General features: G+C 53.6%; 11 protein-coding genes and 1 pseudogene across 21 annotated transcripts; 8 read left to right on the top strand and 4 right to left on the bottom strand.

The window, feature by feature from the left end:
- Window positions 1-1,253: 1,253 nt before the first annotated feature.
- LOC133342544 (dystroglycan 1-like) lies at window positions 1,254-23,472 on the bottom strand. Its single transcript, XM_061551719.1, has 3 exons — window positions 23,368-23,472; window positions 6,348-6,824; window positions 1,254-5,646 (listed from the first exon to the last, which is right to left on the bottom strand). The coding sequence occupies exons 1-3, from the start codon at window positions 23,434-23,436 to the stop codon at window positions 3,436-3,438; spliced, it is 2,757 nt and encodes a 918-aa protein (XP_061407703.1). The 5' UTR covers window positions 23,437-23,472; the 3' UTR covers window positions 1,254-3,435.
- A 17,843-nt stretch (window positions 23,473-41,315) lies between these two features.
- LOC133342488 (neurofilament medium polypeptide-like) lies at window positions 41,316-46,735 on the top strand (annotated as a pseudogene).
- A 12,503-nt stretch (window positions 46,736-59,238) lies between these two features.
- LOC133342487 (semaphorin-3B-like) lies at window positions 59,239-89,986 on the top strand. The gene is made up of 19 exons (XM_061551641.1): window positions 59,239-59,246; window positions 59,807-59,888; window positions 64,081-64,456; window positions 72,074-72,216; window positions 72,781-72,843; window positions 73,331-73,450; window positions 79,428-79,524; window positions 80,234-80,353; window positions 80,452-80,600; window positions 81,007-81,130; window positions 81,473-81,542; window positions 82,204-82,348; window positions 82,706-82,925; window positions 83,691-83,779; window positions 83,875-83,916; window positions 85,184-85,341; window positions 86,481-86,542; window positions 86,998-87,137; window positions 87,636-89,986. The coding sequence occupies exons 1-19, from the start codon at window positions 59,239-59,241 to the stop codon at window positions 88,080-88,082; spliced, it is 2,655 nt and encodes an 884-aa protein (XP_061407625.1). The 3' UTR covers window positions 88,083-89,986.
- WDR82 (WD repeat domain 82) lies at window positions 89,561-97,631 on the bottom strand. 2 transcript variants are annotated; one of them, XM_061551717.1, is made up of 10 exons: window positions 97,484-97,631; window positions 97,058-97,245; window positions 96,709-96,806; window positions 95,612-95,678; window positions 95,291-95,390; window positions 93,841-93,957; window positions 93,329-93,484; window positions 92,958-93,027; window positions 92,252-92,394; window positions 89,561-91,562 (listed from the first exon to the last, which is right to left on the bottom strand). In XM_061551717.1, the coding sequence occupies exons 2-10, from the start codon at window positions 97,216-97,218 to the stop codon at window positions 91,533-91,535; spliced, it is 942 nt and encodes a 313-aa protein (XP_061407701.1). In that variant the 5' UTR covers window positions 97,219-97,245; window positions 97,484-97,631; the 3' UTR covers window positions 89,561-91,532. The 2 variants fall into 2 exon arrangements, with proteins under 2 accessions (XP_061407701.1, XP_061407702.1); XM_061551718.1 differs by having other exon boundaries at window positions 97,473-97,629.
- Window positions 97,632-100,257: 2,626 nt separating this feature from the next.
- LOC133342541 (vacuolar fusion protein CCZ1 homolog) lies at window positions 100,258-113,899 on the bottom strand. Of its 4 annotated transcripts, none has more exons than XM_061551712.1 (16): window positions 113,749-113,899; window positions 112,344-112,469; window positions 110,981-111,078; window positions 110,375-110,468; window positions 109,649-109,726; window positions 109,276-109,323; window positions 108,857-108,940; window positions 108,010-108,185; window positions 107,326-107,407; window positions 106,659-106,720; window positions 106,074-106,185; window positions 105,849-105,882; window positions 104,547-104,661; window positions 103,300-103,461; window positions 102,771-102,898; window positions 100,258-101,479 (listed from the first exon to the last, which is right to left on the bottom strand). In XM_061551712.1, exons 2-16 carry the CDS (start codon window positions 112,422-112,424, stop codon window positions 101,424-101,426), a joined length of 1,410 nt encoding a protein of 469 aa, XP_061407696.1. In that variant the 5' UTR covers window positions 112,425-112,469; window positions 113,749-113,899; the 3' UTR covers window positions 100,258-101,423. The 4 variants fall into 4 exon arrangements, with proteins under 4 accessions (XP_061407696.1, XP_061407695.1, XP_061407697.1 ...); XM_061551711.1 differs by having other exon boundaries at window positions 113,728-113,828; XM_061551713.1 differs by having other exon boundaries at window positions 113,745-113,763.
- A 154-nt stretch (window positions 113,900-114,053) lies between these two features.
- LOC133342542 (aminoacylase-1A-like) lies at window positions 114,054-134,369 on the top strand. 2 transcript variants are annotated; one of them, XM_061551715.1, is made up of 15 exons: window positions 114,054-114,210; window positions 121,376-121,572; window positions 122,348-122,412; window positions 122,899-123,003; window positions 123,793-123,887; window positions 125,202-125,278; window positions 125,445-125,534; window positions 126,146-126,202; window positions 126,406-126,479; window positions 127,112-127,161; window positions 128,058-128,202; window positions 128,768-128,836; window positions 129,205-129,284; window positions 131,909-131,969; window positions 132,551-134,369. In XM_061551715.1, exons 2-15 carry the CDS (start codon window positions 121,413-121,415, stop codon window positions 132,713-132,715), a joined length of 1,293 nt encoding a protein of 430 aa, XP_061407699.1. In that variant the 5' UTR covers window positions 114,054-114,210; window positions 121,376-121,412; the 3' UTR covers window positions 132,716-134,369. The 2 variants fall into 2 exon arrangements, with proteins under 2 accessions (XP_061407699.1, XP_061407700.1); XM_061551716.1 differs by lacking the exon at window positions 114,054-114,210 and adding an exon at window positions 121,031-121,245.
- A 742-nt stretch (window positions 134,370-135,111) lies between these two features.
- On the top strand, window positions 135,112-148,679 carry LOC133342540 (transmembrane protein 43-like). The gene is made up of 12 exons (XM_061551709.1): window positions 135,112-135,235; window positions 139,399-139,524; window positions 140,082-140,219; window positions 141,039-141,133; window positions 141,384-141,433; window positions 141,780-141,849; window positions 142,967-143,037; window positions 143,284-143,399; window positions 144,615-144,683; window positions 145,559-145,660; window positions 146,740-146,857; window positions 147,043-148,679. The coding sequence occupies exons 1-12, from the start codon at window positions 135,218-135,220 to the stop codon at window positions 147,270-147,272; spliced, it is 1,203 nt and encodes a 400-aa protein (XP_061407693.1). The 5' UTR covers window positions 135,112-135,217; the 3' UTR covers window positions 147,273-148,679.
- Window positions 148,680-150,149: 1,470 nt separating this feature from the next.
- On the top strand, window positions 150,150-158,820 carry LOC133342539 (dual specificity tyrosine-phosphorylation-regulated kinase 2-like). 5 transcript variants are annotated; one of them, XM_061551708.1, is made up of 4 exons: window positions 150,150-150,220; window positions 152,329-152,426; window positions 153,693-154,628; window positions 156,121-158,820. In XM_061551708.1, coding segments are annotated over exons 1-4 (1,827 nt in total). In that variant the 5' UTR covers window positions 150,150-150,219; the 3' UTR covers window positions 156,913-158,820. The 5 variants fall into 5 exon arrangements, with proteins under 5 accessions (XP_061407692.1, XP_061407690.1, XP_061407691.1 ...); XM_061551706.1 differs by having other exon boundaries at window positions 153,690-154,628; XM_061551707.1 differs by having other exon boundaries at window positions 150,150-150,224.
- A 5,631-nt stretch (window positions 158,821-164,451) lies between these two features.
- On the top strand, window positions 164,452-173,567 carry LOC133342538 (vacuolar protein sorting-associated protein 37B-like). Its single transcript, XM_061551703.1, has 4 exons — window positions 164,452-164,660; window positions 167,603-167,774; window positions 169,125-169,207; window positions 170,461-173,567. Exons 1-4 carry the CDS (start codon window positions 164,493-164,495, stop codon window positions 171,079-171,081), a joined length of 1,044 nt encoding a protein of 347 aa, XP_061407687.1. The 5' UTR covers window positions 164,452-164,492; the 3' UTR covers window positions 171,082-173,567.
- Window positions 173,568-180,418: 6,851 nt separating this feature from the next.
- On the top strand, window positions 180,419-192,188 carry LOC133342537 (cyclic nucleotide-gated channel rod photoreceptor subunit alpha-like). Its single transcript, XM_061551701.1, has 3 exons — window positions 180,419-183,445; window positions 183,956-184,062; window positions 188,293-192,188. Exons 1-3 carry the CDS (start codon window positions 183,273-183,275, stop codon window positions 189,696-189,698), a joined length of 1,686 nt encoding a protein of 561 aa, XP_061407685.1. The 5' UTR covers window positions 180,419-183,272; the 3' UTR covers window positions 189,699-192,188.
- Window positions 192,189-195,518: 3,330 nt separating this feature from the next.
- Window positions 195,519-221,738, top strand: LOC133342534 (FYN-binding protein 1-like). The gene is made up of 20 exons (XM_061551698.1): window positions 195,519-195,566; window positions 204,361-205,455; window positions 206,199-206,361; window positions 207,466-207,535; window positions 207,788-207,915; window positions 208,779-208,831; window positions 209,986-210,026; window positions 210,292-210,382; window positions 211,826-211,988; window positions 212,201-212,282; window positions 212,457-212,470; window positions 212,753-212,801; window positions 213,220-213,306; window positions 214,023-214,048; window positions 214,325-214,373; window positions 216,587-216,665; window positions 218,282-218,438; window positions 219,039-219,081; window positions 219,406-219,437; window positions 220,257-221,738. Exons 1-20 carry the CDS (start codon window positions 195,537-195,539, stop codon window positions 220,262-220,264), a joined length of 2,460 nt encoding a protein of 819 aa, XP_061407682.1. The 5' UTR covers window positions 195,519-195,536; the 3' UTR covers window positions 220,265-221,738.
- Window positions 221,739-224,773: 3,035 nt separating this feature from the next.
- Window positions 224,774-246,022, bottom strand: LOC133342536 (sialate O-acetylesterase-like). 2 transcript variants are annotated; one of them, XM_061551699.1, is made up of 11 exons: window positions 245,820-246,022; window positions 240,932-241,053; window positions 240,504-240,695; window positions 237,786-237,976; window positions 233,888-234,026; window positions 233,120-233,306; window positions 232,466-232,551; window positions 231,484-231,617; window positions 230,897-231,051; window positions 225,903-226,098; window positions 224,774-225,623 (listed from the first exon to the last, which is right to left on the bottom strand). In XM_061551699.1, exons 1-11 carry the CDS (start codon window positions 245,882-245,884, stop codon window positions 225,240-225,242), a joined length of 1,851 nt encoding a protein of 616 aa, XP_061407683.1. In that variant the 5' UTR covers window positions 245,885-246,022; the 3' UTR covers window positions 224,774-225,239. The 2 variants fall into 2 exon arrangements, with proteins under 2 accessions (XP_061407683.1, XP_061407684.1); XM_061551700.1 differs by having other exon boundaries at window positions 240,932-241,050.
- Window positions 246,023-248,540: the final 2,518 nt, after the last annotated feature.

Genomic DNA, 248,540 nt, shown 5'->3' with positions numbered 1-248,540 from the left:
GCCAGAATTCTATTCTGGATTGTGATATTGGCTGCGAAACACCACGTGTTGAGTAGATGAAGCCTGTTTTGTATGACTGCTGCCTTGTTCACTGGGCACAGAGCTGGTAACGCTAGATCATACGGACAGATGCTGGTTTGCAAGCGCCTGGCTTCTTGCTCTGACGAAAAAATCAATAACGCAATCATAGCACACGCATCACAAGCTTTCACGAGTTGCCACCTTTCTCCGTGCCTCCCTCCACCTGAGGGCACCGCCGCGTCTCTCGGTGGCCCCCGAGCGTACCGTTGAACCCCCGCAGCCTGGCGACGCCGGAGATGGAAATTGCGATCGTTAACGCGCCCCTGGATATCGAATTCATCAGCTCCGGCTGCTTGCCGCTCGTGCGCTGCCTAATGATGACCGCACGCTGCCTAACGATGACCACGCATTGCCACGTCCGGATGCGTCCCGACGCCAGCCGATTTCGGCGGCGGCGTCTCCAAGGGGTGGTGGTTCGTGCATCCCAACAGCTTGTGGACCTCGACGTCACCTCGCCATTTCCCTACGCTCCATAAACATCTCTTCAAAGTGGCAACGTGTAACATTACACACCAACGACTGCACAAACTCGAGACTGTTTACGAGAGAGGATTTCATTGCACAGCCTTGGCCTCTTCAGGACTCCAGACACGTGGCTAAAAAACACAACTGGTATTGGTGAAACATCACAATGGTGAAAAATTACCTGAAAATTACTCAAATAGGATCATACACAGCATCAACACCCCCTACTGAGGAAACCTGGCAGAGCCCTCCTGAAAGAGAGTCATGAGACTTGGCGAGGCTTTCCTGGGTGACCATGTGGATGATAATATTTATTAAGGAGCCACGAGATGATACGTGATGGACAATGTCTCCGGAACCTCCGGTGGTGGGATGCAGCGACCGCCCCCCCCCCCCCCACCTCGACCACCTGCACGCCGGCACCGTGGGCCCGGCAAACCCGATCCAGGCCGTCGGGTTGCCACCCTCCTTTCAACTGCAGACCAAACCCAGAGACGTCTCTCGGTGAGCCGAGGTCTTTAAACCCTGGACAGCGAACAGTTTGACAGAATACTGAGAGATGTCGAGCAAATCAATCCACGCCACCCAAACCAAGATGCCAATGTCTAGACAGGTGGCAACCCAAACTAGACAGCCGCTGTATAACGGGACAGTATTCATTGCAAGGTTCACACTCCGTTCACGATATTAAAACGACAATACGCAGCTTTTAAATAAATGTGTTTTTTATATGAAAAAAGAGGAAAGATCTACCAAACCAAGAATGAGGTGCAGAAAGTAAAATATCCACAGCCATTGCAGAACAAGCTGGAAGTGAAGCCGTGAGCGTAGTTAATAAAAAGGTTCAGTGGCGCAGCCCGTCCTGGTGCCGGCTGCCAAAACGGGGCGGCCGCAGCAGCCCGCGGCAAACGCAGCGCGCGCACCGATACACGCGCCGTACCGACAGCACAACCACCGCGTCACGCGCTCACGACCACGACGTTAACCACCGTGTGGTTAGTTTGTTGTCCTTCCCCCGCACCTCCGATTAGCAAGGTTGGCTACGTACGGTGCAAAAGAAGTTCAACGTACATACATAACCAGGAAACCACTACGGTCAAATGTAGTTCATTCAACGCTGGTAAAAATGTACATTTCTCTATCAAGCGTTAGGTAGAAAAATGTGTTTTTTACCAACATTTTAATGTTGGCAAAAAAAATCTTAGTAGTACCGTTTGTATGCAAAACATTAATTTTGGCAAATATATATGAAGAGTTAGATGCCGTAAGACCACAAACGTTAGTACTGTGAACACAACTTGGACTGCACACCCCTCTGCTCCTCCTGGCAACATGACAAAGCCACGCGTGGAGATGCACCGACTGGGAACGCGAACCGCCCCGTCCCCTGGTCCAGCCGCCGCGAGTGGCTCTCACGGGGAGGGCTTCAACGCGCGGGTCGACACCCCCCCCCCCCCCCCCCATGGTCACGTGGTGTTTGTTCATTCGCGGTATGAATGACACCGAGCGCCAACACTTGCGTTTTACTTTTTGAGTTTCAAATTTGTGAGTGTTTTCATGTTTTTATTATAATTATTTTGCAATTGTTACAGTAGTTAATTTTTAACCACCGCAGCACCCACGTTAGTGGCAGTGCCAGGCGTGTGCAGTGTTAAGAGTACAGTATTGCAAACAATTCTACATTTGCAGATAATTTACAAGTTTGCTTGATCTGCTGTTAATGCAGGAATCCCGCATTTAGAGGTTTCGAGCTCACTGGGACCCTCCTGCAGTAATCAAGTCGACTGCGGCGGTGTTGTTCCGCGATCCGTGCCACCGCAACATACGGTCAGTGTTTGTCGCTCGCCAGGAGGATCCTGGGCATTAAGGAATTCAAATTAAAATTCCCTGCGCCGGCAAAGGCCAGCCCCCCTCCATGGTCCCTCTCCCAAGCACCGACACTACCAGCGCAACCTCGAATGGAAACACATTTACATTATAAAAAATACTACAAAATATCCAAACACGGTTGTAAAAGCTTTTCAAAACTATTGACAAAATCCCTTATTGAGCTACTGCACATAAAGTACACTTCGTCATTAAAATCAAGAACCGCCACCCATTACGTACCACATGCCTTATGTGCATAGACCTGATCATCTGTAGTATTAGCTGCTATACCATGTGACTGAAGAACGAGAAGTTAATCGTGGACACTTTGGTAAGTCAAGGACAGCGTAGTGCTGTGCGTATCAATGCGAGTACCACCGTGCACTGGACCGGGTGGATTTGTGTCTCCGAAACGTTACGGCCGTCGGCTCCCGCACACAGCTGTCACTAGCAACTGCGTGGGACGTCAATTACAGTAATTAAATTGCTTTCGTCAATTAGTGTTTTAACAAAATCACAGGAGAACGCAATGTTTTCATTACTACAGCAGTGTGGCGCCGCTGCCTCTGCTACAGCAGCAGCGGCAGCGTGGTGTCGTGACAAGAGCGGAGAGGCGGTCAGAGCCCAAGCCGTCGCACTACACGTACTGGAGTTAATTAAACTTGGTTGTAAGCCTGCTGTACGGGAATGATCGATACCCCTAGATTAATCGCACAAAATCAACAAGGGTTACTAATTTATCTTATTGACAAAATCCATCACTACAGCCCTAGAGCGTTTTTGAAATAATGCCACAAAAGTAATGATACCAATGCGGAAATTATATGGGCAGTGGATACGCTTGCACAGCTACCGCACGTACAGCCGTAACAGAAAACAAGAGAGCGAGTCGAGCTGGAATCTTTAAACACTGTACAAACGTGGTTCCCTTCGCGCGGTGGGTTGGCGAGACTCCGAAGCGGGAGGAGGAGATTGATACGCACGGCGCCGAGTGTCCCGGACAGTCCCTGGGCCACGGCGTTAGGGGGGCACGTAGGTGGGCAGCGACTTGACGGGGTGGACGCTCTTGGGGTGGCACCTGCGGCTCTCCTCCACGCTGGCGAAGGGCGGGGGGGGCTGGTACGGGGGCACGCTGCTCCCGCCACCGTCGTCCCGCAGAGGGCGCAGCTCCTCGGGCAGTCCCCCGGGGAACGTCTGGCCCGAATACTCGGGGGGCGAGAGCGGGGCGCGCTCCTCCGTGAGGATGAGCGGCATGCTGGAGGACGGCGCGGGCTTCGCCTCGTCCAGTTCGTCCGCGAAGATGATGGGGACGCCCTTCTTGATGAACGTCGTGTGCTCCTCCAGGGACATCTTGCCCCGGCGCTTCCGGCGGTAGCAGACGAACGCGACGACGCCGGCGATCAGCAGCAGGAGGGCGACGGCCACGGCCGGGATGACGGTGTGGAGGTAAGCGTCGTCCTGGCTCGAGCTCCTGGGCTCGTTCTGCGTGGGGGGCTCGGTGGCGCGCGCCACCGCGGGCTCCCACGGCGCCGTCGACAGGAAGTTCGCCCCCCGGCAGCCGTCGGTTCCCTTTATTCCGACCGCCACCGCCTCGAACTCGGGCAGCATGGCGGCGCGGAACTCGTCGCGCGGCCTGCCGTCTCCCGCGTGCATCTTGCCGTACAGCTGTCGCACTTCCGCGAGGGGGCACGGCTCCGCGGGGAGGGAGCCGTTGCTCCACGTCACGACGAGCGAGCCGTGGCGGAGCCCCTCCAGGGTCAGCACGCTGGCATTCTTCTCGCCGAACGCCTGAGCCAGCTTCTTCATCAGCTTCACCTTCAGAAAGAGGCTCTTGGACACCGCGTCGTAGTCGTTGGCGAACGTCGCTTCGAATTTCACGCTCGATTTGCCGCCGTTGGGTTTGTCACGAACCACGATTTCGAAAGCGTCGGAGACGAACTTGCCGCCTTTGTCGGTGGCGGTCAAAAAGAACTCGTGTTTGGCGATCTCGTCGTCCGGCGGGAGCCCGAATAGCACCCGGCTGGCGCTGTTGAGCTGCACCCACGCCGAGTGGTCCACGTGGGAGGACAGAGACAGCTTCAGCTTGTCGGTGGGGCCGTCTTCCGCGTCGTAGAACGTGTCCACCGGGATCTTGTACTCGAAGTAGGTTCCCGCGTTCACATCCAGGCGGTCCACCGGGTTCTGCAGGTAAGGGACCTGGTTGGCCGCGGGCCTCGGCGCGGCCTCGTCGGGCTTCTGCACGCGGGGCCTCTTGGAGCGCGGCGGCTTGCGCGTGGCGGCGGCGGCCGCGGTGGCCGCGGTGGTGGTGGCGCGCCGAGCGGAAGGGGCCGTGGCGGCCTCCGTCTTCCGGGAGACGTCGGGGACGGCGGGAGGGGCGGGCAGGAGCGTGGGCTCCGCGGTGCCGGGCAGTGTGGCCGTGGGCTTCACGGGGAGCGGTGCCGTGGCCGCGCCGCCCGCGGCGAAGCGGTCCGGCCAGGCGGTTCGAGTCGTCGGCAGCGGGGAGTGCGACGGCTGGGAGGGCACGACCCGCGCGGGCGGCTCCTCGGGCTGGGGGTGCCGGGTGGGGGGGGCGCTCGTCATCACCGGCGTGGGCGTCACGTGCGGCGCACCGCGCCGCACGCGCTTCCCCGCGGGCGGCTTCTGGTTGGCGACGTACCAGCCGAGCACCGGGAATCCCAGCGCCGTCGCCATGGCGCCCTCCTTGGCCGGCTTCTCCACGGCCACCAAGCTGGGCACCGAGGCCTCGCCGAGGCCGCAGCCCAGCAGCCAGGACAGCGTGGCGCCGTTCTCCACCATCTTCTTGGCGTTACCCGGCCCCGCCACGAAGGCCGACATGTCGAACAGCTTGTTGTTCCGCACGGGCAGCAGCCTCATGTCGTGCATCGCGACGCCCGAGAAGGCGGTCATCCCGTCGAGAAGCTGCGTGCGCCGCGCGAGCGCCAGCTTGTCGACGTCGGCGTCGATCACCACCGTGAGCACCGTGTGGGGCTGGCCCGGCTCGCACGCCGCCGCCGGCGCGATCGAGTTGGAGAAGGCCGCGGGGGGTCTGGCGCCGGCGGAGCTCTCCTCGGGCAGGACGGCGATGGAGAACACCTGGCCGGGGCTCGCGTCGTGGCCGATGGAGATGTGGTAGACGCCAGTGTCGGCTTCCAGGGGGTGGCCCAGCAGACGGCCGGCCCGGGGGTCCCAGTGCAGCCACCGCGGCAACGCGTCACTCCCCACCTGGTAGACCTGCGAGCAACGGAGACAAACATCACCCGTGTAGCCTTAATGGACTGTTGGGGCAAGTGCGGTAAGCGAGTAGCACCTACGAAGGCCAACATGACACACGAAGGGGTGGGTGGTCAACACCATGCCCGGCCGCCTTTGTTTCCCCAGTGGTGATGTTTACACACTACACCAGGTACCCATTTGAGGATGAGTCGACCTAGAGGACGCCCAGGACCAGTGAAGATAATCCCCACTGGCGTTGGAATGTTGGCCGTGAGCGGGAATCTAACTCGGGGCGCCGAGTTCATAGCACGGCGCGCTAACCGGGACGCCGCCATTCCCCACACACAAGGACAAAACAAGCACTCGCGCACACACACGCATCGTTCTTCTGAGCCATCCAACTTGTATTGATTGACTGCCCAAAAAACTCCGAGTCTAATATGATTGAGGGGGTGCGGAGTTGTGTGGATTGGGCTGCAGTGTGCCACGCATACAGAGCGAGCAATGCACTGCACCTTGCTCTCGAGCAATTCAATCTCCATGCTGTACAGAGAGCGGTACACGCACACGACACACGATCTGCAGAAATCCGAAATGCGCAATTCTCACAGCCACGACACGATACAAGCGGAGGAATCGATTTGACTTATGAACCGTTGCGTTATTAGCCTGACTGCCACGCTCCACCGGTCACCACCGTTAAGTTATTCAGCACGAACCATTAACCGCTGCCCACGCTCGCGTGAGCAACGTCCCACCGCCGCCCCCGCGCCGCGCGCACCTGGACGGACGCAGTTGCCCTCGAGCAGCGCGGGGAGATGGAGCTCAAAGCCCTGGCCGGCGCTCGTGCTCAGGTCGGGCACGGCCCCCGCCACGTCCCCCGGCCCCCCCGGCCCCCCCGGCCCCCCCGGCTCCGCGCGAGGCAGCGGCTCCTGGCTCTGCCACTCCGGCCTCCAGTCGAGGGCCCGCAGGCTCGGCTCGGGGAACGAGTCGGGCCCGGCGCGAGCGAGGAGGAGCTCGCCGGACCGGCTCGGCTCCTCCGCGTTCCCGGTGCCGGCGCCGGCCTCATCGAGGCCGAGCGCGACGAGCGCGACGAGCAAGGCGAGCGGACGGGCCATGGCCCTGTGCGTGACGGACACGGCCCGAGGGCGGCTGTCCCCCACGCCGTCGCACCTCGGAGGCAACCGACGTAGATTCTGAAATGGAGAGGAGGGCGCGCACAATAGCACAACATCAGAATTGGCCGTAACATGTTTAAATAAAACTACAAACGTTTTCTAACTTGCCCATTGAGGGACGCACTTTCGCCGTGCTCTTCTGTGGAATTGGTGTTTGTCTTGCGATTGTGAAACCTGTATTTTAATTCTGAGGGCTGGAATGCAACCAACATATGTGACAGCCATTGGTGATTGGGCCGAGATAATTAGCGGAGTTGAGAACGAGGATTAATCGTGGGCGGCTGAACCAAGATTCAAACCCAGGTCCTCAGCGGCACCAGCTCAGTTCTCTATCCTTTGAACCACCTGGACACGTCTTTTGTCCTGCAGATGCCTCTGGGGTGCCTGTGCTGCTGAGGAATATGCCGATACTCATTTATAACATGGACTGCCCCACACTCATCACACGTGGAGGGACGATGGGCGCACTGCCACAGCCCGGGCAAGCACTCTGTATCAGAACAAAACCTCCGTCATATGGGTGGAGATGATCAGGCAAAAAGACAAAGATCCCTCGTATAGCCTTAAAATTATGTTGTGGAAAGTGCTATTTGCGTGCACCTATGAAGGCTGGCACAGCACGCAAAGGGATGGGTGAGCAGTGCCACGCCCAGCCGCCTTTGTCTCCCGAGAGGCCCAGTACCACCGGTTCAGGTAGTCGACACTGGTGTTGGCCATGAGCGGTAATCAAACTCTGGACGCGGATTCGTAGTGCAGCACGCTAACACACGTACACACGTGAATCGGGTCTCTGTGTTCAATCGGGACAGGGCTTTGTGTACCATTAACCCAGGTGTTAACAATTAATCAGGTGTAACAATGCACACAAGCATGCTGTTGAGAAGTGAAAAATAATTAACCATTGTTGCTGGAGGGTTTCCAAGGCAATTGGTTTAGCATTTAGCTGCGCTCAGCAGCACGCTCGGCTCTCCACTGCGCAGGAATTCCATGTGGCCTCGGAGAGGTTCTGCGTCCGCTGCAGCTGCACAGCCGCGGCACAGCCTCCCGAGCCGCACCGCGTGAGCTGCGCTTTCCCCCGTGTGCGGTGGGAGGAGGAACGACATCAGCCACGGCTTCCAGCAACAGCCGCTCCACTAACCACATCGCTAGCAGCACCACTCACCGCATCGCTGGCAGCACCACTCACCGCATCGCTAGCAGCACCAATAACAGCACTCCTAACCGCATTACTATCCCCACCACGAACCACATCATTGACTGCACTGCTAACAGCACCACTACATGAAATTGACTGGGCGAGGCTGGTGGAGACTGCAGTAGGCTCCCACACACGACCACGACTCTCACTCACGGAGCGAACCCGCGAGCCTGTTCAGCTCCAGTAATTAACCTGTGTGTGATGCACTGAGTCACGCCAGCCGATTCCTAACCCTCCGAGTGGGTGGATGGCACGCGAATGTTAATCATCACTGAGCGCGGTATTCAGAACAGCCTGGAATCGAGTCAAAACTCGTTTCCGAGAGGGTGGTTCTGGTAACATTAAGTGTAAAAAAGTGGGCGACAGGTTGGTGCATTGGTGATACCCGTGCCTCACAACAAGAAGTGCCTGGGTTCGATTCCCGAAAAAAACACACATTTAAACTGGTATTGACCAAACATCCCAATGCTGAAAATGTACCTGCAAATTACTCGATTGAGTTATCACATAGCAGAAACGTGGCAGCACCATTCGGAATAAGAGTGTAGAGACAGCGAGGCTTTCCTGGGTAAACAAGCAGAATAAAAAGAATGACCGAGTGACTCTCTTGTGCAGAACCTCCAGAACAACTCTCGTGACACGTATGCAGCTCTGCTAGCGAATGATTGGATCGTCTTCCTGATAGAAGTTAACGGAAACTCTTATGAATCCACAATCGCTTCATCCAGTCACAGCCATCTCTCCATCTTTAGGTGTTGCCGGCCACCTAATCAGAAAAAACACCGAATCACTTCAATTATCTAAACCACAAAAACCACCAAACCCTCCTCAAACATTAAAATCACCAAAATTCACCAAAACCACCCGAACCACCAAACCCACCTGTAACCTCACAGTAACCTTCCACCCAGCTGAGAGCCCCGTCGCCGTCACTCACGCTAACCTTTACGCCCATGTGAACCATGGCCCCAATTACAACAACAGCGATGGCGCGCTCGCTGAAGGAGCGATCACGCCGGAGGACGGAGGAGTCACAGGGACGCGTGGCAAGACGCTCGCTCGGCAATTCACGATCTGTAAGATTTTGCAATGGAATTGTTTGAACAACGAAACAATAAGGGTAATCATTCAACGTGCCAGTCGATCGCCGTTCCGGTGACGCTTGCCGTTCGATGGCAGGACGAGGGAATGAAGCGGTAGACAGAACCGCGTCACGTGATCATTTGCCACGTATTACTTCCCACATTTTGCGTCATTTAAAATCCCGCTCATGCGTTTTCGCGGTCGTTTTCACGCGCGTTAACTTGCAAGGCATTCACTGACAATATCTATTAGCAGCGCGATACACAGACGATTTGGTTTCTAAACCACGACCCTGGATGCTTCAATTACCGACGCATCAATTCACATCAACTCATTTGTGGGGCAAGCTTTGAAACGCGACTCCTCCCGGGACGCTTTGGGAGAACCGGGGGAGTTCCTGCAGGAGGATCCGGATGATCGATGGGAACAACTGCACAGACGGGGCGCAGGGATGCTCCCTCTACACGTGCCTCGTATTGAAAGCGACTCCTCTCTTGACAAAATGTAATCATTTGCGTGATTGCGGAGACTACAAATAACAAAACAACTAAGCAGACCATACGCCTCCTTCACATAGCTGTCGCTCCACATAATTGTGTAATAAACTAAGACATTTCGATCGGAGGTTTTTGTTTATTTTATTTTTATTAATTTGAACATATTTATTTGTATTTTACCGAAAGACCCAAAGAATATGAATTCCTGCAGTCACGAAAGCTTTAAGCATAATTATATGCTTTATTTAACATTTGCCATCAGTCACATGGTCTTCTGGGAGTGCGTAACATCAGCAACACTAGTTCAACAATAGCAATGTCTCATTAGCAGAGTCAGGCTGTAGAAACAGGCATGACGTGTATTTTACTACCAATATTGTTATTGTGCCTGTTACCCAGGAAAGTATCACCAAGTCTCAAGACTCTTTCTGGAGGATCCTGCCAGGCTTTCACAGTGGGGGTGACATCTCTATGTATGTGTAATCCAAATGAGTAATTCTCAGGTAATTTTGCAGCATCGAGTGGGGAAACTGGAGGACACCCATGCAGAACAGAGGGGGAGAACATACAAACTCCACACAAAAAATGTCCGAGCTGGAATCGAACCCGGACGCTTCTTGCTGCGAGTGTTACCACCGCGTGACCGCCGCGCCGCCCTGCCACCCTCCGCGCTGGAGACAAACTGTTGCGCAACAGCGTGATACCTGCACGGGGCAACAGGGAGGACATTAATCGTTCCGCTCACTTATACGCGGAACTTCAGTTTTACTCGTACGAGAGGAGGACAATCGGAAGTGGCAATGTGGGCGGGACGCTCGTGACGACACCTCGACAGCTCGGCGCGCGAGGAAGCACCAGGGAGAGGCCTCGCACTCACGTTGACGTGCGGGGAGGGTGGCCCGGTCGCGGTCGTCAGCCACGGAGAAGCCTTGGGCCCAGCCCCCTCCCTCCCTCCCATGACCCTCCCATGATGCACGAGACTTTCCCAATGCCGAACCTGCACCGAGCAGGGCCAAACTCGTTCTCCGCACAGCAAGGAGGCCCGGGTTTGCAATCACCCCCCCCCCCCCCCGGCTCCAGGCCGGCGTTGCTGTAAAATCTGCGGAAATCCCCGAGGCATTCTGCACGAGCGCGTTGGTCCCCGCCGCACACCACGGACAAACGAGGGAGCCGTACCGAGCAACGAGGAATGATTTCCTTCACATTCAGTCAACTTGAATATGTAATCAATGCTGGGGCAATTCCATGCAGGTTTATCCCAAAGACCCGATGTTACTTACGGCAGTGAAGTCCATCAAAGAAGCACTAAAAATTCCTAAGCTGTTAACATCGTTGTTCGTAATGAACGCATCTCATAGTGGTTGAATATCTTGATTTACTCGATGAGGCTGCAAGACTCATGATAAACGATTGACAATGGAATAAACTTTTCACCTAAGCGGAGGCCAGCCGAACACTGCACATAAAAGAGAGAGGAGGGACGAGGACATGGTGGAGGAGACCCGGCAACTGCACTGACCTCACCGACAAAGACAAAGTGGCAGCCCCCCACACACCGCAGTGCGACCGCCGACCGTCCCAACAACGCCAACCGCTCCCGCGCAGCACCAACGCTCCCGCCGTCCAGGAACGGTGGATTCTAGGACAGCGCTCGCATCACCGGGGCCGGACACCACAACGAGATCACGGCGTCACATTCCCACGATCCCTGCCCCGTGCCCCCAGCGGGAGAGACGGTCTCGGCTCCCAGAGAGAGAGAGAGAGAGACAGTCTGCCGGGCCCAGTCAACCGGGCTGCTTCCTAAGCTCAGGAGGTCGGGTCGGTGCTGCCAGGTTCGTCGTTGCGCGTCCCCCTTCGTGCCGCTGGCCCCGGCGTGACCTCGGGGGCAGTGGGCCCCACGCTAATATGCTCCACGCTGCGAGCCACACTATGCGGCTCCCGCCCGCTCCCCTGGGAGAGATGAGTTTTCGTGGGAGGGCATCACTCCTTGTTTGCTCTGTCGATGCGCTGCAACTCGTGAAGTGAGCGGAGCTACCAACGCTTGGGAGGGCCGGGGACGGTTTTGCCCGAGCTGGGCGAGTCGTGCCGAGCGGCCACCGTGCAACAGGGAGGCCCATCCTGTCCAGGCCACCATTCGTGACCAACTGAGCAACATTTAATACAGAACAATAAAGTAATTGATAATGCGTAGCGCTCTTGAATGGCATCATTGTAATGCCAGTGGCAATTCCTCAGGTAACACAAGGTTTCACAATTTATCGCTTGACTTTTGCCACCAACTCTATTTGCTGTAGGAATGCCGCACGTGCTATAAATCTGACTTTTTATTGTCATCATCTCCTTTGCTTTTTTACTCAGTGCTGTTCCGAGTAACTGGCGTTGAGCCAGGTCTCCCTTCTTTACCCACAATCACTGCCATCTCATCTCAGTGGAAAATACCTGGGGAGAATTGCAGGAATGACGTTTTTTCAATGCCTGTAGCATTGGGGAATGTTAAAAAAAATAAAAAATGAACTGAAGCAGAGAAATGATTGTGAAGCGGGTCACCAAGTGTGTGTGTCTATTGCTGTATAAAAAGCTTCAGTGCAGAGAGACCTTCACAATCCAACAAAATGAATGACCCTCATGATTTCCAACCCACCCATTAACTTATAACATAACAACATATCATCGACTAACCATTCTATGTAATGGAACGTCAATGCATACAAAACACTTACTTGACTTGATATATATTGACTACACAGAGCCCATTATTTGGGGGTTTTAATGTGAAAAAACAAAAACCCTTCACCACAGTTTCAATCACACACCAGATTTGGCCGAAATAATTATACTCACTACTCCCTTCACACACGGACCTCAAGTTTACTGCAGCGAACCCCCGAGACCTGTGGCCTATTGCGAACAACACTTGAAACAAAACTGTGTTCCTTCACGAAGAGGACATTCAGGGTCGCCCGGCGTGTTCTGTAGAAGCCAGCCACTTGGCTTCTGCCACAGGATGCTGTCGAGCACCGCACCTATCACCCCGAGACAACAGAGTAAACTGAAATGTGAACCCGGTCCGAGTCTCTTTGCACACGGTCACGGACAGAAGGAGAGAGGCGTGAAGAGCCTTCGCTCACCCTACCCCCCTCTCTCGTTGGTGCTCACGTCCCGGCATGGCCGAATTGCAGCGGTGGAAATTCCCACTGTGATGGTGGACCTCGGTCTCTCCATGGGCATGGGTGCCGTTGGCTTCGCACAAAGGGGTACTACTCATTATATTCACCCTGCAATTAGGATGGACTCCTGTTGATCTATAACTGGAGTTTTGAATTTACAACATTCCAACTGTGATTAGGCCACCGTTCTATCACGGTGCCACCCAGCAGGGCACAATGTGATTAATTAGCTCTAGAGGCACCGTGTCGTCTCATCCACACCGTGCTTAGCCACCACGCGACAAGTCACAACACTTCTCTTTCTGCTTCTTCCCTCGCACTAATCCATTTTGGATTTCCTCCACCCATCGTCATCTCTTTCCCCAAGCTCGTACAATAATAACCTTGCTCAATGCAAGAGACGCTTTGACTCCATCACGACTGTTTGTTGCTGGTCGTTCGATGCTGTGGGCCTTGGCCCTGCGCTCAGCAACTGTAAAAAACAGTGGGGTCGCGATCCCCGGGGTCCCAACGTCAGTCAGGGGCCACGCGACGTCGCTGCCTCATCTCTATCCCCATCTCGTCTCACGACATGGGGATACCGTCGATGATTCGGAGGCTGTCCAAACATCCCCTTTCAAATCACAGGCAATTCCTGCATCTACAACTAAGTAAATGGGATCCTTTGACAGCTTAAAGAATGGGATTCTCTAACAGCCTAAGGATCGTCCAATATAATCCCTTCCATTGGAATGGAGACGCAAGAGTCATCAGTCGGATTACTGGGGAATATTTGACAGGGATCATCCCCATTGACTTCAATGTTGAATTCTTCATCTCAATTATTACACAAGCATAACACTTTAATGGTAATCCCAAGGATCCCCACCAGATGGCGAGCTAACCATGTGAGGATGCCATTCAAGCTAGCAGAGGAATTGCCCGAAAACAATAATCCCCCCGCAGGTTTTTTCCACGGTGGAATCGTGGGATTCCTGTCCTATTCCTGCACCGGCATCGCGCTATGAGCAGGCACAATGCCGCCTTAATCGCGAGTTGGTTGGTTCGTGATTACACGCCACGTGTACAATGCAACAGCAGACGTGGGGTTGCTTGCGTCCGGCAAGGCACGGCGACTTGGGTTTTCTATCTACTCAGAAAAGCCATCAAGACACTCTTGATAGAGGTATTGTGTATTATACTTAAAAAACTTCAACTCTAAGCAAATACACCTCAGAAAAGCCACTGACAAAGCCGATAAGCTCACAACCGCCACCCACCCAATAGGGATCGAATTACTTAATTTTGCACTACAGATTCAACGTGAACACTCGCGTTGCCACCTTTTCTACCGTTGACCAATCCCAGAAACGATTCTCAGTCAGCACGAGGTCTATTAAAACCTTGCTGCATACTGCTATTGAGTTCAACACAACACCGGTACCAGATCTCGCTACAAATCAATTCCTATCACCCGGACAGACACCAACTCCCAGACAGTCTGGTCCAACCCAGGCAGGTGGCCACCCTAGTGTAATCCCATCGTACTGTGACACGGAGGTGCGTACTACTCACGAGCGCATGCTTTCGTGAAGCTCCTTAAATGCGGAATAAGTTCCATTACCATCGAGCGGACCGTTGCAGTGTCTGTGAGCAATGGCCGGTGAGCAATGCATAAAGCCGCATAGCGACGGACACCCCCAGCGGGGCCGGCGCCGCGGGACCAGCGTGGGGCCCCATCGGCCATCTCCTCCTTAGCAGAGGCGACAATGAAAACCCAACGGGGTTTGAGCCACGTCCCCTTCTCCAAGAAGCCGCGGCCGTTCGCCGCACGAGTGGCATCGGTGCCGATACGGAACAGGTACAAACAGCAACTCGAATAGAAAGACAAAGGGCTGCTGCCTGGCAACCACATCCCGCTGAACATAACAAGCATTTGGGAGGCCCGGCTGCCAAGTAGAGAATTGCAATTTTGGAAATATTCTCAGATGAACGTCAATTAAGTGAAAAGACAATTAACAAGAAATACTTCCATGTAGAGAAGGCCGCTGGCCAAGTGCCGCGTGGAGCGTCACCGCATTCGCCGCCGGTACCGACGGGAACAGTGCAGCAGCGGCGGCAGCGGCGGCAGCGGCGGCGCCAGGCCACTCGCAACGGTGGCTCTCACCGGACGTTCGGACCCACGGCCGCGTAGACAACGACCTCCATGGTTCCATCCACCTCACTCTACTACTTCACTCGAACCTCCTCACGCACGCTCGGATTATCAAGGTGGCCCTGACTTAATTAGATTTCCAACAGTGCTGTAACCCCCTCTTGCCTGCCCCTTTCACAAAAACTCCTACAGCAGTCTGCTGCTGCTGTGTTTTCCAGTTGAACCCCCTTCACCGTACAGCTTCAATGATAATGAAAAAGCAACATTCCAATGTACTTAGAGAAGGACGTTTTTAATCAGTGCATTTTACCTGCCCCTACAAATATGGATCATTTGTAGTGTTTATTTATCACCTCTATGGCATCATTAACCAAAGTATGAATATACAAATTGGCATACATTGAAATTAATCTCTCTGTACATGCACAAATCAATGTGCGTATTGTGAACATAAGAATCAATGTGAAATATTGAAGTAATTAATGCTTACAGGGCCAGCAGCCATTATGAAATCATTTTACTGCAATTTACTTGTTTGTGTGAATGAGTTGAAGTCAATGGCTTTGTTTACTCGCTGCACTTAGCCAGCATTTCGTTAAAGCGAGCTCGCCTCTGCTGATGACACACCGAGTGTCAAAACCAGTCCAGAGTTTGCTCTTTGTTGAAGCAACACTGCCAAAATTGTGCACTGCCGGACGGATGTGTGGCTGACGAGATGTGTACAGAATACTTGTGTAGTTTACGTGCAGGGACAGCTATGGGACAGGAGGCGGATTGTCCTGATAGTTTAGTGTAGACGAGACCGGGATAGGGTCACCGACGCTGGCACCAGATGGCTCGTTCTGCTCACTCAGAGCCATCCACAGCAGCGGTGCAATTGGCTGTGGCAAGCGAGCACATACCTGGCTGTTGGACTCATTGTGAGAGGCTGCTCAGATTGCTGATTAAAATCATTGAGCAACCTATTGGTGTGGGCTAAAGCCTCAGTGGTTAAATAAGAAAATAATATCTTTAAGAAACACGAGTCTCCACATTTCCGCAGCGTGGGCACCTTTGGGTGCTGGCACACGTGTGTGCATCACAAGCACACTTCGTTCCTTGGGAAAATCTGTAAAATGAGTGGCACCTTCTGAATGTTAAAGGGAATTGACAGTTGGGTACAATTGGTATACTCGTCATTCTTATAGCGTAAGGCTATCACCACGAAGGAAGGCGCTATCGTGCACATAGTCTGCAGTATTTCCGCAGTAGGGGACGATGCTGCTATGTGTGATCCCCATTGAGATTTGCGGTGTAACTTTTAGAATTTGCCAAACTTGGACCGTGACGCTGCCACACGACCGGCTACTCTATTCAAATGACGTCACGGGATCTTTAACATCCACCGTAGATTAAACGGCGCACACTTTATGGTCAATACACCCCACAGAAATAACCAGGGCGGTCTGCCGGATTCAAACTCCAAACCTCTGCAACGGATGGCGAATGCGCTACCGAATAAGACTGGCCTCATCATGGAAATAGAGTTACCACCACCACCTTGCAAAATACGAGCAGTAACAACCACCGTGGATTTGAGCGTGGAGGCTCTGGGCCTTTGTCGTGGTCACGCGTCAGGAGGGACAAGAGGAGGTTACTGCGAACATAACCCAGGAGTGCACGCAGGGGGGGGGGGGGGGGTTCCAGAACTGAGAACCTTGAGCAGAGAAAGGGAGTCCGTAGCTGGGGATAATGCCTCGATTATGATGGTGAGAGAACAAATAGCGAAGGCTAAGCCTTGGTAAAGGACAGTTTCCTGTGAGGAAGAACTGTTCAGGCACTCTGCACTGAAAACTAAGTTTTGAGTTAATAAATACAAAGAGCAAACAGCGAGAGAATGCGAGCAGGAGGGCGAAATAGCAGCCATACATCTGAGTTGAGCAAAGGTGCAGCAGCAGGAAGCTGCAGGCACATGCGGGGGGAGAGGAGAGGCTTGCTGCAAGGGCGCAGGCCGAGAGCCCAACCTCAAGAGATTGCGCCTTGGTGTTGGAGGGACGCCGCACATTGCAAATAACGATAAAACTTAACCAGCACGCATTCCACTTTGCACGCTGTGTAACAGGAATGACGATCTAAATCCGGCAGTTTTTATTCCCTCAATATAACTGCGACACAAGTATTATCTCTGTACAGATTGACTGCGGTGTGGAAATTGTCCAGGATTTCTAAAATAAATTTGAAAATTCATATTCCTTGGGTCTTTTGGTAAAGTCACGTAGATAGGTTCAAAGAAAAGAACAAAAAACAACGACGTTTCGATCGCAACACAAGCGGTCGTTATCAGGAAAAGGGGGTTAGCTTCTAAAAGCAAACTGTTCATAAAGGTTTGAAATGGGCGTAGCTCAAATGTCAGCAGCCAATGTTAATGTAAGTGGTGGGCAGCGACCCCGACGTGTGATTAGTCGCTGCCCATTTCAAACCGTTATAAACAGTTTGCCTTTAGAAGCTAACCCCCTTTTCCTGGTGACGACCGCTTGTGTTGCGATCGAAACGTCGTAGTTTTTTGTTCTTTTCTGTTAACCTATCTACGTGACTTACCGAAAGACCCAAAGAATATGAATTCCTGCAGTCACGAGAGCTTTAAGTGAAGATTTAAATTTCAACAAATAATGAGAGAAGGGCTCTAAACACAGCACTGTAAATGTTACACACCCAAAGTCTATTTTACTGCCGTAAAAAATACTGAGTTGTGCCGTGTTTAATTATTGTCATCACACAGAGCAGTGGCTTTATACAAGCTCAATATGGGTGCCTCAGTCATATCAGTATGGCCACGTGTGTTGGCATTTGTATCCGATGGGTGCTTGAATCGTCAAGTGTCACAGGGAGAGCCACGTGGTGTCACAGGGAGAGCCACAGGGAGAGCCACGCCGTGTCACAGAGAGAGCCACGTGGTGTCACAGGGAGAGCCACGTGGTGTCACAGAGAGAGCCACGTGGTGTCACAGGGAGAGCCACGTGGTGTCACAGGGAGAGCCACGTGGTGTCACAGAGAGAGCCACGCCGTGTCACAGGGAGAGCCACGCCGTGTCACAGGGAGAGCCACGCCGTGTCACAGAGAGAGCCACGTGGTGTCACAGGGAGAGCCACGTGGTGTCACAGGGAGAGCCACGTGGTGTCACAGGGAGAGCCACGTGGTGTCACAGGGAGAGCCACGTGGTGTCACAGAGAGAGCCACGCGGTGTCACAGGGAGAGCCACGCGGTGTCACAGGGAGAGCCACGCCGTGTCACAGGGAGAGCCACGTGGTGTCACAGAGAGAGCCACGCGGTGTCACAGAGAGAGCCACGCCGTGTCACAGGGAGAGCCACTCGGTGTCACAGGGAGAGCCACGCGGTGTCACAGGAAGCCACGCGGTGCCACAGCCACGGCAGCTGTGGGACCAGTGAGAATGGTGCGAGTCTCAGTGAGAAGCCACGCAGACCCCTTGCTTCTCTGCCCAGGAAGCACGGCTTCTGTCAGCTGTTGTTATTATCACCACCACGCTTGTTCACCCAGGAAAGCCTAAACGAGTCTCCAGACTCATCTCCAGAATAATTTTCAGGAGGGTGCTGCCAAGTTTTCACAGTTGGGGAGGGATGTTGTGGTGTCATCTCAATTTAAGAATTTGCGTGTAATTTTCTACATTTTTGGTAAATTTTTAGCATGCTCTGAATACATAAATAAACAATACTTAACCCGAATCAACTCGCAAATTGGGCGTCATCTTTCCCCCTTACTCCCAAACAGGCCCCTTAATTACGTCTCTCAAGAAGCGTGTTATCACTGCCTACCTCTAACCACGGCTGCTGCTGTCGTGGCCGCCGCTGCCGCCGCTAAGTGCCGTCACCTTGCAGGAGAAGCAAGCATCGCTTATCGATTGAGAGGTCACGTGACTTCCACTTTGCCCCTCCAAGCAGCTCAAGTATTAAGTCCTGGAGACTATAAACCTGCAAATTCCTTTATAATTACAGTGCATGAATGTGTTTAGTTCCATCGTGATTACATGGCAATGCAACCTCATCCCAGTGTTTTGAACAAATGCTACTTAAGCCTTGGGGAAGATGAGGCTCCTTTTCTAGATCAGTGGCTTCATAGCTGGTTTCAAAAATTGTGAAGCTTGGGTTCCAGGCCACTGCCGCAGAAGAAAACAAATGTGATTTTCAGTGACATCTTTGGGCAAGCCAATGACATCACCGGATTTAATCACGTGTCCCCGGAGAGATGGTGACTGTAGTGCAATGCGAACAAAGCAGCCTCCCACAGAATCCTCTTTTTCACAAAAGAAATCGAGTCAACAAAATTACATCGGGGAAAGGCAAAATCATAAAGCTGCAGCGGAATAGTGATGAAGGCACACACAATGAATGGCAAAACATTCCACCGAGCACAAAGAAGCACAGCAAATTGACTGTAGCCATTAAGAAGCTTTGCAGTGAAGTGCTAGACGTGCCACAGAAGCAAGAGTCAAAGATATGCAATTCCACTCAGCTCTACAGAGTTTTATACTTGCCTAGCAGTGACACAGGACAAGTGGAGCACAGCAAAGAGAGACGCCTATGGTTGTGGGGTAAATTTAAACTCGGCGTAGACACAACGATATTCTTCGTGATCGATATGAATGGCACGGCAGAGATAAAGCAGCGTGCTTCCGTAGGGGTAGGACAGCCTTCTCATTTCACTGCCTGTGTCCTGGGGTTGCATTGAACAAGCAATCTGTGTGTGATCTGTCAAGAGTTGCACTGACGAATCTCAGCAGAATCCTCATCTCAACACTCAAATGAAGTGTGAACGATAATTATCAGAAGCAAGAGCACTCAAACTTTCCAAGCAAAAGTTAGGTTTAAATGGGATGGCTTTAATTGAGGACGTTAACACCAGGTTATTCTAGGTTTGTAGAGCAGTGTGGATGAATGAGATTTCCCTGAATCTGGAATCACATCTCAGAACCGTATGGGAGGGCGGCAAGGGTTTGCATCTGGTGTAACCAAAGAAGATCAACTTAATGGCAGATTTAGTCATGTCACTGTCATGATGGGTGTGATGTTGCATGCGTCTAGCTGTGGATAGTGAGGAGCACGATATTCGTGTCTGGAAACAGAACTTTGTTTAGCTTTAAGAGCAGCAGGATAAGGCAGTGGTGACACTCACGCCTCACCACAAGCTGCTCCTGGGTTCGATCCCGACTCCGGCACGTGACTGCATGGAGTTCGTATATTCTCTCCCTCTGTTCTGCATGGGTTTCCTCCAGAATCCTAGTTTCTTCTTATAGCTAAAGAAATCATGCAATACAACTGGTAATTGCTGAAAATGTACCTGCAAATTATTAATTTGGGATCACACACAGCAGCAGCAGCAGCATCATCAACCCTGACTAAAAACTTGGCAGGCCCGTCCTGAAAAAAAGTCTTGAGACTCGGCAAGGGTTTCCTGGCTGAACGAGTGTACATTTCATAAAACACTTCTCAGTGATCTTTTGTATACGTGTACCGAGTTTCAAGCGTGAACTGAGCCACATGCCCGGATATTTGCAGAATGTATAACTGTTGATGGTAGATACGCAGAACGTGCGAAGAGACACTGCGCCAGGGTGGAGGCTGGAGGAGGATTTGTGACTCAGCAGGGACACGCGTACGGGCTTTACGTCCATTTATCAGGAGTTTGAAATAAAGTGCTGTAGCACTTTAATAAAATGTAGTTGCAAACTTATTTGGACTTTAATTATTGTCGGAACAGGCTGGAATATAATCGCCAGCGCAGTAGCCGCTTAGAACAACCATAGTGCACGCAGCTCGCTTTGCGATTTAATGCCGCACTGTATTTAAACCATGCGCAGCGAACACAACTTCACTACGCCACACACACGGCAAAGGACATTGCTCGCCCGCCCGAGAGGCAGGGTTGGTGGATTGCGCAGAGATCAGAGCCGTGCCACGTTGCGAGACCTCGTGATGAGCAACATAAGGCAGAGTAGCAAGTAAGTTTGTGACCGACCTGTGCAGATTGCGCGTGGTCACGTGGGAACTTCATCGTGCAGAGTGTGCAAAACCTGCTGCCCTGTTACTGGAAGATGGAAATACTGTACACGCAGGAAATGCACTTCTTTACTGGCATTACCTTTTGTTAATTATGTAAAGAATGGGGTCTCTCCGCGCTCCCACACGGGACAATGCTCATCTGTAATGGGGGCCCTGAGCACATTTCTGTAGTGGAAACCATAGCAACCAGTCTCTCCATAGGACAACCACTGCTGACTCGCAACAAAGTGGTACTTATTTCATCAACCCAAAGGGATGTTAAACTAAGTTGATACCTGACTGGGCTTAGAAATAGAAAATCTGCTGTCCGTTGAGAGAGAAGACACAGTCTTGGGCAGAGAAGGGGAAGGTCTCTAGCCAGGACTAGCAAGGGGGCATGGAGTCAAAAGTTTGGTTGGCTGGGGGAAGGGAGTTCCAGACTAGAGGGCAGCAGAGGCGAAAGAGTGACCTCCCACTGAGCAAATGTTGACTGGGGACTTCAACAGAAAGCCTTGGTTGCTAGAGTGGAGAGTGCGTGGAGGGGAGTAGAGTGAGATGAGAGGGGAGAGGTCGCCAGGGTAGAGTCCGTGGAGAATCTCTGATAAAAGTTTTTAGGACTGCGGGAGACCTGTCTGTTAAACATACCACATCGTTGATTGCTATAATCATAAACCTAAAGTGGGTGAGCCCTTGCGATGGAACTTTGCTAGAGTTTTGTTGCGAATGAGGCATACAGAATCAGAATCACATGCAAGCCGGCATCCTCATGCACGCTCGTTGGATCTGTAGATGCCACAGCGGTGTTGTCACGAGTGACGTACCCTCTGCATGTTTACTGCAACTTGGTGACCTGCTTGCACAAAACAGCACACACAACTGTTGGGGGCAGTTGCTAGTCAGGGTGCTTCACAAGTAGCCATGCGTGTAGAGGATGCATTTCTGTTTAAAAAAAAAAATCAATGGGACACTTTTTTGGAGTAAACGGCACATTCCAACTAGTGTTCGACAAACACCAGCAATGGAAGCGACATTATTCCTCAGCGATGCGAATGTTTACCATCGCTTGTTGTTTATCAGGACATGCAGAAGCCTCAGCAGCAGCCGGTTTATAGCAGTGAGCCGTGTGAAAATGCCTTTGAGTGGTGCGGTGCCTGGCGCAGGACGCAATGACAGATGCAGCGCACGCAAAGACACTCGTGACCGACACCCTCGGAGAGCCGAATCGCCTGTTTACAAATTCCATCATCATATACAATTGCCTGGGGTTAAATAAATACTGTATCCCACTCTCCACCGAAATTGTGGTTTCGTATCTCATATCCTCTGCGAGCAAACTCGTATTCTTTACCACTTAAAATTCGTGTTAATTGTGTACAATTGTATGACGCATGTTGATCGGCTAACCAAGCTTATATTAGTCATGACTGCGAGTAGCTTTTATGTAACACCCCACGAATAATGGTTTTGCATCTTCTTGGTTCTTTCGGTAAAGTCACGTAGAAGGGAAATAATAAAATAATAAAAATAAAACATAATAAAATACAATTCTCACTTAGTGAGAATTGTATTTTATTATGTTTTATTCTCACTTAGTGAGAATTGTATTTTATTATGTTTAATTTAGATTATTTTATTATTTCCCTTCTACGTGACTTTACCGAAAGAACCAAGAAGATGAATCCCTGCAGTCACGAAAGCTTTAAATCGAACAATGGTTTTGCACTTTGCTTGGCATGCTATCATTTAGACTGTGGCCTGGGCGAGGCTGCTTGGCTTGTGGGTGATAATAATGTGTGATCAAGAATGGCACAATGCCAGCAACAAGATATGAAACTCGTCATCGAAGCCTATATTTATATCACGTGTGATGATTAATACAATATAATGATTTGTATCCAATCGCAGCGAAGCAATAATGCAGATGGTTGTGGGAGTTTATGTGCAGGAAGCCAGGGCATTGGTAGTGGATCATTTAAAAATGAATTGTGGTCTGGTGGTGGCAGGGTGGTGACAGCACAGTGTTAATGCTTGTGCCCAACAGCAAGAAGCGTCCGGGTTTGATTTCAGACTCGGGCAGCTTTCTGTGTGGAGTTTGTATTCTCTTCCCCTGTTGTTTACTCCAAGTTCTCCGGTTTCTTCCCGTAGCTAACAGAAACACAATGTAATTGGTGTTGACCAAACATCCCAATATAGCAGGATTGGCCTGAAAAGAGCATTGGCTTCAGTGTGGCTTTCCTGGGTAAATGAGCAATTATTATTTATAGTATTGCATTGGAAAATGCACTTACACTAGGTTTTTAGTTTTAATTCATCTTTAAACAGGATTTGTCTTCACGTTATGCATTTAAGTTCAAATGTAAAGAAACTCGTTTCAGGGGTTTCCTCCGTCACTCCAGTTTGCTCTTCTCTTCCCAAATAGAGAATAGCAAAACAATACGTGGCCGCACACCCGAGGCAGGATCCTCCTGGCGACGAGGCTCTTTGCTGAGGCGGCGACGCTCAAGAAGAAGAGAAGCATTCGGACGGCAGGGCTAGAAGACTGCTGTGATGGAGCAGTGCTGCCACCCACCCCACGGCACCGCCCAGCGGGGCGCCATCCCAACACCATCTCTGCTGCGAGGTCCACCGATCGCATCAGCGCAGGATCACGCACGCGGCTGGGCCATGCCGGGTTACTACAGCCAGAGGACACAGCAACCGGCTGGCTCGTGGGGTTCATGGCCGTGCCGACGCGTTGAGCTGGCACTGCTGAGATCATTGATGTGAATCCAGGCAGCCAGCCATGAGTAAACCACGTTTAGCGATTGTGGTCTTGTCTCAGTCACCAATTACCCTATTAAACCTAGTTTATTCACTTTATTTTAAAAAATTGTGTTCAAGGGACTTAACGTTTCACTCTGTAATACGGCAAACAAACCCTGCAGGGGATGTAAATGTGCGCTGCCAAGTGTGAACAAGAGACCAAGTAAAGCGACTTCAGATGTTGTGTGAAATCTGCTGGGGGTGCTCTCCGACTCCGAACACGCGGTGACGCACCATCCACTGTCGCGACACCAATGTTAGGATACAATTGGGGGATAAAAAAATGTAAAACCTTCATGTGCAGCTGTCCCATTACGAGCAGCTGCACACAGCCAAAGAAACGATCGGATTTCTCTAGACGTGCTTGTGTTTTTACAAAAAAAAAGTCAACAACTTGCAGTGAGCCAAGGAGTAACCAGACACCTATCTCATTCATAGCTGCTGCTGCAAAGCAAATAACATTCCTACACCGTGCACAATAAAGATAAACTCAGGCCTCTTGCCTAGACATGGTGGTGACATGGCCCAGCAGCAGCGCGCTCACCGCCTGTTGCAGAGGTTCAGGTTCTGGCAGGCCACCCTGGACAATACTCCGTGGGGTGCATCAACTGTAAATATATGCTGTCTGCTTCACAGCGTACATCAAAGTTTCCAAACGAGCAGGACGTCGTGTGCCAGCATCACAATCCAAATATGCCAATTTGAAAATTATCCGCAAATTACTCAACTGCATATTACTGTGTGCAATAAAAAGTGCATTCGTGATAGTCTTGCACTCTCGGTATGGTGCCAATCCCAAATATACTAAATTATTATGACCATAAGTCTTTAACATGACGAGGTTACATTCACACTGAAATCAGTTCATTTATTTAGAACAATACAGCTGCCTGTGGTATTCTTTACTGTTTTGAGTTTGCAGTGGCATGTGTGCCGCTGGACGGGAGGTGATGAGCAGGGCTTGGTGACATCATTAGCGCCATCAACCACATCACTTAAGGGCCCCGGCTAATAACCCAACAGGAGATTTGTCCATTACAAAACTTCGTCCATTTATCAATTCAATAAACCAATTATCCCAGCACTAGTGTAGCCTATTTGTCAACTGATGGGATTCAATGCTGACAGACACCGACTGTACTGCACTGTGGTAGAATGGCAGCTCATAACTGCAACTTCAAATCCGATGACTTCCAGTCCCGTGTCAACTGGGACCATCGCCCATCAGAAGTGAGTATAATGGATTTCATTCTGTGGGAAGGCCATCGTGGTTGACTGTCGATGGACTAATCACTTCCGCAGAAATGTGCCATTTCAATCATTGGTTTAGGACCCCCAGTGGAGATGACCAATGTCCAAAGATTGCTTGAGTATGGACGCGTACTGATTGCTGGTTGTGTAACCACAGGGCAACGTGTAAAGCAATGGCATATTTTCCCAGTAGACGACAATGTTGCTGTGTGTGATCCCAAATGAGTAATTTGCAGATGGTGTTTGAGCATTGGGATGTTTGGCCAATACCAGTGACAATGTGCGGTGTTTTTTTGGCTCAGGGAGGAAACCAGAGAATCCGAAGGAAACCCATTGCAGAACAGGTGGAGAACATACAAATGCCACAGAATGGTGCCCAAATGAGGACTCAAACGCAGGCCCTTCTTGCTCTGAGGCACAAGTGTTGCCACTGTGCCACCCTGCTGCCATATTAGCTCTGGACTAATGTAAATATTGGTAAGAACAGCATAATCTATGTTAATAATACACTCTGTATAAATGTAAGCATATCAGACCGTATTGATCCACTGATGGATTAACGTTTCACCTTCTTTCACTAATGTGTGTACACTTTTCTCCAATACTGGATCCATAGCACGCTTGCATATTGGAATAATGTCCTTCCGATCGATAGGAATAGCCATCAACTGGAAAAATAGTGCAGATTGAGACGAAATATCAAACACACTTAACGTGAAATATGAGCTGCGTTTACACCACAGGACTATGTGGGGAAATCACCACCATAATACCGAGTGCGTCTTTTGTAGGAGTGTAAGTACATGTCAGTACAATCTTAGCCACCGGTGGTGCCACCAGTGGCAATCCTGCAGACTGGTCCTTGCCTTTGGAATGTGGAATTACCACCACTGGCTCAGGGCCACCGACAAGAGTGGAGTGATGCCCTCTTGCTCATTTAACAGGGACGCATTTGACTCGACACTTTAACATTATGTAAAATGGTTGTGAAGTGCGGTGAAAATAAAAAAAAATCGTCACAATGGTACAACCATATATAATAAACGAGTTTCAATGCGGACTGGTTACATCTTTAGTGCGAATCATCAGAGTGGTACAACCCTGCTATACTACTGGAACTGTGTGTATCCCACAGCTGTTTTCAGGAACTGCCCTTGGCACACACTGTGAGACCTTCGTAAAGAAAGGAATTAGCACAACCTAAAGGCCTGTAAAACAAGACTACATCCTCTCCCATCACTACAGCCCGCTCCTAAACACCAGCCTTGAAAAGGCTTTTATTGAGGCTGTTAAGGAGGATGCCTGGCAGTGTGTGGGCCGGTTGCTTTCTGTGGCAGCCATAAAACACAATCTGTACATGTCGCGGACAGTGCAGTGATGATGGCTAATAAGAACAAAACGAGTAAAGAATGCTAGTGTTGATTTACTACCAACACAAACAGGCTACATACACTACACACAAACACCACAGACACCACACAGGGTAATCTACATTTTACCATGATGCCCTGTGACCCAGCTATGTACTTTTGGTGCCGACTATTTACTTGCATAGTTCTCTGCATTCATGAGAGGCTTCGTCGTCGCTTTAGTATATTTTGATTGGACGTGTTTGTGAAACACCTTGTCCACACGCTGGCTGGCTGTATACATTTGGTTGAGACCAAACACACAATCGCTTCAGAATATAGGTCAGTTAATTGTTGCTGCAAATCAATATTTTTATCATGATCTCTCTCCAGTTATTACATCACAATTGTATATGCTCTGAAAATCAAATCCTACATAGTCTTTAAAGAGTATACATACAACCCAAATATTTGCCTATGCAAAATAGTGTGTGTGCTCAGATGTATACATAAAATCTCTTAACATTACGTGAATCGTGGTCACCAGAAAAAAAAGCATGCAGTAAAACTCAACTAATCTCCTGAGCCAACGGGAGAAACTCCACATTCCTGAGTGTGTGACAGGATAAACACTGCGATGTCTCCCCACAAAGTAGTATGCCTCTCTCAGCTTCATAAAGATGATGGGCCCAGTCGACCCCCCACCAGGATTTGAACTCTTGCGAAGCGTGAGCTCCAACCACTGTGCCACCTGGCTGGTTTTGTACAGGGCCAGAGGGCCACTGCCTCAGCAGGGACAGAGGGATCGGCCCCAGCAGTGACCGCACACCACAAGAGGCCCCTGCATTGTTTCAAGAGGTGTAAGGGCAGATCGTGACAGAGCTAAGGCAGTGGCGCCTTCTCACAACGTTTAGTTTAAACAAGGCTCTATGAACTGCAAAACTGTGTTCAATTGAAGAGATGAGTGTCTAAACGCAAAAACCCCCATATCAGTCCATCTGCCTTCTGTACCAATGACTTGCAGGAGCATTGTTTAAGCAGGGCACCTTGGACTCGTTTCAACGTAGCCCCTCTAATCCCTACGTTTGTTACCCAAAGTCCTCCACGACGGCACAATCAGCTGGGTACAATTTTTTCGTGCTGTGCTTAACAGGCCCAATGGTGGCCATTCACGACTCGTGCTGATAAGACTCGGAGTTGAAATCGCAAGAAGTTGTTTGTAAAAGTTGTCCATTAAATTTATAATTTGACAATGACTACGTCATCCTGTGCTGTAAGTGTATCAAGCACTGGAAATGCTGAACATGACCACGGTGAGTTGATGCCTTCATGTGACCGGCTCTACCCGTGGCTTGAGGACAATGACCTCGGTAACTTCAGACTCTGCATGAGACAGCACTGGCAGAAGCTACGGCTGAGAATTTAAGATCGTGAAGCTGATTAAGCAGCTGCTGCCGCTGCGTCCCACTGCATGTGTGCTTGCGCGCGTACAAATGAGCGGGGTCGCGCGTGTAGTCGCCGAGTGACGGGAGCGGGTCGCCATGCAAGTGTCTTGCAGACGAAACGGTTCGGACTGCTTCGCCTTAAGTGTCGGACTAAAGTGGCCAATCCCTCGTCACCTCAAATGGAACGTCACTTGCCGAGCGAGCACAGACGCGGGCAAGAGTTCACCGCCGGAGTCGCTCCGAGCTTGAGGCCTGCGGGAAGCCGCTGTCGCTCACGGCGATTGCGTGACAGCAGCAGCAGCGCGACTGGGCACGGGTCGCACAAGAGGCAGAAACCAGAAACCAGGCACCAGGCAGCAGCAGCAGCAGAGGCCCACAACGGTGGCGACGGGCAGATGATGGCCGAAACGCAACAAGCTCACAGCCGCCCCCTCATTCACAGCGTGCTTGAGCCGAGCCACCACCCTAATCCTCAGTGAAGTCGCCCATTGTCTAGAACTGGCGAAACCAAATCCTAGTCCCGGAACCAAACTCTCGTCCTAACTCAGAACCAAAAGTAGTCCACAACCATTCACGAGCCAAACACGAAGCCGAACACTTAATGACATGACCATTTCAGTGTTCGGCTGAACCCAGCACGAACCACAACAGACTAAACATTAGTTTCAGATCCTGCATCACTCAAAGAGATTCAAGCACCCATTCATCTCGACGAAGTGCTACTGACGGATTCGTCTCAAAAGGCGGTAAAGTTTGGAGATAAAAACTAATCGCCGTTGGCCACGGCCGGGTGAACGTCTCCAATGGGGTACATCTCGAACGCTGATCGCGTGTCCCACACGTTGAGCAGAGGCTGCACCTGCGAGCCCGACTCGCCCGGCTCGCCTGGGGGGACACGGCGCGAGTGAGGCGGCAGCAGCAGCAGCAGGACGACAGACGCGACATTAATGGAGCGGGGATGGCGAGCAGGTACACGGGGCAGTTTGGCAGCAGCGACACGCGGGCTGGCAGGCGGCTCGGAGCAGACAGGCCAGGCAGGTGAGGGTAGGGCAGGTGAGGGTAGGGCAGGTGAGGGTAGGGCAGGTGAGGGTAGGAAAGGTGAGGGTAGGGCAGGTGAGGGTAGGGCAGGGTGAGGGTAGGGCAGGTGAGGGTAGGGCAGGTGAGGGTAGGAAAGGTGAGGGTAGGGCAGGTGAGGGGAGGGCAGGGTGAGGGTAGGGCAGGTGAGGGTAGGGCAGGGTGAGGGTAGGGCAGGTGAGGGTAGGGCAGGTGAGGGTAGGAAAGGTGAGGGTAGGGCAGGGGGGTGAGGGTAGGGCAGGGTGAGGGTAGGGCAGGTGAGGGTAGGGCAGGTGAGGGTAGGAAAGGTGAGGGTAGGGCAGGTGAGGGTAGGGCAGGTGAGGGTAGGGCAGGTGAGGGTAGGGCAGGTGAGGGTAGGGCAGGTGAGGGTAGGGCAGGTGAGGGTAGGGCAGGTGAGGTAGGGCAGGTGAGGGTAGGGCAGGTGAGGGTAGGGCTGGGTGAGGGTAGGGAAGGTGAGGGTAGGGCAGGGTGAGGGTAGGGCAGGTGAGGGTAGGGCAGGTGAGGGTAGGGCAGGTGAGGGTAGGGCAGGGTGAGGGTAGGGCAGGTGAGGGTAGGGCAGGTGAGGGTAGGGCAGGTGAGGGTAGGGCAGGTGAGGGTAGGGCTGGGTGAGGGTAGGGAAGGTGAGGGTAGGGCAGGTGAGGCGAGGCAGGGTGAGGTGAGGCTGGGTGAGGGTAGGGCAGGTGAGGGTGAGGCGAGCCAGGCTGGGTGAGGTGGCGTCAAAGCGCCCCAGGCGAGGCCGGGCAGCGGCACTCGGCCTACGGGGTGAGGAGGCAGCGCGACGCCACGAGACCGGGAACCACCGCAGAGTCGCCCGGCTCACACGGGGACCCCGTTCAGCTCACACGGGGACCCCGCTCAGCTCACACGGGGACCCCGCTCAGCTCACACGGGGACCCCGCTCAGCTCACACGGGGACCCCGCTCAGCTCACACGGGGACCCCGCTCAGCTCACACGGGGACCCCGCTCAGCTCACACGGGGACCCCGTTCAGCTCACACGGGGACCCCGCTCAGCTCACACGGGGACCTCGCTCAGGGTCGCTCGGGCCGGTGGCTCCCCCCGCGTCCCCGCTCAGAGTGGCTGCTGCTGCTGCTGGCTCACGAGGCTCACGAGGCTCGGCTCTGTCCGCTCGTCTCGGTCACCTGGGGTCGCTGGGGTCGCGCAGCGAGGAGCCGCGTCCGAGCAGCGCGACTGCGGCGAGAGTCGCGGCGTGCAGGGGGCGAGCCGCGTCTGCCGCCACCACCGCCGCCGCTCTCCTCCTGCTGCTGCCGCTCCTCCTGCTGCTGCCGCTCCTCCTGCTGCTGCTCCTCCTGCTGCTGCCCCTCCTGCTGCTGCTGCTGCTCCTCCTGCTGCTGCTGCTGTTGTTCGACGGCGCTGCTGCTGCTGCTGCCGCTGGGGACGCGAGAGCCGAGTCCCGGCTCCTCTCTCCCCGAGGCCTCCACTGCGGGTGACGTCACCGCGCTACGGCGAGCCGAGCGCGTTTGTAAAACGCGGCGGCAATTGCGCGAGGGGGGAGGGGCGCTGGTGAGCGGGGGGGGGGCTGACCCGAACCCCTCCCCCCAATCCTAATCCTATTAACCCGATTTAAAAAAACCATCATTAAATAATTAATCAGACATTCCGCCTCCTGCCTATATCTGTCCCGCCGCATTATAAACGGAAGTATTGTTTCATCAAGGCACAGCAGGCCCTTGTGTGAGTGCATCATGTCAGCAGCATTGCTTCAGTGCGTGCAAACCCTGCAGCGGCTTCGACTCGGGGCGTCTCATCAGCAGCAGCAGAGCCGGGCTCGCTTGAACCAATCACGTGGACCATTGTCCCACCGAACCCTCGTCTACCAACCCCCAACAGGGGATTGGTGGGACAATGGTCGATCTGATTGGAGACTGGGGGTTGGTCCGCGCAGGAGGAATGTGCCCTGAGCCCTGTGTGTGGCATTGGGCTCACAGGGAGCGCAGTGGCGATTTAATTTGAAACGAAAACACAGAGCGCAGTTGTGGGAAAAGTTGTGCTTCAGACTAAACTCGTGGTGCAGTTGTGGCTATGTAGGGAATTACTCATCTCCGTTTTATCTTGCTCTTATTATAACTTGTTATTGCTTGACATCATGCTGCATTGTGTTGTTATCCAACGTCCATTCACTCGCAAGGGGGTGCAGCACGAGTTGACTCGCTATCGACATCGTTATCGTGGCCAATGACGTCACCCAAATCCCAAGTGGCCTCGAGTGACGGGAGAGCATGAGACCACCCCCCCCCCCCCCCGTGGGCACGAGACTCTGGCTCCCAGCGGTGCCCCCCCCCATCACAGCGTGCCCCCCCCATCACAGCGTGCCCCTTCCCCCATCACCCACTCTCTCTCTCCCAGCGGTGCCACTCTGCCACCATCACAGCGCTGCCCCCCCCCATCACAGCGTGCCCCCCCATCACCCACTCTCTCTCTCCCAGCGGTGCCCCCCCCCCATCACAGCGTGCCCCCCCCATCACCCACTCTCTCTCTCCCAGCGGTGCCCCCCCCCCATCACAGCGTGCCCCCCCCATCACCCACTCTCTCTCTCCCAGCGGTGCCCCCCCCATCACAGCGTGCCCCCCCCCCATCACCCACTCTCTCTCTCCCAGCGGTGCCCCCCCCCCCATCACAGCGTGCCCCCCCCCCATCACCCACTCTCTCTCTCCCAGCGGTGCCCCCCCCCCATCACAGCGTGCCCCCCCCCCATCACCCACTCTCTCTCTCCCAGCGGTGCCCCCCCCCCATCACAGCGTGCCCCCCCCATCACCCACTCTCTCTCTCCCAGCGGTGCCCCCCCCCATCACAGCGTGCCCCCCCCCCATCACCCACTCTCTCTCTCCCAGCGGTGCCCCCCCCCATCACAGCGTGCCCCCCCATCACCCACTCTCTCTCTCCCAGCGGTGCCACTCTGCTACCATCACAACGTGCCCCCCCATCACCCACTCTCTCTCTCTCCCAGCGGTGCCCCCCCCCCCATCACAGCGTGCCCCCCCCCCCCATCACCCACTCTCTCTCTCCCAGCGGTGCCCCCCCCCCCCATCACAGCGTGCCCCCCCCATCACCCACTCTCTCTCTCCCAGCGGTGCCACTCTGCTACCATCACAGCGTGCCCCCCCCCCATCACCCACTCTCTCTCCCAGCGGTGCCACTCTGCTACCATCACAACGTGCCCCCCCATCACCCACAATGGGCTCACTCCCACTCGGGTCTCCTCTTTGCTCATCAAGTGGCATGATCTGCCCACGTCCATTTCGTCTCACAAACAACACAAAATCAGCACGCTCGTCAATAACACTGTGGTCTAAATATGAATACATATACTGTATATAATAGGTGACGTTTCGGGCAACGACCCTTCTTCATAGCACTACATAGCAAGGCCAGAGCGAGTGGATGTGTAACGCGCACAGCTGTTGCAGGATGGCGCGGGAACCCAGGAGCAAGAGGCCAGAAGGAAGGCAGCAGAACCAGCGCTGGGCGACCAACAGTCGCTCCGGCTCCGTGGTGCTGTGTCGGGATGTCTGGCAAACTCTGTTAATGATGAGAGTTGATACATCGTGACGGGGGGGGGGGGGTAACAGTCAATCCCGGTAGAGACGGAACCCACTTGCTCTGCTGCCCAAACGGGGGGGGGGGGGGGGGCGTGTGAGTGTCCCCAGGGGGCGGTGGTGGCCCTGGCAGCAGCCCCGGCAGGCCCGGCTCCAAGTGGCACCGCCGTCGCCACCAACGGCTCTCGGTATTCACCCATTAGTGGTCGGCATTCGTGAGATGTCGTTTGGGGGGTTCGAGGGGTCGGGTTACGGTCGCTGCTCGCCGTGGGGTGGGTGGTGGTGGTGGGTGGTGGTGGGTGGTGGTGGTGTGCGCGTGATTGAGGAATGGAGCAGGTGACTGCCTTCGGGGCTACTGCGTGGGGCTCAGAAGCTGGGCACGAGTGCAGCAGCAGCAGGAGCAGCAGCAGCAGGAGGAGCAGCAGCAGGAGGAGCAGGAGGAGCAGCAGGAGGAGCAGCAGCAGCAGCAGCAGGAGGAGCAGCAGCAGGAGGAGCAGCAGCAGGAGGAGCAAGAGGAGCAGCAGCAGGAGGAGCAGGAGGAGCAGCAGGAGGAGCAGCAGCAGCAGCAGCAGGAGCAGCAGCAGCAGGAGGAGCAGCAGCAGCAGGAGCAGGAGGAGCAGCAGCAGGAGGAGCAGCAGCAGGAGGAGGCCACGAGTTGGCTTTGTGTGTCGGGAGCGGCAAGGGCGAGTCTGCGAACACACGATGGGGGCCCGATAAGATTTACGATAGATTGTTTTTATCAGCCCTCATGCTTTAAAGTCCAGTCTCCTACTCTTATCCACTCAATCGCTCTGGCTTCTCTACCTACACACTATGAAGGGGCATTGCCTGAAACTTTGACTATTATACAGTTTCCCTATGAAGGCCACGAACGGTGTTATTGACGAATGTGTTTATATTATTTGGGTCTTCCGGTAAAGTCGCGTAGATAGGTTCAAAGAAAAGAACAAAAGACGACGACGTTTCGATCGCAACACAAGCGGTCGTCGTCAGGAAAGGGGGGTTTGCTTCTCAAGACAAACTGTTTATAAAGGTTTGAAATGAGCGTAGACCAAATGTCAGCAGCCAATGTTCATGTAAGTGGTGGGTGGCAACTGCGGCGGTGGTGAGTTTTCCACCAAGCAAAGGGCTGCCAGGTAAACATTGTGTTTAGTTTACAATGATGTATCCTTGTGCACCACTGTCAACGCAGCAGCGTCCACAAATAAATGGGGCAATCGTGAGCACACGGCCCTCGTTAACCAGAATCACTCCTTTAAACAATCCATTAGACACTTCAATGGCTATCGCATTGTGGAGAGGTCTCCATCCAGCAGTGGGTGACACTTGTTTCTGAATGAATCCGACAGAGATGTCACGTGTCGCCAACAAAATAACAAGTGGACATTGCCTCCTTCCCACATCAGTCCCTTCACGTAAACAATAAAGGCATTTCGATTAAAGCTTTCGTGACTGCAGGGATTAATCTTCTTGGTTCTGTCGGTAAAGTCACGTAGAAGGGAAGTAATAAAATAATAAAAATAAAACATAATAAAATATGTTTTATTATGTTTAAAATAAGAAAAATAAAACATAACAAAATATGTTTTATTATGTTTTATTTTTATTATTTTATTACTTCCCTTGTACGTGACTTTACCGAAAGAACCAAGAAGAAGAAAAATAAAGGCATTGTCTCCACATCTCATCAGCCACACGACCTTTCTGTAAGTGCTCAATGTCAGCAACATTGCTTCAGCACAAGCGAACATTCGCAACGGTTTCGACACGCAGTGACTCATCAGCCGAGTTTGCCTTGCTTGAATCGGCACTGGTGAACCGCCTTTCTGTTAGATAGGGGTCCAAGTATGACACAGAACTCTGTCATACATAACACAGAATACTCATTGGTGTCCTTGTGGATAATATAAGCAACAAAATGTGTTCTGTTTGAAACTATTAGCTCCCGTCTATGCGTGGCACCTCTGGTTGAAGTTGATTCCACATGGCAGCAGTGAACAGGCGCTTCAGGAAAGCACCACTCATGGCGGCAACATTCCCCAGCACAACGCGCTGTGGTAAGGCCAGGGGTAGGACGGGATTTGCCAGGTATATTGTGAGTTTAATTAGCAGGTTACATAAAGGGCATGAGTCAAGCAGTCGGGACAGGCAGTGAGATTAAACATGGGTTTACCGTCGTAAAGGGAGGTCGTCAAGGACGTGTGTTGTCACCTAATATTGTCCACGGCTGCGGAGAAGGCGTTGAGAGCCGTGCGAGAATAGTTTGAGTAATTTGCCGGCAGCGCGTCCCTGCGCCCCTGCACGTGGGCTGCGGGTCCTCCTACTCGCCTCAGAACCATCGCAGATTACGCGGAGCAAACCCAAGGGCAAACACCTGGGCCCTGCACAATGGGGCATTCAGTGGCCAGAGCGAGCTCGGCGCGAAGGGAGGTTGCTCAGCGCCGCGTCCACCGTCGGACTTGGCCCAGAGCAGCGGAGCCCCAACGCGGAGCAGCGTCGCCGCGGGAGACGGGGGGGGGGCTCTCTGCCAGGACGGGGGTCCCGCGGGGGTCTCTGCCGTGATGAATCTGCCTCCCCGCCACCTCGGGGCTGCAGACCCAGAGGTTAATGCGGCGATTGCCTCAGGCCCCCCATTTCTCGTAGTCCCTCCATTCCACGTTGTCGTAACAGCTGAGCGACGGTAGCGCGGCCATCAAAACATTTTGTCTTTGGATTACGATGACACCATTCGTGACTTTTCCACAGCTGAAGTTAAGGGAACATTGTGTTTTAAGCAATGCGTGTAGTAAGTGATTTGTTTGATGAATTTACCTTGAGTCAAAAACATTTGTAAATGTTATATCGGTAAATAAATGTTTGATGACTTCGGGTTTTTTTTCAAATGTAATACATATTTAGGCCCTTACCTCCTCTCAGCCTTAGGACCGTCATAGCCTAAATGCGGCCCTGGCTGCAGGTAGCGCTCACCAAACAGCGCGAGACCCGGAGCGCGCCTCTGTCGCGAGATGCAGAGCGCTGCACTCAACAGCAGCTACAGCAGCCGTGAGACGCGAGGTGCAGGGAGCAGCTGCTGCTGCTGCTGCGATGGGATCTCGCCATGCTGTGAGCTTCCGCGAAAGCCGACGTGTTAAACGGACTAAAATTACAAACAAGGCAACACACATCAGACAACAAACTGGAGAGAATAAACGGGACACGCCGCATCTTTGAATCAAACGGTGCCCTCTTGAATTGTGAAACCTGATGGGATGGCTGGGTGGATTCTCGTTCAGTGCCACTTCTCAGTGCTAAACGCGTGTCAAACAATTCCCAGGCTGCGTGGTGGTAGTGGAGGTGGTATGTGTGTGTTGAACTTTTTTCGCACCATACGTAGCCAACCGTGCTAATCGGAGGGCCGACGAGGAGTGAGGAATGTGTCCGTGCCAGGGTCTCCGCAGCGCGCGGGAATAAACATACGGGGCGGAGGGTACAGGCAGCGCTGAAGAATGCAGCAAGAGAGTGCAGGAGCAGCAGCAGCAGTCCCGCGTTGCACGCGAGGTCTCCCATCTCTGTCAACATCTTGCACCGCCTTCCGCCCCATCCCTCACCGTTACCGGCACCCGACGCGGAATGTCCCCGCCGCCGTGGTGCTCGGTGACCCCGAGAGAGGCCCCGCGCCTCCCACCCCCCACCCCACCCCACCCACACCTGGCCGCTGGGTTGGTGGTGGCGCAGTGGTGGCACAACACTCGCGCCTCGCACCAAGAAGCGCCTGGGTTAGAACCACCGACTCTGACGCGTCTCTGTGTGGAGTTTGTATGTCACCCCCCCCCCCCCTCGTCCTGCATGGGTTTCCTCCGTGTCCCCCGGTTCTTCCACCCATACAATGCAACTGGTATTGGCCACAACATTATGCCAATGCTGAAACATTCTCTGCAAACTACTCAACGTGGATCACACAGCAGCAGCAGTAGCAGCAGCACGGCCGCCTCCGACTGCGACGACTTTGCACGACCCTCCTAACACCGCCTTGAGACGCATTGAGGCTGTCCTGGAAAACCAAGTAGGCTGACTACAATCTCCCAGCCGTGACGTCACTCGTGTTTATCTACCTTATCTTCCGCACTCTCACGAGCCCCCGCATAGCCTTAAGAGACTGTCGGGACAAGTACTGGTTAGCGAGCATCATTTGAAGGCCGGCACGGCACACAAGGAGATGGATGTCCAGCACCACGCCCGACCGCCTTGTCTCCCGAATGGCGATGTTAACACATCGCACCAGATACTCACTTGAAGCTGAGTCGATCTAGGGGAGGCCCAGGAGCGGTTCAAATCATCGTCACTGGTATTGGCGGCCGTGAGAGGGAATCGAACTCGGTTCGCCGGGTTTGTAGCGCAGCGTGCTAACCGCCACCCTTCACCCCGCACCCCGATCTCCACTGCAGTCAGGGCCGTCCATAGGTGGGTGCGGGGCCTGACTCAAATCCCACCATGGAGCAGCCAGCTCCATGGAGCAGCCCGACCCCTGGAGTACACAGCCACAATGGTTTCGCCAACAGCTGTGTTATAAACCGTAAAATTGTATGAGCCGCTGGTCAGTTTCATCAGATATATTAGTTGAAATCCCTCTTAGCTTGCCGCGTGAATCAGCGTGAACTTAGGGGACACGTTAGGATTGTGTAAAGTAGGATTGTGTAAAGTAGGATTGTGTAAAGTAGGATTGTGTAAAGTAGGATTGTGTAAAGTAGGATTGTGTAAAGGCATCCCGGGAACACGGGATGCCTTTACACAATCCTGCGCTGCTGCTGCTGCCGCCGTGATGTGTCGTGATGTCACGTCGTGCATCGCCTGGACGACGATGACATTCTCATCTGCGGCTTGCGCACCAGCAATGGCTCTCGATTGTTCAGCTACCGCGCGTCACCACTTCCACGGCAGAGTGGGCGGCAGGATGGTGACGCAGTGGTCACACCGTCGACTTCACAGCAAGAAGCACCTGAGTTCGATTCCCAACCCGGGCGCCTTTCTGTCTGGAGTTTGTATGTTTTCCTCTTGTTCTGCAAAGTGTGTGTGTGTGTGTGAGAGGGTGGAGTAAGTGTGATCTCTCTCCCCTGGTTCTGCACGGGTTTCCTCTGTGTTATCCAGTTTCCTCCAATAGTTAAAAACCCCAAGATATTTTCTTTGGAGAATATCAATAAAATATAAATGTACCAAATCTCAAGATTGGCACCACTGCTATCCAGGGTCGGTGTCTCCCGAGATGGGGAAGGCTACGACTCTATGTGAGTGAACATCAGAATCTTTATTCAGACTGGAGTAATCCGATGAAAGATGAAACTCTGTTTTACAGATGTCCAGTAACGTAACATGGAGACCACATCTGCTGCGTGTGAAGCCCGCGCGACCTCCTGTGTGATTAATGTACAGTACTGTCTACACATTCATTTCACTCGAGTACCAGAGTTCTCGTTGTTTCCTCGTGCACCGAGTTTCACACGCCCGGCGTGCGGCGTGGCAACTCCTCAGTGACTGGTCCCCTATGTCTGCACCCTCATGGCGCTTCAAAGGCAGTAACAGCAAACACGCGCCTGCTGCCAGACACTGGGCGGCAACGTTCGTGATCTGTGTCGGCTCCTCGCCCTCCGGGCAGCAGCGCCCAGCCCTGCGGGGCTGTGGGCCCTGCGGGGCCCTGCGGGGCCGCCCACTGTCCGTCTGGCCCCACGCGACTTCGCTCCCACCCCCTGCTGAGCGGTGCCACTCACCGTGACGCCCCCCCCACCCCATCCGAGAGGAGCTGAAGCCGGACCTGGCTCAGACTCTTCCTTAAAAGCCTCGCTTCACCCGGTTACCCCCCAGGTCCCCCCCCCCCATCGGCCCCCTCTCTCCTCTCTCCCGAGGGCGACTCCTCTGCTTGCCGGTCACTGGACAGCAGCAGCCCTCTCGCCCCCATCGGCAGCGACCTCTCGGTGCCCATCACTGGAGCAGTCAGCGCAGAGAAGGCGCCGTTGGCTGGTGCCAGCGGTGAAGTGCAGAGCGGTGACATTGAGAAGCAAGCGGCTGCTTGGACGCCCCGCGCGTTTGTGGAGCGATTTGAGACGTTCATTCTCCGAGCGCTGTAAAGGCGATTGAGGAGTTGCGATGAGGGCCACTGGACGGTTTCCACAGAGCAAGTTCGTTCACGCGTCTCAGTCAGCCGATGTCTCTCGAAACGCTTCGATTTCCGACAATATACCAGTGCCGGTACCGTGGTACGAATGGATTCTTGCCACCGGATAACACAGTCGACAACTCCAGGACTGTCCCGGTTAAACACGGCCAGGTGGCGAGCCAATTGCCCAGATGCTGTGCAAAGTGCAAGTCGACATCGCGCGCGTGGGCAGCGTGCGCCTGGCACCGCCGCTCCCCGTCCGCAGAGCAGCCCCCGCCCCCCCCACCCGGGGCGCGAGTGACGCTGGCCCAGCACAGCGAGGGCGGCTCCTGGACCCGCGGGTGAACATCGTCGTTGAATCTGCCAGCCCCCACGAATGGAAACCTCCCTTCGCAAGGCCGAGAACAATGCAGCTGCTTGCGGGCAGCAGCAGCAGCACGATGGACATTGCCTACGGGACGGTTCCGCCCGGAGGAAGGGTGGGATAAGCCAATCGCCCCCTCGCATCGGGGAGCGAGAGTACAAAGGGTTTGGCCAAATAGCGGCTCGAGCGAGCGAGTGTACGCGCCGCTAGCGCTAGAAAGACAAAACATCGATTTCATCCGGGCTGGGAGATCTCCAGCTGATTCGCCACACCAGACGAGTTGACTCTGAAGCGGCGGTGGAATTCACAACAAGGCTGGGAGGGGGGGGGGGCGGTCGAACCATTGCCCCCAGAGGTCACTGAGAGAGGTCACTGAGAGACGTCGCTCACGTTGTCGCGCGTCGTTTTGCGATGAAGGACTCTGATTTTGTTATTAACGATGCGGTTTGTAAACTAACACCGCGGTATGAGACACTTAAAAAAGGAAGATTTTGATAAATACTGCGAATGTCCACCGCTTAAGAGGATTAACTGGGCCACGCCTCGCGCAAAGTCAATGTGTGGAGTCAATGTGGAGTGTGAGTGTGGAGTGTGAGTGTGCAGAGTGAGTGTGGAGTGTGCAGAGTGAGTGTGAGTGTGGAGTGTGAGTGTGGAGTGTGAGTGTGAGTGTGGAGTGTGAGTGTGGAGTGTGTAGAGTGAGTGTGGAGTGTGAGTGTGGAGTGTGAGTGTGGAGTATGAGTGTGCAGAGTGAGTGTAGAGTGTGCAGAGTGAGTGTGGAGTGTGAGTGTGGAGTGTGGAGTGTGAGTGTGCAGAGTGAGTGTGCAGAGTGAGTGTGAGTGTGGAGTGTGAGTGTGGAGTGTGAGTGTGCAGAGTGAGTGAGGAGTGTAAGTGTGCAGAGTGAGCTCTGATTCTCACAAATCACCAACTCGTCGCTCTGATTCTCACAAATCACCAACTCGTCGCTCTGATTCTCACAAATCACCAACTCGTCGCTCTGATTCTGACAAATCACCAACTCGTCGCTGTGATTCTGACAATTCACCAACTTGTCGCTGTGGAGGGGCGGGGGACATCTCTCTCTCTGCAGAGTCTAACAATATGACGGCTGCGTGGGCCCCCCAGGGCCTCAATTAAAGCAATTCGAATACAGAAGCGATGCTATTCCTCGAGTCATGGTGTCATATCAGCCGCATGAACATCAGCTGAGTGCCGACCTGACGTGGGACGCCCCAGCAAGCCACGAAGCAGGCGCTCGAGCGAGCGGAGCTGCATCTGCAGCAGTGTGGAGGCTGCAGCTGCAGCAGCGTGGAGGCTGCAGCTGCAGCAGCAGCAGCGTTCAGGCTGCCAGAGGAGCGGCTCAGAGACCCTCGCCATGATCAGACTCCGGTTGGCTGCATTCCTGTGGGCAGAGCTGTAAATGTCAGGGCTCGAGTCGCCCAGTTGTCTTCGCCACGAGAGCACAGCGAGAAGTCTGTGCAGGGCAATGCATACCGCAGGAATGATTATTCTGGAGGAAAGTGGCTTTGAAGAGGGATATTTATTTATTTTAAGGCATGAATTCCTATTACCTGTTGCATATGTTTGGTTTTTGAATGAGAGGAGATTAAGGCAGAGCGATCACAGAGATAATCATGTGCACGCTGGCACAGGCCCGACTGAGGACCTTGCCGGCACCAGCAGCAGCGGCAGCGGCCTCGCCGCGTCTCGCCCCGCAGGTTTTGGCGTCACGCCGTGGGGGGCCGGAGGGGGCCGGGGGGAGCCGGAGGGGCCGTGGGGGGCCGTGGGGGGCCGTGGGGGGCCGTGGGGGGCCGGGGGGGGCAGCGGCGGTGTCGCGGCTCGCGCCCTGCGCTACGAACCCGGCGAACCAAGATCGAATCCCGCTCACGGCCAACATCGGTGACGAATATCTGAACGATTCCTGGGCCTTCCCTAGGTCGACTCAGCCTCAAATGAGTATATGGTGCGATATATAAACGTCGTCACTAGGGGACGAAGGCGGCCGGGCGTGGCGCTGCCCCCCCCCTCCCCCCCCGTGTGCCGTGACGACCTTCGTCGGCGCTGCTCGCGAACAGCGAGTACCCGAGCGGTCTGTCACAGGCTACACGGGGCTCGTTGTTGATGGCTGTTCTTGTTCGGCGCAGTGTGCTATGCGACTGCACACGGCGCTGAAATCAACGACTTATTTTACCTCCTTAATCCGAGGGGGCGTTGTCATGTTGTGTGGCTGTCGGTACGTGGGCGAGGGCGCACCAGGCATGGCGATGTTCGTACATCGGCTCCGAGCAACGGACTGGTTCCTTTCCTGTTCGAGACAGAGCTGAGCACAGCCCCAACCCTGAAGCAAAGCTGAGCCCAAGCGCCAAAGCGAACTCTCGCCCCAACTCCTGCAGAAGCTACGGAAGCGCGTGTCGACGACTTGGGCGCTGCGATGGCGACCAGGGAGCGCACACGCGGTGCTGACGGACACAGCGGCAGCAGAGAGAGGCCACAAAATCAGGGCTACAGGATCAGGGCTCCAGGATCAGGGCTCCAGGATCAGGGCTACAGGATCAGGATCAGGGCTACAGGATCAGGGCTACAGGATCAGGGCTACAGGATCAGGGCTACAGGATCAGGATCAGGGCTACAGGATCAGGGCCGCAGGATCAGGGATCTGAGTTGTGAGGTTCCAAGGAGGCAGCGCAGCAACGCGGCGTGAGCCTTGTGTGAGCGAGTGGCATGACGCACGCACTCTGTGTGGCCACTCATTCATTCACTCGCTAATTCACTCCTTCTCCCTCCTCCCTGGTGCCATGCGGTGTCCCTCCACCACAACAGCTGGGCCGTGTTAGTCCACACCGCCAAGCGATGCCGTGCAAATTGGATTAGAGCCTCCGTTGCAAACTTGTGTGTGCAGTCCTCACTTGAACACAATGCCAACATCGCCGCGGAACGCAGGGCCAGGGCATTGCTCGGATCCGTCGTGTCAGGCTGCTCTAACATGATGACAGAAACGCCGGGCGACAGACGGCGCGTGGAGCGGTGCCACAGCGGTCAGGGCACTGCGGCTGTGAACCCAACGACCTGAGCGAGAGTCTCGGCCACGGCTAACATCAGTGGCGAGCGACACGTCATCATTAAACACATCACGAAGTGCTTTACATGTGAACATCTCAACATGCCGTGAATTAAAATATTAAAAGTGGCGTATGAGGATAAGCAGATTCCATCTGAAGCGGTTCTAAGCCTCGGCCTCAACAACCCACACTGGCCAGCGGGGTGAAGTAGGGTCACCCGCTTGACCCGCATGGCCGACACCACCTGGGAATGCCTTCATCCAGCAGTGGATTGACAAAAGGCTGTGAATCAAATTCTATGAAGACGGTGGTACTGTAAACAGTCAAACACACAAACACTTTGCCGCATCGCCCAAAAGTTCGCTCGAAGCTGTTCCTGGCTCATTCATCCGAAATAGAAAGCGGCAATTGCTCTTTAGCGAGCATCCAGTTAAGGCTGGCACGGCACACAATCGGGTACCAATGTGTACTCGCTGTACTGGACACTCATTTAACCCCGAGTAGACCTAGGAGAATCCCAAACCAAGTTCAGATGCCGGGAATTTAACACGCGTAGCTGGGATCACAGCACAGTGATACCATGACACCGCACCGCCCATAAAGCAAACAGTAAACTGCGTGTGACAATTATCTGAACAAGTCCTGGGCTTTGTCTAGGTCGACTCAGCCTCAAATGAGTACCTGGTGCGATGTGTAAATATCGCCACTAGGGAGCTGATTGGACTTGCCGATGACTGGCACCAGCAGTGTCAAAATTGACTTCTGTCGAGGATTAGCACGGTTGGCTCGGTACAGTGCGAAAGACATACATACACACATCAAGGCCGCTGCTGGGGATTTGAAAGCAGTCGCCCTCTCGCAACAACGGAGGGCAGAGAAGCAACGCGCACAACAACGAACGTAGCGCTGGGCAGCTAAAACGCAGATAGTTGTCACAGTTGCTGCATCTGCCAGTCATCTCAGTCAGTCAACCCACGGTACCTGGATCTGTCCCGTGCCCTCCTGCAAGCAGTGAGCCCTCGACACGTCACGTGGTGGCCTCAAAGTGCACCTCGCACCCCACGAGCGCCGTGGGGACGTCACAGCCACTTGGTGGTGAACGGCAGTGGTTGGTCTGTGTGTCAGTGCCTCTGCGTGTGTGTGACAACAGACTTGGCTATCCCATTACGACAATCCTTAGTCCTGCCTGATGCTTACGATCCTTCTGCACATTGTATGACAGAGCAGAATGCCCAATCTGGGCCGTCCCTGAGTCAATCCGCCTCGCGTCACGAGCCCCACGGCGTCGATTTGTTCAACCACTTCAGCTCCCCAACAAGTCTCTCAGGTCTCCCTTATTGGTGTCACGTCCTACCCTTCCAAGGTCTATCCTGGTCCTTGTCTTGCCCTTAATATCCCCACTTCCTCTCGGATCTATCTTCCTCCTCCTACCTGTGCCTCTGCTCTTTGTGCCCGTAGCCGATGCGGCCACCCAGCCCCGACCCGCAGCTGGGGAGCGTCAAAGCCCGCTGGCCAACTCCCCACAGCCAGCATGGCGCCCGCGGGGGTTACTCACACGTCCAGGTGACGTCCAGGTGACGTTTGAGCCGGAGTGGGAACTTCGTTGTGTTGTTATTGTTGATAGTGTGGTGGTGGTGGTGGTGGCTGGATCAATACCGCAGGAGGAGCCCCTCCTACCCAATACCCGTGGGTGCTACCGGACTGCTTGAGGCTCCTCCGCCTTAAGCAGTCATAGATCACCCACACTGTACTACAAACTGACCACACCATGGTGGCTTCTAAACGTATTCCCAATTTGTTCAATAGACAACGTGCTTTCGCTTCAAATGATATCACATATCTATAAAAATGACAAGTTATAAGCTTCAAATCAAGATTGAAGTTATAATTTGGTTATACAAAAGTGGCATTGCATTAAAGCTGTTAATTTTACATTGGAAACACAATTGCAATGTACGAAAATCAATACGGTAGTTGCAGAGTCCAGCAATAATGGGCCAGACAGGCAGCGAAGCCAAGACATGAGGCTGCAATTGTTTCTCCTTCAGAGCCGCAGCCTGCACCCAGGTGGTGCCGGCACGAGCTGTGACGTTCTGCAGTGCTCGGCACAAGCCGCGTATTTAAGGGGCGAGAGGATCAGAGGAAGAAGACAGCAGCAGCAGCAGCTCCGAGGCCGCAACGGGCTGCAACAGCAGCAGCAGCACCCCATCCAGCGCCATCGCCACGAGCTACGCGGGAGACAGCGGCGGGCCACGCCGGGGCGCCAGCTCCGACGGAGTCCGATCGCACTCGTCGGCCAGACTCGGGGCCCAGCGCTCCAACTACTACGGCGGGCTCGTGCACGGCCGCGGCATGCCCGCCCTCGACCACGTGGACTCCTCCCGGCTCAGCCGCTTCAGCGCGCTCGCAGGAGACTCTGCACAACCTCCAGCCAACGAGAAGCAACTCCTGCAGGAGCTCAATGAGCGTTTCGCAGGCTACATTGCCACGGTACGAGGCCTTGAGCACAGCAACACGGATCTGGATGAAGAGATCTCGGCGCTCAAACGGAGGCGGTCGGCCATCGCTCGCAGTGGCGTCAACGACGTCCACGAGCTGGAGATCAAAGAGCTCCACGAGCTCATTGATCACGTTCGTGGAGAAAAGATGTCCATGCAGATGGAGCAAAAGCGCCTGAACAACGACATCAAGAAGCTCAATGAGGAATATGGTCAAGAAATTCGTCTACACAATGAAGCAGATGAGCTCATTCGAATGTTCCGCAAGAACACAGAGGCCACGTCTCTGGTGCTCATGAATAATGAGAAGCGGATGCAGGCCGTGTGCAAAGAGATTACTTTCTTCAAGAAGAACCACGAGGAGGAAGTGGACAAACTCGTGGCCCAGATCGAATCCTGTTCAGCGTGAGTGGAGAAGGTCGACCATGGAGCCGATATCGCGGCAGCCCTGCGTGAAATCCGCGACAAGTTTCAGGTTAAAGGGCACATTGAGGGGGCAGAGGAGCGTTTTCAGTCCAAGTTCAAGGAGTTTATGGAGGCAGTGGAGCGGAATGAGGAGGCACTGCGGGCGACCAAGCAAGAGATCTCCAAGTACAGCCACGAGCTACGCATGCGAAGCACAGAGCTGGACGTGCTGCTGAGAAGCAGAGAGTCACTCGAGAGGCAACAGAGCGAGAAGGAGGACAGCCACCAGATCAACAAGGGCAACTTGCAGGTACAACAACCGTCTGATCTAGCGTGGGATTGATGAATAATAAAGGATGATAACAGTACGTCTACTCTCACCAATTACAAATGACGATGTCCTTATGCTTAGCCATGTGAAAACGTGTTGAGATATAATTATCCGTAAATGCATGGGTGGCTATACAAGCGGGCGCCATTATGCTTTTGTAGTTTAGTTGAAAAAAATAATCATTTTTACGTGGATATCAAAGTGCAATGTGAATATAAAACGCCATCCCAATGTTGCCTTCTTTTAATAAATATTACCGAAATGTTTGAAACTAGAAGGTCCGTGGGCTGACAAATGTAACTTGTTTTTCAAATAAATTCACTTTTCCATTGAATGAAATTCTTTCAGACTAAGACATCTGTTGTGAAACACTACAAGTCTTCTGTAACTGTTCAAAACATCTTCCTTGGCACAAAGCACCTTCTCGAGATAATGTTAATGTGACTTCCCGAGCTCACATAGCACCGACGTCTCCCGCACCGCCCGCAGGAGGTGATGGAGCAGTTGCAGGGAGAGTTGCGCCACTCCACGTGGGAGGTGGCGTGCCGCCGGCGCGAGTACCGGGACCTGCTCAACGCCAAGATGGCGCTCAACGTCGAGATCACCGCCTACAGGTTGGCGCATGTCCAGGGGCATGGTGAGGTTGCCATGGTCTCCAGTGCAAGGAAGGAAATGGGGCCCACAATTCTGATGTTACCCCTCTTCGCAGTCCGGCATCTGGACCCCACCAAAGCCCATGGGCCCTGGTGCAGTTGCACCACCTGCACACTCGGTAGCTACACCGCTGTTCGTACCTCTCCATCAATAACAACAGCAACAACAAGCTGTCTGCACGGCTGCCGTGTCCACATGGGTGCCGTGTCCACATGAGTGCCGTGTCCCCATGGGTGCCGTGTCCACATGGGTGCCGTGTCCACATGGGTGCCGTGTCCCCATGGGTGCCGTGTCCACATGAGTGCCGTGTCCACATGAGTGCCGTGTCCACATGGGTGCCGTGTCCACATGGGTGCCGTGTCCCCATGAGTGCCGTGTCCACATGGGTGCCGTGTCCACATGAGTGCCGTGTCCACATGGGTGCCGTGTCCACATGGGTGCCGTGTCCACATGGGTGCCGTGTCCACATGAGTGTCGTGTCCACATGGGTGCCGTGTCCACATGAGTGCCGTGTCCACATGGGTGCCGTGTCCACATGGGTGCCGTGTCCACATGAGTGCCGTGTCCACATGGGTGCCGTGTCCACATGGGTGCCGTGTCCACATGAGTGTCGTGTCCACATGGGTGCCGTGTCCCAATGAGTGCCGTGTCTGCAGTTCTCTTATGTGCACACAGCCATTGCCACTGCCCCCGTTAATGGCTGTCATCTGTGTTTTCGTACAGGCAACTCCTGGATGGAGAGGAGACTCACTCCAGCAGCAGCCTGCCTAGCATCCCACTCGAAAGCATTGCAACAAATACATCCAAAGCTGAGCCCGATGAGGAGTATCTGGGCGATCGGCTCGATGCAGAGGAGATGCACAGAGAAAAGGAAGCAATAAAAAAGTCCAGCCTGAGCAATTGAAAATTGAAAAAACTCCAAATACGGAAAGAGATGCTGTTGTTGAAGTTGGGGAGACAGATGAGCCTGAAGGTGACATTGAAAGTCTCAAAATTGAAGACCAAACGACTGCCGTAGAAGCCTTTGAAGCTGATCCACAAGACAAAGCTGATGTCAAAAAACAGCAACAAGCAAAAACTGACGACATGCCTGAACCTCAGGTTGGAGATGACATCTAAGAAGGGGATGAAGTTAAGGAGACGCCAGCAGAAGAGACAACAGCAGGTGACGATGAACCTGTGATTGAAGAATCCTGCAATAAAAACATTTTGAAACCTGAGCAAGGTTCTGGTGAAGATCATGAGAATGAAATGGAAGTCTTAAAAGAGGTACATGAACAGGAATCTAACCTAGAAGATAAACAAGCTGTTACACCAACCAAGGAAGAAGCTAAACACATCGAGATATGATCCCCAAAACAACTTGAATAGTGTCTCAGTATTAGATCTGAGGCACTATTATCGTATCCAAACAGTACCAAAACGTCACTGAGTACTGTCTCAGTATCCCAATAGTACTGCAAAGCACTGAATTCCAAGTACCCAAATGATACTAAAACATCCCTGACTACTGTTTCAATACCACAATCCTACTGAAACATCACTGAGTACTAAGTATCCAAGGAGGTCTAAAACATCGCCGAGTACTGGCTCAGTACCCCAGTCGTACTGAGACTTCACTGGGTGCACATATACATCAGCACCGAGCGAGTTGGACATCACAAAGAGGCCTACCCAACAAGGGCAGGGCCATCTATGTTGATGTGAGAGTGAGTTATGGATGGTGATGGTAAGTTATGGATGGTGATGGTGAGAGTGTGGTGTGGATGGTGATGGTGAGAGTGTGGTGTGGATGGTGATGGTAAATTATGGATGGTGATGGTGAGAGTGTGGTGTGGATGGTGATGGTGAGAGTGTGGTGTGGATGGTGATGGTGAGAGTGAGTTATGGATGGTGATAGTGAGTTATGGGTGGTGATGGTGAGAGTGAGTTATGGATGGTGATGGTCCAGCAATGAGTGTGAGCGGGGAGGAAATGCAAACTCCACCCACTCGGTTTATGTCATAAAATAAGAATGTGCCGCCGTCTTGCTGGATGACGGCCTCCCCGTGCCGTTGTTTAACCACACTTAACCATGCTGGTGAGTGGAGGTCGATTCAGCTATCACTGGCCACAGATGTTAGGCGTGGTCGGGAATCAGCCTCAGGCCACTGGGTTCACGGCTGCTCCCCCAGTAACGGCTAAGATCACTGTACCCAGGGATGGAGATGTACGGGGCAATTGTTCAGCTTATCAGGGGATTCTGTAAGCGGACAGCAACTGCCTTTTCCCATTCCAGCCGGGCATTGGGGTCTAATTGAGTAAGGAGAGTGCATGTGAATAGCCGATGTAGTAAAGGGTTGATGCTTGTGGAAAAAAAATCCGATAAGTATTGTTTTGGTATATTTAGGAATGTAAAACGTTCTATTTGAAAATGCTATGTTCTACACTACGAATAAAAACGTATCAACGTGACATCTGAAATTGCGTGTATCCTGTAAGTCACCTTGGAAGGGTTTCTTTCACGAAATATGTAGCACAGTGGTGCTTTATCAACGGTCTGATTGTATTACGTTCACAGATGGCTTATTGCGAAGATGCATAGGTCACACAGAACAGAGGCATCTAAAAATCTGAGCAGTCTTCTGGGAGTGGCACTGGAATTTCAGACGACAAAATGTCAGCGTCTAAACAAAGTGCCACTGTAATGCTCAGTGCGTTCATCCCCCGTCGCCCTCCTACGCTGCCCGTGCCTACGAGGACACGGACTCACTCTGCCCAAACACGACCCCACAGCCCAGTAGAGGTCACGCTCATCTCTTGGGCGCAGTGAATTAGCAGCTGCCATAGGAGGGCATTCCACCCACGGTAGAGGCCGAGCTCTGATTACGGCGAGAGGGTGCGAATACCAGCACCGCCGCCTTATTAAAAGAACACATCGTGGGATTCGGCAAAACAAACTCTAATTGAACGAACGGGGGTAACGCATGACCCCGCAGCATCAAAGCTGAAGGAATGAGCTCAACAGATGGACATGAGCGCTGATGGAATGGCTGCCAATCATGAAAAGCTGCTTGAAGTTATCGAGCGCAGTGGTTGACACTCGCATCTCACAGCAAGTCGCGCCTGAGTTGGACTCCCAACGCGTCTCTCTGTGTGGAGCTTGTGTGTTCTCTCTCCCCTGTTCTGCATGGGTCTCCTCCAGCGTCTCCAGTTTGCTCCCATAGCTCAAACTCCACGCAGTGTAACCGGTATTGGCCAAACAACATCTCAATGCTGAAACATTTCCTGGGTGATCAATCGCAACCCCAACAACAACAATAATCATCGACCAAGGAATATGGAGCCCTGGCGAGATGAGCCTCAGCACACGGGCGATTAGTCGCACACGAAGAACGGTGGTGGCCCATCGCTGATACTGATCTCGAGTCGCTTGCTCTCATTCATTGGAGGCCTTGCCACGGGAATGTGCACCGCAGGGCACCTCGGTGGCCCCTGGGCCGTCCGCGGGCTGTGCCGAGCGTGGACGGCGTGGGGGGGGGGGTCAAGCGGAGTGCGCGCTCCGCACGAGGCCGAGTCCACGGGGTTGCGCGCAGCGCGTTCACGCGACTCGTGCAGCCAGTGGCGGAGCTGCGCCCAGAGAAAGCGCCTCGCATTGACGAGCACATGCATTGTCCAGTTCCCAGTCGTCGGGGGTTAACTCAGCCCGTAATACTCCCAAGGGTCACTAAAACGTGTACAGTACCACATTGTGTTTTGTTTTTATCTTCCTGTAGGTGTAGCAGCCGCACCGTGGGGATGTGACATTCCCACTCTTGGCTTGCGTTCACCATCAGAGATGAGCGCCGCTCGCACGCTTCGCTGAGAAGGCAGACGTTTCGGCCTATGCATCAACCCTCGTTAGAATACGGTCAGGAACAAGAGGCGGGCGTGGAGTGAAGGGGAGGAGGCTTCAGGAGGTCAAACCAGGGCGAGATTCCTCGTAGAATTTCTGCCGTAGGTTGGACGGTGCCGGGAATAGCGCGGAATCCTCCTCACTCAACCAGCACTCGCCCACGTGGATTCCCACCGAGTTGCTAACACAAACCCTGCACGTGAGGGATTGTCTACCCTTCCCTGGATGACTCAGCAGCAGTAACATATCTCTGCCAGAAACACAAACTTTTGCGAAAAAGAGAATATGGACCGTGCAAAGAGAATGCGTGAAGATGGTTGGTGATGCTATTGCTATCGTGGTGAGATCGACTTGCTGCGGGGTGCTGCTGGCGCTAGGATGTGGTGAATTCCCCCGATGCACGCGCTTGGCTTCTGGCTGCAGAATTCCACAGGGGCCAGGTGAAGGGACCCTGATCAGCCAGGCACGCGGCCAAACCGGTTTACCGCGAGGCGGGAATCAGCGTCTCCATCCGCCCCCATGCACACACGCGGGCCCAGCAGCCACGCGTCTTCTTGGTGAGCCCCATGGCCGCCTCGTGGAGCGCAGCTCCCAGTCGCAAAGGTCGCGAATTCGCATCTTGGGTCAGGGGTCGAACCCGCTCATCATCTCTTCAGGGTCGCTAAATTCTCACGACCACTTCTTGAGAGTGTAACATCACTTGCCCCTACTTGGCTCCGTCATAGCAAGGTGGCATCTTCTTCAGCTCGGGCTCAGGGCTGGAAACGAGCCCGGGGCCCGCGGCCACTTGTTGTTCCGAGCCCCGCCTCGCCTGCAGCGACATCCTCCGTTTATCTCCCTCTCGAGTCAGACGCACGCACAGGCGCGCTATGAGGCTTTCTATATTTAAATAAATAACAGCGATACTTTTATAGTGAGTCACCTCTCATGTGGCTCCAGACAAGATGCCCATTGTTATAGATATAAACTTCAAGACGAACGTATCTTTAAACATAAACATAACCGCTCATTTGTGCTAAAGATAAACACATGTACAGCATGCACGTGGAGATCTCTGAACACCAAATAAAAATATCCCCCGTACAAGCTTAAGAGGCTGTTGGGGCAAGTACTGTTAGCGAGCACCTATGAAGGCCGGAACGGCACATGAGGGGGTGGGTGGCCAGCACCACGCTCGGCCGCTTTTGTCTCCCATCTGACGATGCTAACACACCGCACCAGGTACTCATTTGAGACTGAGTTGATCTAGGGGAGGCCCATCACTGCTTCAGATAATAGTCACTGATGTTGGTGGCCGTGAGCGGCAATCGAACTCAGAAGTCCGGGCTCGTAACGCAGCTCGCTAACTGCGACACCGCCACTCCCCCCGCCTGAACACCGCACATTCCAAGAGAGACCTCCACTTATCTCGATGACAGAACGCAGAGGCGCCTCGCCCAGCTCCCCCGAGCGCCTCTCCACCCACCCGCCTCGCCACGGGAGCGCAGGGCGCAGGGCCCCAGGGGCTGCTGGGCTCTCTGCCGTGGCGAGGCGGCGGGGTGCGCTCAGCGGCGAGCCTCCCTGGCTGGGCTGGCACGGCCCAGAGCAGTGGCTGAGGGCACTGCCCAATCCCATCCGGTCATTCCAAGGCGCAGCCACACTTTACGATAATAATTGACATTTGTAAAGTGTTGCATTTCGTCCGTAGATCCAAATTCGCGCCGTGTATAGACCAGGACATAAGCAGAGTCTGCAATGTAATTGGCCAGAACTAAGGGGTAACGGTCAATTTAAAGAGGGATAATTTCAATACAGTCTTAAATATCTCGAACGACTCTGTGGTATTTGCAAAAGAAAAGAGTTCCAGAGCCTGGGAGTTGCACATTGGCAAAAGTCCGATCATCCCAGGAACAGAGCCTTGATCTCGGTATCCTTAGAAGAAGGCGATTCGAATATCCCAGGGACCTCGTTGGGGAGTAAACACGGAATGGGCTCCTGTCGTCACTGCGGGGCTGACCCACTGATGGCCTCGTAGGTCAGCAGCGGGACCTCAAAGTCCAGCCGCTACTCGACTGGTCGCCAGCGCGGAGACGAGAGAGCGGCTGCGAGTGAGTATTCGAGCGGCTGCATTCCCAACGAGCCGGAGTCTACCCAGCACCGGGGTCAGGAACATCCCAACACGGCGAGATGATGACTCGCACCCACAGGACGAATGTCGACGTTGCACTGCAGCTTGCGGCTTTGGAGACGCGACCGTGCGGGGGGGACACACGTGGGGTTCGCTCACGGGTCACGGGGAGGTCAGGCGAGCGTCGTCGCCTCTCACCTGCGCGCAGCTCCGGTGACGAGTCGCCCCCCTCCCCCCCTCCCTCCCGCTCCACCTGCGCGCCGCCGCGTGGCCTCACCGAGCCCGGGCGGTCAGGGCCGTCGGTGGCGGAGCTGCTGCCGCTGCCACCGCCCTCACCGCTCCTCACTCCCCCGCCCTGCCATTTATGGCCGCCCGAGCCGAGCACAGAGCCCCTCGAGGTGCACACAGAGTGCCCTGCACAGGAGCAGCACACACACACAGCACACCCAGCACACACACAGCACACACACAGCACACACACAGCACACACACCCAGCACACACACAGCACACCCAGCACACACACAACACACACACAGCACACACCCAGCACACACACAGCACACACACATCACACACACAGCACACACACCCAGCACACACACAGCACACCCAGCACACACACAACACACACACAGCACACACCCAGCACACACACAGCACACACACAGCACACACACAGCACACACACAGCACACACACACAGCACACGCACAGCACACGCACAGCACACACTAACAGCACACACACAGCACACACACAGCACACACTAACAGCACACACACATCACACCCAGCACACACACAGAGCACACACACAGCACACACACACAGCACACACACAGCACACACAGCACACACACACAGCACACACACAGCACACGCACAGCACACACTAACAGCACACACACAGCACACACACTAACAGCACACACACAGCACACCCAGCACACACACACAGCACACACACAGCACACACACCCAGCACACACACAGCACACACACAGCACACACACACAGCACACACACAGCACACGCACAGCACACACTAACAGCACACACAGCACACACACAGCACACACTAACAGCACACACACAGCACACACACAGCACACCCAGCACACACACAGAGCACACACACAGCACACACACACAGCACACACTAACAGCACACACACAGCACACCCAGCACAGACACAGCACACACACAGCACACACACGGCACACACACGGCACACACTAACAGCACACACACAGGACACCCAGCACACAGAGCATATATACAGCACACACTAACAGCACACACACACAGCACACTCAGCACAGAGAGCATATATACAGCACACACTAACAGCACACACGCACATTACACACGCAGCTTGCACTCGGACTCAGGATCTGTCGTATTTATCCTGGAGGAGGAAGAGGAATCTCACGGTGCTACGCAGCTGTGGTGCCACGACCGCGGAGCCACTCCGCAAGCGCCGCGATTCCCCCCCTACCCCTGCCCTGAGCGCACACACGCCGCACACACACACACGCCGCACACACACATGCCGCACACACACACACCACACACACGCCGCACACACGCCACACACACACCGCGCACACACACATGCCGCGCACACATGCCGCTCACACACCGCGCACACACACACACCGCGCACACACACATGCCGCACACACATGCCGCACAGATACCGCGCACACACACATACGTCGTTTTCCGGCGGGGGATCGCCTGGCACCATGGGTTTTCATCCGAAGAGCCCCGAGGTGGGAAGTCCCGTGGTTTCCCGGTGCCAGGAGATTTGCCGACCCCCAGGACAAATCACATTGCGGCCCCACTAAATTGGCTTAAAATTGTATGGGCACACAAAAGTTAACCGGGCCAGCCGCAATGAGTCACTCACAGCACCGGGGGAAGGGGGGGGGGTGAAATATTAAGTGAGCAGCGCAGACGATGAGGTCAGGGGGAAATCCTGGGGCACACTCACAGGGTGGCCTCCCAGATTAAACCGGCTGAGTCAGGGGTTAAGGATTACCGTAACATAACGCTCTAGGTAAGGGCAGATAAACGTTTGAAAATTAAAAGGTTGGCTGTGCAGGATGACGTAACGTAACCCTGGATTTTTTAAATCACAAGGCGTAAAAAGGGGAGCCGAAAGCGGTGAAGGCAGTTCTGATCTCCAGCCGCTTGGTGACCCAGGCCGACTCCCCGCCTCCTCGAGCCGCTCGCAGCGTCCGTGAGACGCCAGCGAGTGTGGCCACGAGACGGCGCGAGGCGAGGTTCTCTCCCCTCCCCGTCCCTCCGCCTCTCTCCGCGTCCGTGCGACGCCACGAGAACGGCCGCGAGGTGCGTCACAGGGCGCGTGAGAGTCTGGGGGGTTGCGTAGTGACAGGATAGGCTCTGCTCGCACAATATTTCCTCCGGGCAGTGCAGAGTTTTTGCGTCGCGAATAAAGACGTTAGCACAGAGCTCCGGCGCGGTGTTTGTGATTCGAGTGCGCGTCCTGCTTCAGCAGTTTTCTGTTGTGGTTGACTCACCTGATGACGATTGCTTGTGTTGCGATCGAAACGTCGTGATCTATTATTTTTTCTACCGACGTGACTTTACCGAAAGAACCAAAGAGTATCGATTGTGCGTATTCGCGCGGCCGCGTCAGACCGAGTCTCAGCGCGGGTGCGGGGTAGCGAATAACCACCCACCGGCGCGCGTATTCGCGGGGCGCGCACATATCCTAATATATAATAGCCCAGATCTGTCATTGTTTATTTCATTCTGTGCCTGTGATTAACGCGGCACGGATTGGTTTAAGTGTGTCACGTGACCGCAAGCAACCAGCCAAGCAGAGGTGAGCCCCTCCCAAACATGTACGCCCCCCGATTGGTTGAAGTGCGTCACGTGACCGCGAGCAATAGACGGGTGTGTGAGAGTGAGGAGAAGGGTGAGTGACAGTGAGGAGACGGCTGAGTGAGAGTGAGGCAGAGCCGTGCTCCGTCCACTGCTGCCCTGAGGGACCCCCCTGCTCTCCACTTCTGGCTTGGTGTGTGTGTGTGGTGTGTGTGGTGTGTGTGTGTGTGTGTGGCAAAAACAACCCCCTACCTCCTCGCAGTGCCGGATGGGCAACACTGTAGTGGACAGTGCTGTGGGGTGAGGGCCAATGCCCATTGGCCTCTCCCCTCATGGCGTCTGTGACCACCACAGTGGCTAAACGGGGGCTCTGGACGGGTGCGAGGGACTGGTAACCCCTCCACCTTCAATTCATTACCACTAAACCACGACTTAAATATGTAACTAATAAGCTTGTGCCGGAAGCCCCGGTGAGACAGGCGTCTATGACGTCTCCTGGCCAAACCCCAATTGGCGGTGCCAGGAGATTGAATCTTTACCCTCGGGGCTCCTCCAGAAACAACGAAAAACCACTTCGTGTGGCCACGTGGAATGTTTGAACGCTCACTGCGGAGGAAAGGCTGCCACTCCTTTGTTGGGAGCTGGACCGGTACCGCCTGGATCTCTGTGGCATTCAGGAGGTCCGGTGGACCGGTTCTGGCTCCTGCCACCATGAGGGGTGGACAGTCCTCTACTCGGGGCAGGAGACTGCCAAACAACAGAGTGTAGTTCTTCTTCTGAACAAATGAATGAAGGGGGCGTGGGAGCGTGGGGGTGAGGTGTGGGAAGCTGTAAGCCCCAGGATACTTTGGGCTCGCCTTCCCATCAACCAGAGGCGAGGAGTGGTGGTCGTGGTAACTTATGCCCCCACCGAAGACGAACATCCGTGGAGGGATGCAGGCAAAGCCGATGAGTCATATGCCTTCTATGACCTCCTGTCACAGGTCCTGGCTAAAGTGGCCACTCAGAGTCATCCTGTTGGGTGACTTCAATGCCCGAGTTGGTCATGACGCTGGCACCTGGTCTGGAGTGATTGGAGGGCATGGGCCAGATCAGCTCAATAACAACGGTAGGAGGCTGCTAGATTTTTGTGCAGCCCATGGGCTTGTAATTATCAACACGCTCTTCCGGCATCGGCGCATCCACACAACATCATGGATGCATGCCGGGTCCAAGCAAGAACATCTGCTGGACTACATAGTGACGGACCAGCAGATGCGAGCCCATGTCCTTGACACCAGGACCTACCGTGGAGCTGATCTGCCCTCTGACCATCGACTAGTCATCTGTAAGATGCGCCTGCCATTCTTCCACTCCGGTGGTGGGTGTACACCCAGGACCTCATTCCAACCTAAAGTGGCCTGGTCTCAGCTGATGAAAGTTGCAAGCGAGAATTTCATCATCGCTTGCAGCTGGGGTTGGCATCGTCCCCCACTCCTCCTGATGTCGAGGGTAAATGGGCGAGGTTTAGGACTGTGACTCATGCAGCGAGCTACAGCAACAACGCTCACTACAATCAAGGATACGAGATGGAGACAAGTTGTGAAACACGACTCCAGTCTTGGACCGTAAATAAGCGGTGTCGTCGTGGTGGTGGAGGAGGCTGCAGCGAGCAGCGAAGCGTGGCAGCTGATTGTCAACTCCGCGTGCCGACCGCTCTCCGTCAGCCACGATGCCGGCGGCTTTCAGCTGAATCAGGGAGAGATTGGGGGGCACGTTGGTTCATCACGTGACAACTTTATTCATTCGGTCTGTGTCGAGTGGAGGAGGGTTTACGACGCAATTTACTTTCGCGTTGTGATCAAATAAATTACGAACGCAATATGCCCCCTTCACAAATCTGTTTCTCGACTAGACCCATATCAGAGGGAGCCCTGCGCCTTTAGACATTTGCCAGTTCAACAGCATGGGGTTCGACAGCGAGCCTGACTGCTGATGAGACACTGCATGTCGAAACCAGTTGAGGATTTGCTTGTCTTGTTGTTGAACCAAAGCCTGGTGAGATGATGTACCCCCAGAAGGCCGTGAGGCTGATGGGATGAGTAGAAATATACCGCACACATCGCACATTGCACATCACACATCGCACGTGGTGGAGTGCGAGGCTCGTGGAGGAGGCGAATCGCCCGCCTGCTCCGTGGAGGCAGCTGCGAGGAGGGTTCGTGGAGCTCCCGCACCCACCGGACGACGACATCGCCACCTGCTGCCTTGCCACGGTATGGCAGTACAGGGCACTTCATTTATTGACGTCTCTATGACAATCCCCTGTTACCACCACCGAGTACGCGTGGGGCGTATCCAGGTATCCCGGTGTCCTCGCACATATAGAACACTCGTCAGCAATGGAGCTGATCAGCCGTCCTCAGGTGAAGAAACAGAGCTGTCGGAAAGACAGCGCTCCAATGAACACTGCTCAGCTCGGCAGCGCATTCTGCTCCTCCCACGCAGCTTAGATACGTTACTAAGCTGAGCGGTGTTCATTGGAGCGCTGTCTTTCCGACAGCTCTGTTTCTTCACCTGAGGACGGCTGCTTGTGTTGTGGCCGAACGTCGTGAAAATATAATAATGTTTTATTTTTATTATTTCATTATTTCCCTTCTACCAATAAGTTGAATCACTACCTATCAGATCTTCACTAAAAACTGCTCTAGAGGAGTTGTACACCCTAGCTGCCACTGCTATTCAGTGGCCTAAAATAAAATAAAATGGTTCGCTCCGGATGACCGCTGCAAAGTATGATCTGTGTTGTGATTTAGTGTGTTGATCTTAAAGGTGCATTGACAAATGTTGATACTCCGACTGATGCTCCTGCTGTTGTCGAGTGACTCATGCAGCCAGCTATGGCTGCAGAGTTTGGTAGTACATGTTGTTTATCTCGTTTATTGTGAAAATTCGGTCACAGTTCCTATGATCACGATTTCATTGCTTTTATGGCTTTATTTTGGTGATTTCGAAAACGTTTTTTGGTTTGGCCATGTTTGTTTGTTGGAGTACGGAGTTAAACTGATGGCCTTAATCTAAGTTGTCTTGTGGTTGTTGTTGTTTGACTTGCATCCCACTGGGATTTTTGCACACAGTGTTGGTGTACGGTGCTTTTTCTGAAATATGTTGCTGTCTTTTCTGTTTGCACTCAGTCACATAGTCACTTTAAGATGTTTTACTGGTAGGAACCTCCTGGTTACACCAGCCCACAGGGGATGATTGTGTCCGTCGTGCAGGGAGGGGCTGGGTGGGGAGGGGCTGGGTCGGGAGGGTGGGGCTGGGTGTTGAGGCGAGGATGGGGAGGGGCTGGGTGGGGAGGGTGGGGAGGGGCTGGATGGGGGGTGGGAGGGGTGGGGCTGGGTGGGGAGGGGCTGGTCACCCCGTGGTGCCCTTATAAAACTCAACGTTTAACCTACTCACGCCGGCTTGTGCCCGCCCTCACAGTCGGCCATATTTGCGGAATACACCACGCCGCCGTTGACCCTGGCCATTGACCGAGCAACCCAACGTTCCTACCAGCTCCCTCCGCAGGAATGTGTTCTTATTCATGTTTTTGTTTTATGTTTGTTGCGGTTGCACCCGATTCAAGAGCCGAATGGCTCACAGGGCTTGTACCTAATACATGAAACTGAAACTGACAAGTGAGTGGCGCAGTCGTGACTGTCTCGCCTCACAGCCAGAAGGGAGCGGGTTCAATCCCCACCGCGGGTGCCTCTCTATGTAGATGTAACATGTAGATGTGACATGTAGATGTGACATGTAGATGTGACATGTAGATGTGACATGTAGATGTGACATGTAGATGTGACAAGTAGATGTGACAAGTAGATGTGACATGTCGATGTGACATGTAGATGTGACATGTAGATGTGACATGTAGATGTAACAAGTAGATGTGACAAGTAGATGTGACATGTAGATGTGACATGTAGATGTGACATGTAGATGTGACATGTAGATGTGACAAGTAGATGTGACAAGTAGATGTGACATGTAGATGTGACAAGTAGATGTGACATGTCGATGTGACATGTAGATGTGACAAGTAGATGTGACAAGTAGATGTGACATGTCGATGTGACATGTAGATGTGACATGTAGATGTGACATGTAGATGTAACATGTAGATGTGACATGTAGATGTGACAAGTAGATGTGACATGTAGATGTGACAAGTAGATGTGACAAGTAGATGTGACATGTCGATGTGACATGTAGATGTGACAAGTAGATGTGACAAGTAGATGTGACATGTAGATGTGACAAGTAGATGTGACATGTCGATGTGACATGTAGATGTGACAAGTAGATGTGACAAGTAGATGTGACATGTAGATGTGACATGTAGATGTGACATGTAGATGTGACATGTAGATGTGACAAGTAGATGTGACAAGTAGATGTGACATGTCGATGTGACATGTAGATGTGACATGTAGATGTGACATGTAGATGTGACAAGTAGATGTGACATGTCGATGTGACAAGTAGATGTGACAAGTAGATGTGACAAGTAGATGTGACATGTCGATGTGACATGTAGATGTGACATGTCGATGTGACATGTAGATGTGACAAGTAGATGTGACAAGTAGATGTGACATGTCGATGTGACATGTAGATGTAACATGTAGATGTGACATGTAGATGTGACATGTAGATGTGACAAGTAGATGTGACATGTAGTAGGGCTTTCGCGACCATGATTATGATTCATGACAATTAAAACATTCTCCGAGGCCCCGTCCTGAGTGTAGCATGGCCCGGGCTGCTGCCAAGGCGGGAATCGTCTTCGCCAAAGTTCGCTGCTCCAGCCGCCACTCCTCACTGATCGCCTCGATCACCATCCCAGCAGCTCTGAAGTTTGTCTCGCGAGGATCATTTAGTCTTCTCTGCCTACAGGTGGAGGCGTTTTGGCAGGCGGCCGAAATTCTCAAAATTCCACCGCGGTATTAAACATTCCTGCTGCTGCTCCAGTCACGCTGCCTGCTGCTGCTGCTCCCGCGTGAAGGTCTCCTGCTGCTGCTGCTCCAGCCACGCTGCCTGCTGCTGCCTGCTGCTGCTCCCGCGTGAAGGTCCCCTGCTCTCGGAGACGCGTCGCCCGCGCCGTCTTCACAGCGCGGGCGCTGCCCGCAACCTCCGCAGTTCCCCGCGCGCAGTCCGCTTCACGGTGGACGCCACGGAGCCCCTGGCGCCATTCGCAAGAGGAGGCGACTGAGTGGCCGGCGTCACGATCCAAATTCTAAAGTTACACCGCAAATGACTCAATCGCGATTAGAAACACTCAGCGGCAGCAGACTGACGCCCCGTGTTACGCTCGCAGCAGCCTGCAGTCGAGTTCCCGTCTGCTCACCAGAATCGATGAACCGTGACTGCGAGAGGCTGCGGCTTCTCTGGGCTGCACGGTACACGCGGGGAACAGCAGGTGGCAGCGGACAACCAGAAAAGCGCATTGACCAACGCGCGTTCTCATCTGTCCCACGCGTAACTGCGCTCCAGTGATTGAACCCGACGCTCCAGTGATTGAACCCGACGCTCCAGTGTTGTAGGGAACCGGATACCGACCCGTGGCTTTGGTGGCAGCCTCCGAGTTTGTGATGCTCTCGCGATGTGGGTGCAAGTCCCTGGAGACTCGCACAATTGTTGGATGTTAACGCTGCGCGTAGTCTACGCTGTCGCAATAACATCCAATAGTTGACATTGTCGCGGTGCAACTGGCGTGGTGTGGCGCATGGCACACCGAGGCTACAGTCCGCACAGAGGTCTCTGGTCTAATTCAATCTCCCGGCTCGGCAACTGAAACATTGAGGCAGGTTTCCTAACCCCCCGCTCGCTCTCTCCACCCAACAGCAGAGGTGGATTGTTAAACGATCACCGCCAAAACCGGTAACCGGTTTTAGAATCAATCGCAGGTTTCTTAGTCACGGGGTACAGGTACAACCCATGCAATTGCCTTGCTCACGCCACGTTTGATGGGAGGGCCCCTCGTTAGATGCCGCTCCGGAGGTGTATTTGGTCTACTCTTCCACGACGTCTTGGAAGAAGAGGCTCCCTACGTCGCGTCGCCCTCCAGGGCCTCTCGTGAGGACACGGGGAGGAGCGCCTCGTCCCACCAGCGGGAGCATCGCGAGTGTGAGGGTTGTGAGGGTTGTGAGTGTGGTGAGTGTGAGGGCTGTGAGGGTTGTGAGTGTGAGGGTTGTGAGTGTGGTGAGTGTGAGGGCTGTGAGTGTTGTGAGTGTGAGGGTTGTGAGTGTTGTGAGTGTGAGGGTTGTGAGTGTGAGGGCTGTGAGGGTTGTGAGTGTTGTGAGTGTGAGGGCTGTGAGTGTGGTGAGTGTGAGGGCTGTGAGGGTTGTGAGTGTGAGGGTTGTGAGTGTGGTGAGTGTGAGAGCTGTGAGGTTGTGAGTGTGAGGGCTGTGAGTGTGGTGAGTATGAGAGCTGTGAGGTTGTGAGTGTGAGGGCTGTGAGTGTGGTGAGTGTGAGGGCTGTGAGTGTTGTGAGTGTGAGGGTTGTGAGTGTTGTGAGTGTGAGGGCTGTGAGGGTTGTGAGTGTGAGGGTTGTGAGTGTGGTGAGTGTGAGGGCTGTGAGGGTTGTGAGTGTGAGGGCTGTGAGTGTTGTGAGTGTGAGGGTTGTGAGTGTTGTGAGTGTGAGGGTTGTGAGTGTTGTGAGTGTGAGGGTTGTGAGTGTTGTGAGTGTGAGGGTTGTGAGTGTGGTGAGTGTGAGGGTTGTGAGTGTGGTGAGTGTGAGGGTTGTGAGTGTGGTGAGTGTGAGGGCTGTGAGTGTTGTGAGTGTGAGGGTTGTGAGTGTTGTGAGTGTGAGAGCTGTGAGGGTTGTGAGTGTGAGGGTTGTGAGTGTGGTGAGGGCTGTGAGGGTTGTGAGTGTGAGGGTTGTGAGTGTTGTGAGTGTGAGGGTTGTGAGTGTTGTGAGTGTGAGGGTTGTGAGTGTTGTGAGTGTGAGGGCTGTGAGTGTTGTGAGTGTGAGGTTTGTGAGTGTGAGGGCTGTGAGGGTTGTGAGTGTGAGGGCTGTGAGTGTTGTGAGTGTGAGGGTTGTGAGTGTTGTGAGTGTGAGGGTTGTGAGTGTGAGGGCTGTGAGGGTTGTGAGTGTTGTGAGTGTGAGTGTTGTGAGTGTGAGTGTTGTGAGTGTGAGTGTTGTGAGTGTTATGAGGGTTGTGAGTGTGAGTGTTGTGAGTGTGGTGAGTGTGGTGAGTGTGAGGGCTGTGAGTGTTGTGAGTGTGAGGGTTGTGAGTGTGAGTGTGAGGGTTGTGAGTGTTGTGAGTGTGAGGGTTGTGAGTGTGAGTGTTGCGAGTGTGAGGGTTGTGAGTGTGAGTGTTGTGAGTGTGAGGGCTGTGAGTGTGAGGGCTGTGAGTGTGAGTGTGAGGGTTGTGAGTGTTGTGAGTGTGAGGGCTGTGAGGGTTGTGAGTGTTGTGAGTGTGAGGGTTGTGAGTGTGAGTGTTGCGAGTGTGAGGGTTGTGAGTGTGAGTGTTGTGAGTGTGAGGGTTGTGAGTGTAAGGGCTGTGAGTGTGAGGGTTGTGAGTGTAAGGGCTGTGAGTGTGAGGGCTGTGAGTGTTGTGAGTGTAAGGGCTGTGAGTGTGAGTGTTGTGAGTGTGAGGGTTGTGAGTGTGAGGGTTGTGAGTGTTGTGAGTGTGAGGGCTGTGAGGGTTGTGAGTGTTGTGAGTGTGAGGGTTGTGAGTGTGAGTGTTGCGAGTGTGAGGGTTGTGAGTGTGAGTGTTGTGAGTGTGATGGTTGTGAGTGTAAGGGCTGTGAGTGTGAGGGTTGTGAGTGTGAGGGTGGTGAGTGTGAGTGTTGTGAGTGTGGTGAGGGTTGTGAGTGTGAGGGTTGTGAGTGTGGTGAGGGTTGTGAGTGTGAGGGTTGTGAGTGTGAGGGTTGTGAGTGTGAGGGTGGTGAGTGTGAGGGTGGTGAGGGTGGTGAGGGTTGTGAGTGTGAGGGTTGTGAGTGTGGTGAGGGTTGTGAGTGTGAGGGTTGTGAGGGTGGTGAGGGTTGTGAGTGTGAGGATTGTGAGTGTGGTGAGGGTTGTGAGTGTGAGGGTGGTGAGGGTTGTGAGTGTGAGGGTTGTGAGTGTGGTGAGGGTTGTGAGTGTGAGGGTTGTGAGTGTGGTGAGGGTTGTGAGTGTGAGGGTTGTGAGTGTGGTGAGGGTTGTGAGTGTGAGGGTGGTGAGGGTGGTGAGGGTTGTGAGTGTGAGGGTGGTGAGTGTTGTGAGTGTGAGGGTGGTGAGGGTGGTGAGTGTTGTGAGTGTGAGGGTGGTGAGGGTGGTGAGGGTTGTGAGTGAGAGGGTGGTGAGGGTTGTGAGTGTGAGGGTGGTGAGGGTGGTGAGTGTTGTGAGTGTGAGGGTGGTGAGTGTTGTGAGTGTAAGGGTGGTGAGTGTTGTGTGAGGGTGGTGAGGGTGGTGAGTGTTGTGAGTGTGAGGGTGGTGAGGGTTGCGAGTGTTGTGAGTGTGAGGGTTGTGAGTGTGAGGGTGGTGAGGGTGGTGAGGGTTGTGAGTGTGAGGGTGGTGAGGGTGGTGAGGGTTGTGAGTGTGAGGGTGGTGAGGGTGGTGAGTGTTGTGAGTGTGAGGGTGGTGAGGGTGGTGAGGGTTGTGAGTGTGAGGGTGGTGAGGGTGGTGAGTGTTGTGAGTGTGAGGGTTGTGAGTGAGAGGGTGGTGAGTGTTGTGAGTGTGAGGGTGGTGAATGTTGTGAGTGTGTGGGTGGTGAGGGTGGTGAGGGTTGTGAGTGTGAGGGTGGTGAGGGTGGTGAGGGTTGTGAGTGTGAGGGTGGTGAGGGTGGTGAGTGTTGTGAGTGTGAGGGTGGTGAGGGTTGTGAGTGTGAGGGTGGTGAGGGTGGTGAGTGTTGTGAGTGTGAGGGTGGTGAGTGTTGTGAGTGTGAGGGGGGTGAGGGTGGTGAGGGTTGTGAGTGTGAGGGTGGTGAGTGTTGTGAGTGTGAGGGTGGTGAGGATGGTGAGGGTTGTGAGTGTGAGAGTGGTGAGGGTGGTGAGGGTTGTGAGTGTTGTGAGTGTGAGGGTGGTGAGTGTTGTGAGTGTGAGGGTGGTTAGGGTGGTGAGTGTTGTGAGTGTGAGGGTGGTGAGGGTGGTGAGTGTTGTGAGTGTGAGGGTGGTGAGGGTTGTGAGTGTGAGGGTGGTGAGTGTTGTGAGTGTGAGGGTGGTGAGGGTGGTGAGGGTTGTGAGTGTGAGGGTGGTGAGGGTGGTGAGGGTTGTGAGTGAGAGGGTGGTGAGGGTTGTGAGTGAGAGGGTGGTGAGGGTGGTGAGTGTTGTGAGTGTGAGGGTGGTGAGGATGGTGAGGGTTGTGAGTGAGAGGCTGCCTTGTTGGGGCTCTCGGGGGCGCGGGGGACTGAGCCCTCGGGGAGGGTCCCCAGCCTCCTCCCTCGCCTCCTCCCCCTCCAGCAGCCGCAGCAGCAGGAGGAGGAGCCCGTGGAGGAGAGTTGGAGCCGATTTAGGCAGCGGCGACGGCTGGAGACGCGCGCGTCCCCCGTGCAGGTGCCGCTGGGGTCGTTGGACGGTCGCCGGGTCCTGAGTCGGACACCGCTCACGCCGACCCAGCGCCAGTGCTGCCCCGGCGGGGAGTCTCGGCCCCGACGCCGCCTCGGTGGCCCCTCTCCCGGTGGCCCCTCTCCCGGTGGCCCCTCTCCCGGTGGCCTCTCTCTCCCCGCGATGCGCTCCGCGCTCTCCGCTCAGCTCCTGCTGCTGCTGGTGGCGGTGGGGCCGGCGGGGGCGGTGGGGCCGGCGGGGGCCGCGCTGCCGCGCCTCGACCTCTCGCGTTCAGGTGAGCGGCGTCGGCAGCACGCACACACAGACAAAGGCCCCCCGTGTAGCTACACAGACTGTTGGGGAAAGTGCTGTGAGCGATCACTTAACAAGGCTGGAACGGCACACGAGGGGGTGGGTGGTCAACCCCATGCTTGGCCGCCTTTGTCTCCCCAGTCACTCGCACAGTGGTGGAATGTGATAGAGAGTGGGGGAGTGGTGAAGTGTGGTGATGTGGTGGAGTGCGGCGGAGTTTGTTGGAGTGGTCGAGTTTGGTGAGGTGGTTGAGTGTGGTGAGGTGGTGGAGTGTGGTGAGGTGGTGGAGTTTGGTGGAGTGTGGTGGAGTTTGGTGGAGTGTGGTGGAGTGGTTGAGTGTGGTGAGGTGGTGGAGTATGGTGAAGTGTGGTGAGGTGGTGGAGTTTTTTGGAGTGTGGTGAGGTGGTGGAGTGTGGTGGAGTGTGGTGAAGTGGTGGAGTGTGGTGGAGTGTGGTGAGGTGGTGGAGTGTGGTGAGGTGGTGGAGTGTGGTGAGGAGGTGGAGTTTTTTGGAGTGTGGTGAGGTGGTGGAGTGTGGTGGAGTGTGGTGAGGTGGTGGAGTTTTTTGGAGTGTGGTGAGGTGGTGGAGTGTGGTGGAGTGTGGTGGAGTGTGGTGAGGTGGTGGAGTGTGGAGTGTGGTGGAGTAGTGGAGTGTGGTGAGTGTGGTGGAATGTGGTGGAGTGTGGAGTGTAGTGAGGTGGTGTCACAACGCACACAGAGGTGTTGCAGCATCGTTGCGTGGACAAAATCTCTCCTCAGCCTTGGCCAGACCACCATCTCAGCAGAACTGAACGTGTGGCCATGTGGTCGTTTCGAACTCAGTGAGTGTGTCCGTCCCAACAGCAGAGGCACAGCGAGCAGCACGCGGCTGGGCCCCGCTCCGCACGCATCGCCCGGGTCTGTGGGTGGAGCAGGGAGTGGGGGGAGCAGAAAGTTTATTTGTTGAACTCTTTTGCACTGTACGAAGCCAACCGTGTTTATCGGAGTGGGGGGGGCACGAAAGATCCCCCCAGTGGGGGCCCTTCTGCTGCCTGCAGGGGCGTGGGCAAGCAATTTCAGAGCCGCGCTTTTCCACCTTCTGAGGTTGATGTCGCAGCTTGGGGAGCGAGCGACGAGACGCAGCCCCGGCCCCCCCCCGCCCGCGTCGCGAGGTTCGACCTTCCCCAGAGGCGGCCGTCTTCGTTCAGGGGATGGTCTCAGCCGCTCGCTCCACCATCACGGCCAGGGAGGGCACCAGCCCCACGCTGGCGCTGCTGGCGTCACGGAGGAATGTGGCCCCGCGTTTAGACGGAGGGCTTCGTGCACTCCGCGACCAGAGGGGTGGCGGGGGACAGCCACCATCCAGCAGGAGTAGTACTGTAGTCAGAGGCGTCTCAAGGGTACGGCAAGTCGGGAAGACCGCCCCGGGCCCCGTGCTTTGGGGGGCATCGCGCCAACGACGTCAGGGTGTTCGGTATCATCGTTCCGGTTTGGTTTGAAGGCGTCGGAGGCCGCGGTGGGGTTTGCCCCGGGCCCCGCACCCCCAGTGGACAGCCCAGACTGTCGGAGCACGAGTTGACGTATCGCCCTGGGGTCTGCTGCCAGCGCGAGGGCATCTCTGTGTGTCGCATTTGTATTCTCTCTCCCCACTCACGTTCAGCGTGTTTCCTCTGGGTTCTCCGGGTTGCTCCCAAAGCTCGAGACAACCCAACCGCGCACTGTAACCGGTGTGGACCAAACACCACCCCCCAATGCTGAAACATCGCCTGACGCTCACCTGTGAATCACTCACTCGGGATCTCACGCAGCAGCCGCATCGCCCCCTCCCCAAGGTCACCCGGGTGTGTCACGTGACCTCCTGCTGCTGTATTTGAATGTTCTTTTAAGCGCCTATGGTCGACCGCAGTGCGAGAGTTGGGGTCAGCTGAGCCACTGAGTGACGACGCCTTGCGCGCGTCTGCAGGGAGGCGCGTGTCTGTGACTGTCCCCACCAGAACTTGGCGACCGCTTCTGGAAGGGGGAGGGGGGCTCCCATCGAGCCCCCCCCCCCGCCCCTTCATGGCTCGCCTCGCAGCGTTATCCTCGTCACGCGGCCACTGCGTCGGCGACAGCTCCCGCGGGGTGTCCCCAACTCCAGTTCTCGTGACCCCCCACCCCCACGCGTTTACCAATTCACTGCTGCCCATTCAAATTCACATTAACTCGTTCCACGCGCACGATGATTGGTCCAACACGTCCCACGTGACGCGCCAAGCGATGAACGCTATCTGCGTTAAGAGAGCCGATTCCACCACAGATTGATATCTCGGTGTGCGTGCGCGCGCACGTGGTCCACCTGATCTATACACACGCACTGAGTGTGCACGTGCAGCATGTGACGCGGAGAGAGCGTGTCACGTGGGACGTGTTGAACAAGCATCGGGCGCATCATCGATTGGTGTGCGCCTGACGGTTTGCGCCTCACCGCATTCGCCCTCCGCTGAGCTCATTGGTCGCTGAGCTCATTGGTCGATGAGCTCATTGGTCGCCTCAATTATATCGGAAAGGTCTCCGCGCCACCTCCCACGCAGCAGCAGCAGCGTCGCTGTGAGCGGTGCCCAGTGGGAGCGGTGCCCAGTGGCCAGTGTCACCGGGCAGCAGAGAGACCCAGGGGCTGCTCCTTCGTTCGCGTTTTAGCCTCCTCTGGAATGTTTCAAGTTCAAGTTTATTTATTAGGTATAGCCCTATGAGCCATTCGGCTCTTGAATTGGGTGCAACCGCAACAAACAAAAACATGAACAAGAATACATCTTAAAGTGACTATGTGCAAACAGAAAATCCAAGAAAAGACAGCAAAATATTGCAGAAAAAGCACCGTACACCAACACTGTGTGAAAAAATCCCAGTGGGATGCAAGTCAAACAACAACAACCACAAGACAACTTAGATTAAGGCCATCAGTCTAACTGTGTACTACAACAAACAAACATGGCCAAACCAAAAAACTTTTCTAAAATCAGCAAAATAAAGCCATAAAAGCAATGAAACAGTGGTCATAGGAACTGTGACCGAATTTTCACAATAAACGACGTGAACAACATCTACTACCAAACCCTGCAGCCATAGCTGGCTGCATGAGTCACTCCACAGCAGCAGGAGCATCAGTCGGAGTATCAACATTTTTCAATGCACCTTTAAGATCAGCACACTAAATCAAAACACAGATCATACTTTGCAGCGATCATCCGGAACGAAACATTGTATTTTAGGCCACTAAATTGCAGTGGCAGCTAGGGGTGTACAACTCCTCTCGAGCAGTTTTGAGTGAAGATCTCATAGGTAGTGATTCAAGTTGCAGTTTATTGGCAATAGCATTCCAGACCCTGGGGGCATCAATAGCAAAGGCCCTTCCTCCAGTATTTGTACGGCAATAGGGAATGTGAAGCTGGTAAATGAGCGAAGACCTTAGGTCAAATTTGTTTTTTAAAACAGAGAGGAGATCCAGCAGGTAATGTGCGGATTTTTTTGTAAGTACATCATGAATAAATAAGATCTGATGCACAAGCCGTCGAACATTGAGAGATGTTAAGTTTGACCCAATGTAGAGATCGCAGTGGTGAGTCCTATATGGGCAGTTCAATGCAAATCTTAGGCCGAGTGATACATTGAGTCAAGCTTCTTCAGTACAGTACCTGGGGCTGATTTATACACGATGTCACAGTAATCAAGTAGAGGCAGTATGGTAGCTTTTATCAATTCCAAACGGAACATAGGGGGGAAGCAGTGCTTGTGTCGATACAGAAAACCAATTTTTATTTTTGTCTTTTTACCAATATAATCAATGTGATCTTCAAATTTCAGTTTTGAATCAAGAAAGACCCCAAGATACTTATAGATCTTCACTTGCTCTATTTGATAATTATTTAAGGAATGTAATTGGGTAAAAATAACTTCCTGCTTTAGTCCTGGTGAGAAGCATAGCACCTTGGTTTTGGAGGTATTCAGGACTAGTTTAAGAGCAACTAGCTGATGTTGTAGTTTGTTGAAATCACCCTGGAGCTTAGCAATCATCCGGAGAGCGGCCAGCAGTAATCAGTATCGTGTCATCTGCAAAAAGATTTACCCTGGAATGATCCAGGTCAGTGCCCAAGTCATTGACATAAAGAGAGAACAAGAATGTGAAGTCCGCGGAATGCGCGCTTCGTGATGGTTGGTGGTGGTCGTGGTGGTGATGATGATAGTGGTGATGATGATGGTGGTGATGATGGTGGTGATGATGATGGTGGTGATGATGGTGGTGATAGTGGTGATGATGATGATGGTGGTGATGGTGGTGGTGGTGATGATGGTGGTGATGGTGGTGATGATGGTGGTGATGGTGGTGATGATGATGATGGTGGTGGTGATGGTGGTGGTGATGATGGTGGTGATGGTGGTGATGATGGTGGTGATGGTGGTGATGATGATGATGGTGGTGATGGTGGTGATGGTGGTGGTGATGCTGGTTGTGATGGTGGTGGTGATGATGGTGGTGATGGTGGTGATGATAGCCACGCAGCCGGTAACCTACCGCGGGCTCGCGTGGCGCTACAAATCGGACGCGCTATCATCGTCATCATCGTCGTCGCCGTTATCACCGAGATCGCATCTCGTGCTGCTGCTGCTGCTGCACGCACGAGTCGCGGCGAGGAATGCCGCGCGCCACACGCAAGGTGCTGCTGCTGCTCCTGCTGCTGCTCCTGCTGCTGCTGCTCTTCTTGGTATTCATTTCCCTTCCGGCCGCGATGCTCGAGCGATTATCATCTCTGCGCTCGGGTGCCAGGGGGACGGGAGGCGCGGTCGGGTCGGGCAGAGAGACGAATCGACTCGGCCTGCACCTGCAGGGTCACTGCGCACGCCTCTTGCCGCGTGGCAAAACACAATGCCGGGCGCTGCCTCTCCCGTGGCGTCGGCTCGCCACCGGAGAGGCAGATCTCTCCGTGTCTCGTTCCCGACAGCGCTGGTCCATGCACGAGACTTGCCGCCTGTATCCGGGTGGCAGGAGGTGATTTGTGCCAAGGTGTCGGACGGGTATTGGCGTTGAACTTGGTTCCAGTAAACCGCGCTGCAGCTTCGACGCGAGCCCGAGTGGCGGCTGAGCGATGTGTCCTGCGGGCTGAGCGATGTGTCCTGTGGGCTGAGCGATGTGTCCTGCGGGCTGAGCGATGTGTCCTGCGGGCTGAGCGATGTGTCCTGCGGGCTGAGCGATGTGTCCTGTGGGCTGAGCGATGTGTCCTGCGGGCTGAGCGATGTGTCCTGCGGGCTGAGCGATGTGTCCTGTGGGCTGAGCGATGTGTCCTGCAGGCTGAGCGATGTGTCCTGCAGGCCGAGCGATGTGTCCTGCGGGCTGAGCGATGTGTCCTGTGGGCTGAGCGATGTGTCCTGTGGGCTGAGCGATGTGTCCTGCAGGCCGAGCGATGTGTCCTGCGGGCTGAGCGATGTGTCCTGTGGGCTGAGCGATGTGTCCTGTGGGCTGAGCGATGTGTCCTGCAGGCTGAGCGATGTGTCCTGCGGGCTGAGCGATGTGTCCTGCGGGCTCTGGCCAGGACGCTGGGGACGGTGGCGACCCTCGGGGGGGACTCGGTGGAGGTGTCCCCCCCCCCCCCCCCCCGTGCGGTCTGTGCACCGCACGTCGTGAACGTTGTCGCCGTGTTTGTCTGCGGGTTTGCCGCCGCCCCCCGCCCCTTCCCGCCCCTCCCTGCGAGAGGAGTTTTCGCCTCGTGTCGGTGCGCGACTCGCGTCGCGGTCCGGCTCCTCCGCCGCCTCCTCCTCCTCCTCTTGCCGCCGCCTCCTCCTCTCGCTGCTGTTGGCTGTGGACGCGGTTCTGGTTGTTGTCGTTGTTTTCGTGTTTCCGTTATCGGCGATCGCGTTGAGTTCACCCGCCCCGGCAGAAAGTTCGCACCGATGGAGCTGTAAAGCTAGAGACAAAGCTCCCCCGTATAGCCTTGGCAGACTGCTGGGGGCAAGTGATTGTTAGCGAGTACCGCCCGACCGCCTTTGTCTTCCTAGTGGCAATGTTTACAAGCAGAGTTGATCTCGACGATGTTCAGGAGCGGTTCCGATACTCGTCGCTGGCGAGTGGTATAAGCGCCCTCGAGGCTGACGAGCCGCTGTGTCTGTGTCGATGTCACAGATACAGTGGCCAGGAGCCGTGTCACCATTTGAACCGAGTTGCTGAGCGCAGGGCCCAAGCGGCCAGCAACAAGCAGCACTCTTCAAGTTGTAGTAGATAGGAGTGTAACGCGCGTCTGAAATTGAGCAAGATTCTTGTCATCACTTGCCAATAGAGGCGACGGTGGGAGGAGAGAATTCAAATTTGGAGCAGCGAGGGGTGACCTGCAGTGTGGTGGGTGAGGTAGTGCCTGCGTGAGTTGAGTGGGCGAGTGAGAGCATATCTGATGGACCGAGTCCTCAATAGGGGTGGAGCAGGAGGGATGAGTGAGTGAGATGTCACGGGCCACGCCATGGTCGTCCCAACATGCACGGCTCGGTGTCACGATGACCAGGCCCACGTCGCTCCCCGCCCGGCTTGTCCGCACGGACGAGCGAGTGGCGGAGGAATGTGCGAGTCTCCTTATTTGACCTTCTGTTTACCGCCACTTCCTACCCCCGCTAGAGTAATGGCCAAGGCCGTCGTTGACACAGCCATACAGGGATCTCCTCGGTATGGGCAGAGCTGCGCGTGACACCGGCTGTCAATCCCGGCGCTGGCCGCGTGCGTCTTCACTGCCGGCCGACCCGGCGAGCGCGCGCTGCTGGCGCTCGCCCGGCCCCTCTGGACACGCGCCGAGACCCCGCCGAGACTGCCGCTCACCGGGGTCTACGGGGTCTCCGGGGTCTCCGGCCCCGGACACCTGGAACCGGTTACCGGCAGCAGTTCAGCGGGAACCAACCCCGGAGTCTGAGCCACTGCTGCTACAGTGGAGCTAAGCGCTGGCCCCGTGCGTGATGACGCAGCACACTCGCACACGGGGTGGGCAGAATGCGGCCGCTGCGAGACGAGTCGTGGACTCGCTGGGGGTCCACGGCCGCATGGGCTGATCAAGCCACGCGGTTTCCACCAGCTGCACCACAGTGCACCACATTGAGGAAGTATGTCCCTTGTTCAGGATGGACCTGGGGTGAGGTCACGGTGGGACGAGGGGGTGGTTTGGCCTGGACTTGTGGTACTTGCTGAACTCTATTAGGAAGCCACCGGAGATTTGCACTTTAAAATGTGAATGCAAAACTCGTGAATTTAGAACTGTTTTGTGTGTGTTTAATTTGTCCTTGCCTCGCAACTCCGATTATCACGGTTGACTAACGCACGTTGCGAAAAAAGTTCAGTTAACAGCGCTGGGGTTTTGGTCACCTGTTCGTGGCGGGGTGCTGGTGATGCACGGATGGCCGACTCCACTCTGTGCCACAGCGTCACAGCTGAGCATGCGCTCCACAGCACGCCGGGAGAATGCAGATGTGTTTATGTGAATCGTCTTCGGCTTTCATCATCATCAGCAGCAGCCATAATCTATCCACTGCTGGATGAAGGCTTTCCCTGGCAGTCGCGATCTCCCTGCGACGTGCCTTGACACGGGCGCGGACTGTCCCCGTGCGATGCCCGCGCAGAGCTGCGGGACAGGGTGGTGGCGCTGGGCGGGGTGGCGACGCACGCCCTGCTGCGTGACGAGGAGCGCGGGGTCCTCCTCATCGCAACCACAGGCAGCCTCCTCATCGCCAACCTCAACCACGTCAACCGCAGCGTTCGCGAGGTGCCGCCACAACAATACCACCACCACCACAACAAACCACCACCATAATACCACCACCACCACCACAACAATACCACCACCACAACAACACCACCACCACCATAACAATACCACCACCACCACAACAATACCAACACCACCACCACAATACCACACGATCACAGTCGCGTCACCACCACCAGCCACAACAGTCACATGGTCACGTGGTCACATGGCCAAAAGTCACACCACCACACATCCACACCATTTGTACACGGTTTCTTTAACTTTTTAGTAACGTGGTTGTTTTGTGCCGATGTCTTTGTTCGTTTTTGGTCAGATTTCCCCCTGGGTGTCTCTGCTCTGATATTCATTTGCTTCATTGTGGTACCACGTTTTAAGCTCTTACTCTTGTCACGATTGTGACCCAGGTCACTCTTGCGAATGAGACTCATCACGGTCTCTTGAGTTCTCACCCTGATTAAGCAAAATGCATCTTTTCCTGATCAAGCTGCACGTGATTCGCTACACACCGTAGAACTGTGCCACACACCGACTCGGTGACGTTTGTCCTGTGTTTGGCAGCTCCGCTGGGCAGCAACGGAGGAGCAGGTGGCGGAGTGCCGTGCGGCCGGGAAGGACCCCCGCGTGAGTCACGACCCCCCCCCCCCTCCTCTTCCCGAAGCGATGACGAGGCAATTGGGCCAGGTTGCGACGCGGTGTCATGCGGCGTTGTGAATTAGGGGAACCGGGAGCCAACAAGGAACTTTGTAGAAGAAGTGACCTTCAATCGGACGTGAGCAATGAGGATTGCAATGCACATCCCAATACATATACCTCTTCTGAGAATAATTACCACTTTTTAATGATGCATCTCCCTTCAGCTCCATCTCAATGTCCCGCGATTCTGTCAACTCACTTCACCATTTCCCATCGTCTCACTCCAAGTCCACCGATCTGTCTCCTCCATATCCCATTACCTCGGTGAGATTTCTCAACAGCATCGTGATATCCGCCCGCGTGTTCTCCAGTTTGTTGGTTCCTTCACAAGTAGCGGACGAGTCTGTGTGGGGGGAGGAGCCGTGTGTGACGCGGGCGGGTGCGCTCCGTCTCCGTGGCTGTGCGTGTCGTGCAGCTCGACTGCGCCAACTTCCTGCGGGTGCTGCACGTGCACAACGAGAGCCACGTGCTGCTGTGCGGCACCGGCGCCTTCCACCCGCAGTGCCTCTTCGTGGACGTGCACGCTCTGGCCACGGTACCCGCACGGTCACCCGCGCCCACCGTGGTAGCCTTGCGCCTGTGCCCACCACGGTGCCTGCAAAGGCAGCGCTCTCTGTATGTTTACGGGACACAGTCACCTGGGCCAGAGTGATTGGAAGGCATTTGCCAGATCAGCTCAATAACAATGGTAGGCGGCTGCTATACTTGTGTGCAACCCATGGGCTTGTAATCACCAACGCACTGTTCTTGCATCGGTGCATCCACACCACTTCATGGATGCACGCCGGATCCAAGCATTAACATCTGGTGGACTATTTAGTGACGGAACAAGAAATACGGGCCCGTGTCCTTGACACCAGGACCTTCCGTTGAGCTGATCTTCCCACTCACCATCGGCTTGTCATCTGTAAGATTCATCTGCCATACTTACACTGCAGTAGTCTGCGTGCTGCGAGTGACTGGGAGCAGACATGTGCACACCTACGGGTGTCATGTGACACGTAATGATGAGTATGATGGCGAGATTTACACTTCAATCACTCGATTTGTGTTATATATGTAATGACTCCGGACTCGAATTTTAGAGGTTTCCTTTATTTCACGTAACGTAGCTTAGAACCCCGTCGTCATGAGATAATTCCGACGTGGAGATCGTGTGACCGAGCAGACCGCGACGACGTGAAGACCGCGACGATGGCCCGAGTGCCTCTCCACAGACCGCTGCTTCTATCCTCGTGGATTCTCCGGGGGAATTTCCCCAGCTGTCTCTTTTGGACACTCTAGAGAATTTCCCAACCAAGGACCTCCAGACTTGCTGACACCCTGTCTTCACCTCGAGACTTACTGACACAGTCTCTACATATACACTGCCTCCAAATGCCGTGTTGGCTACACAGAGATCTTTTTGTCTTTGCTTTTGATACGAATCGGGCCTTTCCGCTGCGTATGCCACGAATGGCTTTGCTCCGTCTCTGTGACGTGTGGCTGCCGCCGCTGCCGCCGGGTGCTCCCCACTGCTCTCTGCCACTGCACCATCGTTGCCGTCTCCACGAGCGCGGCTCCTCACGCGGCTCCTCACGCGGCTCCTCGCGTCGACGGGCGGCGCCACTTCGCGGTCCGGTTATTCGTGGTGGCGCAGCCGGCGGTGCCACTCAAGGCGCGTTACACACGGCACCCCCCACACGGCACCCCCCACACGGCACCCCCCACACCGCACCCCCCACACCGCACCCCCCACACCGCACCCCCCACACGGCACCCCCCACACCGCACCCCCCACACGGCACCCCCCACACCGCACCCCCCACACGGCACCCCCCACACGGCACCCCCCACACGGCACCCCCCACACGGCACCCTCCACACGGCACCCCCCACACGGCACCCCCCACACCGCACCCCCCACACGGCACCCCCCACCGCACCCCACACGGCACCCCCCACACGGCACCCCCCACACGGCACCCCCCACACGGCACCCCCCACACGGCACCCCCCACACGGCACCCCCCACACGGCACCCCCCACACGGCACCCCCCACACGGCACCCCCCACACGGCACCCCCACACGGCACCCCCCACACAGCACCCCCCACACCGCACCCCCCACACGGCACCCCCCACACCGCCCCCCCCACACGGCACCCCCCACACGGCACCCCCCACACGGCACCCCCCACACCGCACCCCCCACACGGCGCCCCCCACACGGCACCCCCCACACGGCACCCCCCACACGGCACCCCCCACACGGCACCCCCCACACCGCGGGAGGAGGGCGGCGTCGCAGCCCCCTGCACGCGCGGGGGGAGGGGGCTGTGGAAAAACACGCGGCGGGGCTGACGTCTCCGCCCGTGGAGCCGCGCAAGGCGGCTAGCGCGGCGGTCTCTCGCTCCTAGTTTTCAAGTATGTCACACGAGTGAGTTGTTACTGAAGGTGTAAACACAAGGTGGCTCGAGCTCCGGTCCCTTCCCCGGGGCGGGCGGCCCCCCTGGCGCGCCGCTCGCTGCGGCCCGTGCCCCTTGCAGGGCGCACGCTTCCCTCCCGCTGTCTTCCCGGACAGCGATGGCGGAATGTCAACTCTGATGATGCACGATGGCACCGGGGCTCCTGTGGGGTCGTGAGCATTTTAAATGGAACTCTGTGTTCAAAAGGCAGCTCTGTTGCTTCGTAACGAACAGGGCCTGCTGCTGCTGCCGCTGTTGTGTGTGCCGCGTGGGGAACACTGCACCGTCATTGTCGGGTGCGTCTCGGGAGCGCGACCCCTGCCCGGGGTGCGAGCGGCCCGTGGGGTTATTTCTGTCGACGGGCCACAGCGGCGCCTTGTGCACCGTTTTGGTGCTCAGCTGTTGGGCCGCGCAGCTGCATTGTGCTCTCGTCATTGCGCAATCCCCACCTCTGTTGGCTTGTGGCGAAGTGATGGCACGTGCGCCGCACAGCGAGAAGAGCCTGGGTTTGATTCCCGACAAGGGTGCCATTCTACTTGGAGTTTGTCTTCTCTCCCCGTGTTCTGCATGGGCTTCCTCCCGGGTTCTCCGAGTTCCTCCCGTAGGTAAAAGCCACATCGCAGTCCTTGACACGTCCTTGCAAATAACTCGGTTGGGTTTTAAATTTTGATTTAAAGCTTTCGTGACTGCAGGGATTCATCTCCTTGGTTCTTTCGGTAAAGTCACGTAGAAGGGAAGCAATAAAATAATAAAAAAATAAAACATAATAAAATTATTCTCACGACGTTTCGGCCACAATGCAAGCAGCCGTCCTCATGTGAAAACCAGGTCCGTCGAGGCGACAGACTCAGGTCCGTCGAGGCGACAGACTCTGTCGCCTCGACGGACCTGGTTTTCACCTGAGGACGGCTGCTTGCGTTGTGGCCGAAACGTCGTGAGAATAACTCGGTTGGGATCACACACAGCAGCCACGTGAACCCCCCCCTACTGCGGAAACTTGGCAGGACCCTCCTGGACATGAGGTTTTTCTGGGGAACGGAGCACAACAACAATTCACCTTCGTGATCATCTCGAGGGAAGGATTACCGAACCTGTCTCTCTTGTCCTGTTCAATGAGGCTCATTTGAGAATATTTTATTTTGTTTGCTTCAATCATCTCGTCTGAGAAAAGCAGCTTCGTTCAAATTGAATGCTGTCCCCAAAGACGTAGAGCCCATCTCATTCACTCACGACACGCGCATCAAATCGTGCCTCCAAGAACTAGGCCGTCGTGATCCGTGCAAGTTGTGTGCCTTGAGGCAAATAGAACCATGCAGGAACCGGCGGTGCAGGACCCTCTACGAGACTGAGAGGGTCTGACTTCGTAAACCAGGGTTCACGGTACACCACTCAACTCTTGGATCGTGTATTTTTTACCACGGGGTGACGATGGTTAACTGTAAACCATTGCACATGTTCCAGCGACTGCTCTGCCACGACGATGTGCAGCGTTGAAGGAGGCGCAGTGTGAACGATCACCGTTGCCACGGTGACCCCTATTTCCCTATTCGTCCCGTGCAGCATCAGGAGTAGCAGCAGCAGCAGCAGCGATGATCACGGCCGTGTTCCCTCTGCGGAAACTCCGCGGCGCAGGAATCGCGACCGTGTGAGTGCGTGGTGGCGGCATGCCGCCCGCCCGCCCGCCCGCCGGTGACAGCACACTGACGATGCGTTTGTTGCTCTTGGAAGTTTGCCGGATCCCAGCAAACGTTCGTCCAGGCAGGTGGCCCGCTCCTCTTGCCGCCCGAGAGTGCTGCTCGGAGCGCGAGGCCCCACGCACTCCGAGGCCCCACGCACTCCAGGGCCCCACGCACTCCGAGGCTCGCTGGGGAGCGCCCCGCGGGGAACGAGAGAGGGGGCCGCGCGGAGCGAGGGATGGGGGGGGGGCCCTGCGCTCCCCCTGCGCTCCCCCTCGGCCCGCAGAGCGTTGACCTCGACTCGTCCCTCTCCGCTCCCCGTGCATTCCTCCTCCGCCTCGCGGTCCGAGTGGCGTCTCGTCGCGGCGCTTTCATCGTTTGTGCAGATGGACATGGGTTTTGCACAACATCCGACATTCTGTCTCTGCCCTGCGTGCTTGCTTGCTCGAGACTTCAAGGAGATGGTATTTTAATGGTCTTCCCCAGAATGCCGGGGCACTCCAAGTGGTGCCGAGTTTGCTTCTCACGCTGGCTCGTTAGCAGAGCGAGGAGGAGGAGGTGTCGTTGACAGAGAGAAGGCGATTTGTCAAGTCATGGACGAGCAAGGTCGAGAGGTCTGTCTGGCCCGTGGCACGACCTGGCGTTGCATGCAACTGGTTCGACAAGTATCTGCAACTTACTCGTCTGGGATTACACAGCAGCAGCAGCTGCTGCATGGCGCCCTACTGCGACAAGCTTGACAGGACCCTCCTGAAAAGAATTGTGAGGATCTATGAGGCTCTCCTGCAGGGTAAACAAGAGGGATCTTGATTTTATGAGTCAGAAGAGTTAAGAACCCCATTGTGCTTGTCGTGCGTGAGCAGCCGCCAGCTTTGTTGATATTTTTGCGTCTGTGGGCCCATGTCCAACAGGGAGGGCCCTCGCCGATTAAACATCTGGGCAGTTCAGCGGCGGCGGTTCAAGCGAGCCGACTGCTGATGAGACGCATAATGTTTTTAGGCCAATGCTGTGAAAATTCTGCACTTACAGACAGCCGTATGGCTGATGGGATGTGTACAAAAGAGAAACTTGTTTTATTTACGTGGAGCGAGAGATAATGTGAAGAGAAGAAGTGTCTGCTCGTCGTTTACACGACGCTCGCACCTCGCAGCAGGCAGCAGCCCCCCCCGTCCTCCCCGTCCCCTGTAGACCCCCACGCTGCTTGCCATCCACAGCCCGTGTCTCTGGATCGGCAGCAACAGTCAGCCCAGGGAGAGGAGCTTCTTGTAGAATGGTACTCACTCCAGTGGCTTAGAATTTTAAAGTGCCTGACATCATCGGATCTCATCTCAACCATTGCATTGCTATTCTGCTCGAGTTTTATTTTTGAAATGGCACTTGTCCCTGTGCGGCACTAGGTGACGCGGCAACCAGGCCTGCAAGTGGTCATGAGTTTCTCTCTCCCACCTGACGGCGATTGCTTGCGTGGTGATCGAAACGTCGTGATCTATTATTTTTTCTACCTACGTGACTTTACCGAAAGAACCAAAGAGTGTGGATTCCTGCAGGCACGAAAGCTTCAAATCAAGATTGGCCATTAGTCTCTCGGCAGGGGCCGATGTTGCTCTTGATTGTTCCAGATGAGTGATGCGTGAGGTGATGTTGGCTAGATTTGTACCATGACGCCAGCACACGATTCCATACCCTCTTCGGATCTCTGGCGATCACTCAGTGATGCAGACGGCGCGTGTCCCCCGGCTAATAAAGCTCCCGCAGTGTGAAACAGACGCCGCCTGGAATGATGATCTCCAGATGTGGGGACATGTCGAGAGACGCGCGTGCAGGAGCTCTGGCTGGCGCGCTCATTACGATGACACGGTCCAGGGCACGGTGTGGGATTGAGAAAGCAGCTGTGCGGACAGCGCGTGGCGTCTCCAAGGCCCCTCCTGGGGTCGCCACCTCTTCTACTGTCGACCAAGCCCCATGCACGTCTGTCAGTCCGTGAGCCGAGGTCTATATTCGCAGCTGTGTGGCAGTATCCTGCAATCGGGCTCCAGACAACACGGGTACCGGGTCTCGGTACAAATCAGTTATTCGCCTGCACAGTCGTTGGAATGCGTTTTAAGCAGCGCGTGTTTATTACCTGAATTTTACGCTCCAAACGGGCCTCGTGTAAACACACAGCGACGGTGCAGCGGTGGACACGGCCGCTTCCTGCACTCGTATCATTACAACTGTCACGGTTCTGTGTGTTGCTGGCTGCTTGAGAGGAATGTTTCTTCGTGTGAAATACTTCTGATTGGCCACTGTCTGCCAATTCCTGGACACAGATGCCGCGAGATGCCCGCGTGACCCAAGCGCCGGCGTCACCGATGAGCAGCCTCTCGTCTTGGCCGTTGTCGCACACAGGGCGGCACAGTGCAGCAGTGGCGGCCGCAGGACGTGTTCCCGGGGAGGGGGCGATGCTCGTACGACCCACGCTCGCCCCTCGCCTCCGCCATGATCGGTGAGGAATCCCACGCCTCCCTCTCTTCCTCCTCCTCCTCCCCACGCGACTCGCCTCCCTGTCCGCTCGCCCCGTTGCCTTCCATCCCAGAGCCGCCACGGCGCCGCGCCGTCAGCGCCGTGCGCTGGAGATGGAGGCGGAGCAGACGCATGGCCTCCTGCCCCCTCCACCATCCCCTCTGTGATGTTGGTGTGAGGCCCAGGCCCGTCCACAGGGGGCCTCGGGCAACTCACACCATGTGGGCCCCCAATACCTTCAAACTAAACTGGAAGTCTGACATCTGACACCGTGACGATTCGTCGTACCCTCGGGGCGGCTCTGGTGAGGGCCATGGGTGCTGCTACCCCAGCGGAGGCCCATATAAGAACCGGCCTGTGCAGTAAAGGCTGGGCTGACTTGGGCTTCCCTGGATAATTTTTGTAGCACCGGATCACCGAGGTAGTCGTCGATCACCGACCACCGAGGTAGTTCCAGATGGCTGGGCTAGCCTCGGATCACCGGGGCAGTCCTAGATCACCGAGGCTGCACCAGATAGCCAGAATACCCCCCAGTTCGCCATGGTACTGCTAAATCACTGGCTCCAGTTCACCAGGGTAGTGCCAGATCCACTGATCACTGTGGTGGTACCGGATCGCCAGGGTAGTGCGAGATTGCTAGCTCCGGATCACCCGGGGTACTCGGCGCGAGTGGAGGTGCCGCTGCCTTGCAGGTGGCCGTCTCTACGCCGGCCTCGCCGCCGACTTCCTGGGCCACGACGGCGCCGCCTTCCGCAGCCTCGGAGCGGCACCCACGGTGCGCAGCGAGCGGCACGACACGCGCTGGCTCCACGGTGAGCGGCGAGCACGCGAGACCGTTCCCCGTCGTGCGGCGCGTGACCCGCGTGCGGCGCGTGACCCGCGTGCGCGTGTTCGCGGCGCGTGCCGTCAGATCCCCGGTTCGTCCGCGTCGAGGCGATCTCCGAAGGCCGCGGCGAGGACGAGAAGGTTTACTTCTTTTTCCACGAGAGGGCGACGGAGGGCGAGACCGGAGACGACGGCGGCGGCGGCATCGTCTCCCGCGTGGCCCAAGTGTGCAAGGTGCCCGCGCTCGGCGGGGTGGGACGGCGGCCGTGGCCTGCGGCGCCGGCGAGGCGAGGGCTGGTGGATCGCGCGGAGGGGCAGGGAACCGCAGGCGACAAAGCGGGAATTGCAGCCGGAATCGGCGCCGACAATTGCCCAAGCTCTGTGGTTCTACGTCAGGATGATTGTTTATAGCACCCGGAGAAAACCGACACGTGCAAAGGGGCGGGGTGACACTCGGTCCCGTGCAGATGGAGTACAGATGTAGCGTCGTTGTTGACGCACTGGCGCTACGAAGCGCTTACGACCAATATCGGTGACAAATAGCCGAACCGATTCTGTAGCTCTCCTAGATCTGCTCGGCCTTGCATGAGCACTTGGGGCCCAGGTACGAGTTTAACGTTCGATTCCCCGCTGCCCCCAGGACGACGAGGGCGGCCGGCGCAGCCTCGTGGGCCGCTGGAGCACCTTCCTCAAAGCGCGCCTCGTCTGCTCCGTGCCCGTGGGCGTCGGCGGCGGCGGCGTCCACACGCACTTCCACGTGCTGCGTGCGTTTCCCTCGCACTCGCGCTCACGCTCGACCCCCAACAGTCGCTCACGCTCGCCAATCGCACTCGTCTTTCACGCTCGCCACTCGCCGCTCACGCTTTGCGCCCAGAGGGCTGCTGGCTCCGAAGGGGTGCCGAGTTGACGGTGACTCGTCGGCCGCCGCAGGAGACGAGAGGAGGCGCCCGAGGCAGACCACGCGTCTGCTGTGTTCTTGCGGGGCCGTTGGTGCTCGCGGTCACAGTGGCGAGCACGGTGCCGAGCTCCCACGCTGAGCTGGCGTCACACCGCTCGCGCGTCACACCGCTCGCGCGTCACACCGCTCGCGTGTTGGACTCTTGCAGGGGACGTGTTTGTGCTGAAGAGGCCGGACGGCAGGAGCCCCCTCATCTTCGCCATCTTCACAACGTCCAGGTGGCAATGCCAACGTCGCCCCACGTGGCCCTACCCACACGTAGATTGTGAATCTACTTTGTCCCCAACCAGTGGGGTATTGTGCAGGATACACGCCGCTACGCCACACCAGAACCGGCATCAAACGCACGCACGAACACACACACACGAACACACACGAACACACACGAACACACACACACACGAACACACACGCACGAACACACACGCACGAACACACACACACACACGCACGAACACACACGCACGAACACACACACACACACGAACACACACGCACGAACACACACGCACGAACACACACGCAAGAACACACACGCACGAACACACACGCACGAACACACACGCACGAACACACACACACGCACGCACGAACACACACGCACAAACACACACGCACGAACACACACGCACGAACACACACGCACGAACACACACGCACGAACACACACACACGAACACACACACACGAACACACACACACACGAACACACACACACGAGTCGGGGCTTTTCTTCCGTCAAGGGAGAAACGCGGCATGGGCAGGAGGCAAATCATCTGCCAAGGTGGCATTGTTGACGTGGGTGACTGTGTGGGAGAGCGGCGGTGGGCCCTGCGTTGTGACGAATCTCTCTACCCCCCCCCCCCACGTGTCACCCAGCGACGTCCTGCGTGGCTCTGCGCTCTGCGTGTACGACATGGCGGACGTGTCGGCCGTGTTCCGCGGCTCCTTCGCGCACCGGGAGGGCGCCCGGCACGCGTGGGGCCCCTACGCGGGCCGCGTGCCCTTCCCGCGCCCCGGAACGGTGCGCACCCGACCGCCCCGCCGAGCCCGTGACAAACGCAATGCGGCGACACGACTTAATCACAGAACCGTGACGGCCACGATTACAACATTGCGACAAACATAACGTAAACCGTGACGCGCACAGTCACGCACCTGTGGCGAGCGCCGTGCTAGTCACGCGATTTGCCATGTTGGTGACCCAGGTCACGCTTCTCTCCTCCCGCTCACTCTCTCCTTGCTGCTCTCTCTCTCGCTGCTCTCTCTTTCTCTCCCGATTGCTCTCTCTCTCTCTCCTCTGCGTCTCCTGCTCTTTCTCCCCCGAGCTCTCCCCCGACCCGGACGAGCCGACCGCGTGCGTCTCCCGTGCCGTGCGCAGTGCCCGGGCGGCGTGCACGGCACGTACCGCTCCACCCGCGATCTGCCGGACGCCGTGGTGGACTTCGCCCGCGCTCACCCGCTCGTGGCCGGCGCCGTGCGGCCCGCGTCCGGCCGGCCCGCGTTGGTGCACGCGCGGGGCGACCGGCTGCTCACGCGCGTCGTGGCGGAGAGCGTCGACGCCACCGACGGGCGCTACCACGTCCTCTACCTGGGCACCGGTGAGCGGGCGCCGTCGCTGCGGACGAGAGGCTCCCGCCGGCGTGACTCGGGAAGGGGGGCAGCCACGGAGAGTGGCCCGGTGCCGTGGCCGCTCGGGGCGATTGACGCCGGCGCCCAAGCTTGCCGCTCGTGTTGAGAAATCGGCATGAATTCATGTACTTATGTCATTTGTACTCCTTTATATACTTTAGATTTATTTAGTTTTCATGCCTTGCTTGCCTTTTATTTATTTTGCACTTTTTTTGCAATGTTTGTTGTAACTAATTGCCCTGTACCTTCTGGACATCTTTGAAAAATTGCTCATCGGATTCCTCCCATCTAAATGAAGATTTTGATTCTCACCGTGTACGGCTGGCATGAAGTAAGGTGTCACATTGGTCCACAGACGCAGTCTGTCCAGTGGTTTGCCAGTGGGGCCACGCTGCTGCTGCTGCGAGTATAATCCCGAGGGAGTGAGTGCCGGTAAACATTTACAAATTTGGAACGTTTGGACCCCGACGCCGGCCGGCACACAACGACCTATTCTTGCGAACGACATCACGGGCTCCCGAGCGTGGTATTCCACGGCGAACGCCACCGCGGCATTAACCAGGGAGGTTGCTGCGTTCAAACCTCGTCACCGCCACGCAGGGGCAGACGCGCGGGTCGTGGGCGACAGCGCCGCTCTGTCTGGGCGAGCGCTGCGCAGCCCTACGTGCGGGGCTGTCGCGGTGAGCGACAAGGTCTGCTGTGTGCCGTGCCGCGGTGTGCGCTGTGCCGCACAGACACGGGGCGGCTGCTCAAGGCCGTGCTGGTCCCCGGCGCCGACGGCGGTGACTCGGCTCTGCTGCTCGAAGAGCTGCAGCTGTTTGAGGTAAGCGCGGCACGGCGCGACGCGGCACGGCGCGAGGCGGCACGACGCGACGCGGAAGTGCGTCACAGCGTGACCGACTCCACCGTGTTTTTCAGGATGGTTCTGCGGTGACCGTGATGGAGATCTCCAGCAAACGGGTAAACTCGACGCGGGGGGCCCTGCACGCGCTCGGAGCACTCGCGCAGCCCGGGGGACCGTGCAGAGCTCCCGGCTCGGCGAGGCCCATTCACCGTCGCACCCAGATGGGATCCTCACTGCTTGGGTTTATTATTAATATTTCCCTTGTTCAGGAGCGTCCTGCCAAGGTTCCGCAGTAGGAGGGGCGATGATGCTGCCTATTTAAGGTGTCGAATGTCGGCATACACAAAGCGCATACAGTTTAACACGTAGGCTTTCGCGACCAATATCCATTTCAGCCTTTCGCTGACTCTCTGAGTTGCATTATTAGGTTGGATGTCTTTGTATTGACGAGCTGGATGTCCTTCTCGCTCGGTCACCGATGCTGCGACATACTAAGCTCGTACATTGACGTGCTCATCTCTCACAGTACAACAGCCACTTCCACAGCCTCAGGGAGACCATCTCTAGCCCCGCCCTCTCACCCTGAGGCTGCACACATCTCAGGCCTCGACAAGACCTTGTTCCAGTAGCTTTCTCTCTCTCTCACCTGAAGACGGTCGCTTGTGTTGTGATCTATAAATTTTATACCTACGTGACTTTACCGAAAGAACCAAAGAGTATGGATTCCTGCAGTCACGAAAGCTTCAAATCAAGATTGAATCCATAATACAGGTTTTGTATTATGGATTCAATGTGTCGTTAAACTCACCACCACCCGACACAGCCAATTGGTAATGTTTGTCATGTAAACAGAACAGATTGTACATGTTGTGGCTTTGCTCTCCAACACCCCGGTGTACTGTCCTAGTAACGAATTGGCATGTTCTGTTTACGTGACAAACCTTACCAATTGCCTGTGTCGGGTGATTGGCGGGTTTAATGACACTTTTATATATTTACGCGATCTAACCCAAAAAAACCTGCACTATGAAAGCACACATACACAAACAGTGAGTGCCCCAAGGCACTTGCTGTAGGGGGACTGGCTGGGCTTGGTGGCTGTCACGTGTTTTGCCTCCAGCTAAAACACCACACACCATCTATGTAACCCGTGTTGGACAAACGTCCCAATGCTGGAATATTCACTACACATTCGGGATCACGCAGCAGCATCAACATCGCCCCCTACTGCGAAAATATGACAGGACCCTCCTGAAAAAAGTCTTGAGACTCGACGAGAATTGCATGGGGAAACATGTTGCTAATAAGAATGATGATAAATAACAGATCGCTGGACTCGCTGGCTTCTGGCAGTGACTCTCCATCCCTGTGCTCCGGCCGCAGCGGCAGCTCTACGTGGGCAGCGGCACGGGGCTGGTGCAGCTCCCCGTGCAGCGCTGCGACCTCTACGGCCAGGCGTGTGCCGAGTGCTGCCTCGCACGGGACCCGCACTGCGCGTGGGACGGCCGTGCCTGCTCGCGCTACCACGCGCCCTCCCGGCGGTACGCGCCTCCCGCTCGTGCCCTGCGCTCCGAGGCGCCGTCACCACGATGAACACGGTCGGCCGAGCGTGTTGGGCGAGCGGTCGGTGGCCCCAAAGGCACGAAGCGAGAGAGCCTCGCATTCTTGTGAATCCGTCTACTCGATCGGTCCTTCTCCTCCCGGTCGTACGCGTGAGCGAGGCCGCGAGGACACATTTAAGAAACGTCGCCCAGCTGCGCCGCATTCGTTCTCCTGCCGAAGCGGACGCTCGTGTTCTCGCGTCTTCGCTCTTGCGACGCTTTCTCCTGTCCAGAGGCCTGAGTGACCTCCTCGTAGCCTGCGGTCCATCCAGCCTCGCGGCCAATCGGGCGCTCGCTCGCACTCCCCTTTGGCACCGTACCTCACCCCTGTGCTCGTGTCGCTGCACCGGCTCCCGATTGAAACCCGGGTGGATTTTAAGATGATCCTACTCGTGTTTTAAGGCTAGCTGCGCCTTATATCCAGGAGTTGATTGAGCCACTCGCTCCTCCACCGAGACCTTAGAGATCCACCGACCGTGCCCCCCTACTCGGCGTGACCGCCACGCTCCGGGCTCCGACTCTGGGGTGACCATGGGGCTGCTGTCTGCACGGGGCCCGGGCTCTGGAGTTCCCGCCCTTAGAGGTCGAGAACTCGCAATCGATGAAGACTGAAGACCCCACCAGCTGTTGACTCGGCCCCCTCTTGAGCTTCTCTCTCTCTCTTCAGCCTTCCTCTTCCCGGTAACTCCTCACTTATTCCTCCCTTCTCTACACATATGGAACTCTGACATATCTTGAAGGGCGCCTTTATATATCCAAATTATCGAAAGGAATTATCGGAAGGTCGTAAATTCAAATCATGGTTGGGGGATTGACTCGGCCCATCATCCCTCTGCGGTCAGTAAAATCGGTACCACTTTGTGGGGTAGTCAACATGGGTTGTCCTGTGAATTGGCTTGCCCCTGTCAGAGATTTTAGGAATTCCACTACTGGCTCTGCAGGTCCGTAAACGGGAGCTCCAATATCTCGCAACTCATTGGTGCAAGACATCATTTAGATTTTGGGTCCGTCAATGGAAAGAGTGGAAATGATATCCAGCTGTGGGCCTGTGCCCTGCCCATTGCCCCTGTACCCTCCAGGAGATTCAGGCGCCAGGATGTGAGACACGGAAACCCGGTGACGCAGTGCCACGGGCAGCCCGGTAACCTGCCACACACAGACACACGTGCCCTCTGTGTGTGTGTGCGTGCGTGTGCTCTATGTGCATGTCTGTCATGAGAGAGTGTGTGTGGGGATCGGTAGTGCGGTGGTTAGCGCGCTGCGCTACAAACCCAGCAACCTGAGTTAAATTCCCGCTCATGGCCAACATCGGTGAAAAATATCTGAACCGGTCCTGAGCCTCCCCTAGGTCGACTTGGCCTCAAATGAGTACCTGGTGCGGCGTGTCAACATCGCCACCGGAGGACGAAGGCGGCCGGGCGTGGTGTTGGCCACCCGCCCCCTCGTGTGCTGTGCCGACTTTCGTAGGTGCTCGCTAACCGCACGTGTCCCAACAGTCCGTTGAGGCTATAGGGGGGGATCTTTTTCTTTGTGTGTGTATGGTAGTGTCTGGTGTATGTCCATGCGCGTTGTCGTTGCGCGTTCCGTGTGTTTGAGGAGTGGGAGAGGCGCAGGAGGAGAGGCAGTTCGTGGTGGCGGGGAGCGGCGTGCTGCTCGAGTGTCGCCCACGCCCGCGCCACGCGCGCGTCTCCTGGCAGCGGCAGACAGGCGCGGCGCTCGTCCAGAGTGTGACCCAGGTGAGCACGGCGTGGCGAGCTCCCCGCACTCGCCGCAGGCACACCACGAGGGCACCAACAGAGACGAATCAGGTGGTACCCTCATGGTATATCTTGTAGCCACCACAGTGGCCAGATGCTGGCTAAAGTGGCCCCTCAGGATAGAGTGGGGATCTGAGTGTGTGTGGTGCCGTGGTGAGTGTGGATCTGAGTGTGTGTGGTTCTGTGGTGTGTGGTGCTGTGGTGAGTGTGGATCTGATTGGGTGATGCCGTGGTGAGTGTGTGGTGCTGTGGTGAGTGTGGATCTGATTGTGTGGTGCCGTGGTGAGTATGTGGTGCTGTGGTGAGTGTGGATCTGAGTGTGTGGTGCCGTGATGTGGATCTGTGTGTGTGGTGCCTTGGTTAGTGTGGATCTGAGTGTGTGGTGCCGTGGTGTGTGGTGCTGTGGTGCGTGTGGATCTGATTGCATGGTGACGTGTGGTGACGTGCGGTGACGTGTGTGATGCTGCTCCGTGGCAGACCGAGCGTCTGCTGCTCACCGACCATGGCCTGCTAATCCGAGATGCCCGGCCCAGCGATGCGGGCCTCTACGCGTGCCGTTCCGAGGAGCCGGGCTTCACGCGCTCCGTGGCGCGCCTGCGCCTGGCCGTGCTGCCGGCCCCGCGCGTCGAGGCCGCCACCTCGCCTCGGGGCGGCCGGGGAGGCCCCGGGCGGTGGCGGCCACGTGGCTGGTACGAGCGTCTGCTGGCCCTGCTGAGCACGCGCCCAGAGGGCCCCGAGCCGCGCTCCTGCGAGGGCCCCCGGAGCCGCGAGGGCCTTGGCGCGGGCGCGCACGAGGAGGAGCGGCCCCGGGCCCGCGAGCTCAAGACTCCGTGGGCCCGGGAGGGGACACGTGACCCTGCAGCCCCGCGCATCCCCCGGAGCGTGCGAGGCCTGCGCCGCAAGCGGCAGCGGCGCCCCTCTTAGCAAGGACTGTGATGCACGGCAAGGCCCAAGGGCCCAAAAGATCAAGTGGCCGGCAACAAACAGCACTGTAGTCGGTTGTAATACGAGTGTAATGCGTTTCTTGGATTGAGAAGTTATTGAGCGAGGTAAGAGCTTGGGTAAGGAGACGATACAAGGGAAGAAGCGGAAAGCGAAGGGTGCGAGTGAGTTAGCGGTTGAGTGTGTTGTGATCTGCAGTGTGGTGGTGGTTGAACAGTGGTGGATGAGACAAAACGATGTCTCGTGGACCGAATCTTCAACACGGGTGGAGGAATCAACGAGTGAAGCTCGGTCACCATGGCAGCAGCACCGACAGAAGGGTGATAAAGAGGTGGCTGCTTGCCGGCGAGCGAGTGAAGTGAATCGGCGAGGACTGCACCACCACCAAGCACCTGACTGACGGTCAAGACTGCCATGCGTTGCTGATGCTGCATGTCGGCTCCTTATTGCCTTTATTTATAAGTTATTTTATTTCTTGTAACGGCAGCCAAGACGAAATACGAATTCTTAAACATGAAAATGAAGCAGCTTCGTTTGCACGCTAAAGCAACTGCAAATCAGCAAGCGCTGTGCACAGCGCAGCCGCCTGCAGAAGACGCCGCCTCCTCGACGCAGCGCGAGCACACCAGAGACCCAGACTCTTCAGACGCTGTCGCCTCGACAGACCTGGTTTCACCTGAGGATGGCCGAAACGTCGTGAGAATTATTTTATTATGTTTTATTTTTTTATTTTTTATTTTATTACTTCCCTTCTACGTGACTTTACCGAAAGAACCAAGAAGATGAACCCAGACTCTTGCTTGCAAATGGGGAGTGGTGCCTCATGGATGCGTCGAACTCGGACCCAGGGTCCTTGCCTACCCTTGCCTACAAACATCTGGCAGTTCACCATCTTTGGTTCAAGCGAGCCTGGCTGCTGATGAGACACTCAACGTCCAAAGGGATACAGTTTGCTCGTGTTGAACCAATGCTGCTAAAATCATAAACTTCCAGAAGGCCGTGTGGCTGATGAGTTGTAAAAAAAACATCAGATTCTTTAGACTGGAGGAGTAATCCCCATGGGCTATAAAGTTCCTCTTCACAGATATCATGCAGGAGGGGTAGTTAAATGAGCTCTATGTGGAGGGACAGCTGTTCATTTGTTTATATTCTCCACAGCGACGCGAACGACCGTGTTGTTATTTTTAAGGATGACGTGGATGCTAACAACGCGTGGAACATTTCATGCCAATGGCTCAGGGTCACCACTGAGATGGCGCCACGCTCGTCTCAGCAGGGAGATGTTGAAGCGAGGGACGATTAACGCAACCGCGGATCGACATTCAGCGGAGGGAACCAAAGTCTGACGTCGCGCATTTCCTTTGTTGGGGCTCTCAATAGAACAGAGTTGGCTGTGAACTCAGGAGTTGAAATCTCTTGCAAAACTTGGCTGATAATTAAGGACATGCAAATGAAACGGGTCATAGCTGTCTGATACGTTTTATTGAAAAAAATAAAAAATTAGCAATTATATTACACGGTTTAGTTACACTTTTCAGAACATCTGAGAAGCATAAAACAGTAACACAGGCATCAAGATGTATCTGCACCCGGAATGAGAGGACATAACCGGCCATGGCCCAGCACTCCGTGAGAAACTAAATTAGGAGCTGGAGGATGTGGCACACAGCACAGCTATCGGGGGAGGACTTCGCTGAACATTTTATGTTAAATAAATCACTTCAGTTTACAATTTGCAATCAAAATTTGGTCACTAATATTTTAATATCTGAATATAGCTGTGATAGCGCAGTGGTCACCTCTCTGTAATCGCGTCACAGCAGCTTCTGGATGCAGCGTCAGCCGTGTGGCAGTATAAATGATTAAAGTTTCAAATTGAGAATGTGGCAGAGTTGAAACAGAAGTCGGTGCTTGACCTCGATGTTTGTAATCATGTACTGTGGGTCCAGCCTGGGATGCTCACAGATTGTGGCAACCAGCTCCGTACAGCAGCCAAGTTTCACTCGCAAGGCCACCCCAGGCCCGGCGCCACAAAGGAGCTGCCGGCGCTGGGGCCTGCACCCCCAGATGTCCACTTCACCGGCCCAAGCTCACACTCCTCAGCGGTGAAATGCTGTGACGATAGCCACCCACACAACATCCCTACTGCACAAACCACCCCCCCCATGCAAGAGGAGCTGGAGCTCGCTGCTGCTCCCACCCGGAGCACATCCGTCCTATTCCACAGCCAGTGAGCCAACTGCATCCTCGCCACAGGCTGCCTTCGCCTGATGACTCGTAATATTTACAAAACACCGTGCTTCAGCGTGACAACCAGGCGGTATACGGCCAACATTCACCCGTGTCTTCATGCATGAATTTGTTGCAAAATGAACACTCGCCGGTTTTAAGTTATTCTAAACATTAACGAGGAGAAATACGGTTACAAAATACGTTGCAGATGTTACAAAAATGTTCTTGCTGCAGCAAACAAAAGCTGTGGGCACAACCCGAATATTAAGTGTGGATAGGAGTGGTGCATGCAATGCGTGTGCCACAGGCTGTGTTGAGCACACAGCCTCTGGCACACGGAGGCCATGCACCACAACCTGTGGGGCAGAGGCTGTGCACCGCATGCTGTTAAGCACAGCAGCTTCAGTATTGGAAAGAGCCACCTTCTCCACATGGCATTGTTTGACAAGATCAAGAGGTCATCACTGCCAATGCTATTGTAACACCAAACACTTGCAGTCTCCGCTTGGCAGGGAATCCACACGGTTTGCTTGCTTTAAGTCTCCCAGATTCCACAGCATGGTCCCCCAATCACAGCACGACCCACCCCCCCGCATTGGGTGCATGCCCTCAGCAACAGAGGACGCCCCCTGGCGTAACAAGTGTGATACGGACCGAACCAAGAAGGCCCGTGGTGGCCCGCAGCTGCGATCGCACATCCACTGTTGAAGGAAGCAATTCTCACATCAACACAAACTCCAAGGCTAAAACAACGCATGCCACTGAGCTTGCAGACCTGAGCCACCGATTCTCACTTTCCTGTAAAACCAACACATTTACAAATAACTAAAACGCATTGAGCAAAAACTGCCTGTAAAATATCTTTATAATCTAGAATATTAAAGTTACGGTTTAGTTGACCAACGACACTCGACAAGGCAAGTCCAGTTTGTGACGCAGCCCCGACGGCCGCGGTGCCTTCCAGACGACAATTGAACTTGGAGAGAAACCAGAAATTCCGCGGAGCTGAGCAAGCGCCGTGTGAAGACATTGCACCTCCACCTCGGGCGCACCGCACGCGAGACTGCGGCGTAAGCCGAGAGTCGCCCACACCAGGGTTCATCTTGCCGGCGCACGCGTCCGGTAGTCGCAGCGCGGCCGCTCGGGGCGTCCGTCAACTCGGGGCGCTCTGCCAACGAACGGCGGTAGCCGTGGCGCTGCTCAGTCGTCGATGGTGGGAAGCCAGAAAGCCTGCAGCGCGAGAGAGAGAACACCAATGCTGCCCATCACATCCCACCAGTACGTGTTTGCGGCGCTCAAGCCCCTTTGTCCACTGCGCGAAGGAAGCCGGTGTCCCGTTGCAAGTCTCCGCGAGGCGGGCGTCGTGGCTGCAGCAGGAGGGCCGATTTCCACGCGCCCTGCGACCCCGAGTGAGCCGAGCTACGGCCCGTTGGCGCGGCGACGGAGAGAACGGCTCGCACACTCAGAGGGGCGAGCTCGCATCTTGGTTGGGACTTTCGTCAGCCCATTATTCCTCAGGGGTCGATAAAATAAATACCAATTTGTGTAGGGGGAAGATAACAGGGGTTGTCCTGTGCAGAGACTCTCCCCCAACATGGGAATGTAGAATTCCCACCACAGACTCTGTAGGGCTGCAGACGAGAGCGGAGCACCGACGCCTTGAGGCTCACGAGAGCCGGGGGACGAGGGGAGTAGCCCCAGTCCCCCTTGGTGCGCGGGGGAAGTACGAACCCATTCCCACGTACATCCTCAACCGGGACTACCTTATGGACCATGGCACCGGCACACAATGGCCTACCACTGAGACTGCTGCCACAGGATCTTTAATGTCCACTTACGAGCAGACGCCGGGCGGTGTCAAGCAGGGAGGCCGCTAGATATGAATCGCGAACTTCCGTGACGGCTCGCGCGATGCTCACCATGTTGGCGCATGCGCTGGCCACCATCATGTACTTGGGGTTGAACTGCAGGCAGGTGACGGGGCCCGTGTGCTTGCCGTCCAGGATGGCCACCTTGGTGCCGCTCTCCGTGTGCCACACGTGGATCTTCCCGTCTTCTGAACCTGCACGCAGCGCGGGCCGAGCGCAAGCGGTCACGACACGGCTCCGTGGAACCTCTCGTCGTTACCGATCGCGAGTGGCGGTAGCGTTGTGAATGCGCCGTGCGCCCAGGAGAGCGGGCTCCGGAACGTACGAGGCCCTCGTGCGAGGGACCACGCTTGGTCCCAGCAGCGCTCCCGAAGCTCGAGGCGACCAACAAAGGAGCTCTCCTGCAGCTGCACTCGCCCCCCCCCCCGTTGACCGATTTGCAAATCCAAATGGTCATATTCTTGGTTCTTTTGGTAAAGTCACGTAGAAGGGAAATAATAAAACAATAAAAATATTAAACAATAAAATTCTCACGACGTTTCGACTGCAACACAAGCAATCATCATCATTGCTTGAATTTGAATCCCTGCAGTCACGAAAGCTTCAAATCCAAATGGTCATGTTTGGAAAGCTTCAGGGTCTCAACTCTCCCTCAGGAGGTCCTGTGAAGTGTGTCACAGTAACAGGGTGATGTTGCTACTGTGCATGATCCCAATTGAGTAGTATGCAGTACAGGATTACATTGCGCGATTCTCACCGGTCATGATGAACTGGGAGTCGGGGGAGAAGGATGCCTCCAGGGTGATGCCCTTGCTGTTCGTGTGGCCCTGCAACCCAGGCACAACAAAGACCCCAGTGTGGCCTTAACAGACTTTTGTGGCAAGTGCTGTGGTGCTGATCACCCGTCCCCTTATGTCCAGTGCCGGCCTTCACAGACGCCGCCGCTACTTGCCAACAGCACCCACTCACGCACGCACAACAGCGCTTCACAATGCACGCCTTTTTCTCGTGATTCCTCCTGCTCCACACCTTTGCATACGAGACTTTCCGTAGGGCGGGAGTTTCCAGTGACGCAGTTTAATGAAGGTACGGAGCGCGGCCGCAACGGTGGCCCACCCCGGCCCTCACCGTGAACATGTGCAGCGCGCTGCCCTGGAAGGCGTCGACGAGACGCAGCACGCCTCCGTTGGTGGCGATGAGGATGAATTTGCCGTCGTTGCTGATCTTGAGGCCGGTCCAGTCGCACGTGCGGTCCTGCTGCAGGCGGAACGTGGCGAAGGGGCCCTGCAGCGGCATGCAGTCGCTATGGCAACGCAGCAACAACCACAACACCGATACCAACAACAGCACCACCACCAACACCGTGACCATCGCCACCATCAATACCAACAACACTTACCGCCAACACCGCTAACAATACCACCGCCAACACAACTATCACCACCGCTACCTAAAATATCAATGATCCCTCCCCCATCAATAACATCGCCACCGCCGCCCCCCCCACCAAAACGATAACACCTCCATCACTGTCATTAGCCACACGCACACTGGCAGCATGCACACACAGGCAGGATCACACACACACACAGCGCTACTGCAGCAGGGCCTTGTGTAGGGGTTTGCAGGGCGGCAGGGACCTTGTCGAAGGAGCGCAGGTCGTACAGCTTCACCATCTCCGAGTTGAGTCCCGCGGCGAAGATGAGGCCCTCGGGGTCGAAGGAGCACACAGGGCGGCCTTGCAGGTGCATCAGCCCCTGAGACGCGGGAGCAAAGACGCGGCGACTCAAGCTCAGACCACCAACCGCACAGGCCGGCCACGCTGCCTCCACGCGGATTCCCCGACCGGCCCCAGCTAGCAATGCCCAGCGAAAGCGCGTCCGCTGTTTGTTGCAGAGGTTCATGGCTCGAATTCGGCAGGCCACCCTGGTTAATACTGCCAGTGCGTTGTCCATCAAACACCGCATGCCGTCCACTGCGCGGTGGACTTCAATGATGCTGTGACGTCACTCTGAGGAGGCCATTGTGTGCCAGCATCATGGTCCAAATTTGTAAGATTACTCTGCAGATTACTTAATTTGAAAATGCATTGAAATCGTGGCCCCTACTCCAAAAACCTATCAGGGGACCCTCCTGAAAAGTTTCTTAAGAATCAGTGAGGCCTCCCTGGGCGAGAAGCTGCGGCCACAACTGCCACCAGAGCCGCAGCCCAGCTCCATGCAGCAGCCTTATCGTGACCGCATCCACCCCTCGTCGTCCGCAATCGGCCACGGGCGTTGTGAGCTCCTGGCTGCTCTGCATCACAGACTCCAAGTTGAACAACAAAGCACTGCAGCAGCAGCCACCTCCTCTGATCCCAGGTGTCTCTCTTCGCCGGTCACAGACGTTAATATTAATTCTTGTTTACCCAGGAAAGCCTCACTGAGCCTCGTAGTAGGGCGCGACGGTTACTATAATTCGAATTGAATGTGTGGGAAATTTTCTTTTGTACAGTGACGTCGGCACACAATGGCATACGTCGTCGCAGGTTATTTAACGCCCACTGTGCAGCAGCAGACAGTATGAGTATTGTGGTTATTACACCTGCAGTAATAATCAGGGCGGCAGCTTGATTCGACCCACCAGCCTCTGCCTCTGCAATAAGTGACGAACACGTGGTACTGTACTTACTACTCGGCTGCATCACCGCCCCAAGCTCCCCTACTTCCAGATCTCAAACCTCACATTGTCATGCTCCATCCCCTCGCCACTCATCTTCCATAAAACATCCTGACCCATCCACATGGAGAAGTCAGCACCACTCTACACGCTCCCTCCAGCTGGATCTGTAAACTCCCTCACCATAATTCTCTTCTCACCCCTCCACTAATTTCAGTGACATCCAAACAATTCCAAAGCTTCCCTAAGGTTAACTCGGCCTTAAACGAGTACCTGGCGTGGTGCGTAAACGACGGCACTGGGGAGACAAATCCGGCCGGACATGATTCTGACCACACAGGTCTCAATCAGTGCTCGCTAACAGCACTTGCCCCAGCAGCCTGTGTGGACTACATGGGGGATCTTTGTGTTTATGTGTGTGCAGTCACACACCTGGCAATTGGGGGAGCGCAGGTCCCAGAGACGGATGGTCTTGTCGAGCGAAGCGGAGATGAAGGTATCATCCACGGGGGACATGCAAAGAGCAACCACTCTGCCACACATCACACGCACAGACGTACACACACATACACACACAGACGTACACACACAGACGTACACACACACAAGACGTACACACACACGTACACGCGCAAACATACACACACAGATGTACACACATACACACGCACACAAGCGTTTACCACTCGCGCAAAGAGGCGTAGATCAAGTGCAACATGATAGGATTAAACATGCAAGAAGCACGGCACTTACTTCTTGGTGTGTCCTGGGAAGTAGCGGATGTACTTGTTGTCATGCAGCGACAGGTACCGGATCGTGTCTGAAACAAAGCAGGCTTCTTAATATCGGAGCATTGTCAAGTTTACTTCCACGATAAGCCCAGCAGTGCAGATGCACAGATCTCCTCACCAAGCCGTCAGGGTCGGGCAGGAACAAGCAGCAAGCCACGACGATTGTCCCGCTCGCTGTCAAAGCGGACACTGCGACTCCCCTCTCGGCAAGCACCACAGCCGAGGCCCACGACGCTCGGGGCCAACCCCGGAGCCCTACCCCGGCTCCCAATTCACACGCAACGCCACTCCAAGACCCACCGAGACCTTGCCTCCAACCCTCTCGCCAACCCCAACCCCATCCACTCCCTCCGCTTCCACGCCTCCTCTCATCCATGCTGTACATCTCAGCAACGCAAGGCCTCTCCTCCTCTACCCGGGCTCCCTCACTGCTTGGACTCCCCTAAAAGCCTCAAGATAAATCCGTGACGAGGCTTTGTGACAAACGCACGTGACTCTCTTTTGATTGGATCAATGCTTCCTGCCTCGCAAAGTCGTCGTGTTGATTAACAAACACAGAGATTGTGCAATCTTCTGTATTACATGCCTAACCTCGTCACTTTCCTTTTCTCAATGCTATGATTTTAAATGCAATTGTATAATTTACTCCGCCTAATTCACATTGTGATGTTAACGTAGTGGAGTCTGTTTAATGTAAATGCTTGTAGAGTATTGCGTTCTTAAATGGTTCTCGCTGTGAGCGAGGTCACCCTCGCCAGAGTGGCAGTGCCGCTCGACGCGTCTCATCTCCCGGTCGCTTGCACGGAGGAGACGGCCACAGCTCCACGTCTCCTCCTCCACCCCCGGCGGGGTTCACCTTCTCTCCTCTCGACAGATCCGCACACATTCTCCCCGCGTGCATAACACGCGAACCTTGTATCCAGAAGAGCCACTCTGAAGCCCACGCGTGCGAGGCGGCAACCCTCAATCCCCGTACAGATGGAAACAGATGGCGATCAGTCTACTTGCTATACTACCCTCTGGCGAGCCGGGGTACGGAGGGGTGTTGGCGGGGCGTACCGTCGATCTTGTTGGAGCTGTACACCACGGTGTTGGCGGCGTGCGTGTAGCGGATGAGATCCACCCCGTACTTCTTGCTGTAGAGCGTCCTCTTGGGCCTGACGGAGCGGAGTGTCGGGGCCGTTAGAGGCGCCGCGGGTCGGGAACCCGTCACCGTAGCCTCGGCTCGCGGCTCGCGGCTCCCGTCCAGACTCACGCGAGGCTCGCGATGACCACTCGGCCACGCGAAGATTCGCCACAAAACAGCCGAGCCGATTCTATCAACCCACCCCGTCTCATCTCCCACCGTGACGATGGAGGTGGTGCTCGTGATTATGGAGGTGACCTGCTGCTGACCCGCGGCACTCACTTGCCCTCCTGGCAGTCGTAGAGCACGATGGAGTCGTCGTCGCTGCTGGAGATCATGGTCTCGCCATTGGGCGCGAAGTCGAAGCAGTTGATCTTGTCCGAGTTCTCGCGGAAAACCTTGGCCACCCTGAAGCTCCTCATCACGTTGTCGGTCAGCTTCATGGCTGCCGGTGCTCGGGGGTCACGGCTCTGCGTGGAGAGAGGAGCCGACAGCCGTCTCCGAGTCTCTCAGGGCCCCAGTGTCTCAAACCGTGTCTCTCTCCCCGTGTCTCTCGTGTCTCTCCCCGTGTCTCTCCCCGTGTCTCTCCCCGTGTCTCTCCCCGTGTCTCACCCCGTGTCTCACCCCGTGTCTCTCCCCGTGTCTCCCCGTGTCTCACCTTTGTCTCCCTCTCCCCGTGTCTCTCCCCGTGTCTCACCTTTGTCTCACCTTTGTCTCCCCGCGTGTCTCTCTCTCCCCGTGTCTCCCTCTCCTCGTGTCTCCCTCTCCGTGTCTCCCCGCGTGTCTCTCTCCGTGTCTCTCTCCGTGTCTGTCCGCGCGCCTCCACGCACCCGCGCGAACAGCACCGGAAGGGAACTCGCGCGGCGGGCTCAGAGGTCACGATACTACTTCCGGAAGAGTACGGGGGGGAGGGGGCTAAAGTGGGTGGGGCTAAAGCGGGGGGTAGGCGGGGCCAGAGCCCAAGGAGGGGCGGGGCTGGAGGGGGGCCATGCCCCGCTGTGAGTGGGGAGCGGTGGCGCCGCGCTGAGCGCAGTGCGACCCCACGCGGTCGCCCGACCACGTGGGGTCGCACGCGGCCACGCCGACGTCAGCGGTGAATGTCGGAACGGGTCTCGGCTCTACGCTCGGTCGACTCGGCTGTAGCGGTGTGTCGGCATCGCCACTGGGGAGACAAAGGCGACCGGGCGTGGTTCTCGCCACACCACCCCGCATAGGTGCGCCGTACCGGTCTTAATAGGTGCTCGCTAAGGGGCCGTCCATAAATGACGTCATGCACCTAGGGGGGAGGGGGGTCAGACATTTGTGACGAAGTGTGACGAGAGGGGGAGGGGGTTGAGAAATGTGACGTCACATCAAAATGCGCAACTTTAAATAAATATGAATTTCATATAATTGTTATAACATTAATATTGATTATTTTTCATTATTAACTAGTTGATTATTTAAATTTACTAAGTTCACCTTTTATTTATTCCGTGAAGGAGAATTTTGCTTCTCCATTGGAGAATGGAGAAGCATACATTTTGTACATTTTTTGAATGATTGTTATTAAACATTTAGATTCTAATGATTCTTCCAGGGCTTTTCATTCTGTGGAATGAATATATGATTGTTATAATTGTACTGTCCATTTTGCTTTGTTCTACTACAAAGTTTAAAGTATTTATAAGAGAATTTCAATGTAATATTCTGAACATCTGCAGTTTTAGTTAGACGTTGAATATTTTCAAGTGACCTTTATGCCAAATTTCAGATTTCCAACGTCTTTTTAATACGTGTTTCTCCTACACCATCAGAGTGCAGCGCCACATTAAATACGCGCTACAATGACAATAGTTTAAAGCGATTTGAAGCATGTTTTATTTTCAAAATGCAAATATGGTTTTGTGGGGAGGGGGGGGCAGAGCTTTGTGACGTTATATTTGAGGGGGGTCTGACTTTTTGTGACGCCGTGTGACGAGGGGGGGAGGGGGGTCAAAATCGGCCAAAATCGCGTGACGTCATTTATGGACGGCCTCCAACAGCACTTTCCCCAAGAGACTGTGTGGACTCCACGGTTCGATCTCTCTTCCACGAGTAGCTGTCGCGTGCCAGTGACCGTGAAGGGCCTTGTTCTGTTATTTGTCAACAAATCAAACATTTGTGAAAACGGCACGTCTTAAGATATTGGTGAAAATACAACATTTAAGGATCAAACATAGCAACATGTATTGAGCCAGAGAATACATCGTTTTTATGTTATTTAATCATGAGACCGATCCATACAAGTGTGGGGGCCCACGTCTACCCCACCGCCCTCCTCCACCGCGTCGGGCAGCTCCCGCCGGCCCCCCACGCCGACCGCGTGATCGGGCCCCCCATGCTGGCGCCCTCTCCGAGGGACAGACTCACGCGGCTGGCTCACCGCCGCACGGAGTTACTCCACACGCCCGCGTACACCACCACAGCTGACGCGGCGGCACGAACGCGCGCGTTTCCCCACGCAGTCGCTCCACACACACATCACAGACACTACACCGATGCTCTGTGCTAACTTTTATTCACGGCGCAAACCCTGCACTACCCAGAGGGAATATTCTACGAGCAGAGCCTAGCCTACTGCTACCCAAGTCCCCAAATACTCACACGCCCGATCACGTACCTCGCAGCTGTACTCACGGCGTCGCACGGATGCTGTGAGAGTCGGAAGAAGGATGACGAAAAAACCTCGCCTATCACTGCCTCGTAGCAGCACTCGCTGGCATCACACGGATGCTGCGAGCGGCTCGAGGAGGCAGGACGGCAGGAGCTTGGCGACCAAGATGTTGAAGAATTCTCATCTGAAGGGTTTTAGGCTCCTTTTTTATGCTCCTCGACTTCAACAATCCAGGGTTACGTTATCCAGCGCAGCCAATCGTGCGCCTACCTGTGATTCTCGCTCGTTTTCCTTCCCTTACATGGAGCGTTGCGACAGTTACTTCTGCAACCTATTGTCTGTCTATGCAGCCGTACTCATTAATTTGACTCAACCTGTTTGATCTGGAAGGACGTCTGGCTGGCGAGTACGCACCCTGCTCGTGTGTACTCGGTCTGGCGCCGGGGGAGGTCGTGGCGCTGGGGGAGGTCGTGGCCCTGTGATCCCCTGACCTCATTGTCATATTTCCCACCAGCCCCCCTCCCCGATGTCGTGCATCACTCATTGTGGCTGGCCCGGTGAACCTTTCTGCGCCCATATAATTTTAAGACAATTTAGAGGCACCGCAATGTGACTTGTTTTGCGAGGGTCGCCCAATCTCCTGGCACCGGGAAACCGCGGGACTTTCCCTCTAGGGACCCTTCGGATTAAACCCCGTTGTGCCAGGCAATCCCCCACCGGGACGCTGCGTCTAACACACTTGGACTGCGCACACTGTGCCCTCGCCTTCAACTCCACCTCTATCTCTCCCCCCCTCTCTCTACTCCCCCCCCCATTGTCCAACACACTCGCTTTACTCCGACATGTGCACTGGCTGCCCTGCCCATGCTGTTTACGCCACACAGCTTTGCTCACTTTGAAATCCCTTAGAAGCAGTCGCATTTGGAGGCTTTCCGCCTCTTTTTTCTCCGCCTGATGAAGACGATCGACAGACACCGTGGTTTACAACAAAGCTCGGAATTAACTTGAGTTTAATATGGCAGCATTTTATTTACACGAGTGAACGGGTCCTTTTAAATCAAGTACTGTATAGCAAAGACCTCATTTAGCAAACCCATGTATTTAAGGTTTGAAGTTGTATTATTCATGATCGTAGAGAGAAGTTTATCTGCAACGTTGCTGAATTACCAGCTCACTTCACCTTCATAATTAGCTCAAAAATAGAGATGGCCGGGTGGCTCAGAGGCCAGAGCCCTGAGCTAACACCGCTGAGACCCGGGGTTTGAATCCAGGTTCTAGCAACCTGTGATTATTATTTTTTTTTAAACATAAAATGTAACCTTAAATTATAGTTTAGTTTACTGGAAGGGTTTGGTGATCAGAGCAATGTCTCCGTGGGCCACGCAACACCGCGACAAACGAGCGAGTGCGTGAGAGGACCATTCTGTTGTCATTGAAGAAACTGCAGTGCATTCTACAGCTGGGCCAATGGAGAGAACTAGGCGGAATAAGCAAGACACAAAAATGGACACGAACTAATCCTTGACACAAATGGGGGTGGCCCCGAATCGTGATAGTCCACGTAATGGTTGGGGGGGCAGGGGAGGGGGGCAAGGAGGTGGCGAGCGAGCGGGCGACGCGGCTCCGCGAGTGGCGCCCGTGCCGCTGTGCCGCACGGGCGACGGGCGCCGCTTCTCTGCACTCGTGCACACTGCGCAGCTGCACGTTGTTGGGACGGCCACATTCCCTCAGCTCCTTGAGTTGGTGGTTCTCAACCACAAAACTGCCAAACAGTTATTTTGAGTTGGTGGTCTAGATAAGGCTACGAGCTTTTGTTATGATGGGGTTCCTTGCAATCTACAGATGATAATTGTGTGGATTCCCCTGTCTGATGTACCCGTGATGTTTGTTGAGTGAATGGCCCGGTGCAAGTGAAGCCGCTCGCCCGGCGAGGACACCGCCGTACAGCGGCGGCAAGGAGACGTCCGCATCGCTGCAAAGGGCAGCGGCGTTCCACATCCAACGCTGGCCTCCTCAGTCGAGGAAGAAGATATTGCTGAAGTGGGTGACAGACAGCTTCTTCACTTCCTCTGTGGCGACAAGAGAGAAATGCAAATGACATTTGACCCCACGCGCACGCGAGGGATGGTGGTGAGCTCGGCGCGGCTGTCCACACAGAAAGTGCTTGAATCGGGAATCGAACCAAGGGACTTGTTACTGTGAGGTGCCCAGGCTTTCCCAAGAACAAGCATGAATCTTAATTTTAAAGCAGAAAATACATCCGTTTGTTTGTGTGAAGCAGCAAAAACTCTCGAACGCTGAGCTCTGGTGTCATGAAATTTGCACAGCTTAATGCTGTCTAGAATTTCTAAGTCAATGCGACTATTTTCGGCTCGCTACGTCATTCCCTTCCAGAGTTGCCAAAATCAACCTTACGTATAAGTGGGTCAAGGCCACCACAGTGAGACCACGTGATGCATTACTCACAATACCCCCACAGTGTTACCACGTGACACATTACTGACAATATCTTGTTCGGCTTGCATTTGCAATCACCATTAATACATCGCAGGGACAGTCACTTAAAGCTACGGGCTTGGATTTGACAGACGAATTCTGTATGTTGGAATGTCAACAAACTATACATTGTCAGCGATGAAGAAACAGAAACCAAAAATGTTGTGTATGGCCAAGTGTTGAAATAATCACACTATGAATAAATAATTTGTGATGACTGAATTAGTTACATTTATTTGTTTCGCCTTTTTTCTTTATTGCAAGCATCAATTTTTTTCAGGGTTTTTCAGTAAAATATAAGGGAATATGAAATTAATCCTAGACAATAATCCAAGTCCCGGGCGAAACCGGGTAGTAAAGCTAGTATAATAATAAAAACCCAATGAGTTGGCCACACACAGGAAGCTCAACCTGTGGCACAGGCTATGGGCGGACGTGACACAGGAGCTAAGGGGGCCTCACGTAATCTTGTCTCACAACATCCATGCGCAAAGAGTATCGGTGGATTTGATACCAGAAAGTAAACAGTGGGGTGCTGAGTTCCAGCTGCAAGGACTGGATAGTTAGATGGCGAGATTTCAGGAACACAGTTGTTTTGCTGTGATTTCTATTTGATTAATTATTGTTTATGCTCTTGCTTTTGTCATTTGGTGACCCAGATTACTCTTGCAAAGTGAGCCTCCATCCTCGTCTCTTGAGCTCTCACATGGCTGAACAAAATCAACGTGGGTTTTGTTTAGCCAGGTAAGAGCAACAGCTGTGACTGTAAGAGCAACAGCTGTGCGAGTTTGCAGCGGGCAACGTGCGGCAGTGTGAGGAGCGGAGGCCACGTGCGGCAGTGTGAGGAGCGGAGGCCACGCGCACCGTTGACCTCGATGAGGTTGGCGTTCTTCTGGCTGAGGATGATGTAGAGCTCGCGCTGGTCAGACTTCTTCCCCACCACCCAGTAGTCGGACATGGCCTTCACAACTACCTCCTCGTCCTCGCTGGCCCTGCACAGACAACGCGAGCTCCCGCATCGGTGCACAACTCCTGCTTAAGGCTCTCAGTCAGTGGTGGAAATTCTACATTGCTATGAAAGCAGCGAGTCTGCTCCACAAAGAGGTATTGTACTCGTATTATATACTCTAATTGTTCCTGGAGTCTCAGTACCCGATGTGGTCTCAGATTGGTGTAGTGTTAGGGATATAGGTTCGCACTATGGTCTATGAGTTTGGGGTATAGGTTCGTGCTATGGGCTTTGGGTTATGGGTTATGGCTTCGGCCTATGGGTTCGGGTTGTGGGTTTGGACTATGGGTTCGAGCTATGGGTTTGGGTTATGAGTTCAGGTTATGGGTTGGAGCTCGGTGTAGGCGTGGGGCCGTGGTTGCAGCCGAGGCTGCGTGCGGTCACCTGGTGAAGTCGCCGTGCACGTCCCCCAAGATGCGCATGAGCTCGGGCGGCGCGTTTGCCGGCGCCACAGCGTGCGCTGCGCGCCGCCCGTGCAGCGTCGTCTTCTCCGCCAGGTTCATGCGGTTGAAGTAAATGAACTTGAACTGTGGCTCCTTGTCGGACCTGGCCAGACGCACGGCGAGACGGGGCCATCGTCGCGTCAAATGGGTCCCAGCGCGCCACCCTCCACGTCGTCACGTGCGGCCAAACCTCCGGCGAGCTCTATCGAGCTCATCTCTTCTTTACAGCCGTCGGTCGGTGGTGGAAAGTCTACGTTCCTATGGCAGGGGTGAGTCTATCCATAGCACAACCGCTGTTGACTTCCCCGCAAAGTGGTACGGCAAGTCTTCGCTTAACGCCGTGGTGTTCGCACAACGCGTTGCCGCTATAACGCGGTTCTTCCATTCGGGAACACCTTTTGCCCATTCTCATGTAACACGGTTCATGAGCGGTCGACGACAAACCACTTTCTTGAGCTGCGTGGATGAGCGGTACAGTGATACAGTACGTGGAATGATATAGTAATGTGGTGGCATACCCTCAGTTATTAGTCCCGCCATATTACTGTGTGTGTGTGTACATCGCATCTCGACAAACTTTATCGTTACATTATTTATGGTGAAATATTTTTTGCTTTAAGTGTGTTTCGCTTTACGTGGTACTTTTGAGGAATGCATCTACCGCGTTAAACGAGGACTTACCATACTTTATCAACCACGTACAGATGACGGTCTGAGTCGACCCCCCAACCAGGATTTGAATTCGCGACCTTCCGAATGTTGGGAGCGGTTCGCTCAAGCGCGGACCCACCGGGCGGGATATTTGAGCGCAACACACAAACCCAAATTCGTGCACGAGCAGACCTCTCAAACGCGACGCAGGCAGCTCCACGCGCGGGGACAGCCAACGACGACGAGGATTGCGTCGGGGGCCAAGAATCGCAGCGGGCAGAGCGATGTGGAGTGTGAGAGTGTTGTGGAGTGTGGAAGTGAGGTGGAGTGATGTCGAGTTACGTGGAGTGATGTGTAGGAGTGTTGGAGTGGGAAGGCTGGTGGCAGTGTTGTGGACAATCTGGAGTGTCACTGGAGTGGGAATCTGCTCTGCCTGTGCACGTTGTTTTTGTTGTTGCGAGCGAGCGAGCAAGTGAGCGAGCGTGCGAGTGCGTCGTGAACTCGGTGCTGCCGAGGTAGGCGACAGCCGCTACTCACGCGGCGCGCCGATTGACCGTGAACTGCTCCGCAATGTCGGAGGCTAGGAGCGTCAGCTGCGGACCCACCAGCCGGTCCAGCTCCCGGAAGTAATCGATGGTGAGATCCACGGAGGCTGCGGGGCAGGGGACAGGATAAAGTACATGACGCGCCACACCGTGCGGCACACGGCACATACAACGCGCCGACCACAAAGTTCACTATAAACAGCTAGGTTTTCATAGCCACTATCATTATTCAAAATATTTAATGTTTCTGATACATATGTTGCGTCGTAGAACCACGCGGAGACGGAACTTCTTGTAAGGGCTTTCGCCGTTTATTAACACAGGTTAAACACTCAGGCTCACACCAGGGGTAGGTGTTCTCTATGCTCGGTCCTTCCCGTGGACCCCCAAGCTCTACTCGTCCTAGCCCCGGCTATCCCTTGGGCTCTCTCACTCGGGCCGGGACGGGGGTTCATCCAACACCGCCCGGCCGAGGAGAGAAGAACCCCACTCACTCCCAGCAGATTCTCACAGACTTCTTGGAGCCCTACTCTCGCCTATCTCTTCGGCTCACCCACTCGTCGACCCCGGACGGGGGTTCATCCAACACCGTCCGGTCGCGAGCGGGAGAGACCTCCTGCAGCCGATCCACACTCCGGGCTCCCACAACGACCACGCCTTCGTCACGGGGGCCCCCTTGAGTACCCCGTGGGCGGCTCCTCCCCTTCACTCGCCCCTGTGCCCGAAGGTATCCTCCCTTACAGCACCCATGACATGACGTCATCACACTACTCCTCTACACATATCCACACGTCTCCCCACATAGAAAAATAAACAAGCAGATCCTACACAATTATCAGCCACACCGATTTCTGGAAGTGTGTAATTTCAGCAGCTTTGATGCAGAACAAGCAAACTCTGGAACGATTTTGACATGCAGTATCTTATCAGCAGCAGAACAGGCTTGCTTGGATCAATGCTGGTGATCTGCCAAATGTTATAGACAAGACACCATATTTAAGATATATGTCCTAGTTTGTCATGTTGGTGACTCAGGTTATTCATCCTGGTCTTTAGAGTTCTCACCTGGATAAACAACATCAACTTGCCACGAGAACTTGGTACTGAGCGCACACAATGTCACCACAGCACTTGTGCCAGGCTAGGTGCAATTTGAGGCCACGTGAATTAAGTGTCGAAGGATTTCTAGCAGTAAGTCACGGGATAGACCCAAGTGCCATGGGTTGACTGACTGATATGACTGGCAGAGGCACCAAATGAGCACACACACACAAACACACAGACAAACACTTACCGTCCACCATGAAGCACACGGCCGCACTCAGCGCCTGGGAAGGCATGGAAACGCAGGATGAGCAGAGTACAAATTACGACGACGACGACTACGCTGCTTGTGTACCCCGGAGGGTTCTGCCCGGCTGTCCCAGTGCAGCTGCTGGCATCGCAGCACAGCGAGCGGGACAGGTGCGAGCGCCCTCCCTGCGGAGCGCGCAGCGGACGTGCGGTGAGGAGGGCGCACCTTGTAGACTATGAGGTGCAGCTCCTGGGGCGCTGTGTTGGTGGTGACGAAGATGCGGGGCACACGCACCGACCCGCCCGGCTCCGACAGGCTGCTGGGGCCCAGCAGGAACCTGCGCGCTCACACACTTGTCTATTATTGTTCTTGTTCTGTTTACGCTTTGTTTACACAGGAATGTCTCGGCGCTTCACAGCACGAATGGCCTGAGTTCCATTGTCAACTGGGGCGCGTGTCTGCGTGGGGTCTGTATGTTCTCTCTCCCCCTGTTCTGCAGCGGTTTCCTCCGGGTTCCTCCTATAGCTAAAAACAATACACAAAGTGTAACTGGTGTTAGCCTAACACCCCAGTTCTTAAATAACCACCTCCATATTACTCAACTGCGATTACACGCAGTGGCAACATCACCACTTTATGCAAAAACTTAGCAGGACCCTCCTGAAAAGAGTCTGGGGACTCGGTGAGTGTTTCCTGCGTAAACAAGCGGAATCATAACGAGTAGTGTACAATCATTGCAACAATCTATTTGCTGTACTGCCATATCCTGGCAAGCCAGGAGATGGCGGTGTTGCGAGGGAGATGTCTCACCTGCCGTAGTGCTGCGGGTTCGTGGGGCTGCCGCTGCGAATGGGAGATTCCTTCCCTGCCAGCTGCACACACAGAACGCAACCGGCAGCCACGGTCCACTCAAAGCGGCGAGCGACCGGAACGTGTCACACCCTCGCGTCACTTCTCACAGAGCGCCGTCGTACAGTAAAATCATACACCCGACGGAATCACGGATCAGCTCATATATAGAAGAAAGTAGGCGTGGTGTTGCCCGTAGGGGCCTATGTCTGCCCATATATGGTCTTGTGAAACCTGAATCGAGGTGTCTATTGTATCGATTCTGCTCACAGTGGATCCAACAGCCACGTTAGAATATCGATACTACGAGGGTTAACCACTTGCGTCGATTGACAATTGATGCACGGACCGAGTAATCCCATTGGTTAGTATAGTGTCACGTGAAACGCCCCCTTTTCTTGATTGGCAAATAGCTGCGTGATCGGAGATTCGCTCGCAATCCGTTTTCATCACGTGTCACAGCGCCCTTCTCGCCGGGGCCGCGTCCCACAGCACTTGGGGTGCCACAAACGACGCTCATTATAGTGGAGACGGCCGTTCAAAGCGCCCGTGGGGAAGCGACCGCACGTCATCCCGACAGCTGCAGATGGCGAAGGGGCGAGAGGGGGAAGGGGCTGGCGGCTCTCACCTCTGCCTCCACCGTGCTGGGGAACAGCGACGTGGTGAGATACTTGTAGAGGATCCGCATGTCCTCTTGCTCCAAGCCGCTCCTGCGCATGTAGACAAAGGTTCACCGCGTAGCCTCCGATTATCACGGTTGGCTACGTACGATGCGAAAGAAGTTCAAGATACGGACATACATATGTGCACGGCGCACTGGGTGCTCAATTAAGGCTGTGTCAACCTAGAGGAGACCCAGCGCCGGTTCAGATGTGGTCACCGATATTGGGCGTGAACGGAAATTGAACTCGGGTCACTGGGTTCGGAGCACGGTATGCTTACCGCTCCCCATACACACGAATAGACACACACAGACACACACGTATAGACACACACGTATAGACACACGTATAGACACACACACACGTATAGACACACACGTATAGACACACACATACACACACGTTTAGACAAACACACACACGTATAAACACACACACACACACGAATACACACACACACGAATACACACACACACACGTGTAGACACACACACGTATAGACACACACACGTATAGACACACACACACACATATAGAGACACACACACACGTATAGACACACACACACACGTATACACGTATAGACACACACACTCGCGCAGATACCCTAATACACACACTCACTCACCACACGAGCCCCTCTCACTCACCACACGAGCTGTTCGTGGTACAGGAAGGCCGTGCAGGACACGGCGCTGAGCGCGGCCTCTACGCGGTTGACAAACGACTGCACCTTGAGGTACGTCATCTTGTCCAGCGGGAAGAACGTGATGCCGCCCAGGGCGTCCAGCAGGTCGCACTGCGCCAGGCGCAGCGTAGGCAGGTACTGGGGAGAGCGCACCAACGCCACGGCAGCGTCACAACTACTCTGTGCTCACACGTGTGCTGAGCACAGACGCAAAGGTTCAGAAAATCAAGTTTAGAGCAACAAATGGCATTTAGAGGTGAGGAATCTCCTTCTAACTACCGCCACCTCCTGGCTTGCCAGAGTATGGCAGTTGAGCAAGTGGATTATTATTATCTGCACATTTACTCAAGAAAGCCTCACAGAGTCTCAAGACTCTTTTCCAGGAGGATCCTGCCACGTTTGTCGCAGTATGGGGCGATGCTGCTGCTGTTGCTGCTGCGTGATTTCAAATGGGGGGGTTCCCGTGCAATACCTTTCTCCTCCATTGACACTACATCTCCGCGTGGCAATACCTCCTCCAGTAGCAATGCGCGCTGCGGGTGGGAATGCGTAGCCCACGTGGCAATACCTCCTCCAGTAGCAATGCCCGCTGCGGGTGGGAATGCGTAGCCCACGTGGCAATACCTCCTCCAGTAGCAATGCCCGCTGCGGGTGGGAATGCGTAGCCCACGTGGCAATACCTCCTCCAGTAGCAATGCCCGCTGCGGGTGGGAATGCGTAGCCCACGTGGCAATACCCCGTCCTCGTGGCTGCTGCTCGGTGGGAGTTTTGTGAACACCGTGGCTGGCGGGAAAGGGAGCGAGACTCACGCGCGAGAAGAATTCGTGCAGACGACGTTTGAGAGTCTCCACTCCACCTGCAGCCAAGGCCGTCTCAAACGTCCCTTTGAAAAGCTGCAACAGAACACACACGCATGCACACACAATGCTAGCATACACAACCAGCACTAACACACACAAAGATGTACATACACTAACACACACAATGCGTTCCACACACAACAACCGCCGTTCGTCATAAAGTGCCGGTGACGTAACTACGCTACTGATGTTGAGCTTCTTTCGCACCGTACGGAGCCAACCGTACTATCCGCCATGCTAAGTGCACAAATATACACGCACGGAACTCCACACAATACACAAAGACATATATACACACACAGTACACACATACATTTCAGATGGAGAATATTATGTGTAGGTGAATCTCACCGCAGTGTGACCGTTACCTTGTACATGCTGTAACTCTGTTGCAGGACAGCTTTGTAGACATTGTCCTGCAAGCAGACACGGACCTCTTATTGATTACGATTTTGCTCATGTCCCAGGAAATCCTTGCCAAGTCTCAAGACCTTTTTTCAGGACGGTCCTGCCAAGTTTGTCACAGTATTGGGTGACGTTGCTGTTGCTGTGTGAACGAATTTGAGTAATGTGCAGGTAATGTCTCCACATTGGGATGTTTGGCTGATACCGGTTCCATCGTGCATGTTGTTTTTAGCTATGGTCGGAAACCCAAGCAGATTGGCAGTGATGCCACACACGGTCTCAAGTGATCCGCGTTAGATCCGTGCGCATGCGAGATCCGGTGAGAGCCAAACTCACAAGCAGCTCCTCCTCCTGGTACTCGCGCGTGCGTGGTCCATCCTTCTCCTGCTTCTCCAACGTGGGGTTACTCACCACCTGGGCAAACCCCGCACAACCGCGCAGCACACACCACCAGAGAGCACACCACCGCACCACACGGAACATCACCGCACCGCATGGCACACCATCCCAGCGTACACCCACACACCACATACAAACGCGATATCATGTGACGGCCATAGCCGTTGATGTCCCCACTGCACTTCCTCGCGAGCGATGCTCTGCACCCTCCTGCAGACCCTGCAGCTGCTGCACAGAGACCCATAGACTCACACAGAGACCCATAGATCTGCTCTAACAGTCTCCCACCATCTGCTGTGAGGTTTTCTCTTGCCATCGGTCACCGAACTCGTGGGGACCGCTACGACGGTGCCCTCGGCAATTGGGCGGCACCAGCAGTGGGGGAGGGCCCCGAGCAGCCGAAGGCCGCGCCACGCGGCTGGAACCAAGAACAAAGTTCAAATCTCAAGTTTGTTGAGAAGCGCGTCTGCTCAGCTCGGTCTGCGGGAACAAGTGGCCAGCCCCAACCCGGGTACGCTGCTGAAGCCACGGCGTTCCCGCCGCCCGCGACGTCAACGCGGAGACGGCGAGGAGCGCCATCGCGCCGTGCCCGGCACAGAGCCGCGGCGGGGATGGAGGGGACCGAGGCCTCGGGGCCAGCGCGCTGTGCGGTGCCCCCCTCACCATCACCATCCAGAAGTTCTCCTCGGCCTCGAGGAAGAGCTGTCGGTTCGTCTGCGTGTGCAGTGCCTGCGCCGGTTCCTCCGTGCAGAACGTCCTGCAACAACACAAAGTTCCCCGTATTGTCTGAACAGACTGCTGGGACAAGTGCAGTTCACGGGTAGCACCTATGAATGCCGGCACGGCACATGAGGGGGTGGGTGGCCAGCACCACGCCCCAACACCTTTGTCTCTCCAGTCACACCTCACACAGTTACAACACACTGACAGTCACAGAACAAACACAGCCACAACACAGCCACAACACAGTGGTCACACCTTTTCCTCCTGGGTTGTATTCCCAACTAATGTGCATTACTGTGTGTATCTTCTTGCCATGTTCTGAATGGATTTCCTCCACGTTCTCCAATTTCCTCCATTAGCTAAAACAAATCCCCAATGTAAATGGTATCGCTCAAATGATCTCAATGCTCAAAAATCACACTGCAGATCACTCATTTGGGATGACAAACAGCAAAATCGCCACTTACTGTGAAAATTGTCAGGACCATCCTGAAACAGAATCCTGAGACTCGGCAAGCGTCAACGTGTAACGAGAAGAGCACGAACCTTGTGAACTGGACGATGGCTTCACACAGTCCCACACTTCGGATTTTATCGTCAATGTTGACTTCGGAAGGGTAATAGTACAGAATCTTCTTGTGTTCCTGGTGAACATAGAGTCAGAATAAAAATCAGTGATGAGTCAAGCAGCCTCAACCAAGCATCACTTAAACACCCAACATAGTTGATACAAGTCCGGCGCTCTTGTCATTCATCTACTGCTGGATAAGGGGCTGCCCACGCGAACTTCGCCGCACTGGGAAGTGCGTGTTGGTGAAGGCGGGGAGCGGCGTGGACACGGTAACCTAGAAGCATGGCGAATCAATGGATCAGGCGGAACTGCCCACTGCTGTCCACCAGAACATCTATCCAACAGATGGCAATGTCAGACTTTGTTTACAAAATTTAATTGGGAGAAATTCAAGTGTAAACATGAACTGAGAAAGTACAGTTTCACATTTGCTGATGACAATTATGATCACAACCGATGGAAGTGAACTACAAAGCCGACGTGTTAAACTACAAGACATTACTTAGATAATTTAACCGGGAGTATTCTCAGCGAGTCTCAAGACCCATGAAGGTCCTGCCTCACTGGATTACTCACCCACTCACCTACCCATTCACGCACTCACCCACTCACCTACCCATTCACGCACTCACCCACTCACCTACCCACCCACGCACTCACCCGCCTACCTCCTCACAGACCACGCGTGGAGCCTTAACAGACTGTTGGGGCAAGTTCGCGAGCACCGATAAAGGTCGGCAACGGCACACGAAGAGGTGAGTGGCCAGCACCACGCCGGGACCTACTCACCCACCCACCCACCTGTTTATTCACTCACCTACCCACCTGTTTATTCACTCACCTACTCACCCACCACCTGTTTATTCACTCACCTACTCACCCACCAACCCACTCATGCACCCACCCACTCACTAAACAATTACTATACTGGGCGGTGAGGTATCATCGCGCGTAAGCCGCTTGTTGTTGTTGCAGAGATCCGCGGTTCAAAATCCAGCGGCTGCCCTGATGAGAATCACTGCGGGTGTCGCAGTGGATGCCAAAGAGCCCCTCCGTCGGTCGTACGACTCGGCCACCGTGTGCCGGCGTCATTGTCGACATTTGCGAGGTTACAGACGCGGCAGACACCGTGGCCCCCGGCCTGGCAGCAGAAGGCAGCAGGCGACACTCGTCCTGCGGTCTGCTGCCCTGGCAACCTGCTGCCCTGGCAACCTGCTGCCCTGGCAACCTGCTGCCCTGGCAACCTGCTGCCCTGGAAACCTGCTGCCCACTCGCTCGCTGCTGAAAGCGTCGACTGCCAGCAGGCGTCGTGTGGCCGTGCAGGAGGGAGGCCCGTACCTCGCCCTCACGCGGCCCGAAGTCGGGGTTGTAGACGCAGAAGCTGACGAGGGCCGGCGAGGCGATGCCGCCCGGCTGCATGGCGCCGGCTCCGTGCGCCCTCTGCGCGGCGGTGCCCGCGCGAAGCTGCACAACGACAAAGTCATCATCACAGCCACTTGCCCTCACCGCGGTACCCACGGCAGTAGCCGCCGTGGTGGTACTCACGCTGTGTGTGTGTGGTACTCACGCTGTGTGTGTGTGGTACTCACGCTGTGTGGTACTCACGCTGTGTGGTACTCACACACACAGCGTGAGTACCACCACACGCTGTGTGTGGTACTCACACGCTGTGTGTGGTACTCACACGCTGTGTGTGTGGTACTCACACGCTGTGTGTGTGTGGTACTCACACGCTGTGTGTGGTACTCACACGCTGTGTGTGGTACTCACACGCTGTGTGTGGTACTCACACGCTGTGTGTGTGGTACTCACACGCTGTGTGTGGTACTCACACGCTGTGTGTGTGTGGTACTCACACGCTGTGTGTGGTACTCACACGCTGTGTGTGGTACTCACACGCTGTGTGTGTGGTACTCACACGCTGTGTGTGTGATACTCACACGCTGTGTGTGGTACTCACACGCTGTGTGTGTGTGGTACTCACGCGCTGTGTGTGTGGTACTCACACGCTGTGTGTGTGTGGTACTCACACGCTGTGTGTGTGGTACTCACACGCTGTGTGTGTGGTACTCACACGCTGTGTGTGTGGTACTCACACGCTGTGTGTGTGGTACTCACACGCTGTGTGTGGTACTCACACGCTGTGTGTGTGTGGTACTCACACGCTGTGTGTGGTACTCACACGCTGTGTGTGGTACTCACACGCTGTGTGTGTGGTACTCACACGCTGTGTGTGTGATACTCACACGCTGTGTGTGTGGTACTCACACGCTGTGTGTGTGGTACTCACGCGCTGTGTGTGTGGTACTCACACGCTGTGTGTGTGTGGTACTCACACGCTGTGTGTGTGGTACTCACACGCTGTGTGTGTGGTACTCACACGCTGTGTGTGTGGTACTCACACGCTGTGTGTGGTACTCACACGCTGTGTGTGTGTGGTACTCACACGCTGTGTGTGTGGTACTCACACGCTGTGTGTGTGGTACTCACACGCTGTGTGTTGGTGGTGTGGTACTCACACGCTGTGTGTGTGGTACTCACACGCTGTGTGTGTGATACTCCACGCTGTGTGTGTGTGGTACTCACACGCTGTGTGTGTACTCTCACACACTGTGTGTGTGTGAGTACCTACTCCGCTGCGTGTGTGAGTACCTACTCCGCTGTGTGTGGTACTAACACTGTGTGTGTGAGTACCTACTCCGCTGTGTGTGGTGGTACTCACGCTGTGTGTGTGAGTACCTACTCCGCTGTGTGACGTAGTCGCTACCGGGCGGGTGGAAGCGGCGACTGCCGCACGGCGCGGCAGCGTCACGAGGCGGGCGCGAGAATCGATTCTCGCGATTCCACCGCCGCCCCTCCGCCGTCCGCCCCTTTCCCTCCCCTCCGAGCCTCGCGTGGAAGGCGTCGCCGCTGCCCCCGCGTCTCCCGGCCCGGCCCGCGTCTCCCGGCCCCGTGGCCTCCCCAGGGAAGGCGGAACGAGCGCGGAACGAGCGCGGAACGCGGTAGAGGCAGGAATCGTGAGCCCGGGAATCTGCGCGCCGGAGAATCGTGGCAGAAAATCGATTCGGCCTTGAGAAGTAAGAGACCGCGTCGAACTTAACCTTGTGGGACGTCGCTGGGCCGTCTCTCGTCTCCGTCTCTCGCTGCTTCGGCGACCCAAGTGACAGCGCCTCCAGTTGGCGGCGCTTCCCAGAGAGATCATCTGGTAAGATCGCAGCCACACACAGACGTGCGCCTCCGGTAAGCACGGCTGGCTACGTACGGTACGAAACATACATTCGTGGTCGGCAGAAAGGGTCCGCGGCGAACTGACTCTGCCCCAGGCTGCCTGTTGTCTGCGTCAATGCGCGCAAGTGGAACTTGCGTGGCGCCGTGCGGAGCAGCCGTGCGGGAGAAACACAACAAACTCCACGAGGAGAAATTAGTTGTCAATCGAGATGATGATTTAGAAGTGCTTATATCCAGTTGCTTCAGAATACCGGAAGGCAGCAGCGCGGTCCAGATGGCCGCAGGACCGCGTCTGGAAGCGCGAGCGCTGCGGTGACCGCCGTCGAGGGCGGCAGCCACAAGCCGCCGCTGCCACAAGCAGCAGCCGCAGCAGCTGCTGCAGCAGTTGCGAGGATGGCCGCGGAGTTTGCATGATGGCTGATGATGATGGCTGATGATGATGGCCCTGGACGGCATCGGCACGGGAGGTCCACAGCGGGTGTCTGGCGCAGCCCCCGCCGTGGGAATGAGAAATGCCGACGAGGACGATGCCCCCCCCGTGTTGACCCCCCCCCGTGTTGACCCCCCCCCCGTGTTGACCCCCCCCCCGTGTTGACCCCCCCCCGTGTTGACCTCCCCCCCCCGTGTTGACCCCCCCCCCGTGTTGACCCCCCCCCGTGTTGACCTCCCCCCCGTGTTGACCCCCCCCCCGTGTTGACCCCCCCCCGTGTTGACCCCCCCCGTGTTGACCCCCCCCCCGTGTTGACCTCCCCCCCCCCGTGTTGACCCCCCCCCCCGTGTTGACCCCCCCCCGTGTTGACCCCCCACCCGTGTTGACCCCCCCCCGTGTTGACCCCCCCCGTATTGACCCCCCCGCCCCACATCCCCCCGCCCACATCCCCCCCGCCCCACATCCCCCCCGCCCCACATCCCCCCCGCCCCACATCCCCCCCGCCCGCCGAGTCGAGGTGCCGAGCTCAGAGTTCACGTCCTGCCAGACACGAAGCGAGCGAGACCCCCAGCACTCACCCCCAGCACTCACCCCCAGCACTCACCCCCAACACTCACCCCCAACACTCACCCCCAACACTCACCCCCAACACTCACCCCCAACACACACCCCTAGCACTCACCCCCAACACACACCCCCAGCACTCACCCCCAACACACACCCCCAGCACTCACCCCCAGCACTCACCCCTAGCACTCACCCCCAACACTCACCCCCAACACACACCCCTAGCACTCACCCCCAACACACACCCCCAGCACTCACCCCCAGCACTCACCCCTAGCACTCACCCCCAACACTCACTCCCAACACACACCCCTAGCACTCACCCCCAGCACTCACCCCCAACACTCACCCCCAACACTCACCCCCCAACACACACCCCCAGCACTCACCCCCAACACTCACCCCCAACACTCACCCCCAACACTCACCCCCAACACTCACCCCCAGCACTCACCCCCAACACTCACCCCCAGCACTCACCCCCAGCACTCACCCCCAGCACTCACCCCCAGCACTCACCCCCAGCACTCACCCCCAGCACTCACCCCCAACACTCACCCCCAACACTCCACCCCCAACACTCACCCCCAACACACACCCCTAGCACTCACCCCCAACACACACCCCCAGCACTCACCCCCAGCACTCACCCCTAGCACTCACCCCCAACACTCACCCCCAACACACACCCCCAGCACTCACCCCCAACACACACCCCCAGCACTCACCCCCAACATTCACCCCAGCACTCACCCCAGCACTCACCCCCAGCACTCACCCCCAACATTCACCCCCAGCACTCACCCCCAGCACTCACCCCCAGCACTCACCCCCAGCACTCACCCCCAGCACTCACCCCAGCACTCACCCCCAGCACTCACCCCCAACACTCACCCCCAACACACACCCCTAGCACTCACCCCCAACACACACCCCCAGCACTCACCCCCAGCACTCACCCCTAGCACTCACCCCCAACACTCACCCCCAACACACACCCCTAGCACTCACCCCCAACACACACCCCAGCACTCACCCCCAACATTCACCCCCAGCACTCACCCCCAGCACTCACCCCCAGCACTCACCCCCAGCACTCACCCCCAGCACTCACCCCCAGCACTCACCCCCAGCACTCACCCCCAACACACACCCCTAGCACTCACCCCCAACACACACCCCCAGCACTCACCCCCAACACACACCCCCAGCACTCACCCCCAACATTCACCCCCAGCACTCACCCCCAGCACTCACCCCCAGCACTCACCCCCAGCACTCACCCCCAGCACTCACCCCCAACACACACCCCTAGCACTCACCCCCAACACACACCCCCAGCACTCACCCCCAACACACACCCCCAGCACTCACCCCCAGCACTCACCCCCAGCACTCACCCCCAGCACTCACCCCCAACACACACCCCTAGCACTCACCCCCAACACACACCCCCAGCACTCACCCCCAACACACACCCCCAGCACTCACCCCCAGCACTCACCCCCAGCACTCACCCCCAACACACACCCCTAGCACTCACCCCCAACACACACCCCCAGCACTCACCCCCAACACACACCCCCAGCACTCACCCCCAGCACTCACCCCCAGCACTCACCCCCAACACACACCCCTAGCACTCACCCCCAACACACACCCCCAGCACTCGCCCCCAACACACACCCCCAGCACTCACCCCCAACACACACCCCCAGCACTCACCCCCAGCACTCACCCCCAGCACTCACCCCCAACACACACCCCTAGCACTCACCCCAACACACACCCCCAGCACTCACCCCCAACACACACCCCCAGCACTCACCCCCAGCACTCACCCCCAACACACACCCCTAGCACTCACCCCCAACACACACCCCTAGCACTCACCCCCAACACACACCCCCAGCACTCACCCCCAGCACTCACCCCCAGCACTCACCCCCAGCACTCACCCCCAACACACACCCCTAGCACTCACCCCCAACACACACCCCCAGCACTCACCCCCAACACACACCCCCAGCACTCACCCCCAACACACACCCCCAGCACTCACCCCCAGCACTCACCCCCAGCACTCACCCCCAACACACACCCCTAGCACTCACCCCCAACACACACCCCCAGCACTCACCCCCAACACACACCCCCAGCACTCACCCCCAGCACTCACCCCCAACACACACCCCTAGCACTCACCCCCAACACACACCCCCAGCACTCACCCCCAGCACTCACCCCCAGCACTCACCCCCAACACTCAGGTAGGAGCCCAGTAGGCCTCGGCAAGGTAAGGTAAAAGTTAAAAGGTAAAAGCAACGAGCCTACCTTTACCCTACCTTTATCCTCACCCCATACAATCACTCTACCCTACCTTTTACCCTCACCCCATACACATTACCCGATTACAGGGTCATTACTAGGGAACTACTACACATGAACAAGGTTTATAACGGTAAATGCTGGGTAGAGCGCTTTATTCATATAGAATACTCTCGATGATTCCAATTTTACACGCTTTCTATTAACTCACTGTCTGTTGTTGTCGTCATGCTTGTCGTCATTGTTGTATCCTCAAATCTTGCAACTCAATTTTTACCCACTTCCTAATGTGGTATCGACTGCAAACTTGGTATACTTATGTCTTACTGATGACAAAACTATATTATATCATTAAAAAAAAATATTTCTAAACATTTTTTATACGTTATGTTTTGGCTTGGGTCTAATTGTCCACGCTCAACTGACGTTGGCTGTAATTGGCCACGGTCCCTTACGTTATGGCAAGCTTCGGGGCCACTTCCTGGAGTCGTGGAGTTCTGCCAGTACTAGTACATTTAATAAAAGCGTGTTTAAAAAAAGTTTTTGTTTATATTACTTATTAAATGGAGGCCACGGACTGCGCCACGGAGCTTCTAGCGGTAAACAAGGTACTGTATTTACCGGGTAATACTTCGCCGCTACCTTTACCCTACCGGGTAATTCTGAGCTACCTTTACCCTACCCTTTACCTTACCCCTTGCCATGTAGACACCTTTACCCGTTTACCCGGTACAAAGGGTAAATTACCTTGCCTTGCCGAGGCCTAGAGCCCAGATCACTCACCCCCAACACCCCCAATACTCACCCCCAACACTCACCCCCAACACTCACCCCCAATACTGACCCCCAACACTCATCCACAAACCAGATCACTCACCCCTAGCACTCACCCCCAACACTCACCCCCAACACTCACCCACAAACTAGATCACTCACCCCTAGCACTCACCCACAAACCAGATCACTCACCCCCAACACTCACCCACAACACTCACCCACAAACCAGATCACTCACCCCCAACACTCACCCACAAACCAGATCACTCACCCCCAACACTCACCCAAAAACCAGATCACTCACCCCTAGCACTCACCCCAACACTCACCCACAAACTAGATCACTCACCCCTAGCACTCACCCACAAACCAGATCACTCACCCCCAACACTCACCCACAACACTCACCCACAAACCAGATCACTCACCCCCAACACTCACCCACAAACCAGATCACTCACCCCCAACACTCACCCAAAAACCAGATCACTCCGAGCATTCACCTCTAGTCCTTACACGTGCCCCCTGCTGAATGTATTTGACTGCAACCACGTGGTGCTGTTTGTTGCTGGCCGCTTGACGTTCTGTGCTCAGTGGCAACTGTGATTCGTATGAACACCCACCCACCCATGAACACGCACCTACCCATGAACACGCACCCACCCATGAACACGCACCCACCCGTGAACACGCACCCACCGTGAACACGCACCCACCCGTGAACACGCACCCACCCGTGAACACGCACCCACCCGTGAACACGCACCCACCCGTGAACACGCACCCACCCGTGAACACGCACCCACCCGTGAACACGCACCCACCCGTGAACACGCACCCACCCGTGAACACGCACCCACCCGTGAACACGCACCCACCCGTGAACACGCACCCACCCGTGAACACGCACCCACCCGTGAACACGCACACACCCGTGAACACGCACACACCCGTGAACACGCACACACCCGTGAACACGCACACACCCGTGAACACGCACACACCCGTGAACACGCACACACCCGTGAACACGCACACACCCGTGAACACGCACACACCCGTGAACACGCACCAACCCCTGAACACCCACCCACCCGTGAACACGCACCCACCCATGAACACGCACCCACCCGTGAACACGCACACACCCGTGAACACGCACACACCCGTGAACACGCACCAACCCCTGAACACCCACCCACCCATGAACACGCACCCACCCATGAACACGCACCCACCCGTGAACACGCACACACCCGTGAACACGCACACACCCATAAACACGCACCCACCCATGAACACGCACCCACCCGTGAACACGCACACACCCGTGAACACGCACACACCCGTGAACACGCACCAACCCCTGAACACCCACCCACCCATGAACACGCACCCACCCGTGAACACGCACCCACCCGTGAACACGCACACACCCGTGAACACGCACACACCCGTGAACACGCACACACCCGTGAACACGCACCAACCCCTGAACACCCACCCACCCATGAACACGCACCCACCCATGAACACGCACCCACCCATGAACACGCACCCACCCGTGAACACGCACACACCCGTGAACACGCACACACCCGTGAACACGCACCAACCCCTGAACACCCACCCACCCCTGAACACGCACCCACCCATGAACACGCACCCACCCGTGAACACGCACACACCCATGAACACGCACACACCCGTGAACACGCACACACCCGTGAACACGCACCAACCCCTGAACACCCACCCACCCCTGAACACGCACCCACCCATGAACACGCACACACCCGTGAACACCCACCCACCCCTGAACACGCACCCACCCATGAACACGCACACACCCGTGAACACGCACCCACCCGTGAACACGCACCCACCCGTGAACACGCACCCACCCCTGAACACGCACCCACCCATGAACACGCACCCACCCATGAACACGCACCCACCCGTGAACACGCACCCACCCATGAACACCCACCCACCCATGAACACGCACACACCCATGAACACGCACACACCCATGAACACGCACCCACCCATGAACACGCACCCACCCATGAACACGCACCCACCCATGAACACCCACCCACCCATGAACACGCACACACCCATGAACACGCACACACCCATGAACACCCACCCACCCCTGAACACGCACACACCCATGAACACGCACACACCCGTGAACACGCACACACCCGTGAACACGCACCCACCCATGAACACCCACCCACCCCTGAACACGCACACACCCATGAACACGCACACACCCGTGAACACGCACACACCCGTGAACACGCACCCACCCGTGAACACGCACCCACCCATGAACATGCACACACCCATGAACACGCACACACCCATGAACACGCACACACCCGTGAACACGCACACACCCGTGAACACGCACCCACCCGTGAACACGCACACACCCATGAACACGCACACACCCATGAACACGCACACACCCATGAACACGCACACACCCATGAACACGCACACACCCCTGAACACGCACCCACCCGTGAACACGCACCCACCCATGAGCACGCACACGAGGGCCTCCACTGCTGCTGCCTCACCCCCTGTGCAGGCCTCCAGCGGGCCCGGTGAGCGCCGCTGTGCGGCCACGAGCGACGTTCACGGCTCACTACCCCGTCCAGCACGAGTCGTGTGCTGGACGGGGTAGTGAGCCGTGAAGGTGACTTTGTCCTTCGCGGTACGCACTGCTGACTGCACAGAGGAGACTGCCATCTCATTTAGTGACTTGTGTTAATCACTAACTAACGACACACACACTCCCTCAGCCCAGATAACATCACGAGGCGATGTGGGGATGACCCTGCTGGGGCTGCCGTGCCTGAAATATTGAAAGTAGCCACCCCCTGTGAGTGGCTGGTGAGTTTCCATCTGTTGAGGAAGTAAGAAAGGCGATCTGGAGTCTGAGACCAGGATAAGCGTCGGGTTTCCCTTCGCCTCACCGCCGTACTCCTGTTCGCGTTCCTCTTCTGCGGTTTGCGCGAGCCAGGTCCGCCCCTCCGGCGCGGGACCCCACACCCGGCGCCATGTCGCTCCAGAGCAGCGGGCGGCAGCAGAGAGAAGCACACGGCGCCAGCGCAAGGGCGGAGGGGCAGCGGCAGCAGGAGGAGGAGGAGGAACGCCGGGAGGTGACCCTCTTCCGCGAGTACCTGCGCATCCGCACCGTGCACCCCGAACCCGACTACGGTGATTTTGCGGCGATCCGGCAGTGTGCACGTCCCGTTCCCACACCTCCCCCGACTCCTCGTCCGTCCCGTCGTCTCTCCCTCGTGCTGCGTGAATGCGTCGCGTGTAGCTCGGCTCGGGGGGCTGGGTGACTCACAAAGTTCCGTTTTGAACGTGGTCAAAAAGAAAAGCCAAAGTGATTTCTGGCTCAAATGAGCGTTGAGGAATTGGTGCTCATCTCGTGTTTTCAGCCCCAAGTCAGTGGTGGAAATTACACATTCCCATGGCGGAGCCAAGTCTCTGTGTAGGATAACGAGTGTTGACTTCGCAACAAAGCGGTACTGAAGGTAGATCACTTTAGTTGATGTTGTTGAACTAGGTGAGAACTCAAGAGCCTGGATGAGTCTCATTTCAGAATGTTTTTATCAGAATATTTATAAAAAAGCAAAACAAATAAAATGAAGTCACAGCAATAAAGCCAAATAGAAATGGGAGTAAAAAGATGACCGCATTACAGAATAAATCTACACAGTGCACAACCACACATCAATACGAAATCAAATGCATGTGCTGGAAAGAAAGTTGGCCTGGACAAATCAGGTTTAAAAACCGTTCACAGTAAAATGAAGTTACAGAAACATCAGCGTGGGTTGAGGTGATTGCTGCACCCGTGTGTACACAGAGGTGCAGTCAGACACGGTGCTGCTCCCTGGTGCAGCTGCTGCTGCCCATGCTGACCCGTGCTGACCCGTGCTGACCCGTGCTCCTGTGATCCTGTGATCCTGCCCATTCCCAGACTCTGCTGTTGCATTTTTGGAGCGCGTGGCCATCGATCTTGACCTTCCATTGAAGAAGTATGAGGTTGGTACCAAACGTTGCTTAGTGAATGGGTGTGCGAGCTTCCGTTACTGCTCTGTAATCCCAATTGAGTAATATGCATGGGTGATGGAGCGATGTAGAGACTGATACTGCTGATGAGCGTGGGTCGTGGTGGTGGGGAGCGGTAGTGTAGCGGGTAGCGCGCTGCGCTACGAACTCGGTGGCCCGAGTTCGATTCCCGGTCACGGCCAAGAGCAGTGACAATTGACGAAATCGGTCCTGGGCCTCCCCTAGTTTGACTCTGCCTCAAATAAGTACCCAGTGCAGTGTGTAAACATCGTTACTAGGGAGACAAAGGCGGCCGAGTGTGGTGCCGGTCACTCACCCCCTTGTCCGCCGTGCCGGGCTTCATAGGTGCTCACAGAGCACCTTCCCTGACAGTCTGTTAAGGCTACTTGGGGGATTTTTGTCTTTGGGTGGCGGCCGGGGTGACGCAGGCCTGCGTGTCGTCTCTGTCTCTGCTCTCAGCTGGAGCCCTCTCTCGTTGCCGTGGTGATCACGTGGGAGGGCAGCAACCCCGCTCTGCGCTCCGTGCTGCTGAACTCCCACACGGACGTGGTCCCTGCCTTCCAGGTCGCGCGGCCACTTTGTGGTGCTCGGCGCAGATCACCTGGGAAGCCTCACCGAGTCCCTGTTGCAGGAGGGTCTTGCCGAATCGTCGCCGTTGGGGGCAATGTTGCTGCTGCTGTGTGTGATCCCAACAGTAGGGGGCACAGGTGGTGCATCTGCCAGTCATCTCAGTAAACCCATGTGCGTGTGTTGAACTTCTTTCGCACCGTACGTAGCCAACAGTGCTAATCGGAGGTGCGGCACCTCGGTCTGTCCCGTGACCTCTCAGCGAGCCTTCGACACTTCACGTGACCTCAAAGTGCACCTGGCCTGACACAGGCGCCATGGTGACGTCACCGCCACTTGGCGGTAAATCGCTACTGTTGTTGATCCTAATTCAGTAGTTTCCAGGTACATTTTCGAGCAATGGGAAGTTGTTTGGCCAACACCAGTTACATTGTATGAGTTTTTTAGATCTGGGATGAAACCGGAGAACCCATAGGAATCCCATGCAAAACAAAGGGAGAACATTCAAACTCCAGCCAGAGGCACTGAAGTTGGCACTGCCCTCTCACCCTCGGCTTTATGTAAAGCATTCCAAGATGCAGGTCACTCCTTCCTCGTTGCTACATCAAAGTAAGCAAGCGGACACGAGGCCTTCACGGGATCTTTAACGTCTTAAAGCAGAGGGCGTGCGCGGAATTTTTCGGTGAATACTACTGCAGCATTAACCAGGGCAGCCTGCCGGATTCAAACAGCGAACCTCCACAACAAGCTGCACTGCCATGATGAGATTCTCGTTCCCGTCTCCAGGAGCATTGGCAGTACGACCCGTTCGAGGCGGTGAAGGACGCCGAGGGGAACATCTATGGCCGTGGAGCGCAGGACATGAAGAGCGTGGGCATCCAGTGAGTTCCCACTGCCCAAGCCGCCACGCGCTAATACATGACGTGCGCTCGCGTTGAATCACCGCTGCTGAAATGATGCACTCCCAGGAGGCTGCGTGACCCATGTGTCGATATGTGACGGAGGTAAATTTCCTGCTTAGTGGTTTTGTTCCGAGGCTTGGCTATCAGCTGGGCTGGTGAGGTTGAGGAGCTTCCATAGCCCATGGCCTCTTGTGCAGCATGGCCTATGAAGAGCGATCCTAAGCTAATCTATTTGGTTGCTTTGTCTGAGAGTTGAATTGCCGACCCAGCCACGATTCCACTCACCCACCTATTCCACCCACTATCCCACCCACCCAATATTCCACATACTCACTATCCTACCCACCCACCCACTATTCCACCTATCTACCCATGATCGCAGTTGGACGTGTGCGCCTCCCCTTGACCTCACAGCCTGGCTCGGTGAAGGAGCCTCTCGGTATGACTGCTCGCGGTTCCTGCCCCGTGGCTCCGTGTCTCTCTCCACCGGATAAGCACGTAGCGAGCAGATCCCCCAGCTGTGTTGGGAGGTTCGTCATTATTCTTGCGCTGTAGTCGGAGTGGACGTTTAACAAGCAAGGACATCGCTGCACGTGATGCGTAGTGGGCGCTGCCGAGTGACGACCTGGCTTGCGGCCGTGTGTGACGTGCATCCCCCGTCCGTTACCCACACTTGCAGCAATCGCCGCGGTCCACGCTGATGTGTTTCTCTGACTTGATTTTACCGGGAACGGTTTCTAAACATCATTTGTCCAAGGCAACTTTCGTGACAGGAAATACATTTTTCATTAAAATTGATTTATGTTTAAACTAGATTCGAAGCTTTCGTGACTGCAGGAATTACTCTTTGGTTCTTTCGGTAAAGTCACGTAGAAAATAAAATCAAACAATAATAGAATACGACGTTTCGATTGCAACACAAGCAACCATCATCAGGTAAGAATGAATGATAAACACAGACATGGAAACAACACAGCAGACACACATGCAGAGCGAGACACACACAAAGACACACCGAGCGAGACACACAGCAAGACAAACAGAAGGACAACGACTCTGTGCCGAGGCCTGTGTGATTTATGTTCGTGCGGTTGTTTTTTTAGCTGAATTTTTTTCTTGTTTTGCCATTATTTCTATTTGTCTCTGCGCATTAGTATGCTTATGTCGTTTTGGTGACCCCGCTCACTCTTGCAAATGATTCATCCTAGTCTCTTGAGTTCTCACCGGGTTACTCAACATCAACTTGGAACTCGCACAACCGAACAAGACCTGTGCCTCACGTGTTACCTGCAGATACGTCGAAGCGATCCGGAGACTGCGCGACGAGGGGAAGCGCTTCCCACGCACGCTGCACCTGCTGTTTGTCCCCGGTTGAGTCCCTCGCCACACGGTCACCGCTCCGCCCCGCGCTTGCTTCACCGTGCATGCAACCAGATTCAGGCAACCGCTGGGGCCACGGCTCATAACGCACGCCGTGCGCGGTGAGCCGTGGTCGACGGGAGCTGTGATTGATGTATGCCTTGTGGCCGTGTGCAGATGAGGAGGTCGGAGGATTTCGTGGGATGAGCCTCTTCGTTAAGAGCCCAGAGTTCAAAGCCTTGAACGTGGGATTTGTTCTGGACGAAGGTAGGGTTGAGATCTGTTTTGCTACTTGTGATGTTTCATCCGCTTTAGTAAAAGGAATTGGTGTAGTTTGTATGGGGCAGCGATGCAGCTCAACGTAATCGCATTCGCCATTTGTTGCAGAGGTCTGTGGCTCAAATTCGACACGCCACTGATTAACTCTGCGGGTGCATTAAGCTTCAAATACCCCACGCTGTCTGCTTCGCAGTGGACATTAAAGATCCCGTGACACCATTCGAAACGAGGAACCAATCGCATGCCGGCATCTCGGTCCAAATTTGAAAACCTACATCGCAAATTTTTCACTTGGTATTACAGCAGCAACATCGCCCCCTTCTGTGAACCACTGCAAACTGCGTCTTTACAGCGGCGCCTTCCTGCGATCAGATTGATGGCGCTCAGAGCAAATGTGCTGCTTAGTTCCATGGGAGGACATGGTTTTATGGGTAGTAAGTCTTAACACCACGTGCCTATCCCATATATTTTTAAGTTCATATTGCACAAACTTCGATGTCACAAATCACCTTTCCACATCTGTCCCTCCTCGTGTGCATGTGTTGTGCTGTCTGCGTGCGTGCGTGCATGTGGACGTGTATTTGTCGTGCTGCGCGCAGGCCTAGCCAATCCCACAGATGCGTACACCGTGTTCTACGGGGAGCGCAGCTGCTGGTGTGAGTAGCGTCACCGCACTCCACGCTCCTCACTCCCCGCCCAGCACACGCCGAGCGCCGTGCGGAGTGGGCGAGGCGGCGCTGGGGGAGATGACGTCAGAGTGACGGCGCCCGCCGACTGTGCGCGTGCTGCGTGCGGTGTGCGTGCGGTGTGCGTGCGCGGTGTATGACCGCCGCGTGTGCTTGTGCGTGTGGCGGCGCAGGGGTCACCGTGAAGTGCACTGGCCACCCGGGGCATGGCTCACGCTTCATCACCAACACTGCCGCCGAGAAACTGGTAACGGATTTTCTTCTCCATTGCCTCGGTTTTGTGAGTCAGCTGCTTGGCTTCTATGTGTGTGCTGCACGTGTAGGTACGATGTCACTGTCTAGAGGCACATCAAGCCATTACTTTACTCGTCATGTTCCGAGTCTGGGGGTAAGGTGGTAACACCACAGCCAGAAGCACCTGGGTTCGACTCCTGACATAGGTGCCTCTCTGTGTGGAGTTTGTGTGTTCTCTCTCCCCCTGTTCTGTGTGAGTTTCCTCTCATAGCTAAAAAACACCCACACAGTGTAACTATTACTGGGCAAAACATCCCAATGCAAAAAATTTTACTTTGGAATGATCACACACAGCAGCAGCAGCAACATCGCTCACCACTGCAAAAAACTTTGACAGGACCCTCCTGAAAAATAATATTTTAGGAGGCATTCCTGAGTAAAAAAAGCCGAGTATAAATAATATTTACAGAGCATTATGGGTTTCAGGGAATCGAGCAGACCTTCCTTGTCTGAGTTCCCATAAAAGTTCACAGGGGGTGTCAACTCGTCCCCTCTCAGCTTTGGGGCGAGCGTTCCCCAGCGGCATTTGTTCCCTCTGCTACCTGCCTTGGTGCGTGATCTGTGCATCGATGTTTTTCGTTCCAGCAAAAGATTATAAACTCCTTCCTGGGCTTCAGAGAAAAGGAGAAGGCAAGGTGATTGTGGCGTCGCGATCGCGCGAGGTACCCACTCGTCACCGCCCTCCACCGACGTGCAGCGCGATCGCTGGCATCGTCGAGAGCGTCAACAAGTTAGAGCGGTCTCCTGCGCGTGTCTGAAGGGAGGCTGCACGCACGTGCCGAGTGTGACCGCTATTAGCCAAACGTCTCCACTAGGGAAACATTTTCTGCAACCGCTGTCATTGCTCAACCCGAGCTGTTCATGCCTTTGATGTTTGCATTGCCTCTGTGCTGTTCGCCTGTTGGTGCGTTCTCTGGTCTTATACTGGTGGTGAGACAAGTCCGTAAAGGAGGCTGTCTCTGGTGTAGACCAATCGGTTTCAAAGACAATGCATACTTTATCAAATCATGTTTGCATGTTTTACCACAAGCATGTGTAGTTAATGCAAACTTGATGCCTTGCAATAGGTGTCCATTTGGTGTTTGAATATCTTAACACCTCCATTATTTCCAGAGAGTAAAGCCTATTCTTTTTTCATGATTTGATATCGGCAAAAAGGGTCCCATAGATATTCCCTGCACGTCACTCGAGTGGAGACACACATTCACGCGAGCATCGCCCCCTCCTGCGACAAACTTGGCAGGACCCTCCGGACACTCCTGAAATAGCCTTGAGACTCAGTGAGGCTTTCCTGAGTGGAATCATCGTAATTAAAACAAAATAATGATCCTCCATTCCATCAGCCACATGCCCTTTGGTCATTCCAACATTTCAGCAGCATCAGTTCAATACAAGCAAAACTCTGGACCAGTTTCAACATTCAGTGTCTCCTCAGCAGTCGGGCTCGTTTGAGCCGCTGCTTGTGAACTGCCCCCTGCAGCAGGCGAGGCCCTCTCTCAGGTCGACACCTTGGGTCCTGCTTGTGCCGCAGGCTGGACTGCAGTGCGTGCATGACGCTGGGCGATGTCACCACCGTGAACCTGACCATGGTGCATGGCGGAGTGCAGTACAACGTGGTGCCCGTGGAGCTGGCCGCCAGCTTCGATGTCCGTGTGCCTCCCACTATCGACCTGCAGGTCACGCGCGCCCTCACCCAGAGATCGTCGCCTCCTCAACCGCAGCACGTGTGCCAGTGTCGGTGTGTGTCAGTGTGCGTGTCAGAGTATGTCACCGTGTGTGGCAGTGTGGAAATGAGTGCGTGTCCCTTTGGATGTTGCTGAGCATCAGTAATGTGCCGGTGTGGAAGTCTGTGTGCCCGTTTGGATGTCAGTGTATGCCTGTGCGAGCATCGGTGTCTGTGTGTGCAGCTAACATCGGTGAACATCTAAAATGGTCCTGGTCTTCTCCTAGGGCGACTCAGCCTTAAATAAATACCATGTGCAGTAAATGGCTAACAGCACTTGCCTGAGCAGCCGGCGTGGGCGACACGGGGGACCTTTGTCTTTGCTTCGTTTGTGGTCCGACTCCGTGGCTGCACCGGAGTTCAACTCAATCAAAGTCTCCCAGTAGACAACGGTGGCCAGAGAGCGGTGACGGCAGTGCTGCTGCTGCTGTCCTGGGTAGACAATAACAATAACGAATAGCAATAATGCTGCTGTGGAGAGGTGCCAGAGCAAATGGCTGTGCCCGCGGTGCCCGCAGGCGTTCGAGCAGCAGCTGGAGAGCTGGTGCCGCGAGGCCGGGGACGGCGTCACCTACGAGTTTGCCCAGGTGAGCGCTGCCCTGCCACTCGGACCTCTCATGCTGGAGAGGCTGGTGCAGCTGGTGCGGCTGGGGAGGCTGGTGGGGCTGTCTGGCTGGTGGGGCTGTCTGGCTGGGTAGGCTGGTGGGGCTGGTGGGGCTGTCTGCCTGGTGGGGCTGGTGGGGCTGTCTGGCTGGTGGGGCTGGTGGGGCTGTCTGGCTGGTGGGGCTGGGGAGGCTGGTGGGGCTGGGTAGGCTGGTGGGGCTGTCTGGCTGGTGGGGCTGGTGGGGCTGTCTGGCTGGTGCTGGTGAAATTGGTGAAACTGGGCTGGGCAGGCTGGTGCGGCTGTGCGTCACGTGGTGCGTCGTGACGCCGTGTGGTGGTGCTCTGTTCACAGAAGGGAATGGACCAGAGTGTGACGTCTACGAGCGAGTCGGATCCCTGGTGGGGCGCCTTCTCTGCTGTCTGCCGCGACATGTGAGACGCGCGCCGATGCGCGCCACTGACACACCACTGACACGCCACTGACACGCCACTGACACGCGTGTTGTTGCGATCGTCGCTCCGCCACCGTGCCCCCTCCGCCATTGCATTCACAACACGGCGGCGCTTGCGACACACGGCACTCTGGTGGGGCACCGGTTGTCTGCGTGACGGCGCCCATTGCGATTGGTGACAGTGGGGAGTGGTGGCGCAGCGGTTAACGCTATGCTGTGCTACGAATCCGGCGACCCGAGTTTGATTCCCGTTCACGGCCAACACCAGTGACGATAATCTAAACCAGTCCTGGGCCTTCCGTAGGTTTCCTCAGCCTCAAATGAGTACCTGGTGCGGTGTGTAAACAAGACCACTGGGCGTGGCGCTGGCGACCCATCCCCTTATATGCCGTGCTGACCTTAATAGGTACTCGCTAACTGCACTTGCCCAAAGAGTCTGTTAAGGCTATTGGGGGGACATTTGTCTTTACTGTTAATGGTGACAATAGCAGCAGTTGTACTTCTCGACGTTGAGTGGAGAAGAACTACAACAGGTTTTTCATCTGTGCTCCAGTCAAGGCTGGGAAAGCCTATGGTGCTTGATGACGATATTAATACTGGTCTGCAGCCAAAATGCTTTCGAAATAAATGTAGTCTAACGTTACTATTTATGGGTCACTGAGAATGAAAATGTTGCTTAAAATTGATTGGCTCTAGTTTTAAAGATATGCTACTGGGTGAGTACATACGACACTTGACTTGGGATGGTGGAGAATAAGTGAGTTATACAGGGAAGGGATCTCAATTTCTCACAGCTCTCTCATTGACATGCTAATTTCTCTGCTCCAGCAGACCCACCTCTCTCTCTGCCCCACCCCACCTCTCTCTATTTAAGGCCACGACACAGAGACATTGGGTCTCTGTGTGTCTATGTTGTGTGTCTCTCTCTGTGTCTCTCTCTGTGTCTCTGTGTTGTCTCTCTCTGCTTGTCTGTCTGTGTGTCTCCGTGTCTGTGTTTTTTTTTCTCTCAAATGTAGTTCTACCTGATGAGGACTGCTTGTGCTGCAATCGAAACGTCGTATTCTGTTATTTAATTTATTTTCTTTCTACGTGACTTTACCGAAAGAAACAGAGTAATTCCTGCATTCACGAAAGCTTCAAATCAAGTTTGATTTGAAGGTTGTTGCTCTTTCGCTTGGTCTGCTGTATTCTCTGCGAATGGGATGGTCGTGCGAGAGATTCCCACTAAATCAAGATAGATTGGCCACTCCGACAGTCATTGGAGCCTGGGAGGAAAAGTGTTCAGCATCCACCACTTGTTGAATCAAGGAAGATTTTGTTACCACATTTACACATCAAGCTGGGTCTGATGAAGAAATTTGTCAAAGCCATGGACAAAACACAAGCAGCTTTCAAGTACCTCCATGGAACATTTCTAAGGTTAAGTGAGGCTAAGATAAAGGAAGGTGTCGTTGTTGGGTCCTCAGATTCGTGAACTTCTTCGAGATGATGCATTTGACAGTGCACTACCTGGCAAGGAAAAGACGGCATGGAAAGCCTTCCAGTTAGTGGCAACACATGTTCTCGGAAACAACAAGGCAGACGACTACAGGGAGTTGGTGGGAAATCTCAAGGCATACAAAAGCCTTGGTTGCAACATGCCACTAAAGATACATTGTTTGCACTTTCATCTCGATTTTTTCTCACCGAACTGCGGAGCAGTGAGCGACGAGCACGGCGAGCAATGTCACCAGGAGATTGCGACGATGGAGAAACGCTCTCAGGGCAAATGGAGCCCATCAATGCTTGCAGACTATGGCTGGACAGTGACAAGAGATGATCCAATACAAGAGACAAGCCAAGAAGCGCCGAGTAGACACTGAATAAGGACTAAACTATGTACTTATATATACATCATCTTTTTTGCTTTTTTAATCATAATACATTTTATTTATATAACCTTTTTGCTGAATTTCAAAGTGTTACATGAACAGGACAGGTGACATGTTATCATGTAAAGCAACCATAAACACATGAAAAGACCTAGGTTTACAACTTATGAGTAAAACTCTATCTACACAATATACATAGACATAAATGTGAAAACTTAAATATCTTGAGAACAGTAGCCAACCAGTTGTTTTGTCATTTGAATTCAGCATATCAAAATGCATAATAAACATCACATTGCATCTCTGAAGCAGACGTCTAAAAAATTGTAGACCTTTGTAATCGATTACGTTGGGTACTGGTGCCTTCATTCTCACAACGCAGGGCAATCGTCACGAGGGAAAGCACCGCTGTTTCACAGTCTGCAATAGTTCCCACACTCGGGCGATGTTTCTGCGACTGCAGGTGTGATCCAAATAGAGTAATTTGCGGTGTGATTTTTCAAATTGAGTAAATGTGGACCGTGACACCAACACACAATGGCTACTCTTTTCGAATGTGACGGGATCTTTCACATCTGCTGTAGAGCAGACAGCGCAGGTTTTACAGCGAATCCCCCTGCAGTGGTAACCAGAGTGGCCTGCTGGACTTGAGCCACGAACCTCTGCAACGAGCGGAGGGTGATGGTTCTAATCTGCGTGGGCCACGTGGGCCTCTCGTGCTGCCTCTGCACAGGAACCTGGACGTGAAGACAGAAATCTTCCCCGCCGCAACCGACAGCCGCTATCTGCGCGAGGTAGCACGACGCGTGACACCCCAGAGCCTGCTGAGGCTCCGTGCCGGGTCTCCTCCAGCGCGTTCACCCACGCCGAATCACCTTCAATACGCACGCAACACACCTCCCCGACGTACTCTCCCTCCACGTAAAAACTAAAGTCTTTTACACATCCCAACACCCCATCTCTTCTGTAGGCCATATCGTACCCGTTTAGACACCTCTGTGGCCAAACAGAAACTGCTTAGGCATGCGGTAGCTGGGCATGCGGGTTACGTGATCCAGCCAACGCAGCCTCACCTGCCGGAGGAGCCCACCGATGGGACTTTGGCCAGATCTTTCAAGGATTTCTGAGTTCCTCACACAATCCCCACAATTGAGTGATTTGTGGGTTATTTTTCAGCATTGGGATGTTGTTTAGCCAATACCAGTTACACTGTATGGGCTTTTACCCTATGGGAGAACAATGGAGAACCCGGAGGAAACCCATGCAGAATAGGGGGAAAGAGAACACACAAACTCCACACAGAAAGATTCCCAAATCCAGTAACTTCTCTCTGTGAAGCGCGAGTGACACCCAGTGCCGTGTGGTCTGCGCGTAGATTGGACTTCCGGCCATCGGCTTCTCTCCGATGAACCGCACACCCATCCTGCTCCACGACCACAACGAGTTTGTGAGCGAAGCCGTGTTCCTGCGTGGCATCGACGTGTACGCGGGCATCCTGCCAGCCCTGGCCAGCGTGCCCGCAGTCCCCGCCGAGCACTGATTGCCCGCCGGCTCCTCTACGCCACGCTTCCTAGATCAAACCTCGACCTGAAAGGCTGGAAACCCGTTGATACATTTCCTATATCAAACACTGCCTGAAACATTGAAACCTGTTCATACACTTCCTGTGTAAAACAATCTACCTGAAAACTCAGTTCCAGGACTCTAACTGAAGGAATCTGTAACCTGCAAAAAACATTTGTCTAGGATTGTCTCTAACTGAAGGAATCTGAAACAACCTGCTAATCACGATTGTCCAGGACTGTCTCTAACTGAAGGAATCTGAAACAACCTGCTAATCACGATTGTCCAGGACTGTCTCTAACTAAAGGAATCTGAAACTACCTGCTAATCACGATTGTCCAGGATTGTCTCTAACTGAAGGAATCTGAAACTACCTGCTAATCACGTTTCTTGACTCTATCTCTCTCTGCCTGAAAATTTAAATATAAAATATGATCACACACGAGCCAGTAATGTACCTTTAAAATGTAATGTACATCCTCGAAATTTGGAAAACACCATAACCAGTTAACCAATTTACTTGAAGCATGAAATGTCAACAATGTAAAATTACTTTCTGCCTTGACCTCGTAGATAACATTTGCAAACTTAAATGGCTATGGCCCAAAGCATGGCGTGTGTGTGCACAGCTGCATTCAATACACGTTGCAAACCTGCTCCTGGGTCCGTCTTTCTCTCCGTCTCCAAAATATTTCTAAACATTATTCCCCCGAAGTGTGACGAACATCTCTCCACTCCCGTCCGTCACTGATCGGCTCCTCGGGGCCCAGCAGACGCCCCAGCTCGGATCGACCTCCTTCCAACTCTGCTGAAGATGGCGCCTCGCGCGCTTTTTTCAGCAGTTTTACTTGATTCCTGTTTGTCGTGGTCAAATCTTGTAATCAACATTTAGTCTACTTCCTGATGTCCAATCAATTCCAAAGTTTGCACACGTACTCGGATGACAATGCACGCATGTATCAAAATCGGCATCAATTAATCAATTAATGAGCGACTTCAAAGCAATTTACATTTTGTTGCATATAGCAGCAGCGATGCTGTTGCTATAGGGCTATACCTAATAAATGAACTTGAACTTGATGTGATCCCGATTGAGTAATTTGCGGTGCCAGTTTTTTTGGCAAAATTAGACTGTGAAGCGGTCACACAGTAGCCTCATCGTTTCGAATGATGGCACGGGACTTTTAACATCTACTGTGAAGCAGACGGCACACGTGTTATACACTTAAGGTATTAACCGGGGTGGCCAGCCGGTGTCGAATCGTGAACCTCTGCAACACGCAATAAAGTGCGAACGCTGGGTCGCGTCTCCACGCCAGACTTTGTTGAAATAGCAACTCAGCAGATCCGCCAGTCACGCTGCGGCCTTAGCCGGAGAGCATGCATAATGGGCAACGTTTTGGGTCAACCCCCTACTTCAGAGCACACAAGGGCCAGACGCGGCGTCCGGATATCAACCATTTTAAGGCCGCAGTGTTGACTTGTTAATTTTAATCATTTGTTCTTGTGTGGCACTGTGAGTGCAGTATCAAAAACTGATGGCTGTTAAATGAAGTTATTGGTTTGAGACGAATGACATTTGAACGTGTTGCACTTCAATAAAAATGAATATCCACGTAGAAATCATCAAACTTGACACTTTTCTGAATGTGGACGATGGCGGTCGAGATGAAGGGATGGAGTGGAGGTGATGTTGGTGACGGTGGAGGGATAACACCTTCACCAATTGTTGTTTGAGCTTGTACAGCCCTTTGGGGTTAGGGACGTGTTTTTGTGGAAGGCACTGCGCATGAGCGATATCAGTGTCACCACCACCAAAGAACCCCCCCCCATCCGTGTTTACAGACTTTTGGGGCAAGCGCTATTAGCGAGCACCGCTGAAGGCCAGAATAGCAAACGAGGGGATGGAGAGTCACCACCACGCCCGGCCGCCTTTGTCTCCCGAGTGGCCGCACCAGGTACTCATTTGAGGCCCAGTTGACCTAGGGGATGCCCAGGATCGGTTCAATTAATCGTAATTGGTGTCGGATGTGATCGGGCTATGTGCGCTTTGAGGCCACGTGAAGCGTCGAAGGCCGGCTGGCAGGTCACGGGAAAGACCCAGGTGCCATGGGTTGACTGACAGACGCACCAGCTGTGCCCCCCACTACCGCCACAACCATCAACCGCCACAACCATCAACCACCACAACCATCAACCACCACAACCATCAACCACCACAACCATCAACCACCACAACCATCAACCACCACAACCATCAACCACCACAACCATCAACCACCACCTCTGGGGAGGAACCCGCGCGAGCACGTGGACACCAGCGACCGCGTGCGGCCTCGCGCATCACTGCGCATGCGCCACGCGTCCCGTGACGTCGCCACGTGGCGCGCGCCCCCTCCGAGCGTGAGCTGCGCCCCTCCCCTCAACCGCGTCAGTTGCGCATGCGCAGTGCGGTCCCAAGAGACGCGGACTGCCAACCATGGCGCAGCGAGAGCGGGTACGAGACGCTGATCCCCTCTCCCCACCCCCCCCCCCCCGTCTCTCTCTACCCCCCCCCGTCTCCATACCCCCCGTCTCTCTCTACCCCCTCTCTCCCCACACCCCCCCCGTCTCTATCTACCCCCCCCGTCTCCATACCCCCCCGTCTCCATACCCCCCGTCTCTCTCTACCCCCTCTCTCCCCACACCCCCCCCCGTCTCTCTCTACCCCCCCCGTCTCCATACCCCCCGTCTCCATACCCCCCGTCTCTCTCTACCCCCTCTCTCCCCACGCCCCCCCCCCCCGTCTCTCTCTACCCCCCCCCCGTCTCCATACCCCCCGTCTCTCTCTACCCCCTCTCTCCCCACACCCCCCCCCCGTCTCTTTTTTTTTTTTTTTTTTTTTTACGATCAGTGGAAACAAGAAGATGCTCGGTGTATTCGGCACTTTGTTTCGGTCATCATTTCGTAATTTTTTTTTTTTATTTTTTATTTTTTTTTTAAACGGGGCTTTATGTTGCCCTCGCTCGCTCGCTCTCTCGCTCACTCGCTCTCTCGCTCGCTCTCTCGCTCGCTCTCTCGCTCACTCTCTCGCTTGCTCGCTCTCTCGCTCTCTCTCACTCGCTCTCTCTCTCGCTCATTCTCTCGCTCACTCTCTCGTTATTTACGCCGCCCCCCTCGCAGTCCTATGGCCTCCGACGGGTAGCTCATAACAGCATGCAGAGCTCCCCGTCATCTGCCACGGAGCACACGGCCTCCTCCATCGCCCACTGCTCCTTGAAGGCCGGCACGGCGTGGGTCAGCCGCGCGTGGCGGAACTCCAGCCACACCCTGGCTCCGACCAGAGCGCGGAAGATGCCCAGGCTGCTGGCCGGACGTTTCCCCTCCAGGGCCACCTTCCTCGCCCTGTATATGGCGAGCTTGGCGTAGCCGACGAGCACGTTGACCAGCCCCTGGAGATGTTGGGGTCCGTCGCCCTTTCGGTATCCAAAGATGAGGACCGTCGGGGAGAAGTGGAGGCTGAACTTTAGGAGGATGTTTCTCAGGACCTTGAACAGCGAGTCCAGGCTCTTGCACTCCACGTATTGGTGCGCCACCGTCTCCACTTTTCCGCAGAACCCCCCTCTCTCTATACTCTCTTCTCCATACCCCCTCGCACACTCATTGACTCTCAACCACTAAGAACAAGGACCCCCCCCCCTGTGTCCGTGAACGGCTGTCGGGGCTAGTGCCGTGAGCGAGTAGCGCCGATGGAGGCCGGGTGGGTGGGTGGCTTGCACCTTGCCCAGCCGCTTTTGTCTCCCGATTAGCGACGTTTTACACATCGTACCAGACACTAATTTAAGGCCGAGTTGATCTAGGGGAGGCCCAGGACCAGTTCAGATCATCGTCGCTAGCGGAATCGAACTCGGGTCGCTGGGTTCGTTGCGAAGTTCGCTCCCCGCTGCCCCATCATCCACCCTTCTGCTGCCACACCACCAACCCCTACGGTCACCCCCCCCCCCCCCCCACGTGGCTTGGGTCCCTCCCGGGCTGCGGCGTCTCTCATCAGTCTCGCGGTGTTGCATTTACACGGGTTCGGGTTCGTTCCTGTGGCGTGATTATTGGTTTCTGTGTGTTTAGTGACGTCTGTTGCTGGTTCTTGTGACTTTGTTTCTGTGTTGTGTGACTTGTTCTCGTGCGGTGGTTCGTGTGTGACTTGTCCCCGCGCGGTGGTTCGTGTGTGACTTGTTCCCCGCGCGGTGGTTCGTGTGTGACTTGTTCCCGCGCGGTGGTTCGTGTGTGACTTGTTCCCGCGCGGTGGTTCGTGTGTGACTTGTTCCCGCCTGGTGGTTCGTGTGTGACTTGTTCCCGCGTGGTGGTTCGTGTGTGACTTGTTCCAGCGCGGTGGTTCGTGTGTGACTTGTTCCCGCGCGGTGGTTCGTGTGTGACTTGTTCCCGCGCGGTGGTTCGTGTGTGACTTGTTCCCGCGTGGTGGTTCGTGTGTGACTTGTTCCCGCGCGGTGGTTCGTGTGTGACTTGTTCCCGCGCGGTGGTTCGTGTGTGACTTGTTCCCGCCTGGTGGTTCGTTGTGTGACTTGTTCCCGCGTGGTGGTTCGTGTGTGACTTGTTCCCGCCCGGTGGTTCGTGTGTGACTTGTTCCCGCGCGGTGGTTCGTGTGTGACTTGTTCCCGCGCGGTGGTTCGTGTGTGACTTGTTCCCGCGCGGTGGTTCGTGTGTGACTTGTTCCCGCGCGGTGGTTCGTGTGTGACTTGTTCCCGCCTGGTGGTTCGTGTGTGACTTGTTCCCGCGTGGTGGTTCGTGTGTGACTTGTTCCCGCGTGGTGGTTCGTGTGTGACTTGTTCCCGCGTGGTGGTTCGTGTGTGACTTGTTCCCGCGTGGTGGTTCGTGTGTGACTTGTTCCCGCCCGGTGGTTCGTGTGTGACTTGTTCCCGCGGTGGTTCGGTGTGACTTGTTCCCGCGCGGTGGTTCGTGTGTGACTTGTTCCGCGCGTGGTTCGGTGTGACTTGTTCCCGCGCGGTGGTTCGTGTGTGACTTGTTCCCGCGCGGTGGTTCGTGTGTGACTTGTTCCCGCTGGTGGTTCGTGTGTGACTTGTTCCCGTGCGGTGGTTCGTGTGTGACTTGTTCCCGCGTGGTGGTTCGTGTGTGACTTGTTCCCGCGCGGTGGTTCGTGTGTGACTTGTTCCCGCGCGGTGGTTCGTGTGTGACTTGTTCCCGCCTGGTGGTTCGTGTGTGACTTGTTCCCGCGTGGTGGTTCGTGTGGTGACTTGTTCCCGCCTGGTGGTTCGTGTGTGACTTGTTCCCGCGTGGTGGTTCGTGTGTGACTTGTTCCCGCCTGGTGGTTCGTGTGTGACTTGTTCCCGCGTGGTGGTTCGTGTGTGACTTGTTCCCGCCCGGTGGTTCGTGTGTGACTTGTTCCCGCGCGGTGGTTCGTGTGTGACTTGTTCCCGCGCGGTGGTTCGTGTGTGACTTGTTCCCGCGCGGTGGTTCGTGTGTGACTTGTTCCCGCGCGGTGGTTCGTGTGTGACTTGTTCCCGCCTGGTGGTTCGTGTGTGACTTGTTCCCGTGCGGTGGTTCGTGTGTGACTTGTTCCCGCGTGGTGGTTCGTGTGTGACTTGTTCCCGCGCGGTGGTTCGTGTGTGACTTGTTCCCGCGCGGTGGTTCGTGTGTGACTTGTTCCCGCCTGGTGGTTCGTGTGTGACTTGTTCCCGCGTGGTGGTTCGTGTGTGACTTGTTCCCGCCTGGTGGTTCGTGTGTGACTTGTTCCCGCGTGGTGGTTCGTGTGTGACTTGTTCCCGCCTGGTGGTTCGTATGTGACTTGTTCCCGCCTGGTGGTTCGTGTGTGACTTGTTCCCGCGTGGTGGTTCGTGTGTGACTTGTTCCCGCGTGGTGGTTCGTGTGTGACTTGTTCCCGCGCGGTGGTTCGTGTGTGACTTGTTCCCGCGCGGTGGTTCGTGTGTGACTTGTTCCCGCCTGGTGGTTCGTGTGTGACTTGTTCCCGCGTGGTGGTTCGTGTGTGACTTGTTCCCGCCTGGTGGTTCGTGTGTGACTTGTTCCCGCCTGGTGGTTCGTGTGTGACTTGTTCCCGCGTGGTGGTTCGTGTGTGACTTGTTCCCGCGTGGTGGTTCGTGTGTGACTTGTTCCCGCGCGGTGGTTCGTGTGTGACTTGTTCCCGCGCGGTGGTTCGTGTGTGACTTGTTCCCGCCTGGTGGTTCGTGTGTGACTTGTTCCCGCGCGGTGGTTCGTGTGTGACTTGTTCCCGCCTGGTGGTTCGTGTGTGACTTGTTCCCGCGTGGTGGTTCGTGTGTGACTTGTTCCCGCGTGGTGGTTCGTGTGTGACTTGTTCCCGCGTGGTGGTTCGTGTGTGACTTGTTCCCGCGCGGTGGTTCGTGTGTGACTTGTTCCCGCGCGGTGGTTCGTGTGTGACTTGTTCCCGTGTGGTGGTTCGTGTGTGACTTGTTCCCGCCTGGTGGTTCGTGTGTGACTTGTTCCCGCGTGGTGGTTCGTGTGTGACTTGTTCCCGCCTGGTGGTTCGTATGTGACTTGTTCCCGCCTGGTGGTTCGTGTGTGACTTGTTCCCGCGTGGTGGTTCGTGTGTGACTTGTTCCCGCGTGGTGGTTCGTGTGTGACTTGTTCCCGCGCGGTGGTTCGTGTGTGACTTGTTCCCGCGTGGTGGTTCAGGCTTCGCCCCCCCACGCCCTGGAGGAGGCGACCGGGTTCCTGGAGCGCATGGGACGGAGCGCCGTGGGCACCGCCGCGGGCGCGCTGCTGCTGCTGGGTGCCGTCTTCCTCCTCGTCACCAACGAGGTGCGCGCCTCCTGCGGCGCTGACGAGCGGCAGCCGGAGAGGAGGAGGAGGGGGAGAGGAGGAGGGGGAGAGGAGGAGGATGAGGGCGAGACGCGTCCCGCCTCGCTCGGGGGGCAGCGCGGTGGTGGCGACACTCGTGCCTCGGGGCCAGGACGCGTCCTGGGCTCGATTCCTGACTCGGGTGCCTCTCTGTGTGGGGGTTGTTTGTTCGCTCTCCCCCCTGTTCAGTGTGGGGTTTCTCCGGGTTTGCCGGATTCCTCCCATACCTGAAAACCCCACAAAGTGTAACTGGTATTGGACAAGCATCCAAATGCCGAAAAACTGACTGCAAATGACTCAATTGGGATCACAGAGCAGCATTGCCCCCTACTGCGGAGACGTGGCAGGACCCTCCTGAAAAAAAGTGAAGACTCGGTGAGGGTTCCCTGGTTAAACAAGCCCAATAATCTTCATTTACATACTGACACGTGTACAACCACCTGCACCTGGCTGTACCTCGTGTCTCTGTGTGTGTGCCCGTGTCTCCGTGTGCCGTGTCTCTGTGCTCGTGTGTGCAGGGACGTGCCGTGAAGACTGCCGCTGCTCTGGACGAGGGTCTGGCCGTTGTGAAAAGCCTCCCGCAGGCCCCGGTCTCGGTGGCGAGCGAGTTCGAGGGGCAGCTCGTCCACCTGTCCGGGCCGATTCGTACGGAGAAGGTTCGCTGCTGCTTCCATTCCACCAGCAGCTGCTACTGGGTGACATTACAAGGAGAAAAACTGAGCCCCAGAACATTAAACAAGCAGCATGGGGCCTGAAAAATCCTGAACGATGTCACACCACCACTGCTGCTGTTGTACAGCAGCAGCTTCTGTGCTGTTGCTGGTGTTTTGCTGCGTGCCACTGCTGAGTGAATGCTGCTGTAGCTGCTGTAGCTGCTGCTGCCATTATGTAGACTGCTGCGCGCTGCTGTTGTCCTCCGTGCCATCGCTGCTGCTGATGCTGCGCAAGAGGTCGTACATCTCAATGGGTTTATTACATATCCTGGTTAAATAAAGGGTGGGTTTTCTCCGGGTACTCCATATTCTTCCCACTCGTATAAACATAAATTCATGGCGTTGGCCAGACATCCCACTATAGGACCACAGAGCTTGGGCGATTGTTAGTGCCGGCTCTGGCCTGATTTCCCACTTGTCTGTAAAAAAATGTGCTCAACATGCTTTCTTTCGCAGCGTTACGAGTGATTTTGCTTTGGTTTACTTTGTTACAGGGATGGTGGTCCCGTCTACCTGGTTGCTTAACTATTGTACACGGAAGTGAGCACAGCAGCAACAAAAACAAATTACAAAGATACCAATATTACATCAAAACAAACACGGCAATGAAAATGATGATGACAGTGATGATGGTATTGGTGGTGGTGATTACAATGACTGCAAAGATGACTGATTGTGATGATGATAACGATGGTAAAGATAACAATGATGATAATGACGGTAACGGGTGTCTAACGCGCTGCATCTCGCTGCCTCGCTCAGCCACTGTACGACCCCAACTACGGCGTTCGCGTGCACGCCGTGAAGCTGCGGCGCCACGTGGAGATGTACCAGTGGGTGGAGCACGAAGATGGCAGGTGCAGACCCGACCACACCGCTCGCCACATTCGCCACGCGCTCGCCGGACTCGCCAATCGCCACGTTTACCACGCATGTTTATCCTGGCTCGAGTGGGATCGCTTCGTCCAGAGAGGACCCCGCTGGAACGCCATGGGGTCGGGTGTTTCTCCTGGCCGCGTCTCGTTGCAATGCTGTGTGCTGGATAGGGGCCACTCTGGGGCTGTCGGTGCGTAGCGCCGTGTCACGGTGTGCGTTCTCGTTGTGCAGGGAGTACAAGGAGGGGAGCGACGTGAAACGAGAAGCCAGGTACTCGTATGGTGAGTGTCTGTCTGGGGCCCCGTTTTGAGCGGAGCTGCTCCTCGCCTGTTGGGCACAAACACGCCGCCAGTGCCTTCGTGGAGGGCGTCTCCTCGCCGTCACTTGTGCTCGTTCTTTGTTGTGTATTCAATGGCTTTGCCTAGAACCAGGAGCCGTACCTGACGGGGGTCGTCTCCGACGAGACACAGTTGCAAGAGAAGCCCGATTGCCAATAGAGACACTGAATTGTACAGAGCTGAAACACCACCATCAAGACCTGAACTCGTCCCCTCGTCCCTTGATCTTCACGTCGCATAAATGCTGCATTACAAACAACTGGCTATCTCGGTCGCGTTGTCTCTTCAGACACAGAGTGGCGCAGCGACGTGGTCAACAGCCGCAACTTCGACAAAGAATTTGGCCACCAGAACCCCAGGTGACCCAGCGCTACTCTCCCGCTCACCTCACCCCCCCATTCTCCCCTCACCTCTCCGATCTCCCTCCTCGCCTCTCCCTGTGGAGGTGTCACCAGCCCCTCGCACCTCCAATTAGTGCGGTTGGCTTCGTACGGTGCAAAATAAGTTCTATATATAAACATACATATGTGGCAGCTGTGAGTGCCATGAGGGTAATGCCGATTAGCATGGCACACAGCCACCACAGCATTGTTACCGACTGACAACCACAGCATCACACAACGCAAAGATTCCTGTATATAGATAGTCTTAACAGACTCGCCTCTCCAGGTAAAGTCATAACTCGCTGTGATGCTTCCATCCTTCCTGCCGTTTGGCTGTTATCTCCGACTGAGTTGCATTGCCCTGTGGGATGCCTTTGCATTAACGGGCTGGGGTCTCGCTAACATGGCCACTACTGCTCCCTTAGCCTCGATGTATCGTTGGTTCTTATTGTGTTATGGGCTGTGTGTCTCACTGGCATGGCCACTGTTGCGGTGGTTCTCTTGCGTTGACGCTCTTGCCTCATAGAAGCCACTATTCGATCTTACATTAACATGCTAATCTCTCACATTGACATAGCCACTTCCGTGCCCTCGTCGAGGAGGCCGCTCTCCGATCTTACATTTACATGCTAATTTCTCACATAAACATCACTAGCCCCGACCACTTCTTTATGACCCTTGGGCTACACACATTTCAAGCCTTTTAAAACAGTCTGACTCAGCAGCAGACCATGCTTTCTCACCTGATGACGGACGCTTGTGTTGCGCCCGAAACGTCGTGATTCATTTTATTTTCTACCTACGTGACTTTACCGAAAGAACCAAAGAGTATGGATTCCTGCAGTCACGAAAGCTTCAAATCAAGATTGTTAACAGACTGTTGAATTTAACCGAGACACTTCTTGCTGAGGCACCAGCATCACCACTTTTCCATCCTGCTGTGCTAGATTTACATACTGTGTGCTAAGATGCAGACCACTCCCACCTGGTACCTTAATCATATTAAACAAGCATGGCGCGAGTGTTCTGACCTCACCGCCACCGCCCTCGTGACGCCGTGCTCCGTGACGCCGTGCGTGTGATTGTATTGCAGCATCATGGCGGTGGAGAGCCTCACGGCCGTGGCCTCGGACGCACGCGTGGGCCGGCTCCTCCTCTCTGCAGGTGACCGTTCACCCTGGCCCCGCACCACTCGCGTCTTTCGCGTGGAGAGACGTGCAGCCAGGAGCCTCCCCCATCTGCTTGTCTAGTTTCTTCCGTTCCCCACAACGACGCCCGTGGTTGTTGCGCGTCGTGCTGTTTTGCCTCGGGCCAGGCCTCGTATCACGGGGAGGGTCTTCGGTCGGCTCACGGCGTGAGAATGTCGCGGGGTGAGCCGTGTTCACGGTCACGCCGGGTGCTCTACCGCAGAACTCCTGGAGAAGATCACCTGGTTCCGGCCCATAGCCCTGCTCGGGATGAGTCCGCCCAATGCCGACACGGAGATCCACGACAATCACTTTTACCACCGCTACCACCCGGGCCAGGTGAGGCAACGCGGCCGCTATTTGCCGAGGGAGTCAAAGTCAAATGATGTCGTTCTCGTAGCGCCAGACCGACGCAGAGGAAGGCGCCGCTGTGTTTCCCAGGCGCAGTCTGCAGAGGTTTCGCACTCGGGGGTGATGATGATGCTGTGCGTCTGATTCTAGTTGAGTAATTTTAGTGTCATTTGTTCAAATTTTACAAAGGTGGACCGTGACGCCGATACACGATCGCCGACTCTTTTGAAAGGACGTGACGGCATCTTCAACATGCACTGCGAAACGTCATGTCTCTGATCGTGTCCGCGAGCACAAGTCAGATCTGAAACACGGCAAAACTGAGTCTTCTGCCATTGCCGATCATTGTTACAACGCTGTGGGCTCTCATGACATTGTCTTTTCCGAGACCAAGGTGCTCTGCAAACCTTCTGGCTACCATCAAAGGTTTGTCCACGAAGCCATCCAGATATACAAACATAGACATAACTTCAACCGTGATGATAGATACAAATTGAGAAATCATTGGAAAGATGTTATTAACCATGTAAAAAAGATTTAATAACGCATATTTGTACCATCTTATCTGACAGGTACTAGTCTATTTTACCGAGTTGCTGACATCCCCAGCGTTTAACAGTGCTGCTATTTTGTATTTGGCAGCCAAAATCGGCCGTAACCCCTGTGAGGTTCTTCATTTGTACCTTCCCTTCTAGCCCCCCACCCTCTCTTCTAGCCCCGCCCACCTTCCCTTCTAGCCCCCCACCCTCCCAGTCCCTGACTGCCACATTTAGATAAGCCCCCTCCCCTTAACCAGTATATAAGATCTTGTCTCTTGGATTTCTCTTCACTTGATACAGTAAATTTGGCTGTGACGGTCCCACCTGAAGACGGAGACTTGTGTTGCCTCCGAAACGTCGTGATTTAATTTAGTTATTTTCATTTCTTATTCTTTTATTATTATTTTTTACCTATGTGACTTTACCGAAAAAACCTAAGAGTGTGTGCACTGCGAAGCAGATGGCGTGTAGTATTTTGCGCTTCATTACACCCGCAGTATTAACCGGGGCGGCCTGCGAGATTTTAATTGCGAACCTTTGCAACGAGCGGCCAGCTTAACACCGCTGGGCCGCGTCAACGTGTTCACTTGTCTTGAAGGCCGCCGGGCATCGTGTTGCAGCATGGACATGCATTTGTCGTGTGTTGTCGTGCGGCGTGCATCAGTACGCGCAGGTGGGCGACCTCCGCGTGTCCTTCTCCTCTGCCGGCTCGAGTGGAGAGGATGGTGAGGAGGTACGAGGTTTATTTGGAGTGTTCACTCGGGGGGACAAACTGATTCAGGAAAGTGAAACCGCAAGCGAAATAACAGACAGCCATTTGGACAACGGCGCCCTCGAGCTGTCTGCTGTAGTTTTTACGAAATATGAGAGACTTCGTGCTCTTGTGAGCATCGCTCCTCGATTCTCCCACCCGTGTTGAGGACTCGGTTGGCCAGACACTGACCGTTTCACCTCATTCATCCACACCGTGTTCACCAACCACACTGCACACCACAACATCTCAAGCGCTCGTTCTCCCACTCACCCATACTCAGACCCACTCGCCCACCCAACAACTAACTCACCACCCACTCTGCTTCGTCCCTCACACTTGTCATTGTTCCCTTTCCCCAAGATCTTTCAGGAATAACCTTGCTAACGTCAAGAAGCGTGTTAACGCTTACTGCATACTACTCTAATAGTTGATTTGGTTGCTGGCCGCTTGACGATTGGGATGTGTGCTTGGCGACGTGTGTGGGTGTGTGGCTGTCAGCCTCTGTGGGGAGCGGTGATGCAGCAGTTAGCGCACTGCACTACGAATTTGGTGACCCAAGTTCGATTCCCGCTCGCGGCCAACACCAGTGACGATTGTCTGAACCGGTCCTGGGCCTCCCTCAGGTCAACTCAGCCTCAAATGAGTATCTAGTGCGGTTTATAAACATCGCCACTGGGGAGACAAAGGCAGCAGCCGAGTGTGCTGGCCACCCACCCTTTCGTGTGCTGTTTTGCCTTTCATAGGTGCTCGCTAACACAACTTGCCCCAAGAATCTGTTGAAGCTATACGGGGATGTATGTGTTTATTGTCGGCTTCTGAAGGCCCCACCCAGCATTGGCCGTATCTCTGTGCAGGTGTCCATCATCGCCAAGCAGCAAGGCGAGCAGCTGGTGGCTCACGCAACAAAGTCTGGGAGCTCCCTGGCTCTCCTCCACCCGGGCCGATTCTCTGCCCAGGTGCTGCAAACCGCCCAAGCTTGTGGCAGCACAACTACATAAACACCTTCTTGATCATTATTGTTCAACTTGTTTTCCCAGGAAAGCTGCCTTCCCGAGTCTCAAGACTCTTTCAGAAAGGTCTTGCCAACTTTTTGCAGGTGGGGGGGGGGCATTGTTGCTGCTGCTGTGTGGTCCCAGTTGAGTAAATTGCAGGTCATTTTTCAGCATCGAGATATTTAGCCAGTGACAGTTACATTGTGTGTTGTTAGCGATGGAAGGAAAACTGGAGAACGTGGAGAAAACCCATGCCGAGCGGGGAGAGAATGTACAGAGAGGCGCCTGAGTTGGGAATCGTGCCCCCAGGATGGTTCTCATTGTGGGGCACGGGCGTCGCCGCCAAGCAACTTGGGGCGACGGAGCTGGGCTTTCATCGCCCAGCTCAATGGGGTAAATGTCGGAGTGAGCATCGAGGCATGACGCTCCTCTTTCATTCGCAGCCCTGCAGAGCCAGTGATGGAAATTCCATATTCATATGGTGGGGGTGAGTCTATCCGTAGGATAACCTCTGTTGACTTCCCCACAAAGTGGTGCTTATTTTATTGACTCCGGAGGGACGATTACACACGCTGAGTCGACCCCAAGTGAGGATTTTAATTCAGAACATTCCGATTGCTGTGAGCCACTCGCACCGAGCCACTTGGCCGGTGGTTAAACTGAAGATAGGGATGGAGGAGCTCCTGCTGCCATTCAGCCACTGAGTGTGGTAATAAACTACTCTGAAGAGAACTATTTGTAAGGTGACGCAAGCCTCACTCTGCTGATGAGACACTGGATGTCGAAACCAGTCCAGAGTCTCGCTTGCGTTGAGCCAACGCTACTGTCATGGTGCACTCCCAGGTGTGGCCGATGGGATGTGAATGCAGCGTGTATTGTCCGCTTGTTTATTTAGTTAATTTTATTCTCCAGGACGACGTCGATTATTGTTATGCAAGGTCAAGAGGTTAGGGCCACCAATGCTGCTGCTTCCTCTGTAGCACCTGCGCTCCGGGTCTCAAAGCGATGGTGCTCTATTATGATGGCTCTCTGCCTCCCCGCAGGAGCTCTTTGAGCTGGAGCACCAGAGCAACCGGCAGCTGAGCTGGGCACTGCGTGCTGCCGGCCTGCTTCTCATGTACTTGGCTATCAGGCTCATGGTCAACATCGTCCACACGCTCGGTAAGAAATGCCCCGGCCAGCAGCAGCAGGGACACTTTAGACGTGCCGTATTTGCGGGTGTTTGTATGGAATTAACCAATATCGATTGAGAACTGCGTGAATTTTTGTCCGAAATGCGAGCGGTGTGTGGTGGTGACTAAGACGTTGAGGGCGGGCGTGTGCGTGTGTCCCTTTGGCCTCTGCAGTGGATTGGCTGCCGCTGGTGCGTGACCTCGTGAACCTTGGCCTGTCGGTGTTTGCGGCAATCGGCGCCGTGTCGCTCTCGGTGACCGTCGTTGCGCTCAGCTGGCTGGCCTACCACCCCGCACACGCCGCGTTACTGCTGCTGGCGGCCGTCACAGTCGTGATGGTGCCTTGGAGGCTCGTGCGGCCGCAAGCCAGGCCCGCGCAAGCGATGCGCTCAAAGAAAGAGTAGCACTGTCACCAGTGTGCACGACGGGGTGGGCGGTCTGCGTCTCTGCTGCCTTCAAATGCGCGTTCACTCCACTCGCTGTGCAGCAGGGTGGCAGCGCCTGTGGTGATGCTTGTGCCACACTGCAAGTTGCGCCTGTGGTGATGCTTGTGCCACACTGCAAGTTGCGCCTGTGGTGATGCTTGTGCCACACTGCAAGTTGCGCCTGTGGTGATGCTTGTGCCACACTGCAAGTTGCGCCTGTGGTGATGCTTGTGCCACACTGCAAGTTGCGCCTGTGGTGATGCTTGTGCCACACTGCAAGTTGCGCCTGTGGTGATGCTTGTGCCACACTGCAAGTTGCGCCTGTGGTGATGCTTGTGCCACACTGCAAGTTGCGCCTGTGGTGATGCTTGTGCCACACTGCAAGTTGCGCCTGTGGTGATGCTTGTGCCACACTGCAAGTTGCGCCTGTGGTGATGCTTGTGCCACACTGCAAGTTGCGCCTGTGGTGATGCTTGTGCCACACTGCAAGTTGCGCCTGCGGTGATGCTTGTGCCACACTGCAAGTTGCGCCTGTGGTGATGCTTGTGCCACACTGCAAGTTGCGCCTGCGGTGATGCTTGTGCCACACTGCAAGTTGCGCCTGTGGTGATGCTTGTGCCACACTGCAAGTTGCGCCTGTGGTGATGCTTGTGCCACACTGCAAGTTGCGCCTGTGGTGATGCTTGTGCCACACTGCAAGTTGCGACCGGGTTTGACTCTGGCGCCTCTGTCTTAAATTTTGTTTCCTGGCATTGGCCAAGCATCTCAATGCTAAAAGAGTACCTACAAATTCCTGAATTGGGATCACACATAGCAGCAACATTGCCCCCTACTGCCAAAACTTGGCAGGACCCTCTTTCCTGGTTAAACAAGCATAATGACAACCTTGCTTTACCCCGCTCACTCTTGCAGTGAGACTCATTCTGGTCTGTTGAGTTCTCAGCTCGTTACACATCAACTGAACTCATCATTCATGCAGCCTTAATTCCAAAGTCTATATAGCCGTCCACATATTTCTACTGTAAATTACCAGAACGTGCCATTGGTAATGTAGCAGGATGTTGTTGGTGGCTATGCACGTAGCCTGTAATCTCGCACTTTGAAGGCAAGGGTTGGTGGGTCACACATGTTGCAACACTTCTTTCCCATGGGCATTGAAGAGGAGGAGCCATACCCTGGCTCGCCAGTAGAAGGAAGTACAGCACAGCAACACTGAAAAGGAACGGCTGCGATCAGTGGCCCTCGGTATACAGTGGAATTAAAATAAGATTATTACCAAAGAGTTGAACAAACTCCACTTTTCCGTTGTGCTACAACATGACATACATTTGTATGCTTTTTTGTATTTGAATGTTTCATTTCATAATAAATACAAGCAAAAAACTCTCCTGGTGTTTACAGTTGCATTGCGTTCGCACAGTAAGAGCGAGAGGGATGTGTTTGTGCCCCGCGTCCACCTCCCGTGGGCACCAAGTACCCAAGACGGTGTGTCGAGTCCAAGCGAGCTCCGGCTACGATGAACAATAAGGCATCGGAGCTCGTGTGGAAATTCTTCATTCCTATGTCGGGGTGAGTGTCGACCCAGAGGACGACCGCGGTTGGCTTCCCCACAAAGTTGGTATTTAATCGACCCCCGAAGGAATGGTGGGCTGAGTCCACTCTCAACCAGGATTTGAACTTGCAACATTCCGGATGGCGAAGCTGCCCGCTTGAGCTCAGCCACGGGAGTTGACATCGATTGTCAGCTCGGTACGAGTCCTCCCGGCCAGGCGGTGCTGGCTGTGCTGCAGCACGTGGCCTCCAATGCAGCTCTGCCGGGAGGCGGCAGCAGCAGCCAGGGTTGGTGGGATCACCGCGCGAGTGTCGAGGTTCCATGGCCTCGCTCGCTGGAAGGCAGTTACAGCAAGTCGACTTCTCGCCATCTGTTTCCATCCGTAAGGGAATAGTGTTTCCCCCTCGCGTATAAATACCGTAAGAAGAGGTTTTCCCATTTTTTCTGGCAACAAAACAGGTGTTAGGATGTAAAAACACCAAACTGAAACCTTTTTGCAAGGAATCAAAACAAGTATATGCATATATGCTGCATATACTGTCCTTGTAAAAGGTTTCAGTTTGGTGTTTTAACATCCTGACACCTGTTATTGCCAGAAAAAAAGGGGAAAACCGATAATCATATTTTGACACTGGCAAAGAAGGTCCCATGATATAAACAGTCTCGAAACATCTTAAAATAAAAAAATGCAGGACCATCCTGAAAGAGATTCAGAGGACTCAGCATGGCTTTCCTGGACAATTAGTAAATGTTTAATGTTATTGGTAATACATTTTTTTACTTAACTTTTAAAAGTAGGTGACTTTACTCTGAATTATCTCGTAACAATAAACTGGTCGCGAAAGCCTACGTGTTAAACTAACAATACACACACACACGTCTTAATGAACCAACTATGGGCGCGTGAGCCTTTGAGTGACACACACCGCGACTCAACCGCCACCACCACCCACCATACTGCAGGCCGCCACCCACCACCACCACCGCCACCCACCACCACCACCCACCACCACCACCCAACTTGCCGCCACCACCCAACTTGCCGCCACCACCACCGCCACCCACCGCCACCACCCAACTTGCCGCCACCACCACCCACCACACTGCAGGCCGCCACCCACCACCACCACCCAACTTGCCGCCACCACCCAAGGGCGCGGGGGGGGGGGCGCGGGGGCGCGCGGGGGGGGGCAGCAGCAGCCGCCTCGCGAGGGCGGTCTGGATGGAGCCTCGCGGTGAAATCGCCACGGTCCCCGGGGCTGAGGTCGGGGCCACGCGTCGCCATAGAGACGCCGCCCCCGCGGTCCCTGGGCTCGGCGTGAGGGAGACGCGGTGGCGCCGAGACGCGCGGGGCGAGAGACGAGGAACTCGGCGAGTGAGTGAGTGAGGGGAGTGTGAGAGGGGGTGTGAGGGAGTGTGAGAGGGAGTGAGTGAGTGTGAGAGGGAGCGTGAGAGGGAGTGTGAGGGAGCGTGAGGCGAGGGAGTGGGAGACGGTGCGGGGCGCTGGCGCCGAGCGGTGCAAGGGAGGGAGCCGCCATCTTGGGATGCGGGGTCCGGTTCGCGGGGACACGCGAAGACACGGGGACAGAGACACGGGGACAGAGACACGGGGACAGAGACACGGGGACAGAGACACGCGGAGACACGGGGACAGAGACACGCGGAGACACGGGGAGAGACACGGGGACAGAGACACGGGGACAGAGACACGCGGAGACACGGGGACAGAGACACGGGGAGAGACACGGGGACAGAGACACGGAGAGACAGAGACACGGGGACAGGGGCACGGGGGAGAGACACGGGGACAGAGACACGCGGAGAGAGACACGGGGACAGAGACACGCGGAGAGAGACACGGGGACAGAGACACGGGGAGAGACACGGGGCACGGGGGAGAGACACGGGGACAGACACGGGGACAGAGACACGGGGAGAGACACGGGGACAGAGACACGGAGAGACAGAGACACGGGGACAGGGGCACGGGGGAGAGACACTGAACACGGAGACAGATACTCGGAGACAGACACGGAGATAAACACGGAGATACGGAAAGACAAATATACGAAGGGACCTGGAGACGCACGAGTGGCAGAGAAAGATATACGGGAATGCGAGGCACTGGGAGATAGAGATGAGGGGAAACAGAGGTGCATGACACGAGAAGCACAAACAATTGAGAGTCTGTCATCTGAGACACGGGTACACGGAGATACGGGGGGAGACACGGGTACACGGAGACACGGGGGGAGACACAGGGGGAGACACGGGGGGAGACACGGGGGAGACAGGGAGACACGGGGGGAGACAGGGAGACACGGGTACGGGGAGACAGGGAGACACGGGTACACGGAGACACGGGGGGAGACACGGGGGGAGACAGGGAGACACGGGTACACGGAGACACGGGGGGAGACACGGGGGGAGACAGGGAGACACGGAGACACGGGGGGAGACAGGGAGACACGGGTACACGGAGACACGGGGGGAGACAGGGAGACACGGGGGGGGGGGGGAGACACGGAGACACGGGGGGGGGGGGGGGACAGGGGGACACGGAGACACGGGGGGGGGGGGGGAGACAGGGAGACACGGAGACACGGGGGCAGACTGGGGGCTCGGGCCGGCAAGAGTCGCCATGTTCGTGGCGAGGAGGCCGCTGCAGGCGGCGTCAGCCCCAGCAGGTACCGGAGCCCCGGGGAGGAGCGGGGCGACACGGGCGGTGATGTGGTCGGAGGAGTCGTCGGTTGCCACTGGGGTGGATACATCTTCGTTGCAAGTGCCCGAGGGAGCCCGCGTCTCATGAATCGGTCGCGGAGCCCCGCATTGGGGAGTTTTGCCAACGCCGCGAATTCGCGTTTAGTGTCACCCCCGACTCGCAGCCACGGGGACGATGCGGGCCACGCAAGGGGGGTGCAGGACGCACTGCTCGGGGGTGGTGGGTGTCAAGTGTCCAGGGTGTCTGGTGCAAGGCGTGCAGGGCTGGTTGTGTGGCGCAGGGTGTCCATAGTCCAGGGTGTCTGGTGCTGCGCGTGTGGAGCACATTAAATTATGTGGAGTTGGCCAATAATGCAAGAGGTTTGGTGACATCACGGGGCGTGAATGATGGTGTGAGCGTGGGGCACAGATTACACGTTATGAAGTGTAATGTTAAGCGATAAGATTATATTCAACGACACACCAAGGTGTACAGCATTGCATGTAAAAAGGTCTCCGCCTTTTCCAGACCACCAGTGCAAAATAACGTGTGGCCAATGTTTCGATTAGACCACCAACTCAAAGAGTTGAAAAAATGTAGCCAGCCAGTTATTTTCCGCTGGTGGTCTGGATAAGGCCTTTGTACATGCCATGCTGTGCACCTCTGTGTTTTGCTAACTCCATTCCCAGCCGGCATTAATGTTTCTGTTGTGCTGGGTTTCCTCGTCAATTACAGATGTTGTGAATGAAGTGACACGATTTCTTGTCTTCTTGCTGCTGCAGTGGCCGGTTCCGGAGACAAGGGCCCGGAGTCCGGCCCCCCACGCCACCGCGGAGATCCGGTCACGCCTGTGGAGTTACCGCCACTGAGGAGCCAGCCGGTGAGGACGCGGCGCCATGGAGCGTTCACCTCGTGAACGTCGCGCGTGGCCTGCAAAATGGTCGCAGTCTCACAGAGACATGGGGACATGGGAACACTTCGAGCTCTTGACTTACATAGTTTTGTCTTGAACAAGGACCAATGTCGAATTGAAAGGGTTCTTGCCTATAGACATCTGGCAGTTGGCCAGAATTAATTAAAGGAAGTCTGACTGCTGATTGTGATATGTACTCCAGGAGGCCGTGGGATGTGTCAAAATATTTGTATATTTTATGTGAATGAACAGTTGAGGGAAGGAGGCAAATTTTCTGCTTCTTTATCTTGGTTGTTAAAAATGGTAATTGGCAGTAGTACATTACATATCTGTGGACACAGGGATCAACTTCTCCCATCTCGCTCGCGAGTGCCACGGTCCCTCGTCCTACAGAATCACTAGGTCCTGCAGGCCCTTGTGGATCCAAACCTTTGTGACAACATTGTTTTCCGTAATGACGAGACATGAGGGGCAGGCCAGTGCAGTGGTGGACGCTCTTGACTCGCAGACAGCACAACATGTGGTCTATACCCGACTCGGGGTGCCTTTCTGTGTGGAGGATGTTTTCTCCCCCTGTCCTGCATGGGTTCTCCAGTTTCCACAAATAAAATATACAATGTAACAGGTATTGGCAAAACATCCCAATTTTGAAAAATTATCTGCAAATTGCTCAATTGGGATCACACACAGCAGCATTGCCCCCGACTGTAAACACTTTTTAGGACCCTTCTTAATAAGAGTCTTGACACTAAACAAATAAAATTATAATTATCGTCATCCAGGATTGAACTCTCATCCTTCTGATTGCTTTACTGCCGAGCCACTGAGCGCAGGGGTGGTTCACCGCACCGAAAAGCGGTAACCGTTTTGAGAATCGATTACTGGTTCTAAAAGCCAGGGGTTGGAGGATTTAATAAACGTGCCTCATTGTTTCAACTTCTGCGCTGGGAAAGGAATGGAACCGGCGACCTCTGGATTGCAAGTCCATTATGCTGCTGCCCATGACACCACCACGACCACTACGGCAGCGTCAGCTCCCTTCGTTTCTCGGTTCCAATGAAAACGCGCTGTGTTTATTGCAAGAGACTTTTCTATACGTGCTGTAAACGAGTACGAACCGATTTTCACCGTATATACCGCTGGCACAACAATAACCGGTACTAATCACCGACCTTGCACTGACTCGACTGCGTGTCCTCCCTCGGCAACGTGCGCGCCGAACGGCCACAGCAGGGCGGCACGTCGAGGCCCGGCGCGGGCGATCCGCTGCTCTCGGCGCACTCCCAGCTGCAGGTGCAGCAGCTGTATGTCGACAGTCCCGGCGTCGGCGCCCGGCGGCCGGTGCTCGCGTCGCAGCCCAACGGCGCACCGCTGGCCGGCAAGGCCCACGCGCTGCCGGCCGTGCGCGCAGCCGATAAGACGCTCGGCGCCGGCGCCAGCCCAGCCTCCACCAAGTCCGGCGACCGCACCAATCACGCCTCGTGCTCCGCGTCCCCCAACAACAACAATGGCGGCAAGCAGCGGAGCCAGCCGGCGTCTCCCGAGCAGGCGGTGCGGCTGTATGGGCAGAAGCTTACGGCGTACGAGCACCAGGAGATTTACAACTACGCGGAGATATATTTCGTGGGGCACAATGCGAAGAAGCGGCCGGGGGTCGTGGGCGGAGCGAGCAACTGCGGCTACGACGACGAGCAGGGCTCGTACGTGCACGTCGCGCACGACCACGTCGCCTACCGCTACGAGGTGCTCAAGGTCATCGGCAAGGGCAGCTTCGGGCAGGTGGTGAAGGCCTTTGACCACAAGACCCAGACGCATGTGGCGCTCAAGATGGTGCGCAACGAGAAACGCTTTCACCGGCAGGCGGCGGAGGAGATCCGCATCCTGGAGCACCTGCGCAAGCAGGACCGGGAGAACAGCATGAACATCATCCACCTGCTGGAGAGCTTCACTTTCCGCGGGCATGTCTGCATGACCTTCGAGTTGCTCAGCATGAATCTTTACGAGCTCATCAAGAAGAACAAGTTCCAGGGGTTTAGTTTGGCGTTGGTGCGGAAGTTTGCGCACTCGATCCTGCAGTGTCTGGACACGCTGCACCGGAACCGCATCATTCACTGCGACCTGAAGCCAGAGAATATTCTCCTGAAGCAGCCCGGGCGCAGCGGCATCAAGGTACGCGTTGCTCCTTTACCCAGGGAAGCCTCACTTGAGTCTCAAATCTCAGTATTTAATTCAGGAGTGTCCTGACAAGTTTTGGTAGTGGGGGTGATGTTGTTCCTGCTGTGTGTAATCCCAAATGAGTAATTTGCAGGTACATTTTCATCACTGGGACATTTGTCCAATACCAGTTACGTTGTGTGTCTTAGCTATGGGAGGAAACCCATGCAGAGCAGGGGGAGAGAATGCCAACTCCACGCAGAAGAAAGGTGCCTGAGTCGGGAATCAAACCCAGGTGCTTCTGGCTGTGAGGCACGAGTGTTGCTACTGTGCCGCCACCCTGCCTCCCTTTAACTGTATGTAGGCACATGGACCACTGGTCCATGTGCCTACATACATATGCATAAAGAAAAAGTGCACACGACTATCTACTAGGACACATCGTTCAAAAACACGGTCATTTAAAATATGGAACACAAAGTGCGCAAAGAAGCGTGGTAAAACCTGCTTAAAATGACTTTGAGAAAGAGGAAGAGGATGGCGTAGATGAGAGGAAACACGCGGGCTAGAGACGCCATTCAAACTGGGAAGGTAGGTGAGTGGGCCTGGGCAGAACACGTTGCCACTGGAAGGAAACGATGATGGGCGACGATCAAGAGTAATTTTACACAACGCATCCGAGAGGATGCGAGGAAATCAACTCGTGTGGTGGCTTGTAGAGGCCTTCATCCAGCAGTAGAGTGACCAAGGCTGATGTTTTGGGGCAGGGCAAGCTCAATCTGTGGAGTCAACCGTTAGGTGAAGCAGCAGGAGTGATGGAGGCGTCAGTGGAAATGGTAAAAATGTCGTCCTGTCATTGACGTCATCTCATTGTGATGAGTAATTAATCTAGACTGAAGGCAGAGCAGTGGTGCCACTCATGCCTCACAGCAAGACATTCCTGGATTCGAGGTCTGACTGGGCACGTGGAGTTTGTATGTTCTCCCGCTCTAGCTAAACACACACGCACAATGTAACTGGTATTGGCAAAGCGTCCCAGTGCTGAATAATTACCTGCAAATTACACGATTGGGATCGCATATAGCAGCAGCAACATCTAACCCTATTGTGAAAAATATGACAGAACCCTCCTCAAATAGAGTTGTGAGACTCGGTGAGACTTTCCTGGGTGAATGAACATAAATCCTTGTTAGGGGTTAACTCAGCCATCATCCCTCCGGGTCGATAAAATTGACACCACTTTTTGGGGATGGTTGCCTTATGGAAAGACTCGGCCCTGTCATAAGAATGTACAATTTCCAGCATAGGCTCAGAGATGTAATCAAGAGATGAGCACCAATGCCTCCATAATCATCTGAGCAGGTAGTCACTTTGCCTTTTAATGATATAGTGCATCGCCTACACACGATATAGTACGTAATATGGTATTCCCGTGCATTTAAATTGTACGTTCACCATTTTACCAAACGTAAATGTTTGCTTTAACTTCTTGATGCTGCCGGCGCAGGTGATAGATTTTGGCTCGAGCTGCTTCGAGCACCAGCGGGTCTACACGTACATCCAGTCACGCTTCTACCGCGCGCCGGAGGTGGTGCTGGGCGCCCGCTACGGCCCGCCCATCGACATGTGGAGCCTGGGCTGCATCCTGGCGGAGTTGCTCACGGGCAGCCCGCTGCTGCCGGGCGAGGACGAGGGCGACCAGCTGGCCTGCGCCATGGAGCTGCTGGGCATGCCGCCGCAGCGCTTGCTCGCCCAGGGCAAGCGCTCGCGCAACTTTGTGAGCTCGCGCGGCCACCCGCGCTACTGCGGCGTGACCGAGGCGCCCGACGGCGCCGTGGTGCTCAACGCGGGGCGCTCGCGCCGCGGGAAGCCGCGCGGGCCGCCGGCAAGTCGCGAGCTGCCGGCGGCGCTGCGCGGTTGCGACGACCCCCTGCTGCTGGACTTCCTGCGCGGGTGCCTCGAGTGGGAGCCCTCGGAGCGCCTCACGCCCGCCCAGGCGCTGCGCCACCCGTGGCTCCGGCGCCGCCTGCCGAGGCCCCCCCCGCAGTCGGGGGCCGGGGGCGGCGGCGGAGGGGCGGGCGCCGGCACCGCGGCGGCCGGGGGGGACGGGGGCCGCCGCGGAGGCCGCTCGGACCCGCTGGCCAAGCTGCCGCCGGCGCCGCACGCCGGTTCGTCGGGGAAGCACCGGACTCGCGCTACGGCGTCCGCCAACAACCACCAGCAGCAGCAGCAGCAGCAGCAGCACGAGCACAGCCCCGCGGGGCCCCCGAGAACCGTGTTCCCCAAGATCCTGGGCTGACGTCTCGGACGCGAGAAGACATTACAGCTGCACAAAACTTGAATTTTTACAAAGTTTGTTTTTTAATCTTAAGAACGCTACCAGGGTCCAGGCTTTTGCAGTACACGTTTTTACGCGAAATTTTTTTCACGATTCTTTGTAATGAAAAAAATATTTTACAATACTATTGCTAAAGTGAAGGACTTTTTGGTTTTTAAGCAATTTTTTTACCTAAGCTGTACCTTTCAGATCAAAATATAACAGTGGTGTCCAAAATCAGCAAAATTAAAAACACTTAGTGCATCTTTGTTGTTGCGTAGGTGCCGTTCCGAAATGGCTTGATGAGTCCCACTGCAGCAGTGGCAGCATGAGCAGCCGCCGCTTTATATGAAGAGCAGGAAGAGAGAGGGTGTCTGCAAACACGCGCGCACTCTGATGCCTCGTCCGCGTGTGATCCCGGGGGGTGACTCGCGCTGTTTGATGACTACACTGATCAGGCGCAGTAGTGACACGTGCGCCTCGCAGCAAGAAGCGCCTGGGTTCAAGTCCTAGCTTGGCGCCTGTCTGTGGAGTTTGTCATCTCTTCCCCCTGTTCTGCGCGGGGTTCCTCCCATAGCAAAAAAACGTGACAAATGTAACTGGTATTGCAAATTACTCAATTAGAATTACGCGCAGCAGAAACATCGCCCCCCTACTATGAAAACTTGGTAGAACCCTTTTCTTTTAAAATGATTGAGACTCAGTGAGGCTTTTCTAGGTAAGCAAGCAAAATAATGAACACTAAAAGACGTATCAATTCAGCGTCATATTTAAGCATCTGGGAAAACCTTTAGTTTGCCTCTGATATAATCAGCCATTGCTGTCCAATGTGTGACTTGTGACAGCGGCGGCGGTGGCGGTGGCGTTGTGGTTTGCTGATGAATAGCAGTGAGGATACCCTTGCCCTTCTCAATGAAGCACGACACAGTCTATGGACCATGTCCTCGATCACAGCCCAGCTCAGGCTTGAGCCGCTCAGATGATTTCAATGACGCGTGAGTGAACAGTCGTGGTTCGGCTCGGATCATGCGAATATCTCGTACACGGCTGTGACCATTGCCCAGAGCCAGCTCAGGTTAAGCATGGTGACTGATCTATGGCTCACTTGTGCCACAGCCAAGCCTGAGCCAAGCTGTGACTACAGGCCAATGTCTCCCCAATGAATTCCAGCAGTAACTCGGGTCTTCAAGCTGTTGAGGAAATGTGTGACTTTTCTTAAACGTGTCTCGTGTTTTATATTTGGTTTTTGCACCATGGTTCATTTTATAACTGACGATGCAGCGTGTGTACGTGACTCAAGAGTTGCACTGGTTCGACTACAGCAGAGCTCGCCAGCAGTACAGTGCTTGTTAAGATGTCAGTGCCGTCGTGCCTTACCGAACATCGTTGCGACGACGATTCACTGGTGACCAGAATCTCTCTATGGACACACTTATAAAAATAACTGTGGGTGACTTGGCTAGAGTGGTTTTTTTAAACAAAGTTATCACGTGAAACATCCTATTTTTATACTTTGCCCAACTGTTCGTACAGTCGCAGGATGATCGCGTACTAATTTAATGTTAGCCGTGGTATTTGTCGTACCAAAGTGACGTTTGTAAGTGGTGCGTACGCATGACAGTGTTGTGTGAATCCATTTCAAGGCACTTGGATTTGAGGAGTTAAACTGATGAAATGTGAACGAATAAGATGCTGATGGAGGTAGATGCCAGTCGGGTCAACGTTACACCGCGTACCCATCGTGGCACGTTGCCGGCAGGAGAACCAAAAACACATTTCTGATCGCTCTTAATGTGCAGACCGTGTATCTGTAACGTGTCTCGTAGATGCTAGCTGACACTAACGTTGCTGTGGACAAAAGCTAAATAAAATATAAATGCAACTTTGGTACGCATCGTTCACTCGCAAGTGGGTTTCTTGTACATACAACGGTAACCAGTGATGTTTTAGCAATCACTGTTTTCAAATTCATGTCTGCGAACACGAGAATCGCCACCCGTCCGAGTTTGACTCTTCACGATGCGGGAATTGGCACCTGTATTCAGAAGGCAGGGATTAATGTGTACTGAGATCCGGTGGCTTCATGTTGAACTCTTACTCGATACATTGCTCATTTCAGATAGGCTAAGGCTAACTTAGAAACATTGTCCACGTTTGGTCCATCGTGGAGAAGGTGGCGACGCTCGTGTTAACCATGGTGCTGAATGCAGACTGCAGACAAATGGCTGCCAATTTGCGGTGTTGGGACACGCGCGGTAATTTTCCACCACAAGGCGAGCGCAGTGAAGCGTTGATACGCACACAGCCAGTTACTTGGCGACCAGGCCCCTTCAAACGTGAACAGTGACCACCGTGAATCGGCAGTTTATACTCGAGTTTACGCGTTTTATAACCAGACCGCTTCGTCGTTGATATGAGTGGCAATGTGGGGGCGGCGGCGGCACAGAGGTGACGTTCGCGCCTCACCGCATGAACCTCCTGGGTTCGACTCCCGACTCGGGCGCCTTTCTGCATGGATTAGCACAGTATGTTGTCCCCAGTTTCCACCGGTTTCCTCCCATTGCAATAAAAACACAGACAGTGCAATGCAACTGAGACTCGCCACATACCCCAATAGGGACCACAGCAGCAACATTGCCCCCTACTGTGAAACCCTTGGCAGGACCCTCCTGGAAAAGAGTTGAGGCTTTCCTGGGTAAATAAGTATAACAACGATAATGCACCATTTTTACATTGGTTGCAGGTCAATTTCATGATAAATGCTATTTTTAAACATTTCAGAAACATGCATATTATATTTTAAGATTTTTAATTGACTCTTGGGTTCGGCCACACAATGGTCTTAACCCGAATACAAACATCAGTTATGAGTCGTGATACTGGCAGCAAAACCTGTCGCGTTATATTTATAGAACTAGGGCAGCAGAACGGTGCTCGTGCGCGCGTCATAGTGTGCTTGCAGTGGCAATTGTGCAATTGAGGCGTTCTGTTTCCAGATATTTCCCAGGTGGAAAATGTTTAAAGACCTAAACGATCCATTAGAACAAATGATAATGCTATCACGCTGTGGGAATAACATTGTAGCCCTTACAGGGCAGTGTAATCAGATCGCTGTGGGACACGGTTGGCTACGTACGGTGCGAAATAAGTTCAACGTACACACCTACACGGACCTGGGTGGCGCACGTCGATGTAGGGTGGCGCGATGAAAGCGAATCACCCTGCAGCAGCCCATGTTCACTGATGCTCTCACTCTCTCAGAGATCCACTCGCAGCCCCTCACACACCCTGTCGCCTTAAAGGCCGGCAAGGCACACGACGGGGTGCGTGGCCAGCACCACACCCGGCCACATTTGTCTCCCCAGTGGCGATGTTTTACACATCACACCAGGTACTCATTTGAGGTCGAGTCGACCCAGGAGAGGCCCAGTACTGCTTTAGATAATCGTCACTGGTGTTGACCGTGAGGGGGAATCGAACTCGGATAGGTGGCTTCATAGCGCAGCACTCTAACCACTTCATCACCACTCACACAGCACACTCACACAGCACACTCGCCCTCTCACACTCACACAGCACACTCACACAGCACACTCACACAGCACACTCACACAGCACACTCACACAGGACACTCACACAGGACACTCGCCCTCTCACACTCACACAGCACACTCACACAGCACACTCACACAGCACACTCGCCCTCTCACACAGCACACTCACACAGCACACTCACACAGCACACTCACACAGCACACTCACACAGCACACTCGCCCTCTCACACTCGCCCTCTCACACTCGCCCTCTCACACTCGCCCTCTCACACTCACTTGGACTCACTGCCGTTTTCCCTCATCGCGGTGTGGGAATATGAACCGCTGTGAATAGTGGCGGTGCACGCACACGCGTGGTTCTGTGAGGAGTGGCGGTGCTGTGAGGAGTGTGTGGTGCTGTTAGGCGTGTGTGGAGTGTGAGGAGTGTGTATGTTCTACCCCTGTTCTCCATGGGCTTCCTCTGGGTCCTTCCAGTTAAGGGAACACGCGCAATGTAACCATCCCAATGCTCAGTTTAACACGTAGGAGGATTTCACGACCAATATCATCCATACTAGATTTTTGGGTGAGATCGCGTAAATATATAAATGTGTCGTTAAACTCGCCATCACCCGACACAGCCAACTAGTAAGGGTTGTCACGTAAACAGAACGTGCTAATTCGTCACTAGTACAGCACACCGGTGTGTTGGAGAGCCAAGCTACAACATTTACAAACTGAGTACGACGTTTCGCCAGTAATTACAACCAGCTTCATCAGGCGACAGACAGATTTGTGGAGAAAACGGGACGATTGACCAGCATGAGACTGAAAGAACATCAGCACTGGCGGAGCCAGTGGGGGTGGGGTGGCACGTGCCCCCCTAATCATCCGATCGAAATCCCTCATTTTAATTGGATCATTGGGGTTTATTAGTAATAAATCGGCGACCCCCACTGCCACTGTGGAGCATATTATTATGTGCCAGGCACTCTATGAGATGATAGGACAATAGTCTGAGTCCATAATTGGCAATAAGTAACGGCAAAGCGGTTATAAGTGACTCAGAATTGTGCGCAGTTGCGTATACAGTACGCGACTTCCCTGAAGGCAAACACCTTCAGTGAGCGCGATGCCGATCACACACGCGTCGAATAAAAAGCAAGGGACAAGTCCTTACTAACAACTCCTATCATTTTTCATTTCTGAAGTGGTTGACCTCCCTACCTGAAAATCCTAGCTCCGCCATTGAACATCAGAGAAATATTAAATTATCCCAAATGCAACTGTCAGCAGTATCAGAACATGCGTGCCAACAAGGACACTCAATTGATTTTGATAACGTTGAAGTTTTTTTTGCAAAACGAGCTACTCCTGTCCAAGACTAATTAGATAATCTATAGAAATTAAAATAAATCAAAATAACTTTAACCGTTCGGATAGCTACCGCCTTAGTGCTGCGTGGAAGCGAATCATCAAATAATACATTGTTAAAATGCATGCCTACAAAGGGCAGCGTACTTCAAAAGGGATTACCGTTGGTATAGGGTTATTTGAATAAACACAATAGACAGGAAGGACAAGTTCAAAGGGCTCGCATAATGCACATGCATAGTGTACGTTGCCTCAGTAATCCCCCCCCCCCCCCCCCCACATTGTGCAAGAGCGCAGAAGGGTGGTCAACTTATCCCAATGCTGAAATATGACCTGCAAGCTACTCAATTGGGATGATATACAGCGGCGGCGGCGGCTGCGGCAGCAGCACCATCGCCCCCTACTGCGGAAGCCTGGTAGGACCCTCCTGGGAAAGAGTTGAGACTCGGTGAGGCTCACGCTCGGCGGGCAGCCCATCCCAACCCAACCCACACACCTCCCGTATGAAGCATGACATCACCGGCTGCTAAAGCCTACGTGTCGACTAGGTAATTGGTTGATTAAATGTAAGGGCAATTTAAACATCTTAACCTCTACAAACTTCATAAACTGCCAAGACACTTCAGGGGATCACGCCCAGATGCCAATCACTCACTCAGTGCACTCCCTGCAATGTTGGACCCACGGAAATTACAAAACTGAAAAGTGTGCAAAGAGGGATGGAGAGATGCCCGGAATTGCACTTACACCAACAACATCGCATTGACCTTTACCCAGTAGTAGATAGACCATGGTGATTCTAGATTTGAAGTTTTCGTGACTGCGGGGATCCATACTCTTTGGTTCTTTCTGTAAAGTCACGTAGATAGAAAATAAATTAAATCACGACGTTTCGGGCGCAACACAAGCGTCCGTCACAGCAAGAAACACTTGTTTCTTTCTTGCTGTGACTTGTTTCTTGCTGTGGTTGTCCCACCTGATGTGTTTGTCCCACCTGATGACGGACGATTGTGTTCCGCCCGAAACGTGATTTATTTTATACCTACGTGACTTTACCGAAAGAACCAACGAGTATAGACCATGATGATTACACTGAGAGTGTATTAACACGTAGAGAGAGATTGAGGAAGTTTACGTCTTTCAGTTTCATTTATGAGGTGTCGCCCTGTGAGCCATGTGGCTCTTGACTCGGGTGCAACCGCAACAAACAAAAACATGAACAAGAAACATCTTAAAGTGACTAAGCGCAACAGAAAAATCCAGGAAAAAACAGCAAAGTCTTCCAGAAAAAGCACCGCATATCAACGCTGTGTGCAAAAATCCCAATGGGATGCAAGTCAAACAATAACAACCATAAGACAATTTAGATTAGAGTTATCAGGCTAACTCTTTACTTCAACAAACAAACATGGCTAAACCATACGTTTTCGAAATCATGAAAATAAAGCTATAAAAACAATGTAACAATGATCACAGGAACTGTGATTCAAATGTAACAATAAACAATATTACATAACATGTACGACCAAACTTTGCAGCCATAGCTGGCAGCACGAGTCACTCCATAACAGCACGAGTATCAGCAGGAGAATCAAACTATTTCAATGCACCTTTAAACATCAGCACACTATAACCAAACTCAAGATCATACTTTGCAGCGGACGTCCGGAGCGATGCATTTGATTTCAGGCCACTCTGCATAGCAGTGGCAGCTAGGGGTGTACAACTCCTCTAGAGCAGTTGTGAGTGAAGATCTCACAGGTAGTGATCCAAGTTGCAGTTTATTGCGATAGCATTCCAGACCCTGGGGGCATCAATAGCAAAGGCCCTTCCTACAGTGTTTGTACGGCAATAAGGAATGTGAAGCTGGTAAATGTGCGAGGACCTTAGGTCACAGTGAGGAGATCCAGCAGGTAGTTTGCTGATTTTTTTGTAAGTACATCGTGAATAAATACGATCTGATGCACAAGCCGTCGATCATTAAAAGATGTTAAGTTTGACCCAATGTAGAGATCGCAGTGGTGGGTCCTATATGGGCAGTTCGATGCAAATCTTAAGTCTGAGTGATAAATTGAGTCAAGCTTCTTCAGTACAGTACTGGGGGCTGATTTATACACGATGTCACAGTAATCAAGTAGTGGCAGTATGGTAGCTTTTATCAATTCCAAACGGAACATATGTGGTAAGCAGTGCTTGTGTCGATACAGACAACCAATTTTTATTTTTGTCTTTTTACCAATATAATCAATGTGATCTTTAAAATTCAGTTTTGAATCAAAGATGACCCCAAGATACTTACAGATCTTGACTTGCTCTATTTTATAAGGAAGACGGGATCCAGTGGCGTAACGATATCAGCTCAGGGGGTTCGCCAATCGGTCAGGCGGGGCCCCAAAACTGTTCAAAACAAATCTCTTGGCGGTTGTCAACCCTTGGCAACTCGTAGCTCTGGCCACCAGGGGGGGCAAGGCACATGGCCTATTGCGTCATGCAACCTCTTATTCCCGTGTACTGGATCCGCGTGACGTGTCACGCGTCGTGGTGGAGTGACGTCATAGAGGTGACGTCATGGATTAGCTCTGCATAACTCGAATGCAGTGACGTCACGGCGCAACGACCTCGTGACGTCACCGCAGCTGTTGTGGAGAAGGCGATGATGGCGGCCACGGGGTTCGCGGAGCCGGGGAGCGGCCGCACTGGCGCCTGTGGCTCGCTGCGGCCGCCTCACGGCGACAAACTGCGGCAGATGAGCACCCAGGAGCTGCAGCAGCTGCTGGAGGATGACGCCAAGCTGGAGAGCATGGTGCGCGACATGGAGGAGGTGAGCGAGCGGGCGGGCGGGCGGGCGGGCGGGCGGGCACCGCGGCGTCCCGCGAGGCCCAAAGTGAGGCGCGGGGAGTGCGAGGGTGAGGCACTCACGAGACGGGGTGAGGGAGTACGAGTGAGTGTGTGGGAGTGTGTGAAGGAGTGTGAGACGGTGTGAAGGAGTGTGAGGGAGTGTGTGGGAGTGTGAGACGGTGTGAGGGAGTGTGTGGGAGTGTGAGACGGGGGAGGGAGTGTGAGACGGTGTGATGGAGTGTGAGGGAGTGTGAGGGAGTGTGAGACGGTGTGTGGGAGTGTGTGGGAGTGTGAGACGGTGTGAAGGAGTGTGAGGGAGTGTGTGGGAGTGTGAGACGGTGTGAGGGAGTGTGTGGGAGTGTGAGACGGGGGAGGGAGTGTGAGACGGTGTGATGGAGTGTGAGGGAGTGTGTGGGAGTGTGAGACGGTGTGTTGGAGTGTGTGGGAGTGTGAGACGGTGTGAAGGAGTGTGAGGGAGTGTGTGGGAGTGTGTGTGAGTGTGGGAGTGTGTGTGAGTGTTGGAGTGTGTGTGAGTGTGTGGGAGTGTGAGGGAGTGTGTGGGAGTGTGAGACGGTGTGAGGGAGTGTGTGGGAGTGTGAGACGGGGGAGGGAGTGTGAGACGGTGTGATGGAGTGTGAGGGAGTGTGTGGGAGTGTGAGACGGTGTGTGGAAGTGTGTGGGAGTGTGTGTGAGTGTGTGGGAGTGTGAGACGGTGTGAAGGAGTGTGAGGGAGTGTGTGGGAGTGTGTGGGAGTGTGAGACGGGGGAGGGAGTGTGAGAGTGTGAAGGAGTGTGTGTGAGTGTGTGGGACGGTGTGAGGGAGTGTGTGGGAGTGTGTGGGACGGTGTGAGGGAGTGTGTGGGAGTGTGAGACGGGGGAGGGAGTGTGAGACGGTGTGATGGAGTGTGAGGGAGTGTGTGGGAGTGTGAGACGGTGTGTGGAAGTGTGTGGGAGTGTGTGTGAGTGTGTGGGAGTGTGAGACGGTGTGAAGGAGTGTGAGGGAGTGTGTGGGAGTGTGTGGGAGTGTGAGACGGGGGAGGGAGTGTGAGAGTGTGAAGGAGTGTGTGAGTGTGTGGGACGGTGTGAGGGAGTGTGTGGGAGTGTGTGGGACGGTGTGAGGGAGTGTGTGGGAGTGTGAGACGGTGTGAGGGAGTGTGAAGGAGTGTGAGGGAGTGTGAGGGAGTGTGTGGGAGTGTGAAGGAGTGTGTGGGAGTGTGAGACGGTGTGAGGGAGTGTGAGGGAGTGTGAGACGGGGTGTGGGAGTGTGAGGGAGGGTGAGACTCTGTGAGAACGAGCCTCGGTGGGTGATGGGGAGACTCATTGAGTGAGGAAAAATGGGAATTCTCATTAGATCTGAATTCACACCACAAAGGCCCCCAGTGGATTTTCCCCTCTTGAGGCCCCAGCGGGGTCCCCCCTGTGGCCTCTTGCGAGGGCGGGCTGCTGACATCATCCACTTCCGTGTGCGCCCACCGCGTGGATTGTTCGCACCAATCGGGGCATCGGATTCTCGCCCTCCATCGGATGTAATCGTCGACTTAATGGCTCAGGAAACGATAATCCAGTCAGGAAGCCACTGATCGACGTCTCGAGAATCGCTTGACATCCCCACTCAGGCGTGTCACCTCCACTCAGGCGTGTCACCTGTGTCACCTGCATCGTGTCACCTGTGTCACCTGCATCGTGTCACCTGTGTCACCTGTATGAGTCACCTTTACGGGGGCCCCGTTGCCTCAGGGGCCCCCGGGCCGTGCCCAGTACCCCGACTGGCCAGTCCAGCCCCTGTTTGTGTACGCACTTTAAATCTAAATTGAAAAATATTTTCGTTAGAAGTTCAACATATCTACGTTGTTGCCCCGCGATGTATGTATACACATACAGTACTGTACACACATACAGTACTCTACACACATACAGTACTGTACACACATACAGTACTGTACACACATACAGTACTGTACACACATACAGTACTGTACACACATACAGTACTGTACACACATACAGTACTGTACACACATACAGTACTGTACACATCGTCACCTGCCCTACGGGTTGCGTCGTGGGTTTGGTCCGTGGCCGTGACCCAGGGCTGTGTAGCGCAGCGGTTCGAGATGCTGTGCCATACTGTATATTCATACTGTATATTCATATTGTTTATTATTGTATATTCATACTGTATATTCATATAGTATATTCATACTGTATATTAATATTGTTTATTATTGTTTACCCAGCAAAGCTACACTTGAGTCTCAAGACTTTTTTCAGGAGGGTTCTACCAAGTTTGTCACAGTGAGCGATGTAGCTGTGTGTGACCCCTTTTCAGTAAATTTAAACAATTTAGATGTTCTGCCGATACCGGTTACGTGAAGCAAGACGCAGCTGCATTGAGACGCTTACAACTGCTGTTGTGTACACAGAAAACGTATCATGGCTATGGTATTTACAGTGCTGCTGTGTTCAATGACGCATGTGCATATGGTCGTGGAACACAATCGGTGGCAGCAGGGTGGTGGCGCAGTGGCGACACTCGTGCCTCACGGCTAGAAGCACCCGGGTTCAATTCCCGTGTGAGGAGTTTGTATGTTCCCCTCCCCCTGTTCTACAAGAGTTTTCTCTGGGTTCTCCGTTTTATTCCCATAGCTAAAAAAACTCCACACAATGTAACTGGGGCGTGATGGTGTAACATTTGTGTGATGGTGGGAAGCGATGATGCGAAAGTGTGACTGAATGATATGATTGGTGGGACATGTTTTGACAATAAGATGATTACCGCTTTGTGTCGCTCCATAAGAATGTGGAATTTCCATCACTGGCTCTTGCAGGGCTGTAAACGGGAGCTGAGCAACGGTGCCTCAACGCTCACTTCAGGAGCTCTCTCTGAATGTGTCTGCATCTGTGCCCACACGCGCCACGCACGCAGCTGGAAAACATTCAGATGGAGAAGGAGCTGTGCCTGGCCAGCAACCGCAGCCTGGCCGAGGAGAACCTGAAGCAGCAGCCGCAGCTGGAGGAGGGGCGACTGCTCCTGGCGCAGAAGTACCAGCAGCTTAAGACGCTACACGAAGCCTTCACGGAGAAGGCTGCCAGGATCGGTACGGCAGGGGTGCAGACAATGCGACACTTCCCCCTGCACACTCCTGTCGCTGCACACTCCTGTCGCTGCACACTCCTGTCGCTGCACACTCCTGTCGCCGCACACTCCTGTTGCTGCACACTCCTGTCGCTGCACACAGGGCAGATAGCGGCCGTTTCCGCGGGTCCATTGGGATTGCTCGTAATAGGATAGGTGGGCGATAGGGCCATACGTAAGCGGAGTTCTACTCTCATCGCTAATCGTTGTGAGTCGGGCTGGCATTGATAACACATCTCCCCCTCTCCCCACTCTCCCTGCCTCTCTCCCCACACTGCCTGCCCCTCTCTCCACACTCCCTTGCTCTTCTCACACTCCCTGTAGCAGAACCCTCCTGAAAAATTGTTTTCAGACTCAATGTGGTTTCTTGGGTAAATAAGTAGTTATGAAACATGATTCACAAGTGAGATGAGTAGCTGTGTGAGTCGGGGCCGTGTGTGTTTTGAGTGAGTGGCTGTGTGAGTTGGCGCCATGTGTGTTGTGAATGAGTGGCTGTGGGAGTCAGGGTCGTGTGTGTTTTGAGTGAGTGGCTGTGTGAGTTGGCGCCATGTGTGTTGTGAATGAGTGGCTGTGGGAGTCAGGGTCGTGTGTGTTTTGAGTGAGTGGCTGTGTGAGTCAGGGCTGTGTGTGTTGTGAGTTGGGGCCGTGTGTGTTGTGAGTGGCTCTGTGAGTTGGGGCCGTGTGTGTTGAGTGGCTGTGTGAGTTGGGGCTGTGTGTGTGTTGAGTGGCTGGTTGAGTTGGGACTGTGTGTGTTGAGTGGCTCTGTGAGTTGGGGCTGTGTGTGTGTTGTGAGTGGCTGTGTGAGTCAGGGCTGTGTGTGTTGAGTGGTTCTGTGAGTTGGGGCTGTGTGTGTGTTGTGAGTGGCTCTGTGAGTCAGGGCTGTGTGTGTTGAGTGGCTGTGTGAGTTGGGGCTGTATGTGTGTTGTGAGTGGCTCTGTGAGTCAGGGCTGTGTGGGCTGAGTGGCTGTGTGTGTTGTGAGTGGCTGTGTGAGTTGGGGCTGTGTGTGTGTTGTGAGTGGCTCTGTGAGTTGGGGCCGTGTGTGTTGAGTGGCTGTGTGAGTTGGTGCCGTGTGTGTTGTGAGTGGCTGTGTGAGTCAGGGCTGTGTGTGTTGTGAGTGGCTGTGTGAGTTGGGGCCGTGTGTGTTGTGAGTGGTTGTGTGAGTCAGGGCTGTGGTGTGTTGTGATTGGCTGTGTGAGTTGGGGCCGTGTGTGTTGTGAGTGGCTGTGTGAGTCAGGGCTGTGGTGTGTTGTGAGTGGCTGTGTGAGTTGGGGCCACATGTGAGCTCGGCGATGGCGCTGTCTGTGTGCGCAGAGAGCCGAGCGGACTCGCAGGGTGTGGATACCCTGCTGGCACTGCTGCAGGCCGAGGGTGCCAAGATCGAGGACGAAACAGAGGTGGGTGCCGGTCCCATTTCTCCACATTTACCATCAATGTTTTGAACGCTCCTGGTAAGACAATGAATGTCAAAACCGGTCCTTGCCTATGGGCACCTGGAATGTCACCAGAATTGGTTTAAGCAAGCCTGACTGTTGATGAGACACTGATTGTCAAAACTGATCCAGAGATTGCGCGTTTTGAACCAGTGCTGCAGAAATAATGCGCTTCCAGAAGCTCATGGGATGTGTAAAATACGAGTATTTTTATGTGGAGGGACAGATGTAGGAATGGGGCATGTTGGCTGCTTATTCATTTCCAATAGTGGCAGCTGAGCGGTAGTGAGTGGTTTGCAGTGGGAATGCCGTGAGTTCACATCCTGGGTGGAGGTTGTCCTGCGACAAATTGCCAGCCTCAGCATTGACTGCTACTTTGAAACTCTAGTTCCTGCTTTCCACGACTGGACCCCCTGGCAGCGTGTGGAGTGCGAGCAGCAGTGCCAGTTGACCGCCGCTCTCAGACTCCTCGGTGCCCATTGATGCTTCTGTCCACGTTGTACCGAGTGTGGCACAGCTGTGCACCCTTATGTGGGGTCACTTCACACGGGACTTTTATTTCCGACGTGGAGGGACAGAGGTGTGGAGGCTGTCGGCTTATTTATTTAGTTGTATTATCCAGAGCGACGCAAATGCCTGTTATCACTTGGCTGAGGTTGTTGGTGGTGATTGCGGGCGATGTTATTTGCTGATTGTTGTTGGTGTAGATGGGGTTTGATAGAAGTGGTTGTGGTTTTAGAAGTTAAAGGAAAGGTCCACATGTGCACTGTGGAAGCACAAAAGTTATTTACAACTTTTTGGGTAAATATTTTTATTGGGCGGCAGGATGGCGCTCGTGCCTCGCAGTAAGAAGCGCCTGGGTTTCATTCCCAACTCGGGCCCCTTTCTGTGTTGAGTTGGTATGTTCTCCCCCCCCAAGTATGTATGGGTTTTCTCCGGATTCTCCGGTTTCCTTCCATAGCTAATAAAACCCACACAGTGCAACCAACATCATTCGTAATACAGGTAATTGCTGTTGGACAAACATCCCAATGCTGATAAATTAATTGCAATTTACTCAATTTGGATTACATACAGTAGTAACATCGATTATGTTATGTGAAACCTTGGCAGGACTTTCTTGCAAAAATCTTGGGACTCAAGCCTTGTGGGTAAACAAATGGAATAATAACGATATTTGTCCTCGGTCATTTGAGTTGGGTTTTCCCCCATTGCAGAAAATGGCCGAACACTTTATGGAGGGGCAGCTGACGCTGGAGGAGTTTGTGGACGACTACCAGAACAAGCGGCGCTTGGCTCACATGCGCCGTATCAAGATTGAGAAGCTGCAGGAGATCATCGCCAAGCAGCAGCAACAGCAGCCACAGGCGAACCAGCAGCAGCAGCAGCTGCAACATATACAGCAGCTGCAACATATGCAGCAGCAGCAGCAACGGCATCACGCTGAGTGCGCACTGCCCGCAAGGCCCGCTCCACTGCCCCCCATGCCCGGGAGGACATCCAGCCCTGTGCACCCACAGCCCGGCCCCCAAAACTCAGCGCCCAACTCCATGCACTACCCCTACTTCCAGGGCGCCTCCATGCCAGCCCAGGCCCTCGACCCCAATCGAGCGTTGCCGCCCCTCCAGCACCGGGGCCAGGGGCCCTCCATGCCAGCCCCATTCAGCTACCAGGGTCCGGGCTACGGAGCCCCCCAGCAGCCAGGGGGTTGGGGGCCCATCCTGCACAGGGCTCCCAATCCCCCTCCTCGGCCTGGGCAGTGGAACATAGGTTCCCAGCCTCCTCCCCTGCCGCCCCGCTCTGGCCCGGCACAAATTGGGTTCGTGATGCCGCAGTAGTAGAGCCGACCATCGACGCTGTAGCCCTTCGCTATCACTATCCCCTCACTCCTCTCATTGCCACATGATGTAATGTACAGAGAACGCTTTATATATTTAATTTTTAAACTTTACCATAACTCCTGAATACTTCAGAATTGGGATATTCGGGCAATATCAGTTACTGTTTTTTTTAGCTGCGGGAGGAAATCGCAGAACCCGAAGGAACCCATGCAGAACATGGGGAGAAAACATACAAACTCCACATAGGTGCCCAAGTCGGGAATCGAACCCAATAAATTCTTGGTATTAGGTAAGTGTTACCACTGCGCCACTACCCTGCCGCGCTGCAGACCCCTAACCCTTCATCATTGCAGCGTGATTCCTCTCAGCGTGATGCTGTGGATCGTACATTTGCAGATTAACTGTCCTGACAAGAGCGTTTCTTGTTGGGCTTTGTGAGCGTCAGTGTCCAGGAGGAAGTCCCCAAGCTCCTTGAGCCCTGATGTGGCACGAAGCACAACTGCGCCACATGTGCCCTTGGAGAGTAAACCGTTTATTTTGCTTAACCAGGTGAGAATTCAAGAGACAAGGATGAGTGTAATTTCAAGAGTGACCGTGGGTCACCAAAATCACAATAAAGACAGCAATGAAGCAAATAGAAATCAGTGCCAAAACAACCAAACACAAGTTGGTGTAAAACAACCAACATACATTTGTGTAAAACAACCAACATAAGTTGGTGTAAAACAACTGCGTTTAAAACTGCAAAAACGTGAATCTATATTTAATTAAATACATTTCCTGTAGCGAAATTTGGCTCGGAACAATTTAGTTTGAAGAAGCTCACGTTGAATAGTGCTGGTGTATATCCCCCCACGTGCAGGAACATCCTGCGTTTGCGCTCACGGGACTCGTTGCAAGGAGTGGTCTCGGATCGGTTGGGTTCTCTGCTGCCGGACAGGCCCGCTGGTAGTCTTGGCAGGTGGTTGTTGCTCAGACACGAGGAGTTGTGTACCGGGTGGTGGGTAGTGCGGATGGGACTCGGCGCGGGGTGGCCGTTGTGCATGTTGGGAGTTGCACCGCTCATATTTGGCAAACGGTCGTCTCCCGGGCGATGTAAAGTGATCTTCTGTTGAACTTGTATCAATAAGTCTGTTTTGCGTGCCGTGAACATTTTACTTTGTAATAAATGCTATAGTGTAGGGTTTAGTGCATTTTCTTCCTATCATATGTATGTTTAATCTGTATACACAATGGAAATGGAATGGAATGAGAAATGTAATCGTGCATTGGAAGCCACTGCACGAGTCTGCGATGATGTTAACAGAACTGGCAGCAGCGAGGAGGAGGAGGCCGCGGTGGGAACCCCCCCACGGTGTCGCCAGGCCAGACAGCAGCAGCAGCTGTCTGCTCGATTCAAGAAACGTGTCAACTTGAATCGATTACAACTTTGACAGTGCTGAGTTGGGCCTGGGTGCAGCGGCAGAGCGAGCCAATTGCAATTGGAAGGTTGCGAGTTCAAATCCTGGTTATTGTATGTACTGTATGTTGAACTTCTTTCGCACCATATGTAGACAAGTGCTCATTGGATGTGCGAGGGAAGGACAACACACAAGACAAAAATAAGTTCTAAAGAAATTGGTATTCAATCTAGATTTAAAAGTGCATAATCTAGTGGCTTCCTAATATTGCAATGAAGAGCGTTCCAGACGGCTGCAGAACCGCATCTGAAAGCACGTGATGCAGTGACCGTCTTTGTTCGATGGTCATCCAAAAGCTGCTGCGAGAATGACTGGAGTTGGTGTGATGGTTTATCGTCCTTGACGAGGTCAGCAAGTTGTGGGCGGTTGACTCAGCCCATCATCCTAGAGTCGGTAAAGTGAACACCACTTCCTGCGTTTAAAAATAAAACCGTAGCACTTGCATTTATTTTCAGTTAGGGTTTTCTCACCATATAAACTAAACTATTACGTAACACAATTCTGTTTTATGTACCGAATCTGCCTTCAAATCGGTGGTTGAAATAAACACGTCGAGCTTGTAGGTGTGGTGGGGGTACCAAAGCGCGCCGCGTCCCGACTCCGCGGCCTGTGCGCGCGTCCTTTGCGACACTTGGGCTGCGGGTTCGGGTCTCCACCTTTTCCACCACAGACTAAATCTGAACACTTTTCTCAGTCAGCCTCGGTCTGTCTACACAGCAGTATATCTGATGAGAGAGTTCAACAGGGGCTCGTGGCAACCCAAGTGGTTGCACGGGGCCATTGGGGGCCATTCAGAAACTACGAGAACTTTGTTGGTCCCGAGTGGCCGCCTCGCTCCACCGAGCGGGGCCGAGTTCATTTCTGAGCTTGTTGCTTCTGGACGAGATGTCGCAAGAGAATCCCCAATCCTGTGTTGGCTTTTGTTTTGGTAAAACTGGAAAATGCCGTGATATTTCAAAATCATGATGTCTTTGTATATATCGTATCATGTTTCTATTTACAATTAAACATCGGTGATCTGGGCGTGTGTGTGTTGGCTACATCTCGTCTCGGAGCCAGCTCGCCACCTTCGCAAAAAACAGGAAATGTTGCGTAGTCTCCTTCATGAATCTGTCCCTCAAACTCAAAGTATATTTTTACACATCCATCAGCCTCACTGCATCCTGGGAGTGCATAATTTCAAAAGCTTTTGTTCAATTACAAGCAAAACTGGACCCGTTTCAACATTAAGTGTCTCATCAGCAGTCCGATTCGCTTGAGCCGATGCTGGCGAACTGTATGGGCAAGCACTTGGATATGTGTCCTGGTGAGACGATAAACGATGTAACCGAATGTCATTGGTAACAATTAACAGTGATAGTTTCACCTGGTATCCATTCGTGCTGCATCGACACGCATCGCACCTCCTGGCATTCACATTCCTCGAAATGTATTTTGTTCCACGGATAATCCCATTTACCAGTTGCCCGGTAATAACAAAGCACGTGAGATGCGTCATGCCATGAGCACAGCGACAAGAAAACAAAGACGACATCAATGCAGAGAACGAATTCGGGGTCCGTATTAAATAATGTATATCGAGGTATTTGACGGTCTTAAACGAAATACGCGAATAAAATAAAAAAACGAGACTGCCCTCAAACGCATCAGAACATTAACGTGTTAAACTTCTTTCGCCCCGTACGTAGCCAACCGTGCTAATCTGATGTGCGGGGGGAAGGACGCAACACCAGGTAGATGCCCTCATCTTCAGAAATGGAACATCAAAGACAGCCCACAAGGAGTGCGACTGCGGACATGCAACCCACACTGGGCCGAAATGTAAAACCACCGTCGTCTCAACAGCACAACGACGCGAACTCCCTCCCGAGGCGCTCCGGTGGCCAGCAGCAGCAGCCATCAGCATTGCTGCTGCTGCGCCAGGATGATGTTGGGGACGCGAACCGCACCGACAGCCTCGTTAATGGCGCGCTGAAGCCGTCACCACACCGTGGACGAGCGTGACAGCGGCCCACGACACGGCAAGGTTACACAATGCCCACCATGTTGGGCATCGGTAATTGGCGTAAGTCGTGCAATGTCTGTGCTGAGACTGCGATGCGCGTTCACCAGAGTGGCCTCAGTGGCCCGCGCCTTCCTCCCGCTTCGCGACACGAGCAGCCCCACGTGGGTGCGGGAGGAGGCCCCCTGCCGGGCTCCCAATGCTCGCTCCGGGGCCCCCTCCCGGGCTCCCAATGCTCGCTCCGGGGCCCCTTACCGGCCTCCCAATGCTCGCTCCGGGGCCCCCTCCCGGGCTCCCAATGCTCGCTCCGGGGCCCCCTCCCAGGCTCCCAATGCTCGCTCCGGGGCCCCCTCCCAGGCTCCCAATGCTCGCTCCGGGGCCCCCTCCCGGGCTCCCAATGCTCGCTCCGGGGCCCCCTACCGGCCTCCCAATGCTCGCTCCGGGGCCCCCTCCCGGGCTCCCAATGCTCGCTCCGGGGCCCCCTCCCGGGCTCCCAATGCTCGCTCCGGGGCCCCCTCCCGGGCTCCCAATGCTCGCTCCGGGGCCCCCTCCCGGGCTCCCAATGCTCGCTCCGGGGCCCCCTCCCGGGCTCCCAATGCTCGCTCCGGGGCCCCCTCCCGGGCTCCCAATGCTCGCTCCGGGGCCCCCTACCGGGCTCCCAATGCTCGCTCCGGGGCCCCCTCCCGGGCTCCCAATGCTCGCTCCGGGGCCCCCTCCCGGGCTCCCAATGCTCGCTCCGGGGCCCCCTCCCGGGCTCCCAATGCTCGCTCCGGGGCCCCCCTGCCGGGCTCCCAATGCTCGCTCCGGGGCCCCCCTGCCGGGCTCCCAATGCTCGCTCCGGGGCCCCCCTGCCGGGCTCCCAATGCTCGCTCCGGGGCCCCCCTGCCGGGCTCCCAATGCTCGCTCCGGGGCCCCTCAGCTGTGCTCCCGTGGTGCAGGAGACGGCGTCAGAAGAGCGGTGGCGAGGTCCCCCCCTCTCCGCACCGAGACCAGGAGGGACCCACCACGCTTTACCCTACCACCACCGTCACCATCGTCACCGTCACCACCGTCACCATCATCGTCAGCCACGATCTCGCCACCGCTCTGATGAAGACGGCCGAGCCGCTCCCCGCGGACTTCCCTGCGGGTTCCGCGTTCCGGCCGCGTCCCTGAGACCCGTGGCGCTCCGAGGCGAATTCTTCTTCTTTGCGAGATCCGGTAACTCGCTTCATCAAGAACTCTGACGAGGCGAGCAGCGGCGACACCCAAGTCTCACAGCCAGAAGGACCTGGGTTCGAACACCGAACCGGGTGCCTCTCCGTGTAGAGTTTTGTGTCCTCCCCCCATTCTGCTTGGGTCTGGCCAAACATCATCCTCATGCTGAACAATTCCCTGCAAGTCACGCAGCAGGGGTCACGCAGCAGGGGTCACGCACCAGGGGTCACGCAGCATCGCCCCCCCCCACACTGTGAAACTTGGCAGGACCCTCCTGAAAGAGTCTTGAGACTCGGTGAGGATTTATTGGGTGAATGAGCGCAATAATTCCTCGCACTCGCTTGGGATTTCACTCAAGTGAATTGCGAGCGATATGGATTTTCTGCTTTTAAATAAACAGCAACACTGCGTGACATGACAAGAGTAACGTCAACAATCACGACAACCTAGATTTGAAGCTTTCGTGACTGCAGGGATCCATACTCATTGGTTCTTTCGGTAAAGTCACGTAGGTAGAAAATAAAATAAATCACGGCGTTTCGATTGCAACACACGCAATCATCATCAGGTGGGAAAACCACAGCAAGACTTTACCGAAAGAACCAAATAGTATGAATCACAACAACGTTTGTGATCCACGTATTGGCCACCACTACCCAATCCGTAGGAATGAACAACTCGTTGAGTATAACGATCAACAATCCAGTCTGATAATCCTGGCGACAGAAGAAACGTGTTTCACAAGCGTTATATAAGATGGAGCGACGATCGTGCGTGTGTGTTTTGTTTTCCAGATTCACTTCAAACCCCCGAAGACACCGGCGGCCGTCCACCCTCCACCGGAGCAAGCCACGCACGGCGGCCACGCACGGCGGCCCCGCCGCGGCGCTCGGGATGCCGGGTCCGGCGCTGGCCGCGCTGGCGGGCCTGGGCCGTCTGCTGGCCGCGCTGGCGCTGCTGTGCGAGCGGCTGGAGCGCGGCCTGGGAGCGCTCTGCGCCCTGTGCCGCGGGGCGCGCGCCGCCGGCGCCTGGGCGGCGCGCGCGTGCGCCGGGGTGGACGCGGCGTGCGGCCGCTGGGCCCGCGCGGCGGCCCCGCTGCTGCTCGGCTACGCGTGGCTGTGCGGACGCGTGGCGCCCGCCGTGGCGCCCGCCGCGCGCCCGGCCGCGGACCCCGCGGCGGGCCGGCCGCGAGCGGCGCAGGACGCGCCCACTAGGCCCAAGGGGCTGTGACTGCTCCGAGACTCGCGGTGGTTGAGATCGACTCGACTGGAGCGAACGGTGTCTCCTGAGAACGGCGGCAGAAAACTATTGGCGTCATCATCTGGATCACGGCTTGTGTGAGCGCTGTAAGCTTGCGTGAAGCTAGGACTGTGTTTAGCAGAGAGGATCCTCGATTATAAACATTTGTGGTTCTCCAGCAGTGGCTCAAGCGAGCTCGACTCTGCTGATGAGACACTCAATGTCGAAACTGGTCCAGAGTTTTGCTTGTGTTGTGGAACCAATGATGCTGAAATAATGCACGCCCAGAAGGCCGTGTGGCCGATGGGATGTGTAGAGGGACAGATGCGGGAACGGGGCGTGTTGTCTGCTTATTCATCCCAAGAGTGGCCGCTCAGCAGTAGAGCGAGCGGCTCACAATGGGAAGGTCGCGAATTCAGCATTGGCTCAAGCGAGCCGGACTGCTGATGAGACACTTAATGTTGAAACAGGTCCAGTTTTGCTTGTAATTGAAAACAAGCTTTTGAAATTTTGTACTCCCAGAATGCAGTGAGGCTGATGGGATGTGTAAAAAAATGCATTTGTGTACGAGGGATGGATTTATGAAGGAGACGACACATTATCACAAAATCATCACCAGCCTCAGCATTGACCTGCAATGGATGGGAACCGCACACCGAGCTGTCCCCTTGCTCTGCCGCTGTGGACCTCAACTCAACGTCTCCCGTCTCGCCGTCTGCAGCTTCCGCTGCTTCTGTGGAACCACGCCGTTCCCTCCTTGGAGAGCCCGCTCCTCGTGGCCCAGCGGGTGCGTGGTCGCCGCTTGGGGTGGAGGTTTGTGGTTTGAACCCAGCAGGCCGTGCTGGTTATCGCTGCGGCGTGGATTAATAACAAATCACTGGTCCGCGCCACGTGCTTCACTTGCACCGGATGTTAACGTTCCCGTGACGTCATTCTAAAGAGTGGGCCCTTGAGCGCCGGCATTACAGTCCAAATTGGACAAATTAGAAATTTTACTTGGCAAGACCCTCCTGAAAAAAAGTCTTCATACTCAGTGGGGCTTTCTTGGGTAAGCAAGCGGAACAATGATTATTTATCCATATTGTTTTTCAGGTGTCGTAGGTAATTGCTTCTGTGCATGGTTTGTATCCACTCGGAAAAACAAACAAATCTCGTAAACCCTGAAGTCAGTTATCGGGTGGCGTTGGAGGTGCGGCGGTGACACTCGCGTTTCACAGCAAGACATTCCGGGTTCGACTCCTGTCTTGGGGCCTGTGTGGAGTTTGGATATTCTGCCCCTGTTCTGCGTGGAGTTTGGATATTCTGCCCCTGTTCTGTGTGGAGTTTGGATATTCTGCCCCTGTTCTGCGTGGAGTTTGGATATTCTGCCCCTGTTCTGCGTGGGTGTTCTTTGGTTTCTTCCATAGTTCAGAGAACACACACTGTAACCGGTGTTGGCCAAACATCCCAATGCTGAAAATGTACCTGCAAATATTTGGCATCACACAGCAGCAGCAGCAACATCGCCCTCTACTGCGAGAACTTGACAGGACCCTTCTAAAAAATAAGGCTCAATTCAAAATAAGGCTCAATGCACGACGATCTCCACGTCGGTGAACCCCACGCACGCGAGCGCTCCTCTGCACGTGGTTCTCACACTGGCCCACGCACTTGGTGGTGTCCCGTGTGGACGGGTGGTGGGGAGCAGGGGCGAGGTTGGTTTAACGCAGTCGGTAGTGAAATGCGAAGCAGCTTCCTCGGCCGTGTCACTGTAAACACAGGGGGTGGGGTCGCAACGACTCGAGACACAGGAGGGTACGCGGCCGTAGGTCGACTCGGTTGGACTCCCGTGTCCCAAGGTTGGTGTGACGCCTCGTGAACTCGAATCCCCGACGAGAACAAGCCAGGTCCGCAGTGCAGCCGCGTGCTCTTGTCACTGGACGTCTGTGAAAAACACCTCCATAGCTCGTCGGATTCCTCCAGGCTAAATAATGATTCTAATAAAGTATTTTGAAGACGCATTTAGTTGGATGCATAAGCAGCACTTGGAGATTCTAAACTTACTTTGATGCTAATATCGAGGAGTTGCTAACAGTTCGTGCATGGCCGTGAGACGCTCACGAAATGGGAGTACAGCAGAGAGGTTCGTTCAGCCCGTCGACATTGACCCGCGAGAGGTGGCCACGATCCACAGCTGGTTGATCGCAAACCATGTAGTTGTGAATCCCAGGACAAAGGAGACCAGACGCTCACAAGCTGATAAGTTTCGTTACGGCTAATGGCAAATAACAATCACCGACTAAGAATGCATACATCTATATATAATAACGCCTGCCAAGAGAGGGCACGAGTCACGTGTCTGCGCTCCGGGGTGGTGGTTATGGTTGTTGGTCAGGTTATGGTTGTTGGTCAGGTTATGGTTGTTGGTCAGGTTATGGTTGTTGGTCAGGTTATGGTTGTTGGTCAGGTTACGGTTGTTGGTCAGGTTATGGTTGTTGGTCAGGTTATGGTTGTTGGTGGTTATGGTTGTTGGTCAGGTTATGGTTGTTGGTGGTTATGGTTGTTGGTGGTTATGGTTGTTGGTCAGGGTTCCTGGCGGGCCCCGGACTCCACGAGCTCGACACCGTCCCGGACGTCGCGACTTTCCTGAATCTGTTTCATGAGAAATGCCATCGCACGTGGTTCATTCGCATTGCACTTGTTCACATCGCCGAGTCTCAAGAACGTCTCTTTGAGTCTCAATACTCTTCTTCAGGAGGGTCCTGCCACGGGTTTGTAGTAGAGGGCGATGTTGCTGCTGCTGCGCTCTGTACACCTCGTCTAGCCATTTGCAGGTACATTTTCAGCATTGGCGATGTTTGACTGATTACCAGTGACATTTGTTTAGCTGTGGATGGAAACCAGAAGAGCCGGAGGAACTCCAGCAGCACGCGGGGAGAGAATACAAACTGCACGCTGACGCCTGCATGGCCGGGGACTTGAACCCAGTCCCTCCTTGCTGTGGGGGGGCGCCAGTGTCGCCACTCCGCCTCGCTGCTCTCGTGACGACGCATCCCCCCCCTGCCCCCCCTCCCTGCTCCCCCCCCCCTGCTCCCCCCCCCCTGCTCCCCCCCCCTGCTCCACCCCCTGCTCCACCCCCCTGCTCCACCCCCCTGCCCCCCCCTGCTCCCCCCCCTGCTCCACCCCCCCCTGCTCCCCCCCCTGCTCCCCCCCCTGCTCCAGCACCCGCGCCCCCGACATCTGCCCCGCGGCGGCGTTCTCAGCAGGGCGAGTGGTGGGGGGGGGGGCGAGTGGTGGGGGGGCGAGTGGTGGGGGGGGCGAGTGGTGGGGGGGGGCGAGTGGTGGGGGGGGCGAGTGGTGGGGGGGGGGCGAGTGGTGGGGGGGGGGCGAGTGGTGGGGGGGGGGCGAGTGGTGGGGGGGGGCGAGTGGTGGGGGGGGGGGGCGAGTGGTGGGGGGGGGGGGGTGATGAGGTGCTCCGCACTCTCGGCGCGGACGTCGGCGTCGTCGTCGCTGCTGCTGCTGCTGCTGCGATGGAGGCGGCGGCGAGAGTGGCGAGGTGAGTTGGACGGTCGCCTCCGTCTCTGCCGTGACCAACGAACGCCAATTCCTGTCACCATCGTGGGAGATATAACAAAGTACACAACTAATATATCATGATTGTTTTGTGTATATCACTCTATGGAGTTTTGTGTCGAATTCCGACCCATATCTCGCACAAAGAGAGGGGCTCACTGCCTACAAATATCTGGTAGGTCACCAGCATTGGTCACAGCGAGCCTGAATGTTGATTTGTAACTTTCATCCTTGCCTACTACGTGTCGATAGTTCGATGTTATTGAGGGACTGTGTTGTTGTCTTGGTGTGATCAGTGACTATTTTCCTCTTGTTTTGATGCCTTGTCCAAGTTTGGGAATTGATGTACTTAAGCAATTTGGACGTGTTAACTTTCTTTGTATTTATTATTAATTACTTGCTTACCTTCCCTATACTTTGTGTTGTTTGTTGTAACTTTCTGACCAGTCCCTACTGGACATGTGAAAAAGAGCTTCAGGGCTCATCGGATTTCTCCAGGATAATTAAAGATGCTGATGAGACGCTGAATTGTGAAACGGGTCCAGTTTGTGTTGATCCGATGCTCTTGAAATGATGCACTCCCATAAGGTCGCGTGGCTGGTGCGATGCGCTTTCACTTTTATTTAGTTGAAACGGGATTAAACACTGAAAATAGGACACATTACTCTGAACGAAAGTGCATAAACTTTTAAAATCTATACAAGTACAATTGAAGCTATGTTGCAGAAACGTCAAATTAAATGCTTCGTGTGAATATGTACTAACACACTGCTGTGGTGCAGCCAGCCAGATCGTGTTGTTTCTTGTGGAGTCGTTGTGACGAGGTGCACGGGGTTTGAGTTCACGAGGCGTCACGCGAAGCGCGCGTGTCGGGAGTCCAACCGAGTCGATCTACGGACGTGCCACCCCGGGGAGCACGAACTGTCCACGAGAAGCCCAGACCACGAGCGTGTCCTCGTGTCTCCTGTGCTTCGAGTCGTTGTGACCCCCCCCCCCCCCCCGTGTGTTTACAGAGACACGGCCGAGGAAACCGCTTCGCGTTTCACCGCCGACTGCTTTAAACAAACCTCGCCCTTGCCCCTTTGTCGGCAATTAATGCAAAACCAATTCACGTCACTCAAACTGGCTGCCAATGTCAGCAAAACCAGCGTGTGCGCTTCTCCCCAAAGAAAACTCTGCTCTCGTTTCCACCTCCAATTACGCTGTTTGGAAACTGCAGCGTTAAACAATTGAACCACCCACCCCCACTCACCACCCACTCACCACCCACTCACCACCCACTCACCACCCTGCAGGTCTCGACTCAACCACCCACTCACCACACTGCAGGTCTCGACTCAACCACCCACTCACCACACTGCAGGCACAAATCAATCACCCACTCACCACCCAGTCACCACCCTGCAGGTCTAGACTCACTCACCACCCACTCACCACCCTGCAAGTCTAGACTCAACCACCCACTCACCACACTGCAGGCACAAATCAATCACCCACTCACCACCCAGTCACCACCCTGCAGGTCTAGACTCACTCACCACCCACTCACCACCCTGCAGGTCTCGACTCAACCACCCACTCACCACACTGCAGGCACAAATCAATCACCCACTCACCACCCAGTCACCACCCTGCAGGTCTAGACTCACTCACCACCCACTCACCACCCTGCAAGTCTAGACTCAAGCAACCCACTCACCACACTGCAGGTCACACCTCAATCACCCACTCACCATCCACTCACCACACTGCAAGCAACCCACTCACCACACTGCAGGCCACACCTCAACCACCCACTCACCACCCACTCACCACACTGCAGGTCTAGACTCAAGCAACCCACTCACCACACTGCAGGCCACACCTCAACCACCCACTCACCATCCACTCACCACACTGCAGGTCTAGACTTACCAGCCACCCACTCACCACCCACTCACTTACAGTACTCCGGTGTTTACAAATTGAGTTGTATCTGCGGTGACTGCTATATCGGGGAGACGAAACGACATATTTCTGACCGAATTCGCGAGCACAAATCAGATTTGAAGCACGGCAGAACGAATTCTTCGGCCGTAGCTGATCATTGTTTCAACACAGCGGGTTCTCATGATATTGTTTTCTCCGATACCAAAGTGCTCTGCAAACCTCCCGGATACTACCAAAGATGTGTCCACGAAGCCATCCAGATATACAAACATAGACACAACTTCAACCTAGAGGATGGTTTTAAATTGAGCAATCATTGGAAAGATGTCATCAACCAAGTCAAAGTTTAGCTGCCTTGTAATTGTACAGCCATTTCCATTTCTTACAGTTGGTCACTTTCGTTTTTGACAACCGCTCGCCATCGCCTCTCCGTCCCCCTGACCCCCTGCAGCATAACAAAAGGCGGCTTAACGTAGCCCCCCCCCACGGCCCCTTCCTGGCTCCCCCCCCTTAACCTGTATATAATCTCGTGTCTCTTAGAGCTCTCTTCACTTGATACAGTCATTTTGCTGTGACGGTTTCCACCTGAAGACGGAAGCTTGTGTTGCCTCCGAAACGTCGTGATTTAATTTAGTTGTTTTTATTTCTTTTTAATTATTTTTTTACCTACGTGACTTTACCGAAAAAAACTAAGAGTATGAATCCTTGCAGTCACGAAAGCTTCAAATCTAGAATTATAAAAATCTTGCATGTGGCTGGTTACTTGACATTTTGGGCCTTTGGGCTTGTGCTCAGAAACTGTTTCAATCATGTGTCGATTTACATACCATTTACACACCGTTTACATCCACACCGCCACTATGTGTGCTAGCGAGCAGGATGGCAAGGCGCGCGTGGTGGAGCCAGGCGGAGGGTGGCACAGCCGCTGGCAGCTCGTGGCTTGTGTCGCCGTCGTCTACAACTGGCTCGCCGTCGTCTGCAGGTGACGCAGCAGCAGCAGCAGCAGTTCGACTTGTCCACAAATCTGTCTGTCGCCTGATGAAGCTAGTTGAATTACTGGCGAAACGTCGTACTCAGATTGTAAATGTTGTGGCTTGGCTCTCCAACACACCGGTTAGTGCTTTACTAGTTTACTACACTATACACTACACACTAGGCTAGACACTACACTATACACTACTATACACTACACTACTATACACTACACTATACACTACTATACACTATACACTACACTTTACTATACACTAGTGCTGTACTAGGGACGAATTGGCCACGTTCTGTTTACGTGACAACCCCTGCTAGTTGGTTGTGTCGGGTGATGGCGGGTTTTAACGACACATTTATATATTTACGCGATCTAACCCAAATAACATCTATTATGGATGATATTGGTCGCGAAAGCCTACGTGTTAAAACAAACGTTGTTTTGAATGTAGAGGGACAGGTCTGAGGCGTATGGCGTGCTTGTTGTGTTGTTGTTGGGTCGCAGGGCGAGCTTCCCAGACATCCAGAGGCAGCACGGCGCGCTGCTGCTCCCCGTGGACTTCCTCTGCGACGCCGTCTACCTCGCGCACATGGCGCTTGCGAGCCGCACTGGTACCGGCACCGCGTCCGCACAGAGCCCCACTCCCACGTGACCTTTGCGAGCCGCACTGGTGCCGGCACCGCGTCCGCACAGAGCCCCACTCCCACGTGACCTTTGCGAGCCGCACTGGTGCCGGCACCGCGTCAGCACAGAGCCCCACGCCCACGTGACCCTTGCGAGCTGCACTGGTGCCGGCACCGCGTCCGCACAGAGCCCCACTCCCACGTGACCCTTGCGAGCCGCACTGGTACCGGCACCGCGTCAGCACAGAGCCCCACGCCCACGTGACCTTTGCGAGCCGCACTGGTACCGGCACCGTGTCCGCACAGAGCCCCACTCCCACGTGACCCTTGCGAGCTGCACTGGTACCGGCACCGTGTCCGCACAGAGCCCCACGCCCACGTGACCCTTGCGAGCCGCACTGGTACCGGCACCGCGTCAGCACAGAGCCCCACTCCCACGTGACCCTTGCGAGCCGCACTGGTACCGGCACCGCGTCAGCACAGAGCCCCACTCCCACGTGACCCTTGCGAGCTGCACTGGTACCGGCACCGTGTCCGCACAGAGCCCCACTCCCACGTGACCCTTGCGAGCCGCACTGGTACTGGCACCGCGTCAGCACAGAGCCCCACTCCCACGTGACCCTTGCGAGCTGCACTGGTACCGGCACCGTGTCAGCACAGAGCCCCACTCCCACGTGACCCTTGCGAGCCGCACTGGTACCGGCACCGTGTCAGCACAGAGCCCCACGCCCACGTGACCCTTGCGAGCTGCACTGGTACCGGCACCGTGTCAGCACAGAGCCCCACTCCCACGTGACCCTTGCGAGCCGCACTGGTGCCGGCACCGCGTCCGCACAGAGCCCCACTCCCACGTGACCCTTGCGAGCCGCACTGGTACCGGCACCGTGTCAGCACAGAGCCCCACTCCCACGTGACCCTTGCGAGCCGCACTGGTACCGGCACCGCGTCAGCACAGAGCCCCACACCCACGTGACCCTTGCGAGCTGCACTGGTACCGGCACCGCGTCCGCACAGAGCCCCACTCCCACGTGACCCTTGCGAGCCGCACTGGTACCGGCACCGCGTGCTCACAGCGAGCAGCTATGGAGACTGGCACGGCGCACCGAGGCGTGATGGTGTGGCCACCATCACGCATAGCCGTCTTTGTCTCCACAGTGCTGATGTTTACACACTGCAGCAGGCACTCATTTCAGGCTGGGTCGACCTAGGGGTGGTGCACGAGTGGATCAGATATTCACTCGTGTTGGTTGCAAGTGAATTGAACTTAGATCGCCTATTTATTAGTGCTGTCCGCTAACCACTGTGCCACCGCTTCTCACTATGCCATTGACACACATTTCACACCTGCAGAGTAAAAGTGATTCCTCGCTAAAATGAGCATAGAGGTGGTGCTGCTCTCATGTTTCCAGTCTGAGGCAGTGGTACAAATTCCACATTCCTTTGGTGGGGACGAGTCGATCCAGGCAACCATAAGGCAGTTGTCCAGTTGGCCGTGAGCGCAGCTCAAGCTGTGTACGTGCTGTCCAAGTCGAGTGGTTACACGGAGTAGTAAGCTTTCGCCCCGTGACATTAGCGTGGCATTTAGGTGTCCATGTGCTCTACAACGGTGTGTGGAAAAACAAAATTCTCACCTCAGATCCAACCGCGAGCGTTGTGCATGGCGCGATACAAACGCACGCAGGAGAGACACAGGTCACTGGCATCCAGCGCAAACTCTTTATTTCAGAGAGACTCAAACTCGAGACCGACTGCACAACAACACCACCTCTCCTCCCCGTAGCGGCCAAGCCAACGGGGTTTCTGCCACCCCGTGGCCTCATGCCCACCGCATTTTGCATGCGATATCAATCAGACACTATTCCTACTTCAGCCACCGAGTAACCAATAATTATATAAACAAATCGCTCCAGGACCGCTCCTTCCACCTTTCTGAACACAAGTTGATCTATTCCCGGCGTAGCACTGCAGCATGGCTGATAATATAATTCATTATCAACACATTCAATGTCACATTTCCAATATTGCTAGGTGTAGATGTTTTACTGGTAGGAACGAAGTGGACCAGACCACCAATAGATTAATGTGTCCGTCCGTCCGTCCGTCCGACTGTCCGTCCGTCCGTCCCTCCGTGTATCAACATCGCCCCCTACTGCAAACACTTGGCATGACCCTACAAAAACCTTTAGACTCAGTGATGCTATCCTGGTAGCAACATCGCCCCCTACTGCAAACACTTGGCATGACACGTGTAACATTCCCTTATTCCCTGAGATAGCTTTTGATTAAAACCTTGAAATTAAATAAAGTGCGCGCGTTTCGTTAACATTAACGTGAGTAGCCGCGTGTAAGAGTTACATTTTAACGAGACGTGCGCAACTATAATGTTACTGAGGCCTAGTCCGTTAGCGCCTCGTATACAGCCTTAGGCTTTTGCGTGGCAAGGTATATTAAGCGTTTATTTTAATATGTTTATAAAAAATTAATTGCACTTTTAACATTAACGCGAGTAGCCGCGTGTAAGAGTTACATTTTAACGACAGGCGCGCGCTATAATCAGTAGTTTATAAACTGTATTAGTCACTTTAAAGTTACTGAGGCCTAGTCATTCAGCGCCTCGTATACAGCCTTAGGCCTTTGCGTGGCAAGGTATATTAAGCGTTTATTTTTATATGTTTATAAAAAGTTAATTGCACTTTTAACATTAACGTGAGTAGCCGCGTGTAAGAGTTACATTTTAACGAGACGCGCGCACTATAATGAGTGGTTTATTAACTTTATTTGTCACTTTTAAGTTACTGAGGCCTAGTCCGTTAGCGCCTCGTATACAGCCTTAGGCCTTTGCGTGGCAAGGTATATTAAGCGTTTATTTTAATTTGTTTATAAAAAGTTAATTGCACTTTTAACATTAACGTGAGTAGCCGCGTGTAAGAGTTACATTTTAACGAGACGCGCGCGCTATAATCAGTAGTTTATAAACTGTATTAGTCACTTTTAAGTTACTGAGGCCTAGTCCGTTAGCGCCTCGTATACAGCCTTAGGCCTTTGCGTGGCAAGGTATATTAAGCGTTTATTTTAATTTGTTTATAAAAAATAAATTGCACTTTTAACATTAACGCGAGTAGCCGCGTGTAAGAGTTACATTTTAACGACAGGCGCGCGCTATAATCAGTAGTTTATAAACTGTATTAGTCACTTTAAAGTTACTGAGGCCTAGTCATTCAGCGCCTCGTATACAGCCTTAGGCCTTTGCGTGGCAAGGTATATTAAGCGTTTATTTTAATATGTTTATAAAAAGTTAATTGCACTTTTAACATTAACGTGAGTAGCTGCGTGTAAGAGTTACATTTTAACGAGACGCGCGCACTATAATGAGTGGTTTATTAACTTTATTTGTCACTTTTAAGTTACTGAGGCCTAGTCCGTTAGCGCCTCGTATACAGCCTTAGGCCTTTGCGTGGCAAGGTATATTAAGCGTTTATTTTAATTTGTTTATCAATTAATCTCAGATGTGATCGTTTGGAAATGAAAGACTACGAGTCTTTAAATCTCACAACGTTTCTTGTCAAAACAAACACTTTTAATAATTAACGTTACACTAGAATACAGTAATTTTTCTTTAACTCCTCTATACCCGGTCGATATCCCTGTACCGGTACTAAGTATTATTCCTACCAGCCCACCCCGCAGGGTCCTGTTAGATCAGCCATTCACGAACCCCGTGACACGTGCATTGAACGAACAACCCAATGCCCAAAAAAAACACAAAACCCTGACTATTTCCAACAGCTGCAACACTTCTGGAAAAGAGAATAAAAGTTAGGAAACAGTGACATCAGCAAATCAACTGGGCCACACAGATGAGAGAAGCCCAAACTCGTCACAGGCATTGCGGAGTCTGGCGACAGCCACTACTTCATCCGGTCTGGTGTCCATCCCCAGTCTTCTCTCTGGGCTTTCGATTGTTGGCTACAACAATCGAATGCAACCGGATTGACGGGGTTTAGGAGTCGCGTGAGATGCCTTCGACACCAACGTCACAGTGGCAAGGATTGTTCCGACATGAAATTGCGAGCCATGCGCAGTATATTCATATGCATGTGCCGAGTCTGATCCAAATTGAGTAATTTATAGGTATTGGGATGTTTGTTTGGGTTTAAAAAAACAAAGTTAAATGTGTGCCGTTGCACCATGAACTCGTCATCCATGTGGTGTTTGCAGGTTTTATGGAGCGTGGGTTTCTGGTAACGGACACGGCCAGGATCCGTGACCGCTACTTGCGGTCATCACGGTTCAAACTCGACGTCTTGTCCGTCCTCCCGACGGACATCCTCTACCTGTGGGTCGGCACAAACCGCCCCGAGTTGCGGTTCAACCGCCTCCTGCGAGTCTCGTGCGTGTTCGACTGTTTCGACCAAATCGAGACGCGGACGAAATACCCGAAGAGCTTCCGCATCTTCAAGCTGGTCGTGTACATCTTCGTCATGGTCCACTGGAACGCGTGCGTCTACTTCCTGCTCTCCGCCCACATCGGTTTTGGCACCGACGGCTGGGTCTACCCCAACACCTCGACGGACACGCTCGCGCCCACGGCGCACCAGTACCTGCACTCCCTCTTCTTCTCGTCGCTCGTCCTCTTCACCGTGGGCAACATGCCCCAGGCCGAGCGGGACGCGGAGTTTGCCTTCACGGTCGTCGACTTGCTGATCACTGTATTCGTGTTCGCCACCATCGTCGAGTACATCTCGGGCATCGTCTTACGGGACAAAGCCGACGTGCGGTTCATAGCAAACTTCTGCGAGGTGAGAAAGTACGTCGAGCGTCACGGCATTGGGCGGGAGACGGAGCGCAGGGTGGTGGCCTGGCTCGAGTTCCTGCACTTCGGCAAGAAGGCGCTCGGCAGCGGGGAGGAGGAGGAGGCAGCGCTGCGGCGGCTGCCCATCACGCTCAGGGCCGCCATCGCCATCGACGTGCACATGCACACGCTGCGCAAAGTGGAGCTGTTTCGCAACTGCGAGATGGGGCTGCTGGAGGAGCTGGTGCTGAAGCTGCGGCCCAAGCTCTACAGCGCGGGGGACTACGTGTGCCGCAAGGGCGACGTCGGCAGGGAGATGTACTTTGTCAAGGATGGGAACCTGGCGGTGGTCGCGGACGACGGCGTCACGCTGCACGCCATCTTGGCGGAGGGCAGCTACTTTGGCGAGATCAGCCTCCTGAACATCTCCGGCAGCAGAGCGGGCAATCGGCGCACGGCAAACATCAGGAGCATCGGTTACTCGGACCTATTTTGTCTCTCGAAGGGCGACTTAGAAGAGGTGCTGTGCGAATACCCCGCGGCACGCGACATCATGGAGGAGAAGGGCAGGCAGATCTTGGCGGGCATGGCCCTTCTGAGCGACGACGTCGCCGCGCCTCCCGGCGGCGGTGGCGGCGGCGGCGGTTGCTGCGCGATCCCTGGGGCAGCCCTGGGCGACGTGGAGCGCTCCGTGGGGGCCCTGCAGGTGCAGGTGGCGCGATTGCTCGCGGAGCACCGCTCCATGCAAAGGAGAATGAACGCGCGGCTCTGCGAGCTGGAACGCATCTGGGGCGAAGCAGATTCCCACGAGGGTAGCAGTGGGATCGATTAATTTGTGGGCTCTGACATCAACACGCAGGACACTGAATATACTTCTTGCATCAGAATAAAATAATAATAATAATCGAGCACGTTGGGTATTGGCGCGATCGTTCTTATCGCGCAGGGCAATCATCACAAAGGGAGTCACCATTGTTTCGCAGATAAAGTCTGCAGTAGTTTCGCAATAGGGGAGGATGTTGCTCCTGTGTCTTATCACAATTGAGTAATTAGCGGTGTAATTTTGACAAATTTTGACCATGAAGCCAGCACGCAATGGCCTACTTTTCACGAACGAAATCACAGGATCTTTAACATCTGTGAAGCAGACCGCACGCATTTGTAATGACGACACCCGCAGTTATAACCAGGGCGGCCTGCCAGAACCAAACCGTGAACCTCTGCAACGAGTGGTCAATGCGCTACCGCTCAATACTATCACTTTGGTTATATATATATATCATGTATCACTTGCACCACTCTTAAGTGTTGAATACGTTGATGTGTTAATTATAATCATTGTTGGGGGTGGCTGCTTCCTCCAGAGGCTTCGCGCACTTACTTCTTGGGTGCAAGATGAATAAACACACACTGACTTCTTGGGTGCACGATGAATAACACACTGACTTCTTGGGTGCACGATGAATAAACACACACTGACTTCTTGGGTGCACGATGAATAAACACACTGACTTCTTGGGTGCACGATGAATAAACACACACTGACTTCTTGGGTGTATGATGAATAAACACACACTGACTTCTTGGGTGCACGATGAATAACACACACACTGACTTCTTGGGTGCATTATGAATAAACACTCCCCGACTTCTTGGGTGCATGATGAATAAACACACACTGACTTCTTGGGTGCACGATGAATAAACACACACTGACTTCTTGGGTGCATGATGAATAAACACACTGACTTCTTGGGTGCACGATTAATTAACACACTGACTTCTTGGGTGCACGATGAATAAACACACTGACTTCTTGGGTGCATGATGAATAAACACACACTGACTTCTTGGGTGCACGATGAATAAACACTCACTGACTTCTTGGGGAGATGGCATTTTAGCCAGTCCCTTCTCCGGTGGCTAATTCCTCCAAATTTTTAAGATCCGCCCACTGAATTTGGATGATTTTTAATGAATAAACACGCACATACTCTTTGGGTCTTTCGGTAAAGCCACGTTGATAGAAAAATAAATAAAAATCACGACGTTTTGCTCGCAACACAATCGTCTTCAGGTGAAAAAATACAGCAGGCGGACTGCCTCAGTCCTCGTGTGGACTCAGCAGTCCGCCTGCTGTGTTTTTCCACCGGAAGACGATTGCTCGTGTTGCGATCGAAACGTTGTGTTTTATGTATTATTATTACTATTTTTCAATCTACGTGATTTTACCGAAAGACCTAAAGAGTATGCATTCCTGTAGTCACGAAAGCTTTAAGTCAAGATTTAAACACGCACACTTGATGGTGGGGTACACTATGGATAAACACGCACACTTGACTGGGGTACACTATGGATAAACACACTTGACGGTGGGGTACACTATGGATAAACACCCACACTTGACTGATGGTGGGGTACACTATGGATAAACACGCACACTTGATGGTGGGGTACACTATGGATAAACACACTTGATTGGGGTACACTATGGAAACTTGTCCAGCTGAATCGAAGTGGAAACTTTTTCACAGGATCCGAGACAACCGGACTACTCTCGCGACCAGGTGCATGGCTCCGTGTCTCCTCGTGTATGTGTCCACGTATCTCCGTGTCCCCACGTGTCTCCATGTCTCACCGTGTCTCTGCATGTAAGTGGATGGAGTCCACACGAGGACTGGTAAGGGGACCTTATTGTTCCAGCAGCACGACTCCCGCCACACACTCATGGCGGGAATCGTGTTGCTGGTACATCCCCGTCCCTTCTGGGACCTTCCAAAAGATGATTTTACATTAAAGGGGGGAAAAGGGGATTAACTCAACACGAATGAGCGGTGTTATTCATGTCAAGTGAACAGCACAACATCAACGCAAGAAAGTGAAGACACCGCGTGTGTCTGCGTGTGTCTTCTTGTGTCTCACTGTGTCAGGGCGTTTGTCTGCATGTCTCGGCTTGATTCTGTATTCCGCCTTTGTTTACAAAGAATCTGGACGCAAGCTTTAGCCCATTGCGGATTGTAATTTCCGTATTGCCCCTTGTGGATCGTCTATTGTTGCTTATTCCGTTTTGTGTATTGCATATTGCAGATCGCGCATTACCGATGGTGCATTAACTATTGACGATTTCTAATTGCCTGTCGCTTATTGCCTTTGGGCAACACCCTCGTATTTACTTGGAGATGGGGCCGCACGCCACGGGAGGCGAATAACGCGGCTCATGGGTGTTGGTGAATTACTCGGCTCATGGGTGTTGGTGAATTACTCGGTCCATGGGTGTTGGTGAATTACTCGGCTCATGGGTGTTGGTGAATTACTCGGTCCATGGGTGTTGGTGAATTACTCGGTCCATGGGTGTTGGTGAATTACTCGGCTCATGGGTGTTGGTGAATTACTCGGTCCATGGGTGTTGGTGAATTACTCGGTCCATGGGTGTTGGTGAATTACTCGGTCCATGGGTGTTGGTGAATTACTCGGTCCATGGGTGTTGGTGAATTACTCGGCTCATGGGTGTTGGTGAATTACTCGGTCCATGGGTGTTGGTGAATTACTCGGTCCATGGGTGTTGGTGAATTACTCGGCTCATGGGTGTTGGTGAATTACTCGGTCCATGGGTGTTGGTGAATTACTCGGTCCATGGGTGTTGGTGAATTACTCGGCTCATGGGTGTTGGTGAATTACTCGGTCCATGGGTGTTGGTGAATTACTCGGTCCATGGGTGTTGGTGAATTACTCGGTCCATGGGTGTTGGTGAATTACTCGGTCCATGGGTGTTGGTGAATTACTCGGCTCATGGGTGTTGGTGAATTACTCGGCTCATGGGTGTTGGTGAATTACTCGGCTCATGGGTGTTGGTGTTGGGCTCGCGGGCAGCAGGTGCGTGTGTCGTGGTGAGAGCCCCGCGATCCGAGTTCAATTCCCGCTCACGGTCAATGCGGTACAAATGGTGATTATTTTAACTGGTCCTGGGGCTCCCCTAGGTCGATCCAGCCTCAAAAGACGAGCACCTGGTGCGCTGTGTCAACAACTAAACATCGCCACTCGGGAGACGGCGCTCGGCGGCTGTGCGTGCTTCTGGTCGCCCACTCCGCCGCGTGCCGGCCCCCCCCCCAACCCCCTTCAGAGGCGCTCACGGACAGCAGCACTTGCCCAAACAATGTCACGGCTACATCATGGGGCCTCCTTTGCCGGTGTCAAAATATAATAGAATAGGTTTCCCCCTTTATTCTGGCAACAAAACAGCTCTTAAGATGTTAAAGGACCAAACTGAAACCTTTTGCAAGGAATCAAAACATGCTCTGACAGTATATACTGCACACACACACTGCACACACACTGCACACCTGCACACACACACTGCGCATACACACTGCACACACACACACTGCACACACACACACTGCACACACACACTGCACACACACACACACACTGCACACACACACACTGCACACTGCACACACACACTGCACACACACACACACTGCACACACACACACACTGCACACACTGCACACTACACTCACTGCACACACTGCACACTGCACACACACTGCACACACACACTGTAATGTGAAGGCTACACGCGATGTCTTTGTGGGGAAGGGGGAAGTGGAACTTTGCTCTTGGGCGCCAGCGCCGTGGCAACACTCGCGCCCCACAAGCGCCTGGGCTGGGCTCCTGACCAGGGCGCCTCTCAGCGCGCAGAGTGTGTGTGGGTTGTTCTCTCTCTCTCTGCTGGGCATGGGTTCGTGTGTGTGGGTTGTTCTCTCTCTCTCTGCTGGGCATGGGTTCGTGTGTGTGGGTTGTTCTCTCTCTCTGCTGGGCATGGGCTCGTGTGTGTGGGTTGTTCTCTCTCTCTCTGCTGGGCATGGGTTCGTGTGTGTGAGTTGTTCTCTCTCTCTCTGCTGGGCATGGGTTCGTGTGTGTGGGTTGTTCTCTCTCTCTCTGCTGGGCATGGGTTCGTGTGTGTGGGTTGTTCTCTCCCTCCCCTCTGCTGGGCATGGCATCTGCGGTTTCTTTCCAGGGCTAAAAAGAACACACACAGTGTAACTCGTATTGGCCAAGTATCCCAATGCTGAAAATGTACCTCCAAATTACCTGCATATCGCTACATTTGGATTGCAGAGCAGCATTTCCTTTCCTGAAACATCTCTAAACTCCTTGATAGTTACGTTTTATGGTTGGTAATTATCGCCAAATGATGACGACGGACCCGTCCTGTCCAATCGGTCAAGGTGTAAAACACACCGCACCACTCTCCTCTGGAGCGGCGATGATGATGAATGATGCAGTGAGGAGAAGGGCCAGCCTGAGATGGGAGCATCTCGCCAGCCTCCTGCGGTCCAGGCCTCGCTCCGCCCCGTGGGGAGCAGCCGCCTCTCTGGGGATCGAGGGTTGCTCCCTCGCACGCGTGGGTTTCCTGTACGAGCACTGCGGTTTCCGCCCACGTACAATACACACTTATCATTGATTTGCTGAAATAATTCATGACAAAAACCCAAAGCGGGGACCCTCCTCAAAATGACTAATCAGACTCCGTCCGTGTGACCTTTAAGTAAGCATCAATGTTATTACCGTAATCTTGATTCGTATTACTGTACTGTACGAATATTATCTTCACACCCACTCACATAGCCCCGCCCATTCCTTTTCCCATCTGGATACAGCCACATTACCAAATGTGATTTGTAAATTAGATTCTTAATGTATCGATAGTAACATTTTAATGTCCACTTTTATTGAGGGACTGTACGTTGTCTTGGTGTGGTCTGGGACTGTGTTTGCTGCTGTTTTAACTGCCTTCGCCAAGCTTGGGAATTGATGATGCAATTGTAACGTCAATACTTTGTTTAGTCAAGGGGCGCCACGGTGGTGTGACGTTATCTTCCTCAGCCAGGTATGGAGGAGAATCGGAGGTTCGATCCCAACCGGAACGCCTGTGTATTTGAAGTTTGTATGTTCTTCTCGTGGTCGCGTGGATTTTTCTCCAGGTCCTTCAGTTTTCCCTCCGCATTTTGCATCATGCGTCTAGATTATTTAGAGTATTTTTATGCTATAAATCTCCACGTAATAAGGCAACTTTGTTGAGCTATCATTTGTGGCCAGGCCGCTTCTGATAAAAAAAAAACAAGCTAATCGCTCAGTCAGTGGGCTTTACCTGGTCAGATGAAAAAAAATATATTTATTAAAGTGATTTGTTTACCTTTCCTATACTTTGCACTCCTATCGTTGTAATGTTCTGACCCGCCAGTACTGGAGAACTGTAAAACGAGCTTCATAGCTCATCGGATTCCTCCTGCAGTCTAAATACAGATCCCGATTCCTTACTAGCCCCGCCCCTCATTTCCACCCCCCTACATTACTAGCCCCGCCCCTCACGTTCACCCCCCACTTTACTAGCCCCACCCCTCATGTCCACCCCCCCCACTTACTAGCCCCGCCCCTCATGTCCACCCCCCGCTTTGCTAGCCCCGCCCCTCACGTCCACCCCCCCCCCCCACTTTACTAGCCCCGCCCCTCACGTCCACCCCCCCCCCACTTTACTAGCCCCGCCCCTCACGTCCACCCCCCACTTTACTAGCCCCGCCCCTCATTCCCCTCCCCCACTCACTTCACTAGCCCCGCCCCTCACGCCCACCCTGCCCCCTCTAGATATGGCCCCGCCCCTCAGATGCGAGTCGCTTGGGAAGTGAAGATCATGGTGAGTGTAGCGGTCTCCGCTACTAACAGCTCTTACAGTCACAACTGTTGCCCATGCTCTAATTAGTGTATTTGTGTAGCAATGTGTATGTGTACCTTGTGTGTATGTGTACGAGTGTATGTATGAGTGCATATGTAAGTATGTGTGTGTGTGTATATAAGTAGACTATGTGTGGAAGCGTATGTGTGTGCATCTAGCCTGGCACAGGCGTAGTGGTGATGTCACCGCGACTTAGTAAACACGTGTGGTCGTTGTGTCTGTGTGTACACAATGTAAACACGTGTGGTCGTTGTGTCTGTGTGTACACAATGTAAACACATGTGGTTGTTGTGTCTGTGTGTACACAATGTAAACAAGTGTGGGGAAGTCAATAACGGTTGTTTTACGGGGAAACTCGTCCCCGCCCTGGGAATGCGGAATTTCCACCACGGCTCAGGGCTGTGGGAGATTAGTTTGGACGTCTCGATGCGCGTCCGAGCAAGAACTCCGTTTGAAGATGTGAAGTGTTCGTGTCTCGCGGGTCGCGCGTCGCGCTACGAACCCCTAGGTCGACTCGGCCGCAAATAAGTACCTGGTGCGGTGTGTAAACATCGCCACTGGGGAGACAAAGGCGGCCGGGCGTGGGGTGCTGGCCACCCACCCCTTCGTGTGCCGTGTCGGCCTTCATAGGTGCTTGTTAACAGCACTTGTCCCAACAGCCTGTGAAGGCGACACGTGGATCTTGGTGTGGAGACACCAAGGTCCACGTGCATGTCAGGAGGTGTCCGCTGAGTGACGCGTGTGGACGGGCGGCAGCGCCCAACGAACTCTCTCCGCCGAAGCCCTCTCCCCGTGGCGAGCAGCAGCAGACCTCGATATTGAATTCATGACCGCTGCCATCACGCGCATGACGGCAGCGGTCACCTCGCCGCTGCCTGTTGCTGCGCGGTGCTGCTGCTGATGGTGGTGGTGATGGCGGTGGTGATGGTGATGGTGGTGATGGTGGTGGTGGTGATGGTGGTGGTGATGGTGGTGGTGGTCAGGGTTTGTTCCTCTTAAACACACCGTGCTCAGTGGCAGAGCGAGCAGCTTGCAATCGGAAGGTTGCGGGAGTTAGAACCGTGGTTGAGTACCACTTTGTGGGGAAGTAAAACGCGGTTGTCCTATGGATAGACGCGCCCCCCGCCAGAGGAATGTGGAACTTCCACCACTGGGGCTGCTGCAGGGTTGTAAACAGAGGAGCACTGATGCTTCATTGCTCATTGAGCAGTACAGTACGTTGCCATTTATGTAAAGACATATAAACACGAGGAAGTTACCTTCGTTTGATGCCTGGCCACGGCTAACATCAGTGGCGAGTGATATCTGAAGGGGTTCCCTTCACCATGAGCTCACAATGACCAGCATCAGGAAGAATTGTCAAACATGGTGCGGGGAGGCCTTCAGGCAGCAGTGGATTAATCAAAGGCTGTAGATTAAGTATAAATCTCGACAGAATGTTATAACAATCGGAATTGACGAGGCTGGTTCAACGGGAATCGATAACCGTTTTGAGAATCGATAACTGTTTCCTAAAGTCAGGAATCCGTTTACAGTGTAATTTGAGTAAAAGAGGTGGACGTACCCACATCTTACCCCCCAGCACATGCGCCCTGCCGATCGACTGCACCCACGGACACTGCCTGGGGCACACGAGCGCTGGCGGGTTGAGGAAGCGGCCCCAGTGGGTCACAACCGCCGCGCCGAGATGCGGTGGGTCCCGGCGACCTCTGGATTGTGAGTCAATTTCTTCTGCCCACTACCTCCACCACCACCACCGCGGTGGCAGCTGCTCTTATTTCTCAGTTCAAAGCCGAGTGCGTTGTCGCTATCGACATTGTAGATGTGTGGCGATAGCCGGGGTTTTTCGAGGTGTTTTCCATGTGGTTATCGGTACCGTAAAAAGGAACTCTTCTAACAGTCCGGGTCCTTATTGCAAGCGATAGAATTTAACAGCAGGAAACGAGAGGGGAACTTAACATTTCATGCTTGCAAAATGCGGCTCAGGATAGAGAAGAGCAGTGTTCGAGTACGATGCCAGTGAGTTCGCTCAACACTGGCGGCGGCGATTGGAGGGAGACACGACTAGAACATTCGGCAGATACACCGAGGGCGATTGTTGAAGGGAGACACGAGGATCAATCTCATGACATGGGCGGCAGAGGGGTGGCGCAGAGGGTGACACGTGCGCCACACAGCCACAAGCCCCAGGGCTCAACTCCCGACTCGGGCGCCTGTCTCTGTGGAGTTTGTAATTTCTCCCTCAGTTCTGCGTGGTTCTCCTCCGGGTTCTATAATTTCCTCACATAACTCTCGACACTCCCTTTCAGGAGGGTCCTGTCAAGTTTCCGCAGGGTGATGTTGATATTGTTCTGTGTGATCCCAATTGAGTAAATTGCAGGCAATTGTTCAGCATTACGATGTTTGGCCAATACCAGTTACATTGTGCGTGTTGTTTTTAGCTATGGGAGGAAACCCATGCAGAACAAGGTGAGGACATGCAAACTCCACACAAGGGGGTGCCCGAGTTGGAAATCGAACCCAGGTGATTGTGGCTGTGAGGTGCAAGTGTCACCACCGCGCTGCCGCCCGACGACGGAGCAAATGAAACTGAAACGTTCGTAAAGAGGCAGAGAGAAGTTGCGTTCTTGGAACAACGCCGAGAAGGTGGAACGACACCGAGAAGGTGGAACGACACCGAGAAGGTGGAACGACACCGAGAAGGTGGAACGACACCGAGAAGGTGGAACGACACCGAGAAGGTGGAACGACACCGAGATGGTGGAACGACACCGAGAAGGTGGAACGACACCGAGAAGGTGGAACAACACCGAGATGGTGGAACGACACCGAGAAGGTGGAACGACACCGAGAAGGTGGAACGACACCGAGAAGGTGGAACAACACCGAGAAGGTGGAACAACACCGAGATGGTGGAACAACACCGAGAAGGTGGAACAACACCGAGAAGGTGGAACAACACCGAGATGGTGGAACGACACCGAGAAGGTGGAACGACACCGAGAAGGTGGAACGACACCGAGAAGGTGGAACGACACCGAGAAGGTGGAACGACACCGAGAAGGTGGAACGACACCGAGAAGGTGGAACGACACCGAGAAGGTGGAACAACACCGAGAAGGTGGAACAACACCGAGAAGGTGGAACAACACCGAGAAGGTGGAACGACACCGAGAAGGTGGAACGACTCGGCAGCAGTCGGAGACAGACGCCCTGGCGAGTACCGGGAGAGACAACAGGACAGTACTTATTCAGTGTACGTACACAAAAAGACAAAAATCCCCCGTCTAGCCTACACAAACTGTTGGGGAAAGTACGGTTAGCAAGCAACTATGAAGGCCAGCCGCCTTTGTATCCCTGCGCCGATGATTTACTCCGCAGCAGGTAGTACAGCACTCGTTTCAGGCTCAGTGGATCTAACGGAGACACACACCCCCTGGCGCCCTCGTGTGTGGGGGTCGGGAGAGGAAGGGCAAGTTTCCTGTAGAACAGGGAAACGGCAGAAACCGCGGCGAGAAGAGCGAGGGCTACAGCTATGGGAGCCGGGGGAGGGGTAGGGCTATTGATAAGTTTAAGGCTCGCGATGGAAGTGGGGAGTCGTGATAGGAGTCGGGGTAGTGATCGGGGTATGGGTAGTGATTGGGGTAGTGATAACGTATGACAAGTGATAGGGGTAATGAACTTTTGCACCGTACATAACCAATCGTGCTAATCGGAGGTTTGGAGAGTGAGTGATCGGGGTAGTGATCGGGGAAGGGCTACTGATAGGGGTAGACTGTAGAGCTACTGAAACAGGTGGAGTATTGATCGGGGTGCAAATAGTGATCGGGGTGCAAATAGTGATTGGAGTGAGGGTAGTGATAGGGTTGGAGGTAGTGATAGTGGAATGTCTCAGAATGGAGTCGTGATAGGGGTAGAGTGCACTTTAAAATACCATTCTCCTACGCATAACCTATGTAGCTTGCTTATCCACATATTTACATTTGCCGTACTTACATTCTGATGGTCAGTCGCCTGCCGACTTTGCGCTGAAGAGCCACGCCACTCTCCCGTCATGCCAGCTGGTGTGCACCTGCCCTCTACCCAGCGAGGGTGAACGCCACCACCTATCTCTACCCCCACACATCTTTGAAGGATTTGTGAGCTCCTCACACAATGCAGCCTGGTTAAACCCAGGATGGATCATAGGCAGGCCAGCCTAAATGTTTCTAACCGGCGAAGATGTTCCATTAGGGGGGTCCAAGTTTCGCAAGCGTAGAGAACGGAGGGAATGACCGTGGCCGAGAAGACCTGAAGCTTCGTACGGAGTGATAGACCAGGTAGCTTCCACACAGCGTTACGCAGCCAATGAAAATATGCTGCAGCTCGACTGATTCGGAGTGAGAACTCTGCTGTTAAACCGGAGCCGGTCATAAGCACACTGCCCAGGGAAACTCTCCACTGTCTCCACAACTGCCCCATCACCAATTGGGAGTTGTGGGGGTGGAGTGTCCGATGGTAGAAAATACCCAGGCAGGTGCTTAGTTTTGGTGGGGCTGATGGTAAGGCCCCACCTCTTGGTGGCAAGCTCCAGGTTCAGCAGCAGCACCTCAAACTCCTCCTCCGAGTGAGCAGCAATTAGCAGATCATCGGCATACATAACGTGGTTGAGCAATAGGGCATCCCTTGACCGCACCCGGGCATCGATCAGCCTCCCATTGTATCTGTACTAGATGGAAATTGTTCCGGTACAGCCATTGAAGGCTTCAGGAACTACGTGGTCCAAATATATGTAAAATAATGTGAGAGCCAGAGGACATCCCTGTTGCACCCCAAGGTGTACAGGGAATGGCTCTGACTCACAGCCACGTAGTTTGACGCGGGGCCGCTCACCATCATGAAGGTCATTAAGGATGGTGAGCAGTGGGTTCGGGACTCTGAAAGCACGAAGAACAACCCAGAGGCCAGGCCTACTGATGGTATCATAGGCCTTGAGCAGGTCAATAAAGCACACGCATGGACTAAGACGTACACATGGGCCTACAAACACGCAAAGAAATGGACTTACACTGACTAACATGGAGGCATGCACACACAGCAACTAACACACACGCACATGGACTCAGACACACACACACATATGGACTGACACACACATAGACATCCACTTGAGATACACACACATGGAGTTACACACACATATGGACGTACACATACAGCGACTCACACACATACATACATAGACTGACATACACACAGCCGTACACACATACACATGTGACACACAGACAACTACTTGAGATACACAGACATGGATGAACACACACACATGGACTCAAATATACACACATGGACTCACACACACACATCGACGGACACAGCAATCCCCGATGATGGCACAGCTATCAGTATCGCAGTACTACGTATGAGTAAATAGCGTGACGCAAGCGATGGAAACAATAGAAATGCATTGAAGAAATAAGCAGAAATCACAGACTGGCAGTAGACCGTGGCAGCGTTATAAAAGCGCAGCAAAAAAAGGGGAAATTGAGCGACCCAAAAATCCAAAAACAGTTTTGTGTACACGAACATAATTATTGTAACATGTCAATTTGTTTCATAATGGTAAACAATGAACCTGAGTTGTTATCTGTAATGTTTGTCAACTAATGTGTTTAACAATAGTAAACAATGGGCTTGAGTTGTTAGCGTAAGAAGCAAGGACATTTGTACTTATCATAGGCGTGTTGAGGCCTTGTGCCATGCGTAGCCCCCCCTCCTGGCCTACATTGGCGAGGCGGCGGAGTTGGCACGTTGCAGGCTCGGGGCTGGGCCGCTACCCCCCCTCCCCAGCATCCCCTGCCCGTACAAGAATAATGCTATGTAAGCAGTAAAATATTATTATCTACGGAGTCTGTAGTATAAACTGGACGCATCGTGTTGGGGGGGGGGGGGGCGAAGAGGACATGACACTGTGAAGAAATGTCCGCAGCGTTATGTGTGTACGTGTTGGCTGTAAAACGCGTAAAAGAAAATGTCCCCCGTGAGCTCGAGTGAACTCGCAGCACTTGGTAGGGTCCGTCCCCCCCACGCAATTGTCGTCAGTTGGTACGGTCGATGTCGTGCAATAAGTAAATATTGAATAATAGAAACGGCACAAATGTGTTAATTAAACTACTTTAAAGTTTACGGATGGGAAAACGGAATAGCCTATTCCCACCACGGGGCTTAGGGCATGCCGGCTGGCAAATTATTTCGGTCTTAAACCCCACCGTCCGAGAGCCAAATCCCCCGCAAGCGCGAACGCGCGGAGACTTTTATATATAAGAAGAAGAAGAAGATTTAATACAGTTCTTATTTGAATTTGCATAGTCGTGTACCGAACCACATTATTTAGGTAAGGCTTCTTAAGTATTGAATATCACGGTTTTGGCTTTCGCGTCACTTTCCAAGAACGTAACCCCCAAGATAATATTCAAGGGTCTCCTGTACTGCCTCCACCTTCGCTGCTGCCGCTACAGTGCTGGTTTACAGGCGACCACGTGCAGCAGCACCCCCCCCCCGCAGCCCAGCAAAGTCCTCCTCCTTGCTCCACCTGGCCACCCACTGCCATTGCCCCGCTCTCCCTCGCAGTAAACACATGCCCCGTACGATCGACTGGTGGGTCACGACAGAAACATCACGTCGATCGGCAGGTCGCATGTGGTGGGGTAAAATGTGGGTATGCCTACCTCTTCCAAGTCGTCTGGTAGGTGTGGAATAGTTTTAGCTCCGCCGAGTGGGTGACCTTCCGCCAGCTGTGACGTGAGCAAGTGTCAGGGCTGTTGGCCCCCGATTCCTCTCCCCCTTTCTCCTCTCCTTCTTCCCTCGCTGCTGCCGTTTCCCCCCTGGCTGACCCTGGGCCACCTCGGGCCATTCACCCCCACTCTCCAAGTGCATCCCCTCAAACATTAGTAGGAGACTCCCTTGGGACACCACGGCCCTCGCACGTGTACGCACCGCCACTCAAACGTGACGTCTCCGCTCTCACGACCCCGCGCACCAATCACACGCGCTGAATGGGGGGTCAGAGGTCGGAGGGCAGTGACGTCGCTCGTACACGCGCGGCCGCCGTGGGCGGTTGATAGCGCTCGTTTAAAGGGCCGTGGGGGCGGGTGATCGCGGTGGGTGTGAGCCCGCACGCAGCACAGGTGTCCGCAGCCACAGAACGAAGCGTGCACCCGCGGAAGCACCGACCTCACACGTGACGGCGAGCGCACACACACACCACCACGCACTTTCAACACCCCCCGTGGGCACGCACTAAACCAAAGCCGTATGAATAATCACACGTGTACCCGTGCGAGTCTGCCGTCGCTCACCGTGGGCACACGCTAAACAGTTAACGCAGCGCAAGCATAATGATAACCGAATAGAGGGTCAGATCCGCGCATTAACCCGTCGTTCACGCCTATGCACACACACGCAGCGCGGAGGTCAGGGGCCACAGGACGAGACGCGCACTCGCGGAGTCCTGCGGGCACAGCGTTTCTTCCACCGGGACGCTGTGCGCCGAGCCATACACGTTACGGCGAGCGCACACACACCACCATGCACTTCCCTCACACTCGTAGAATTCACACGAGGCTGTGATCAATTACTAACGATTTATTCTCGGCGCGTCTGCGAGTCACTCTCACCGAATCAGTCGGAATCAGCAAGGCAGGACTAACCTATCTCCCGATGGTCTGAACCCGGTTTACCTAGTCTGTTAGGACTTAAACTCCTTTTGGCTTTTAAGCTAAATCCCAACTCTCTCTCTTACTCATGGTTCTCCTCGGATGTGTGGGGAGCCGCGGAGGGGTGAGGTTGCACAGAGTCCTCCTGGGGCCTGGCTGCGCTGAGACACGTCTCACGGACGTTCCAGTGGCCGGCTAGGTGACTACCCCGATCTCCACTTGAGCAGAAGAGAGCCTCTTGCCCTTTCTACGGCCCTTTTATTTTCACCTACATCAAAGATAACTTGGCGCCGACCCGCTGGCCAATGAGATCGCTGGGCTTTTCCGCCAATCAGATCGCTCACCTGTACTCTAGTTCTACTCGGACCGTTGATCTCAGCGACGTCCGCATTTTGCCTTCTACATTAAAGGGGCGACCCGTTTTCCCGCCGTACGTGGCTCCGCCCCCTCTCTGCCCGCTGATCCGTGTGTGTCGTGTGTGTTTTCTATCCGCGGTGGCTGCGTAGCCTCGTCGTGATCCTGTGCTTCCACGTTGATCCACGGCGCCGCAGTGTAATTCAGCCTGGGGAAAGCCTCAGGGAAAACCGTGGAGAATGTCCCCCCCTACGAGGGGGGGGGCTCCTGGGTGAAAACCTGTGGGCCAGGCGACTTCCCCGCGAGGCTGTATGTGGGGGTGTGTGAGTGTTTGTGTGGCGGGTTGGTGAGGGGGTCGTAGGTGGGCCGCCCGCAGAGCGGCTTCGCGGCTGCGGCATCACACAAGGCCGTTACAGGGACACACCTGTACCTTTTAACGGAGAAACGGGGAGAAATGTAACCAGCGGTGACTTGGGCTACCATGCGGGTTGTACGTCCATGCGCAGTGCCCATCGGTGCATTCGTTTCTGACATTATACTGGAAACGATTACCGGTGACTGGGAACTGACAGCCGATTATACCAGTAAGCGTGCAACGCACCTCGTGCATGACGCGTGTGGTGTGTGCGTGGCATGCGTGGGGCATGTGGTGTCCATGGCGTGTGTGGTGTCTTCATGGTGTGTGTGGTGTGCGTGTTTCTCAGGCGGCCCCTGACATCAAGAAGCTCATGGCGTGCTTCAACAATGAGGAGGCGGGGGGCGGGGCCACCTCCGTGCCCCAGCCTCCCCTCTCCGCGGGACCCAAACTCTCCGGTTCCTCCCCCTTCTTCCCTGGAAGGGGCGGGGCTTCTGCACGAGGGGGTGGTGTGGGGGTTGGCTTCACCGGAAGGGGCGGAGCCAGGTTTGGAGGGGTGGGCGGGGCTTCATCCGAGGTGGGCGGGGCTACAGATGGGGGAGGGGGCTCAGAAGTTGTCAGCGGGGCCAAGTTTGGAAGAGGCGGAGCAAAGTTTGGAGTAGGCGGGGCCTCTGAAGCGGTGGGCGGGGCCAAAATGTGGGGTATGGGCGGAGCTAAGCCAGAAGTGGGAGGGGCCAAATCAGGTGTGGGGGAGACGCCGTACGAAGTGAGCGGCCCCTCGGATGGGGCAGGAGGCATGGGAAGGGGCGTGGCCAAATTCGGAGGAGTGAGCGTGGCCAAAGTTTGGGGTGTTGGTGGAGCGAAGTTTGGAGTGGGCGTGCCAATGGACGTTGCAGGCAGAGCCAAACCCGGGGGGAGCGGTGCCTCTAATGAGGCAGATGGAGGTGCCTCATTTGGAGGAAGGGGCGGGGCCAAATTTGAAGGAGTAGGCGGAGCTAAGATTGTGACAGGCGGGGCTACGGATGGAGTAGGTGGGGCCAAAGAGGGCGACAACGCGGCCTCCGCCTGCAGCAGCGGCGACGGCGTCGGGGGCGGGGTCAAATTCGGAGGGGGTGGAGCCAAGTTTGGCGGCAACCGGGTGGGCGTGGCCTCGGATGATACGGGCGGAGCTAGGCCCGCAGTGGGAGGGGCCAGCGTTGGGGTGGGTGTCGGCAGGTTTGGCAGCGCGGTGAGCGGGGCAACATCGGGGGTGGGCGGGACTACGCTGGGAGGGGGCGGGACTACGCTGGGAGGGGGCGGGGCTCCGCCGGCAGTGTCTCCACTGGCAGCAAAGCTGAGGGCTCAAATCGCGAGTGTGAAGAGTGGAGGGAGGACCGGCGGGAAGGAGGAGGAGGGAGGGGAGAAGAGGTGGAAGAGGGGAGGAGCAGGGACCTCGGGAGGAACGGTGAGAGATTAACATCATCAGCGGTATATATCATCAGCATTCCTTGTACATTTAGCTAGCGCGTTTAACATGTAGGCTTTTGCAACCAATATCAACAATAGAGGGTTTTTTTTTCGGTGAGATCGCGTAGATATAAATGTGTCGTCAAACCCGCCACCAACCGACACAGCCAATAAGTAAGGTTTGTCACGTAAACAGAACTTGCCAATACCGGATTAATTGCTCTTGTGGAAAATGCTATGTGGGTCAGACAGGACGAATGATCAGCACGAGACTAAAAGAACACCAAAGGAATATTAAATACAAATAAAACTGTTGGCAGTGGCAGAACACGCGTTCCAACAAGGATACTCAATTGATTTTGAGTGCTGTGCAAAACTAGTTACAGTGAGGGAAAAAGTATTTGATGCCCTGCAGATTTTGTACGTTTGCCCACTGACAAAGAAATGATCAGTCTATACTTTTAATGGTAGGTTTATTTGAACAGTGAGAGACAGAATAACAACAAAAAATCCAGAAAAACTCATGTCAAATATGTTATAAATTGATTTGCATTTTAATGAGTTTGGGACAGGGAATGCGCCAATATGAGTGACTTGGCCACAAATTATAGCTCAATGAAGTGGCTTATCATGTGGAAATGTATATCAGCCAAATCATCTAGACGCATAATTCTAAATGTGGAGGGAAAAACCGGAGGACCCGGAAAAAGATCCACCGCTGACACCTTCTCCCCTGCTCAGCTCACACAGGAGGCCAATGGAGGTCCCGCGGGATTCTTGAGGGGGCCTGCACCCCCTCGCAAGGTGCTGCCAAAGCCGTTACTGCTTGGCCAGGCGCCAAAGAAACCGGCGCGACCTCCAAGTGTGGAGCTGAGCCGATTCCGGGCTCAAGTGGCCACGCGAGGTAAGAACAGCGGTGGAGGTGGTGATGGTGAGGGTAGTGGAAATGTTGTTGTGGATGATGATAGTGGTGTCGATGATAGTGGTGGTGGTAATGATAGTGGTGTTGATGATAGTGGTGGTGGTGGTGGTGCCGATGGTGGTGATGTGAGGTATTGGGGGAAGAAAAACTCCTCAGTTCAGATAATATCATGGGGCAAGGTGGGGTTGACCCTGCTGGAGCTTCTATGCCTCAAATATTTGAAGAAGTAGCGACCTCCTGTGAGTGGCAGTCTGAGGTACCATCTGTTGAACAAGTGCAAAAAGGCGATTCAGCGCCTGAGTCCAGGATCAGCGTCGGGCAGAGATGATCTCCCAAGCAAACTGCTGAGGGAGGGTCGTATTGGTCTCCAGGCTGCTCTGTTTGACATCATTACAATTGTCTGGACACAGGACGGATTCTGCAGGATTGGAATGATGCCCTTGTGGCCCAGGCAAGCTAAGGAGAGGCTTGCAAAGCCCCAATATGGTTTCAGGCTGGGGCGTTCCTGCATGGATGCCATATTCTCCATCCGTCTACTACAGCAGAGGTGTATAGAATTTAAACAGAACTTCTCTGCCTTATTTACCTGGTCAAAGTCTGATACAATCAATAGACTAGGGCTCTGGGTTATTATTCATGCTTTTGGGGTCCCTGACCCTCTACTCACAATCGTTAATGACCTGCTTTGTAACGCTGTGTGGAAGCTACCTGGCCTATCACTCCACACAAAGCTTTGGGTATTCTTGGCCAGTTATGCCCTCCCTTATTTGTTGTTGTTGTGGTTTATGGTGGTGGTGATGGGGGTGGTGATGGTACCGGTGATGGTGGTAATGGTGGTGGTACTGCTGCTTCTGCTAATGATGATGGTGCTCATGATAATTATCAAAGCTGATGATGCTGGTGATTTTGATGATTCTTATGCTGCTGCTGTTGATTCTGCTGCTGATGGTGGAGATGCTGCTGCTACTACTATTCATATTGCTGCTGATGAATTGTATGGATAATGCTGCTCATGTTAAGCATGCAAAATGGCCGTTCTTTCTCCAGCATAGCATTGTGGGTAACACCCCCCCCCCTCATTGCTAGGAGCAATGGGAGCCACTCCCCCTTCTCTCCCGGCCACCATGACACTCATAACCAAGGCAACGGTCCCAACGTGAGTACCGTACACACAGCCCATTTGTCAATTCACTGCGGGGTGAGGGCCGCCCGACGACGCGAGGGTAGAGTATGCTTTATCTCGCCAGTCAGGGCAATGGAGTGTTTGAGTCACGACGGATTAGGGTTAGCATATGTGGGACTCTATGGGCCTCTATGTGCATCTGTGGGTCTCAGTGTGACACACTCCCCAAATGTCTTTTGAGGCTATACGGGGACCTTTGTGTGTGTGTGTGTTTTGTGTGCTCAGGGCGCAACTGGTGGAGGAGAACTATGATGACGTGGAGCTGCCTGGCCCCCCAACCTGGATGATGGGGCCAGCTCTGCCCGGCAGGGGCACCGCACCCCCTCTGCCCACACCGAGACCGGAGGTGCCTGGTACGTGGGGGGCATGCGTGTGCATAAAGACAAAGATCCCCCGTATTGGCTGAATTGACTCTTGGGTCAAGTGCTGTTAGTGAGCACCTATGAAAGCTGGCATGGCACACGAGGGGGTGGTGTGGCCGGAACCACCCCTGCCGCCTTTGTCTCCCCAGTGGTGATGCGTACACATCGCACCAGTTAGTGAATCAAGCAAAATATTGCCTCTGATGTTGGACGTGGGGGGAAATTGAACTCGGGTCTCTGAGTTTGTAGCGCAGCGTGCTAACGACTGCACCACTGCTCCCCACTTGCACATACAAATACAAAGTTCCCCATATAGCCTTTAACAGTCTGTTGGGGCAAGTGCTTTTCGTGAGCACCTATGAAAGCCGGCACGGAACTCGAAGAGGTGGGTGGCCAGCACCACGCCTGGCTGCCTTTGTCTCCCCAGTGGCGATGTTTACACACCACACCAGGTACTCATTTTGAGGCTGAGTCGTAAGCAGGAATCAAACTCGGGTCGCTGCTAACTGCTGCGCCACTATTCCACACGTAGTTCTGCAGTAACAGTAGCAGCAGCAGCCTATAGTACCTGTTATACATGGTGGTTGCCCATCCGAGATTCTCCAGGCTCACACCTGCTGAGCTTCCCTGAGCTGGTCAGACATATCCCACCTGATGTCATCTGGGTTTCCTCTCTGCTAATTAATGGTGTCTCTCTGTGATTCCCCGCATGTCCCCGTATCTCCCCGTGTCTCGTTGGGTCCCTATCACGCCATGTCTCCCCGAGTCCTTGTCTCGTTATGTCTCCCCTTATCCTCGTGTCTCTCTGTCTCGCCGTGTCTCCCTGTGTCTCCCCATACCCCCCACACTTGCAGCCAGTTCCACCAGAGGCAAAGCCCCGGCCGCCGAAGTCGAGGAGCAGCAGCAGGTAACACAGGGGGCTCTGCGCCCCCTTCCCTACACCCTCGCTCTCGCGCACCCTCACTGGGTTCATGACACCAGTGTTTGTTGTGTTGCCGGTAACTGCGATGACCAAACCGGTTAGCTGCACAAATGTCTCTCGCAGCAAACATGGTGAGTTTGGAATTTAGTGGAGACAAGAAGGCAGCCATGACAACCACTGCTACCACAGCGGTGGCGGTGGTGGGCATCTGAACTGGACTTGCGATCCAGAGGTTGCCGTTTCCATCTCCCGGGGCGGCAGTTGAATCGCACATGCGTGTACATATAAACTCATGTGCACACACGTATGCATGTGTAGTGGTGATACGCGCTGGGGTAGGGATCGTGTGCCAGCGCGTAGTGATTGGCTGTGTATGTGGTGACGCGCGCTGACGGTGGAGGATCAGGGGTCAGCGCGGGGTCATGGGTTACGTGGTGCTGATTGGCTGTGTGCCGGTGACGCGCTGAGAGGGAGTGATCGGGTGGCAGCGCGGTGTGATTGGTTGAGTAGTGTTAACACGCGCTGGGGAAAACGGATCGTAGAGATAGCGCGTCGTCATTGGTTAACTAAGGAGCGATGCTCACGTCGACGTCCGCATCAGCTCCGTCTCCCGTGAGCAGGGGCTATAAAAGGGGATGCACACAGGCGTGAAGGCAGTATGTAACCAGCGAAGAATGAAGACGGGGATGAAGAGATAGGGCCCTGCGGTACCTAGTCCCGCTGTCCTAACGGGACCGGGACTCTGTGTAACCCAGAGGCGAATGCATTGTGTGTAGCCATAGGCATAGGGTCTACACGAGTCGAATGCATGGTGTGTAGCCATAGGCATAGGGTCTACACGAGTCGAATGCATGGTGTGTAGCCAGAGGCATAGGGTCTACACGAGTCAAGTGCATTGGGTGTAGCCAGAGGCATAGAGTCTACACGAGTTAAGTGGAGTGTATAGTCAGAAGAATAGAGACCACACGTTGTATTGTGACACGTCAAGATTTAATAAAAGTGTGTTACCCGTCAAGAAGTTCCTGCCGTCATTTCCAATACTTCACATGTACAAAACAACTCTCACATACACGTATGTGCACGTACGTGTGTGCGCGTACTCTCACTCGGACTCGCCTTGTGTCCTCTCCCTCCCGCAGGACGTGTATGAAGACTTTTATGAAGACTTAGAGGAGAAAAGGTACGCAAAGATCCCCAGTGTAGTCTTCAGTCGACTGTTGGAGCAAGTGCTATGAGCAGGGACACGTGATGGCTAACAAAGAACACGAGGGGATGGGTGGCCAGCACCACGCCCATCATCCCTCCCCTCTGGGGTCTGTAAAATAGTACCAATTTGTGTGGAAGTCACACTTACACATGTGTACAAGAGTGAGTTCACGGGTGAGTGTGCGAGTGTACGGGTGTGCATATAGCCGGGTGATGAGTAAAGTTGTGTGTGTGCTGAGTGAGGAGACGGTGCGTGAACGCACGGAGAGAGAGAAGAAGGAGGCCAAGGAGAGGGAACGGAGAGACACGGAGATGAAGAAGAAATACAAGGTGAGACTAACAGAATTATCAGCAGCAGCATCAGCATGATGGTGGTAGTTGATGTTTATGATGATGGTCATGATTCTAAATAAGCTGCTGCTCTTGCTGATGATGAGACTGTTGATGTTCGTGTTGATGATGCCTCATTGATAATGGCACTGATGATGGTGTCTCATCATCGTCAGTGTCATCATCAGCAGCAGCCTCGTCAGCAGCATGATCATCAGCAGCTGCCTCATCATCATGATTATAATCTACGTGATGTTGATGCTGATAGCGATGATTATGATGCTGATGATGAAGATATAGAATCATATATCATCATCAACAGCAGCCTCATGAGAATGACGAAGGTTATGTTGAGTATTTTTGCAGTGAATGCTTTTTAAAAGTAATTTATGAGACAATTTTTTTCACATTAAATTAATTCAATTTCAACGGGCAGTTCTTTTTGTCTTGATTTCAATTTGCCTCATTGTTGTGACTCTTCATTTGTTTAGTTTTTGTCGTCTTGGTAACCCAAGTCTCTTTTCCAATGAGACTCGTCTATCTTGGCCTCTTGAGTTCTCACCGGGTTACCCAACATCAACTTGACACTTGCTGTTGCTGTGGCTGCTGTTGCTGCGGCGGCTGCTGTTGCTGCTGTTGCTGCTGTTGCTGCTGTTGCTGCTGTGGCTGCTGTTGCTGCTGTTGCTGCTGTTGCTGCTGTGGCTGCTGTGGCTGCTGTGGCTGCTGTGGCTGCTGTTGCTGCTGTGGCTGCTGTGGCTGCTGTGGCTGCTGTTGCTGCTGTGGCTGCTGTGGCTGCTGTGGCTGCTGTTGCTGCTGTTGCTGCTGTTGCTGCTGTGGCTGCTGTGGCTGCTGTTGCTGCTGTGGCTGCTGTGGCTGCTGTGGCTGCTGTTGCTGCTGTGGCTGCTGTGGCTGCTGTTGCTGCTGTGGCTGCTGTGGCTGCTGTTGCTGCTGTGGCTGCTGTGGCTGCTGTGGCTGCTGTTGCTGCTGTGGCTGCTGTTGCTGCTGTTGCTGCTGTTGCTGCTGTGGCTGCTGTGGTTGCTGTGGCTGCTGTTGCTGCTGTGGCTGCTGTTGCTGCTGTGGCTGCTGTTGCTGCTGTGGCTGCTGTTGCTGCTGTTGCTGCTGTGGCTGCTGTGGCTGCTGTGGCTGCTGTGGCTGCTGTTGCTGCTGTTGCTGCTGTGGCTGCTGTTGCTGCTGTGGCTGCTGTTGCTGCTGTGGCTGCTGTTGCTGCTGTGGCTGCTGTGGCTGCTGTTGCTGCTGTGGCTGCTGTGGCTGCTGTTGCTGCTGTTGCTGCTGTGGCTGCTGTTGCTGCTGTGGCTGCTGTTGCTGCTGTGGCTGCTGTGGCTGCTGTTGCTGCTGTGGCTGCTGTTGCTGCTGTGGCTGCTGTGGCTGCTGTTGCTGCTGTGGCTGCTGTTGCTGCTGTGGCTGCTGTGGCTGCGGCGGCAGGTTGGCATCGACACGCCGGCGCTGCACGTGGCCGTGGCGAGCCGCGGCTCTGCCCCGTCCGGCCGCCTCGACCTGGGCGTGCGCCAGGGCGAGCGCCTCGCCGTGCTGCTGCTCACGGGCACCCCCGAGGGCACGTGGGTGGTGAGGAACGAGACGGGGAGCGGTGAGGCGTTCAGCACCCATAGCCACCCACTCGCACAGCCACCCACTCTCACCACTGCCAAGGAAACACGCACACACAAACACATAATTTCCCACTCATTCACCACTCATAAGCAACACTCACTTGTGTAGTTCTGATGGTGGTTAAAGTGGGCCTGGTGGATGTGGTGGTTGTGGTGGTAATGGTTGTGCTACTGGTGGTGGTGGTTGTAGTGGGGCTGGTGGAGACTTATCTGCTGGATCTTGAGATGGACTCAAGCCAAGATATCTATGATGACGTGGCAGAGGAGACGAAGTGAGACGAACATCATCATCACCACCACCATCACTACCACCACCACAACCACCATCACTATACCATCATTATCACCATAATTACGACCTCCACCACCATCATAACCAACACCATCATTACCATCATCACCACCATCGCCATGATCACTGAATGTTTTTTGTTTTTGTTTTTCAGAGCAAATGCTTCCGGTAAGCAAAGTGAGACACGGGAAGACATGGAGGCATTAAGAGTCACGGGGAGACACAGGGAGACATTGAATGATAAAAAGGCTTCACACTTTTTGGCATGAATACAGGTGTTAAGATGTTCAAACACCAATTAGACATCAAATGTGAGACATGAGACCTTGTAATTGGAAAATGGGTCCCAGAGTTGTAACCGGGAGGCCAGTTGCATTGATGCTGATGCTGCTGTTGGTGTTGATGACTTAATGGTGTCTGATGATGATGTTGTTGATGATTTCGATATAGGTGATCAGTTTCCATCCGCCGACGATGACGAGACAGAATCAGGCAGCAGGTGAGACATGAAGACACGGAGACACTAAGATACGGGTACATGCAGACATGGTGATAAAGAAACAGGCGTACGTGGGGACACGGGGTTATGTAGACACGGACACAAAGAAAACATACTGACATGGGGACGCGGATATGCAGATAAATGCAGACAAGGGGACAAAAGGACACGGGGCTGTGGCGACATTAGGACACATGGAGACACAGCATCACGGGGGTCATGCAGACGAGCGGCAATGCAGAGAAATGTGGATATGGGGACATGGGGACACGGGGACATGGGGACACGGATAAATGGACTGGTTGTTGTGGTAATAGTCGTGGTAGTAGTGGTGGTGGTTGTTGTGTTGGTGATTTTGAGTGAAGGCAGTTGTGGTAGTAGTTGTGGTAGCATTGCTGGTGGTGGTTGTGATTGTGAGTGGTGGAAAGGGGAAGACCTGGAACATCTTCAAAGGCATCAACCTGAGACGTGATAAGAAGAGAAGCGTAAAGAAGCAGGACGAGGAGTGAGACTCACTCACCCACTCCTCCTCCACCCACCCACTCACTGCTCACCACTGACTCACCACTCATCACTAACTCACCACACCACCCACCACCCAATCACCACTAACATACCACTCACTCGCCACTCACACACGACTCGTTCACCACTCACACATTGCTCACTGTTGACTCACTGCTCACTCACCACTTACTGCTAACTCACAAATCAATCACCACACACACACCACTCACCACTGACACACCATTTGCATACCACTCAATGTGTCCCTGTGTGTCCCTGTGTCTCAATGTGCTTCTGGATGTCTCAGTGTGTCCCAGTCTGTAGCTGTGTTCCAATATTGGGAGTGGTAGCTACAAACCTGGCGACACGGGTTCAATTCCCCGATTATCTAAACCGGTCCTGGGCCTCCCCTGGGTTGACTCAACCTCAATGAGTACCTGGTGCAGTGTGTGGGAGACAAATATGTCTGGACGTGGTGCTGGCCACCCACTCCCTTGTGTGCCGCTTTGGCCTTCATAGGTGGTCGCTAACAACACTTGCCCCAAAACTCCGTTCAGGCTATATGGGGGATCTTTGTCTTGTCTTGTGTCTCAATGTGTCCCTGTGTCTCCATGTGTTTCTGTCTTCATTTCTTTGTGTGTCCACTTGCCTCCCTGTGTCCCTGTGCCTTAATGTGTCTTTGTCTGTGTTTTGTCTCCTTATGTCTCCTCGCAGAGATCAAGACGTCCCTCCAGAAGACGGTGAGTGTCTCTGGGTCTCCTTGTCCCCGTGTCTCGATGTGTCTTTGTCTCAAAGTGTCTCTCTGTGTATGTGTATATGATCCTAGTGGGTCTCTCTTTGTCTCTGTGATTATCAAGATTAGATTTCATGCTTTAATTTCTCCATATCCCCGTGTTTCTTTTTTTCTTCGTGTCTCCATGAATCTTTGTGTCCCCGTGTATCTTCGTGTGTCTCCATGTATCATAGTGGACGAGGTTCACGTTGTGCTGGCTGTGTCTCCGCGTGTCTCCATGTAGATGAGGTGTATGATGACGTGGAGTCTCAGGATTTGCGTCTCTCAGTCAGGTGATGCCACTCATCACTCACTCATTACTGCTTCTTGTGTTTCGTTGTCCTTGCCCTGAAACACGGCAAAACTATTTCTTCCGCCGTTGCTGATCATTGTTACAACGCTGTGGGCTCTCATGATATTGTTTTTTCCGAGACCAAGGTGCTCTGCAAACCGTTTGGCTACCATCAAAGGTTTGTTCATGAAGCCATCCAGATATACAAACACAGACGTACCTTCAACCGTGAAGATGGGTACACATTGAGCAATCATTGGAAAGATGTTATTAACCAGGTAAAAAATATTTAACTGCGCATAGTTGTCCCATCTTATTTAACAGGTACTAGTCTATTTTACCGAGTCAATTGCATCCCCAGCGCTTAGCAGCGCTGACATTTTGCTTTGGGCGCCAACATCGACTGTAACTGCAGTCGTCGCTGCGTCGCCCCCCCCCCCCCGCTTCTCTCGCTCAACCTCTCGCTTCTAGCCCCGCCCACTTCCCCCCCCCGCTTCTAGCCCCGCCCACTTCCCCCCCCCCGCTTCTAGCCCCGCCCACTTCCCCCCCCCCGCTTCTCTCCCTCAACCTCTCGCTTCTAGCCCCGCCCACTCCCCCCCCCGCGCTTCTCTCCCTCAACCTCTCGCTTCTAGCCCCGCCCACTCCCCCCCCCGCGCTTCTCTCCCTCAACCTCTCGTTTCTAGCCCCGCCCACTTCCCCCCCCCGCGCTTCTCTCCCTCAACTTCTCGCTTCTAGCCCCGCCCACTCCCCCCCCCGCACTTCTCTCCCTCAACCTCTCGCTTCTAGCCCCGCCCACTCCCCCCCCCCGCTTCTAGCCCCGCCCACTCCCCCCCCGCTTCTAGCCCCGCCCACTTCCCCCCCCCCCCCGCTTCTCTCCCTCAACCTCTCGCTTCTAGCCCCGCCCACTCCCCCCCCGCGCTTCTCTCCCTCAACCTCTCATTTCTAGCCCCGCCCACTCCCCCCCCCGCGCTTCTCTCCCTCAACCTCTCGCTTCTAGCCCCGCCCACTCCCCCCCCCCGCACTTCTCTCCCTCAACCTCTCATTTCTAGCCCCGCCCACTCCCCCCCCCGCGCTTCTCTCCCTCAACCTCTCGCTTCTAGCCCCGCCCACTCCCCCCCCCCGCACTTCTCTCCCTCAACCTCTCATTTCTAGCCCCGCCCACTCCCCCCCCCGCGCTTCTCTCCCTCAACCTCTCGCTTCTAGCCCCGCCCACTCCCCCCCCGCGCTTCTCTCCCTCAACCTCTCATTTCTAGCCCCGCCCACTCCCCCCCCCGCGCTTCTCTCCCTCAACCTCTCGCTTCTAGCCCCGCCCACTTCCCCCCCCCGCACTTCTCTCCCTCAACCTCTCGCTTCTAGCCCCGCCCACTCCCCCCCCCGCGCGTCTCTCTCCCTCAACCTCTCGCTTCTAGCCCCGCCCACTTCCCCCCCCCGCACTTCTCTCCCTCAACCTCTCGCTTCTAGCCCCGCCCACTTCCCCCCCCCGCGCGTCTCTCCCTCAACCTCTCGCTTCTAGCCCCGCCCACTCCCCCCCCCCACACAGTCTCACGTCCCAGTCCCTGACGTCCACACTTATAGAAACTCCTTAGCCCCGACATTTCTCCCACTTTAGTAAAAACTTTCTAGCTGTGATTTTCACACCTGATGATGATTGCTTGTGTTGCAATCGAAACGTCGTGATTTAATTAACTTTTATTTATTTCTTTTTTATTTCTATTTTTATCTCTTATTTTTATTTTTACCAACGTGACTTTACCGAAAGAACCAAAGAGTATGGATCTTTGCAGTCACTAAAACTTCAAATCTAGAATTCATAACAAAGACAAAGATCCCCCATGTAGTCTCTTAACAGACTGTTGGGGCAAGTGCCGTTCGCAAGTAGCACCTATGAAGGCTGGCACGGCACACGAGGGGGGGGGGGGTGGGTGACTAGCACCATGTCCGGCCACCTTTGTCGACCTCGGGCAGGCCGAGGAGCGGTTCAGATAATTGTCACTGGTGTTTGCCGTGAGGTGGGTATCGAATTCGTGTTGCCGGGTTCATAGTGCAGCGCGCTAATTGCTGCACCACCGCTCCCCACTGCCACACACACTGCAGGACAGGCCACACATACAGACACTTGAGTTGGGAATCGAACCCAGGCTGTTCTCGCTGCGAGGTGCGAGTGTCGCCACTGTGAGATAATGAGATGCGATGACGTTGCTGCTGCTGCTGCAGGAAGGAAGACAAGAAGGCAGAAGAGAAGATGAGAAAAATAAGAGAGCGGGAAGAGAGGGAGGCCCGGAAAAAGTTTAAGGTGATAGTCAAGTACAATTGATTTTTTATTGCTCTCTGGTATCTTTCTGGCATAAATCTGCCATCCCAGGCACAATTATATCAAACACACAAAATCATACAGCAAACAATATTTTAGAAAGCATAACATTTAAAAAATTCAATTTAAAGAGCATGAAACTATTCGTAAGTTCTTAAAATAATTCCTTACCACCATCACCACCATCCTCACCACGACCATCCCCGTATACCAGATGTGGTTGCGAGTTATTAAAAGCCACATGGCCAGGAGTCAGAGCCATTCCTTGTTCACCTTGGGGCGCGACATAGATCTACTCTGGCTCCCACATTATGAAACGTCTCCGACCACGTAGTTTGAGAAACTTCCCATGGCTGTACTAGTCGAATTTCCATCTGGAAGATACACAATGGGAGGCTGATCGATGCCCGGGTGGGGTCAAGGGATGGCCCCACCTGGGCATACCATGTTCATCAGCATACCATGTTTTGCATGCTGATCATCTGGTGATTACTGCCACTCTGAGAAGGAGTTGGAGGTTCTGCTGCTGAACCTGGAGTGTTCCACTAAAAGGTGGTGCCTTACCATCAGTCGCACCAAAACTAAGCACCTGCTTGGGTATTTTGTGACATCCAATACTCCATCCCCTCAACTCCCAATGAGCGATGGGGCAGTTGCGAAGAGTGGATAATTTTTTCATTACCTGGGCAGTGTGTTTATGACCAACTCCACTTTGGCAACAGAGGTGTCACTCTGAATCAGCAGAGCAGCATTATCTTTCATCAGCTGTGTAACGCTGTGTGGAATTTACCAAGTATGTCACTCCACACGAAGCTCCAGGTCTTCTCGGACAGTTATGCCCTCCCTTCGCTCTGCTTGCACAACGTAGAAACCTCTAATGGAACAGCTGCGGCAGTGAGAAACGAAGGGTGGCCTGCGCATGATCCATCTTGGGTTTAACCAGGCTGCAGTGTGAGGAGCTCACAAATTCTTGAAAGATCTGAACAAATTCCCGTCATTGAGCTCTGGCAGGTGAGGCTGCATTGGCTGGATCATGTAGCCCACATGCCGAGCCACCACATGCTCAAGCAACTTGTGTTTGGCCAGATAGAGGGGCTGAACAGGCATGGCATGGGCTGGAGAAGAGATGGACTGAGAGGATGTGGAGCTGAGCGGACTTGCCGAAGACAGGTAACCAAACGGTGTCAAGATTGGCCTCTATGGAGGAGGGGTGTGACGGACGCTTCTGGGAAATCGGAGGCAGTCGCCCTCCAGCTACAGTGGAGGGCAGAGGAGCGACACTCACAACAATGAATGGAGTGCAGTGCAGCATGTTGGAAAAGTAGGGGGCACAGGTGGTACATCTGTCAGACATCTCAGTCAACCCGTGGCAACTGGGTCTGACCCGTGACCTGTCAGCGAGCCTTTTACACTTCACGTGGCCTTGGAGTGCACCTGGCGTGGCACAAGCGCCGTGGTGACATCAGGACCCACCACTTAGTGGTGATCGGCGTTTGTTGTGGTGGTAGTTACAGTAATTGTTGTGATGCTGGTGATTATAGTGATTGTTGTGGTTATAGTGGATGGTGTGGTGATTGTAATAGTTGTGGTGGTTGCAGCTTTCTGGTGACCTCCCCACACTCTCTGTGGTCTCGCTGCTCCGTGACCTCCGACCCTTGGGGCGCCTTGACCTCTCGGGGTCAAAGGGCGACACCTTTGACCTCGTACAAAACACGGATGAGATGCGGGCACTGTGCCGCAACCGCCTGGGAAAATGTGAGCATGCAATCACACGCAACCACGAACAAACGCACGCCACCACAAGCAATCACAAAGAATCGCGAGTAACCACACGTAACCACGACCAACACTTGAGCAACAACACAAGTGTTGCTTGCTTGAGGGCACACTTGCGGTCGATGCGAGTGATTTGTATTCGGCAAAGGAAGAGACAGTGACACCAACTCTCTGTCACTGAGAGAGTCAAAGTGGCCCTAAGTAGCGTCGCTGTGGAGAATATACGCACCATGACTGATGCGCAGACAGGGCTGAGTCCGCTTTCCATGTCCGTCGCTCCGCATGTTAAAAACAAGGGGCGTTCTTTACACACCTCGTCAGCCGCATGGCCTTCTGGGAGTGAATTAATTTGGCAGCATTTATTCAGCACAGGCAAAAATCTTCAGAAAAGGCTGCTGTTTGGCAGTTGCGGTTGAACCACAGCGGAGTTTCCCGAAGTGCGGAAATGAGGGATGAAGTGTGACACAAATCACGTTTAAGTGCATGCAGCCACGATAAATCATGCGCAACTACGAGTAGTCACAAGCAATCAATCAGAGGCAGTACCTCAACGTTGACCCTGTGTTTCTGTGTCTTCAGATGGGTATATTCCCAGAGAGCACTTATCTCAACCGGACCAAGAGTGAGAAGCACAACAATCACAACCAAAGCAACCACAATCGCTACAAGCAGCACATCCACAATGGCCAGTCATAAGCGCAGCAACAACCAAAAGCACCATCACAACCACCATCGATACAATAACTACAACCATGGATACAATAACTACAACCAATGTGAATACGACCACAACAATCACAAACAAACACAACCTCCGAGGCTGCTCAGTTTCACTTGATACGAGGAGACACTCTCACTGGGATTGAAGGGGAGTCAGACAAGGAAACTCTCTGTGGGATTGGGCGTTATGGACACGTAAAAACTGGCCTTCCTGTTTTTATTGCAGGGACTCTGACATCTACGACAATTTGGATGAAGGTAAAATTATCATCATGATCATCAATAAAACCATCACTTTTTTTTCTTCTTGGTTCTTTCGGTAAAGTCACGTAGAAGGGAAGTAATAAAATAATAAAAATAAAACATAATAAAACAATTCTCACGACGTTTCGGCCACAACGCAAGCAGCCGTCCTCAGGTGAAAACCAGGTCCGTCGAGGCGACAGAGTCTGAATGAAACAGCACACGAGCTTGGAGCATATATATAAGCTGGGCGCATTGACAAAGGAATTTGCATAAATATGCTAAATTCCTTTTGATATGCAAATTCCTTTGTCAATGCGCCCAGCTTATATATATGCTCCAAGCTCGTGTGCTGTTTCATTCAGACTCTGTCGCCTCGACGGACCTGGTTTTCACCTGAGGACGGCTGCTTGCGTTGTGGCCGAAACGTCGTGAGAATTGTTTTATTATGTTTTATTTTTATTATTTTATTACTTCCCTTCTACGTGACTTTACCGAAAGAACCAAGAAGATGAATCCCTGCAGTCACGAAAGCTTTAAATCGAAATAAAACCATCACTACCATCAACCACCATTACTATTACCACCTCCATCACTACTACCACCATAACCAACACCACCATCATTATCAGCATCATCACCACCATAACTATCACATTCACCACCACTAACACCACCATCGTCATCACCATAATCGCCATCGCCATCATCACCGATTAGCACGGTTGGCTACATACAGTGAAAAAAAGGTCAACATACATAGACCATCATCATCACCAATACCAATATCACCTCCACCCTCACTCTCACTTTTTGATGGCGTTTCCTTTGCAGATCCTTGATCTTTGCTTTGATGTCATCGAGGTCCATCATGGACAGCTTCTCTAATGATCGTGTCACTGGATCCTCACCACTGCTCTCTGACTGATGTGTGGGACTGGGCAACTTCTCGGTCGACTCAATCAAACCGAGAAGCTACTATACATGACATACATTCTATATACACACTCCGATGCTTGTACGAGGCTAGGTGCGGACACACAAACATATCATCAGGCATTGTCAGTCCACTGCTGGATGAAGGGCTCCCCAATCCAGTGCCATTTGCCACTGCCTGGTAATGCAACGACCCATCTAGCTCCTAGTATACATGTCAATTTAAAATGCTCCATCTCCAAGATAGGTGTTCCTCCTTTGGCTGCATTTCTTTACCAGTCTCGACCACAGGACATCTTCCCTTCTGGCCGTGACGAATCCTGCCCAAGCCCATTTGCTTCTCATGACAGTTGACGTGATGTCTCGAACCTTTGGCGTTTTCTCTAATCCACGTGTTCCTCTCTCCTTTTTCTCAGTGTAATTCTGAGGAGGCACACCTCTCCATACGTCTGTGCACTCTTCAGTTTTTGTTCCATTTTCTATACCAGTGTCCATGTTTTTGATCCATGCGTCATAGTGGGTAATGTGTAACAATTGAAATCCATCTTCTCTCGGCATTGCCTCGTTGTGTGGGAGAGACAGGGGCAGGGTGCATTCACCCAGCTCTTGGAGATGTCCCGGAACCAAGGATGACCCCTCCATGTGAACCCAGCCATTCATTAACACTTCTCGCCTTTCTGACGATTATGAATGTGACATCGCTGTGAAACTAACTTTGACAATCTAATTTATCCAAATGTTTTATGGAATTTACTGTGAACTCTGTAGTAAATTCTTTACTAATAATTGCGTCAGTGTCTTTAAGCCGCGTAATATTGTTTCATTTTTATTTTAAGGTTGGACTATGTACTCTTAATTTAGGTTTCATGAGTTTGCGTTTGAGTGTATGGTTAAGTTTGAGGTTTAGTGGTTGAAGTTTAGTGGTTTGTGGTTATGGGTAAGGTGTTGTGTTTAGTGTTAAGGTTGGAGCGTTTTAGAGTTAGCACTTAAGGTTAGGGATGGGTTGGGTTAGAGGGTTAGGGTTTAAGATTATGGGTATTGGTTATAAATATTTCTGGTTGTGATCTGTGGAAGGGGATGAAACCTGCTACACACTCACCAATCCATCTACTCATTTACAGTGAGGGAAAAAAGTATTTGATCCTCTGCTGATTTTGTACGTTTGCCCACTGACAAAGAAATGATCAGTCTATAATTTTAATGGTAGGTTTATTTGAACAGTGAGAGACAGAATAACAACAAAAAATCCATAAAAACGCATGTAAAAATTTTATAAATTGATTTGCATTTTAATGAGGGAAATAAGTATTTGACCCCCTCTCAATCAGAAAGATTTCTGGCTCCCAGGTGTCTTTTATACAGGTAACGAGCTGAGATTAGGAGCACACTCTTAAAGGGAGTGCTCCTAATCTCAGCTTGTTACCTGTATTAAAGACACCTGTTCACAGAAGCAATCAATCAATGAGATTCCAAACTCTCCACAATGGCCAAGACCAAAGAGCTCTCCAAGGATGTCAGGGACAAGATTGTAGACCTACACAAGGCTGGAATGGGCTACAAGACCATCGCCAAGCAGCTTGGTGATAAGGTGACAACAGTTGGTGTGATTATTCGCAAATGGAAGAAACACAAAAGAACTGTCAATCTCCCTCGGCCTGGGGCTCCATGCAAGATCTCACCTCGTGGAGTTGCAATGACCATGAGAACGGTGAGGAATCAGCCCAGAACTACACGGGAGGATCTTGTCAATGATCTCAAGGCAGCTGGGACCATAGTCACCAAGAAAACAGTTGGTAACACACTACGCCGTGAAGGACTGAAATCCTGCAGCGCCCGGAAGGTCCCCCTGCTCAAGAAAGCACATATACATGCCCGTCTGAAGTTTGCCAATGAACATCTGAATGATTCAGAGGACAATTGGGTGAAAGTGTTTTGGTCAGATGAGACCAAAATGGAGCTCTTTGGCATAAACTCAACTCTCCATGTTTGGAAGAGGAGGAATGCTGCCTATGACCCCAAGAACACCATCCCCACCGTCAAACATGGAGGTGGAAACATTATGCTTTGGGGGTGTTTTTCTGCTAAGGGGACAGGACAACTTCACCGCATCAAATGGACGATGGACGGGGCCATGTACAGTAAAATCTTGGGTGAGAACCTCCTTCCCTCAGCCAGGGCATTGAAAATGGGTTGTGGATGGGTATTCCAGCATGACAATGACCCAAAACAAACGGCCAAGGCAACAAAGGAGTGGCTCAAGAAGAAGCACATTAAGGTCCTGGAGTGGTCTAGCCAGTCTCCAGACCTTAATCCCATAGAAAATCTGTGGAGGGAGCTCAAGGTTCGAGTTGCCAAACGTCAACCTCGAAACCTTAATGACTTGGAGAAGATCTGCAAAGAGGAGTGGGACAAAACCCCTCCTGAGATGTGTGCAAACCTGGTTTCAAGTTTTCAAGTTTCATTTACTAGGTATAGCCCTGTGAGCCATTCGGCTCTTGAATCGGGTGCAACCGCAACAAACAAAAAACAAAAACATGAACAGGAAAACATCTTAAAGGGACTATGTGCAAACAGAAATTCAAGAAAAGACAGCAAAATATTGCAGAAAAAGCACCGTACACCAACACTGTGCAAAAATTCCAGTGGGATGCAAGTCAAACAACAACAACCACAAGACAACTTAGATTAAGGCCATCAGTCTAACTCTGTACTACAACAAACAAACATGGCCAAACCGAAAAACTTTTCGAAATCACCAAAATGAAGCCATAAAACCAATGAAACAGTGATCATAGGAACTGTGACCGAATTTTCACAATAAACGATGTAAACAACATGTACTACCAAACTCTGCAGCCATAGCTGGCTGCATGAGTCACTCCACAACAGCAGGAGCATCAGTCGGAGTGTCAACATTTTTCAATGCACCTTTAAGATCAGCACACTAAATCAAAACACAGAGCATACTTTGCAGCGATCATCCGGAGTGAAACATTGTATTTTAGGCCACTAAATTGCAGTGGCAGCTAGGGGTGTACAAGTCCTCTAGAGCAGTTTTGAGTGAAGATCTCATAGGTAGTGATTCAAGTTGCAGTTTATTGGCAATAGCATTCCAGACCCTGGGGGCATCAATAGCAAAGGCCCTTCCTCCAGTATTTGTTTGGCAATAGGGAATGTGAAGCTGGTAAATGAGCGAAGACCTTAGGTCAAATTTGTTCTTTGAAACAGAGAGGAGATCCAGCAGGTAATCTGCGGATTTTTTTGTAAGTACATCATGAATAAATAAGATCTGATGCACAAGCCGTTGAACATTGTGAGATGTTAAGTTTGACCCAATGTAGAGATCGCAGTGGTGAGTCCTATATGGGCAGTTCAATGCAAATCTTAAGGCCGAGTGATACATTGAGTCAAGCTTCTTCAGTACAGTACTTGGGGCTGATTTATACACGATGTCACAGTAATCAAGTAGAGGCAGTATGGTAGCTTTTATCAATTCCAAACGTAACATAGGGGGGAAGCAGTGCTTGTGTCGATACAGAAAACCAATTTTTATTTTTGTCTTTTTACCAATATAATCAATGTGATCTTCAAAATTCAGCCTTGAATCAAGAATGCCCCCAATATACTTATAGATCTTGACTTGCTCTATTTGATAATTATTTAAGGAATGTAATTGGGGAAAAATAACTTACTGCTTTAGTCCTGGTGAGAAGCATAGCACCTTGGTTTTGGAGGTATTCAGGACTAGTTTAAGAGCAACTAGCTGATGTTGTAGTTTGTTGAAATCACCCTGGAGCTTAGCAATCACGTCATCCGGAGAGCGGCCAGCAGTAATCAGTATCGTGTCATCTGCAAAAAGATTTACCCTAGAATGATCCAGGTCAGTGCCCAAGTCATTGACATAAAGAGAGAACAAGAGGGGGCCGAGGATGGAACCCTTTTCGTTATATTAACACTGTTTGACCTCCAACTATCTATGAATACAGTTTGGGTGCAAAAAGAGAGGTAATTTTTTAACCATTCCACTGCGTTTGGAGAAACCGAGGCAACTTAGTTTACTAAGCAGGGTGTTGTGGTCGACTGTATCAAAGGCTTTGGACAAGTCAAGACAAAGACAGGCGCAGTACTGCTTATTATCAAGGCTACTGTAAATGTGATTCAGAGAGTCTAATGCAGCAGATGTGGTGCTGTATTTTTTTCGGAACCCAGATTGTTTTCGATGTAATAGATTGTTGTCGGACAGGAAACTGCTAATTTGGTAGTTCAATAATTTTTCACAAATTTTCATCAACGGGGACAAAATTGAGATAGGTCGGTAGTTATTTGGATCATCTTTAGGTTGGTGGCCAACTACAAGAAACGTCTGACCTCTGTGATTGCCAACAAGGGTTTTGCCACCAAGTACTAAGTCATGTTTTACAGAGGGGTCAAATACTTATTTCCCTCATTAAAATGCAAATCAATTTATAGCATTTTTGACATGCGTTTTTCTGGATTTTTGTTGTTGTTATTCTGTCTCTCACTGTTAAAATAAACCTACCATTAAAATTACAGACTGATCATTTCTTTGTCAGTGGCCAAACGTACAAAATCAGCAGGGGATCAAATACTTTTTTCCCTCACTGTATTTAGCAAATCAGTACACCACAAACTGCTTGCCCACTCATGCACCTAACAGAGTTGCCACATGTCTGGATATTGGCATCTGTGTTCGCGTGACAAGAATTGATTTATACTGACATTTGGTCCAGGGATTATGTGGAATTTAATTGTGGTTATACTCTGTAGTGTTGACCTCGCAATATATATTACAGTCTTGGTCTCTGAGAAAGGTGGTGACCCAAGCCAAGGTCCCGCAAACTCCACCGGAGGAGGGACAGCTTAGAGGCCATGGCATAAACCCACCGACATGACCATTGTGAACCCCACCAACGCGGCCATTATCAGCCCCCCAACACGGCCATTATGGGCCCCATCAACACGGCCGTTAGGAACCCCCGCGGGACTGCCGATGTAAACCCCCTCCGACGGCACGGCCTTTATGAAGGGGGGTGCTGGTAGTGCGGTGGGCCCCACTCCATAGAGAGCACAAGCATGGAGTTCGCACGGCCAGTTGGACCAAGCGTAACGGACGGACGTCACGGCCCTGCTGGTGTTGATGCAGGTGGAGATGTTGAGGAAGACACTCTGCGCTTGTACAGAGACGATTGGGGCTTGGTGCCAATCTGGGTCGAGACACTGACCGAGGACTTGGGAACAGCAGATCTGCGATGAAGAAGAGATGACAGAGAAGGGGGAGAGGAGGGAAGGGGAGGGGAAAAGAGGGTAGTGGTTCAGAGAGGAGATGGGAGCAGGGAGAGTAGAGGAGAGAGAAAGAGGAGAGATTATGATTATACAATGATGAGAAAACGTGTAGTAGGATAATGTGGAGTGAACTGCATTTGAACAATAGACAATCTGTATTCGTACTGGAAGTAGAGAAAAGTACTGATAACGCGATAATTGATATTGTATCTTATGGTATCATGGAACATGACCTCTGACCTGAAATTCGCCCCGTCCGTCATTGCGGTGGCTCAGCGTCTGTCCATATCTGATGACGAGCATCTGGGTTGTGAGGTTCACAGTGGCCAATTCTGGGAAGGGCCCCTGGAATATGGAGGAACTGTCATTGTAGGCAACGGCCATCGCACCCAGCAGCAGACGGGAGGCAACCTCCTTCTTGTAGCGCGGGTGGATCCTGTACAGAGAGATATATTATACACTACTCTACACAACTATACACTACACAACATTATATTCTACATTTCTGTACAGTAAACTATATTATATACTACACTACGTTATACTCTATATTACAATACACAACAACACATGATCTCCTACACTACACTATATTTTATACTACACAACTATATCCTGCACGACATTATTTTCTACATTACTGTACACTCCACTACATTATATACTGCACTACTCTACACTGCACCATATACTACACCACTATACACTACACTATATACTGCTTCTACTATACACTGCGCCATACACTACACTACTATACACTACATTGTATACTACACTACTATACACTACATTATATACTACACTACTATACACTTCATTATATACTACACTACTATACACTACATCATATACTACACTACTATACACTACATTATATACTACACTATACACTACACTACTATACACTACATTATATACTACACTATATACTACACTACACTATATACTACACTACTATACACTACATTATATACTACACTACACTATATACTACACTACTATACACTACACTATTTACTACACTACTATACACTACATTATATACTAGACTACTATACACTACATTATATACTACACTACTATACACTACATTATATACTACACTACACTATATACTACACTACTATACACTTCATTATATACTACACTACTATACACTACATTATCTACTACACTACTTTACACTACATTATATACTACACTACTATACACTACATTATATACTACACTATACACTACTATACACTACATTATATACTACACTATATACTACGCTACACTATATACTACACTACTATACACTACATTATATACTACACTATACACTACACTACTATACAATACATTATATACTACACTATATACTACACTACACTATATACTACACTACTATACACTACATTATATACTACACTATACACTACACTACATTATATACTACACTACTATACACTACACTATATACTACACTACTATACACTACATTATATACTACACTATACACTACACTACTATACACTACATTATATACTACACTATATACTACACTACACTATATACTACACTACTATACACTACATTATATACTACACTATACACTACACTACATTATATACTACACTACTATACACTACACTATATACTACACTACTATACACTACATTATATACTACACTATACACTACACTACTATACACTACATTATATACTACACTATATACTACACTACACTATATACTACACTACTATACACTACATTATATTCAAGTATCCCTAGATTTATGAACCTTTGGTTTACGAAATTTCGTGTTGACGCAATTGAAAAATGATGGACACTTTCTAATAACACAAGCAAATTTGCGGGTGAACGGGATTTCACATGGCACACGCCGTAGTTCTCGGCAACTCCTGTTGCCTGCGGGGACAGAGATCAAACTATCTGCAGAAAAATCGCAGACTTTAAGATATTTTTTGAGATCGGCTAATTCCGCGGTCAGAGATAATTGCTGAAGTGGAATCAGCAGTGAGACAGCTCCCACAATCAAGCTGAGATTATTAGGCATGAGGTTGCCAAAATGATTGAGAACAGTAGATTTACAAGAACAAATATTAGTTTCAGTGAGACCAAAGCTTTAAGAGAATTGAGAGCAAATACAGATATCCAAATTCTTGCTGCTTATAAGGGCCAATCAACTGTTGTGATGCCCCGTGAGGAATACGATAATAAATCAAAGATTTACTTGATGAAGGTACCTACCTTAAAATTAGACGAGACCCAACCAACACTTTGGAACGTAAAACAACAGCAATCATTGCCAAGTCATCAATTCCCAAGGAAGAGCAATACCTGATCAAATCAAGGGCGTAAAACCACCCAGACTTTATGGGCTACCAAAAATTCACAAACCCGATGTACCATTAATACCCATAGTACAATCGACTCTGCCACATACATTCATCATCTCGTAAACATAGTTAAAGAGAAACGTCGTGATTTTTTAGATCATTTTTCTATCTGGCGACCTCTCCGACTCCCCCCCCTCTCTCCCATCTCTAGCCCCGCCCCCTCTCTCCCATCTCTAGCCCCGCCCCCTCTCTCCCATCTCTAGCCCCGCCCCCTCTCTCCCATCTCTAGCCCCGCCCCCTCTCTCCCATCTCTAGCCCCGCCCCCTCTCTTCCATCTCTAGCCCCGCCCCCTCTCTCCCATCTCTAGCCCCGCCCCCTCTCTCCCATCTCTAGCCCCGCCCCCATCTCTAGCCCCGCCCCCTCTCTCCCATCTCTAGCCCCGCCCCCTCTCTCCCATCTCTAGCCCCGCCCCCTCTCTCCCATCTCTAGCCCCGCCCCCTCTCTCCCATCTCTAGCCCCGCCCCCTCTCTCCATCTCTAGCCCCGCCCCCATCTCTAGCCCCGCCCCCTCTCTCCCATCTCTAGCCCCGCCCCCTCTCTCCCCCACCTCTAGCCCCGCCCCCCTCTCCCACCTCTAGCCCCGCCCCCCTCTCCCATCTCTAGCCCCGCCCCCCTCTCTCCCACCTCTAGCCCCGCCCCCCTCTCCCATCTCTAGCCCCGCCCCCCCTCTCCCACCTCTAGCCCCGCCCCCCTCTCCCACCTCTAGCCCCGCCCCCTCTCTCCCACCTCTAGCCCCGCCCCCCTCTCCCATCTCTAGCCCCGCCCCCCCTCTCCCACCTCTAGCCCCGCCCCCCCTCTCCCACCTCTAGCCCCGCCCCCCCTCTCCCACCTCTAGCCCCGCCCCCCCTCTCCCACCTCTAGCCCCGCCCCCCCTCTCCCATCTCTAGCCCCGCCCCCTCTCTCCCACCTCTAGCCCCGCCCCCCTCTCTCCCATCTCTAGCCCCGCCCCCTCTCTCCCATCTCTAGCCCCGCCCCCATCTCTAGCCCCGCCCCCTCTCTCACATCTCTAGCCCCGCCCCCTCTCCCCCCCCACCTCTAGCCCCGCCCCCCTCTCCCATCTCTAGCCCCGCCCCCTCTCTCCCCCACCTCTAGCCCCGCCCCCTCTCTCCTCCACCTCTAGCCCCGCCCCCCTCTCCCATCTCTAGCCCCGCCCCCTCTCTCCCCCACCTCTAGCCCCACCCACTTACCCTACCTATATAGCCCCGCCCCCCCTCTCCCCCACCTCTAGCCCCGCCCCCTTACCCTGCCCTATATAGCCCCGCCCCCCTCTCCCCCACCTCTAGCCCCGCCCCCTTACCCTCCCCTATATAGCCCCGCCCCCTCTCTCCCCCACCTCTAGCCCCGCCCCCTTACCCTCCCCTATATAGCCCCCGCCCCCTCTCTCCCCCACCTCTAGCCCCGCCCCCTTACCCTCCCCTATATAGCCCCGCCCCCCTCTCCCCCACCTCTAGCCCCGCCCCCTTACCCTCCCCTATATAGCCCCGCCCCCTCTCTCCCCCACCTCTAGCCCCGCCCCCTTACCCTCCCCTATATAGCCCCGCCCCCTCTCTCCCCCACCTCTAGCCCCGCCCCCTTACCCTCCCCTATATAGCCCCCGCCCCCCCTCTCCCCCACCTCTAGCCCCGCCCCCTTACCCTCCCCTATATAGCCTCGTGTCACGGCAGCGCCCTCGCCTGCTTCAGCAGTTTCCCTGCTGTGATTGTCTCACTTGGTGACGGTCGCTTCTGTTGCGATAGAAACGTTGTGATCTATTATTTTCTACCTACGTGACTTTACCAAAAGAACCAAAGAGTATGAGTATAAAGATATTAAGCTTAACCCTAATGGTATTCTCGTATGTTTTGATGGGACTTCTCTGTTCACGAGGGTTCCGGTCAACAATTAAATTAAATTACTCGACACTTTGGTAATAAACATAGGTTTAGCCAAAGATATACCAAGACTAGCTGAACACTGTCTAAAGAACACCTATTCTTTTGGAAAGATGACTTCTATAATCAAAAGGGAGGAGCAGCAATGGGCTCTCCTGTGATAGCGAATTTGTACGTGGAAATTTTTAAACAAAAGCAATAGCTTCAAGCACACGAAAACCCTCTACTTGGTTTAGATATGTGGATGACACATTGGTAGTCTGGCCACATGGCAAAGATGCACTTAACTAACTTCTCAATCATCTCAACTCGCAAAACCCATCCACCCAGTTCACCATGGAAGTGGAAGCTGACAGAACTCTACCATTTCTGGATATTCTGCTTGGACGTAGTGGAAATGGCAAAATAACACAGCATTTCATATTCTTTGGGTCTTTCGGTGAAGTCACGTAGATAGGTTCATTGGAATTACAAAAATAACAAAAAACTGCGACATTTCGATCGCAACACAAGCGGTCATCAGGAAAAGGAGGTTTGTTATTTCAATAAACCTCTCTACGTGACTTTACCGAAAGACCCAAAGAATATGAATTCCTGCAGTCACGAGAGCTTTAAGTCAAGATTTAACACAGCATTTACCGAAAGAAAATGCACACTGACGCCTATCTGAATGCAGTCACACCATCGCCCCGCACAGAAATCTGCTCTTATCAAGACGCTCATTCATCGCGCTAAGAAAGTGTCAGATGGTGATAGTCTGAGAAGTGAAATTAAACACGTTAAAGAAGCGCCTCAAATGAACGGTTACAATGATGCACAAATCAACAGGGCATTGGATGCCAAAACCAAATCAAATAACACGGGCATTGAAACTGCCCAAGTAATTCAACTGGCTGGATAGGGGAAAGTAAAGGGAGGGGAGTCAGGGAGCACGATGCTTAAGTCAGCCACTCACCACCCGTAGTTGGAGTTGCGGTCACACAAGTCGATGGTCACGGCCATGAAGGTTTTGGGCATTCGCGAGTTGGGGGAGAAACCGTAGTCTGCAGACTGGTGCCAGCGAATGCGTGGATACGAGTCCGTGTTGTCACCTGGGTTACTGGTGGAGATCTAAAGACAACGGTAGAGAGACGCCGGGAGACAGATACGAGGAGTTACGCAGAAAGAGAAAGAAAGAGAGATGTTGAGCGATATCGGGGCGAGAGACAGGAACAGACAGGGAGAGATTCGAGGAGAGAGACCAGGGGAGAAAGATGTTGAATGAGACATGGGAGATAAACTTGGGCAGAGAGAGATAATTCTGATAAAGATGGTCCAATATGATACAAACTTTAGTGTAAAGTTGTATTGCTATTAGGGACTCACCCTTGACAAATCTAAACACATTAATCAAAGAGTTTCCCAAAAGTTGGTAAAAAAAAACAAGCACTAAAAGGATAAGCTTTTTCAGCCATGCCATGGTAATTAAGCCAGACATCCCAGTCATGCCGGTCGTTATTTGCAGCCATGACGAATCCACTGCTGGATGGTTTAACTTCTCACCTGCGCAAATCCAAATGGCAGAAGCGGGTCTGTGTTGCCATTGGTGGCTATGGAGAATCCCTGACGCCAGTCGTTAATCATGGCCGGGAAGCTGCAGTTGTAGAGGTCAGTGTTGTGCCCAGTGTTGCTTTCACCTGCTCAAGGAACAAGGAAGAGAGATGTGCATCTAGAGTGGCACATGTATGTTGAACTTCTTTCGCACCATACATAGCCAACCATGCTCATCGGAGGTGTGGGGAAGGACAACAAACTAAACGCAAAAATCAGTTCTAAAATATTTGTTTCCAATCGAGATTTAAAAGTGCATCATAGCTCCAGTGGCTTCCTAATATTGAAAGGTCGGTCCAGACGACCGCAGAAGCGCATCTGAAGTACGCGATGCGGTAACCATCTTTGTTCGATGGCAAGCCAAAAGTTACTGCGAGGATGACCGGAGTTAGCATGATGGTTTATGCCCCTTGATGAGATCAGCAAAGTATTGTGGTTCATTTGTGGAATGTATTCAGCAACCGTAAACAAATGCAGCTCGGTGAGTAGCGGGCGGACACGGTCGGATCTTGCAGTACCCATCACGACACGTGCTGCATCTTGCTAAGATTTTTTCCAGACGTCTTGTAGAGTAGTGAGTTTATATTTTGCACATGATTATCAATGATACTCATGAGTAGTTGAATGCAGTCACCTTCCAACAACAGAGGGAGGAAAAGTGATGCTCACAACAATGAGCAAAATACTGGATGGATAAAATGCAGCGAGTTGGCACATTCGGGGGCACAGGTGGTGCATCTGCCAGTCATCTCAATCAACCCATGGCACCTGCGTCTGTCCAATGACCTCCTGCCACTGAGCCTCATTACACGTATTGTGATAGCCTCAAAGTGCACCTGGCCTAGCACAAGCGCCGTGGTGACTTCACCACCACTAAGTGGCGAATGGCATCTGTTGTTTAATTTACGTTTATGTGTTAATGTATGTCACTGACCTTGGTACCAGATGACCCCTTTGAGGCTCATATTGAGCAGAGGGTTAATCATTGCGTTCCACAGCACTGTTGGTTCCAGTCGATCACTACATTAAAAGACAGAGATCCCTGGTATAGCCTACACAGACTTTTGGGATAAATGCTGTCAGCGAGCTCCTATGAATGCCGTTACAGCATCCAATGAGGTGGCGTCTGCCAGTGCCATGCTGATAAGCTTACAAACATAATTAGACTAGAAAAGGCTTATAGTGAGTGCACTGAAGTTGAACAACTTTGCTCCTTCCAGACGTACAGTAGATGATAAAATATATAAACATTTCAATTGCAATTTTTGGTAACTTAAAATAGTCAATTGCCACGAGTGATTCAGTTGCCTCTGATAACTATTTTCCACTGCAAAACTGAGCTGTATTGCCGACGTCACACGCAGTAAATGAGTGGAGACGCGTGGAGGTGATGCTTGGCCCTGAGTCGGACGCAGATGTGTTGTGAGGCCAGAGTATCGTGGCTTGGCTCTGGAGCGACATGGCAAATAGCCTTTAAACAATCACCCATAGACTTTATGGGTCTGTATGTCCCCTATGAGGGTCTATGGGTCTCTGTGCAAGTCAATGGGTTTCCGTGTGAGACCACGCATTTCCCCATTACACGTACTTGCTTTGAGGCTGTGCGTTGATTCCGCAGTGTGTGAGGGCTCGGGGTGAGGACCAGGATTCGATGAAGGTGCCACCCCAGCAGGACTGCACCAATCCCACGGGGACCCTCAGAGTCAGGTGTAGGTTCCTACCAAAGAACCAACAGACGGCTGAGAAGACGGTGTATTCTCCCATGCCCAGACGGTCTAGAAACACAGAGAGACAGACACACACAGGTTTCGACAAAGATTCCCCGTGTAACCTCTAACAGACTGGTTATGCAAGTGCCATTAGCGAGCACCTATTAAGGCTGACACGGCACATGATGTGGTTGGCCAGTACCACACCCAGCTACGCCTTTGCCTCATGGTGACATTTGTACACTGCCCCAAGCACTCATTCCGGGGCTCGTCTACCTGGGAGAGGTATTCACGACCAACGTTGGCTGTTGGTGCGAATGCATTGCACATTTTTGAGAGCAAATTGGTTGCACAATTGATGGCCTGTGAGTGGATGTGCCTTCAAGTAAAGTCTTCGGTTTGTTTGTATCACCCTGATAGCGGCACAAAGGGTCCCATAGACACAGCGAACAAGCTCACCGTCCGCACCACTGAGCGAACCGGGACACTTCTCAGTCAGCTGCGGTCGATAATATCACCACTGTAGTTTCCTGCGATAGATTTCAACACAATACTGGTACCATATCTCAATATAATAAAATTCTTGCCACACAGGTGCCAATCATTGGACTGTCCGTGTGAAACTCAGAGCGGTGATGAGCGCTCACCAGCTGTGGGGAGACTCCAGGGGAGTGCGACCGACGTGAAGTCGGCGAGGGGCTGCAGCGACCCGTTCAGGGAGACTGCGAACAGGCGGACGAGAGAAAAGTCGGCGGCTTGAGCCAGCTCCCAACTTGCATTCACGACCTGGACACGGGGACACGCAGTTACACAGAGACACGGAGACACGCAGTTACACAGGGAGATGGGGACACGCAGACACAGAGGCACGGAGTTACACAGGGAGATGGGGACATGCAGTTACACAGAGACACGGAGTTACACAGGGAGATGGGGACACGCAGACACAGAGACACGGAGTTACACAGGGAGATGGGGACACGCAGACACAGAGACACGGAGTTACACAGGGAGATGGGGACACGCAGACACAGAGACACGGAGTTACACAGGGAGATGGGGACATGCAGACACAGAGATACGAAGTTACTCAGGGAGATGGGGACACGCAGACACAGAGACACGGAGTTACACAGGGAGATGCGGACACACAGACACAGGGAGATGGGGACACGGAGACACAGTGACACGGAGTTACACAGGGAGATGCGGACACACAGACACAGGGAGATGGGGACACGCAGACACAGAGACACGGAGTTACACAGGGAGATGGGGACACGCAGACACAGAGACACGGAGTTACACAGGGAGATGCGGACACACAGACACAGGGAGATGGGGACACGCAGACACAGAGACACGGAGTTACACAGGGAGATGGGGACATGCAGACACAGAGATACGGAGTTACTCAGGGAGATGGGGACACGCAGACACAGAGACACGGAGTTACACAGGGAGATGCGGACACACAGACACAGGGAGATGGGGACACGGAGACACAGTGACACGGAGTTACACAGGGAGATGCGGACACACAGACACAGGGAGATGGGGACACGCAGACACAGAGACACGGAGTTACACAGGGAGATGGGGACACGCAGACACAGAGACACGGAGTTACACAGGGAGATGGGGACACGCAGACACAGAGACACGGAGTTACACAGGGAGATGGGGACACGCAGACACAGAGACACGGAGTTACACAGGGAGATGGGGACACGCAGACACAGAGACACGGAGTTACACAGGGAGATGGGGACACGCAGACACAGAGATACGGAGTTACTCAGGGAGATGGGGACATGCAGACACAGAGATACGGAGTTACTCAGGGAGATGGGGACACGCAGACACAGAGACACGGAGTTACACAGGGAGATGCGGACACACAGACACAGAGACACGGAGTTACACAGGGAGATGGGGACATGCAGACACAGGGAGATGGGGACACGGAGACACAGTGACACGGAGTTACACAGGGAGATGGGGACATGCAGACACAGAGATACGGAGTTACTCAGGGAGATGGGGACACGCAGACACAGAGACACGGAGTTACACAGGGAGATGGGGACATGCAGACACAGAGATACGGAGTTACTCAGGGAGATGGGGACACGCAGACACAGAGACACGGAGTTACACAGGGAGATGCGGACACACAGACACAGGGAGATGGGGACACGCAGACACAGAGACACGGAGTTACACAGGGAGATGCGGACACACAGACACAGGGAGATGGGGACACGGAGACACAGAGACACGGAGTTACACAGGGAGATGCGGACACACAGATACAGGGAGATGGGGACACGGAGACACAGTGACACGGAGTTACACAGGGAGATGGGGACACGCAGACACAGAGACACGGAGTTACACAGGGAGATGGGGACACGCAGACACAGGGAGATGGGGACACGGAGACACAGTGACACGGAGTTACACAGGGAGATGGGGACACGCAGACACAGAGACACGGAGTTACACAGGGAGATGGGGACACGCAGACACAGAGACACGGAGTTACACAGGGAGATGGGGACACGCAGACACAGGGAGATGGGGACACGGAGACACAGTGACACGCAGACACTTCTTCTTCTTCTTGTTCGTCCATCAAAGTTGATGATGACCATGGCACGTTTGTCATTTTGTTGGGGTTTGATGAGTGCGCAGATGGCTGAAGAGGCCAATCCGAGCCCGGAATTCCCTGTGGCACACTGGACAGGTAAGGGAGGATGTAGAGCTCTGAGGTGCAGCCACACGTCCTTCCTTGGTAGATTTGCGCTGCTGCCTCTTCAAGATAGCACAGGAGCGTCTCCTACTCTCACAGAGGACTGCACCGTCCTGTACTTTTCTTCTCCAGGCAGGTCGGTCCTGTGCTAGGGATTCCCAGCTTTTCAGGTCGAATCCAAAGCTCTTCAAGGAAGCTTTAAGGGTGTCCTTGTAGCGCTTTTTGGGGCCACCTTGTGCTCGCTTGCCATTCCTCAGCTCGCCAAAGAAGACTTGTTTTGGAAGTCTCGCGTATGGCATTCTGGTCACGTGGCCAGTCCATCTAAGCTGTTCCTTCGCAAGCAAGGTGTAGATGCTGGGGATATTTGCCTTGCTGAGGACTTCCGTGTCAGGGATTCTGTCTTGCCACTTGATCCTCAGCAGTTTCCTCAGACAGCTCAAGTGGAAATGATTCAATTTCTTGGCATGGCGCTGGTAAACTGTCCAGGCTTCGCACCCATACAGAAGAGTTGGTAAGACAACAGCCCGGTAGACCTTCAGTTTTGTCTCCTGCTTGATGCCAGTCCTTTCCCATACCGAGTCACGTAGACGTCCAAATGCTGCACTGGCCTTGACAATCCTGATGTTAACTTCATCATCTATGTGCACAGCGCGAGACAGTGTACTACCAAGGTAAGTAAACTTGTCAACGGCTGAAAGCTTTTGCCCATTCACAAAGATGGTTGGCTCAGTGTAGGGTTTCCCAGGAGCAGGTTGGTATAGGACTTCAGTCTTCTTTGTGCTGATTGTTAGGCCGAAGTTGTTGCAGGCTGAGGAGAGGTGGTCCATACTGTCCTGTAGATCTTTATTTGAGTCAGCAGCCAGAGCACAGTCATCAGCAAACAAAAGTTCTCGAACAGTGATTTCCTCCACTCTAGTTTTGGCTTGCATCCTCCCCAGATTGAATAGCCCACCGTCAAAACGGTAGATGAAGTTAATCCCAGTGTTGTGGTTCTGGAATGAGTCTTGCAGCATGGCAGAAAACACCATGCTGAAGAGCGTTGGCGCTAAAACGCAGCCTTGCTTCACCCCGTTTGTGATTGGGAACGGATCAGAGAGTTCACGCAGACACAGAGACACTGAAACACGCAGACACAGAGACACGTAGACACGCAGACACAGGGACATGGGGACACGCAGACACGGAGACACGGAGACACGCAGTTGCACAGGGAGTCATCTTCTTGGTTCTTTCGGTAAAGTCACGTAGAAGGGAAGTAATAAAATAATAAAAATAAAACATAATAAAACAATTCTCACGACGTTTCGGCCACAACGCAAGCAGCCGTCCTCAGGTGAAGAATGAGACAATGCCAAGATAGGAGCTTATATATAAGCTTTTTATTTTTATTATTTATTTATTTATTATTTTATTACTTCCCTTCTACGTGAATTTACCGAAAGAACCAAGAAGAAGAAGATGAATCCCTGCAGTCACGAAAGCTTTAAATCGAAATTTACACAGGGGGATGAGGACACGCAGACACAGGGAGATGGGGACACACAGACACAGGGAGATGGGGACAGACACGGAGACACGCCGATACAGAGACATGAGGACACGCAGACACAGAGACATGCGGACATGCAGATACAGAGACACGGGGAGAATAGACACAGCTATTATGTTGTCACAGCAAACGAAGGGTGATGGTGGCTAGGGCGGGCTCTATCTGCAGCATGTTCTGAGGCCTGGGTGGGGGTGGGGGAAGTGCTGGACAAGTGGTTTGTGATGAAGCGAAACCTCTTTACCTGCTTTACAGTCATCTGCATGTTGCTTTGCCCACCGCAAAGCCACACTTCTCCGAACCAGACGTCGCTGATCACTAACTCTGCCACTTCCCCCCCAGTGCCGTTCCTGACAGGGCTCCACTGGGTGGCATTGAGAGAGAACGGCCCCCCAGCATCCATGGGGTCTAGGGTCACGGACCACCTGGTTGACTCTACACACACACATGCACACACATGCACACACACATGTCCACCATATAAACTTATAATAATAGTAACACGCCGCACAGTACTCGCCTACTCGTGTAGAGAGACAGACAGAACGACTCGGGAACGAGGAACGACAACCAGGAAGGCAGCCACGTGATGAGCCGGAGCCAACAATTGCCCAAGCTCCGTGGTCCTCTATATATGAAGGTGTGATCGGGCAATTAACGAGCGCTTACAATTTTGATTTAAAGCTTTCGTGACTGCAGGGATTCATCTTCTTGGTTCTTTCGGTAAAGATTAATTTTAATTTTATTATGTTTTATTTTTATTATTTTATTACTTCCCTTCTACGTGACTTTACCGAAAGAACCAAGAAGATGAGCGCTTACAAGTTGCAGGACAATGAAGCACCTGGAGAAAAGGCACACGGGCGAGGAGGAGGAAACACTTTGCCTCATGCAGACGGAACAGCTGGAGTCTACACAATTGCTGTACGGCATCTTAGTGGCACCCATGGGAAAGGCGTTTCACAACATTTGTGTCATCCACCAACCATTCACACTGCTGGATTACTTGCAGAGCCAATACAGCACAGCAAACCGGCGAGACTTAAGAGATAGTTGGGCAAGTTCTGTTAGCTAGCACCAGCACGGCACACGAAGGGGTGAGTGACCAGTACCACACACACAGTTGCGTTTGTCTTCCCAGTGCTGTTGTTTACACACCGCGCCAGATACTCATTTGAGACATAATTCGACCTAGGGAAGGCCCAACACTGGTTGAGATCATTATCACTGGTGTTGGCCGTGAGTGGGAATCTAACTCGCCGGGTTTGTATTGCAGTGCGTTGCTACAAAACCTCTCACCATACACACACACACACAGTCTTCGGGTCCTTGATTAATCATTGCCCTTGTTTAACTTGTTGATGTCTCACTGAACAATGCAATGCGGTGTATCACTGGAACCTTCAAGTCAACCCCAGCACCCTGGCTGCCTATGCTGTCACAAATCTCTCTCCCACCCATCCACCGCAACCCTCCGGGAAGTCCTGGAAATCGAGGAAAACAGTCCCCTTCTAATTCATCAGGACCTCAATAACGCCCCTAGTCATCACTTCAAGTCACGCAGGCCCTTTTGGACCCATGCATTTAACCTGAAACAATGCGAATTCAACCCCGATGGCGCTTGCTTGGAAATCTGGAGTTCAAAAGAACTAACAAACATCTTATGAAAGACGCAACGCAGACGATCCCTTGTATTGATCTTCCACGAAGCTCATGGTCCACCCTAAACCGCATCAACACAAACCATGGCAGCTGGTTTGTTGTGGATTTAATTTCACATTGGATGCACAAATGCAAAATTAAAAACTCTCCAGTGTACGGCTGTGGCCATGTAGAACAGACAATGCAACAGATAATGCAACAGACAATGCAACAGACAATGCAACAGACAATGATGCAATGCCCGATGCACAAACACGAAGGAGACATAGGTGATACACTACTCTGCTGCTTGGCCACCTGTGTGTGTGGAATTGTTGCTCTGCATCTATATCAGCTGCCATACGAATGAAGAAGCACTGCTATTGCGTTCGTCGCTTGGTGAAAAGGGTTCGCCCTTTGATCAACTCAAAGATTTAATTATGACAACTCGTGGGCTAAAGAACCGGTTGTGGCCAGTCGTGAGGGAACTGATAGCCCACTTTGGTCAGGACATGTGCCGCTTGACAGAAATTGTTTTTTCATCATCACCATCATCATCAGTCGTGATCGCACCACTGCTGGATGAAGGCTATCCCAAGCCCCCACCACCACCACCACCACCTCTCATGATCTTGTAATGCAACAATGCATTCAGCACCTGCACATGAGCTGAATTAGTCCATCTGCTCGATGAACATCTTCTTGGACACGTTCCATTCTTTGGCTGCCACTCCATTATCACTCTTCACTATCGTCTATCATTAATGCTTTTCTTCAAATTTTGAAAAATGTTCGCCTTTCGCTATGTCTGAGAAGAGGAAATGTGATGCACGTGCAGAAAAGTACTTCAGGATTTGTAAATGTAATTTCTGAATAAATGTTTGTAAAAGTAATGTTAAATCTTGACTTAAAGCTTTCGTTACTGCAGGAATTCATATGCTTGGGTCTTTCGGTAAAGCCACGTAGATAGATCAAATAATAAGAAATACGAAAAATAATAATAATATAAAAAAAATTATCTACGTGTCTTTACCGAGAGACCCAAGAATATAAAGTAATGTTAAGTTTCAATAAATGTTTGTTAGGGTAATTTTTACTTATTTTCGTGATCAATTTCGGTATTTTATGGTATGTAATGGGTTTCCAGGAACGGAACCCCAATGTATAACATTGCGCCTATGGGAGATGAGGATTCGGCTTACGACGGCTCCACTTGCGACCGCCGTCCAGGAACCAATTAGGTCGTAGGTGCGGGGGGTCCAGCAATGAAGCAAAAAGCAAATCAGGACAAAGCTGTTAACAGCTCGGCGGAGACAGAGACCTGCCGACACGTTGCTCCCGTGCTCCTGCAGCAAGTCCTCATCCGCGTTGTAGAGTCTCACGACCACCTTGGCTCCCGCTTTCCCGAACCCCCACACGAAGGCGCCGCGTGGTCCCCTCTGCAGGACCATGTGGTCCCCGTAATAGGAAGCCAAGCGGAACGTTTCAACCAAGCGTGTGGAGGTACCTGGGGCTGGGGAGGTACAGAGTGCCAATGGTTATGACGGTGTTGATTGTTGTGATGTTGGTGCTGATGGTTGTGGAAATGATTGTTGTGGTGATAAGTGGTGATGGTGGTGGTGGTAGTGATGAAGGTTTGGTGGTGGTGGTCATAGTACTGCAGTAGTGAAGGTGGTGATGAAGCTGATGGTGATAGTGGAGGGCAGAGGGGAGGTGACTGGAAGGTACAGGCATGTGTCAAGCACTCACAGCTGTTGTCAGGAGGCTCGCGTGTGCAATTCACCACCAGCACCACCAAGCACGCCACCGTCGTCACTCCGACGAGCAGCGCCACCAGCGCCACCAGCGCAGGCACACAGAGTTTTTTCCTGCTGCCATCATGCAGGGTGGGGGACATGGGCATAGATTCACAGAGAAGACTCGAGGCCGTCTTCCAGTTCACTGTTAACGCCTCTAGAACTTGTGCGTGAGCTCTTCATACGACTGGCAAGTGCGTCAAGCTGACCTTTTGCCTTTGCACATGAAGGAGGATGCGGTAGTGTTGTTTTTTTGTTGGCACAGTAGGGGGCACAGGTGGCACAGGTGGTGCATCGGCAGTCATCTCAGTCAATCGACCCATGGCACCTGGGTCTGTCCGGTGACCTGCCAGCGGGCGTTCGACACTTCACGTGGCCTTAACGTGCACCTAGCCAGGCACAAGCGCCGTGGTGACATCACCACCACCTAGTGGCGAATGGCGGTTGTTGTTGGTAGTGTTGTAGTCACCGCGTTGCGCGACGAACCCGGCGACCCTGGCACGATTCACGTTCACGGTCAACACCAGTGACGATTATCTGAACCGGTCCTGGGTCTCTACTAGGCCGACTCACTCACACATCATACACTCACTCACACATCATACACTCACTCACACTACCACTGACTCACTCATCTTACACTCACTCACACATCATACACTGACTCACTCACACATCATACACTCACTCACTCACACATCATACACTGACTCACTCACACATCATACACTCACTCACTCACACATCATACACTGACTCACTCACACATCATACACTCACTCACTCACACATCATACACTCACTCACACATCATACACTCACTCACACATCATACACTGACTCACTCACATCATACACTCACTCACACATCATACACTCACTCACTCACACATCATACACTCACTCACTCATCTTACACTCACTCACACATCATACACTCACTCACTCACTCATCTTACACTCACTCACACATCATACACTGACTTACTTACACATCATACACTCACTGGCTCACACATCATACACTGACTCACTCACACATCATACACTCACTCACTCACACATCATACACTCACTCACACATCATACACTGACTCACTCACACATCATACACTGACTCACTTACACATCATACACTCACTCACACTACCACTGACTCACTCACTCATCTTACACTCACTCACTCATCTTACACTCACTCACACATCATACACTCACTCACACATCATACACCGACTCACTCACACATCATACACTGACTCACTCACACATCATACACTGACTCACTCACATATCTTACACTGACTCACACATCTTACACTGACTCACTCACACTACCACTGACTCACTCACACATCATACACTGGGAGTATCGTGCTGCCAGCTATGGCTGCAAAGTTTGGTCGTACATGTTATATATATCATTTATTGTTACATTAAAATCACAGTTCCTATGATTACTGTTGTTACATTGTTTTTATAGCGTTATTTTGGTGATTTCGAAAACAAATGGGTAATCTAAATTGTATTATGGTTGTTATTGTTTGACTTGCATCACACTGGGATTTTTGCACGCAGCGTTTTTTCTGGAAGATTTGCTTTAAGATGTTCTCTGTTCATATTTTGTTTGTTGCGGTTGCACCCGATTCAAGAGCCGCATGGCTCACAGGGCGACACCTCATAAATTAAACTTGAAACACTGCAGTGAGAACCTGCTGGGCACTATTCATACAGACATTTGCATTCAGTATCATTACTATATAACTTTGCAACATTTTTTACACACTTTTATCATTACACACTGTTATTATTATGACTACACACTTGTATTGAAGTTGCCGTGTTGTCTGCTTTATATTCTTTGGAATCTTTCAAGCCTAACTAGCTGAAATTGTCTACACAGACTCAATATTTCATTTTAAAAAACCGGTCCAGGTCCCGCCGCTCCTGGGACATTCGTGTTTCTTTACCGTTCAATATTAATCCTCGTTCCTTTCACTCCCCCTCTTTGAAATCTCGAAAAGTCGCGCCCAGCGACGATGAAAACGTCTCGTCCAATCAGAGCAGCTCTCGGAGAGCCTCGTGCCAGTGTCTCCGATTTCACTTTGTACGAGTAATCGCCGACGTGACTTGTCTTTGACGATAGGCACTCATTGTTTTACCAAAATACCCTCACCATGTACTGTATACAGCTCAGATACAGCACACGGTGAGGGTGTGTATAGCTGTCAACCCAATGCAAGTGCCCTCTCTACCTTATGACAGACCAAGTCAGACCAAATTGGCCACCCCGTCCCCTGATACATCTCAACGTTCATTCTACAAAGTCCCATCACGACGACGGAGGAAGACAACACACATGTTTTTACTCAATTTCCCTGTACAAGAATACGGGTTAACCGTATAGGTTGATAGGCATGGGTATGTAACAACATGACACATCACGCGTGTACTATAGCCGAGCTGTATAGAGTCGATAGTGTGACGTGTAATGTTATGAACAACCTCTTCCCTTGGGTCCGGGTTGCGCCCCCCCCCCCCCCAGCTAGTTACAATAAGAATTACTACTATTGCTAAAACAATGACATCGTTATAATGTGAATCAAGAGTATCATCACATTTGCTTTGCCACGCACGTTGCGACGCGCTGAGGGCAACATGACTGTGCTCAAGTGGAGCGAGCAGGTGACACACAATTAAATGCCCTGTTATCCCTATCGTGATCGACACAATGTTCTAATAATTAATTATTGTTCAAATAAATGCTTTAAATGAAAGTGATAAATCTGTGCACGTTGAATATGGTGGTCTCGCGATATGCACCGCTGTCCACATGGGTGCATTGTTAAAGCATTGCAATCTGTGTGTCGCACCTTCACGTCTGGTGCGTCAATGATCGCAAATACGGCCATTGAACGCCCGTGCGGCTCGTGTTGTTCCAAGTGTCATTTCACGACTTCGCAATGGGCAAGATCGTCATTCTAATTGTAATAGCCGTGGTGCGTGCTGTCAACCCTTCATTACGTAGCCTGTTGTTGTTGAGTAGCAATGCGCATGCTTCCATTGATTGTGTGGGCAAGGTTGGCATAGGCACGCCCTCGTTGCCATCTCTGCAAGGTCATTAAAAGGCAAACAACACGAGTTTCAATGCACACAGTTTTATTTGCACTCTAAAGTACAAAATATAATTACTTTGACCCCAGAATCAATCACATTCGAAGTACTGAATAAAAGTGGGTGGCTTGCATAAAGGAAATTAAACATATCGAAAGGACACCACTTTTATTCAGAACTTCAAATTTAATTAATTCTGGGGTCAAAGTAATTGATTTTGTACTTTAGAGTGCAAATAAAAAGTGTGTGCATTGAAAAGCTTGTTCTTCACCAAATGTGTTCCACATTTCATCACATCAGTAGACTCGAGATGAAATGTCTCGTGTTAAGAAACACATCGCCGCTTCCAATGCCCCCACATTGTGGCGCGACGCCAAGACTTGAAGTGACGCCGCTCCCTCGCGTGATCGGAGGCGCGGAGACCCGCAGATTCCACCCGTGACGTCACTGGCACGTGCCGCGTCCACAGAACTGGAAAAGCGGCTTCTCCTCGCGGCCACGGCGAGAGCCGAAACTCGATTCCGCGAACAAAGATTCGCTCGGGGGAAACGCCCCAAGTGTGGATGGGCCCATTGGTACCCGTATGGGCTTGAATATACTTGGGGCAGGTGATGTTAGCGAGCACCTATTAAGGCTGAGACGGTACACAAATGGGTGGGTGTGGCAAGAACCAAGCCTGGCTGCCTTTGTCTCCGCAGAGATGTTCATGCACTGTTCCAGCTACACTACTCATTTATATGGCTGAGTCGACCTTGCGGAGGCCCATGTCCGTGAACTCACATTACTCGTCATTGGTGTTGGCCCTGAGTCGAATCTAACTCGGGTCGCCGGATTCGTAGTGAAGCGCGCTAACCTGAACGCCACCGCTCCCCGTATTTAAACGCACACCATTCACACGTCACCTCGTCTACCTACACCACCTCGTCTACCTACATCACCTCGTCTACCTACATCACCTCGTCTACCTACATCACCTCGTCTACCTACACCACCTCGTCTACCTACATCACCCTGTCTACCTACATCACCCTGTCTACCTACATCACCCTGTCTACCTACATCACCTCGTCTACCTACACCACCTCGTCTACCTACATCACCCTGTCTACCTACATCACCTCGTCTACCTACATCACCTCGTCTACCTACACCACCTCGTCTACCTACATCACCCTGTCTACCTACACCACCTCGTCTACCTACATCACCTTGTCTACCTACATCACCTCGTCTACCTACATCACCCTGTCTACCTACATCACCCTGTCTACCTACATCACCTCGTCTACCTACACCACCCTGTCTACCTACATCACCTCGTCTACCTACATCACCTTGTCTACCTACATCACCCTGTCTACCTACATCACCTCGTCTACCTACATCACCCTGTCTACCTACATCACCTCGTCTACCTACATCACCTTGTCTACCGACATCACCCTGTCTACCTACATCACCTCGTCTACCTACATCACCCTGTCTACCTACATCACCCTGTCTACCTACATCACCCTGTCTACCTACACCACCTCGTCTACCTACATCACCCTGTCTACCTACATCACCCTGTCTACCTACATCACCTTGTCTCACTGTGTCCCTGTGTAAATGTTTCCCCATATCTCTGCCGCTCCCTGTGTCTCGGCGTCTCCCTGCACATCCCCGTCTCTTCGAGTGTCTCCCTGAGTGACCCCACGTGTCTCCCGGGTGTCCTCGTGTCTCACCTCTCTTGGTCTATCCTGACGTAAACACCGGGAGCAAAGACGTTTGATGGGGACAGGTCTTCCATTCCGAGCGAGACACGGGTAGGGAGATGTGGGGGTAGATAGACACAGGGAGAGAGAAACCCGGCTCGAGATAGAGGGGAGAGAGCTTCACGGAGAGTGCGAGAGGCACGGGGAGAGTTAAAGTGAACACGTGAATGGGAGGCAGGTGCAGCATGTGGTGGTGGGGGGGGGTGCAGGTGTGGGCGGGTACACGGAGACGTGGAGACGTGGGGACGTGGGGAGCGGTGGCGAAGCGGTTAGCGCGCTGCCCTACGAACCTGGCAACACGAGTTCGATTCCCACCTACGGCCAAGACCAGTGACAATTATATGTGAAACGGTCTTGGGCTTCCCCTAGATCAACTCAGCCTGGTGCGGCGTATAAGCATCACTATTAGGGAGACAATTAGGGGCCGTCCATAAATGACGTCACCCGATTTTTGACCCCCCCATTCGTCACACGGCGTCATAAAGTCAGACGCACCCTCAAATATGACGTCACAAAGCTCTGCCCCCCCCAAAAATGAAACATGCTTCAAATCGCTTTAAACTATTGTTATTGCAGTGCGTATTTAATGTGGCGCTGCACTCTGATGTTGTAGGAGAAAACATTTATTAAAAAGTCTATTTAATTAAGTAGAACGTGTTGTCTATATTTATTTAAAGTTGCGCATTTTGATGTGACGTCACATTTCTCACCCCCCCCCCCTCGTCACACATCGTCACAAATGTCTGACCCCCCCCCCCCCAGGCGCGTGACGTCATTTATGGACGGCCCCAAAGGCGGTCGAGCGTGGTCCTAGGCACCCACGCACTCGTCGATCGTTCCGGCCTCTTCTTCGCAGGCGCTTCTGCGAGCAGCAGTCTGTTCAGGGCGCACAGCAGCACTTGGTCTTCCTCTCGCGGGGAGCGGTGGTGCACCGGTTCGCGCGCTGCGCTCCGAACCCTGCGATCCGAGTTCGATTCCCTGCCACGGCCAACAGCAGTGGCGATTGTCTGGATCGGTCCTTGGCCTCCCCGAGGTGGTCTCAAATGAGTATCGAGTGGCGATTTGTAAACATCGCCACTCGGCAGCCATCGGCCGTGGTGCTGGCCACCCACCACCTCGTGTGCCGTGTCGGCCTTAATGGGTGCTCGCGAACAGCACTTGCCCCAACGGTCTGTTAAGGCTATATGGGGAATCTTTGTCCTCGTTCAGGTGTCACGGTGGTGACGCTGGGGTTATTTGGGACCACACCCAAAGAAGATATTCTGCGGGCAACCAGGAGGAGAAGGGACGGCGCTTTGTGGAATGTTTCCAGGAGGGTGGTGAGTGAGGGAATGGACGAAGGAGCGCTGGATTAGAGAAGTTGGTGAAGAACGAGCTTCCGAGTGAGTGTGTGTTAGTGAGTGTGTGTTAGTGAGTGTGTGTTAGTGAGTGTGTGTTAGTGAGTGTGTGTTAGTGAGTGTGCGTGTTAGTGAGTGTGCGTGTTAGTGTGTGTGGGGAGCGGTAGTGTAGCGGTTAGCGCGCTGCGCTACGAACCTAGGGACCATGGTTCAATTCCTGCTCACGGCCACCACCAGTGACAATTATCTGAACCGGTCCAGGGCCTCCCCTAGGTCGACTCAGCCTCAAATGAGTACCTGGTGCGGTGTGTAAACATCGCCACTGGGGAGACAAAGGCGGCCGGGCGTGGTGTTGGCCACCCACCCCCTCGTGTGCCGTGCCGGCCTTCATATGTGCTCGCTAACAGCACTTGCCCCAACAGTCTGTTTAGGCTATACGGGTGACATTTGTTAGTGAGTGTGTGTTAGTGAGTGTGTTAGTGTGGGGGAGCGGTAGTGTAGTGGCTAGCGCGCTGCGCTCACGGCCAACACCAGTGACGATTATTTGAACCGGTCCTGGGCCTCCCCTAGGTCGACTCAGCCTCAAATGAGTACCCGGTGCGGTGCGTAAACATCGCCACTATGGAAACAAAGGCGGTCGGGCGTGGTGCTGGCCACCCACCCCCTTGTGTACCGTTCTGTACTTCATAGGTGCTCGCTAACAGCACTTGCCCCTTCAGTCTGTTAAGGCTATACAGGGGATATTTGTCTTTTTTTGTTGTTAGTGAGTGTGCGTGTTAGTGAGTGTGCGTGTTAGTGAGTGTGCGTGTTAGTGAGTGTGCGTTAGTGAGTGTGCGTGTGCGTGTTAGTGAGTGTGTGTTAGTGAGTGTGCGTGTTAGTGAGTGTGCGTGTTAGTGAGTGTGCGTGTTAGTGAGTGTGTGTGTGCGTGTTAGTGAGTGTGTGTTATTGTGTGTTAGTGAGTGTGCGTTAGTGAGAGTGCGTTAGTGAGTGTGCGTTAGTCAGTGTGCGTTAGTGAGAGTGCGTTAGTGAGTGTGCGTTAGTGAGTGTGTGTTAGTGAGTGTGCGTTAGTGAGTGTGTGTGCGTGTTAGTGAGTGTGTGTTAGTGTGTGTTAGTGAGTGTGCGTTAGTGAGAGTGCGTTAGTGAGTGTGCGTTAGTCAGTGTGCGTTAGTGAGAGTGCGTTAGTGAGTGTGCGTTAGTGAGTGTGTGTTAGTGAGTGTGCGTTAGTGAGTGTGTGTTAGTGAGTGTGCGTTAGTGAGAGTGCGTTAGTGAGTGTGCGTTAGTCAGTGTGCGTTAGTGAGTGTGCGTTAGTCAGTGTGCGTTAGTGAGTGTGCGTTAGTGAGTGTGCGATAGTGAG

The sequence above is a fragment of the Lethenteron reissneri genome, chromosome 15 (genome assembly GCF_015708825.2).
Source record: "Lethenteron reissneri isolate LAM-NWPU_2019-01 chromosome 15, ASM1570882v1, whole genome shotgun sequence".
NCBI lineage: Eukaryota > Metazoa > Chordata > Hyperoartia > Petromyzontiformes > Petromyzontidae > Lethenteron > Lethenteron reissneri.
Note: the sequence above shows the minus strand (reverse complement) of the source record. Positions and strands in the feature narration are given on the sequence as shown.

Excerpts from the sequence above, each read along its gene's own strand:
- LOC133342544 (XM_061551719.1), bottom strand. The coding sequence starts at position 23,436 with ATGCTTCTCTTCTTCTTGAGCGTCGCCGCCTCAGCAAAGAGCCTCGTC. Across the intron at positions 6,825-23,367 it reads CCAGGAGGATCCTGCCTCGG|AATCTACGTCGGTTGCCTCC; the intron begins GTGTGCGGCCAC and ends TCTCCATTTCAG. Across the intron at positions 5,647-6,347 it reads AGCGTGGGCAGCGGTTAATG|GTCTACCAGGTGGGGAGTGA; the intron begins GTTCGTGCTGAA and ends CGTTGCTCGCAG.
- LOC133342487 (XM_061551641.1), top strand. Across the intron at positions 81,131-81,472 it reads CACGCACTTCCACGTGCTGC|GGGACGTGTTTGTGCTGAAG; the intron begins GTGCGTTTCCCT and ends GGACTCTTGCAG. Across the intron at positions 82,926-83,690 it reads CGTCCTCTACCTGGGCACCG|ACACGGGGCGGCTGCTCAAG; the intron begins GTGAGCGGGCGC and ends TGTGCCGCACAG.
- WDR82 (XM_061551717.1), bottom strand. The coding sequence starts at position 97,218 with ATGAAGCTGACCGACAACGTGATGAGGAGCTTCAGGGTGGCCAAGGTT. Across the intron at positions 93,485-93,840 it reads ACCTGCGCTCCTTCGACAAG|GGCCCCTTCGCCACGTTCCG; the intron begins GTCCCTGCCGCC and ends ATGCCGCTGCAG. Across the intron at positions 92,395-92,957 it reads CTCCCAGTTCATCATGACCG|GTTCAGAAGACGGGAAGATC; the intron begins GTGAGAATCGCG and ends CGCTGCGTGCAG.
- LOC133342541 (XM_061551712.1), bottom strand. The coding sequence starts at position 112,424 with ATGCAGCCGGGCGGCATCGCCTCGCCGGCCCTCGTCAGCTTCTGCGTC. Across the intron at positions 105,883-106,073 it reads TGCACCTCATAGTCTACAAG|GCGCTGAGTGCGGCCGTGTG; the intron begins GTGCGCCCTCCT and ends ATGCCTTCCCAG. Across the intron at positions 103,462-104,546 it reads ACGGTCAATCGGCGCGCCGC|GTCCGACAAGGAGCCACAGT; the intron begins GTGAGTAGCGGC and ends GCGTCTGGCCAG.
- LOC133342542 (XM_061551715.1), top strand. The coding sequence starts at position 121,413 with ATGTCGCTCCAGAGCAGCGGGCGGCAGCAGAGAGAAGCACACGGCGCC. Across the intron at positions 125,535-126,145 it reads GGGATTTGTTCTGGACGAAG|GCCTAGCCAATCCCACAGAT; the intron begins GTAGGGTTGAGA and ends TGCTGCGCGCAG. Across the intron at positions 128,837-129,204 it reads TCACCTACGAGTTTGCCCAG|AAGGGAATGGACCAGAGTGT; the intron begins GTGAGCGCTGCC and ends CTCTGTTCACAG.
- LOC133342540 (XM_061551709.1), top strand. Across the intron at positions 140,220-141,038 it reads GGCCGATTCGTACGGAGAAG|CCACTGTACGACCCCAACTA; the intron begins GTTCGCTGCTGC and ends TGCCTCGCTCAG. Across the intron at positions 141,850-142,966 it reads TTTGGCCACCAGAACCCCAG|CATCATGGCGGTGGAGAGCC; the intron begins GTGACCCAGCGC and ends ATTGTATTGCAG.
- LOC133342539 (XM_061551704.1), top strand. The coding sequence starts at position 151,487 with ATGTTCGTGGCGAGGAGGCCGCTGCAGGCGGCGTCAGCCCCAGCAG. Across the intron at positions 151,533-152,328 it reads GGCGGCGTCAGCCCCAGCAG|TGGCCGGTTCCGGAGACAAG; the intron begins GTACCGGAGCCC and ends TTGCTGCTGCAG. Across the intron at positions 154,629-156,120 it reads CCGGGCGCAGCGGCATCAAG|GTGATAGATTTTGGCTCGAG; the intron begins GTACGCGTTGCT and ends CTGCCGGCGCAG.
- LOC133342538 (XM_061551703.1), top strand. The coding sequence starts at position 164,493 with ATGATGGCGGCCACGGGGTTCGCGGAGCCGGGGAGCGGCCGCACTGGC. Across the intron at positions 167,775-169,124 it reads GGAGAAGGCTGCCAGGATCG|AGAGCCGAGCGGACTCGCAG; the intron begins GTACGGCAGGGG and ends CTGTGTGCGCAG. Across the intron at positions 169,208-170,460 it reads AGATCGAGGACGAAACAGAG|AAAATGGCCGAACACTTTAT; the intron begins GTGGGTGCCGGT and ends CCCCCATTGCAG.
- LOC133342537 (XM_061551701.1), top strand. The coding sequence starts at position 183,273 with ATGTGTCGATTTACATACCATTTACACACCGTTTACATCCACACCGCC. Across the intron at positions 183,446-183,955 it reads TGGCTCGCCGTCGTCTGCAG|GGCGAGCTTCCCAGACATCC; the intron begins GTGACGCAGCAG and ends GTTGGGTCGCAG. Across the intron at positions 184,063-188,292 it reads GGCGCTTGCGAGCCGCACTG|GTTTTATGGAGCGTGGGTTT; the intron begins GTACCGGCACCG and ends TGGTGTTTGCAG.
- LOC133342534 (XM_061551698.1), top strand. The coding sequence starts at position 195,537 with ATGCGAGTCGCTTGGGAAGTGAAGATCATG. Across the intron at positions 210,027-210,291 it reads GAAGACTTAGAGGAGAAAAG|TGAGGAGACGGTGCGTGAAC; the intron begins GTACGCAAAGAT and ends GTGTGTGCTGAG. Across the intron at positions 219,082-219,405 it reads TTATCTCAACCGGACCAAGA|GGACTCTGACATCTACGACA; the intron begins GTGAGAAGCACA and ends TTTTTATTGCAG.
- LOC133342536 (XM_061551699.1), bottom strand. The coding sequence starts at position 245,884 with ATGGAAGACCTGTCCCCATCAAACGTCTTTGCTCCCGGTGTTTACGTC. Across the intron at positions 233,307-233,887 it reads CTGGAGTCTCCCCACAGCTG|ACCGTCTGGGCATGGGAGAA; the intron begins GTGAGCGCTCAT and ends CTGTGTTTCTAG. Across the intron at positions 232,552-233,119 it reads AACGCACAGCCTCAAAGCAA|TGATCGACTGGAACCAACAG; the intron begins GTACGTGTAATG and ends CTTTTAATGTAG.